This window comes from Bufo gargarizans, chromosome 9 (assembly GCF_014858855.1).
Source record: "Bufo gargarizans isolate SCDJY-AF-19 chromosome 9, ASM1485885v1, whole genome shotgun sequence".
In the NCBI taxonomy this organism is placed as follows: Eukaryota; Metazoa; Chordata; class Amphibia; order Anura; family Bufonidae; genus Bufo; species Bufo gargarizans.
In genome coordinates, this window is record NC_058088.1 from 141,826,415 (window position 1) to 142,114,772 (window position 288,358).

The 288,358-nt window shown below is 44.5% G+C and overlaps 1 protein-coding gene across 6 annotated transcripts; it reads left to right on the forward strand.

Annotated features, from left to right (window-relative positions):
* Window positions 1-37,811: 37,811 nt before the first annotated feature.
* LOC122946008 (H(+)/Cl(-) exchange transporter 5) lies at window positions 37,812-212,742 on the forward strand. 6 transcript variants are annotated; one of them, XM_044305282.1, is made up of 13 exons: window positions 37,812-38,000; window positions 60,210-60,371; window positions 80,754-80,899; window positions 133,147-133,246; window positions 134,914-135,101; window positions 150,808-150,930; window positions 158,522-158,728; window positions 160,134-160,214; window positions 192,259-192,801; window positions 206,053-206,239; window positions 206,958-207,356; window positions 207,848-208,064; window positions 211,886-212,742. In XM_044305282.1, the coding sequence occupies exons 2-13, from the start codon at window positions 60,227-60,229 to the stop codon at window positions 211,974-211,976; spliced, it is 2,427 nt and encodes an 808-aa protein (XP_044161217.1). In that variant the 5' UTR covers window positions 37,812-38,000; window positions 60,210-60,226; the 3' UTR covers window positions 211,977-212,742. The 6 variants fall into 6 exon arrangements, with proteins under 6 accessions (XP_044161217.1, XP_044161216.1, XP_044161219.1 ...); XM_044305281.1 differs by lacking the exon at window positions 37,812-38,000 and adding an exon at window positions 38,007-38,182; XM_044305284.1 differs by lacking the exon at window positions 37,812-38,000 and adding an exon at window positions 53,712-54,724 and having other exon boundaries at window positions 60,199-60,371.
* The last annotated feature ends 75,616 nt before the right edge of the window (window positions 212,743-288,358 follow it).

The window sequence follows — 288,358 nt, forward strand, 5'->3', positions numbered from 1 at the left end:
TGTTTATTTTTTGGCCATATACTACATCAGGGGCAAGCTGCGCCTGTCACCAAGTGCATTTAACCCTCAATGGTGTGGTTGTTTTTTGGTTAAAGCCTACATCAGGTTGAAGCTGTCACATCAAGTGCATTTAACCAGCAATAGTCTGTTTATTTTTTGGCCATATACTACATCAGGGGCAAGCTGCGCCTGTCACCAAGTTCATTAACCTCCTCACGACCGCCGTACGCAGGATTGCGTCTTCGCGGCGGTCGTGCTGTTCTGGGTGTACGCGCCGGTGCGTCCTCTCGCGAGACGCGAGATTTCCGGGTATGCCGGCCCGCGCATGCGCATCGCGGGCCGGCAAAATTCAAAGAAGAAGTTAGTCATCAACCTGCCGGCCACGATCATTGGCTGGCAGGTTGATGATTTAAAAAAAAAACAATCAGAAGCCACATAACCCATCATATTAGTAAATATGATGGGGTTATATGGCTGGTGTGCTCCTCTGCTCCTTCTTTTGGTCGGTTGGTTCCAGGAGAGGAGCAGAGGAGCACATCATTACTGTGAGTACCCACTACACTACACTTAGCCCCCAGATCACCTCCCAGCACCCAATTAACCCTTTGATCACCCCTTCTTGCCCCTGTCAATCACTAGTGAAAAGGAAAAAAAGTGATCAGTGCAAACTGTCACTTTTTTTTTTTTCACTGGTATTGACCGTTAGGTTTTAGGTATAGTTTAGGTCCCTTGGTTAGGTAGTTAGCGATCAGTTAGCGCCCAGCCCACCGCACCGCAGTCCGTTATTCGCTGATTAGCGTATCGCTAATCAGCATTTGTACTTTTATAGTATCTGAAAGTGATCAAAACTGATCACGGTCAGATCTATAATAGTACTAGTGTCACTTTAGTTCGCCCTCCACCCAAAACGCAGTGTTTGCCCGATCAGGCCTGATCGGTCGCCCACGCCCGCCCCACCGCAGTGACAAAAAATTTTTTTTTTTTTGATCACTGCACATTCACTTTACACGCACTGCGGCGATAAAAAAATCAGTTTTGATATTTTTTATCAACCGCAGCGGCCTCCGGTACTTCGCTAGGCTCCCCTTTGTAAGACAGGCTTGCTTTTTTTTTCTTGGGTAGTCTCAGGGAATACCCCGAAATTTAGTTGCCCACATGTCTAACAGGGGGTATTCTTCTGAAGAGGCCTACAGGCTTCTGACCCAGTCGGATGAGGAGTGGGAACCCTCATCTGATGAATCCAGCGGGTCAGAATACGAACCTGTAGAAAGCAGTGGCTCTCTGACCCAAAGTTCGGACGAGGAGGTTGAGGTCCCTGATAGCAGCAGGCGTACCCGGTCCCGTGTCGCTAGACCGCAGGTTGCGCAGGATCCGCTTCAAGAGCAGCAGAGTGGGGCTGGTGCTGTCGGATTACGTGGTGAGGCATACACCAGCAGCCCAGCCCTTCCTGGACCTAGTACCAGCACTGCCGTACAACCTGGTGAAGTAGCGAGCACCAGAAGGGCAGTTGAAGCTGGTACGGTGGCACGTGCAGTAGTGACCCCGTCGCAGCCACCGCAAAGACGTGCCCGTAGAGCCCCTAGAATCCCAGAGGTGCTGGCAAACCCTGATTGGCAGTCCCCAACTTCCGCCGCACCCGTAGTTTTCCCTTTCACTGCCCAGTCTGGAGTTCGGGTTGAGACGGCTCAGATCGGTTCGGCCCTGGGATTTTTTGAGCTGTTCTTGACTGCGGAGCTTTTAGACTTAGTTGTGGCCGAAACAAACAGATATGCCACACAATTTATAACCGCTAACCCGGGAAGCTCTTATGCCCAGTCTTTCCGGTGGAAACCAGTCCAAGTTTCCGAAATTAAAACTTTTCTGGGCCTCCTCCTCAACATGGGCCTGACAAAAAAGCATTAATTGCGGTCATATTGGTCCACGAAGCCAATTCATCACATGCCCATGTTCTCTGCTGCTATGTCCAGGACACGATTTGAGACCATCCTGCGTTTCCTGCACTTTAGTGATAACAGCACCTCCCGTCCCAGAGGCCACCCTGCTTTTGACCGGCTCCACAAAATTCGGCCCCTCATAGACCATTTCAACCTGAAATTTGCAGATATTTATACCCCAGAGCAAAACATCTGCATAGACGAGTCCCTAATACATTTTACCGGGCGCCTTGGCTTCAAACAATACATCCCAAGCAAGCGCGCCCGGTATGGGGTCAAATTGTATAAGCTCTGTGAAAGGGCCACAGGCTATACCCACAAATTTTGTGTCTATGAGGGAAAAGATCAGACCCTGGAGCCGGTCGGTTGCCCTGACTACCTGGGGAGCAGTGGGAAGACAGTTTGGGACTTGGTGTCACCCTTATTCGGCAAGGGGTACCATCTTTATGTGGACAATTTTTACACAAGTGTGGCCCTCTTTAGGCATTTGTTTCTAGAACGGATTGGCGCCTGTGGTACCGCGCGAACTAGTCGCGCGGGCTTCCCCCAACGGCTCGTTACCACCCGTCTTGCAAGGGGGCAGAGGGCCGCACTGTGTAACGAAGAACTGCTCGCGGTGAAATGGAGAGACAAGCGTGACGTTTACATGCTCTCCTCCATTCACGCAGACACGACAATCCAAATTGAGCGAGCAACCCGTGTCATTGAAAAGTCCACGACTATAACCTCTCAGTCCACGACTATAACCTCCACATGGGAGGGGTCGACTTCAATGACCAGATGTTGGCTCCGTATTTAGTTTCCCGACGCACCAGACGCTGGTATAAGAAGGTGTCTGTATATTTAATTCAATTGGCTCTGTACAATAGTTTTGTTCTCTACAGTAAGGCTGGGAGAACTGGATCCTTCCTCAAATTTCAGGAAGAGATCATCGCGAACCTCCTGTATCCAGGAGGTTCCGTGGCCCCATCCACCAGTGTAGTTAGCCGTCTACACGAGCGACACTTCCCCAGTGTCGTTGCTGGTACCTCAAACCGACGCCACCCCGAAAAAAATGTCGTGTCTGTAGCAGGAGTGGAATAAGGCGTGACACCCGCTATTTCTGTCCTGACTGTCCGGACCACCCTGCCCTATGCTTTGGAGAGTGTTTCCGGAAGTACCACTCACAGGTACATTATTAGCATAGGGATCATCTCACCAGGATAGGCACACAGGGCTATTAGGGCCCATTCACTCACAGCTGCTGCAAACGTCTCCTTTCACATGGGACAAAGTGCATAACGCACTTCGCCACATCTTTGGGCGATTTGCGCTTTGCACATTGACCCATGGGGAAGGAGAGGTTTGTTCTATAAAGGTAAAAAAACAAAAAAAAAACGCCAGTAAGCAAACAGGTTAATGTTTAGTTCAAAAAGTTAAAGTTACATGTTCTGTTCCAAAGTTAATAAAATTATTGCGTTGTGGCCTGTTTTTTTTTTTTTTTTGTCTTTTTACCTTCCAGGTGGACCAACCGATCTACTAGCTGCAGCACCGATGTGCATTCTGACAGAAGCATTGCGCTGCTGTCAGATTACACGCAAGTCGGTGTATGCGGCGCTGCAAGACGGGATTTTCTCCTCTGCAGTGACAGATACGTTTGCCGAGGCATACGAGCTGAGGAGGAGGCGGCGTTCCTATGCTTTGGCAAACACTTTGTATATATATAAAAAAAAAATCCCGGCAATGATTTATTCATCCACATCGATTGATGCGAATGGAGAAATCTGGTTTGCCAGGGCATACGAGCTAAGTGGGTATGGATGTAGGGCGGAGCTCCTATGTCCTGGCAGACGCCTTTCCCCTCCATTTTTTTTTTTTGGGCAGAGATTTTTTCATCCACATTGATCAATGCGAATGAAGAAATCTGTGCCGTTCATTTTTTTCTTTCAGCCCAGAGGCTGAACGGAAAAAAAAATCTCATTACCTGTATGCTCAATATAAGGAGAATAGCAGAAACTCCTAATGCTGGCCATACATGTAATGATTGCGGAGACCCTCAAATGCCAGGGCAGTACAAACACCCCACAACTGACCCCATTTTGGAAAGAAGACACCCCAAGGTATTTGCTGAGGGGCATATTGAGTCCATGAAAGATTTAAATTTTTGTCCTAAGTTAGCGGAAAGTGAGACTTTGTGAGAAAAAACAAAAAAAAATCAATTTCCGCTAACTTATGCGAAAAAAAAAAATTCTATGAACTTGCCAGGCCCCTCATTGGATACCTTGGGGTGTCTTCTTTCCAAAGTGGGGTCACATGTGGGGTATTTATACTGCCCTGGCTTTTTAGGGGCCCTAAAGCGTGAGAAGAAGTCTGGGATCCAAATGTCTAAAAATGAGCTCCTAAAAGGAATGTGGGCACCTTTGCGCATCTAGGCTGCAAAAAAGTGTCACACATCTGGTATCGCCGTACTCAGGAGAAGTTGGGGAATGTGTTTTGGGGTGTCATTTTACATATACCCATGCTGGGTGAGATAAATATCTTGGTCAAATGCCAACTTTGTATAAAAAAAGTTAGTGGAATATGAGACTTTGTAAGGAAAAAAAGAGAAGAAAAAAAATCATCATTTTCCGCTAACTTGTGACAAAAATAAATAAATTCTAGGAACTTGCCATGCCCCTCACGGAATACCTTGGGGTGTCTTCTTTCCAAAATGGGGTCACTTGTGGCGTAGTTATACTGCCCTGGCAATTTAGGGGCCCAAATGTGTGAGAAGTACCTTGCAATCAAAATGTGTAAAAAATGGCCTGCGAAACCCGAAAGGTGCACTTTGGAATATGTGCCCCTTTGCCCACCTTGGCAGCAAAAAAGTGTGCCACATCTGGTATTGCCGTACTCAGGAGAAGTTGGGGAATGTTTTTTGGGGTGTCATTTTACATATACCCATGCTGGGTGAGATAAATATCTTGGTCAAATGCCAACTTTGTATAAAAAAATGGGAAAAGTTGTCTTTTGCCAAGATATTTCTCTCACCCAGCATGGGTATATGTAAAATGACACCCCAATCACATTCCCCAACTTCTCCTGAGTACGGCGATACCAGATGTGTGACACTTTTTTGATGCCAAGGTGGGCAAAGGGGCACATATTCCAAAGTGCACCTTTCGGATTTCACCGGTCATTTTTTACACATTTTGATTGCAAAGTTCTTCTCACACATTAGGGCCCCTAAATTGCCAGGGCAGTATAACTACCCCACAAGTGACCCCATTTTGGAAAGAAGACACCCCAAGGTATTCTGTGAGGGGCATGGTGAGTTCTTAGAATTTTTTATTTTTTGTCACAAGTTAGCGGAATATGAGACTTTGTAAGAAAAAAAAAAAAAAAAAATCATCATCATTTTCCGCTAACTTGTGACAAAAAATAAAAAGTTCTATGAACTCACTATGCCCATCAGCGAATACCTTAGGGTGTCTACTTTCCGAAATGGGGTCATTTGTGGGAGTTTTCTACTGTTTGGGCATTGTAGAACCTCAGGAATCATGACAGGTGCTCAGAAAATCAGAGCTGTTTCAAAAAGCGGAAATTCACATTTTTGTACCATAGTTTGTAAACGCTATAACTTTTACCCAAACCATTTTTTTTTTTTGCCCAAACATTTTTTTTTTATCAAAGACATGTAGAACAATAAATTTGGCGAAAAATGTATATATGGATGTCGTTTTTTTTGCTAAATTTTACAGCTGAAAGTGAAAAATGTCATTTTTTTGCAAAAAAATCGTTACATTTTGATTAATAACAAAAAAAGTAAAAATGTCAGCAGCAATAAAATACCACCAAATGAAAGCTCCATTAGTGAGAAGAAAAGGAGGTAAAATTCATTTGGGTGGTAAGTTGCATGACCGAGCGATAAACGGTGAAAGGAGTGTAGTGCCGAAGTGTAAAAAGTGCTCTGGTCATGAAGGGGGTTTCACCTAGCGGGGCTGAAGTGGTTAAACCTCAATGGTGTGGTTGTTTTATGGCTAAAGCCTACATCAGGGTGAAGCTGTCACACCAAGTGCATTTAACCAGCAATAGTCTGTTTATTTTTTGGCCATATACTACATCAGGGGCAAGCTGCGCGTGTCACCAAGTGCATTTAACCCTCAATGGTGTGGTTTCTCAAGCTGTCACACCAAGTGCATTTAACCATCAAGTGCATTTTACTGTCAGTAAACCTATACCTGTCACCCAGCGCCTAAATACTAGTGATGAGCGGCAGGGGGAATATTCGAATTCGCGATATTTCGCGAATATTTGGGTGAATATTCGCCATATATTCGAGAATTCGCGAATTCATGATTTCCAGGCATTATTTTCTTGATTGCGAAAATTCGCATAAAATTCGCATACAAATTTTCGCATAAAAATTCGCATGAACTGTTATTTCTAGAAAAATCGAATATTCGCAATTACGAATATATTTTGCGAAATTCGAAATATTCGCGAATTCTCGAAGTGCCGATATTCGCGATTAAAATTCGCAATTCGAATATTCGTGATCAACACTACTAAATACTAGGCCTCAAATTTATATCCAGCTAAATCTGTCGTTACTGCTGTACTGTTGTGGCTGGTCAAGTTATTTAGTTCCGTCCAAGCACATTTTTTGTTCTGGGTTGAAATACAATTCCCAATTTAGCAATTTCAAAATTTAGTGGTTTCTGCTGTATCAGAGCTATTTGAAATCTATCCCTAAAAGGGTATATCATATTGAAGGTGCACATAGGGTCATTCAGAATAACTTCACACATCCACTACTGTGCATTTCCAAGTCTAATTCTGTCAGTAAACCCATACCTGTCACCCAGCGCCTAAATGCTAGGCCTCAAATTTATATCCAGCTAAATCTGTTGTTACTGCTGTAGCTGGGCGGGTTATTTAGTGTCCGTCCATGCACATTTTATGTTCTGGGTTGAAATACAATTCCTAATTTAGCAATTTCAAAATTTAGTGGTTTCTGCTGTATCAGAGCTATTTGAACTCTATCCCTAAAAGGGTATATCATATTGAAGGTGCACATAGAGTCATTCAGAATAACTTCACCCACCCACTACTGTGCATTTCCAAGTCTAATTCTGTCAGTAAACCCATACCTGTGTCACGAGGGTGTCAAGAGCCACGCCTGACTCCGTTGTACCCGGGGTCAGGAGGTCGCAGCGGTTGGCTGCACGCTCTATGTAAGATAGGGATGTTTCCTTATTGTAGCTTTCTGGGTTTGTTTTGCAAACCCTTTTGGCTCACTCAGGGATCCGTAGCTCCTTCTCTCAGCTGTTCCTTGTCCAGCACTCCCAATCCTCCTTATATTCCCCTCTCACACTTCTCTGGTTGCCAGATATAGAGCTTCCTGCCTGGACATCTATTCTGACCCACTGGAGCTGAGTTGCTGCGTTCTCTGGTAGTTGATCCAGAACGCTACCCTCCGAATCCCTGTTGGACCTTTGTGGACAGTTGTTGTCGTCCACCTGGGTGTTTGTGTTTGTCTGTGTTTGTCTGTCCTCTCGCTGGTGTTTCCCTCTTAGTGCAGTGGTGAGGACTAGCGATCCCACCGGCCCGTTCATTATCTAGGGTTCATTTCAGGGAAAGCCAGGGTTTAGGCACGTGATCGCCGCACGGGTGAGGAACCCGTCTAGGGACATCAGGGCAGTCAGGTGCCAGCCGCAAGGAGAGTTAGGGGTCACCACCTTTCCCTCTCTCTTGGGCAGGACTTTCCCTTTATCCTCCCTGTGTGTTTTGCCGGTCATTACATTATATCTGGCCCTTATTTTTGTGTAGGAAAAAAAAAAAAAAAAAGTATGGATCAAATTGATGCTCTGTCCGAACAATCTCATGGCCTGTCTTTGGAGGTGGCAGGATTGAAGGCGTCGGTCCTCCAGCAACAGCAGCAATTACAACAGACCGCAAGCCCAGCGGTTGCTACTGGTAACCAGGTTGTTGCGGAACCCAAGGTCCCTCTCCCTGACAGATTTTCTGGGGGAAGGGACAAGTTTTTGATTTTCCGTGAGGCCTGTAAATTATACTTTAAACTGCGTCCTTACTCCTCTGGTAATGAAGAACAGCGGGTGGGTGTGGTTATTTCCCTGCTGCAGGGGGACCCGCAGTCCTGGGCGTTCTCTTTACCTACTGATTCTCGGTCAGTGGATGAGTTTTTCGGGGCCTTGGGTCTCATATATGACGACCCTGACCGAGATGCACTGGCTGAATCAAGATTACGGAGACTCCTACAAGGAGAGCGGCCGGTAGAGGAGTATTGCTCTGACTTCCGTAGGTGGGCTACGGATACCCAATGGAACGACCCGGCTCTCAGGAGTCAGTTCTGCTCTGGGTTATCCGAAAGGGTTAAGGATGTGCTTGCATTATATGAGACCCCCTTTTCCCTTGATGCGGTTATGTCCCTTTCTATCCGTATAGATAGACACCTTAGGGACAGGTTGAAAAAACCGGAGCCATTGGTAACCCCTCCCAAGCAGCAGTTAGTCTGTATGGACATAGATGAGCCTATGCAGCTAGGAGGAACTACTTGTCAGGTCCGTCCTCCTGAGGCTCGCCGTAGGCGTGGGGGTTGTTTTTTTTGTGGGGAGAGGGGTCATTTCATTAATGTCTGTCCTTCTTTCCTCAGAAACAAAAAAACCGTCGGAAAACTACTAACCCCAGGCTGTGTGGAGGATGTCAGCCGGGGGGTATACGTTTCCTCCATACGTACATCACAATTTGTGTTGCCAGCGGTTATTGTTTTTGGTGATAAGACAGAGACTATTTCTTTCTTTCTAGACAGTGGAGCAGGGGTAAATTTGATAGATGCCCATTTTGCCCGCACTATGGTTTTGTCTCTCTGTACACTACAGAGACCTATTCCCATATTTGCTATTGATTCTGCTCCTCTGTCTCAGAGAAATCTCACCCACATTGTTCATAACTTACACCTTCGGGTAGGGGACCACCATAACGAGATGCTCTCATGTTATGTTCTGGAGGGGCTTCCCGCTCCGGTAGTGCTGGGTCTTCCCTGGTTTGTAGCGCACAATCCAGTGGTGGATTGGCAGGCCAGGGAGATATTGGAGTGGAGTGAGCATTGCAGAGAAAATTGCTTAAATAGCAATTGCTTAGTCGCCTCCATAGCTACCCTACCTACTTTTGTTTCAGACTTTGAGGACGTTTTTTCTGAAAAGGGTTGTCAGAAGTTACCACCTCATCGTCCTTATGATTGCCCGGTTAACCTTATTCCTGGCGCAAAATTACCCAAGACCAGGTTATATAATCTTTCAGGTCCAGAGAGACAAGCCATGAAGGATTATATCTCTGAGAGTTTGGCTAAGGGACACATCAGACCCTCTTCTTCACCCGTGGCTGCAGGATTTTTCTTTGTTAAAAAGAAAGATGGGGGCCTGCGTCCTTGCCTAGATTTTCGTGAATTAAATCGGATAACCATCCGAGACCCATACCCTCTTCCTCTCATTCCTGACCTGTTTAACCAGATTGCGGGTGCTAGGTGGTTCTCCAAACTCGATCTTAGGGGGGCCTACAATCTGATTCGTATTAAAGAGGGGGATGAGTGGAAAACAGCTTTTAACACCCCTGAGGGGCATTATGAAAATCTAGTTATGCCTTTCGGCCTGACCAATGCTCCTGCCGTCTTTCAACATTTCGTTAATGACATTTTTAGTCATCTAATCGGCAGGTTTGTGGTAATATACCTAGATGATATCTTAATTTATTTGTCTGATCTGAGAACACATGAGGAGCATGTCAGACAAGTACTACAGGTCCTACGGACGAATGAATTATATGCTAAAATTGAAAAATGTGTTTTTGCCGTTCAGGAGATACAAATCCTAGGTTATTATTTATCTGCGTCAGGTTTCCGTATGGATCCTAGGAAGGTCCAGGCAATTTTGGATTGGGATCTTCCTGAGAACCTCAAAGCACTACAACGGTTCTTGGGCTTCGCGAATTTCTATAGGAAATTCATTAAAAATTATTCGGTGATCGTAAAACCCCTTACTGACATGACTAGGAAGAGGACTGATTTTTCTAAATGGTCTGACGCCGCTAAAGTTGCTTTTTCCTCTCTAAAAGAGAGGTTTACCTCAGCACCTGTACTAGTCCAACCTGATGTCTCTCAGCCTTTTATTGTTGAAGTCGATGCATCAGAGGTGGGAGTGGGGGCTGTGCTGTCTCAGGGTCCGTCTCCTGGCAAATGGCGTCCTTGTGCTTTCTTTTCTAAAAAACTATTTGCAGCAGAACAGAACTACGATATTGGCAATAGGGAACTGTTAGCTATTAAACTTGCGTTTGAGGAGTGGCGTCACTTCTTAGAGGGGGCAGTCCACCCCGTCACTGTGTTTACGGACCACAAAAATCTGCTGTACCTCGAATCAGCTAAGCGTCTCACCCCTAGACAGGCTAGGTGGTCGCTATTTTGTACCAGGTTTAACTTTGTGATTACCTATCGTCCTGGGGCAAAGAATACCAAGGCTGATGCACTATCTCGTTGTTTCCCTGGAGGGGGTAATGTGAGTGATCCGGTGCCCATTCTTCAAAGAGGAGTGGTTGTCTCTGCGGTACACTCTGCTTTGGAGGGGAAGGTGTTAGAGGCCCAGGGGGACGCCCCGGTCTCTTGCCCCTCAGAGAAATTGTTTGTACCGTTGAACCTACGTCTCGAATTATTAAAGGAACATCATAATTCGGCACTTGCTGGGAACCCGGGTGGTAAAGCAACCTTGGAGCTATTGTCTCGTCGTTTTTGGTGGCCAAGGTTGTGTCAGGATGTATTGGATTTTGTGTCTTCTTGTTCTACCTTTGCACGCGCAAAAGTTTCACATACACGTCCTGCAGGGTCTCTATTACCACTCGTCATTCCCAATAGACCATGGACACATCTGTCTATGGATTTTATCACTGACTTACCTTTGTCTGCGGGTAAAACAGTTATTTTGGTAGTAGTGGACAGGTTTAGCAAAATGGCACACTTCATTGCGTTACCCGCACTACCTAATGCTAAAACTCTTGCTCAGGTATTCGTCAGTGAGATCGTGAAGCTTCACGGGGTCCCCTCCGATGTTGTTTCGGATCGGGGAACCCAGTTTATTTCTAAATTTTGGAAAGCATTTTGTTCCCGTTTGGGGGTTCACTTGTCCTTTTCCTCAGCTTTCCATCCTCAGTCGAATGGACAGACTGAGCGTACCAACCAAAACCTGGAGACATATCTAAGATGTTTTGTGTCTGAAAACCAAGAGTTGTGGTCGTCATATTTACCCTTAGCTGAGTTTGCCATAAATAATCGCCGTCAGGAATCCACTGGCAAGTCACCATTTCTTGGTGCATATGGTTTTCATCCCCAATTTTGTACTTTCAAAGAGGGGGGGTCTTCTGGGGTTCCCGAAGAGGAACGGTTTTCATCATCTCTTTCATCGGTATGGCAGAAGGTGCAAGCTAACTTGAAAAATATGGGAGGTAAATACAAATGCATGGCTGATAAGAGACGGTCGCCAGGTCCGGACCTAGGAGTGAATGACTATGTGTGGTTGTCAACTAGGAATATTAAATTGAAGGTTCCCTCTTGGAAACTGGGTCCTAGGTTTATTGGTCCGAAATTATCCAAAATTATTCATTCTCGTCGGGTCCGCCGCTCTCTCCAATATCTGGTGCACTGGAGAGGTTACGGTCCCGAGGAAAGAATGTGGGTTCCTGCGTCTGAGGTAAACGCCGATTTTTCATGCCTCTCATCCTGAGAGACCTGGTCCTAAGTGTCCAGAGGCCCCTCGTAGAGAGGGGGGTACTGTCACGAGGGTGTCAAGAGCCACGCCTGACTCCGTTGTACCTGGGGTCAGGAGGTCGCAGCGGTTGGCTGCACGCTCTATGTAAGATAGGGATGTTTCCTTATTGTAGCTTTCTGGGTTTGCTTTGCAAACCCTTTTGGCTCACTCAGGGATCCGTAGCTCCTTCTCTCAGCTGTTCCTTGTCCAGCACTCCCAATCCTCCTTATATTCCCCTCTCACACTTCTCTGGTTGCCAGATATAGAGCTTCCTGCCTGGACATCTATTCTGACCCACTGGAGCTGAGTTGCTGCGTTCTCTGGTAGTTGATCCAGAACGCTACCCTCCGAATCCCTGTTGGACCTTTGTGGACAGTTGTTGTCGTCCACCTGGGTGTTTGTGTTTGTCTGTCCTCTCGCTGGTGTTTCCCTCTTAGTGCAGTGGTGAGGACTAGCGATCCCACCGGCCCGTTCATTATCTAGGGTTCATTTCAGGGAAAGCCAGGGTTTAGGCACGTGATCGCCGCACGGGTGAGGAACCCGTCTAGGGACGTCAGGGCAGTCAGGTGCCAGCCGCAAGGAGAGTTAGGGGTCACCACCTTTCCCTCTCCCTTGGGCAGGACTTTCCCTTTTTCCTCCCTGTGCGCGTTGCCGGTCATTACAACCTGTCACCCAGCTCCTAAATACTAGGCCTCAAATTTATATCCAGCTAAATCTGTCGTTACTGCTGTAGCTGGGCAAGTTATTTAGTGTCCGTTCAAGCACATTTTTTTGTTCTGGGTTGAAATACAATTCCCAATTTAGCAATTTCAAAATTTTGTGGTTTCTGCTGTATCAGAGCTATTTGAAATCTATCCCTAAAAGGGTATATCATATTGAAGGTGCACATAGGGTCATTCAGAATAACTTCACACACCCACTACTGTGCATTTCCAAGTCTAATTCTGTCAGTAAACCCATACCTGTCACCCAGTGCCTAAATACTAGGCCTCAAATTTATATCCAGCTAAATCTGTCGTTACTGCTGTAGCTGGGCGAGTTATTTAGTGTCCGTTCAAGCATATTTTTTGTTCTGGGTTGAAATACAATTCCCAATTCAGCAATTTCATAATTTAGTGGTTTCTGCTGTATCAGAGCTATTTAAATCTATCCCTAAAAGGGTGTATCATATTGAAGGTGCACATAGGGTCATTCAGAATAACTTCACCCACCCACTACTGTGCATTTCCAAGTCTAATTCTGTCAGTAAACCCATACCTGTCACCCAGCGCCTAAATACTAGGCCTCAAATTCATATCCAGCTAAATCTGTCATTACTGCTGTAGCTGGGCAAGTTATTTAGTGTCCGTTCAAGCACATTTTTTGTTCTGGGTTGAAATACAATTCCCAATTTAGCAATTTCAAAATTTAGTGGTTTCTGCTGTATTAGAGCTATTTGAAATCTATCCCTAAAAGGGTATATCATATTGAAGGTGCACATAGGGTCATTCAGAATAACTTCACCCACCCACTACTGTGCATTTCCAAGTCTAGTTCTGTCAGTAAACCCATACCTGTCACCCAGCGCCTAAATACTAGGCCTCAAATTTATATTCAGCTGAATTTGAATACAATACATTGGGCCAAATAATATTTTTGTTGTTGTGGGGAACGATAACAATGAGGAAAACATCTAGTAAGGGACGCGGACGTGGACATGGTCGTGGTGGTGTTAGTGGACCCTCTGGTGCTGGGAGAGGACGTGGCCGTTCTGCCACATCCACACGTCCTAGTGTACCAACTACCTCAGGTCCCAGTAGCCGCCAGAATTTACAGCGATATATGGTGGGGCCCAATGCCATTCTAAGGATGGTAAGGCCTGAGCAGGTACAGGCATTAGTCAATTGGGTGGCCGACAGTGGATCCAGCACGTTCACATTATCTCCCACCCAGTCTTCTGCAGAAAGCGCACAGATGGCGCCTGAAAACCAACCCCATCAGTCTGTCACATCACCCCCATGCATACCAGGGAAACTGTCTCAGCCTCAAGTTATGCAGCAGTCTCTTATGCTGTTTGAAGACTCTGCTGGCAGGGTTTCCCAAGGGCATCCACCTAGCCCTTCCCCAGCGGTGAAAGACATAGAATGCACTGACGCACAACCACTTATGTTTCCTGATGATGAGGGCATGGGAATACCACCTCAGCATGTCTCTGATGATGATGAAACACAGGTGCCAACTGCTGCGTCTTTCTGCAGTGTGCAGACTGAACAGGAGGTCAGGGATCAAGACTGGGTGGAAGACGATGCAGGGGACGATGAGGTCCTAGACCCCACATGGAATGAAGGTCGTGCCACTGACTTTCACAGTTCGGAGGAAGAGGCAGTGGTGAGACCGAGCCAACAGCGTAGCAAAAGAGGGAGCAGTGGGCAAAAGCAGAACACCCGCCGCCAAGAGACTCCGCCTGCTACTGACCGCCGCCATCTTGGACCGAGCACCCCAAAGGCAGCTTCAAGGAGTTCCCTGGCATGGCACTTCTTCAAACAATGTGCTGACGACAAGACCCGAGTGGTTTGCACGCTGTGCCATCAGAGCCTGAAGCGAGGCATTAACGTTCTGAACCTTAGCACAACCTGCATGACCAGGCACCTGCATGCAAAAGAATGAACTGCAGCGGAGTAAACACCTTAAAAACAAGGAAGTCGCTCAGGCTCCCCCTGCTACCTCTGCTGCTGCTGCCGCCTCGGCCTCTTCTGCTGCTGCCGGCTCGGCCTCTTCTGCTGCTGCCGCCTCGGCCTCTTCCTCCGCCTCTGGAGGAACGTTGGCACCTGCCGCAGCTATGCAAAGACTTTATGATGACCCCCTGAGTTCTTCAACCGCCAGGGGTACCTTGCGCACCCTCCGCCAGGGCAGACGTCCAGTGGAGGATTACATCATGGAATTCCGTGAGGTAGCCCCGGATACGGGCTTGAACGAGGTGGCCTTGATTGACCAGTTCCGCATCGGTTTGTCCGAGCAGCTCAAGGATGAGCTCGCCCGTATTGGGGTGTCAGGCTCCTTGGGGGGCCTGATGGACTCAGTAACCCACCTGGATCGCTGATTCCGGGAAAGACGACAGGAGCGACAACAGACCCCGCCTCTAACGGAGCGCCGGTCGGAACCCTTAAGGCTTCCTGTTCCTGTGGCAGCAGACGGTAACCAAGAGGAGCCGATGCAGATCGGGGCTGTTCGGGGTCCCCTGTCCACGGTGGAGAGAACCAGGAGAAGAACCTTGCATCTGTGTTTATACTGCGCAAAACCGGGCCATTTCCTGAAGGACTGTCCCATCAAACCTCCCGAAGGTAGGCCGGAGACACCCACGGTATGCATTAACCTACCTATGTATAACAACTCGTCTCATCTCACCATCCCTGTTTCCCTGCAGCTGGGCAACAACAATATTGATCTCTCTGCCATCATTGATTCGGGCGCAAGCAGCTGTTTTATGGACAAGGATCTGGCTTCCCAACTAGGCATCCCGTTGTGCCCTAAGAAGAACCCATCCCAGCTGCATCTGGTGGATGGCAGCACCCTAAAGACGGGACCTATCGCCATGGAATCACATCCCTTGTTCCTCCGCATCGGCCTTTACCATTCCGAGAAGATCGTGTGGGACATCGTGCCTTCCCCCTTGTTTCCAGTCATTTTAGGCATCCCCTGGCTTAGGAGACACAACCCCACGATTAACTGGACCTTTGGCTCCATCACCTTCATGCCCCCCTCCGGTTCTCCTGTTCGCGCGTCTCCGGCTCCAAGCCCTCCTACGGTTCTGGGCACCGTTGAACACAGACTACCCGACAAATATCGGGACTATGCAGACGTTTTTGAAAAAAAAGGAGCAGACGCCTTGCCGCCACACAGGCCTTATGATTGACCTGCTCCCTGGAGCCCCACTGCCGTATGGGCGCTTGTACAATCTGTCCGAACCCGAGACCAGGGCCCTTAAGGACTACATAGAGGAGAGCCTAGCGAAGGGGTTCATCCGTCCCTCGACCTCTCCAGTTGGGGCCGGCATCTTCTTTGTGGGGAAAAAAGATGGGGGTCTCCGGCCCTGTGTCGATTACCGGGCCCTGAACGACATCACCAAGAAGAACCGGTACCCACTACCTCTCATTCCCGACTTGCTGGACAGAGTCAAGGATGCCCGTTTCTTCACCAAGATCGACCTCCGTGGGGCCTACAATCTGATTCGTGTCAGGGAGGGGGATGAGTGGAAGACAGCATTCCGCTCACGGTTTGGGCACTACGAGTACCTTGTCATGCCCTTCGGGCTCTGTAACGCCCCTGCCACATTTCAGTGCTTCATCAATGACGTCTTCCGTGACCTGTTGGATACCCATGTTGTGGTATATCTGGACGATATCCTTGTCTTCTCCAGATCACTGCCACAACACGAACGGCATGTCAAATCGGTGCTCCAGCGTCTGCGGACCCACAGTCTCTATGGCAAGCTTGAAAAAAGCACCTTCGAAGTCTCGTCCATTGAGTTCCTGGGCTACATCCTATCCCCAGGTCGAGTGGAGATGGACCCCAGGAAGATCCAGGCCGTCCAGAATTGGCCTGTCCCCCGCAATCGGCGGATGGTGCAACAGTTCATTGGTTTTGCCAATTTTTACCGCCGATTCATTCAGAACTTTTCAGCGATCTGCGCTCCCATCACTGCTCTGACCAGGAGCAACACCCTGTTTGAATGGACCCCGAAGGTCCAACAGGCATTCCAGCACCTCAAGAGGCTGTTCACACAGGCACCTATACTGGTACAACCGGACGCCTCTTGCCCGTTTTTTCTGGAGACCGACGCCTCCGAGGGGGCTATCGGGGCTGTTCTCTCCCAGGTCCAAGGGGAGAAGCAGCTTCTCCATCCCATTGCCTTTTATTCCCGCAAGCTCACCGGGGCCGAACGCAACTATGATGTGGGTGAGAGGGAGCTGCTCGCCATCAAGGACGCCCTGGAGGAATGGAGACATTTGCTGGAAGGAGCCGAAAACCCTGTGGTGGTGTACACCGACCATCGCAACCTCGAATATCTCCGCAGTGCCAAGCGACTGCGTCCTCGACAAGCCAGGTGGGCTCTCTTTTTCTCCCGTTTTCGCCTCCAGATTACCTATCGACCGGGATCCAAGAACAGCAAGGCTGATGCCTTGTCCCGTATGTGCTCCTCCGAGGCCGATCCTGCACCTGCGGAACCGATCCTGCCAGCCGCATACTTTCTAGCCACCCAACACTCCTTGATCGAGAGGATCCGACGGGCCAGCATGCCAGCTCCAGAGGAGGCAGCCCATCTGCCAATGAAGCAGGGGCTTTGTTACCACCAACAGTGGATCTACGTCCCAGTCTCCCAGCGACTGACTGTACTACAGCATCACCATGACCACCCCACAGCAGCCCACCGAGGTAGGCGCAACACCATGGAATGCATCCTACGTCAGTTTTGGTGGCCCTCTTTGGCAGCTGACGTACGCTCCTTCATAGAGTCTTGTTCCGTGTGTGCACTCTACAAACGTCCCACCTCAAAACCTGTTGGGTTATTACAGCCTCTGCCAGTGCCAACCCTTCCATGGCGCAACATAGCCATGGATTTCATTGTGGACTTACTGCCTTCACAAGCCTGTACCACCATCATGGTGGTGGTGGACAGATGTACCAAGATGTCCCACTTCATTCCGACCTCCGGTCTCCCGACGGCCCAAAAAACCTCAGAGTTGTTTCTCCAACACGTGTTCCGGTTGCACGGGCTCCCTGATTCCATCGTCTCAGACCGGGGCTCACAATTCACCTCCCGCTTTTGGACCCAGTTTTGCCGTAGCCTTCATATCACTCGCAGCCTGTCTTCTGCCTATCACCCCCAGTCCAATGGGCAGACCGAAAGGACCAACCAAACCCTCGAACAGTTCCTTCGCTGTTACACATCCCATCTACAAGACGACTGGGTGAGCCATCTCCCCTTCACAGAATTTTCCTTCAACAATCAGCTTCATTCCTCCACCGGGCTCTCACCATTCTATGCCAACTATGGCTATCATCCCGCAACTCTCCCGGATCTCCCCCTTGATGTCCCAGTGCCTGAAGTGGCTCAACGGCTCCGGCTCCTACGAGAACTGAGGCGGACCCTAACGCAACAACTCCAGGCCGCTCAGCAGCGGCACAAGATGCAGGCAGACCGTAGACGCACAGAATTCCCCAGGTACAAAGACGGGGACAAGGTGTGGCTTTCCACACAGCACCTCAAGCTGTCCTGTCCCTCCCGAAAACTGGGACCCCGTTACCTTGGTCCCTTTGAGATCGTGAGTATGGTAAACAACGTTGCAGCCAAGCTCCAGTTGCCTACTTCCCTGGGAATCCACCCGGTATTCCACGTGTCCTTGTTGAAACCACACCGTGCCAACCCGTTCCCGGACCGGGCACCTGCTCCACCACCTCCCATCCAGGTGAATAACGATGATGAGTATGAAGTCCAGGAGATCCTGGACTCCCGCCGCCGGCGTGGGGTCCTGGAGTATCTCATCCACTGGAAGGGGTACGGTCCCGAGGAGCGTTCCTGGGAGCCCTTGGGGAATGTCCATGCGGCCGCCAAGGTGCGGGCGTTCCATCGGGCTCACCCCGAGAGGCCTTCCCAGGGTCGCATCCGGAGGCCGCTCCTTGGTGGGGGGCTCTGTCAGGAAGCAGGGGGTGTTACCCCTACTTTGGGACCACGGGCACGGCGCAGGGCACGGGTTCCCCTTCAGCTCGGTAGAACACCTGGTGCCCGAGGTGCGGGTGCACGGCATGTGCACAGTACACAGGCTGCTCGCACATTTCCGGGTGCATAGAGTTCCTGCATTATCCGGCTGTCAGGTGTGAGCCTTGCTGAGGGAGATTCCCAGTACACACCTTCCACCTTCCTCGCCTGCCATTGGTTCCTGGGGAGGGTGGTTCCTACCTTCCCTGGCTATAAAGACCTGGCCTGAGCTCTGGTTCATTGCTGAGTTATTCCACCTTATGGTGAACACCTAGCCTCCCTGCAGATCCTTCTATTGCCTGTTGTTTCTTTGTATCCTTCCCGGCTACTGACCCCTGGACTGTCTTCCGCCTTGAACCTTCGCTGCCTGCCTCGACCCGGATTGGACATTGACTACCCCTCTTGGATTATCCCTAAACTTGTACCGCATTCTGGGCTGTCAGCTGCTTACTGCCAGTGGGTTCCTCATCCCACTACTGGCTCCCTGGGAGGTTCTGACAACATTTGAGAGAAAGCGTAAATTCCCACCTAGCCACCCTCGATCCCTGGCCCTGAATGCCAGCATTTCTAAACTACTGGCCTATGAAATGCTGTCATTTAGGCTGGTGGACACAGACAGCTTCAAACAGCTCATGTCGCTTGCTGTCCCACAGTATGTTGTTCCCAGCCGCCACTACTTCTCCAAGAGAGCCGTGCCTTCCCTGCACAACCAAATATCCGATAAAATCAAGTGTGCACTGCGCAACACCATCTGTAGCAAGGTCCACCTAACCACAGATACGTGGACCAGTAAGCACGGCCAGGGACGCTATATCTCCCTAACTGCACACTGGGTAAATGTAGTGGCAGCTGGGCCCCAGGCGGAGAGCAGTTTGGCGCACGTCCTTCCGCCGCCAAGGATCGCAGGGCAACATTCTTTGCCTCCTGTTGCCACCTCCTCCTTCTCGGCTTCCTCCTCCTCCTCTTCTTCCACCTGCTCATCCAGTCAGCCACACACCTTCACCACCAACTTCAGCAGGCCATTCTGAAACTCATATGTTTGGGGACAGGCCCCACACGGCACAGGAGTTGTGGCGGGGTATAGAACAACAGACCGACAAGTGGTTGCTGCCGGTGAGCCTCAAGCCCGGCCTGGTGGTGTGCGATAATGGGCGAAATCTCGTTGCAGCTCTGGGACTAGCCAGTTTGACGCACATCCCTTGCCTGGCGCATGTGCTGAATTTGGTGGTGCAGAAGTTCATTCACAACTACCCCGACATGTCAGAGCTGCTGCATAAAGTGCGGGCCGTCTGTTCGCGCTTCCGGCGTTCACATCCTGACGCTGCTCGCCGGTCTGCGCTACAGCGTAACTTCGGCCTTCCTGCTCACCGCCTCATATGCGATGTGCTGGAACTCCACCTTGCACATGCTGGACAGACTGTGCGAGCAGCAGCAGGCCATAGTGGAGTTTCAGCTGCAGCACGCACGGGTCAGTCGCACTGCGGAACAGCACCACTTCACCACCAATGACTGGGCCTCCAACCAAGACCTGTGTGCCCTGTTGCGCTGTTTCGAGTACTCCACCAACATGGCCAGTGGCGATGACGCCGTTATCAGCGTTACAATACCACTTCTATGTCTCCTTGAGAAAACACTTAGGGCGATGATGGAAGAGGAGGTGGTCCAGGAGGAGGAGGAGGAAGAGGGGTCATTTTTAGCACTTTCAGGCCAGTCTCTTCGAAGTGACTCAGAGTGAGGTTTTTTGCAACAGCAGAAGCCAGGTACAAATGTGGCCAGCCAGGGCCCACTACTGGAGGACGAGGATGAGGAGGATGAGGATGAAGCATGGTCACAGCGGGGTGGCACCCAACGCAGCTCGGGTCCATCACTGGTGCGTGGCTGGGGGGAAAGGCAGGACGATGACGATACGCCTCCCACAGAGGACAGCTTGTCCTTACCCCTGGGCAGCCTGGCACACATGAGCGACTACATGCTGCAGTGCCTGCGCAACGACAGCAGAGTTGCCCACATTTTAACGTGTGCGGACTACTGGGTTGCCACCCTGCTGGATCCACGCTACAAAGACAATGTGCCCACCTTACTTCCTGCACTGGAGCGTGATAGGAAGATGCGCGAGTACAAGCGCACGTTGGTAGACGCGCTACTGAGAGCATTCCCAAATGTCACAAGTGGAAGCCCAAGGCCAAGGCAGAGGAGGAGCGAGAGGTCGCCAAGGCAGCTGTGTCACGGCCAGCTCCTCTGAGGGCAGGGTTAGCATGGCAGAGATGTGGAAAACTTTTGTCAACGCGCCACAGCTAACTGCACCACCACCTGATACGCAACGTGTTAGCAGGAGGCAACATTTCACTAACATGGTGGAACAGTACGTGTGCACACCCCTCCACGTACTGACTGATGGTTCGGCCCCATTCAACTTCTGGGTCTCTAAATTGTCCACGTGGCCAGAGCTAGCCTTTTATGCCTTGGAGGTGCTGGCCTGCCCGGTGGCCAGCGTTTTGTCTGAACGTGTATTCAGCACGGCAGGGGGCGTCATTACAGACAAACGCAGCCGCCTGTCTACAGCCAATGTGGACAAGCTGACGTTCATAAAAATGAACCAGGCATGGATCCCACAGGACCTGTCCATCCCTTGTGCAGATTAGACATTAACTACCTCCCCTTAACCATATATTATTGGACTCCAGGGCACTTCCTCATTCAATCCTATTTTTATTTTCATTTTGCCATTATATTGCGAGGCTACCCAAAGTTGAATGAACCTCTCCTCTGTCTGGGTGCCTGGGCCTAAATATATGCCAATGGACTGTTCCAATGTTGGGTGACGTGAAGCCTGATTCTCTGCTATGACATGCAGACTGATTCTCTGCCGACATGAAGCCAGATTGTCTGTTACGGGACCTCTCTCCTCTGCCTGGGTGCTGGGCCTAAATTTATGAAAATGGACTGTTACAGTGGTGGGTGACGTGAAGCCTGATTCTCTGCTATGATATGAAGACTGATTCTCTGCTGACATGAAGCCAGATTGTCTGTTACGGGACCTCTCTCCTCTGCCTGGGTGCTGGGCCTAAATATCTGACAATGGACTGTTGCAGTGGTGGCTGACGTGAAGCCTGATTCTCTGCTAGGACATGCAGACTGATTCTCTGCCGACATGAAGCCAGATTGTCTGTTACGGGACCTCTCTCCTCTGCCTGGGTGCTGGGCCTAAATATCTGACAATGGACTGTTGCAGTGGTGGCTGACGTGAAGCCTGATTCTCTGCTAGGACATGCAGACTGATTCTCTGCCGACATGAAGCCAGATTGTCTGTTACGGGACCTTTCTCCTCTGCCTGGGTGCTGGGCCTAAATGTATGAAAATGGACTGTTACAGTGGTGGGTGACGTGAAGCCTGATTCTCTGCTATGACATGAAGACTGATTCTCTGCTGACATGAAGCCAGATTGTTTGTTACGGGACCTCTCTCCTCTGCCTGGGTGCTGGACCTAAATATATGACAATGGACTGTTGCATTGGTGGCTGACGTGAAGCCTGATTCTCTGCTATGACATGAAGACTGATTCTCTGCTGACATGAAGCCAGATTCTCTGTTACGGGACCTCTCTCCTCTGCCTGGGTGCTTGGCCTAAATTTATGAAAATGGACTGTTGCAGTGGTGGCTGACGTGAAGCCTGATTCTCTGCTAGGACATGCAGACTGATTCTCTGCCGACATGAAGCCAGATTGTCTGTTACGGGACCTCTCTCCTCTGCCTGGGTGCTGGGCCTAAATTTATGAAAATGGACTGTTACAGTGGTGGGTGATGTGAAGCCTGATTCTCTGCTATGACATGAAGACTGATTCTCTGCTGACATGAAGACAGATTGTCTGTTACGGGACCTCTCTCCTCTGCCTGGGTGCTTGGCCTAAATTTATGAAAATGGACTGTTGCAGTGGTGGCTGACGTGAAGCCTGATTCTCTGCTATGACATGAAGACTGATTCTCTGCTGGCATGAAGCCAGATTCTCTGCTATGGGACCTCTCTCCAATTGATTTTGGTTAATTTTTATTTATTTAATTTTTATTTTAATTCATTTCCCTATCCACATTTGTTTGCAGGGGATTTACCTACATGTTGCTGCCTTTTGCAGCCCTCTAGCCCTTTCCTGGGCTGTTTTACAGCCTTTTTAGTGCCGAAAAGTTCGGGTCCCCATTGACTTCAATGGGGTTCGGGTTCGGGACGAAGTTCGGATCGGGTTCGGATCCCGAACCCAAACATTTTCGGGAAGTTCGGCCGAACTTCTCGAACCCGAACATCAAGGTGTCCGCTCAACTCTAATACTGAGGTAAAATTGTAGTGGACACCCCAGAGATAGATGTGCCAAGACAATTATCCGAACAAAACTCACTCCAACGAATGATTTGTCTCGCTTGCCAATCTATAATTGGGTTATGTTTAGTCAACCATGGCAACCCCAAAACTATAGGAGCGGGCAAATCCTTCATGACAAAACAAGAAATAATTTCAACATGTGCATCACCCACCCTTAAGTGAATATCATGAACAATGTGAGTAAGACTCCTTTGAGAAAGAGGGGAAGAATCAATTGCAAAAACTCGAATCTCATTCTCTAAAGTGCAAGTACTTAGTCCTAGATTTTGAAGAAAAAGAGAGTAAATTAGGTTTACCCCAGCACCACAATCAAGGAATACTTCAACAAAAAGTTTTTTCCCTTCTTTTTCACTTTCACCTGCGGTTTAACATAAGGACAAGCAAAAATAAAATGACTACTCTTTCCACAATAGTAACACAGTTTGTGCAATTTCCTAAAGTCTCTACTATTAGAATGGCAAGAAACCTGACCCAGCTGCATGGGTTCCTCCGCTATCCTAGAGTTACCTGAACCATCACCCGGGGAGGTAGTAGAGACGAAATCACTCACAGAAGGGATCCCTTGCGCGGAGGGAGTCCTACACCTTTCTCTGATACGTCTATCTAACCGTACTGCTAAAGACATGGCATTCTCCAAAGAGTCTGGGTATTCATGAAAAGCAAGGGCATTCTTCAATCTCTCAGATAACCCTTGACAAAACTGACTACGTAACGCGGGATCATTCCACTCTGATTCCGTAGCCCATCTCCAAAACTCAACACAGTAAGCCTCTGCAGTATGTTCACCCTGAAATAAATTACGTAACCTCGACTCCGCCATCGAGACCTGATCTGGGTCATCGTAGATTAATCCCAGAGCCTTAAAAAATTCCTCCACCGACCGGAGGGCCCGAGAACCGGGTGGTAGAGAAAAGGCCCAGGATTGCGCGTCCCCTTTAACCCCTTAAGGACACAGGACATACCGGTACGCCCTATTTCCCGAGTCCTTAAGGACACAGGACGTACCGGTACGTCCTAACTTTAAATAGGCATTCCGGCGCCCCAGTTAATCTGAACAGGATGCTGGCTGAAATCATTCAGCCGGCATCCTGTCACAACGCCAGGGGGGGTCATGTGACCCCCTCTGTGTCGGCGATCGCAGCAAACCGCAGGTCAATTCAAACGTTTGCTGCGCTTTTTGCAGTTTCTGATCCCCGCGGTCCCTGACCGTGGGGATCAGAAACTTTAGAGTGCCTAAAATCAAGATTTTGCACCCCCCTGCACGATTTTATGCCGGCGGGTGGTGCAGGGGGGGGTGTTGCAGGCGGTGGGGGCGTTGCGGGAGGCTGGCGGTGCGGCAGGCGGGATCGCGATCCCCCGCCCGCCTCCCCTTGAAAATTTATTGACTTCTAGTGGATTATACCAGGGTGCCAGCACATTGCTGACACCCTGGTATAAACGGCTGACATCGGTGCAGATGTCAGCTGTTTAACCCTTTCCATACCACGGTCCGTACGGACTGCAGTATGGAAAAGGTTAACTGTTAGGGTCAAGGGGCTCCCTCCCTCTCCCATCGGGGGGCTGCTGTGCCTTTGCAGCCCCCCGATGGAGAGGGAGAGAGCCCCCCGACAGCCCCCCGCAGCCCCCTACTCACCCCTCTCCGTCTGCAAAGTTGTGGCAGACGGGGAAGGTTCCCATGGCAACAGGACGCCTGCTCAGGCATCCTGCTGTCCATGGTGCTGAACAGATCTATGCTAAAAGCCTATATAGGGTTATGTACTGTATTATACAGACATCAGACCCACTGGATCTTCAAGAACCAAGTGGGTCTGGGTCAAAAAAAATGTTTAAAAAAAGTAAAAAAAGGTAAGATAAAAAAACATTTATCAATGAATAAAAAAATAAAATAAAAAATACACTACACATATTAGGTATCGCCGCATCCGTAACGACCTTATCTATAAAACGGTCATGTTACTTTCCCCGCATGGTGAACGCCATAAAAATAAAAAAATAAAAACTATGAGAAAATTGAAATTTTGCCCACCTTACTTCCCAAAAAAGGTAATAAAAGTGATCCAAAAAGTTGCATGTATGCCAAAATAGTACCAATCAAACCGTCATCTCATCCCGCAAAAAATGAGACCCTACTCAAGATAATCGCCCAAAAACTGAAAAAACTATGGCTCTTAGACTATGGAAATACTAAAACATGATTTTTTTGGTTTCAAAAATGAAATCATTGTGTAAAACTTACATAAATAAAAAGAAAGTAAACATATTAGGTATCGCCGAGTCCGTATCGACCGGCTCTATAAAAATATCACATGACCTAACCCCTCAGGTGACCACCGTAAAAAAAAAAAAAACGTTGTAAAAAAAGCAATTTTTGCCATCTTACGTCACAAAAAGTGTAATAGCAAACGATCAAAAAGTCATATGCACCCCAAAAATGGTTTTAAAAATGAAGTTATTGTATAAAACTTACATTCCTTTCCTTCTGCGCCCTGCCGTGTGCCCGTACAGCAGTTTACGACCACATATGGGTGTTTCTGTAAACTACAGAATCAGGGCCATAAATAATGATTTAGGTTTTGTTTGGCTGTTAAACCTTGCTTTGTAACTGGAAAAAAAATATTAAAATGGAAAATCTGCCAAAAAAGTGAAATTTTTAAATTGTATCTCTATTTTCCATTAAATCTTGTGCAACACCTAAAGGGTTAACAAAGTTTGTAAAATCAGTTTTGAATACCTTGAGGGGTGTAGTTTCTTAGATGGGGTCACTTTTATGGAGTTTCTACTCTAGGGGTGCATCAGGGGGCTTCAAATGGGACATGGTGTCAAAAAAACAGTCCAGCAAAATCTGGCTTCCAAAAACCATACGACGCACCTTTCACTCTACGCCCCGCTGTGTGGCCGTACAGTAGTTTACCCAGTAGTCAGGGCAATAAAGATACAGTCTTGTTTGGCTGTTAACCCTTGATTTGTTAGTGGAAAAAAATGGGTTAAAATGGAAAGTTAGGAAAAAAAATGAAATTCTCAAATTTCATCCCCATTTGCCAATAACTCTTGTGCAACACCTAAAGGGTTAACGAAGTTTGTAAAATCAGTTTTGAATACCTTGAGGGGTGTAGTTTATAGAATGGGGTCATTTTTGGGCGGTTTCTATTATGTAAGCCTCGCAAAGGGACTTCAGACCCTAAAGTGACTTCAGACTTCAGTGGTCCCTAAAAATGGGGTTTTTGTAAATTTCTGAAAAATTTCAAGATTTGCTTCTAAACTTCTAAGCCTTGTAACATCCCCAAAAAATAAAATATAATTCCCAAAATAATTTAAACATGAAGTAGACATATGGGGAATGTTAAAGAGGACCTTTCACCAGAATTAAACTTCTAAAGTAACTATACAGGCATGTAGAGCGGCGTCCAGGGACCCCCCTGCACTTACTGTTATACCTGGGTGCCGCTCCGTTCTCCCGTAATTGCCTTCGGTAGCTTTACAGTTAGTCTCCACCCAGGGGAACCTGCCGGCGCCTCCTTCTCCCATGCTGCAGCGCTGGCCAATCACAGCGCTCAGCTCATAGCCTGAGAGGCTTTTTTCTCTCTCAGGCTATGAGCTGAGGGCTATGATTGGCCAGCGCTACAGCATGGGAGGAGGCGCCGGCAGGTTCCCCTGGGTGGAGCCTAACTGTAAAGATACCGGAGGCAATTACGGGAGAACGGAGCGGAGCCCAGGTATAACAGTAAGTGCAGGGGGTCCCTGGGTGCCGCTCTACATGCCTGTATAGTTACTTTAGAAGTTTAATTCTGGTGAAAGGTCCTCTTTAAGTCATCACAATTTTTGGGGGTATTACTATGTATTACAGAAGTAGAGAAACTGAAACTTTGAAATTTGCTAATTTTTCCCATTTTTTGGTATAATAGGTATTTTTTAATGCAAAAAAAATTAACTTTTTTGACCCAATTTTAGCAGTGTCATGAAGTACAATATGTGACGAAAAAACAATCTCAGAATGGGCTGGATAAGTCAAAGCGTTTTAAAGTTAAAAGCACTTAAAGTGACTCTGGTCAGATTTGCAAAAAATGGCCTGGTCCTAAGGTGTAAAAAGGCTGTGTCATTAAGGGGTTAAGCAGAGAAATGACTATTCCTATCCTCTGACGCAGCTGAAAATACAATCTGCAGGATTCTCTAAAACGGATAAAGTCATCCGTACCCCCTGAAAATGGATCAGGAAGAGCCACTTTAGGCTCCACACATATTTGACCTGCACCTGATGCCAGAGCATTCTGACACCGTGTGACCGAACCACGTAGCTCCGCAACCTCTAGGGATAGCCCCTGTATGTGGTCAACTAACGCTTCAATTGACGCTATCACTAAACCGCTGAGTAATGACAGTCAAAGTTTGGCGAGTTATAATGTCACGGCGGACAAGCACTCAGACACACAGAAAACCCAACAACCAGGCTGTGAGCGAGAAGCAGGGGAAGGGTCAACTCCTAGCTAATCCCTAACCTCTCTCCCTGCACTGCTCAGCCCACAGGCAGACCTTGGTGGTAGGAATGTTGTGTCCTCGTGCCTGGGCTAATTCACCCTAAATTCCCTGAGATGGTGAAAAGGGGAAATAGGAGCAGCCTGCTCGAACAGAACCTAGATGGGAGAGATGACACAAACACAACTACAACAGTAAACAACAAAAACAGAAACCACACTTATCAGAGCTGGGACAGAAAACTTTCCTTCCTTCCTTGCTTGCTAGGCCAGACTGATTTTTATAACCCGCTCAGGGCACTGGAATTGAGAGCCATTTAAACTAATGACCCCACCCAGTGCACCTGATGGGAGGTGGATCCAGCACGACTCTAAAACAAACACTAAACACGTGCAGCTATTCTGGCCGACCTCCGCACATAGTCAGAGCCGGGCATGACATGTGCCTGGGCTGGACAATTGTGTACCTGGTGTTTGTGGGTGCTGGAACCCACACTGGGAGCCACTTGTGAATGACTGGCCAGAAACCCTACAAAATGACCTCTCTTCCTCCTCCTGTGCCACATCCTCTTCCATCATCACCAGCAGAGTTATTTCAAGGAGGCATAGAAGTGGGATAGTAACGCTGAGAACAGCGTTATCGGCACTGGCCATGTTGGTGGAGTACTCGAAACAGCGCAACAAGGAACACAGGTCTTGCATGGAGGCCCAGTCATTGGTGGTGAAGTGGTGCTGTTCCGCAGAGCGACTCACTGCTGCAGCTGAAACTCCACTATCACCTGCTGCTGCTCACAGTCTGGCCAGCATGTGCAAGGTGGAGTTCCACCTTGTGGGCACGTCGCATATGAGGCGGTGAGCGGGAAGGCCGAAGTTACGCTGCTGTGCTGACAGGCGAGCAGCAGCAGGGTGAGAGCGCTGAAAGCGCGCGCAGACAACCCGCACTTTATGCAGCAGCTCTGACATATCGGGGAAATTTTTAAGGAATCTCTGCACCACCAAATTCAGCACATGCGCGAGGCAAGGGATGTGAGTCAAACCGGCTAGTCCCAGAGCTGCTACGAGATTTTGCCCATTATCGCACACTACCAGGCCGGGCTTGAGGCTCCCTGGCACCAACCACTTATTGGTCTGTTGTTCCATGCCCGTCCACAGCTCCTGCGCGGTGTGGGGTTTGTCCTCCAAACAGATAACATTTAAAACTGCCTGCTGTCGTTTACCCCTGGCTGTGCTGAAGTTGGTGGTGAAGGTGTTACGCTGACCGGATGAGCAGCCGGTAAAGGATGAGGAAGCGGAGTAGGAGAAAGCAATAGGAGGCAAACTGAAGCACCCTGCAACCCTCAGTGGTGGATGGACATGCGCCAAACTGCTATACGCCTCAGGCCCAGCCACCACTGCATTTACCCAGTGTGCTGTTATGGAGATATAACGTCCCTGACCGTGTCTACTGGTTCACATATCCGTAGTAAGGTGCACCTTGCCACAGATGGAGTTGCGCAGCGCACACCTGATTTTCTCACCCACTTAGTTGTGCAGGGAAGGGATGGCTCGCCTGGAAAAGTAGTGGCAGCTGGGCATGACATACTGTGGGACAGCCACCGCCATAAGGCCTTTAAAACTCTCTGTCTCCACTAGACGGAATGACAGCATTTCAAAGGCCAGTAATTTAGAAATGCTGGCATTCAGGGCTAGGGATCGTGCGTGGGTAGGGGGGTACTTCCTCTTCCTCTCCAGTGTTTGGGAGATGGAGAGCTGACCGCTTCCGTGGGACATTGTGGAGATGTTTGGAGACCCAGGTGGTGGTGTTGCTGGCTCATCCTCTGTTTGCGGTTGGCAGGTGGCACTGTCACTCCAGAGGTGGATGAAACAGGAGAGGTGGATGAGTCTGCAGAGGAAGAGGAAGCAGGAGGAGCCAGAGACCTTTCTTGGTTTTTGAGGTGTCTACTCCACTGCAGCTCGTGCTTTGCACTGAAATGCCTGGTCATGTAGGTTGTGCTCAGGTTGAGAACGTTTATGCCTCGTTTCAGGCTCTGATTGCACAGCGTGCAAACCACTTGTGTCTTGTCATCAGCACATTGTCTAAAGAACTGCCACGCTAGGGAACTCCTTTGAGCTGGCTTTGGTGTGCTCGGTCCCTTGATGCAGTGGGCAGTAGCAGGTATACTGTCTAGGAAACGGCCGCTCCACTTTTGCGCCCTGCTCCCTCTTCTGCTGTGCTGGTGGCTCTGTGCAACCACCGCCTCTTTCTCCGAACTACATAGGTCACTCGCATGACCTTAATTCCATGTGGGGTCGAGTACCTCATCGTCTTCCACATCATCTTCCACCCAGTCTTCACCCCTGCCCTCCTGGTCAGTCTGCACACTTTCAAAAGCCCCAGCAATTGGCACCTGTGTTTAGTCATCATCTGAGACGTGCTGCGATGGTCCTCCCATGTACTCATCTTGAAAGATAAGTGGTTGGGCATCGGTGCACTCAATCTCTTCTGGGGCAGGACTAGGTGGATGGCCCTGGGAAACCCTGCTAATAGAGTCATCAAAAAGCAGAAGAGACTGCTGCATGACTTGGGGCTCAGACTGATTGGCTGATTTGCAAGGGGGTGAGGTGAAAGACTGATGGACATGGGCTGCAGGTGCCAACTCTGATCTTTCAGCAGGAGACTGGGTGGGAGACAATGTGAATGAACTGGAGGCACAGTCAGCAACCTAATCTACTATCGCCTGTACGTGTTCTGGCCTCACCATTCGTAGAGCCACATTAGGCCCAACCAAATACCGCTGCAGGTTCTGTCGCCTACTTGCACCTGAGGAAGGGGTTTCACTTGTGCGTGTAGCTGGCACAGATCGACCACGTCCTCTCCCTGCAACAGGAGCTCCACCAGCAGCACCACAACTTGGGCCACGTCCCTTATTTGACGCTTTCTTCATATTTCTCAAGTTTAGGATCTTGTCCTAAATGGGTGTTTAATAGAATAGAACCACAGTATATAAAGGTTGTATCTCACACATACAGATGCAGACTAGGCAGCAATTAAAGCTTTTTGCCCCAAATGGGTATTTGTTTAATAACTGAATAGAACCACAGTATGTAAAGGGTGTATCTCACACGTCTTGATCCAGACTAGGCCAGGATTTAAGTTTCTTGCACAAAATGGCTGTTTTTCAAATAACTGACTAGAACCACAGTATCTGAAGGGTGTATCTCACACGTACAGATGCAGACTAGGCCGGAATATAAGATTTTTTACCAAAAAGGCTGTTTTTCAAATAACTGAATAGAACAACAGTATGTAAAGGGTGTATATCACACGTACAGAGGCAGACTAGGCTGCAATTAACGCTTTTTGCCCAAAACGGGTGTTTCTTTAATAACTGAATATGACAGAAGTATATAACCCTTGAATTTCACACGTACTGATGCAGCAAGGGCTGAAAAATTGTGTATTTTGCCCAAAAAGTGTGTTTTATTAATAGAATAATATAACCACAGTATCTAAAGGGTGTATCTCACACCGACTGATCCAGACTAGGCCGCAATAAAAAATTTTTGCCCAAAATGGTTGTTTTTCAAATAACTGAATTGAACCACAGTATCTAAAGTGTGTATCTCACACGTACTGATCCAGACTAGGCCGGAATTTAAGATTTGTGCCCAAAATGGCTCATTTTCAAATAACTGAATAGAACCACAGTATCTAAAGGATGTATCTCACACCGACTGATCCAGACTAGGCCACAATTAAATTTGTTTGGCCAAAATGGCTGTTTTTCAAATAACTGAATAAAACCACAGTATCTAAAGTGTGTATCTCACAATGACATATGCAGTAAAAGGCTGCAAAATTAACTTTTTTTGCCCAAAACAGGTGTTAATAACTGAATATGACAGCAGTATATAACCCTTGAATTTTGCTGATGCAGCAGAGGCTGAAAAATGGTGTATTTTGCCCCAAAAAGGGTGTTTTATTAATAGAAGAATATAACCACAGTATTTAAAGGGTGTATCTCACACTGACTGATCCAGACTAGGCCGCAATTAAATTTGTTTGCCCAAAATGGTTGTTTTTAAAATAACTGAATTGAACCACAGTATCGAAAGTGTGTATCTCACACGTACAATCCAGACTAAGGGTGTTTTATTAATAGAATATAACCACGGTATCTAAAGGGTGTATCTCACACTGACTGATCCAGACTAGGCTGCAATTAAATTAGTTTGCCCAAAATGGCTGTTTTTCAAATATCTGAATAGATAAAGAGTGTTTCTCACAATGACAAATACAGAAAAGGCAGCAAAATTAAGTTTTTTGCCCAAAATGGGTATTTGTTTCATAACTGAATATGACAGCAGTAAATAACTCTTGAATTTTACACGTGCTGATGCAGCAAGGGCAGACAAATTGTGTATTTTGCCCAAAAAGGGTGTTTTATTAATAGAAGAATATAACCACAGTATCTAAAGTGTGTATCTCACATGTACAGATCCAGACTAGGCCGATTTTTATTTTTTTTACCAAAATGGCAGTTTTTTTTAACCCTTTCATGACCACGGGTCATTGATGCCCCAGTGTCCAGGTCAAAATTTACAAATCTGACATGCGTCACTTTATGTGGTAATAACTTTGGAACACTTTTACTTATCCAAGCCATTCGGAGATTGTTTTCTCGTGACACATTGTACTTCATGATAGTCATAAATTAGAGTCAATATATTTCACCTTTATTTCTGAAAAAAATCCTAAATTTGCCCAAAATTTTGAAAAAGTTCACAATTTTCCAAATTTCAATTTCTCTGCTTTTAAAACAGAAAGTGATACCTAATAAAATATTTATTACTTAACATTCCCCATATGTCTACTTTATGTTGGCATCATTTTGGAAATGGCATTTTATTTTTTTAGGACGTTAGAAGGCTTAGAATTTTAAAAGCAATTGTTAAAATTTTTAAGAACATTTCCAAAACTCACTTTTTAAGGACCAGTTCAGGTCTGAAGTCACTTTGTGGGGCCTACATAGTTGATACCCCATAAATGACCCCATTGTAGAAACTACACCCCTCAAGTTACTCAAAACTGATTTTACAAACATTGTTAACCCTTTAGGTGTTCTACAAGAATGAAAGGAAAATAGAGATTACATTTCAAAATTTCACTTTTTGGCAGATTTTCCATTTTATTACATTTTTTTCTTTAACACATTGAGGGTTAACAGCCAAACAATACTCAATCTGTATTACCCTGATTCCGCAGTTTACAGAAACACCCTACATGTGGTTGTAAACTGATGTAAAGGCACACGGCAGGGCGCAGAAGAAAAGGAATGCCATATGGTTTTTGGAAGGCAGATTTGCTTGACTGGTTTTAGGTGCCATGTCCCATTTAAAGCCCCCCTGATGCACCCATACAGTAGAAACTCCCAAAAAGTGACCCTATTTTGGAAACTAGGGGATAAGGTGACAGTTTTATTGGTACTATTTTGGGGTACATATGATTTTTAATTGCTCTATATTACGTTTTTTTGTGAATCAAGGTAACTGAAAAATTGCTGTTTTGGCAGCGTTTTTTTTTTTTTTTTTTTTCACAAGATTTATCTGACAGGGTAGATAATGTGCTATTTTTATAGAGCAGGTTGATCTGGACGTAATGATATCAAATATGTCTACTTTCTTTGTTTCAGTTTTACACAATAAAGCATTTTTGAAAAATAAGTAACGTTTTTGTGTGTCCATTTATTGAACGCTTAGAATAGAATAGACGGCTCTACTACTTGGGTAAATGCTAGAGGTGCAGGCTGCTTGAACTGACTCACCCAGTCAGGGGCATGTAATTATAGAAAGAAAGAAGTTAAGCAGGCACACTCTATTTAGAACCCAAATAGAGTGTGCTTGCTTAACTTCTTTCTTTCATTTATTGAACGCCATATGTTTTTTGCAGAGTGTTGAGGTTTTTATTGGTACCATTTTTGGGTACATAGGATTTTTTGATCATTCTTTATTACACTTTATAATTTATTTATTTTTACAGCGTTTATCTGAGGAGTTAGGTCATGTGACAGTTTTAGGGTACTTTCACACTTGCGTTGTTTGATTCCGGCAGGCAGTTCCGTTGCCTGAACTGACTGCCTGATCAGGCAAACTGTATGCAAACGGATGTCATTTTTTCTGACTGATCAGGCATTTTTCTGACTGATTAGGATCCTGATCAGTCAGAAAAATGCCTGATCAGTCAGAAAAATGCATTGCAATACCGGATCCGTTTTTCCGGTGTCATCAGGCAAAACGGATCCGTTTTTTTTTTTTTTTCATTTTTAAAGGTCTGCGCATGCGCAGACCGGAAGGACGGATCCGGCATTCCGTTATTTTGAATGCCGGATCCGGCACTAATACATTCCTATGGAAAAAAATGCCGGATCCGGCATTCAGGCAAGTCTTCAGTTTTTTTCACCGGAGATAAAACCGTAGCATGCTACGGTTTTCTCTTTTGCCTGATCAGTCAAAACGACTGAACTGAAGACATCCTGATGCAAACTGAACGGATTACTCTCCATTCAGAATGCATGGGGATATGCCTGATCAGTTATTTTCCGGTATAGAGCCCCTGTGACGGAACTCTATGCCGGAAAAGAAAAACGCAAGTGTGAAAGTACCCTTATAGAGCAGATTGTTACGGATGTGGCAATACCTAATGTATACTTTTTCTTATTTATTTAAGTTTTACACAATAATAGCATTTCTGAAACAAAAACAAAAAAAATGTTTTAGTGTCTCCATAGTCTGAGAGCCATAGCTTTTTAATTTTTTGGGCGATTGTCTTAAATAGGGTATCATTTTTTTGAGGGAAGAGGTGACGGTTTGATTGGTACTATTTTGGGGGTCATAAGCCTTTTTGATTGATTTGCATTTTTTGTGATGTAAGGTGACAAAAATGGCTTTTTTGGCACATTTTTTTTATTTTTTACATGGTGTTCACCTGAGGGGTTAGGTCATGTGATATTTTTATCGAGCAGGTTATTATGGATGCGGCGATACCTAATATGTATACTTTTCTTTATTTATTTCACTTTAACACAATAATAGCATATTTGAAATAAAAAAAATATGTTTTAGTGTCTCAATGTTCTGAGAACTATAGTTTTCTTTATTTTTTTTAGCGATTTTCTTATGTAGGGTCTAAATTTTTGCAGGATGAGGTGACGGTTTTATTGGTACCAATTTGTTTGATATGCACCTTTTTGATCGCTTGGTGTTGCACTTTTTGTGATGTAAGGTGACAAAAATGGCTTTTTTTTTTACACAGTTTTTATTTTTATTTTTTATGGTGTTTTTCGGACGGGGTCTATCATGTGATATATTTATAGAGACGGTCGTTACGGACGCGGTGACACCTAATATGTGTATTTTTTTTTTTTTTTTTATAGGAAAAGGCAATTTATTTTTTATTTACATTTTTTTTTTTACTTTTATTATTTTCACTTTTTTTTTTTTTTATCAAGTCCCTCTTGGATCTTGAAGATCCAGTGGGGCTGACGGCTGTACTATACTTTGCAATGCTCTTGTAGGTGGCAACAGCGGACGCTTTTGCAAAGCGTCCGGTTGCCATGGCAACCATCGGGTGCTGCCATCACAGTGCGGCAGCCCCGCGGCATCTTAGGGGTTACAGCAGAGTGTCAGTAGGCACTAGTCAGAGTTTCGCGGCATTCATGACTACAGCAAATAAATTAGTCTTTGCATGCTCACTGGGGGAGAGGATGTCACACGGCTTCTGTGATACACCAGAGCTGACACTCTCTGCTGATGGCGGCGGCTCAGGAATGGAGCCGTCGCCATCAGACACAGCAGGGGGACCAAACCACATCTGGGGCAGTGCTGGAACGGGGGAGGGGGAAACCAGCATTAAGGAAGGCAGAACAAATGGGGGCAGGAGCAATGTATGGGGCAGACTGCATCAGGGCAGGCTGCATGAATGTGAATGGGAGCGGGAGGAACTGCATAAGGGGCAGGCGGGGACAAGGGGGGGTTGGAGCGCACAGATTGGGGGGAACAGATCGGGGGGCGAGGACATATTACCTGATTTGCAGATCAGAGCCTGAAACTGGCATTTTAACACTGCCGCGATCTGATTGGTTAGTCTGTGCAGACTAACCAATGGGATCTATTGTCGGCAAGGGACCACTCTGATTGGTCCCTTGCCGGCATTACTGCACTGTATGCTATCCGTGACAGCAGCAGTGCCTGGGGCAGAATCTTTAATCCAAGCGTTTTGAAGGGTGTTAAAGGGGTGGGGGACTGTGGATTTCACTGTTAAAGGGGCGGGATGCTGTAGTGGTCAATGTTATGGGGGATACTGTCAATATCTTTTAACGACACACATAAACATGTAATGAAATAGATGAAATATACCTGTGCGAAGCCTGTCCTTCTGCTAGTGTGTTATAAAAAGTAGGCACTAGTCAGAGTCTGGCGGCATTGATGACTACAGCAAATAAATTAGTCTTTGCATGCTCACTGGGGGAGAGGATGTCACACGGCTTCTGTGATACACCAGAATTAATGCAAGTCTCCATATTTGCTCTGCAGTAGAATGCATTCAATTTATTACAAGTGATAAGCCATAGTAAAGCACCACAATGCAGCATAACCATTCATCAAAGTTCGAAAGGATTTTCTGAGACTTATATACTGATAACCTGTTCTCTGAATAGGTCATCAGTATCTGATTGGTGGAAGTCCGACACCCAGGACCCCTTTCGATCAGCTGTTTTAGAAGGTGCCAGGCGTTCTGTGAGCATAGCGCCGTACATGTCCTTGGTATTGCAGCTCAGTCCTTTCACTTCTATGGGGCTTATCTGTTCTTAGGCCATGTGACTGATGAACAATGACATCACTTAGCTTAAACTAAACTGAGAGAAGGCTGCGGTGCTACTGCTGGCGCCCGTGCCTTCTCAAACAGCAAATCCCCGTCATTCCCCAGCAGCAGGATACACCGAGCTGCAGGCTAGCCCCGGGACCGCCACTGAAATCTAGGACTGTCCTCAAGGATCCGGGACAGTTGGGAGGTATACATGGCCTTGGTGCAGCTCACTTGAATGGGGCTGAGCTGCATTACAAAGCACATCCGCTATACTATGTATGGTTCTGTGCTTAGTGAGCTGGAGTGCTGGTGCCTTCTCTAACGACTGATCAGCAGGGGTCCCGGATGTTGGACCTCCACCAATCAGACAATATGTCATCAGTATAAAAATCTCGGAAAACACTGCTGTTCAATTCCCACCCTTGGTACAGTACTTTACACAAACACATAGGAACTTCCTTTTTCATGCAAACTTTTAAATAGCTAAGGGTGCTTTTACACTAGCGATAGAGGAATCCAGCAGGCAGTTCTATTGCCAGAACTGCCTGCCGGATCCGGAAATCCGAGTGCAAACTGCTACCATTTGTTTCCGGATCCGTTTGACAAATGCATTGAAATACCGATTGTCATCTGGAAAAACGGATCCGGTATTTATTTATTTTCACATTTTTAAAGGTCTGCGCATGCCGTTTTTCCAGAACACTTGGTACCGGATCCGGCATTAATATATTTCTATGGAAAATACTGGATCCGGCATTCCAGCAAGTGTTCTGGAATTTTAGCCGTAGAAAATACTGCAGCATGCGTAAAAGTGACTGAACTGAAGACATCCTGATGCATACTAAACGGATTGATTTCCATTCAGAATACATTAGGACAAAACTGAAGCGTTTTTTTTACCGGTATCGAGCCCCTGTCACAAACTCAATACCGGAAAACTTTAAAGCTAGTGTAAAAGTAGCCTTAGGGCTGTTTCACACGAGCGGATGCCGTGCGTGACATCCGCTGCATGAATGATAGCCAAGCCCCGCTCTGGACAGCAGAGACATGGAGCAGTAACATGATTGATAATGCTCTTTGCCTCTCTGTGATCTTTTTACTACGAAATCAGAGTGACAACTTTATCTCACTGTGATTTTGTAGTAAAGAGGTCACAGAGAGGCACGGAGCATTATCAATCATGTTACTGCTCCATGTCTCTGCTGTCCGGAGCGGGGCTTGGCTGTCATTCATGCAGCAGATGACATGCACGGCATCCGCTCGTGTGAAACAGCCCTTAGTCCGCCTATTTAGAGGGTGAAAAGTAGCCATTGTGCTTTTTTGGTTTGGTGGTGGGTGCTACATTGAACAAGAAACAGGAAACTCGGAGGGAAATGGAAACGTTCCCTGTACACATAACCACAGTACACCCCTAGTCACTACACCGAGTCACTACTTCTCCAAAAGCTGCAACCAGGAAGCCATTTTTGCGAAGACCATAACTAAGCATTACTAAGGCAATTCCCACTCTGGCAGCAGTACAGCTACTGGTAAGCTGTCGCAGAACGACTTGGAGGAGCCTCCGGTTGGTGAAGTCATGTCACGTGCTACAGTCGCTCGCCTACCTGTGTGGTAGTGTCTAAGCTCCATGCGCTATCAGGCCCTTATGACGTCTCAAGGACACATAACATTTTAAAAAGTGACAATGCGTCTCACCGTAAACCCTATTATTAGGCTTAGTTATTATTTGTATTATATATTAATCATCTTTATTACTACAGTGCGTCACGTGGGATGTAGATATTACCCACGTGACTTTAGCATGTCACTTGACCCTGTGATGTCACGAGGTCCTTACGGCTCATGGAGGTTAGACGCTACCCTTCCTGTGTGAGGTAAGCCTAGGACGTATATCATATATTGTAATGCCCAGCTGTGTCTCCGGCAATGGCTGCTGTGACTGGATGAAAACGTGTATGGCCTCTCCTTTGTCCGTGTGGGTCGTCTCTGTAGGTGCTGCTGTTGGCTCCAGTTAGGATACCTTTCTGAGGCAGTCTGGCGCCTTGCATGTCTTCAGGTAAACAGCAGGGGAGTTTTGGGGAGGTGTAAGCTCTGCCTGGAGGTCCCCTGGCCCCCTCCATACACATGATGATTTCGCTCACTTCTTCTAGGATAATAAAACCGTCTGCATATGTTATGAACATATCCGGTTGTATTATCTCTAAAAAGACGGATCCGGCACTAAAACCATTGTAAGGCTACTATCACACTTGCGGCAGGACGGATCCGACAGTCTGTTCACCCTGTCGGATCCATCCTTCCACTATTTCGCCGTGCCGCCGGACCGCCGCTCCGTCCCCATTGACTCCGGCACAGCACGCGAAAGACCGCCAGACTAAAAGTCCTGCATGTCCAACTTTTTAGTCCGGCAGCTCTCGCCGTGCACTGCGAAATAGCGGAAGGACGGATCCGACAGGGTGAACAGCCTGTCGGATCCGTCCTGCCGCAAGTGTGAAAGTAGCCTTAGGCTTCGTTCACATCAGTGTTCAGCCTTTCAGAACGGAAAAGACGGATTTGTCACATAACAGAGCCTAAGGACCCCATAGAATATAATGGGGTCTGTTATATGTTTCCGCTCAGAAGATGATTTTGAAGCGGGGACAAAAGTTGTGCATGCAGGACTTTTGTCTCCGTTTCAAAATCATCTTCTGAGCGGAAACATAACAGATCCCGTTATAGTCTATGGCACGGGTGTCAAACACAAGGCCCGCGGGCCGAATGTGGCCCGCGTAGCCGCCGCCAGCCTTCACCTTTTATTATCACTTCCTGCGGGCGTCCCCTGCAGGAAGTGATAATAAATCGCATAATGAGCGGCAGGGCTTTTTTTCTGGCGGAACGCACCGAAACGCGTTCCGCCACCTTTTGACATCGCAGCCTGCCATGCTCCAGCATGGCAGGCTGCGATGTATCAGCGGGGAGGGACTGGGAGGAGGAGCTGGGGGCCGGTGCATTCACTGTGCTCCGGCCCCCAGCTCCAGTAGTTATAGAATGTGTACAATTAAGGCCTCCTGCACACGAACGTTTTTTTACACGGTCCGCAAAAACGGGGTCCGTAGGTCCGTGATCCGTGACCGTTTTTCCGTCCGTGGGTCTTCCTTGATTTTTGGAGGATCCACGGACATGAAAAAAAAGTCATTTTGGCGTCCGCCTGGCCGTGCGGAGCCAAACGGATCCGTCCTGAATTACAATGCAAGTCAATGGGGACGGATCCGTTTGATGTTGACACAATATGGTGCCATTTCAAACGGATCCGTCCCCATTGACTTTCAATGTAAAGTCTGGAGTTCTGTTATACCATCGGATTGGAGTTTTCTCCAATCCGATGGTATATTTTAACTTGTAGCGTCCCCATCACCATGGGAACGCCTCTATGTTAGAATATACTGTCGGATATGAGCTACATCGTGAAACTCATTTCCGACAGTATATTCTAACACAGAGGCGTTCCCATGGTGATGGAGACGCTTCAGGTTAGAATATACAAAAAAACTGTGTACATGACTGCCCCCTGCTGCCTGGCAGGTGCTGCCAGGCAGCAGGGGGCAGACCCCCCCCCCTGTTTTTAACTCATTGGTGGCCAGTGGGCCCCCCCTCCCCTATTGTTAACTCGTTGGTGGCCAGTGTGCGCACCCCCCTCCCTCCCTCTATTGTAATAATAGCATTGGGGCCAGTGTGCGCGCCCCCCCACCCCCCCCCCCTCCCTCCCTCTATTGTAATAATAGCATTGGGGCCAGTGTGCGCGCCCCCCCAACCCCTCCCCCCTCCCTCCCTCTATTGTAATAATAGCATTGGGGCCAGTGTGCGCGCCCCCCCACCCCCCCCTCCCTCCCTCTATTGTAATAATAGCATTGGGGCCAGTGTGCGCGCCCCCCCAACCCCCCCCCCCCCCCCTCCCTCCCTCTATTGTAATAATAGCATTGGGGCCAGTGTGCCCCCCCCCCCCCCCCCCCGATCATCGGTGGCAGCGGAGTAGAAGATTCATTACCTGGCTGCTGGCTGCTGCGATCTCTGTGTCCGGCCGGGAGCTCCTCCTACTGGTAAGTGACAGGTCTGTGCGGCGCATTGCTGTCACTTACCAGTAGGAGGAGCTCCCGGCCGGACGCAGACATCGCAGCAGCCAGCAGCCAGGTAAGTATGAAAATCTTCTACTCCGCTGCCACCGATGATCGGGGGGGGGGGGGGGGGGGGCTGTGGGGGGGGGGGGGGGGTTGTGCGCACACTGGCCCCAATGCTATTATTACAATAGAGGGAGGGGGGGGGGGGGGGGGGTTGGGGGGTGCGCACACTGGCCCCAATGTATTAAAACAATAGAGGGAGGGAGGGGGGGGGTTGGGGGCGCGCGCACACTGGCCCCAATGTATTAAAACAATAGAGGGAGGGAGGGAGGGGGGTGCGCACACTGGCCACCAACGAGTTAACAACAGGGGAGGGGGGGGCCGCACAATGATATTCAAACTGGGGAGGGGGGGGGGTCTGCCCCCTGCTGCCTGGCAGCCCTGATCTCTTACAGGGGGATATGATAGTACAATTAACCCCTTCAGGTGCCGCACTATCATATCCCCCTGTAAGAGATCGGGTGCTGCCAGGCAGCAGGGGGCAGTCTTGTACACAGTTTGTAGTGTATTCTAACTAGAAGCGTCCCATCACCATGGGAACGCTTCTGTGTTAGAATATACTGTCGGATCTGAGTTTTCACGAAGTGAAAACTCAGCTCTGAAAAAGCTTTTATGCAGACGGATCTTCGGATCCGTCTGTATGAAACTAACCTACGGCCACGGATCACGGACACGGATGCCAATCTTGTGTGCATCCGTGTTCTTTCACGGACCCATTGACTTGAATGGGCCCGTGAACCGTTGGCCGTGAAAAAAATAGGACAGGTCATATTTTTTTCACGGCCAGGAAACACGGCTCACGGATGCGGCTGCCAAACGGTGCATTTTCCGATTTTTCAACGGACCCATTGAAAGTCAATGGGTCCGTGAAAAAAAACGGAAAACGGCACAACGGCCACGGATGCACACAACGTTCGTGTGCAGGAGGCCTTATAAGGATTCTATTCATGAGGCCCCCTCTGTAGTAGAACATTCTAGTAGCCATGTAGTAGCCACATCCTACTCACAGGGCTGTTATCTTAATGCTGGCCGGCCGGGCAGACGAGCGGCAGCGTCACGACTGACGTTGTGTGCCCGGCCTACTTTCTGAATGAAGGAGGCGGCGCAGGCATGTGACGTCAGTCGTGACGCTGCCGCTCGTCTGCCCGGCCGGCCAGCATTAAGATAACAGCCCTGTGAGTAGGATGTGGCTATATTGAATGTTCTACTGCAGAGGGGGCCTCATGAATAGAATCCTTATTAATCTTACACATTTTATAACTAGTCTGTACTGGAGCGGCAATGGGGGGGGGGGGTCTGTGGATGGCACTGTTATGGGGTGGGGGGGGGGTGGGTCTGTGGATGGCACTGTTATGGGGTGGGGGGGGGTGGGTCTGTGGATGGCACTGTTATGGGGTGGCGGGGGGGTCTGTGGATGGCACTGTTATGGGGTGGCAGGGGGGTCTGTGGATGGCACTGTTATGGGGTGGCAGGGGGGTCTGTGGATGGCACTGTTATGGGGTGGCAGGGGGGTCTGTGGATGGCACTGTTATGGGGTGGCAGGGGGGTCTGTGGATGGCACTGTTATGGGGTGGCAGGGGGGTCTGTGGATGGCACTGTTATGGGGTGGCAGGGGGGTCTGTGGATGGCACTGTTATGGGGGGGGGGGGTCTGTGGATGGCACTGTTATGGGGTGGGGGGGGGGGTCTGTGGATGGCACTGTTATGGGGTGGGGGGGGTCTGTGGATGGCACTGTTATGGGGTGGGGGGGGGGTCTGTGGATGGCACTGTTATGGGGTGGGGGGGGGGTCTGTGGATGGCACTGTTATGGGGTGGGGGGGGGGTCTGTGGATGGCACTGTTATGGGGTGGGGGGGGGGTCTGTGGATGGCACTGTTATGGGGTGGGGGGGGGGGTCTGTGGATGGCACTGTTATGGGGTGGGGGGGGGGTCTGTGGATGGCACTGTTATGGGGTGGGGGGGGGGTCTGTGGATGGCACTGTTATGGGGTGGGGGGGGGGGGTCTGTGGATGGCACTGTTATGGGGTGGGGGGGGGTCTGTGGATGGCACTGTTATGGGGTGGGGGGGTCTGTGGATGCCATCCCCAGACCCCCATTAACAGTGCCATCCCCATCTGGGGGGTTTCTTTGCTGGGCTGGACTTTTATAGCCCCCCCCCAAATTTTACTTGCATCCCTGTTCTCTAAAGGGGCGGTTTTAGGGGGCGGTCCTAGGGGTGGGCAGATCCCCCCATAAGTGTCACCCACAGATCCCCCATAAGTGTCACCCACAGATCCCCCATAAGTCCGATACAACCGGCCCTTTGAGGATGACCAAACTGCTGATGCGGCCCCCGATGAATTTGAGTTTGACACCCCTGGTCTATGGGGTCCTAAAGGCTCCGTTTGGCGTCAGTTATGTGCCTTCTCCGTCCTTTCCGTTCTCGTGCCCCTAAACGGAGCAGAAGAACGGAAAGGCTGAACAGTGATGTGAACTCAGCCTAAGGGTACTTTCACACTTGCGGTTTTCTTTTCCGGTATTGAGTACTGTCCTAGGGGCTCAATACCGGAAAAGAACTGATCAGTTTTATCCCCATGCATTCTGAATGTAGAGCACTCCGTTCAGGATACATCCGTTCAGTCCCTCTTACGTTTTTTGGCCGGAGAAAATGCCGCGGCATGCTGCAGTTTTCTCTCTGGCCAAAAATCCTGAACACTTGCCGGCGTTAATTTCCATTGAAATGCATTAGTGCCAGATCCAGTGTTCTGTCAGAAAACCTTAAATTGTCAGATTCCCTTACCCCATGTGACTACTGGGGGTGTGCGCCTTTGCGCAAGTATCAGGACATGGGTAAGGTAAAATCGCAGTAAGCGTTGACTCATGGACGCGCTTATGGACACCGCGTGTGCACTCTCAGGGGTGAGGAGATCTGACGGTCTTTTGTCTTGTTAAATCTCCTTACCCTCACACTGCGCACGTGTGGATTGTAAAATCTCCTTACCTTCACTACACCGTGCGCTTCACATTCATTACTGGCTGGTTTCAATCTGTGTGTGCGCAGTGTGAGGGTAAAGAGATTTAACAAGACAAAAGACCGTCAGATCTCCTTACCCCTGAGAGCGCCCTCGCGGTTGGATGCACATGCGGTGTCCGTGCGCGCATCCATGAATCACTGCTCACTGTAATTTTAACTTGCCAATACCCTGGTACTCCGCTTGTGCGGAGGCGCTGTGCTGCGGTGCTCCGTGGAGGCGCACAACCCCTGGAAGTCACGCGGGGTAAGGGAATCTGACGAGTTAAGGTTTTCTGGCAGAACACTGGCCCCAAGTGTTTCGGCAAAATGGATCTGTTCTTTCCGTCTGCGCATGCCATTAAATACCGAATCTGTTTTTCCGGATGACAACCGGAAAGATCGATCCGGTATTGCAATGCATTTGTGAGACGGATCCGCATCCGGATCAATCTCACAAATGCATCCGTTTGCGTCCAGATTGCCGGATCTGGCATCCTGCTGGAATCCTCTGCCGCAAGTATGAAAGTACCTTAACCACTTAAGGACCACAGGTTTATACCCCCCTAGTGACCAGGCCCTTTTTTACAAATCGGCACTCCACAACTTTAGCGGTTTATTGCTCGGTCATGCAACTTACCACCCAAATGAATTTTACCTCCTTTTCTTCTCACTAATAGAGCTTTCATTTGGTGGTATTTTATTGCCGCTGACATTTTTACTTTTTTTGTTATTAATCTAAATTTAACTATTTTTTTGCAAAAAAATGACATTTTTCACTTTCAGCTGTAAAATTTTGCAAAAAAAACGACATCCATATATACATTTTTCGCCAAATTTATTGTTCTACATGTCTTTGATAAAAAAAAAATGTTTGGGCAAAAAAAAAATGGTTTGGGTAAAAGTTATAGCATTTACAAACTATGGTACAAAAATGTGAATTTCCGCTTTTTGAAGCAGCTCTGACTTTCTGAGCACCTGTCATGATTCCTGAGGTTCTACAATGCCCAAACAGTAGAAAACCCCCACAAATGACCCCATTTCGGAAAGTAGACACCCTAAGGTATTCGCTGATGGGCATAGTGAGTTCATAGAACTTTTTATTTTTTGTCACAAGTTAGCGGAAAATGATGATGATTTTATTTTTTTTATTTTTTCTTACAAAGTCTCATATTCCACTAACTTGCGACAAAAAATAAAAAATTCTAAAAACTTGCCATGCCCCTCACGGAATACCTTGGGGTGTCTTCTTTCCAAAATGGGGTCACTTGTGGGGTAGTTATACTGCCCTGGCAATTTAGGGGCCCAAATGTGTGAGAAGAACTTTGCAATCAAAATGTGTAAAAAATGACCGGTGAAATCCGAAAGGTGCACTTTGGAATATGTGCCCCTTTGCCCACCTTGGCAGCAAAAAAGTGTGACACATCTGGTATCGCCGTACTCAGGAGAAGTTGGGGAATGTGTTTTGGGGTGTCATTTTACATATACCCATGCTGGGTGAGAAAAATATCTTGGTCAAATGCCAACTTTGTATAAAAAAATGGGAAAAGTTGTCTTTTGCCAAGATATTTCTCTCACCCAGCATGGGTATATGTAAAATGACACCCCAAAACACATTCCCCAACTTCTCCTGAGTACGGCGATACCAGATGTGTCACACTTTTTTGCTGCCAAGGTGGGCAAAGGGGCACATATTCCAAAGTGCACCTTTCAGATTTTGCAGGCCATTTTTTACACATTTTGATTGCAAGGTACTTCTCACACATTTGGGCCCCTAAATTGCCAGGGCAGTATAACTACGCCACAAGTGACCCCATTTTGGAAAGAAGACACCCCAAGGTATTCCGTGAGGGGCATGGCGAGTTCCTAGAATTTTTTATTTTTTGTCACAAGTTAGCGGAAAATGATGATTTTTTTTTTTTTCTCTTTTTTCCTTACAAAGTCTCATATTCCACTAACTTGCGACAAAAAATAAAAAATTCTAGGAACTCGCCATGCCCCTCACGGAATACCTTGGGGTGTCTTCTTTCCAAAATGGGGTCACTTGTGGCGTAGTTATACTGCCCTGGCAATTTAGGGGCCCAAATGTGTGAGAAGTACCTTGCAATCAAAATGTGTAAAAAAATGACCGGTGAAATCCGAAAGGTGCACTTTGGAATATGTGCCCCTTTGCCCACCTTGGCATCAAAAAAGTGTCACACATCTGGTATCGCCGTACTCAGGAGAAGTTGGGGAATGTGTTTTGGGGTGTCATTTTACATATACCCATGCTGGGTGAGAGAAATATCTTGGCAAAAGACAACTTTTCCCATTTTTTTATACAAATTTGGCATTTGACCAAGATATTTTTCTCACCCAGCATGGGTATATGTAAAATGACACCCCAAAACACATTCCCCAACTTCTCCTGAGTACGGCGATACCACATGTGTCACACTTTTTTGCTGCCAAGGTGGGCAAAGGGGCACATATTCCAAAGTGCACCTTTCAGATTTTGCAGGGCATTTTTTACAGATTTTGATTGCAAAGTACTTCTCACACATTTGGGCCCCTAAATTGCCAGGGCAGTATAACTACGCCACAAGTGACCCCATTTTGGAAAGAAGACACCCCAAGGTATTCTGTGAGGGGCATGGCGAGTTCCTAGAATTTTTTATTTTTTGTCGCAAGTTAGTGGAATATGAGACTTTGTAAGGAAAAAAGAAAAAAAAAGAAAAATCATCATTTTCCGCTAACTTGTGACAAAAAATAAAACATTCTAGGAACTCGCCGTGCCCCTCACGGAATACCTTGGGGTGTCTTCTTTCCAAAATGGGGTCACTTGTGGCGTAGTTATACTGCCCTGGCAATTTAGGGGCCCAAATGTGTAAGAAGTACCTTGCAATCAAAATGTGTAAAAAATGGCCGGGGAAATCCGAAAGGTGCACTTTGGAATATGTGCCCCTTTGCCCACCTTGGCTGCAAAAAAGTGTCACACATCTGGTATCGCCGTACTCAGGAGAAGTTGGGGAATGTGTTTTGGGGTGTCATTTTACATATACCCATGCTGGATGAGAGAAATATCTTGGCAAAAGACAACTTTTCCCATTTTTTTATACAAAGTTGGCATTTGACCAAGATATTTCTCACCCAGCATGGGTATATGTAAAATGACACCCCAAAACACATTCCCCAACTTCTCCTGAGTACGGCGATACCACATGTGTGACACTTTTTTGCAGCCTAGATGCGCAAAGGGGCCCAAATTCCTTTTAGGAGGGCATTTTTAGACATTTGGATCCCAGACTTCTTCTCACACTTTCGGGCCCCTAAAAAGCCAGGGCAGTATAAATACCCCACATGTGACCCCACTTTGGAAAGAAGACACCCCAAGGTATTCAATGAGGGGCCTGGCAAGTTCCTAGAATTTTTTTTTTTTTTGCATAAGTTAGCGGATATTGATTTTTTTTTGTTTTTTTCTCACAAAGTCTCACTTTCCGCTAACTTAGGACAAAAATTTCAATCTTTCATGGACTCAATTCGCCCCTCACGGAATACCTTGGGGTGTCTTCTTTCCGAAATGGGGTCACATTTGGGGTATTTATACTGCCCTGGCTTTTTAGGGGCCCTAAAGCGTGAGAAGAAGTCTGGAAAATAAATGTCTAAAAATGTTTACGCATTTGGATTCCGTGAGGGGGTATGGCGAGTTCATGTGAGATTTTATTTTTTGACACAAGTTAGTGGAATATGAGACTTAGTAAGAAAAAACAAAAACAAACAAAAAATTTCCGCTAACTTGTGCCAAAAAAAATGTCTGAATGGAGCCTTACCAGGGGGGGGGGGGTGATCAATGACAGGGGGGTGATCAATGACAGGGGGGTGATCACCCATATAGACTCCCTGATCACCCCCCTGTCATTGATCACCCCCCCTGTAAGGCTCCATTCAGACATCCGCATGATTTTTTACGGATCCATGGATACATGGATCGGATCCACAGAACGCATGCGGACGTCTGAATGGAGCCTTACAGGGGGGTTATCAATGACAGGGGGTGATCAGGGTAATCACCCCCCTGTCACTGATCACCCCCCCTGTAAGGCTCCATTCAGACATCCGCATGATTTTTTACGGATCCATGGATACATGTATCGGATCCACAAAACGCATGCGGACGTCTGAATGGAGCCTTACAGGGGGGTTATCAATGACAGGGGGTGATCAGGGTAATCACCCCCCTGTCACTGATCACCCCCCCTGTAAGGCTCCATTCAGACATCCGCATGATTTTTTACGGATCCATGGATACATGTATCGGATCCACAAAACGCATGCGGACGTCTGAATGGAGCCTTACAGGGGGGTTATCAATGACAGGGGGTGATCAGGGTGATCACCCCCCTGTCACTGATCACCCCCCCTGTAAGGCTCCATTCAGACATCCGCATGATTTTTTACGGATCCATGGATCGGATCCACAAAACGCATGCGGACGTCTGAATGGAGCCTTACAGGGGGGTTATCAATGACAGGGGGTGATCAGGGTAATCAGGGTGATCACCCCCCTGTCACTGATCACCCCCCCTGTAAGGCTCCATTCAGACATCCGCATGATTTTTTACGGATCCATGGATACATGTATCGGATCCACAAAACGCATGCAGACGTCTGAATGGAGCCTTACAGGGGGGTTATCAATGACAGGGGGTGATCAGGGTAATCAGGGTGATCACCCCCCTGTCACTGATCACCCCCCCTGTAAGGCTCCATTCAGACATCCGCATGATTTTTTACGGATCCATGGATACATGGATCGGATCCACAAAACGCATGCGGACGTCTGAATGGAGCCTTACAGGGGGGTTATCAATGACAGGGGTGATCAGGGTAATCAGGGTGATCACCCCCCTGTCACTGATCACCCCCCCCTGTAAGGCTCCATTCAGACATCCGCATGATTTTTTACGGATCCATGGATACATGGATCGGATCCACAAAACGCATGCTGACGTCTGAATGGAGGCTTACAGGGGGGTTATCAATGACAGGGGGGTGATCAGGGAGTGTATATGGGTGATCACCCGCCTGTCATTGATCACCCCCTGTAAGGCTCCATTCAGACGTCCGCATGTGTTTTGCGGATCCGATCCATGTATCCGTAAAAATCATGCGGACGTCTGAATGGAGCCTTACAGGGGAGTGATCAATGACAGGGGGGTGATCAATGACAGGGGGTGATCAGGGAGTGTATATGGGTGATCACCCGCCTGTCATTGATCACCCCCCTGTAAGGCTCCATTCAGACGTCCGTATGATTTTTTACGGATCCATGGATACATGGATCGGATCCACAAAACGCATGCGGACGTCTGAATGGAGCCTTACAGGGGGGTTATCAATGACAGGGGGGTGATCAGGGAGTGTATATGGGTGATCACCCGCCTGTCATTGATCACCCCCCTGTAAGGCTCCATTCAGACGTCCGTATGCTTTTTGCGGATCCGATCCATGTATCCGTGGATCCGTAAAAATCATACGGACGTCTGAACGGAGCCTGACAGGGGGGTGATCAATGACAGGGCGGTGATCAATGACAGGGGGGTGATCAGGGAGTTTATATGGGGTGATCATGGGTGATCAGGGGTTTATAAGGGGTTAATAAGTGACGGGGGGGTGTAGTGTAGTGTAGTGTGGTGTTTGGTGCGACTGTACTGACCTACCTGAGTCCTCTGGTGGTCGATCCTAACAAAAGGGACCACCAGAGGACCAGGTAGGAGGTATATTAGACGCTGTTATGAAAACAGCGTCTAATATACCTGTTAGGGGTTAAAAAATTCGGATCTCCAGCCTGCCAGCGAGCGATCGCCGCTGGCAGGCTGGAGATCCACTCTCTTACCTTCCGTTCCTGTGAGCGCGCGCGCCTGTGTGCGCGCGTTCACAGGAAATCTCGGCTCACGCGAGATGACGCCAATCGGCGTTAGCGTAGCCTGGGAGCGCCGCGGAGATGACGCCTTTCGGCGTTAGCGTGGCGCCAAGTGGTTAAGGTTATTTTCACACTAGCGTTTTTACTGAATACGGCAGGGTTCAGCAGAAAACGCTTCCGTTACTGATAATACAACCATCTGCAGCCGGTTGTATTACCCTTCACATTGCCGAGACGGATCAGTCTTGATCTTCATTGAAAGTCAATGGAGGACGGATCACTTTTCTATTTTCAGAGAACACGGGTCCGTCCCCCATGACTTGCATTGGGGATCATGCCGGATCCATCTTGCTCCGCATTCCAGGACAGAAAGCAAACTACATGTTGCGATTTGCTCTCCGGTCTGGGAACACAACCAAACCAAATGGAATGCATTTTGGAGCATTCTGTTCAGTTCAGTTTTGTCCCCTGAAGCGTTTTTTTTCCCCGGTATTGAGCCCCTATGACTGATCTTAATACCGGAAAACTAAAATGCTAGTGTGAAAGTGGCCTAAGTCAGTCTATGTGTGAGAAAATAGATTCGGCACCATTGTGTTTCATGCTCAATCTGTATCTGGTGTAATGAATAGGGACAAAACTGAAGTGTTTTACCCCGGTTTTCAGATCCCATGACGGAAAACACTAATGTGAAAGTAGCCTTATCATTGGACCTGCTGTATGACCATGTGGTCTTGCACTAAGGCTACTTTCACACTTGTGGTATCAGGGTCCGGCAGGCTGTTCTCCACCAGCACTCTGCGTTTTTTGTCTGACCGCCTCTCGACATGTTTGCCGTGCTGTGGCTGGACCTCCGGCCTGCCCCCATTATAGTAAATGGGGCTGGAGTGGACTTCTGGCGGCACGGTGGGCTAGCATTAGCACGGATCCGGCAGGCTGTTCTCCCGCTGGAACAGCCTACCGGACCCTGCTAGTGCAGGTGTGAAAGTAGCGTAAGGGCTGTTTCACACGAGCGAATCCATTGCGGGAATCGCGCTCCGCGTGCGAGTGTGATCCTCTGCTCTGGACTTGCAGGAGCGCAGGGCGTTATCACGATTTATAATGCTATGTGTCTCTGCTTGACCTTATTTCTACAGAATCATACTGACAGCTTTATGTCACTATGATTCTGTGGAAAAAAGGCAATGCAGAGACACATAGCATTTTAAATCATGATAACGCCATGCGCTCCTTCAAGTCCAGAGCGGAGGATCACACTCACACACGGAGCGCGATTCCCGCAATGGACTCTCTCATGTGAAACAGCCCTAAGTCTTCATATACCCCCAGGCTTAAGGCTGGGTTCACACCTGAGCGTTTTACAGCGCGTTCCTACGCGCTGTAAAACGCACAACAGGCAAGAACCAATGATTCCCAATGGGAATGGTTCTCACCTGGGCGTTTTACAGCGCGTACGATCGCGCTGTAAAACGCCCGACGCTCAAACAAGTGCTTGAGCTTTTTTTTGGGCGTTTGTCGCGCGTTCCCGCACATAGAAATTCGGGAACGCGCGACAATGTGTGAACGGCAATCTCTGTATGCGCGATTGTAAACGCCCGTACAATCGCGCATACAGAGCGCTCGTTTCCGAACGCTCAGGTCTGAACCCAGCGTAAAGGCTCTGTTCATATGCCCTGGTAGCACGTTTCAAAACTCTGTGGGTCAAGACAGTGACCCTGGGTTCACACCTGAGCGTATTACAGCGCGTTCCTACGCGCTGTAAAACGCTCAACAAGGAGAAACCAATGCTTCCCTATGGGAATGGTTCTCATCTGGGCGTTTTACAGCGCGTACGATCGCGCTCTAAAACGCCCAATGCTCAAAAAAGTTTGTGAGCTTCGTTGGGGCGTTTTGTCGCGCGTTCCCGTACATAGACTTTCGGGAACGCGCGACAATGGGCATTCACTTGTCTCTGTATGCGCGATTGTAAACGCCGGTACAATCGCGCATAGAGCGCTCCTTTCAGAATGCTCAGGTGTGAACCCAGGGTCAAGCTCTATGTGAGAACTGGCCAGTTCATATGGTTGACCTTTTATTAGAATTTTGTGGGTAGACGTTGCTTTCTCTACCAGGTGGTCTGGGCAGGGTTTGGGGGTGGAGAAGCCTGAGTAATCAGTATGTGACTTTGTGAAATAATCCCTGCTAGATGTAAATGACTTTCTACATTTATAAATATGGAGGGATTTATTAAAACTGGTGTAAAGGATAACTGGTTTAGGCCCCTTGCAGATGAGCGATCCTCCCGCAGCGAGTCCGCAGCGCAGCTCCCGGCCTGACCGGGTCACATAGAATTATATTGATTTATGATCATAGGTAACCCTTACAGTTCTGGAATGTATTGGATAACAGTGACAGAATGCTGCCAGTGTTATCCAATAGTACTCTAGAGCAGGGGTAGGCAACCTCCGGCACTCCAGCTGTTGTGAAACTACAACTCCCAGCATGCATACTTACTCTGCTCTTCTAAGAACTCACATAGAAATGAATGGAGCATGCTGGGAATTGTAGTTTCACAACAGCTGGAGTGCCGAAGCTTGCTGATCCCTGCTCTAGAGGATTGGGATGGCTCACCCTCCAATTGACAAGGGATGGGGTGCTCCCCCTAAAAAAAGATAACCCCAATCTCTAAAAGAGAATAAAATAGAAATGGTACGAGGGGCACACCTACATCTGGACCCACACAGAGCACAAGCCAAGGTTGATACTAAATTTATTGTATGTAGCGCTAAAAATCAATTAAATAGGCGGTACCTCTATTACATAACAATAAAATACATACATTCATAACAACTAAAATTGGTTTGTCCAAACTAAAAAGTAACCAAACAGGGAAGTAGATTAAGTGCACAGTAATACTTCCCAACAGTCTAGTATCTGACTGTTGGAGCGTGGCCAGTGAGTTTTGGTTAAATCTCCGGTATTATGGCACTTTGAAAGTTGCGTAGTTCCCCTTTGTATCCACGGTTTTATTGCAACTAACAATTCGTTGAACATACGTTCGCGGCTATAGCATATTCATCTGCTACTACACCGTAGTCTAATCAAGTTAGGTTACTCACTCTTTAGAGCGACAAGGTTTCCAAAGTGTTCGTGCCTAGCGTGGCATCCCACGTGTTGCGGCACGAATATTCTTAACTCCGATCTGCTCTTGGAGTGAGTGAACAGGCTTTCAAGGTTAGGAACAGTCCGCTGGGTGCCGGGGTCTATTGGTAGTTAGACCTTCTTTAATAAGCGGCATTACCTCGTGTCTATTCGTTCTAGACACGGCAGGACTTTTGTTCTTTCCTATAGGACATTCGGGAGCACTCCAGAAATTTGTTGATGATCCGCAGGTTATGTGCTGTGTTTTTTTTTTCTTCCTTTGAGACTTGTATACATCAGACGCGTTTCGGAGTTAACAAAGACTCCTTCCTCAGTGGTCAAGTCTCATCTGTTGTGTGGTGGTTTATATAGTCCTGGATCAATTCTCATTAGGGTTATTACATCATCTTGGAGTGAGCCAAAATCTCTGGATCTGGCCAGCCTGGCCTTTTAGTGCTGGGGCAAGCGTGTCCTCCTCTGACAACCCTTTACTATGGAGCCTCCTGGGCTGTAATTTCTACCACCATGCAGTAGTCGGGCTCCAGACTGTGCTCCAATACATTCAGTGTTATCCAATACATTCCAGAACTGTAAGGGTTACATATCATCATAAATCAATATAATGCTATGTGACCCCATCAGTGCTTGGAGGTCAGGCCGGGAGCTGCGCTGCGGACTCGCAGGGTGACAAACGCTTGTTTGCAAGGGGCCTTAGTTACCTATCAGAGCACCTCTGGGAAAATGAAAGGTTCAATCCGACTGGTTGCTATGGGCAACTAAGCCAGCTTTCCTCTGCTCTAGTTTTGATAAATGCCCCTCTGTATCTTTTTCTTGGAACTTTATTGCACCCCATCCTTCATTCTTTTCAGTACACCTTCTTTAACTCTTTGAATCTGCAGTTGATATTCTTGTCCGTTTACTAGTATGAGGGATTTGGATTATGGAGGAGAGCAGTGGTGCTGGATTCGTGGTTTCTGTGGCTGGCACTGTGCACTGAATGTGCACCCCTCTTATGGGCTTTCATAATGGTAACAATCAACACATTGTGACCCTCGCTGATCGCGATTGCTGGTGCATGCATTCTGCAGTATGAATGGGGGAATCAGAGGGGCTATCATAGCAGCCATCTTTGTTATTGTGACCCTCAACACCTCTCCAAGTAGCCAATGCCTGCAACCTATGAGGAAGTGTTCCTTCCCGAGGATCTGCCGATGGTTAGCGGAGGAGTGATCGCTAATGCCATCGCTCTTCCCCCTTACTGTCTCGTTGTTTCCCAGGGGCAGATCGTGTTTACACAGCACCATCTGCCACTGGGAAACATTTTTCTCGTTCATGGGGTAATCGGCGGTGTATTTACACTGCCAGATAATCGATAATGAGCATTACTAGTAACGCTGATTAGTGATTATCTGTTCCATTGTCAGCTCGTGTAAAGGGCCTTGTATGAAGCACTGACCTATCGCACTAATCAGCATATTGTGACCCTCAACACCTCTCTGAAGCTGATACCTGCAATCTATGATTTAGGAAGCACAGGAGCTATCACACTAATCAGCATATTGTGACCCTCAACACCTCTCTGAAGCTAGTAACGGCAACTTTTGATTTAGGAAGCGCAGGGACATTGTATTGTTACCCTCAACGCTCTCTGTAACTGATGCCTGCAGTCCATGAATGAGGGAAGCAGAGGGACTGCCAGAGTGGTATTCGGAACATTGTGACCCTTAAAGTGGTTTTCTGGTTATATAACTTTTTTTCAACTCCTTCAGCGTTGGTGTGTAGGTGGTGCACTTAAACTAACCTAAAACATATCAGCCTGTGATGCGACTCTGTTCTTAAGTTATGCACTCCTCGTTCTTGAAACACAGTGGAGAATGCATCCTCTGTCATGTGATGTTTGTGAGAAAGACAGAACCATACATATAGATAGGAAAATAGTGAGAGATACGTAGTGACAGACATACAGACTCTGTAAGATTTGCAGACAGACTGGCTGAGACAGATTGACAGACACCCAGTAATAAAGAAAAAGACAAATACAGACAACCATTTAAAAGGCAGACACCTACCAGCATCAAGACACAGAAAGCAGTTTAAAACAGCAAGTAAAAGATGAAACAGATGGGTAAAGAGCAAGTGACCCTGAGGAAGATCTACACAAGCAAGTGGAAAAAAGAAACAGAAAAAGCTGCAATAAAACCTCAACTTACTGCTACAGGCCAGGATTATCCAGCAAGTAGCTTCATGTGATTTAGAGCACAGCTCCCTTACATGCCTTGTGAGCTCCATCTCTCAGCAGAGAAGCTCTGACCAGAGCTAGTCCCAGGTGCACGACAAGAGAGAGCTGAAACTGAGCATGATTGACCAGCGGCAGGAGAGAGAAGACAGGTCGTAAATAAGGGATACAGGAGTATAAACAGGGCAGAGAAACTAAGAAGTAAGTAGATATTATTAGAGAACAGTGCTAACACTTTTTTATTACAGTATATGGCATTTGTAAATCCTGCACAATGCTTTCAAAGCACACCCAATTTGGGGAACCGGAATACCCCTGTAATGCTCCTTTTGTAACAGTGCATAGGACAGACACAATTTCCATACCTGGTGGCATAATAAGCTAGCTCTTTAGTTAAAGGTTTTTTTTCAATCCTATAAAAAGCCCCCGGGCTCCCCACACTGAATATACTTACCTGGGTCCCCGCGCCGCTGCTTCTCCCCGTACACGGATGAAAACATCCGGCGTCAGGGGGGTGCAGCCAATGGTAGGCAGGGACGATGCTAGGTAGGCTCGTCCCCATCCCTGCCTGCCATTGGCTGCTCACCCCCGACACCAGATTTAGCACCGGAGAAGCAGTGCGGGGACCTGGAGCGGCGCAGGGGGTGGGTACCCAGTTTATTTTATTCAATGTGAGGGGCCCGGCATATTAGGAGGCATCTTATAGGATTGGATATAAGGATGAAGAAAAGTGCTTGCCCATGCGTACGATTTGTGTTTTTTTTGTAAGAAAATCCAGTATCCAGTTGCACAGGTGTGAGCGGAGACCCAAGTTGTTCAGTTTCGTTGCCAACTTGTTGGGAGGGATGGTGTTATATTCCCTGTAACAAGGGAGATACCTCTGGTAAATCCGGCATTTCTAGCTGAAAGATGGAGAGAGTGGATACAAGTGGAGCTTTGCATGTAGAATCGGTGTTTGCCGCTGTTTTATTACTATATCTGCAGATTCTAATAGAGGGGTCATTTTGGGGTATAATTGCAGATCTTGTTGGTACTGAACGTATAATAATAGATAATCTGTGACCAAATATAGTGGGTGCTGTATTTTTAACATGTCTGACCAAATTATTAGAAAGAATGGCTGCCCATACCGTCAATGATCTTATGTGCTATTACAAAGATAAATGTAGGAATATGTATGGCAGGTCTATTATGTGTATAGCTGACGGTATTTTCCCTAGGAGATATTGCACATTCCTACTACACGATTTTCACATCTGTGCCCTTTTATGCCACACACTTGACGCTTGTCCAGTAAGCACAGAACGTATTCAAGCAGCAGATTCCCAAAGTCTCTTCATTGAATACAGCAGGAGAGCTAAACTTATTAAAGGCTATGTACCGTACATCTTTGGACGCAATTTTTGTTTGATTGCATTTTACTTTTTTTTAGCTAAAATTTTAAATTGGCCTTTATTAAAAAACATTGAGCCATTCTGTCACAAAGGGTTAACTTTTTGTGACTGGTACTGTTCACTTTGTGCAGATCATCTAAAAACCCTTATCTCTAAACTACTAAGAGGTCATAAACCCTTATTTAAGCCAGAATGTGTATGAGTAAGCTAAGGATGGAGCTTTAGGCCTCTTTCACATGACCATATGGCTTTTTCAGTGTTTTACGGTCTGTTTTTCACAAATCCGTTGTTCTGTTGTGTTTCCGTTTTTCTGTATGCCGTATACAGTAATTACATAGAAAAAATGTGGCTGGGCATAACATTTTTAATAGATGGTTCCGCAAAAAACGGAACGAATACGGAAGACATACGGATGCATTTCCGTATGTGTTCAGTTTTTTTTTTTTTTTTTTTTTTTTTTGCGGACCCATTGACTTGAATGGAGACACAGAATGTGATTTGCAGGCAATAATAGGACATGTTCTATCTTTCAACAGAGCGGAAAAATGGAAATACGTAAGTGGAATGCATACAGAGTACATTAATTTTGTGGAACCATTGAAATGAATGGTTCCGAACATGGAATATATACAAAACGCTAAAAACGGCCCGTACACAGGGGAAAAAAAAACGGTTGCGTGAAAGAGGCCTTAATGAGTGTTTATAATGTCAGAATGCAGACAGAAGAAGTCTGCTCCCCAGATGATGGAAATTGCAGAAAATCCACAGGCTGCTGGTACAGCAAAAGGATTCCATATAATAATAATATTTTTTATTATGTTTATTTTTTATTTTATTTTTTTAATAAAGCTTAAAATAAGTACAATTCAATAATACAAAATTTTAATAGCCTTTAAGAAGATGCATCTTATTGAAATTTGTAGCAGAATTTACAGGAAAATGTCTAGCGCTTGGGGCTGAGATGTTTTCCCAGGTAAGGCTGGGTTCAGACCTGAGCGTTCTGAAACGAGCGCTCTGTATGCGCGATTGTACGGGCGTTTACAATCGCGCATACAGAGACAGGCGTGCACACATTGTCGCGCGTTCCCGAATATCTATGTGCGGGAACGCACGACAAACGCCCCAAAAAAAGCTCAAGCACTTGTTTGAGCGTCGGGCGTTTTACAGCGCGATCGTACGCGCTGTAAAACGCCCAGGTGAGAACCATTCCCATAGGGAATCATTGGTTCTTGCCTGTTGTGCGTTTTAGGCTGGGTTCACACCTGAGCGTTTTACAGCGCGTTCCTACGCGCTGTAAGGCTGGGTTCACACTTGAGCGTTGCGCAAACGCGCGTTTTACGCGCGTTTTTGACGCGCATTTTTATGCGCGTTTTTGTAATAGTAAACGCGCGTTTGACGCGCGTTTGTGTGATTCACTACAGTGTCCTATGGCCACAAACGCCCCAAAAGTCGCTCATGTACTTTTTGGAGCGTCGGGCGTTTTACAGCGCGATCGTACGCGCTGTAAAACGCCCAAGTGTGAACCATTCCCATAGGGAATCATTGGTTCCTACGCGCTGTAAAACGCTCAACAAGGAGAAACCAATGATTCCCTATGGGAATGGTTCACACTTGGGCGTTTTACAGCGCGTACGATCGCGCTGTAAAACGCCCGACGCTCCAAAAAGTACATGAGCGACTTTTGGGGCGTTTGTGGCCATAGGACACTGTAGTGAATCACACAAACGCGCGTCAAACGCGCGTTTACTATTACAAAAACGCGCATAAAAATGCGCGTCAAAAACGCGCGTAAAACGCGCGTTTGCGCAACGCTCAAGTGTGAACCCAGCCTTACAGCGCGTAGGAACGCGCTGTAAAACGCTCAGGTGTGAACCCAGCCTAACCCTGGGTTCACACCTGAGCGTTTTACAGCGCGTTCAAACGCGCTGTAAAACGCTTAACCCTGGGTTCACACCTAAGCGTTCCTCAAACGCGCGTTTTACGCGCGTTTTTATGCGCGTTTTTTGTAATAGTAAACGCGCGTTTGACGCGCGTTTGTGTCATTGACTGCAGTGTCCTATGGCCACAAACGCGCGTCAAAACGCCCCAAAGAAGCTCAAGTACTTGTTTGAGCGTCGGGCGTTTTACAGCGCGTTCGTACGCGCTGTAAAACGCCCAGGTGTGAACCCTTCCCATAGGGAAGCATTGGTTTTCATGTCTTAAGCGTTTTACAGCGCGTTTGAACGCGCTGTAAAACGCTCAGGTGTGAACCCAGCCTTAGACATGAAAACCAATGCTTCCCTATGGGAAGGGTTCACACCTGGGCGTTTTACAGCGCGTACGAACGCGCTGTAAAACGCCCGACGCTCAAACAAGTACTTGAGCTTCTTTGGGGCGTTTTGACGCGCGTTTGTGGCCATAGGACACTGCAGTCAATGACACAAACGCGCGTCAAACGCGCGTTTACTATTACAAAAAACGCGCATAAAAACGCGCGACACAAACGCGCGTAAAACGCGCGTTTGAGGAACGCTCAGGTGTGAACCCAGGGTAAGACCTTGTGGCTATTCCAGCACAGAGCAGCCTGCCAGATCTCGCTGCTGAACTGGCTGGTTTCCGAAATAAATACCAGCTTTCAGCTGAACAAAAGACGGTGCATGCAATGCCATTGGCATCAGTTCAGGCTGCCGGATCTCCAAACCGGAGATGTGAATGCAGCCTAAAGATAATGATGACCTAGGGTTAGTTCATCATTATTTCATTAGGAGGGGTCCAAGTTGCACACCCTTGCTGATCAGCTGTTTCAGAGATTCGCTGCCGGCTCCTGGCAGCTTTCCTAGCGCAGCTCCATACAGAGGTTAGCACTGGTGCCTTGCAGTGCTGGGGTCCTAGGTTCTAATCTTACCAAGGACAACCCCTGCATGGCGTTTGTATGTTCTCCCCGTGTTTGCGTGGGTTTCCTCCCACAACCCAAAGACATAGTGATGGGGAACTGAGATTGTGAGCCCCATTGGGGACAGCTGGATGCTAATGTCTGTAAAGCGCTGCGGAACATAGCAGCTCTATATAAGTGCATAAAACAAATAAATAAAAATATCGGAAATCGGGCAATCCCTTTAGGGTACTTTCACACTAACGTTATTCTTTACCGGCATAGAGTTCCATCAAAAGGGCTCTATGCCGGAAAAGAACTGATCCGTTCAGTTTGCATCAGTATGCCTTCCGTTCAGTCACTGTCAGGCCTTTTGGCCGGACATAATACCGCAGCATGCTGCGGTATTATGTCCGTCCAAAATGCCTGATCAGTCACCGGAATGCCGACTTTCATTAGTGCAAAACAACTGAAGGACGGATCAGTCCTTACGGTCTGTGCATGCGCAGACCGGGAAAACTGAAAGACTGCAAGACGGATCCGTCCATCCGCATGACAACCGGAGAGACGGATCCGTTCTTGCAATGCATTTGTAGACGGATCACACTAACGCTAGTGTGAAAGTACCCTTTATTTGATTGTGTTGAGCCTTTTATTTCTGCTTCAGTGTTTGAAGACTAGGGCAACTTTCACACTTGCAATCGGAGCGGATCCGTCTGGTGTCTGCACAGACGGATCCGCTCCTATAATGCAGACGATGGGATCCGTTCAGAACGGATCCGTCTGCATTATATTTCAGAAAAAATTCTAAGTCTGAAAGTTAGTCAGACGGATCCGTCCAGACTTTACATTGAAAGTCAATGGGGGACGGATCCGTTTGAAATTGAGCCATATTGTGTCAACTTCAAACGGATCTGTCCCCATTGACTTACATTGTAAGTCTTGACGGATCCGTTTGGCTCCGCACGGCCAGGCGGACACCCGAACGCTGCAAGCTGCGTTCAGGTGTCCGCCTGCTGAGCGGAACGGAGGTCAAACGGTGCTAGACTGAGGCATCCTGAGCGGATCCGGGGCCGCTTGTGAGAGCCTTTAAACGGAACTCGCAAGCGGAGCCCCGAACGCAAGTGTGAAAGTAGCCTAAGCAGGAAGCTGCTTTTACTTCTTTTGACCTCTGTCAGTGCAGTGTGCTTTTTGTATGGCTTTCAATTTTTCTGCTGCTAGAAGGAATTTTCTGTTGTGTTCTCTTATGAAACTTGAGATAAGGTAAGTCCCTCTGCACCTTTACATTGTGAATACCTGAACGCTCCAGGACTTTGCTCTTCAGACAGCTATGCATCCACCTTCATATAAGTTGCAGTTATTTTCCTCTCTGCAATATGTTGAGTGTTTTTATATATTTATTTTATTTTTTTATTTTTTTCATATCACTGGTGAAAATCAGTTTTAGGTTTCACAGAGATGGACAACAAGGGATTTCGCCGCACCAGCCTCAGTAGTTTCCACAGCAACACCAGTGATGAAGATATGGTTGAAATTACAGATGCCACCTTGGATTTTGCCATGTCTGATGATGTTCCACCTATTGACCGTGAGATGGCTGAAGGTAATGTAAAGATTCTGGCATTAAGCTGTAGAAAGGTCCTCATTATACTCAAACTTCACCAGTAACTGTCATGTGCTTTGCATTCCATGACATATCTCGCCACTCGATACATATCACTATGGACGAGGGGACATCCTCTGCGTCTGGAGGAAAGAAGGTTTGTACACAAACATAGAAGAGGATTCTTTACGGTAAGAGCAGTGAGACTATGGAACTCTCTGCCTGAGGAGGTGGTGATAGCGAGTACAATAGAGGAATTCAAGAGGGGCCTGGATGTATTTCTGGAGCGTAATAATATTACAGGCTATTGCTACTAGAGAGGGGTCGTTGATCCAGGGAGTTACTCTGATTGCCTGATTGGAGTTGGGAAGGATTTTTTTATTCCCCTAAAGTGAGGAAAATTGGCTTCTACCTCACATTTTTTTTTTGCCTTCCTCTGGATCAACTTGCAGGATAACAGGCCGAACTGGATGGACAGATGTCTTTTTTTGGCCTTATTTACTATGTTACTACTATGTTACTATGACTGTAGCTATTATCCAGTAAATACTAGTCAATATGTGGCCCCCATCTTAGACTATTTAACATTCTATTCACCTATAGCAATTAGTTCACCTGTAATTTGTTGTGAGATTTCAGCGCTTAGACCCTCAACATACGCTAAGGGCTCATTCACATGGCCGTTCTGTGCATTGGGGGCCGTAGTGCTTCCGTAGGGTTACGTGCCTCTGTTCTGCTACCGACCTTCCGGATTGCAGACCCATTCCAGTGAATTAGTCTGCATCTGTGATGCGGGGTGTACACGGCTGAACAATGACCGTGTAAATGAGCCCAAAGGCTGGGGCCAGGGCTACATGTTTAGAGGATTTGGGGAATTTAAGTGAAATGTCCGCAAACAAAATTGTGCAATATAAAAAGCACAAAATGTGCCACTTCACGCTGAATAAAGTAGAATTTGGTGTTCGTGTAAGATGTGTATATGTATCTGTATGTATTGTATTGGGGCTGAGATTGATTCTGTGTAGTTTTGTAATGTGTATTGTAGTTGTAATGTTTTGAATATCCATTTAATGCTCATAACAATCTTAGGCCTCATGCACACTACCGTTGTTCGGGTCTGCATCTGAGCAGCAGTTTTTGCGGCTTGGGTGTAGACCCATTCACTTCAATGGGGCCGTGTGCTGTCCGCATCCGTTGCTCCGTTCCGTTGCCAGTTTTGCGAACAAGAATAGGCATGTCTACAATGGGCCGCTGCAAATTGCGGAAGGCACACGGGCAGCTTCCGTTTTTTTGGCGGATCCTCAAAAAACGGAACTGTCGTGTGCATGAGGCCTTAGGGCGATGTGTGTTGTAAATGCACCTTAAGGCCCCTTGCAGACGAGCATGTCCCGATTAGGTCCGGATGCGTTGCGTCTGCGATCAGGAAAAATCGTGCCAGTAGGTACGCAATTACAGTACGTTTTGACTGCGTTTTGATGTTCCGTTTTTATCGCGTGGGTGCAATGCGTTTTGCCCGCGCGTGATAAAAAAACTGACTGCAATTGCGTACTTACTCACACGATTTTCCCTGATCGCAGACGCAACGCATCTGTACACACTCGTCTGCAAGTGGTCTAAGGGTATATGACCAGGGGCTTAGTTATCATGGAAGCAGGGTAAGCGGCTACTATGGGGCCCAATCTCAGGAAGGGCACCAGGTGGAGGAGTGGAGGACAAATGGATTTATTTTAAGTGCCCATCAAGTAGTGAGTATGATGCTCCTAGTCCTAGCACTGTTATTACTTATTGCTCCCTAGTCTTCTTCTTTGGGCACTTGCGTAAGTCCTAGCAGTGCACATCTTTAGAACAGGACGTAGTTTGCATAGGAGCACACTATGACCTGACACTAGGGCTGGGCGATTTTGCCCAAAAATGTTTTTTTCCAGTTCATCCCTCATGACAGCACAACAGGAGGATACTCCCCTTTGACCTTCTTGGGACAGGAAACAGAGGTTAAAAAGGTCCACTCACCAGTGTTCTTCCTGTCCTGTTCCTGGAAGGACGCAGAGAGGTTCCCTGCTCTAGGATTCAAAAGATTCTACAAGAACTTTTAGGGCCTAAGGCTGGCACTAGGATCAGGGGGTGTCGGGCCTCCCCTTCCATGTCTCGAATAGCCTTGCTAAAACCTCTCAGGGTATAGGTCCCTTAGCAGCCCAAATCCCACCTGGCGGTACATGACTTGCTGCCTGACTCTGTGGAGTCCGATCCTATAGGTGGGTTCTCTGATGGCCTGGGTTCGATTGTTGGGTCACTTGCCCCCTCAGTGCCTAGCCCGTTCACAAATTCTGTCGTCAAGATTTAGTTTTCTGGCAAAATGAAAACGTTTCTGTCTCGGGTTTGTTCCTGATTCTATGAAATGGTATTTTATCCAATGATAAATATCTGAGATATGTTGTCCTTAGACTTGGTCCCCACCCTAAATTATAATTTGGTACGTCTCCTTTCATGAGGGAAGAACTGGAAAATGGGAATCAGATTTACCGGTAGTTCGCTTTCCAGAGATTCACTCATGACAGCACCCGTACATTCCCTCCCTTACTAACTATTATGGAAATATTGCATATAAGATTTTCTAATTATTTTAATGAATCAGTTGCATCCATCCTGGTGTAGTAATCTGGAAAAACACTGGTGAGTGGAGGTGGGAGGGACCTTTTTAACCTCTCTGTTTCCAGAAGGTCAAAGGGGAGCATCCTCCTGTTGTACTGTCACAAGGGAATCTCTGGAAAGTGAATTACCGCTAAGTCAAATTCCTATTTTTTTTTTTTTTTTTTTTTTTTTTTATCCCTATGGCTTATTTTCAATTTAAATCGAAAATTTTCTTAATTTGTTGAACTGAAAAAATACTAAGACATAATTCAGTGAAAGATTTTCTTTATAGAAATAAAGTTTCAACATGTATAAACAATTCTTTGTGGGGTGAATAAAAATAAACACAATTGCACCAATGTTTTGGGGGTTTTGACATCACGGCGTTCACTGTGTGCTAAAAATGACGTACTTATTCGGTGTCTCAATATGAATACGGCAATACGAAATTTATATAGATTTTTTTTCTTTTTTTTTTTCTTTTTGTTTTGCTACTTTAAAAAAATATATACAAACCTTTTGAAAAAAATCTAAATTTTCTTTTGCATCGCCATTTTCGTAACTTGCAATAACTTTTTTTATATTTCCATCAACAGAGCTGTATTAAGACTATCTTTGCGGGTCAAACTAGATTCAAACTGGTATAATTTATTTATTTATTTATTTATTTATTTATTTTTTTGTGGTACATATGACTTTTTTTTTTATCACTGTTAGGCTACATGCACACGAACGTTTGTTTCCGTGTCCGTTCCTTTTTTTTGCGGATAGGATACGAACCCATTAATTTCAATGGATCTGAAAAACCGCGGACAGCACACCGTGTTCTGTCCGCATCAGCATGTCTGTTCCGTTGCCCCACAAACAAAATTGTGCATGTTCTATTTTTTATTTTTTTTCCCCTAGTTTGCGGACAAGGATAGGCTTTATTACAATTGAACAGCCCAAAAAAGGATGCCTTAATGCCATACGGAACGTCATCCGTGTTATTTTTTTTATTTTTATTTTTTTTGCGGAGAGAAAAACACATACGGTTGTGTGTGCATGTAGCCTTACTGAATTATTATTTTTTTTTTGTGCTGGAAAAGGTGACCAAAAAAAGTGACATTCCCTCCCCCGCCTTGTTATGGCGTTCACCACACAGGACTTAAATTTTTTTTATATTTTAATAGTTCAGTCATTTTTCAGATATCTGATATGTTTATATACTATATCAGTGATGGGGAACCTATGGCACGGGTGCCAGAGGCGGCACTCGGAGCCCTCTCTGTGGGCACTCGCACTCTGGAAAAAGTGCAGGCACACTATGAACAGCACAGGCAGCGCACTAAATGTAGACAGGCTATTATAGCTAAATAATAAAGTACATAGAGGATATACTATATTGGACTATAGTATTCAGGTTAAATTGCTTTGTTGGCACTTTGCAATAAATGGGTTTTGGGTTGCAGTTTGGGCACTCGACCTTTTAAAAGGTTCGCCATCACTGTACTATATAATTGAACTCGGGACAAGAAAGTGTGCCCAAATCTCATGTACCTCAGCATGGCCCACAGGTAACCTCACTCAACGCTATCAAACTGTTTATCAGCATCTAATGACATCACTGCTTTGCCGAGAAGGTCACCCGGGGCCACCTGCAGATTCAGGATTACTCTCCTCAGGTTAAGGCCTACTTCACTCGATCGTATGGCTTTTATTGTTTTTTTGCGGTCTGTTTTTCACGGATCCGTTGTTCCGTTGTGTTTCCGTTCCGTTTTTCCGTCTGCCATGTACAGTATACAGTACTTAGAAAAAATTGGGCTGGCCATAACATTTTCAATAGATGGTTCAGAAAAAACGGAACGGAAATGGAAGACACACGGATGCATTTCCGTATGTGTTCCGTTTTTTTTGTGTGGACCCATTGACTTGAATGGAGCCACGACCCGTGATTTACGGCCAAATATAGGACAAGCTCTATCTTTCAACGGAACGGAAATACGGAAACGGAATGCATAAGGAGCACATTCCGTGTTTTTGCGGAACCATTGAAATGAATGGTACCGTATACGGAACACCAAATTTGCGTACACTCGCAAAAAAAAAACTTTTGTGTGAACTAGGCCTAACTGCCGTGGATTTGGATGGCATAAATCCGTATTGATCCGGGTGGACCACAGACGTGATGACCCCTGCCAAGCTGTTTGCCAAAACTTTCGCCAGAACCTTTACATCAGCAGTGAGCAGAGAGATCGGTCGATGGTACTTGGGGAGAGCCTCATAGAATGACGGCCCAACTCTTGCGCTTTTCTGAGCACATCCAATAATTTGGGTAGTAGATCATCTGCCATGTGTTTGTATACCTCTGCTGGCAACCCATTAGGGCCTTTTTTTTTTTTTTTCATTCGCCATGCCCCCGCACTGCTACTTTCAGTTCCTCCAATGTGATAGGCGACTCGAGACTATCTCGCTCCCCCCCCCGGTAGCGCCCGTAAATGAACATGATTCAGATAGTTAGACATATCCTCAGCACTATACGTCCCTCTTGTTTTATACAAGTCTGTATAAAAATGACAGAACACCTTCTGAATGTCAGGGATCTCGGTAATTGAAAAACCGGTCTCGTCTCTCACTACATGTACATGAAATGATTCCTGTTGTGCTCTAGCTACTGTCGCCATGAGGTTACTTGCTTTTTCCTCTTCTTCAAAGTAGCTTTGTCTCAGAAAAAATCTACGATTGGATGCTTGTTCTATACTATGGGCATTTAGGGCCTCCTGCGCCTCATTCCAGTTCGCAAGGGACACAGGAGATTGGGCAGCTATATGAAGCATCTCAGTTTCCAGCAACCTATGATTAAGCTCCTCCCTTAAGGCTATAATTCTCGTTTTTAACCTTGGAAATATGCTTAATAAAAGTAACCCCTCAAGAACGATTTCCGTTTCATCCACCATGACGGCTACAGATGAGATTGACCCCCTTGACCTCTGTAGCAGCAGGAAATACACAGAGTTTAAGAAGCCCCCCATCCACTCTCACCCTCAGTGTTTTCCTGTCCCTATGGGGCACAGCACAGAGAGGACTCCATCTGGAGTTGAAGAGTTATATTATTTTTCTTTCTTTTCCTTCCCACATGTCTCACATGGGTAAAAGATTTCCTTACCAATCTCCTCCTTAGCTCTCCCGCAGCTTATGCCAAAGCTGGGCTGGGGAGGTTGGCATGGATCTCGTCCCTGACATCGTGGGATCTGCTTTCACATACGGCTGTATGGTTTTCCTTCCCGTTGGCGTGGAAGCAGAGCAGCGGGAGCAGGACACCCCACGCCCCATGTGGGCGTTGCTCAAAACGCTGCTGAGATCCTGGCTAGTAAGGGGAGTGCATCATCACGCTGGACAAGAGCGGAGATGACGTCGACGCTGAACTTCAAAACAGCGCAGCAGTTCAGACAGTGTCTCACCTGTCTACAGCAATGATGTCGGCTCCCGGGATCCGTATGGACGGTGCATACCCACCTTCAGTAACTCCATCCGTAAGTCTCCCAGTGGGAAACTTGCATTATTCTTCTAATGTTTATTTACTGAAGTTAGTACATGGCTGATTCTGGGTTGCTCCTCTTTTACCAGGGTGTTAAGGAAATGAAAATGAAACCAAAATATAACAAATGTGTCAATTGTTCTAAAAAATTACCTGAGGGATATAAGAAGAAACGTTGCAAAACTTGCATTAGTGACCTTTTAAAAGAAGAGTAACCGTCTATCATGATGGAAGTTAGATCCATGATTCAGGATGAAATCTGATCCCAATTGGCCTCTCTTACTCCCCCTCAAAACGCACCCCCCTACTAAAAAGCCAAGGTTATCCGTTCCATCCTCCTCAGATGCTGAGGAGATGGAGGAAGGAGCATCAGTTTTCAAACAATATTTGGAAGATGACCAATTGTCTGAGGGGGAGATAGAGGATGAAGGGGGGGGGGGGAGTACTTTTTTTTTATTTTATTTTTCAAGTGGCAAAAGTCGTGAAAAGGACTTCCCTGCAATTCGAGGACGCATCCCAGTTACGTGACCCAATGGAATTGAAAGCAGATTCTCTTCTAAGCAAATGTTGGGAGGTATCTATGTTTGGGGTAAAAACAAATATCACAGCTACCTCAGTGGCTAGAGCCATGTATTTCTAGCTTAATGAGCTGGATAATCAGATCAAAAATAAAACCCCTAGAGAAGAAATCCTTCAGTCCATTTCCCTCTTAAAATCCGCCATGACATTTCTAGCAGATGCGATAAAATATACAAATCAAAACTTTGCTCCATAGCATTCTCAGGTGAATATGTCTTTGGGACGGTACTCGATAAGATATTAGAAAAGGCTGCAGACAAAAAGAAGGGTTTCCCAGGAAAGACTGGTCACTGGAGTTGCCAGAAGTGGGGCAAAGGAAGAGTGTTCCTCCTCAACCCCCGAAACAAACCAAATGAAAAACAATGACGCTAGGGTAGGGGGGAGGTTAAGATTTCTTAACCCAGTGGGAAGCCTCAACATCAAACCCTTGGGCTCTAGAAATTATAAAAAATGGATACAAAATTGTTTACCTCTACTCCACTGAAAAAGTTCCAGATAACGTCTTACGATCCCAATACCCTTTCAAAAATCTGTCAAGGTATACTAGAATTAAAAACATCAGGAGTAATAAAGCAGGTCCCTGTGTCTGAAGAAAAACAGGGTTGCTACTCAAAACTATTCTTAGTTAAAAAAACCGGATGGCTCCTCCAGAACCATCATAAACCTAAAAGACCTAAACAAATCTATAGTGTACAAAAATTTTAAAATGGAATCCATTTCCTCCATCGTTCCTTTAATTAAAAAAAAGGCTTATATGACGTCTGTGGATCTCAAGGATGCATACTATCACATTCCTATTCATCAAAATTCACAAAAATATCTTCGGTTTGCATTACAAAGCCCAGATTACATAATAAACCATTTTTTAGTTCTGCACCCTCCCCTTTGGCATTTCATCCTCACCAAGGGTCTTCACGAAACTAGTAATGGAGATGTTACCCTCCCTCAGGAAAGAGGGACTGGTAATCTTTCCATACCTAGACGATTTCCTTCTACTGGGAAATTCAGAAGCAGAAACAGCCACAAAAATGTCAAACTTCCTACAGAAAGATTCCAACTTGGGTTGGCTGATTATTTATTTATTTATATATATATATATATATATATATATATATATATATATATATATATATATATATTCCCTAATTCTGTCATCCAACAGAAGATTCCTCTGGGTGATGCTAGACTCTGTAGCTAAGAAGTCATCATTACCTTAGGAAAAAATTAGACATTGTAGGAAAAATAGGAAAATTCCAAACTCAAGACAGCACCTCGATCAAGAACCGTATGAGCATCTTTGGTCTCATGACCTCCTGCATAACAGCGGTTGCCTGGAGCCAAGCCCACACCAGGACCATACAATCCTGGATATTAAACAGTTGGAACAAAGATCAGTCCTCCTTAGACATGATAATAAAAATCCCACTACAAATAAAACTAGATTTAAATTGGTGGAAGATGGAAACCAACCTAGCCAGAGGGGTAATCCTGGCAAAAAGAACCAGGAATACAAATTGTAACAGACGCAAGCGCAACAGGATGGGGTGCAACAGTGGCCTCCTCAAGCTGGCAAGGGAAGTGGCCAGAAGAAATAAAAAAAAAAAAAATCGTCAAATAACAAGTTAAGGGCGGTCTAGGAAACTCTCTAAAATTAAATCTGAGTTTATTAAGCAAAAAACACCTAAAAATATTCTCTGACAATACAACAGCAGTTGCTTACCTGAAGCATCAAGGAGGCACAAGGTCCCAAAAATTAAGAACCCTAACAGATTTTTTTATTTTTTCTCTTGGGCAGAATTTTTTTTTTTCCATCTCTATCACATCCATTCATTTGAAGGAATCAGAAAATACAGAAGCAGATTTTCTAAGCAGACAGACTCTAGACCCAGGGGAATGGTCCTTTAAATCCAGACATATTTCAGAAATTAATTACCACAAGTACACTTATTCGCCTCAAAAAGAAATACAAAGGTCAACCAGTTTTGCTCCCTGAACCCCAGGGAAAATCCGTGGGCAGTAGGCGCCTTCTTGGTAAAATGGAACTGGAATCTTGCATATGCGTTCCCTCCATGTGCATTAATCCCCAGGGTTCTGCAGAAAATTTTCACAGACCCAGTAACAGTGATACTAATTACCCCACATTGGCCAAAGAGAACCTGGTTCTCCATCCTGAAAAACGTAGCCTTGGACGATTCATGGCAGATACCTTTTCAGAAGGATATTCTCTCACAGGGACCAATCTTGCATCAGAATCCAGGTCTCTTCAAATTATTGGCCTGGATCCTAAAAGCGAGATCCTAAGGAGTAAGGGCCTTTCAGATAGTTATCAATACCTTAAAAGCCAGCAGGAAAAAAGCCATGGATGCCATTTATCTAAAATTCTGGAAATAGTACTACTCGTGGCTGCTCAAGTCTCTCCCCATTTATATTCTTAATCGTAATGACACCTCAGCACACGTCTAATTTGAATGGCTTTTGTGGGTGCTCGTCTCTTGTTACCTCCTTCCACCCGCGGAGTGAGATTGTAGCTTTAAATAAATTTTTTCAGAAACAGCACACCGATGTAGTTTGTAATTCAACCTTTATTTACCAGTGGTATATTCTCAAGTTATTTTATGACATTTATTGCTGTCTGCAACGTTTCGGGCCCATTTGGTGCCCTTTGTCAAGCTGGATGGCCGGTCTGTATTTTCACGGCGTGCAAAATTCTGGAAATAGTACTACTCGTGGCTGCTCAAGTCTCTCCCCATTTATATAATCTCCTTCCATACAAAAGATCTTGGAATTTTTACAAACGGGCCTAGACTTAGGCCTTAGGCCTAGTACTTTGAAGGTGCAAATATCAGCCCTGGGTGCTATCTACGATACTAAACTAGCAAACCATAGATGGATTAGAAGATTTATTAAAGCCGCTTCTAGACTTTAGACCTTCCCTAAAACATAACACTCCGCTATGGGACCTAAATCTAGTCCTTAATGAGTTGACAAATTCTTTATTTGCCCCAGTAACAGAAATTTCCTTTAAAACATCTCTTAAGCAATTACATCCGCTAGGCGCTTAGGAGAAATCCAGGCCTTGTCATGTAAAGAACCATATCTATCTGTTTTTCCTGATAGAGGTGTATTGCGACTAGATCCGTGTTTTCTCCCGAAAGTAGTTTCAAATTTCCATGGGGACCAGGAAATTATATTAGCTTCCTTCTGCAGTGATCCAAAGGATCCCATGGAAGAAAAATGGCAGAGTCTTCTGGATGTAGATATTCTGGAGACAATTAATTATCCAGTACCTTAAAGCTACAGAACCCTTTTGAAAGGATAATCTCTTAATTAAATTTGTGTGAAAAAATAAAGAGGAAAAAACTTTCCAAGACATCCATAGGGCGTTGGATAAAAACAACCATTGCTTACTGTTATACCCTATTGGGTCAGACATGTCCCATGGGAATTAAGGCCCATTCTACTAGGGCTATGGCCTCCTCCTGGGCAGAAAAAGCTGGGGTATCTCTCTATTAGATATGCAGGGCTGCAATCTGGTCTAGCATTAATACTTTCATTAAACACTATTGCCTGAACTTTTCTGCTTTAGCGGATTTACCCCCTCCCCCTTCTTAGTAATCTGTTAGTTCTCATCCGTAGCTGTCATGGTGGATGAAATGGAAAAACTGTAATTGGACTTGCCGGTAATTCTGTTTCTTTAAATCCACCATGACTGCTCATATATTCCCTCCCATAAAGTATAGTATATATTATGAAAAAATAAATAAAATATATTTGTGGTCCTGGCTACGGCGCGAAGCCTGGAGAGTGTGACTGAACCTAATCTAGCTACAGTGACTGGTGGTGTGCCTGTTGCCACGTGACGAGGGTAGGCCAAATAAAGGGGGCAAAATACGAGTAGGAAAGGTGTAGGAAGCAACTCTTTATTGTGAATGATGGTACTACAGAACTAAGTCAGAGAAAGCCGCGGCGATTTCGTCTTTCGGATGCGGGATGTATTGTGAGAAACAGGAGGACTTCCAGCGGCCCATCTTGCGGATGATATGGGCCGGGACCCCATGTTTGGAGGCGGCTCCGATCCTGAATGAATGGCCTGTGATGGCCTGGGGGTTGAACCCTAACCCTGACGCGAGGCTGCGAATGTGTTTGACGAACTGCGAGGACGTGCGTAGTCGTGACGGGAAAGGAAGGAGAGGGCTGGCGGGAGCCCGATTGCCCAGGGTGGTTAGTAACCTGTTGAGGACGGCCACGGGACACCAGGAGTTGGAAGTAGGGAAGTATTCTATGTGCACTGGGGGCCTGGTTTGTGAGGTTTTGGAGACTGGCAAGGTGAAAGTGAAATGCTCGTGACTATGGGTGAGTTGGTTTAGAGCAGGGCCTGAGTTGTGAGGAGAGGTGCCGGTAAATTCCCCGGGCCGGAGAAAGCCGTAAAAGCTTAAGTAGAGGGCGGCTTTGAGAATGCAGCTTCTGAAAGGGCCAAAAGTACTGCCGTCTAGGGAGGATGAGAGTTTCCTGAACAGGTCCTCTGAGATGGGTTGCCTGAAGGGTCCGGATTTGTGAGAGCTTTTTTGAATACCCCGCAGCGTGGCTTTGATGGTGTGGGAAGAAAAGATTGGGTTGCTGTCTGAATGATGGATCATGAGGTGATGCTGGACCCCTGACAGATACGATCTGATGGTGCTGAAAGAGAGGTGTAGGTCCTTGTGGCAGTATGCCAGGAAAGCCATGATGAAAGTAGTTTCGCTTACGTTGCCCCTGGGGTGAAGGTGACGAAATACCTCGAAAGCTTTCCAACCAGACTGGTAGTTCCTTGTGGAGTTTTCGGACAGGGACTTGCGGATGAGAGTTTGAGCCATGACTAAGTGCCTGTCTAGTCCAGGATCAGAGAGCCGAAGTCCGGGGGTGGAATCCCGATTCTCTCGGCTTGTGGCATGACCTGGAAGAAGAGAGTTAGGTTTAAGCGAGACAAGGCATCTGCTGCGACGTTACTGATGCCCTGGATGTGGGTGCCAGAAACATGAAAATTGTACTTGAGGGCAAGCCAGGTGAGCTTGTGTAGGAAGCGCATGACTTTGGGTGAGCTGGATCTGCCTTTGGTGATGATGTCGACGACCGTGTGGTTGTTGGTGATGAAACGCACGGGCATGTTGCTCCATTCTTCGCCCCAGACTTGTGCGGCTGCCACGATGGTGTACAATTCAAGGAGAGGAGAGGACTGAATGGCTTGAGGGTCTGAGTGGATCTGGGAGGGCCAGGAATCAGCGAACCACTGGTGGCTGAATAAGGCGCCGAACCCGACGGATGCTGCCGCATCGGAGTACACGGTCGGGCAGGTGGGACTCCAGCGAGGGACGAACATGGAGATGCCATTCCATGCTGACAGAAAGACCCTCCACATGTCAAGGTCGGCCAGGGCTTCACGGTCCAGTTGAATCGGCGAGTCCTGGGTTGTGGCTGTGGGTAACAATTGGAGGAGTCTTGCTGTGAAGGATCGTCGCTGTGGCATGATGCGGGTTGCAAAATTGAGAGAGCAGATGATGTTGCGGTAGAGGCTGAACGTGGGATGGAGAGTTTTTTGTTCAGCCTGGAGTCTTTGGCCTTCAAGACTACGGACACGTCCCCGCAAGCGATGGTCCGGTTTTCCACCGTGTAGTGCGTGGAGATGAGGACCAATGCCAGGTTCACGTCCTTGCCTGCGAGAATGTCCCTGCGCAGATTTTCGGGGACGAAAAAGGAAGGTGCTATTTCTGGAGCTCCTCCTACCAGCGTCAGCGAGAGAGGACGTGCACCCGGAGAGCTGGGCGGCTGAGGTTTAAGAAGCTCCCTACACCCCTCCCACAAAAGCAGGCTGAATTCATATATATATATATATATATATATATATATATATATATATATATATATATATATATATATATATATATATACAGACGTGGACAAAATTGTTGGTACCCTTTGGTCAATGAAAGAAAAAGTCACAATGGTCACAGAAATAACTTTAATCTGACAAAAGTAATAATAAATTAAAATTCTATAAATGTTAACCAATGAAAGTCAGACATTGTTTTTCAACCATGCTTCAACAGAATTATGTAAAAAAATAAACTCATGAAACAGGCATGGACAAAAATGATGGTACCCCTAACTTAATATTTTGTTGCGCAACCTTTTGAGGCAATCACTGCAATCAAACGCTTCCTGTAACTGTCAATGAGACATCTGCACCTCTCAGCAGGTATTTTGGCCCACTCCTCATGAGCAAACTGCTCCAGTTGTGTCCGGTTTGAAGGGTGCCTTTTCCAGACTGCATGTTTCAGCTCCTTCCAAAGATGCTCAATAGGATTGAGGTCAGGGCTCATAGAAGGCCACTTTAGAATAGTCCAATTTTTTCCTCTTAGCCATTCTTGGGTGTTTTTAGCGGTGTGTTTTGGGTCATTGTCCTGTTGCAAGACCCATGACCTGCGACTGAGACCAAGCTTTCTGACACTGGCTAGTACATTTCTCTCTAGAATTCCTTGATAGTCTTGAGATTTCATTGTACCCTGCACAGATTCAAGACACCCTGTGCCAGACGCAGCAAAGCAGCCCCAGAACATAACAGAGCCTCCTCCATGTTTCACAGTAGGGACAGTGTTCTTTTCTTGATATGCTTCATTTTTTCGTCTGTGAACATACAGCTGATGTGCCTTGGCAAAAACTTCGATTTTTGTCTCATCTGTCCACAGGACATTCTCCCAGAAGCTTTGTGGCTTGTCAACATGTAGTTTGGCATATTCCAGTCTTGCTTTTTTATGATTCGTTTTCAACAATGGTGTCCTCCTTGGTCGTCTCCCATGTAGTCCACTTTGGCTCAAACAACGACGGATGGTGCGATCTGACACTGATGTTCCTTGAGCATGAAGTTCACCTTGAATCTCTTTAGAAGTCTTTCTAGGCTCTTTTGTTACCATTCGGATTATCCGTCTCTTAGATTTGTCATCAATTTTCCTCCTGCGGCCACGTCCAGGGAGGTTGGCTACAGTCCCATGGATCTTAAACTTATGAATAATATGTGCAACTGTACTCACAGGAACATCTAGTTGCTTGGAGATGGTCTTATAGCCTTTACCTTTAACATGCTTGTCTATAATTTTCTTTCTGATCTCTTGAGACAGCTCTTTCCTTTGCTTCCTCTGGTCCATGTCGAGTGTGGTACACACCATATCACCAAACAACACAGTGATTACCTGGAGCCATATATATAGGCCCAATGGCTGATTACAAGGTTGTAGACACCTGTGATGCTAATTAGTGGACACACCTTGAATTAACATGTCCCTTTGGTCACATTATGTTCTGTGTTTTCTAGGGGTACCATCATTTTTGTCCATGCCTGTTTCATGAGTTTATTCTTTTACATAATTCTGTTGAAGCATGGTTGAAAAACAATGTCTGACTTTCATTGGTTAACATTTATAGAATTTTAATTTATTATTACTTTTGTCAGATTAAAGTTATTTCTGTGACCATTGTGACTTTTTCTTTCATTGACCAAAGGGTACCAACAATTTTGTCCACGTCTGTATGTATGTATATATATATATATATATATATATATATATATATATATATATATATATATACATATATATACAGACACACACTAAGAAAAAAAAAATACATTATATATATACACACACACACACACACACACACACACACACACACACACACACACTTTGGTATCTGGTACACACTCAGGGTGAGAGTGGGTGGGGGCTTCTTAAACTCTCTCTCTGTGTATTTCCTGCCCCTACAGAGGTCAAGGGTTCAATCTCATCCGTAGCCGTCATGGTGGATTCAAGGAAACAAAATTACTGGTTTTTCAGCATATTCCATACTACTTCCAGTCTGACTGAGCGTTCAGTAAACTGTAGTAGTTCCCTCGCTTCCAAACTCCCACCATGTTTACCAGGCTGATCCAGAATGAGGCTGGATTTAGCTTCCAGCCTCTATATCCCAGTCTCCGTGCCCCTCCCATACACAAACTGATGGATATAATAGAATGGTCTGATATCACACTGGGGGCATAGGAAGCCTGGGAGACCCATGGTAACACTGCCTGGTTACGCAATGCTAAATCGATGTGGGAGAGCTAGGCATATGTTCCAGAGGCACAAGACTAGCATCGTTCATTCGGATTTCTCCACCAATCCCAGCTCTTCCAACAGCCTCCCAAATGGAGAGGCTGCCGCACTAGAAACATGTCCAATATCCATCCGCATAGTTATAATCCCCCAGAAGCAGTATAGACAGGCGTGATAGCTAGTTATTACCGAGCTAGAGAACGGCAGGGGTATATACAAAAACATCAGTCTGAGACTTATGCAGTCGGAAAGGCACATCTTTACAAATGAAGACACTCTTTACCCCCCCCCCCCCCCCCCCTCCCTGAGTACACTGAACGGACCGAGTGATATGCCCATTCCATGCATCTTCTACCCAGCCACTGTAGAGTATCCAGAGTCATATGTGTTTCTTACAGACCCACAATAGAGGGTGGTAGTGATGTCAACTGATCAAATACTGCTTTGAGTTGTGTGGAGTCCCAAAGACCTCTGAGGCCTGGTTCACACTTGAGCGTATTTGATACGCACGTTTTACGCACGTTTTTGTCAAAAGTTTTCGGGGCGTATTACAGTATTTTGGAAATAGGAAACGCACGTCGCACACGCGTTCTTGCGATTGACCACAGAGGCGTCCAATGAAAAACAGCCATGTGATCACCTGGGTGTGGTCTGTGTGCCTGTTGCCATGTGCAATATGCACGTCCGTACGTGCGTTTTTAAGACTGAAACGCGCAAACGTCCATTTTGCAGCGTTCCCATTGAAGTCTATGGGCACAAACGTGCGACAATACGCCCCAAAGAAGCTCCTGTACTTCTTTTGGCGTAGGGCGTTTTACATCGCGTTCGTACGCGCTGTAAAACTTTCAGGTGAGAACCATGCCCATAGGGAAACATGGGTTCTCTCCTGTTGAGCGTTTTACAGCACGTAGGAACACGCTGTAAAACGCTCAGGTGTGAACCAGGCGTGACATTCCAGGGAACCTAGTTTATATTCCCCATGATACCAACATATACATCTCCTGACCAATGAGATGAGACCCCCTCCTTACTAACCAGAACAAAGCCACATAGAGAACACCAAATGTGAAAAATATAAATGGCTATATCCAACTCTCTCGCGAGAGGTGTGGAAATTACTTATCACCCAGCAAACAGTGATGGAAGAGATATAAAACTGTGTAGCATAGTAAAACAAGAAGTTGTACATATATAAAATAACTCTCGCATAATCAGTGAGAGGTAAGCCCTGGTCACTATCTTTGGCATCCCGGCCCGCCACAAGCAGGATGATGAATCCCTACTACCCACAGTTTAACAAAAACTAAACCAGACACTCGGCAAATGTGAACGCTCAGCCATATTATGACTGCTGCAGACTTGCATAATACAAGCATTCAGATGGAACCTTTGCCGCTATATATATACAGGTCCTTCTAAAAAAAATTAGCATATTGTGATAAAGTTCATTATTTTCTGTAATGTACTGATAAACATTAGACTTTCATATATTTTAGATTCATTACACACAACTGAAGTAGTTAAAGCCTTTTATTGTTTTAATATTGATGATTTTGGCATACAGCTCATGAAAACCCAAAATTCCTATGTAAAAAAATTAGCATATCATGAAAAGGTTCTCTAAACGAGCTATTAACCTAATCATCTGAATCAACTTATTAACTCTAAACGCCTGCAAAAGATTCCTGAGGCTTTTAAAAACTCCCAGCCTGGTTCATTACTCAAAACCGCAATCATGGGTAAGACTGCCGACCTGACTGCTGTCCAGAAGGCCATCATTGACACCCTCAAGCAAGAGGGTAAGACACAGAAAGAAATTTCTGAAGGAATAGGCTGTTCCCAGAGTGCTGTATCAAGGCACCTCAGTGGGAAGTCTGTGGGAAGGAAAAAGTGTGGCAGAAAACGCTACACAACGAGAAGAGGTGACCGGACCCTGAGGAAGATTGTGGAGAAGGACCGATTCCAGACCTTGGGGGACCTGCAGAAGCAGTGGACCGAGTCTGGAGTAGAAACATCCAGAGCCACCGTGTACAGGCGTGTGCAGGAAATGGGCTACAGGTGCCGCATTCCCCAGGTCAAGCCACTTTTGAACCAGAAACCGCGGCAGAAGCGCCTGACCTGGGCTACAGAGAAGCAGAACTGGACTGTTGGTCCAAAGTACTTTTTTCGGATGAAAGCAAATTTTGCATGTCATTCGGAAATCAAGGTGCTAGAGTCTGGAGGAAGACTGGGGAGAGGGAAATGCCAAAATGCCTGAAGTCCAGTGTCAAGTACCCACAGTCAGTGATGGTCTGGGGTGCCATGTCAGCTGCTGGTGTTGGTCCACTGTGTTTTATCAAGGAAAGGGTCAATGCAGCTAGCTATCAGGAGATTTTGGAGCATTTCATGCTTCCATCTGCTGAAAAGCTTTATGGAGATGAAGATTTCATTTTTCAGCACGACTTGGCACCTGCTCACAGTGCCAAAACCACTGGTAAATGGTTTACTGACCATGGTATTACTGTGCTCAATTGGCCTGCCAACTCTCCTGACCTGAACCCCATAGAGAATCTGTGGGATATTGGGAAGAGAAAGTTGAGAGACGCAAGACCCAACACTCTGGATGAGCTTAAGGCCGCTATCGAAGCATCCTGGGCCTCCATAACACCTCAGCAGTGCCACAGGCTGATTGCCTCCATGCCACGCCGCATTGAAGCAGTCATTTCTGCAAAAGGATTCCCGACCAAGTATTGAGTGCATAACTGAACATAATTATTTGAAGGTTGACTTTTTTTGTATTCAAAACACTTTTCTTTTATTGGTCGGATGAAATATGCTAATTTTTTGAGATAGGAAATTTGGGTTTTCATGAGCTGTATGCCAAAATCATCAATATCAAAACAATAAAAGGCTTGAACTACTTCAGTTGGTGTGTAGTGAATCTAAAATATATGAAAATCTAATGTTTATCAGTACATTACAGAAAATAATGAACTTTATCACAATATTCAATTTTTTTTTTAGAAGGACCTGTATGTGTAGATGACATGTCTGTCCAAGGAACTATGCCCCCCCCCCCCACTTCACTACCCTATGCCCACAATGTCTACAAGGCACACAGATTATGCATAGTCACTGTTCAGTCCCAGGTCACTCAGGAACATCTTGGCGAAGGTGCTTTTACTGTGCATCCAGCCACGACATGGCCTTTTTTGGCGTTTCTAGAAATGTAGTAGTCCCGTGTGCCACAACTTGGAGTCTGGCTAGGTAAATCATAGAATAGGGGACTTGCAACGGGTGCAATCTTCTTTTAATGTCCAGGAACAACACCCTCCTCTTCTGAGCTTCCACTGATTAGTCCGGGAACAGTGACAATCGAGCCCTATTAATCTCCAGGTCAGGCTTTTCTCTGGCTTTGTGGAGAATCACGTCCCGATCCTTATAATCGAGGATTTTAATCAAAACTGGTCTAGGAGGTGTTCCCGGTCTGGTGGGGACTCTATGCGCCCTCTCCACCGTGAACATACAAGATAGCACGTCTTTCCAAAATGTTTGGCTCAGCCATGTCTCAAAGTATGTATCTGGATTTTTGCCTTCAACTTTTTCAGGAACTCCAACCAGGCGAAAATGATTGCACCTTAGCCTGTTCTCTAGATCGTCTGTTTTAGCAAACAGTACTGCCAGCTCTTGAGCATGCTTCTGTGATGCAGCTTGCAATGGCAGGAAAACATCTTCAAGAACACTCACTCTCTCTACCACAGCCGTGGTGCGTTTCGCCACATTTTGCAGGTCATGTCTAATAATAGAAATGTCCTCCTTAATGCCACCCAACTGGGTATTCGGGATAAGCAACGCGTTGCATTGCTTAACAGCTGTAAATACATCCGATATGGGAGGAAGTCTTTCAGGTGGCATCTTGTCCTCACCCATGTCTGGAATACCGTCCGTGGACATGCTAATGGTTGATGCAGGCTCCCACATGCATGTACAGGCTGACCTTCCCAGTCAGCAAGGCTGGTAGGTAGCTGTGCTCCCTCAGAGACTTCCATGGCAGCATTGAGTTCGGGGACAACAGAGTTTCTGGCAAACCTTTTCAGCTTAGCCGTCGCTGCTCCTTGCCTCTCTGCATTTTCATTCATGTGCGCCATAGCCTTGGCCCCATCTTGGGATTCACCGCTGCTTCCCTCTTTTTGATTCAGGCGGCTGCAACTTTTGGGCATGTCATTCCACACAGCAACATGTACCAGAGAGCTCTTATGTATTTACAGGACCGAACCTAGTGTCCACTACAATCAGGTAGTAGGAGTTTCAGGCTGTTTATAGGATTACGGCGGCGGGAGATCCTGTCTGCATGTCCGCTCATATTGCTTGCTAGGCCACACTGCCTTTTTTTCAACCTTAACAACTGTAAAATGACAATTCTGGTGCATCTATCCTTATGACTCTTTGCTGTCTGGGTGTTACCAGTTGGAGGTGTGTCCCTGCAGAGTCTGACACTGTCCAATTATTGCTGATTATATTAGGTCAGGGACACACTCCTTTGACAACAATTCTAATAGAAGATGCTGGAGGACATATACAGAGAGGTGACAGGTCCTCTCTAAACAATGCTAGGGAGTCACCTTTATGGCTATAAACGGCTGTGTAAGGGGAAGAGACAATTATAATTTGGGAGGAAAATAGGGTTTGTAACTTCTTTAAATAATGGCCCATTGTTCTTGCGGTCAGTGAAGTTGGCTATGAGGGTAGATTATTACCTTCAGCCACAAAGTAGATTCACTCTCACGTGGAATAGATATACTGAGAGTTGAGTGTGTCCAATTGTGAGATATGAGAGACTAGAAGAGAATGAATCATTAATTAAGTTAAAAGAAGAGTAGGAGGAGAGAAAGGCTTAACCTTTAGTCAGGCAGGACGTGCGAGCTGTGTGGAGCAAGCCAGGCCATGAATTTTCAAAGCCCAGGTGAGCAGAAACGATCGATATATGTACACTGTGTCTGTAGATTAGAAGGAAGGAAGTGAAACAAATGATGACCGGATGAAAACTACTTGCAGAAGTAGCTCTGGCACAGTAACTAGGTGTGTGAGGCTATTAGGTGTGGACACAGCATTGGCTATTTAATCTGCCTCTTCCAAAAAGTAGATCAGCTTTCAACACTACACCTCTTTTCTATTAGAAAATGTCCAACAGAAAAAGGATCTGTGAAAAATGGATAGCTTTTGCGTGCATTCAGTTTCTTTGCTTGCTGTGCTATGTTGTTTCTGTTGCTCCCGTGCAGTGGGAGCTACTGAAACAATCTGTGCTGGAGCGCTCTGCTGTTTCCCAGCCAACTGGTGGTCAGGACTATAGCAGTGGCGAGATGAGACAAGCCCTTTGACAGTTGTACTGTGGGATTCAATGTGTAAACGGTTACTTCCCTAGCGCTTCATGCAGCTCTGTTTCCTGCTCTAACTCCACGATTAGCAGCATTTAGTGCAAGGTTTGAGTTTTAGGTTTAGCCCTCCTTGACACTGTATGAAAACGAATAAATATGACACTGTTTATTATGTTTCTAGGTTTTACTGCATATAATGGGAACGGCTTACATGGCACGAGCAATGTGATGGACTTCTTAGAGGTGCCTGGAGTGGGGACTTATGAAGACTTTAACACTATTGACTGGGTGCGAGAGAAGTCCAGAGACAGGGACCGGCACAGAGAGGTAAAAATGGTGAACTGGTAATATACATGTTGTTTGTTCCCTTAGTTATCAACTTAAAATCATAAATTCATAAAAGTATGGGGAGACTTTAAGGGTCCATTCACGCGTCCGTTTTGTTTTGCAATACACCGAGCCGGCACCCCTATAGAAATGCCTATTCTTGTCTGCTATTGCGGACAAGAATAGGACATGTTCTATTTTTTTTTTCGGGAGCCGAGGACTGTAAGATCGGGGTTGCGCATCAGAATTGCGTATGCGGACAGCACACTGTGCTGTCCGCATCTCTTCCGGCCCCATTGAAAATGAATAGGTCCGGATCCGTTCCGCAATGTTGCCGGACCCATTCTACGGACGTGTGAATGGACCATTATCATTCACCGGACCTGTAATTGGTGGTGCAGGGGGGCAGCTATTCTAGTAGTAACCTTATTTCAGTTGTGCAATCTGCATTTGATACATTTTACAGTAGCTGCAAACTGTAGTCACTTTTTAAAAATAAATAAAAAATTCAGCTCTTAAGGCTTCATGTAATACATTTATATGACGAACATTCAATAAATTCACTGAAAACCCCAATATGCTGATGGTATATGTACATAAGGTATTTGTTTTAATAGTGGGCAGTATGTAGTAATTAGTTGTATACTTTTCTAGATGTGCAACAAATAGTTGTGATGAGCATAAGCAGGTATATGTTGCCTGGTTTAATCCCCACTTCACTCTTAGTAACATATTTCCCTAGTCGTCTCCCTGACGGCACCCTTTGAGTTAGCTCCGCCTCTATCGGGGACCGGAATAACATGCAGAGAGTTTAAATTGCTCCTCCCTACCTCTCTTCCTGTCCCCTTCTGGAATGAAGCATGTGAAGAGTCACAGGTCAGTGCCTGTTCTTGGATTAGGGGGACTGCAGTCGAAGAAGGCAAAAAGCCTGTTGCTTCCTACCTTCTTCAAAACCGGATAATCTGCTCATCAGGGTGTAAGCGGATAGGCTGGAAGTGTTTCACGCAATCCCCGCCATGTTGGGTTTCACTTCTGGCTTATCAGGTTAGTATTGGTCTTTCAGCTGGCCATGAGAATGCACATGCATCTTGGCCGCTTACCAATACTCCCTTTTTTCTTGTCTATGGGGTTCTCTTGTGTTATGGCTTTCGACGCGCCTGCTGATGTACGCATGTCTGCCCTTACTATTTTGAGTGGGCACTCGTTTCTTGGGATTAAGCTTCTGGTTGTGTCCCTCACCACTGGCACTTAAAAGAAGCGGCAGCACTCCGGAACTTGTACGCTGCAGCAGGATTGCAGGTCCTGTCTGTTTTCTCAGCAATTGACTGCAATCCTGTACCTCCAGGTCCATCAACGCTGCCTACAGTGAGTACAGTGCCTACAGTGAGTATTCTGGGACATGGGTCCATTCTTATACTTATGGTTGGCTTCTTTGAGTACTGATTTTATTCCCATCTTTCGTCATGGCAGGGAGAGAAAGATGCGGTTATCAAACAAAAAAGCAGTACTTTCTAAGATATGGTCTGTAATAAGCAAGAACCAGCCTAAGAAGCGTGTCTATCCATTTTGTATGTCCAAAATTGCACAAGAGTCTTCTAAATTATATCATTCAGGTCCATGGTGAAAGAGGAAGTTCAGTCTGTCGTGTCTGGGTTATCTGCATCTCTATCTAAGAAAATAAATCTGAGAAAAGAGCCAGAGAATCATCCTTTTGATTCAGAAGACTCCTCTGATGCTATTTTCTCAGAGCCTGAGAAAGGAGAGCATTTCAATTCATCCACAGAAGATTTGGACCCCTTAATTAGCGCAATTTGTGACACCATGGAGATTGAGCAAGTAAAAAAAGCTAAATAGATTCTGAAAACAATGTTTTTCCCCAGAGGGCTTAAAATAGATACCCATTTAGTGATGCTGAAGTAGATGAGTTGGACTCTGTACCTATGATGGATGCTTCAGTAGTTAAGCTCATCAAACATTTTAATTCCCTTTGAAGATGCTGCACAAGGAAGAGACCCTATGTATAAAAAAGCAGAAGGCCTTATACAGTACAGGCCAAAAGTTTGGACACACCTTCTCATTCAAAGAGTTTTCTCATTCTAGGAGCTTTCTCTCAAATTAAATTCCAACTGATCTAGCTGAACCCATAAAACTCTGGGCTGAAAACATGACAGTAGCCATTTCCCCCCCTTTTTTTTTATTATTATATACAGTACAGACCAAAAGTTTGGACACACCTTCTCATTCAAAGAGTTTTCTTTATTTTCATGACTATGGTACAATTTGCTACATTGGTACAAACGAGGCGTGAAGGAGGCCATCTACGTAAAAATGGAGAAGCCAAGCTTGAATAGAGGTGTGGGGGGGGGGGGTTAGACATCTATGCTGTCTTGACACCTTTTTCTGGGAAGTCTTTATCACCTACTGACTCAAATTTGGATAATGGAATCAACACCTTTGACCCAATGCTGGGTATAATTACCAGATGTGGATTCAGTTACATATTTATTCCCAGAATTTTTGTACAGTCACTCAGAATTGAGAAAGCTCGTTGGAAGAACGAGTGAAACGTTTTCAAGAAATCTACAGTACGTCCAGTTGCCTTGATTTATTCTTTACAGATATATGAAAATTGTAGATTCACACTGAAGGCATCAAAACTATGAATTAACACGTGGAATTATATACATAACAAAGTGTGAAACAACTGAAAATGTCATATTCTAGGTTCTTCAAAGTAGCCACCTTTTGCTTTGATTACTGCTTTGCACACTCCTTAGCATTCTCTTGAGGAGCTTCAAGAGGTAGTCACCTGAAATGGTTTTCTCTTCACAGGTGTGCCCTGTGAGGTTTAATATGTGGGATTTCTTGCCTTATAAATGGGGTTGGGACCATCAGTTGCGTTGTGGAGAAGTCAGGTGGATACACAGCTGATAGTCCTACTGAATAGACTGTTAGAATTTGTATTATGGCAAGAAAAAAACCAGATAAGTAAAGAAAAACGAGTGGCCATCATTACTTTAAGAAGTGAAGGTCAGTCAGTCTGAAAAATTGGGAAACCTTTGAAAGTGTCCCCAAGTGCAGTCACAAAACCCATCAAGCGCTATAAAGAAACTGGCTCACATGTGGACCGCCCCAGGAAAGGAAGACCAAGAGTCACCTCTGCTGCGGAGGATAAGTTCATCCGAGTCACCAGCCTCAGAAATCTCAGGTTAACAGCAGCTCAGATTAGAGAGCAGGTCAATGCCACACAGAGTTCTAGCAGCAGACACATCTCTAGAACAACTGTTAAGAGGAGACTGTGTGAATCAGGCCTTCATGGTAGAATATCTGCTAGGAAACCACTGCTAAGGACAGGCAACAAGCAGTGGAAATCTGTGCTTTGGTCTGATGAGTCCAAATTTGAGATCTTTGGTTCCAACCACCGTGTCTTTGTGCGACGCAGAAAAAGGTGAACGGATGGACTCTACATGCCTGGTTCCCACCGTGAAGCATGGAGGAGGAGGTGTGATGGTGTGGGGGTGCTTTGCTGGTGACACTGTTGGGGATTTATTCAAAATTGAAGGCATACTGAACCTGCATGGCTACCACAGCATCTTGTAGCTGCATGCTATTCCATCTGGTTTGCGTTTAGTTGGACCATCGTTTATTTTTCAACAGGACAATGACCTCAAACACACTTCCAGGCTGTGTAAAGGCTATTTGACCATGAAGGAGAGTGATGGGGTGCTGCGCCAGATGACCTGGCCTCCACAGTCACTGGGCCTGAACCCAATCGAGATGGTTTGGGGTGAGCTGGACCGCAGAGTGAAGGCAAAAGGGCCAACAAGTGCTAAGCATCTCTGGGAACTCCTTCAAGACTGTTGGAAGACCATTTCAGGTGACTACCTCTTGAAGCTCATCAAGAGAATGCCAAGAGTGTGCCAAGCAGTAAAGAAAGCAAAAGGTGGCTAATTTGAAGAAATTAAAATATGACATATTTTCAATTGTTTCACACTTTTTTGTTATGTATATAATTCCACATGTGTTAATTCATAGTTTTGATGCTTTCAGTGTGAATCTACAATTTTCATAGTCATGAAAATAAAGAAAACTCTTTGAATGAGAAGGTGTGTCCAAACTTTTGGTCTGTACTGTATTTAAAAAAAAGAAAAACTGGGAAATGTCATGTTTTCAGCCTTGGGTTTGGCTAGATAAGTTGGAATTTAATTTGAGAGTGTTGCCACCTACAGGGCATCTGATTGTATTATACTTTGCAATGCAAGAGCATTGCAAAGTATAGTACAGCCATCAGCCTCACTGGATCTTCAAGATCCAAGAGGGACTTGATAAAAAAAAAATTGAAAATAAAAGTAAAAAATAAATAAAAATGTAAAATTAAAAAAATAAATTGCCTTTTCCTATAAAAAATGAAAAGAAAAAAAAAAAACTACACATATTGGGTATCACCGCGTCCGTAACAACCGTCTCTATAAATATATTACATGATAAACCCCGTCCGATAAACGGCATAAAAAATAAAATAAAATCTGTGTAAAAAAAGCCATTTTTGTCACCTTGCATCACAAAAAGTGCAACACCAAGCGATCAAAAAGGTGTATATCAAACAAAATGGTACCAATAAAAGTCACCTCATCCCGCAAAAAATGAGACCCTACATAAGAAAATCGCTCAAAAAATAAAAAATAGTTCTTAGAACATTGAGAAACTTAACATAATTTTATTATTTCAAATGTGCTATTATTGTGTTAAAGTGAAATAAATAAAAAAAAGTGTACATATTAGGTATCGCCGCATCCGTAATAACCTGCTCGATAAAAATATCACATGACCTACCCCCTCAGGTGAACACCGTAAAAAATAAAATAAAAAAAGTGCCAAAAAAACCATTTTTGTCACCTTACATCACAAAAAGTGCAACAGCAAGCGATCAAAAAGGCCTATGACCCCAAAAATAGTACCAATCAAACCGTCACCTCATCACGCAAAAAATGATACCCTATTTAAGAGAATCGCCCAAAAAATAAAAAAGCTATGGCTCTCAGACTGTGGAGACACTAAAACAATCATATTTTTTTGGGTTTCAGAAATGCTATTATTGTGTAAAGCTTAAATAAATAAGAAAAAGTATACATATTAGGTATTGCCACGTCCGTAACGATCTGCTCTATAAAACACACATGACCTAACCCCTCAGATAAACGCTGTAAAAATAAATAAATAAAAACTGTTCCAAAAATTTTTGGGGTCACCTTGCCCCATAAAGTGTAATAATGAATGATCAAAAAATCCTATGTACCCAAAAATGGTACCAATAAAAGCCTCAACTCTTTCTTCAAAAAACGAGCCCCTGCACAAGACGATCGCAGAAAAATAAAAAAACATATGGCATTCAGAAAATGGACACACAAAAACATAATTCCTTTTTAAAATTGCTTTCTTTGTTTGAGTTTTACATAATAAAGTAGACATATTTGATATCATTGCGTCCGTAACAACCTGCTCTATAAAAATAGCACATGATCTACCTTGTCAAAAAAAACAAAAAAAAAACCTGTGCCAAAGCAGCTATTTTTCATTTACCTTGCCTCACAAAAAACTTTAATATAGAGCAATTAAAAATCATATGTACCCCAAAATAGTACCAATAAAACTGGCACCTTATCCCCTAGTTTCCATAATAGTCACTTTTTGGAAGTTTCTACTGTAAGGGTGCATCAGGGGGGCTTTAAATGGGACATGGCTTCTAAAACCAGTTTAGCAAAATCTGCCTTCCAAAAACCATGCGGCGCTCCTTTCCTTCTGCGCCCTGCCGTGCGCCCTTACATCAGTTTATGACCACATGTGGGGTGTTTCTGTAAACCGCAGTATCAGGGTAATAAATATTGAGTTTTGTTTGGCTGTTAACCCTCAATGTGTTAAAGAAAAAAATGTAATAAAATGGAAAATCTGTCAAAAAAGTGAAATTTTGAAATTTCATCTCCATTTTCCTTTAATTCTTGTGGAACACCTAAAGGGTTAACAAAGTTTGCAAAATCAGCTTTGAGTAACTTGAGAGGTGTAGTTTCTACAATGGGGTCATTTATGGGGGGGGGGGTTCCACTATGTAAGCCCCACAAAGTGACTTCAGACTGGTCCTCAAAAAGTGGGTTTTGGAAATTTTCTTTAAAATTTTAACAATTGCTTCTAATTTTCTAAGCCTTCTAACGTCCTAAAAAAAATAAAATGACATCTCCAAAATGATGCCAACATAAAGTAGACATTATGGGAAATGTTAAGTAATGCATTTTATTAGGTATGACTTTCTGTTTTAGAAGCAGAAAAATGAAAATTTTGAATTTTTCAAAATTTTTGATAAATTTGGGATTTTTTCATAAATAAAGGTGAAATATATTGACTCAAATTTGACTATCATGAAGTACAATGTGTCACAAGAAAACAATCTCAGAATGGCTTGTATAAATGAAGGCTTCCAAAGCAATTACCACATGCACACGGCCTTTGTTTTGGTCCACATCCGAGCCGCAGTTTTGGCAGCTCAGATGCGGACCCATTCACTCCGTGTGCCGTCCGCATCTGTTGCTCAGTTCCGTGGCCCAGCGAAAAAAAAAATATAACCTGTCCTATTCTTGTCTGCGCTTTGCGGACAAGAATAGGCAGTTATATTAAAGGCTGAGTGTCCATGCCGTTCCGCAAATTGCGGAACGTGCATAGACGCCATCTGTGTTTTGCGGACCTCAAAACACAACACGGTTGTGTCATGAGGCCTTATACATACCTTATATTACACACATACAGTGTATAATACCTCGCTCATAACTACATAATAAACACCTTAGAGTCCTTATATACCTGATAGTATACCTATACATAACATACACTGTGTTATATACCTCATGCTTTTATACATGTAGTATGAGGTATATATAATGCATAACACTATATCATACACACATTACAATTACATACTATGTGTGTATTATGTAGTATGAATATGAGGTGTATATAATACACACTGTATATGTATAATAGTATGAGATGGTATTAGAGATAGAGATTATATAATCTCTATCTCTAATACCATCTCATACTATTATACATATACAGTGTGTATTATATACACCTCATATTCATACTACATAATACACACACAGTATGTAATTGTAATGTGTGTATGATGTAGTATGAGGTGTGTGTATATATAAAATGCATAACACACTGTATATGTATAATAGCATGAGATGTATCTGTATACTATTATCAGGTATATAAGGACTCTAAGGAGTGTATGATGTAGTATGAGCGAGGTATGATATATTACACTGTGTGTATAATATAATGAGATATATAAAGAGTCCTTATATACCTCATAATATTACACATATACAGTGTTTTATAGATCATATACTTTGCTCATACATCATACAATCCTTAGTCCTTATGTACTTGATAATAGTATACATAATTATACTGTGTGTGTGTGTGTGTATGATGTAGCACAAGGTATATAATACATATAACACACTGTATAATAGTATATGAGGTATATAAGGTGATCCAGATTGTAGGTAACAAACTACTATGACGGCGCACGTATTTATTTTACCATGGCACAACTGTATAGTGAGTCTGACTGTAATGTTGGCAGGCACTCTGGTTCTCGCCTCTGCCCTACACTGACTGCCTCCAATGACGTCAGCTACGGAGTTCCGTTCGAGCACGTTGCAGGCAGGCACGCCTACATGTGCAGTGTCTCCTGTACTCCCGCGATAGTTGGCACTGGCAGCAGAAAGACATGGGTGGAATCAGAGACGGCGGGCGCATGCGGCGTAAGCATTATCAGTTGTATCGGCAGTTTAGATGCCAAAACCGATAACTTGCAAAAACAGGAATATCGGCCGATAATATCAGCCAAACCAATAATCGGTCGATCCCTAATTACGGCGATCTGACTTCGTGAGCAAGGAGGAGATTCCTGATTACAGGCGGTTGTATTGGACTGTCAGAAATGCAGCGCAGGCCGCAAAGGTACTTTATGAAAAAAAAAAAAATTTGATCCCTGGCCCTGAATGCCAGCATTTCCAAATTCCTGGCCTTTGAAAATGCTGTCATTCCGTCTGGTGGATACGGACAGTTTTAAGAATCTGATGGCGGTTGGCTGTCCCACAGCAAGTTGTGCCCAGCCGCCACTACTTTAGCAGGTGAGCCACAATGTCCCAGTTGTATTCACTGAGTTTATTTCACTATCAATTAAACACCCCCTGGGTCCCTGAACTCTCAGACTGATTACCTATATTATTTTACCTTTCCCTGGCACATATACAGTGCAGGTGCACTTAAAAAATGGTTATAAGTTGCCCACTGAACTAACCAAGAATAGGATTAAATTATTGTCGCTGGCACATATGCAGTGCTGGTGCATCGAACTTGCACAAAATGGCCGCTGATGCCCACCTAACTAACAGACGGATACAACTTATTTTTCTGTGTCGGGGTACAAAAATGTTGCATTGCACCCACACAAAAAAATTGTTGTAGATTGCAAAGTTAACAAGTTCTGATATCAGGTTCTTTCCTATTCTCTCCCTCATGCTATTAGTAGGCATGGCTGTGATGGCTTCTAAGGGCACACGAGTTAAACTCTTGTTGATTGGCTGCCCTGCAGCCTTTCAAAAAGCGCCATTAAATCACTCAACACCGAACTCTAACCCGACTTTTACAGAAAATTTTGGGTTGGGGTCAAAAAAAAAATCGTAAAGTTCGGTACGAACCGGAACTTTACTGTTCGGGTTCGCTCAACCCTATAAATGACCCCAAAAGTTTTGAAGAGTGTAAATTTTTCTTTTTATCGCCATGTTCTGACGCACATACTTTTTTTTTTTTTTTTTTTGTAGTTACACCTAGAATCTGGGTGAAGGCTTATTTTTTGCATCCCCCGCAGCAGGGGCTAAGGCTGGGCAGCGGGGGCAACAGGGACGCTCGCTCCGGCTCATGCTGGAACATGCTTGTCCTTTTTAGTTCAGAACTTCCTTCCACACTTGTAGCAAGCAGACCACCGATGGCATCGGTCTCTTGGGGCGCTCGCTCCGGCTCATGCAGGGGCCTGTGGTAAGTTCACATCGCGACCTGGCTTCCACATACAGGAAGCAGACCGCCGAGGCCAGTGTCAGCTTGCTTCATTGATATTGTGGTGAAACCAACCTCACCACTGGGTTTTGGAGGGGCCTGTTTGCCAGCCTCTTGCCCCAGGATTATGGTCCATACTAACTTTGAAGGAGAAGACAGACCGGCCGCACAGCTATCTTTTCTGAGATGGAAGCGTTTATCTAGGAGGAGATTAAAATCTTCCATGTCTTCGAGGAGAGCCACGAGTCCCATCCCGCTGCCCAAGAGACCTAGATTGTCCGTTCAAACCTTCTTTGAGCCAGAGGACACTGATGAGGATACTTCTACCTCCAGACGAGGTTTTAAGGAAGATCATTTATCTGAGGGAGAGATTATTGAGAATGATGAGGAACTTTTTCTCATCTGAAATGGAAGAGTTAAAGCCATAAGATCTACCTTGGGTATAGAGGACACTCCCAAACCAGGTACGGTACAGGACAAAATGTTTTTTTGGGGGGGGGTTTACGAGCTAAAAAAATCGAAAGTATTCCCCCCGTAATAAAAACATTAAAGATATGATCCTGGATGAGTGGATCGACCCAGAAAAGAGATTAGGGGTATCTAAGGAGTTCGGGAGTAGATTAAGATTTGATCCGGCTGGATGTAAGATGTTTGCGATCCCGAAAATCGACATTCAGGTAACGAAGGTAGTTAAAAAGATGGCCTTGCCGTTTGAAGATTCTTCACATGGAACACAAAGCAGGCTCCCTTCTAAGGAAAGCTTTGGAAGCAGCAGTTTTTGGCATCAAGACTAATATTGCAGCCACATCTGTAGCCAGAACTATTCTGGTTATCAGAATTAATGAGCATTTAAAAAATAAAACTCCTAGGGAAGACATACATTTTATCCCACTATTAAAATCCATAACTGCTTTCCTGGCCGACACATAGGCTGAATCGGTTAGTTTTTCTGCAAAAGACACGACTTTGTCTAATGCGGCCAGAAGAGCTTTGTGGATGAAAGCCTGGTCGGGGGACAAGGCCTCTAAACCCAAATTATTATTTTGCCTTCTCAGGTGAATTTGTATTTAGGCCAGTGTTAGACAAAATACTGGAAAAAGCTGCTGACAAAAAAAGGGGTTTCTGGAGGTAAAAGAAACAAAAGAGACACTTTTGTTCATTTTCTTTCCAGTCTAGACCCTATAGAGGGAAGGGTAAGAAGGGTCGTTGGAGCTACTGTAATCCCAAAAACAAGCAGGGAAACAAACAATGACGCCAGAGTGGGAGGAAGGTTGAAGAATTTTCTAGTAAGATGGAAGCTAATCACGTCAAATCCCTGGGCATTAAAATCTTAGAACAAGGATACAGGATAGAATTTTCTTCAACCCCTCCAGAAAAATTCACAATTACAACCCACAATAAGGGAGTTCAAGAAAGGATCTGGCAGGGGGTTCAAGACCTAATCAGATCAGGAGTCATAATAAAAGTACCACATACCGAAGTAGGACAAGGGTTTTACTCAAGACCTTTCTTAGTCAAAAAACCTGACAATTATTACCACACAATAATAAATCTAAAACCCTTAAACAAGTCAATTGTGTACTGCAGGTTCAAAATGGAGTCAGTTGCCTCTACCATCCCCTTGATTCAGGAGTGTGCCTTTTTAGTGTGTTTTTAGATGTCTATTATTAGGTTCCAATCCATCAGGCCTGTCAAAAGTACTTAAGGTTTGCAGTAAGAGATCCCAGGGGTTCCCTCCACCACTTTCATTATATGGCACTTCCATTCGGAATTTCATCAGCCCCAAGAACCTTCACAAAGGTGGTGATAGAAATGGTGGCGTTTCTACGAAGAAAGTGATCAAATATCGTCCCCTATTTGGATGATTTTCTAATCATTGGAGGCTCAAAAGAAGAAACCTCCAGGGTAACAAGAGATTTCATGAATACCCTTTTAAAACTGGGCTGGTTAATAAACCTAAAGAAATTTACACTCACCCCAACTGGGCTGGTTGATAAACCTAAACAAATCTACAGTCACCCCGTCCACAAGAATAAAATTTCTGGGCGTAGTGTCCTCTGTATCCCAGAGGACTTATCTACCACAGGACAAGATAAATTTCCTCAGACACAAAGTGACAAAATTTCAGAACTCCCACAGATGCTCCATACGGAGGGCAATGAGTCTACTGGGTACTATAACCTCTCGCATAAGTTCAGTACCATGGAGTCAGGCACACAACAGAACCTTGCAAAATTGGATTTTAAAAATTTGGAACAAGAAACATTCATCCCTGGACAGAATAATCAACATCCCTCCTGTAGTCAAGATAGACCTAAACTGGTGGAAAAACAAAGAGAAACTTCTTCAGGGCACATACTGGCTCAAGATACCAAATAGTGACCGACGCCAGCACTTCAGGTTGGGGTGCAAAGATAGGAGGAAGTCATTACTTCCAAGAGAACTGGTCAGTAATCATAAGAAACGGGTCCTCAAACTACAGAGAACTGTACGCAGTGCTCGTGGCCCTTTATAAAAGGCCTCCATCTAATAAAAAACAAACATCTGAAAATTCTTTCAGACAATATGACAACACTCGCATACCTAAAACATCAGCGTGACACAAGATCGAGTCCTCTGGCAGAGGTAGCAGGGAAAATTATTCTCAAATGTTCTCTCAATGTCTGTTCATCTAAAGGGATCAGAAAATCTAGAGGCGGACTTCTTAATTCGACAAATCTTATATCTAGGAGAATAGACTTTAAGCAAGGACATTTTTCAGGAAATCCCTTCCAGATGAGGGCTACCAGAGATAGACCTGTTTGCGTCCAGGAAAAATGCCCAGGTACACCGGTTTTGTGCTTTACACCCCAGGGACAAACCATGGGCAGTGGGCGCCCTGTCATAAAGACCTAGTCTTTACATTTCCACTTGTTCCTCTGATTCCCAGAGTAATACAGAAAATCCAGAGGGAACCAACAACAGTGAACCTAATAACCCCTCACTGGTCGAAAAGAAGCTGTTTCTCAGCGCTGAAAAAAAATGGCATTGGAAGAACCATCGAGAATACCCTAACGTGGGGATATGCTCTCTCAGGGCCAATAAAACATCCAGATCCGCAGATCTACAACCTAGCCGTCTAGATCCTGAGAGCGAGCCACTCAGAAGACAGGGTCTCTCATGGTAATCCTCACTCAAAGCAAGCAAAAAAAAAGCTTACTGTACAGCAGTGGCTGCATGAAGCGCATGGCGTCATAGCAACCATTGACGCTGTGCGCTCATGCTGTCAGCAGGAATCCCGGCCGGGTTTCCATGGAACATGGCCGTGTGCATTAGGCCTTAAGGTCCAGATTTCGGCTTTAATGACATTTTATCACACTAGTCTTGCCGAACACCGCTGGGTAAAAAGATTTGTTAGAGCAGCCTCTAGAGCAGGCATGCTCAACCTGCGGCCCTCCAGCTGTTGCAAAACTACAACTCCCAGCATGCCCGAACAGCCTACATCTATCAGCCTACAGCAAGGCATTGTGGGAGTTGTAGTTTTACCACAGCTGGAGGGCCGCAGGTTGAGCATGCCTGCTCTAGACTAAGACCAACTTTGAGCACTAGGTTACCTCAGGGAGACCTTAATATTTGTTCCATTAGTGGAGATCTCTATAAAACACCTATCCTTCAAAACTGCTTTCCTGATGGCCATAACATCTGCTAAATTCAGGCACTTTCCTGTAGAGAACCATACCTGAAGATTTTTGAGGATCGAGTAACATTGAGGCTAGATCCAGGCTTCCTCCCCAAGGTGGTATCAGATTTTTACCATCTTTTACACTCCCTTCAGAGGATAAGGATGAAGAAATATCGCATCCTCTTGATGTGAGAAATGCAATTCTACAATATCTAGACGCATCTAAGACCTTTAGGAAAGATGATAATCTTTTAGTCCAGTTTGCGGGTTGAAACAAGGGAAGAAAAATTTCTAAAGACTCTGTAGGTGGCTGGATCAGAACAACTATGGGTTGTTGTTACTCCCTTCAAAATATTCCTTGTATTAAAGCTCACTTGACCAGGGCAACTGCTTCTTCTTGAGCAGAAAAAGGACGTGTTTCGTTAGATTAGATTTGCAAAGCTGCTACTTGGTCTAGTTTCAACACCTTTGTGAAACCTTATCGTCTTAATCTAGCCGCCTTTGCAGATTTAGCATTTGCCCAAAAAGTACTGCAGGCGGCTTCCCACCCTAAGTAAACATGTTAGTTCTCACTTCTGGCCATCATGGTTAACTGAGATTGAAAACTGTAATTATACTTGCCGGTAATTTCGTTTCCTTAAATCCACCATGATGGCCCATATCCTTCAGACTGCGATGTGTCAGCTAGAGGGGGAGGGAGGAGGGGCCGTTGTCATGCAAATGCAGCAGGGCCGATGCGGTCACTGTACTCGGGCCCCGCCCGCTCACTCGCTGCTTTATTGCTTAAACCTTATCAAAACTTTAATTGAAGTTCCGATCCCAAGCCCCATCTGTACTACTTTCTAAATGTCCCGTAGCAGGCAGAGCAGGGCGGGCGGCTGGCCGTAACTGACTGACGTCACGTGCCTGCGCCGCTTACTTCATTCATAAAGTAGGCGGTGCAGGCACGTGACGTCAGTGAGTTACGGCAGCCCTCCCTGCTCTGCCTGCTACAGGACATTTAGTAAGTAGTACAGATGGGGCTGGGGATCGGAACATTAATTAAAGTTGTTATTATTATAAAAGGTTTAAGCAATAAAGCAGTGAGTGAGCAGCGGTGCCGGAGTACTGTTATGGGGTGAGAGATCTGTGGGTGACACATATATAGCTGTGCCATCCACAGATCTCCCTCCGTAGCAGTGCCATCCACAGATCCCCCCCCCCCACCCCCCATAACAGTGCCATCCACAGCACCCCCCCCCCTGTAACAGTGCCATCCACAGCTCCCCCCCCCCCCCCCGTAACAGTGCCATCCACAGATCCCCTCCATAACAGTGCGTCATGCACAGACCACCATTAGTTCAAAACCCACCAAAAGCACACCTTTTGGTTAAAAAATATATTTTTTCTTATTTTCCTCCTCAAAAACCTAGGTGCGTAAAATCCTGTGTGTGTGTGTATGTGTGTATATATATATATATATATATATATATATATATATATATATATATATATATATTTTTTTTTTTTTTTTTTACTCAAATGAACTCATTTTGCTCACCTACCTTGGTAATTTGGAAGAACATTGAGGGTGAGGAGGGGTGGGGGCAATTTAAACAGTGTGTGCTTCTGCCCCTACAGAGGTCAAGGGTAATCTCTCACTTGTGGCCGTCATGGTGGATTCAAGGAAATGGAGTTAAGATTTTTCCTATTTTATAATTTTATTTCCTTAAATGGCTTCTGTCACCCCACTAAACACATTTTTTTTGTCTACTTATAATCCCTATCCTGCCATATTGCCATACATTATGTTATTAATAATTTTCGTTCAGTAGATTTAGCCAAAAACGTACTTTTATGATATGCTAATTACCTTTCTACCAGCAAGTAGGGTGTCTACTTGCTGGTGGCAGCCGCAGAAAACCGCCCCTCCTTGTGTTGATTGACAGGGCCAGCCGCGATCTCCTCCTCCGGCCAGCCCTGTCAGCTTTTCAAAAATCATGCGCCTGTGTTGATTCGGCGCTCTGAGATAAGGAGGCTCTCCTCCTCAGCACTCCCTCAGTGTGCCTGCGCCAATGACGTCTTCTGTTTTGGTGACGTCATCGGCGCAGGCGCACTGAGGGAGTGCTGAGGAGGCTCGCCTCCTTATCTCAGAGCGCCTGCGCCGAATCAACACAGGTGCACGATTTTTGAAATGCTGACAGGGCCGGCCGGAAGAGGAGATCGCTGCTGGCCCTGTCAATCAACACAAGGAGGGGGCGGTTTTCTGCGGCTGCTACTAGCAAGTAGACGCCCTACTTGCTGGTAGAAAGGTAATTAGCATATCATAAAAGTACGTTTTTGGCTAAATCTACTGAACGAAAATTATTAATAACATAATGTATGGCAATATGGCAGGATAGGGATTATAAGTAGACAAAAAAAAGCGTTTAGTGCGGTGACAGAAGCCCTTTAATGTAACAATGTTTACCGTACTAGATACTTATTTTTTCTTTTTCTTTTTTTTTCCTTTTAATGTGTCCCTTACATTTCAATGACTTGCCATTGCAGTTTGTTGCAGATTTGCTGTGTTCTTTGTTTGCCAACCTGTGGCTCTCCACCTGTTGCAAAACTATAGCTTCCATTATGCCCTGACAACATGTAGCCATCAGGGCATGATAGGAGTTGTTGGAGTTTTACAACAGCTTGGAGAGCCTGCGGCTGGTAAACATGGGTCTAAAGTATTGTAAGAAGTAATGTAGTAGAATCAAGGCTGTGCTATGATTTGTTGTTATGGGAAGAGAGAGTGAGAAGCAGCACCTCAGCAGTTACCACTACATTACTGTGTACATTTTAACGCACACTGCACCAGAAACCTATTACTTTATTAGAACATTCCAGAACCCTGTTGGATGGACTAGACAAGCACCTCCTCCCTCCAGTATTCTAAGTTGGATCATGAAGTGTATATGTACAGAGTTTGTTTGAGGATCCATCAAGGCATGTAGGAGCCTAATGAAGAAAAAGCATACAAATGCACACTTTCACTTGTGTGTACATATATGGACAAAATTGTTGGCACCCTTCTGTTAAAGAATTAAAAAACCAAAATGGTCACTGAAATAACTTGATACTGACAAAAGTAATAATTTACTGAAAATCGGCTAATGAAAATCTGACATTGCTAGTGAATTGTGGTTTAACAGAATAATAATAAAATAAAAAATAAAAAAAATGAAACTGGCCTGGTCTTAAAACGTGTAATCAGTCTGCCTATTTAGAGGGTTAGAAGTAATCATTGTGCTGTCTGGTATCATGGTGTGTACCACTCTGAACATGGACCAAAGAAAACTAATCTCAGGAGATTAGAAAGAAAGTTATAGACAAACACAGTAAATGCTATAAGACCATCTCCTAACAGCTTGATGCTCCTGTTAAAATGTTGCATATATTATTCAGAACTTTAAGGTCTATGCGACTGTAGCCTACGTCCCTGGATTTGGACGTAAGAGGAAACAATTTGAATAGACAGATAAAAACGAATGATAACCAAAGAGCCCAGAACGACTTCCAAAGAAAACTGTAGGTGAACTCCAAGGTTAAGCTACATATTAGTGTCAGATCGAACCATCCATAGCTGTCTTAGCCAAAGTTGGACTTAATGGAAGACGACTGAGACAGCTGAAGCAGTTTGCCCACGAGGAGTGGGCCAACATACCTGTGGACAGATGCAGACTGAGAGTGAAGCCTCTTTCACACGTCAGTGTTTATCAATAATTTCAGGTGTGGCTCTAAAGACAGATCAGGTGCGGATCTTTCCCTTAAACCTTATGTCTGTGTAGCTCCTCTTCTGATTTTGGCTCAAAATCACTGATAGAAATCACTGACCAAAGCACTGACGTGTGAATGAGGCTTTATGTCCATTCACACGACCGTATTTCTGTTCCTGTTACTGCAGTTGCACATATCAGGAAGTTTAAGGTCTACGGGACTGTAACAACCATCCTGGAATAGTCCTCCAGACTAAAAAAAATACCTAGTAGCCATTGGCTCCTGAACTGAAAAATTTAAGAGCCAAATCAAATTTTTAGTCGTCAAATCAAACCGAATCAAAATTTGGGTATCATGACAACGCTACGCCGATCAGATCGGCGTAGGGTTGTTTTGATACCAAAATTTTGATTCACTTTAGTCACCATAAAAAAGTATTGCGATACTCAATACTGCGCCAAAAAAAAAAACACACCAAAAAAAGCTGCATGCATTTTGCATTTTATGAAATGTTCGGCCCATAATAGAACAGTCCTATCCTATTTTTTTGGGGTTACAAGGTGACAAAAAAATGGCAAATGCTCACCGCATAGGGGAGATTTTTTTATAATTTAATAGTTTGGACAGCGCTATGTAATATGTTTATTTATTTATTGTTTATATATTTTAATTGTAAAATTGGGAAAGGGGGGATTTAAACTTAATATTTTAGGGTACTTCCACACTAGCGTTTTTCTTTTCCGGAAGATTTGCCTGGATGCCGGATCCAGAATTTTTCCCCATAGAAATGTATTAGTGCCAGATCCAGCATTCAAATTACCGGAATGCACCCGCACTAAATCTGGAGCCATTCACTTCTATGGGGCTGTGCACATGAGCAGTGATTTTTCACGCATCACTTGTGTGTTGCGTGAAAATCGCAGCATGCTCTATGTTGTGCGTTTTTCACACAACGCAGGCCCCATAGAAGTTAATGGGGCTGCGTGAAAATCGCAAGCATCTGCGAGGTGTGACTAAACCGGACTCCCTGGTCAACTATATTGATATCCTGCTAGTCGGCAATAAAGCTTCTTTGAAGATTCGACCCTGGTGAGTGCCGCGTATCTTTTACCTACCTTCCATGCCAACTATATTGATTATAAAGCCTTGGTGGTGGAAGTAGATGCACGCCTAGCCCCGGACCTCCGGGAGACTTTGGCATCCTCTGTCACAAACGTTATACAGCAGCTGCAAGAAACAGTGCAGCAACATGACTCCCAACTGGAGGTAGCAGAATCTCGAATACAGGTGGTGGAGGACACCACAGAATCTATCTTGTACAAAATGCTAAGTGTCCTATCCGAAAACAAGAGACTATGGGACAGACTGGAGGATCTAGAGAACCGATCCAGGTGCAACAACCTGAGAATAGTTCGTCTACAAGAATCGATACAAGCAGGGGAACTGCTGAGCATCTGCGAACAAGAGCTACCCTAGGCATTAGTAATTTTGTGCAAAGTCGAACGCGCGCACAGAGTGGGACCTAAACGTCAGGGTGATAACCGTCGGCCGGACAGACCTAGACAGGTCATAATGAGGTTCCTGGACTATACTGATAAATAAGCTATTCTTAGAGCCTTCAAAGCACGCAAAGGTCCTGTCACACTAAGAGGGACAAAAATACTAATCTTTTGGAGACTACTCTGCGGTGGTTACCAAGGGGCGAAAAGCCTTCTCCTCAATCTGCACACAGCTACATCGCAGAAACATGAGATTTGCCTTAATCTACCCGGCCTCCCTCGGACTGCTAGCGGTGACTATTAACATATTGTGGATGTTGACGTTTGGGCCTGGGAAATTAGGGGCGATACCGCTTCTAATGGGGATGACTGTTTAATATGAAGAATAACTTACTACTTTAACTCCCCAAAACCCTGGTTTCCCAGACCTAGATGGTGAGTCTAATTCAATGTCATGGTATGTTGTAGTGTCAGTAATCTGTTCTGCTCTATCCTTGTATCTGAGGCAGCTGGGGAGAGCAGCAAATTTTGTTCTATTACTCTTTTACATGCAGAAACATGTGAAGTCATGTAGAGCTCAATTATGGTCACTAGAGCCATCTGAAGTGCCTAGAGCTCAATTGTTAATATTATATTGTTTTTATTGTTTGACGATGTTGAGATTTCAGTCTCAGGGGAAATTTTTCTTAGTTATTTGTCTGCCAATACTCGCCTTCACAACTAGGTATCGGTTCAGGGAAAACTACTATGAAGATAGTATCCTGGAATACTAAGGGATTGTGCTCCCCTCAGAAGCGTAATAAGGTCCTCAGGCATTTAAAGCACCTCCGTGCTGACATAGCCCTCCTACAGGAAACCCACTTGTAAACGGAGGACTTTGTCAAATCGTGCGTGGGGAAGGCATTGGGCTGAACCGCGGTGCATCGGAAAGCGGGGGTAAGATATTATTACATACAAAAAACCTAGCTTACAATATTCTAGATTGGGAAAATGAAGAGAATGGAAGATGGTGCTCCTTGCGCATAATGACCGTTGCGGGTGAAATCGCCCTATATAACGTCTATGGACCTAATGGTGACAATAGACATTTTTTCGCAGAACTAGTGGTCTTAATAGCTAGAGATACCTCAACGAATAAGATAGTGGGGGGAGATTTTAACACTGTGGTTACCTTGAATAAAGATAGGAGGAATTCCTGCCTACATACAGACCGGCCTCATACAGGAGAAGGGATTCTAGCCCCATTATTTTTTTTTTTTTTAAATATCTCTTTATTGCCATCATCTCAAAAATCATCATCTATAGATTGAATAAAAATTACATTTTTTGAGCCATCAGAAAAAGATGAAAAAAACATTCCAATCTTATTTTATACATACCCAAATATTTTTACTCCCAAATTACCCACCCACCCACCTCCCTTAAGGGGGGGAGGGAGACGTGTAATACAACAACAAAAAAAATAAAATCCAGCCCTAAAATAACCACCTCTTCCATATTTCATCCGTAGTTTTTCCTTTTCTACTATGGCCCTCCATCACCCGTTCTTCTTTAAACAAGTCCTCCACTGCTTTTTTCCACTGCCGAACTGTTGGAGGGTCGACCCCTACCCATTTCTTAAGTATTAAGAGTCTAGCTTGAAATAGCACCTTACTCAGGACCATACTTATATCTCTATTTAGACCCAGGTGTTCAGGTGCCCCCAAAATACACGTCATCGGGTCTTCTGATATTTGAACCTTCAAAATTCGATATATGGTATCTGTTATTTCTGTCCAATATCTAAACAATCTGGGGCATCTCCAAAAGCAATGCATTAAGTCAGCTCTCTCTCCCCCACATTTTACACAATCATCCGAGGCTCTAACACCCATTCTTTTCAGTATCCATGGGGATCTATGCAACCTATGGACCACAAAAAATTGTGAAATCTTATGTGAACCCCTATTTGAGACTCGAGAATAATTCTTTAATGCATCGTTCCATTTTTCTTCCGTAAAGAATTCCAGTTCATTCTCCCATTTTTTCCTAGCTAATATTGTGACCCGTTTCTTTTTTCCCCCCATCAGTATCTTATATCTTTTTGCCATTATTCCTCCTCTTTCCCCCAGATTAGTAAATTTGTGTAATAGCTCAGATCTTTCCATCTTATATTTATCCTCTTGCATAACTGACCTCAATGCATTCCTAAGCTGAAAATATTTATATATGTCCTTATGCGGTATACCAAACTCTCTAACCATTGTATTAAAATCTTTCCATTTACCCTGCTCAAATATCTGGTTTACGGTAAGTATTTCATCCCATTTTTTTCCCAGTCTATATACATTTTAATCCCCTGCAGTTCCTTAAGGTTAATATTTTTCCATATAGGTGTGTATTGCAAAAACCCTTTAATCTCTAGTATTTTTTTAATCTCCACCCATATGTATTCCATTAAGTTTAAAACTCTATTTCCAATACTATTTCTCCCCAATGTACCCGATTCCAACACCTCTAAAAAGTTCCATTCTTCTTTCCATCCCAGTCTATTTACTACCTGACTACCCACCAACCCATTTAAACTACTCCTTTATTTGACCATATTGTGTGATTATATAATAAAAAAACCAATTCGGAACTGCGAGTCCACCTTCTCTCACTGGGAGCTGAAGTATCTCTCTCTTTATTCTGGGAATCTTACCTTTCCAAACGAAATCTCCCATTAACCTATCAAGCAATCTAAAGGTATCCTGCGACAACCTGACTGGGGCATTTTGAAGGACATATAATATTTTAGGGAGAAAAAACATTTTTATTAAGTTTACCCGACCCTGTATTGAAATTGGTAATCTACGCCAGACATGTATTTTGGCCCTAAGTTCTTTTATTAGGGGAAGTACATTTAATTTTTCATATTCTCCTATGTTTCCGGAGATTTGTATCCCTAAATATTTAAAATGTCTTGTTTTCCCAACACCTGCACCTTTAAAGACCCCTGTGGTTGTGCATCTTCCAACATAAACATATATGATTTCCCCCAATTAATATTCCAGAAAAACAACCAAACTTATCTATTATATCTATAACTCTATCAAACTGGTCTCCAGTATTGTGCATAAATAATAAAATATCATCCGCGTACATTAACAATTTTTCTTCCCCACCCTCATAGTGAAAGCCTTTAATTTCCCTATCGTTTCTTATTATACATGCCATAGGTTCGATCGCGATAGCGAATAATAGTGGAGAGAGAGGGCATCCCTGCCTAGTGCCCCGGTATAGGGTAAGGGGCAGGGACAAGCTCCCATCCACCATCACTCTGGCCCGCGGATCCTGATATATTAACTGTATCCATCTTATAAATCCTTCCCCTATACCGACCCTTTTTAATACTGCCCATAAATATTCCCATTCAATACAGTCGAATGCCTTTTGGGCATCCAATGATAGTACGGCTTTCTCCCCCGCTTCTGTTCTATTAGCTTCAATATTTAAGTACAACCTTCTTATATTTGAGTATATCGTTCTACCCGGTATAAAACCTGTTTGATCTAGGTTTATTATACCCTTAACCACCCTTGAGAGTCTATCGGCCAAAACTTTTGCCAGAATTTTAACATCGGTATTTAAAAGTGATATTGGCCTATATGATCCCGGGTCTAGTTGTTCTTTGCCCTTTTTTGGAATTAGTGTAATAATTGCCTCTTTCATAGAGTCTGGTAGGTCCCCAATTTTTTTAGCCTCGTCCAATGTTGTTTTTAGTTCAGGTACTAACACCTGGGAGAAGGTTTTATAAATTTCAAAAGGGAGCCCGTCACATCCTGGTGCCTTTTCAGATTTTACCTGCCCTAAATCCTTATTTATTTCTGCAATTGATATTTCTTTTTCTAGAAATACTTTTTGGGCCTGGGATATCTCCCTAAGAGGAATATGTTCTAAATACAAATCTAATTCTTGTTTTGAATATTGTGCCCTAGACTTGTATACCTCCTGGAAATATTTTAGAAACACCTCTTTAACTCCTTCTGGTGTATTAATTGTCTCACCCATTTTATCTTTAATCGCCCCTATCCAGGATTTCTCTCTTTGATTTCTTGCTATATTTACCAAGATTTTACCAACTTTTTCTCCCTCTGTAGCCAACCGGATCCCTTGAAAAATTAATTCTTTCCTACTTCTCTCCATATGATATACCTTTAACTTTTCCTGTTCTTCCTCCCATATTTTCTTATTATAGTCAGTGGGATATCTCATACATGTTATTGCTAATTCCTGGACTTTTTTTTCCAAAGCAATCCCCATTTCCCTGGTAGTTTTTTTTCCAGTGGTTCACTTTTTTACAAAGCAATCCTCTTTAGATATGCTTTAGCCGTATCCCAGACAATTAACCTACTTGCGGAGTAGTTGTTTTCCCTAAAAAAAAATTTTAATTCTTCCATTATGCTTTCTTTATCTGGGATCATTGGTAACCAATGGGAGTTAAACTTAAACGGTAGTGAGGCCTTCTTTTTATTCAAATCTAGTTCCATTACCACGGCATTATGATCTGATAGAGCCATGGGGAGATACTTTATTTTAATCCTATTATAGGACATCAGATTTTTATTTCCCAGGGCCATATCTATTCTAGACCAGGTTTGGTGTGTTTTGGAGTAGCAGGAATACATATTTTCATCCGGGTTCTGGAGGCGCCAAACGTCAATCCAGTTAAATTCGTGGGCTAATTTTATATAAATCTATTTTTTGTGTTCTTCCCCCTCTGCTAGAGGTTCTATCCCTGAGTGGATCCATTACTGCATTATAGTCTCCAATCGCAATCATTATAGCTTCCTGTCTATCCAACATGAATCCATACAGTTGATATAAAATCTCTGACTTATACGGTGGAGGAATATAGATGTTTGCAATTACCATTTTAACCCCTTCTATATTGCAATATAGGAAGAGGTATCTGCCACAATCATCGGCCTCACACGTCAAACATTCAAATTTTATTTTATTATGGATCAAAATTGAGACCCCTCTTGAATAAGTAGTGTATACAGAATGGTAACTTTCCCCTATCCATCTCTTCTGCAACCATCTTAAAGATTCCTTATCCAAATGTGTCTCTTGTAGGCAAATGATGGCCGGCAGAAACCTCTTCATCCACTCAAGGATAGCATACCTCTTCACTCTCTCCCTTAAACCCCTCGTATTCAGCGAAACAATCCTAACCATCTAGCAGAGGGGGGGGGGGGAAACAAAAAAAAAAAAACGTCTCCCTCTCCCTCGACCCACCCACACCCTCCCATCCTAAATAGCCCCCCTCCCTGCTATCCAGCAGTCGGGGCGACTCCATAACTTAGCATACTAGCTCCTTCCCTCTCCGCATCCCCCGGCCTCATAGGCCCTCCCCATCTGCCCAATCGCTAACCTCCTCCGGAGTCTGAAAGAAAACAGTCCTGCCTTTATATTCCACCCTTAATTTTGCTGGAAAGAGTAGACTATATTTCAAACCTGCTTCCCTTAATCTTTTCTTAACAACAATATACTCTTTCCTGTGGGCGTTTGTATGTGCAGAATAATCTGGAAATAACCTTATCTTTACACCCTGTATCTGGTACTTTTCGGAGGTTCTTGCATCGGTTAATATTCTATCACGGTCCCTGCCTAACAGACATTTAACCAATATCTGTCTAGGAGATTCTCCTGGAACCCTCTTTCTTGTAGGGACCCTATGCGCTCTTTCAATAGCAAACAATGGAGATAGAGCAGCTTCCGTACAATTTTCCCTTATCCATCTCTCCATATATTCGGTACAGTTGTCACCTTCTACGCGCTCTGGGATCCCTATGCATCTTATATTAGATCTCCTTGATCTATCCTCTTGACTTATTATTTTTTGTTCCATCCTAGTATTCATTTCCTTTAACAGAACCACCTCTTTCTCCAATTTCTGTACCGAATGTTCCAAAACGGGAACCTTATCCTCCATCTCATGTAGGCGCTGCCTTATCTTCTCCATCTCAACCCGTATTACACTAACGTCCATTTGCACTGCCCCGATCTGGGTCACCATATTCCCCATTAAGTTCTCCATCCTCGAGACAGTGCAAAGTATGTCTTTCATCATTTTTGCATCAGTTTCTGTGAATGCAGCTACTGTTCCCTTCTCCCCCCCTCCCCCCAGAATCCCACTATCCTGCACCAAATCATGAGACCCTGTTTCTATCCTTCTCTCCCTTTGTGGGGACCCAAAACCAGGCGAGTTTGGAGCTAAATATTTATTTAAGCCCTGCTGTTTGGGCCCAATCTCCAATCCCGTAGCTGATCTCCTATTGCTACCCCCCGTAGGGCCTTTCTTGGGTGGCATTTTGGAGTCTCCTTACCTCCCTCCCCTACTCGCCTCCCGTCGGCCCACCCACAACAGGTCGCGGGAAACCAGATCAAAATAAACAAAATATCCACAACTTGTTAATAAATAAAAATAAAAAATAAAAACACCAGAAAGGGAGGGGGAGGGGGGGAGAATGAAAACAATATAAAAATAAAAAAAAACGTCCAAAGTTAAAGATGCTGTCCTTATTTTCCGTAGAAACACGCGAAGTCACCTCTGACGTTAAGGAAAAAGAACACAGAACTTTGTTAGTATCCACTTGTCTGTTAAATCTTCAACATAAAATAGAGAAAAAAAATAAAAAAAAATAAAAAAAAAGTAGTCTGTTAGTCCAGATTTAATCCAGCGGAGGGTTAAGGGTGGAAGTATTAGAGAAGTCAACTGTTAGTAGGTTATCCATTCCTAAGGGGGGAGGACTAGCGACTGCACCCTCCACCCCCAAACAGCCCCCTTCAATCTCAACAATCCAGCAAACTCGCCACACTGACAGCAGGGAGACAGTATCAGTGACAGACTGCCAGCCAAATCAACGGATCCAGGCAGTGACAGGATAATATCAGGGGGCGCCCCCAACATGTCACATTACCAGACCAACATCTCGGCGTCTCAGTGTCTCACAAGCTGGGACCCACAGGACAGCGGGCAGCGCAGCAAGCGTGCGATCCAAACAGGCAGTGCCGGGGGAAGCAGGGGAAACTTAGTTAGTTAGTTCAAGGAAGTCCAATAGGGTTAGTTTAACTTAATACTTAAAAAAAAAAAAATCTCAAAAACGGGTTATTAGGGGTTGTAGCCCGGAGTTCAAACCCCCAACGTTCTCCATTTTTTTTCTCCCTTTTTTTTTCTCCCTTTCTCTCCACGTTCCTATTCACTCTAGTGCAGATCCATGCTCCATGAGCGCCTCTAATACTTGCCGGTGTCTCAAAGCAGGTATCGGCGCCCACTACTATTCAATCGGTGGCGGCCTCAAACTGTTCGGCTATAATCATAACAGCAGCAATGGGCCGACTATCCGCCAATCAGCATGTAATCACAGGATCTAACCCACTGTCGCCACGGCAGCAAACATACAAGTTGGAGTTTTGAACATATGTTACATATGGAGACCGGCTCTGACAGATGTATGGCGACTAATGAATCCTGATGGCAGAGAATTCACTTTCTTTTCCAATACTCACGATTCATGGTCAAGAACCGACTACTTCTTCCTCCCCAACAATCTGAACCATAGAGTGATTCCCAAATACATGATTTAATCATATCCGAACATGCGCCCATTTCGGTGACACTTTAAGAGCAACAACCTAGCGGCACAGATTTTCTGTGGCCCTTCCCATCTTATATATACAGGTCCTTCTAAAAAAATTAGCATATTGTGATAAAGTTCATTATTTTCTGTAATGTACTGATAAACATTAGACTTTCATATATTTTAGATTCATTGCACACCAACTGAAGTAGTTCAAGCCTTTTATTGTTTTAATATTGATGATTTTGGCATACAGCTCATGAAAACCCAAATTTCCTATCTCAAAAAATTAGCATATTTCATCCGACCAATAAAAGAAAAGTGTTTTGAATACAAAAAAAGTCAACCTTCAAATAATTATGTTCAGTTATGCACTCAATACTTGGTCGGGAATCCTTTTGCAGAAATGAAGGCTTCAATGCGGCGTGGCATGGAGGCAATCAGCCTGTGGCACTGCTGAGGTGTTATGGAGGCCCAGGATGCTTCGATAGCGGCCTTAAGCTCATCCAGAGTGTTGGGTCTTGCGTCTTTCCACTTTCTCTTCCCAATATCCCACAGATTCTCTATGGGGTTCAGGTCAGGAGAGTTGGCAGGCCAATTGAGCACAGTAATACCATGGTCAGTAAACCATTTACCAGTGGTTTTGGCACTGTGAGCAGGTGCCAGGTCGTGCTGAAAAATGAAATCTTCATCTCCATAAAGCTTTTCAGCAGATGGAAGCATGGTGCTCCAAAATCTCCTGATGGCTAGCTGCATTGACCCTGCCCTTGATAAAACACAGTGGACCAACACCAGCAGCTGACATGGCACCCCAGACCATCACTGACTGTGGGTACTTGACACTGGACTTCAGGCATTTTGGCATTTCCCTCTCCCCAGTCTTCCTCCAGACTCTGGCACCTTGATTTCCGAATGACATGCAAAATTTGCTTTCATCCGAAAAAAGTACTTTGGACCACTGAGCAACAGTCCAGTGCTGCTTCTCTGTAGCCCAGGTCAGGCGCTTCTGCTGCTGTTTCTGGTTCAAAAGTGGCTTGACCTGGGGAATGCGGCACCTGTAGCCCATTTCCTGCACACGCCTGTACATGGTGGCTCTAGATGTTTCTACTCCAGACTCAGTCCACTGCTTCCGCAGGTCCCCCAAGGTCTGGAATCGGTCCTTCTCCACAATCTTCCTCAGGGTCCGGTCACCTCTTCTCGTTGTGCAGCGTTTTCTGCCACACTTTTTCCTTCCCACAGACTTCCCTCTGAGGTGCCTTGATACAGCACTCTGGGAACAGCCTATTCCTTCAGAAATTTCTTTCTGTGTCTTACCCTCTTGCTTGAGGGTGTCAATGATGGCCTTCTGGACAGCAGTCAGGTCGGCAGTCTTACCCATGATTGCGGTTTTGAGTAATGAACCAGGCTGGGAGTTTTTAAAAGCCTCAGGAATCTTTTGCAGGTATTTAGAGTTAATTAGTTGATTCCAATGATTAGGTTAATAGCTCGTTTAGAGAACCTTTTCATGATATGCTAATTTTTTTAGATAGGAATTTTGGGTTTTCATGAGCTGTATGCCAAAATCATCAATATTAAAACAATAAAAGGCTTGAACTGCTTCAGTTGTGTGTAATGAATCTAAAATATATGAAAGTCTAATGTTTATCAGTAAATTACAGAAAATAATGAACTTTATCACAATATGCTAATTTTTTTAGAAGGACCTGTATACCAATGAGAATTTTGGGGATCTCCTTAAAGGGCTGGTATTGGGAATTTAAAGGTGATAATAGTGCACATTTAGACTCCTTAGTGGCCGGATCCTAGCATATACACGGCGACTAAAGAAAAAAGTTGTGCAAGAACTACTAGGAAATAGCCAAACACTCCGCACAGCATGCACAACATATTTAACATCACCATAAAAACAGTCTAAACGAGCGTGGCAAGGGGCGAGAGAGGCATATGAGTTGTGGTATGAAAGGAAGGCAAGACTGGATATGTCACATACAGCAGTAAAATTCTTAAGAGGAGGCAACAAGGCGGGCAGATTATTATCAGCTTTGGTGGAAAACTCCAGACGTCAGCAACACATAACAAGCATAGCTGACACCTGGGGGGAATACACAGAAACCCGGAGAAAATATTATCTGTGTTGCAAGACTTTTTTGCCACACTATATAGCGACCCGGGTTCGGCATACCCTATGTCAGAGTTTTTTCTAAAGTGTATTTCACTTCCATCTCCTTCACAAGCTCAACTCGAGAGTTTAAATGCTCCGATCACTGAGTCGGAGACGATTAGTACCATAAAGAATTTAAACTTGCACAAAGCCCCAGGCCCAGATGGGTATACAAGTGAATTTTACAAACTTCTGGGAGGGGAGATAGCAGAACCTCTCACGAAGGTCTTTAACGGCCTCCTAACAGGAACACCTCTGTCCTCGGTGGAGAATGTAGCCTATATCAAACTGATTCCTAAATCCGTGAAAGACATACTGCAACCTTCCTCTTACCGTCCCATCTCACTGATCAATGTCGCTCTAAAATTGATAACCTATCAGCTATTATTTTTGCTATTATCTATTATGCGCAATTTAGTGTCTCCCTCCCAATCGGGATTCATCAAGGGCACATCTGCGGTATCGAACATTTGCAAAGTACTGACTGTACTTGATGCAGTTCACTGGAAAAGTTGTAGTTTTATAGCACCCTTGCTGGTGGCGATTGACGCGGAGAAGGCATTTGATCATGTTAGATGAGACTGGTTAGAGAAAGTATTAGATCGGATGCAAATTTTTGGCCCCTTTAGAGTTTTTATATCTGCCCTGTACAACGCCCCTAAAGCTAGGATCTCGATTACTGGATTTTTATCAATACCCTTCACATTGGCTAAAGGAACACGTCTGGGATGTCCCCTCTCACCACTTTTGTTCAACCTGGCTTTAGAGCCACTTATACGACTGCTGGAGGAGGGAGATATCTTCTGTGGCATTAAGATAAGGAACCAGGAAGTAAGAACATCACTTTTTGCTGATTTATCTTCCACCGGGTCTGCTAAAAAGGGGAGAAGATTTTGAAAAGGTGTTGCAACTCTTGAATACTTTTGGCCCAGTATCTGGTTTTAAAATAAATCTTGACTAGTGTATGTTATTGGCGCTGAGCACTTTTACATTTAAATCCAAGCTACCAGATTCCTGTCACCAAATCATGATATCTGACACATACAGTACAGACCAAAAGTTTGGACACACCTTCTCATTCAAAGAGTTTTCTTTATTTTCATGACTATGAAAATTGTAGATTCACACTGAAGGCATCAAAACTATGAATTAACACATGTGGAATTTATATACATAACAAAAAAGTGTGAAACAACTCAAAATGTAATATTCTAGGTTCTTCAAAGTAGCCACCTTTTGCTTTGATTACTGCTTTGCACACTCTTGGCATTCTCTTGATGAGCTTCAAGAGGAAGTCTCTTGAAATGTTTTTTTCACTTCACAGGAGTGCCCGGTCAAGTTTAATAAGTGGAATTTCTTGCCTTATAAATGGGGTTGGGACCATCAGTTGCGTTGTGGAGAAGTCAGGTGGATACACAGCTGATAGTCCTACTGAATAGACTGTTAGAATTTGTATTATGGCAAGAAAAAAGTAAAGAAAAATGAGTGGCCATCATTACTTTAAGAAATGAAGGTCAGTCAGTCCGAAAAATTGGGAAAACTTTGAAAGTGTCCCCAAGTGCAGTCACAAAAACCATCAAGCGCTACAAAGAAACTGGCTCACATGCGGACCGCCCCAGGAAAGGAAGACCAAGAGTCACCTCTGCTGCGGAGGATAAGTTCATCCGAGTCACCAGCCTCAGAAATCTCAGGTTAACAGCAGCTCAGATTAGAGACCAGGTCACTGCCACACAGAGTTCTAGCAGCAGACACATCTCTAGAACAACTAACTGTTAAGAGGAGACTGTGTGAATCAGGCCTTCATGGTAGAATATCTGCTAGGAAACCACTGCTAAGGACAGGCAACAAGCAGAAGAGACTTGTTTGGGCTAAAGAACACAAGGAATGGACATTAGACCAGTGGACATTTGTGCTTTGGTCTGATGAGTCCAAATTTGAGATCTTTGGTTCCAACCACTGTGTCTTTGTGGGACGCAGAAAAGGTGAACAGATGGACTCTACATGCCTGGTTCCCACCGTGAAGCATGGAGGAGGAGGTGTGATGGTGTGGGGGTGCTTTGCTGGTGACACTGTTGGGGATTTATTCAAAATTGAAGGCATATTGAACCAGCATGGCTACCACCGCATCTTCCAGCGTCATGCTATTCCATCCGGTTTGCGTTTAGTTGGACCATCATTTATTTTTCAACAGGACAATGACCCCAAACACACCTCCAGGCTGTGTAAGGGCTATTTGACCATGAAGGCGAGTGATGGGGTGCTGCGCCAGATGACCTGGCCTCCACAGTCACCGGACCTGAACCCAATCGAGATGGTTTGGGGTGAGCTGGACCGCAGAGTGAAGGCAAAAGGGCCAACAAATGCTAAGCATCTCTTGGAACTCCTTCAAGACTGTTGGAAGACCATTTCAGGTGACTACCTCCTGAAGCTCATCAAGAGTGTGCAAAGCAGTAATCAAAGCAAAAGGTGGCTACTTTGAAGAACCTAGAATATGACATATTTTCAGTTGCTTCACACTTTTTTGTTATATACAGTACAGACCAAAAGTTTGGACACACCTTCTCATTCAAAGAGTTTTCTTTATTTTCATGACTATGACAATTGTAGATTCACTCTGAAGGCATCAAAACTATGAATTAACACATGTGGAATTATATACATAACAAAAAGTGTGAAACAACTGAAAATATGTCATATTCTAGGTTCTTCAAAGTAGCCACCTTTTGCTTTGATTACTGCTTTGCACACTCTTGGCATTCTCTTGATGAGCTTCAAGAGGTAGTCACCATGCTGGTTCAGTATGCCTTCAATTTTGAATAAATCCCCAACCGTGTCACCAGCAAAGCACCATCACACCTCCTCCTCCATGCTTCACGGTGGGAACCAGGCATGTAGAGTCCATCCGTTCACCTTTTTCTGCGTCGCACAAAGACACGGTGGTTGGAACCAAAGATCTCAAATTTGGACTCGTCAGACCAAAGCACAGATTTCCACTGGTCTAATGTCCATTCCTTGTGTTCTTTAGCCCAAACAAGTCTCTTCTGCTTGTTGCCTGTCCTTAGCAGTGGTTTCCTAGCAGATATTCTACCATGAAGGCCTGATTCACACAGTCTCCTCTTAACAGTTGTTCTAGAGATGTGTCTGCTGCTAGAACTCTGTGTGGAATTGACCTGGTCTCTAATCTGAACTGCTGTTAACCTGCGATTTCTGAGGCTGGTGACGCGGATGAACTTATCCTCCGCAGCAGAGGTGACTCTTGGTCTTCCTTTCCTGGGGTGGTCTGCATGTGAGCCAGTTTCTTTGTAGCGCTTGATGGTTTTTGTGACTGCACTTGGGGACACTTTCAAAGTTTTCCCAATTTTTCGGACTGACTGACCTTCATTTCTTAAAGTAATGATGGCCACTCGTTTTTCTTTACTTGGCTGCTTTTTTCTTGCCATACTACAAAGTCCTACTGAATAGACTGTTCGAATATCAGCTGTGTATCCACCTGACTTCTCCACAACGCAACTGATGGTCCCAACCCCATTTATAAGGCAAGAAATTCCACTTATTAAACTTGACCGGGCACTCCTGTGAAGTGAAAAAAACATTTCAAGAGACTTCCTCTTGAAGCTCATCAAGAGAATGCCAAGAGTGTGCAAAGCAGTAATCAAAGCAAAAGGTGGCTACTTTGAAGAACCTAGAATATGACATATTTTCAGTTGTTTCACACTTTTTTGTTATGTACAGGTCCTTCTCAAAAAATTAGCATATTGTGATAAAGTTCATTATTTTCTGTAATGTACTGATAAACATTAGACTTTCATATATTTTAGATTCATTATACACCAACTGAAGTAGTTCAAGCCTTTTATTGTTTTAATATTGATGATTTTGGCATACAGCTCATGAAAACCCAAAATTCCTATCTAAAAAAATTAGCATATCATGAAAGGGTTCTCTAAACGAGCTATTAACCTAATCATTTGAATCAACTAATTAACTCTAAACACCTACAAAAGATTCCTGAGGCTTTTAAAAACTCCCAGCCTGGTTCATTACTCAAAACCGCAATCATGGGTAAGACTGCCGACCTGACTGCTGTCCAGAAGGCCATCATTGACACCCTCAAGCAAGAGGGTAAGACACAGAAAGAAATTTCTGAACGAATAGGCTGTTCCCAGAGTGCTGTATCAAGGCACCTCAGTGGGAAGTCTGTGGGAAGGAAAACGTGTGGCAGAAAACGCTGCACAAGGAGAAGAGGTGACCAGACCCTGAGGAAGATTGTGGAGAAGGACCGATTCCAGACCTTGGGGGACCTGCGGAAGCAGTGGACTGAGTCTGGAGTAGAAACATCCAGAGCCACCGTGTACAGGCGTGTGCAGGAAATGGGCTACAGGTGCCGCATTCCCCAGGTCAAGCCACTTTTGAACCAGAAACAGCGGCAGAAGCGCCTGACCTTGGCTACAGAGAAGCAGCACTGGACTGTTGCATGTCATTCGGAGATCAAGGTGCCAGAATCTGGAGGAAGACTGGGGAAATGCCAAAATGCCTGAAGTCCAGTGTCAAGTACCCACAGTCAGTGATGGTCTGGGGTGCCATGTCAGCTGCTGGTGTTGGTCCACTGTGTTTTATCAAGGGCAGGGTCAATGCAGCTGGCTATCAGGAGATTTTGGAGCACTTCATGCTTCAATCTGCTGAAAAGCTTTATGGAGATGAAGATTTCATTTTTCAGCATGACCTGGCACCTGCTCACAGTGCCAAAACCACTGGTAAATGGTTTACTGACCATGGTATTACTGTGCTCAATTGGCCTGCCAACTCTCCTGACCTGAACCCCATAGAGAATCTGTGGGATATTGGGAAGAGAAAGTTGAGAGACGCAAGACCCAACACTCTGGATGAGCTTAAGGCCGCTATCGAAGCATCCTGGGCCTCCATAACACCTCAGCAGTGCCACAGGCTGCTTGTCTCCATGCCACGCCGCATTGAAGCTGTGATTTCTGCAAAAGGATTCCCGACCAAGTATTGAGTGCATAACTGAACATAATTATTTGAAGGTTGACTTTTTTTGTATTAAAAACACTTTTCTTTTATTGGTCGGATGAAATATGCTAATTTTCTGAGATAGGAAATTTGGGTTTTCATGAGCTGTATGCCAAAATCATCAATATTAAAACAATAGAAGGCTTGAACTACTTCAGTTGGTGTGTAATGAATCTAAAATATATGAAAGTCTAATGTTTATCAGTACATTACAGAAAATAATGAACTTTATCACAATATGCTAATTTTTTGAGAAGGACCTGTATATAATTCCACATGTGTTAATTCATAGTTTTGATGCCTTCAGTGTCATGAAAATAAAGAAAACTCTTTGAATGAGAAGGTGTGTCCAAACTTTTGGTCTGTACTGTATATTAAAGGGGTTGTCCGGGATCAAATTTATTATTTTTTTTTTTATGTACTACCTATTAACAGCTGAATCAAGGTCCCCCCATATGTTTTTAAGTATTTTCACCATTTCTATATGGCTCATACGGTCCCCCCACGCTTTGTTTACACCTATGTTTATTTTTTCCTACCTTCCTGCCGCACTGCACTGTGGTTCCCAGCACAGCGCGGCAGCATGGTTTCATCTCCGCCGTGACTCCGCCCCCTAATTAATATTCAGTGCTCTGCCTCTTTCATTCATAATAAAGCGCCCTGCCCGGTGACGTCACCTGACCGGATGGGCGTGGCTTAGCGCGGTTGGTTGCCGCCTTGTTACCGCCCATCCAGGCACTTTGAATAATTCATGTGGCTGAGGGTGACGTCACCGGGCTCCCTGGGAAGCGGAAGAAGAGGCTTCACTCGGCAGAAAGGGACCCGGTACGTCACCGAGTCTTGGAAACACAGCGCTTCCTGCTGAGAGTTGGAGACTTGAAAACTGGGCATTAGAAATGTCGGGTAAAGGTAGGACAGGCACGATTGTAACATTTAGGGCATTGTTGTACACATACTCCAATCTTCCCAATCCTGGACAACCCCTTTAAATATTTAGAGATTAAAATAGGGAAAACACCTGAAACGCTGTATAAGTTAAACTATATCCCATTGTTTAAAGCCATTAAAAAAGATTTGGAGAGGTGGAAGACTTTACCATTATCTATAACGGCAGGAGTCACCTACTAAAGATGATTTGTTTCCCAAAACTTCTATACCCCCTCCAGACATTGCCACTACTTTTTAAAACATTCAGATGTAAGGGATCTTCAATCCATTTTCACTTAATTTCTCTGGTCAGGTAAAAAAAAAACAAGGATAGCCTTATCTAAGGTAATGCTGACCAGACATCGTGGAGGTCTTAATATACCAAATCTGCGACTTTACAACCTCACTTGTCTCTTCAGACACTCTGTGGATTGGGTACACAGCACCCAACATTATTCAAATTACCTCCTAGAACAACAACTGCCCAGCAAATGGCCATTAATAAACCTACTGCATTCCAGGAGGTAAGCACTACCACCTCACCTAAAACAATCACTTGTTGTGAGAGACACGATAGTGACTTGAAAGCAAGTGCGCAAACTAGCAAAGAGGCCATTCTTAATCTTGAGGGACATGGAATTATGGCGCCACCCAGAGTTCCCTCAGGGAATACAAAATAAGATGTTCGTAACGTGGAGACTTCAAGGTGTGAATACCTTCATTGACCTATTGCAGGTTTCTGAAAACAGATATCTCATGTTTCCAGAAATCTGCACTAAATATGATTTGAGGGAAAAACAGTTTCTGGCGTACCAACAAATCACTCACTTTTGCAAGCAAAGATTGCTCGATGTATCTAGTGAGTGCAAAAGTCAATCATTGGCACTTTCATAAATTCATAGGGACTTTGAATAGGGATACAGGAGCCAACAAAACAGAAACAAATTTATTTATTTTTTAAATGGGGGGGGGGGGGGGTGGAACTAAAAGTTACACTACCAGTTGATGATGTACTGCAGGGTTAGAGTAGAGTATGTAAAGCAGTACCGTGTGAAAAGTGGAGGGAATCCGATTTTCGCCTCATACACTCCGCTATTTATGCGTTTCTCGAGAAATTTCTCGAGAAAGTCGAGAACGACAGAATACCTCACAACATGTCCAAAATGTGGGTCGGATAAGGCAGATTTGACACATTGCGTTTTGGTCTTGTAGCCATATACAGACATTCTGGAAGATGTTTATCAAATGGATCAAGGATACATGGGGAGACACATTAAATCACAGACCTGAAACAGTATTGTTCCATGTATTTTTGATGAGGCATCTAAACCAAAACGAATAATAGATGTGGCTTTATTGGTGTCTCTTCGTGGCCTTCTGCATAATTGGCTAAAGCCAAATATCCCACAACTACAGGATCTAATATCCCAAATGTCTCACTTCATGTATATGGACAAACTGGATACGGAACTCCAAAAGGGAAAAAAAAAAAGGTTTCTTTCGTAAATGGAAGACCTTTATTGTACATCTTACACAGACAGACAACATCAATAAGCTCATGTCAGTTTTCCAATATACAGAATGGTACTCCAGGGCTGTGTTGAAGGGGAACTTGGGAAAATTAGAAATGAGGACTTTGGTTTCTTGTCCAATGGTATCTTCATCGTGATGTTACTTATATATGATTCTAAAATTGGGTTGGGAGGAACTTGAGCAGATATCCTTTTGGGAAGTTTTGAAGGGCTAGGGAGGGTGGGAATATTGTTCTTTATTTTGAATAATGCCATGTATTCAATTATTTTTATACTTGAAAGCAAAATGCATCCTGTATCATTATATAGGATTCTGAAAATGTATGTAATCTTTCTACCTGATGATGCATTAATTAAAAATATATATAAAAAAAAAGGTTGTACAACAAAATATTAAGTTGTGTGCCATCATTTTTGTCCAGCCCAATTTCACAACTTTTTTTTTTTTTTTTATTCCGTCGAATCACAATTCAGATTTTTGTTAGCCGATTTTCAGTAAAATTTTATTTATAATTACTTTTATCGGTATCAATTTATTTGAGTGACCATTGTGGGTTTTTCTTTCTTTAAGAGCACGGCTACACTGCAACATTTGTTGTGCAACAGAAGGGTACACTTTGAAGTGTTGCAATGATAGCACTGCGACATGACAAACAATGTCGCGCAACAAATGTCCTCATGTAGCCCTAACAGAACGGTAGCAACAATTTTGTTGCCTAGGCCCAGCACAGTTTTTGATTACATCCTAGTACCCCAATATCCATATGGATACTACAATTAAAATTTGCATATTTCTACGCCTTTTTAAATTATTCAAACTTTGAAGTTTCAATCGTCCGCTTAGGTACGTTGTGAGGATCCGGCAGGCACTTCTGTTGCCGGAACTGCCTGCCGGATCCGGAAATCCGTGCGCAAACAGATAGCATTTGTAGACTGAAATGCATTGCAATACGTCTCTCTGGTGTCATCTGGAAAAAACGGATCCAGCATTTATTTTTTCACATTTTTTTAAAGGTCTGTGCATGCGCAGACTGGGAAACTGGATCCGTTTTGGCGGAAAACTTAGTGCTGGATCCGGCAATAATGCATTTCAATGGAAATTAATGCCGGCATTCCGTCGAGTGTCCCAGAATTTGGGCCAGAGAAAATACTGCAGCATGCTGCAGTATTTTCTCCTGCCAAATACCGTAAGAGTGACTGACTTGAAGACATCCTGATGCATACTGAACAGATTGCTCTCCATTCAGAATGCATTCGGACAAAACTGAAGCGCTTTCTTCCAGTATTGAGCCCCTTGGACGGAACTCAGTACCGGAAAACTTTAACGCAAGTTGTAACGTACCCTAAGGCCTCTTTCAAGCAAGTGTGGATGTGGTGTGATTTTTACAGATGGTTGCCAAGGAGACGAGGGATGAGAGACCCCAGACCCCATTTACTTTATTATTTTGCATTACAACATGGTTATAATGGAAAAAAGTAGCATTTTTTAATACAGAATGCAAAGTCAAATGCCATTTGAGGGTAAAAAAAATAATAAAAACATTACTCACCCCATCCACTTCATTGCGCAGCAGGGATCCTCTTTGTTCTTTGTCAAAAGGACATTCGCTGACGTCATCGCGCTCTTGACGTGAATGCAGTTAGCAAAGGATAGTGTTTTTACTTTTCTAATGCAGGCAGCTAAGCAGACTTGAGCTAGGCTTTGACCTGTATGTGAGTGACACGTCTGAATTAAGCGGTAGCTGTCAGGTTTTTAATGTATTATAGCTTTATATGATGAAGTAATTATGCTGCTGCAGAGTGTTTTACTTTACTAGGCAACATACTTGTTCGTTATTGCGTGGTTCTGAGGTGTCTGCTTCAGTTTTTTTTCTCCTCTAAGTTGATCTTGAGTCTAGCTATGTAGGTCTTTCCTTTCAGGAGATCTTGGACAGTCTATCTGCCTGATCCCCTTTTACGTGCTTTGCCCAACACCTTTGTAGTTGTCACATGGTGCAAAGTTTTTTTTTTTTTTTTCTTTTCCCTTTCCCCTACCCAATTTCATGTCCCACTGTGGGCTGTCCAGAGATTCTTCCTATTCTCTCAGAATTCACCACCCTGGAATCTCCCTGATGGGTTTGTCTCCATTCTATTTAAGTGTCACAGACCCCAACGGCAATGTTTTTATTTTTTTATTTATTTTTTTGCCCCAGAATGTCTTATGAACCGAACTCCAGGCCTCTGGAGCATGTTGTGATTTCCCTTCTTGCAGGAAAACAGGCTTATTAGATCTGAGTTTTCCATACTTCTCATTAACAATTGGGTCACTGGCCTTTATCCTCAATCTTGGGGTTAGCAGGATTACAACGGACACGATTGTCGAGCCTCACCAAAGGCATATTTATTGGTATGCAGGCTTATTCCTTTTCAAGTACTTTACATTGGTCGTTGTTTGTATATGTCCACAGCATTGCTTTTTAGGCTACAACCTACTTTGTTTATTTGTACTGTCTTCCTGGGTTTGCCATACTCGTAGCAATTCTTAGGTTTGGCCTGCTGAGTTTCCAGTCTCCCTGGACCATCTCTGGTTTTATTTTCACATTCCTGTTTTTAGTTTGTCCATCACTATTCAGTCTGAAGAGTAATCCCTCAGCCCATCAATGTTCACATAGTTCACTGATCCTGTGGAGCCATGGATGATTACAATATTTGCAATACTCCTGTCTGTGGTGGTATGCTCGGTGCCTGATTCCTCAAAGGAGGTGGAGTGCCATGCAGGCTCTTTTTTCTCCCTGAGATCCCCAGTGTGTACTCCTTTTTTGTGGTTTCGGTTTATCCTCATGTACATCTTGCAAGTACAAGGAAAACATTTCTTGTGCCTGATACTTTTATTCCAGCTTCTTGTTCTTTCTTCTTTTTCTCCAACGGGGATTGGTCCTTGAGTGTTTACTGAGAGGTTTCCCCTGGCTGGTGGAATCTTCCCTAGGACAAGACCATCTAGGGCACCTTGCTGTCCCTCTACTCCTTTTTGGGATCTTTTCTGCAGTCTTTTCTCCAGTTGGTAGCCCATTAGTTTGGTCTCTTCCATTTGACAGATCCTTGCGGGACAGTCTTTTTGGCTCTCATTCATCCTGGTATAAGGAGAAGATGAGCTTAAATAATATTCTATTGTCAATGGTGGACCTTAACTAGGGATCGACCGATTATCGGATTTACCGATATTATCGGCCGATATTGAGGATTTTGAACGCTATCGGTATCGGCATCTATTTTGCCGATATTCCGATAGCGTATGGGGAACACAGATCGCGCTGCTGACAGCGCTCTCCGTGTTCCCCTTAGCAGCACAGGGGAGAAGGAAGCAGTGTCTCCTCCCCCTGTGCTGCCGCTGCCGCCAATGAAAGGACAGGGGACAAGAGGAGGGGAGGAGCTATGGCCACTGCGCCACCAATGAAGCTTAATCTCATTTATTCATATACAGGAGGCGGGAGCTGGCTGCAGGATCACATAGCCGGCTCCCGACCTCTATGAGCAATAGCTGCGATCTGGGGTAGTTAACCCCTCAGGTGCCGCGGATCGCAGCTACTGCTCATAGAGGTCGGGAGCCGGCTATGTGATTCTGCAGCTCCCGCCTCCTGTATATGAATAAATGAGAGAGGGGTTGTCCAAGTTAATATTTATTGATGACCTATCCCCAGGATAGGTCATCAATATCAGATCGTCTGGGGTCCGACACTCCCTCCGATCAGCTGTTTGAAGAGGTGACTCGCACGGTGTCAGCGCTGCCTCCTCTTCACTGTTTACCTTCTAGCCGTTGCATCTGCAGTGGTGAGCAGGTGTAATTACACCCAAGCCATCCCATTCATTTCAATAGAAAGGCTTGGGTGTAATTACACCTGCTCACCACTGCAGATGCAACGGCTAGAAGGTAAACAGTGAAGAGGAGGCAGCGCTGGCACCGTGCGAGTTTCCTCTTCAAACAGCTGATCGGAGGGAGTGTCGGGTGATCTGATATTGATGACCTATCCCCAGGATAGGTCATCAATAAATATAACTTGGACAACCCCTTTAATCTTCATTGTGGCAGTGCGCCTCCCCCCCAATATTAAGCATTGATGGCGCAGTGCGCCGCCCCCCCCCTCCACCCCAGTATTAAAAACATTGGTGGCGCAGTGCGCCCCTCCACAGGATCCCCTCTCCCCTGCTCCTCCGATCGGAGCCCCAGCAGTGTAATGCTGGTGCTCCGATCGGTTACCATGGCAGCCAGGACGCTATTGAAGCCCTGGCTGCCATGGTAAGCTCCATGCTGCTGTGTGCACAAAGCACAGAGCAGCAGGGACAGTGTGAGCTCCTATTCACCCTGATAGAGATCTATCAGGGTGAATAGGACAAGGGTTCTAGTCCCTAAGGGGGCTAAAAGTTAGTAAAAAAAAGTTAGTAAAAAAAAAAAAGTTACAAAAATAAAACACCTAAATATTAAGTATAAATGAAAAAGAAAGATTTACAAAAAAAAAATACACATTAACAATAAACATTAATTTTCAGCAGATTTGTGGGAATTTTTTATTTTTTTTCAAAAATAAAAATTCCCAGAATATCAGTATAAATTATCGCCTATCGGCCTGAAAGTTCACAAATTATCGGTATCGGCCCTAAAAAAATCAATATCGGTTGATCCCTAGCCTTAACTATAGGTGATATAATAATAACAACAAGATGATTGCTGAAAAGTGATCTGTACAGACCAAGAAGTGGTGCCTATTAGGATGGTCATACACTTTAGATAGAAATTAGGTGAACAAATATCTGGTGATTATTGGCTATTACAATTCTTCAGACTGCCCATACATGTTCATTGAAACTGGGCTATGAAAGAAAGATCTTCTGGGAATGTTCTTTCAAAGAAAGCTCTTTTGTTCACAAACATTCTTTCTTTGAATAAAATATCGTTTGACTGACTGTCAGATGAAAATAGCCAGCTTCTTTTCAAATGATAATGGTCTATCATCAGTCGGCTAAAATGATTGCTCCTTGTTAAATTTCAGCTGACAAACATTTGTTTAGGTTGAAATTGTCTGTTTTGATCAACTTTAGATTGTGTATGGCCACTTTTTGGTTTAGTGGCTAGTGCAAAGACATGGAATATTTATGACCCAATTCTTTAAAATATATGCTTAAAGAGGTTTTCTGAGATTTTAATACTGGGGATAGGTCATCAGTATCTGATTAGTTTGGTCAGACACCCGGGACCCCCGCCGATCAGCTGTCTAAGAAGGCATTGGTGCTCCTGTAAGGGCCGCAGCCTTCTCTCGTCTCCCTATGCCAGTGATGACACGTTTATATGTCACATGGCCTAGGTGCAGCTCAGCCCCATAGTAGTGAATGAGCGCGATACCAAGCACAGCCACTATACAATATGAGTCACTGTGAACCAGCTGATCCTGAGGGTCCCAGGTGTCAGAGACAGATGACCAATCCTGACATAAAATCTTGGTCTAAACAATTGATCATTTTTTGTATTACACATTTCCTTAAGTTTGACCTTCATCTATCTAACACTGATAGCATATCCTAGCTATTATGCCACTAATGTTTGAGATGAAACAACCTCTTTAAGGCTACTTTCACACTGGCGTTTTGGCTTTCCGTTTTGTAAGATCCGTTTAGGGCTCTCACAAGCGGTCTAAAACGGATCAGTTTTGCCCTAATGCATTCTGAATAGAGAAAGATCCACTCAGAATGAATCAGTTTGCCTCCATTCCGCTTTGGAGGCGGACACCAAAACGCTGCTTGTCTGTCTGACAAAACTGAGCCAAAGGGATCCGTTCTTACACACAGTGTAAGTCAGTGGGGACGGATCAGTTTTCTATGACACAATCTATCACAATAGAAAACGGATACGTCCTCCATTGACTTTCAGTGGTGTTCAAGATGGATCCGTCTTGGCTATGTTACAGATAATACAAACGGATCCGTCTGTGCAGAGCCAGCCAGCTGCCTTAGGCCCCCTTCACACGGGCGAGAATTCTGTGCGGGTGCAATGCGTGAGGTGAACTCATTGCACCCGCACTGAATCCGGACCCATTCACTCCAATGGGGCTGTGCACATGAGCGGTGTGTTTTTTTTTTTTTTTTTTTTTTTAACGCATCACAGGGCTCCAGATGGTGACCAAAATGGTCGCCAATGTGAGTTAGAATTTACAAATGGCGACAAGACTTTTTAGTCTTGTTGCCATGACAATGAGTTCTTCACAGCAGCGCAGAGTAGGAGGAGTCTCTCCCCCCCTGTGTTGCTGCCGCCAATAAGAGGAGAGACGGGAGGAGGAGGGGAGGGGCTGTGGCCACTGCGCCACCAATGAAGATAACTGACCTGTTAATACAAATACAGGAGGTGGTTGCCGGAATCACATAGCCACCCGATCTCTGACAGGTTGCTGCGATCCGCTGCAGTTAAGCCCTCAGGTACCGCACTTATAAAAGGACAGGTCGCTGTGGAGTTCACTGTTAAAGGGGTGGGGTGCTGTAGAGGTCACTTATGGGGGATACTGCCGATATATTTTAACGACACACACACACCATTAAATTAAATAGATTTAATATACCCGTGCGAAGCCGCCTCCTTCTGCTAGTGTGTGTGTGTGTATGTATGTATGTATGTGTATATGTGTGTGTGTGTGTGTGTGTGTATGTATATATATATATATTAGTGTGTGTATATACACTCACCTAAAGAATTATTAGGAACACCATACTAATCTGGTGTTGGACCCCCTTTTGCCTTCAAAACTGCCTTAATTCTACGTGGCATTGATTCAACAAGGTGCTGATAGCATTCTTTAGAAATGTTGGCCCATATTGATAGGATAGCATCTTGCAGTTGATGGAGATTTGAGGGATGCACATCCAGGGCACGAAGCTTCCGTTCCACCACATCCCAAAGATGCTCTATTGGGTTGAGATCTGGTTCGGTGGGGGCCATTTTAGTACAGTGAACTCATTGTCATGTTCAAGAAACCAATTTGAAATGATTCAAGCTTTGTGACATGGTGCATTATCCTGCTGGAAGTAGCCATCAGAGGATGGGTACATGGTGGTCATGAAGGGATGGACATGGTCAGAAACAATGCTCAGGTAGCCTGTGGCATTTAAACGATGGCCAATTGGCACTAAGGGGCCTAAAGTGTGCCCAGAAAACATCCCCCACACCATTAAACCACCACCACCAGCCTGCACAGTGGTAACAAGGCATGATGGATACATGTTCTCATTCTGTTTACGCCAAATTCGGACTCTACAATTGAATGTCTCAACTGAAATCGAGACTCATCAGACCAGGCAACATTTTTCCAGTCTTCAACAGTCCAATTTTGGTGAGCTAGTGCAAATTGTAGCCTCTTTTTCCTATTTGTAGTGGGGATGAGTGGTACCCGGTGGGGTCTTCTGCTGTTGTAGCCCATCTGCCTCAAGGTTGTGCGTGTTGTGGCTTCACAAATGCTTTGCTGCATACCTCGGTTGTAACGAGTGGTTATTTCAGTCAACGTTGCTCTTCTATCAGCTTGAATCAGTCGGCCCATTATCCTCTGACCTCTACCATCAACAAGGCATTTTCGCCCACAGGACTGCCGCATACTGGATGTTTTTCCATTTTCACACCATTCTTTGTAAACCCTAGAAATGGTTGTGTGTGAAAATCCCAGTAACTGAGCAGATTGTGAAATACTCAGACCGGCCCATCTGGCACCAACAACCATGCCACGCTCAAAATTGCTTAAATCACCTTTCTTTCCCATTCTGACATTCAGTTTGGAGTTCAGGAGATTGTCTTGACCAGGACCACAACCCTACATGCATTGAAGCAACTGCCATGTGATTGGTTTATATGCGGTTTCATGCTGTGTGCATCATGCAAAATGCCACAAAGGGGTCCACTGAGACTTAATCGCCCAAGGGCCCACAGGAACCTGGAGCTGACCCTGTAAGTAGTGCTAAAATGAAAGGTTCAGGATGTGCAGAGTTCACACGTCACTTGTATATATGCCTGCTTGCACAAGTCATCACCTATTCACCAGAAGAGACTGGACCAAAAATCTCTGAGACTAGTATTCCTGTAAACACTTGAGTCACAGAAGCAACAACAAAAGTCCTGGTTAAGTGCTCTGGATGATTGGCTGTATGTGCAACTGCTCATGTTTTCATGCCTGATTGACTGCACTTGTATATATGTTCTATCACATAAGCTTGATATCCATGTGCAACCGTATCCATATTGACTGTGCTGCTTTCTTTCTTTTATTTAGATACATAGAAAGATGGGCAGAGATGGATGAATAGAAAGATTTTATTTAGACCTTAATATGAAACCAAGATCTAAGCTGTAGCCCTTTTTGTTTTGCAGCAGGTTCAGTAGCCTTAAAGGGGTTGTCTGGGTTCAAAGTTGAACCCGGACATACCCATAATTTCACCCAGGCAGCCCCCCTCATGCTCCGATGCTCTCCTTTGCCCTGCACTATACATCGACGACCTACTTTTTGTGTGGTCAGGCGATGTGGCGGATGTACCGCTGTTTGGAGATTACCTCAATTGTAACAGTTGTAATCTTAATTTTACATTGAATAATAGCAACTACAGTATTCCCTTTCTTGACCTTATGCTTAAGGGTAATATTGAAAGCTCCATGGTTGACACATGTACCCACCGAAAAAAGAAACATCAGGCAATACCACCCTCCTTGCTACATCTTGTCATCTTCGTCATGTCATCAAAAACATACCCAAAGGGGAATTTATACGCGTTTGCCGCAACTGTTCAGATGATGCGACATGTAGCAAGGAAATGGAAAATGTTGCCAATAGATTAATAAATAGGGGATATGACGAACACTCTTTGAACACTGCTAAGGAGGCAGCTCTCACTAAGGCCAAGGCAGAACTAATATACTCAAATAAAAACAAGTATAGTAAAAAACATATATTGAGTTATTCTTCTGCCCCGGCCTTTGTGACAAGCTATAGCCTGGAGTATTCGAATATTTTGAATTATTAAAAAACATCTCTCCATTTTAGAATATGATTAAAGGACATCGTTTGTTTGGGTATCAAGTGCATTGCACGTAGAGCGCCAACCATAGCCCAAAAAGTTAGTTCTTCACTTTTCCCGGACACTAGATTAAGTCCACCAACTTGGTTAATGTATAAAGGAAATTTTAAATGTGGAGACAGAATTTGCACATGCTGTAAAGTGATGTTAACAGGTAGTCATATTCTCTCATATGCCAACAATAAATTGTATATCCTGAAACAATATATTAATTGTATCACATTTGAGGTATATTGCATTGTATCTATGCTCTATATGTCGCCCCCAATATGTTGGATGCACTACTAATAGGTTGAAAACTAGAATATGTAGACACATTTTGGACATTCCTCATGTCAAAGCTAGAAATGTCTCTGTGGTCAATGCACATTATGCAGTAGTGCATGGAGGCGACAACGGGCATGCAAGTTCAGGGATTAGAAAGGGTTAATTCCCCAATACAAGGTGAAGATTAGAGCAGGAAGCTTCTAAATAGAGAATCATATTGTATCTTCTGTATGGAATCTATTATACCTAAAAGGTCTTAATAGAAGACATGATTTGATTCTTCATTACTGACGCAGTAAACATGTAGTGATATTTTTCTAATACGGCGAATGGCGTAACGTAAAAAAGGGTCAAAATGGCCAATTTGCCATTTTGTTTAATTACTTATCTTACCCAAAAAGATCAAAAAGTCCCACACTCTCCAAAATGATATCAATAAAAACGACAGATTGTCCCGCAAAAAATGAGCCCCCACACAGCTCAGTAGATAGAACTATAAAAAAGTTATGGGGGTCAGAATATAGGGATGTACATTTTCTTTTTTTCCAAAGTTAAAATTTATTTTTACACTGTTTTCACATATAAAACCTGTAAATATGGGTTATCGTTGTAATCTTACTGACCCAGAGAATGAAGGGCATTGGTCAGTTTTCCCGCAAACGAAACGTCGAGGATACAAAACATGAAAGACGGTGGAGGAATTTATTTATTTTTTTCCACCCCATTTGGATTTTTTTTTTTACTGCTTCCCACTATATTGTATGCCATAATTATTGGTGGCATTAGAAAGTCCCACATAAAATAGGCCCTCATACAGCTATGTGACCGGAAATATAAAGAAAGTTATGGCTCAAGGGAGATGGTGAAGAAAAATGTAAACTAAAAAAACCTCAAGTAGTGAAAGCGTTGAAGAGTAAATTAAATTAACTTTTTGGTAAAATGGGTCTGCCATAATAATGCATTTTGTATTATACTTTATTAAGGCATTTTGTATTTTTAATAGACTCCCCCCCCCCCCCTAAAGTTCACCTTTCCCTGTGCGCTTAAAATTCCACATTTCTGTACATGTCAGAACCTCCCAGGGAGCCAGTAGTGGGATGAGGAACCCACTGGCAGTAAGCAGCTGACAGCCCAGAATGCGGTACAAGTTTAGGGATAATCCAAGAGGGGTAGTCAATGTCCAATCCGGGTCGAGGCAGGCAGCGAAGGTTCAAGGCGGAAGACAGTCCAGGGGTCAGTACCCGGGAAGGATACAAAGAAACAACAGGCAATAGAAGGATCTGCAGGGAGGCTAGGTGTTCACCATAAGGTGGAATAACTCAGCAATGAACCAGAGCTCAGGCCAGGTCTTTATAGCCAGGGAAGGTAGGAACCACCCTCCCCAGGAACCAATGGTAGGCGAGGAAGGTGGAAGGTGTGTACTGGGAATCTCCCTCAGCAAGGCGCACCTTGGCGGCCGCATGGACATTCCCCAAGGGCTCCCAGGAACGCTCCTCGGGACCGTACCCCTTCCAGTGGATGAGATACTCCAGGACCCCATGCCGGCGGCGGGAGTCCAGGATCTCCTGGACTTCATACTCATCATCGTTATTCACCTGGATGGGAGGTGGTGGAGCAGGTGCCCGGTCCGGGAACGGGTTGGCACGGTGTGGTTTCAACAAGGACACGTGGAATACCGGGTGGATTCCCAGGGAAGTAGGCAACTGGAGCTTGGCTGCAACGTTGTTGACCATACTCACGATCTCAAAGGGACCAAGGTAACGGGGTCCCAGTTTTCGGGAGGGACAGGACAGCTTGAGGTGCTGTGTGGAAAGCCACACCTTGTCCCCGTCTTTGTACCTGGGGAATTCTGTGCGTCTACGGTCTGCCTGCATCTTGTGCCGCTGCTGAGCGGCCCGGAGTTGTTGCGTTAGGGTCCGCCTCAGTTCTCGTAGGAGCCGGAGCCGTTGAGCTACTTCAGGCACTGGGACATCAAGGGGGAGATCCGGGAGAGTTGCGGGATGATAGCCATAGTTGGCATAGAATGGTGAGAGCCCGGTGGAGGAATGAAGCTGATTGTTGAAGGAAAATTCTGTGAAGGGGAGATGGCTCACCCAGTCGTCTTGTAGATGGGATGTGTAACAGCGAAGGAACTGTTCGAGGGTTTGGTTGGTCCTTTCGGTCTGCCCATTGGACTGGGGGTGATAGGCAGAAGACAGGCTGCGAGTGATATGAAGGCTACGGCAACACTGGGTCCAAAAGCGGGAGGTGAATTGTGAGCCCCGGTCTGAGACGATGGAATCAGGGAGCCCGTGCAACCGGAACACGTGTTGGAGGAACAACTCTGAGGTTTTTTGGGCCGTCGGGAGACCGGAGGTCGGAATGAAGTGGGACATCTTGGTACATCTGTCCACCACCACCATGATGGTGGTACAGGCTTGTGAAGGCGGTAAGTCCACAATGAAATCCATGGCTATGTTGCGCCATGGAAGGGTTGGCACTGGCAGAGGCTGTAATAACCCAACAGGTTTTGAGGTGGGACGTTTGTAGAGTGCACACACGGAACAAGACTCTATGTAGGAGCATACGTCGGCTGCCAAAGAGGGCCACCAAAACTGACGTAGGATGCATTCCGTGGTGTTGCGCCTACCTCGGTGGCCTGCTGTGGGGTGGTCATGGTGATGCTGTAGTACAGGCAGTCGCTGGGAGACTGGGACGTAGATCCACTGTTGGTGGTAACAAAGCCCCTGCTTCATTGGTAGATGGGCTGCCTCCTCTGGAGCTGGCATGCTGGCCCGTCGGATCCTCTCGATCAAGGAGTGTTGGGTGGCTAGAAAGTATGCGGCTGGCAGGATCGGTTCCGGAGGTGCAGGATCGGCCTCGGAGGAGCACATACGGGACAAGGCATCAGCCTTGCCGTTCTTGGATCCCGGTCGATAGGTAATCTGGAGGCGAAAATGGGAGAAAAAGAGAGCCCACCTGGCTTGTCGAGGACGCAGTCGCTTGGCACTGCGGAGATATTCGAGGTTGCGATGGTCGGTGTACACCACCACAGGGTTTTCGGCTCCTTCCAGCAAATGTCTCCATTCCTCCAGGGCGTCCTTGATGGCGAGCAGCTCCCTCTCACCCACATCATAGTTGCGTTCGGCCCCGGTGAGTTTGCGGGAATAAAAGGCAACGGGGTGGAGAAGCTGCTTCTCCCCTTGGACCTGGGAGAGAACAGCCCCGATAGCCCCCTCGGAGGCGTCGGTCTCCAGAAAAAACGGGCAAGAGGCGTCCGGTTGTACCAGTATAGGTGCCTGTGTGAACAGCCTGTTAAGGTGCTGGACCTTTGGGGTCCATTCAAACAGGGTGTTGCTCCTGGTCAGAGCAGTGATGGGAGCGCAGATCGCTGAAAAGTTCCGAATGAATCGGCGGTAAAAATTGGCAAAACCAATGAACTGCTGCACCATCCGCTGATTGCGGGGGACAGGCCAATTCTGGACGGCCTGATCTTCCTGGGGTCCATCTCCACTCGACCTGGGGATAGGATGTAGCCCAGGAACTCAATGGACGAGACTTCGAAGGTGCTTTTTTCAAGCTTGCCATAGAGACTGTGGGTCCGCAGACGCTGGAGCACCGATTTGACATGCCGTTCGTGTTGTGGCAGTGATCTGGAGAAGACAAGGATATCGTCCAGATATACCACAACATAGGTATCCAACAGGTCACGGAAGACGTCATTGATGAAGCACTGAAATGTGGCAGGGGCGTTACAGAGCCCGAAGGGCATGACAAGGTACTCGTAGTGCCCAAACCGTGAGCGGAATGCTATCTTCCACTCATCTCCCTCCCTGACACGAATCAGATTGTAGGCCCCACGGAGGTCGATCTTGGTGAAGAAACGGGCATCCTTGACTCTGTCCAGCAAGTCGGGAATGAGAGGGAGTGGGTACCGGTTCTTCTTGGTGATGTCGTTCAGGGCCCGGTAATCGACACAGGGCCGGAGACCCCCATCTTTTTTCCCCACAAAGAAGATGCCGGCCCCAACTGGAGAGGTCGAGGGACGGATGAACCCCTTCGCTAGGCTCTCCTCTATGTAGTCCTTCAGGGCCCTGGTCTCGGGTTCGGACAGATTGTACAAGCGCCCGTACGGCAGTGGGGCTCCAGGGAGCAGGTCAATGGGGCAATCATAAGGCCTGTGTGGCGGCAAGGCGTCTGCTCCTTTTTTTTCAAAAGCGTCTGCATAGTCCTGATATTTGTCGGGTAGTCTGTGTTCAACGGTGCCCAGAACCGTAGGAGGGCTTGGAGCCGGAGACGCGTGAACAGGAGAACCGGAGGGGGGCGTGAAGGTGATGGAGCCAGAGGTCCAGTCAATCGTGGGGTTGTGTCTCCTAAGCCAGGGGATGCCTAAAATGATTGGAAACAAGGGGGAAGGCACGATGTCCCACACGATCTTCTCGGAATGGTAAAGGCCGATAAGGAGGAACAAGGGATGTGATTCCATGGCGATAGGTCCCGTCTTTAGGGTGCTGCCATCCACCAGATGCAGCTGGGATGGGTTCTTCTTAGGGCGCAACGGGATGCCTAGTTGGGAAGCCACATCCTTGTCCATAAAACAGCTGCTTGCGCCCGAATCAATGATGGCAGAGAGATCAATATTGTTGTTGTCCAGCTGCAGGGAAACGGGGATGGTGAGATGAGACGAGTTGTTATACATAGGTAGGTTAATGCATACTGTAGGTGTCTCCGGCCTACCTTCGGGAGGTTTGATAGGACAGTCCTTCAGGAAATGGCCCGGTTTTGCGCAGTATAAACACAGATGCAAGGTTCTTCTCCTGGTTCTCTCCACCGTGGACAGGGGACCCCGAACAGCCCCGATCTGCATCGGCTCCTCCTGGTTACCGTCTTCTGCCACAGGAACAGGAAGCCTTAAGGGTTCCGACTGGCGCTCCGTTAGAGGCGGGGTCTGTTGTCGCTCCTGTCGTCTTTCCCGGAAGCGGCGATCCAGGTGGGTTACTGAGTCCATCAGGCCCCCCAAGGAGCCCGACACCCCAATGCGGGCGAGCTCATCCTTGAGCTGCTCGGACAAACCGATGCGGAACTGGTCAATCAAGGCCACCTCGTTCAAGCCCGTATCCGGGGCTACCTCACGGAATTCCATGATGTAATCCTCCACTGGACGTCTGCCCTGGCGGAGGGTGCGCAAGGTACCCCTGGCGGTTGAAGAACGCAGGGGGTCATCATAAAGTCTTTGCATAGCTGCGGCAAAGGACTTCCAAGATGCCAGCACTGGGTCATCGGCTAGTAGGAGTTGGTGCGCCCAGGTCTGGGGAGGCCCTGAGAGCAAGGAAATTGCCGTGCGTACCTTGACGAAGTCCGTGGCATATGTACGTGGCTTCAGGGAAAACAACAGCTCGCAGGAGATGATGAAGGAGCGGTACTTCCTCCGATCTCCTGAAAACCGCTCAGGGAGGCTGACTGACGGCTCGCTAGAGACCACTTCCAGGGTGCGCGCCGGCGTAGGGGGAGGCGATGGTGGTAGCGCGGTGCGCTCTGCGATGCGCTGCTCCTGTGTGGCAACCCTCTGCAGCAGGTGCTCAGGACTCGCTTGCATCTCCTGGAAGGCCTGCGTCATGAGGTTAAGTTGCTGGGTCATGGCCGTCATGGGATCCACTGCTTTTGCGGGTTCCATGGTGAAGGCTGAGTTATTCTGTCAGAACCTCCCAGGGAGCCAGTAGTGGGATGAGGAACCCACTGGCAGTAAGCAGCTGACAGCCCAGAATGCGGTACAAGTTTAGGGATAATCCAAGAGGGGTAGTCAATGTCCAATCCGGGTCGAGGCAGGCAGCGAAGGTTCAAGGCGGAAGACAGTCCAGGGGTCAGTAGCCGGGAAGGATACAAAGAAACAACAGGCAATAGAAGGATCTGCAGGGAGGCTAGGTGTTCACCATAAGGTGGAATAACTCAGCAATGAACCAGAGCTCAGGCCAGGTCTTTATAGCCAGGGAAGGTAGGAACCACCCTCCCCAGGAACCAATGGCAGGCGAGGAAGGTGGAAGGTGTGTACTGGGAATCTCCCTCAGCAAGGCTCACACCTGACAGCCGGATAATGCAGGAACTCTATGCACCCGGAAATGTGCGAGCAGCCTGTGTACTGCGCACACGCCGTGCACCCGCACCTCGGGCACCAGGTGTTCTACCGAGCTGATGGGGAACCCGTGCCCTGCGCCGTGCCCGTGGTCCCAGAGTAGGGGTAACACCCCCTGCTTCCTGACAGTACATCACGGACCTCTCAGCTGTGTACAGAGTAGGGCTCTACAGTTTATGAATGGTACTGCAGAGAACGGAGGTTTACTAAATACTGGCATAGCACATGGGTACCCTCTAACCATGTGCTATGCCAGCATTAGCTGAGCAGAGTGGCTCCTGCCTGTGCCTCCCAACCTGCTTTTGAAAGAGACTAGCACAACAGCTATATATTTGGAGCTTCTTCAAATGGTTGCGTGGCTGCACACAAGTCTAAGATCGCAATGCCAAGTGGCAGCTGCAGTGCTGTAAAGTGTGCCAACTCTGCAGCAGTGGAATTGTGTCCTCTTGAGTGATGAATAATATTTCATTACCTGGCACAGTGGCATGCCTTACTATGGATGCTTACCAAGCCACTGCTGTATGGCACCCAGGGACGTCGGGCCAGTGTCGAACTGCTTCTCCTTTTTGCAACATAAATGTACTGCATTTTCCATCAGCCACCACTAGGGAGAGCTCAGTGCAAAGAAAATACATGGTTTCCTGAGCACTGTATACATTCCTGTGCACAGAACACCCCATGTTTGTGGCAACAGGCAATCACTTTTCCTTGCTGATTTATCAGTTGTCGTATGTAAATACAAAAATGGAGTTCAGAATGAAAGCGAAATTTATGAAGCATCAGGTCCAATTTTTGTCACATAGAAGGCAGAAAAAAGTGTAAGACGGGGAGAGGGTTGATTTTCCTATCAGTGATTTTATTAAAAATTTCTTCTATTCAATAAAGAAAAAAGGCCATCAATAAATTCCTCCGAAATATGGGGAGTTGCACTTTGCATTCTGTGTTACCTAGAAGTGGCACGCGTGATCTGTGTATACCCCTGATCTGGCAGTCTGATAAATTAGTCTGGGTTGTCTACCAGCATGGATAGTGCCTACTGTAAACGTTCGTAAACAAGGGATAATGGTATGGGCTGTTTTTCATATTTTATGACCCTTATTTACAGCGACTTTGCAAAGTTTTCACTCGCCTTCGCCACGTTTACAAAAAGTGGCAGTGGACAGGCTTTGTGCAGGACCTCTGTTCTATGGCTCACATTTCACCAGAACAGGCATATATTCTTAGTCACACTCCAGAATGTTGAAGAAAGCCTGTTATAGCCACTGAGGGTCTCCAACACCATATCAATGCCTTCAAAATGGGATGTCCAACAAGGCCCCATGGGTGCTGTGGTCAGTTGTTAACATACATTTGACCACATAGTGTGGATCAAGCTGATGGAATCTGAAAATCCAAAGGTGTTGTGCACTATGGACTTCACAGGTTGATTTGTGAGAAATATATATTTGATTTGTATCTTGCTCTTTTCCATACAGTATTTTTGCGACCTGGTTTATAGATCATTTATACTTTCACATCTGTTTTTTCAGATCCTGAGCAAGAGTAAAGAGTCGCCATGGGCACTACTGCACAGTGTCAGCGATGCATTTTCTGGGTGGTTGTTAATGCTGCTGATTGGCCTTTCTGCAGGTAATAGCTTTTTACTAAAATTTAGTTTCAGATGTATCAGAGCTTAGTGTATCATTTGGCACAAGTCCCCTTGTCGAATGTTGAGTTGTTTTTAAATCGGGTGTCAGATATGGACATAGTGCACTAAATGTGCATTTCAGTGAATTGAAAAAATGAAGAAAAATGCATTCAGCTTTGTACATGTTAACAATATACATTTTCTTTAAAGAGGATTAGTCAGCAGGATCAATCCCATTAAGCTAGATGAAACCTGGTAGAGCTGATCCTGCTGAGTAAAAGTATACCTTTTTCGTGCAGATCTTTTGGGCCTTTACTTAGAAATGCATCTTTTTAATGTTTTTGCAAATGGCCTCTGTGCACCATATCTCTACAACTGTTTAGCAATGGCCACTACTGCCTCCCTCTGATTGACGGGGTCGGGCATCATGGGTGTCCTTGCCTGGCAATTTAATCCTGATCCAGACATTACACTATCAGCGCAAGCTGTGGGATTACAAGGCTAGACTAAAGGATGTTGATGATGTCTAGCCCTGTCAATCAGGTGGGCAGTGGCCATTACTGCACAGCAGACGAGCTAATGCACACCGCTGAGACCTGCAACTTGATACATTGAAGCCCTCATGTGCATAAACATTAAAAGATAAATGTCACGGGTATAAAGATAGAGTGGAGGTGCACCCCCTGAGCTGCCACCCTTTCCCCTGTCCCTGCATACTTGCACCACCCTCCCTAGGTGACGGGGCGCAACTGGACGACAGTCCCTGACCTGAGTAAGTGCAAGCAGAGAGATAGAGACAGCAGGGAAGCGGACAGCCAATGAGAGGTAGCACTCGAGCGGACAGAGAGGCGGAACGAGCAAGGTACCACCAAAAATGGAAAAGCGAGGCGGGTCAACTAGCCGGGGACAGTCCAGGAGGTCACGTCAGTACGAGGGAAGAGGCAAAGACAAAATCCAAAGCAAGCTGAGGTCAAAATCCGAGAGGTAGCGTCAAGGTTCAGGGAGCAGGCAGAAGAGGTGTCAGGAAGCAGATCAAGGGTCAAATCCAAAGGTAAGCTAAATAACAATAATTATAATACACAGCCTAAGGGACCAAAATCACAGGCAACCTGTAGCCAGCAGGTTGCCTGTATTTATAGTGGGGAGTGAGGGTCATGTGACGTGGCCAGCATCACATGACCGACAGACAGGCAAGTCGATCACAGAGTGATCAGCTCGGCCCCTTAAGGCAGACCTAGGAGCAGGGAACCTCCCAGCTAGCAAACGAGGCCGAACACAGATCCTCGCTCCCGAAGCTAAGCAGCAGGTCTGCGGCTCATGGGAGACAGAGTGCGCCTTCGGCGCCCCGTTACAGTAAATTTCTTAGTAAAAGGGCAACAGATGTGCATAAAAAGGTATGTTTTTGCTCAGCAGGATCAATCTTACCATGCACTATGTCTAGTTTAATGGAGTTGATTCTGCTGACTGACATTCTTTAATGTTCCTTTCGGAAGTAAAATTTAAATCCAACTTAGCCAACCATAATTTTGGCCATAAGTTAATGCATCCCAAGAGCAGAATCCGTAAAACAAATATATACCCCATTGCATCAAGGCTCATCACATTTTAGAACTAAACAGTAGAAATGTTGTCAAAACTGTTATTGACACAGAGATATTGTGTTCTATAGGCTCCTTAGCTGGACTGATTGACATATCCTCTCATTGGATGACTGACCTGAAGGATGGCATATGTGTAGAGTGGTTCTGGTTTAACCATGAGCAGTGCTGTTGGAAGTCTGATAATGTGACTTTTGAAAACCGAAATGTATGTCCAGAGTGGAGAAACTGGTCTCAGATAATAATTGGCCAGTCTGAGGTAAGACAATGCTTATGTCATATTTGTTGAACTACATTCATTGTATGCATTTGGAAGGCTCCTTGTGCATGCAATAGATAAACCCATAGGGCTTAATTCACCCAGTGTATGCCAAATGCCAGTTATTTTTTCCTGTGTAGTAGACTGTGGCATATTATCCCTTTCGCTACCAGCGCCGTACATGTACGGCACTGGAGCGAGAGGAAAACATGGCGCCCTCAATAATGCCGATCGTGGTAATTAACCACCTCAGCTCCCCTAGCTTAAACCCCCTTAATGACCAGACCACTTTTTACTATTCTGCACTACACTACTTTCACAGTTTATTGCTCAGTCATACAACTTACCACCCAAATTAATTTTACCTCCTTTTTTTCTCACTAATAGAGCTTTCATTTGGTGGTATTTCATTGCTGCTGACATTTTTACATTTTTTGTTATTAATCGAAATTTACCGATTTTCTTTTTTTTGCAAAAAAAAAAAGACTTTTCACTTTCAGGTGTAAAACTTTTCAAATAAGACTACATTTCTATATAAATTTTTCTCTACATTTATTGTTCTACATGTCTTTGATAAAAAAATTAAATAAGTGTATATTTATTGGTTTGCGCAAAAGTTATAGTGTGAATTTCCGCATTTTGAAGCAGCTCTGACTTTCTGAGCACCTGTCATGTTTCCTGAGGTTCTGCAGTGCCCAGACAGTAGAAACACCCCACAAATGACCCCATTTCAGAAAGTAGACACCCTAAGGTATTCCCTGATGGGCATAGTGAGTTCATATAAGTTTTTATTTTTTGTCACAAGTTAGTGGAAAATTATGATTTTTTTTTTTTTTTCTTACAAAGTCTCATATTCCACTAACTTGTGACAAAAAATAAAAACTTCCATGAACTCACTATGCCCATCACAAAATACCTTGAGGTGTCTTCTTTCCAAAATGGGGTCACTTGTGGGGTATTTATACTGCCCTGGCATTTTAGAGGCCTTAATGCGTGAGGAGTAGTTTGAAATCCAAATGTGTAAAAAATGCCCCATGAAATCCTAAAGGTGCACTTTAGAATTTGGGCCCCTTTGCCCACCTAGGCTGCAAAAAAGTGTCACACATGTGGTATCGCCGTAATCGCCGGTGTATTTTTACATATACCCATGCTGGGTGAGAGAAATATCTCTCTAAAAGTCAACTTTTCCCTTTTTTTTTTTTATGCAAAGTTGTCATTTTTAGAGAGATATTTCTCTCATCCAGCATGGGCATATGTAAAAAGACACCCCAAAACACATTGCCCAACTTCTCCTGAGTACAACGATGCCACATGTGTGACACTTTTTTGCAGCCTAGATGCGCATATTCCTTTTAGGAGGGCATTTTTAGACATTTGGATTCCAGACTTCTTCTCACGCTTTAGGGCCCCTAAAATGCCAGGGCAGTATAAATACCCCACATGTGACCCCATTTTGGAAAGAATACACCCCAAGGTATTTCGTGATGGGCATAGTGAGTTCATGGAAGTTTTTTATTTTTTGTCCCAAGAATATGAGACTTTGTAAGAAAAGAAAAAAATCATAATTTTCCGCTAACTTGTGACAAAAAATAAAAACTTCTATGAACTCACTATGCCCATCAGCGAATACCTTGGGTGTTTTCTTTCCAAAATGGGGTCATTTGTACTGCCCTGGCATTTGAGCGTCTCCGCAATCATTACATGTATGGGCCAGCATTAGGAGTTTCTGCTATTCTACTTATATTGAGCATACAGGTAATGAGATTTTTTTTTTCCGTTCAGCCTCGGGGCTGAAAGAAAAAATGAACGGCACAGATTTCTTCATTTGCATCGATCAATGTGGATGAAAATATCTCTGCCCCCAAAAAAAAGGAAGGGGAAAGGCTTCTGCCAGAACATAGGAGCTCCGCCCAACATCCAAACCCACTCAGCTCGTATGCCCTGGCAAACCCGATTTCTCCATTCACATCAATCGATGTGGATGAATAAATCATTGCCAGGATTTTTAATTTTTTTTTTTTATATATACAAAGTGTTTGCCAAAGCATATGAACACCGCCGCCTCCTCAGCTCATAAGCCTCGGCAAACGTATCTTTTTTTTACTGCAGAGGAGAAATCTCGTCTTGCAGCGCCACATACACCGACTTTTGTGTAATCTGACAGCAGCGCAATTCTTCTGTCAGAATGCACATCAGGGCTGCAGTGGGTTCATCGGTTGGTCCACCTAGAAGGTAAAAAAAAAATAAAAAAACAGGCAATACATTTATTAACATTAATTTTATAATAACATATGAACAGAACATTAACTTTTATAAACTTTATTGAACTTTTGGAACAGAACATTAACTTTTTTGCTTACCGGTGATTTTATTTATTGTTTTTGCTTTTTTTTTTAACCTTTTTATAGGACAAACCTCTCCTCCCCATGGGACAATGTGCAAATCGCAAGTCGCCCAGAGATGTGGCGAAGTACATTATGCATTTTGTCCCAGGTGAAAGGAAAGGTTTGTAGCAGCTCTGTGTGAAAGGGCCCTAAGAGCCCTGTGTGCCTGTCCTTTGTGACGCAATCCCTATGCTAATAGTGTACCTGTGTGTGGTACTTCCGAAAACACTCCCCTGAGCATAGGGCAGGGTGGTCAGGGCAGTCAGGACAGAAATAGCGGGTGTCACGCCTTATTCCACTCCTGCTACAGACACGACATCTTTTTCGGGGTGGTGCTTGGGTTGAGGTACCAGCAACGACATTGGGGAAATGTTGCTCGTGTAGACGGCTCAACGACTGCGACCGATCAGGCCTGATCGGGCAAACACTGCGTTTTGGGTGGAGGGCGAGCTAAGGTGACACTAATACTATTATGGATCTGACTGTGATCAGTTCTGATCACTTACAGATACTATAAAAGTACCAATGCTGATTAGCGATATGCTAATCAGCGAATCAGTGACTGCGGTGCGGTGGGCTGGGCGCTAACTGACGCCAACTACCTAACAAAGGGGCCTAAACTATCCTATAACCTAACAGTCAATACTAGTGGAAAAAAAAAAAGTGACAGTTTACACTGATCACTTTTTTTCCCTTTCACTAGTCATTGACAGGGATGATCAAGGGGTTTATTGGGGTTATGGGGGGTGATCTGGGGCTAAGTGTGTTGTGTCTTGTGTACTTACAGTGATCTGTGCTCCTCTGCTGGGACCAACCGACGAAAAGGACCAGCAGAGGAGCACAGAAGCCATTTAACACATTATATTTATAAATATAATGTGTTAACAGGCTTGTGATTTGTTTTTTTGAAAATCACCAGCCTGCCAGCGATGATCATTGGCTGGCAGGCTGGTGACGAAATACTCCTTTAACTTTTGCCGGCCCGCAATGCGCGTGCCGGCTGTGTGCGAGATGACGCACGGATGCATCTAGGAGGAATGAATCGACCGCCTCCGGACCGCGATCCTGCGTTAGGCGGTCCGGAGGCGGTTAAAGCCTTTAGATGCTGTGACGAAGTGAGATCACGTCATCTAAAGGGTCAAAAACCCCAGGGCTTCTTACCGGCATCCTCTGAGGCCAATGAGGATGCGGTAATTGGTTTCAATGCGCTCAGCCTCGCTGAAGAGTCTGAGGGCATTGCAGCTGCAATTCTAATGAGAAATAGTCAGTAATAAATGCATTTTAAAAATCCATGATTGTTCAAAATAAAAAAAATGTACTTTGTAAGCTCAAATACAAGCTTCAAACGCATTACAAAAAAGTTTAAAAAAAAAATTGATAAAAATCTTAAAAATATACAAACCGGATTCCAAAAAAGTTGGGACACTAAACAAATTGTGAATAAAAACTGAATGCAATGATGTGGAGATGGCAAATGTCAATATTTTATTTGTAATAGAACGTAGATGACAGATCAAACGTTTAAATGTATCATTTTAAAGGAAAAATACGCTGATTCAAATTTTAACGGTGTCAACAAATCCCCAAAAAGTTGGGACAAGTAGCAATAAGAGGCTGGAAAAAGTAAATTTGAGCATAACTAAGAGCTGGAAGACCAATTAACACTAATTTGGTCAATTGGCAACATGATTGGGTATAAAAAGAGCTTCTCAGAGTGGCAGTGTCTCTCAGAAGCCAAGATGGGTAGAGGATCACCAATTCCCACAATGTTGCGCAGAAAGATAGTGGAGCAATATCAGAAAGGTGTTACCCAGCGAAAAATTGCAAAGTCTTTGCTTCTATCATCATCAACTGTGCATAACATCATCCGAAGATTCAGAGAATCTGGAACAATCTCTATGCGTAAGGGTCAAGGCCGTAAAACCATACTGGATGCCCGTGATCTCCGGGCCCTTAAACGACACTGCACCACAAACAGGAATGCTACTGTAAAGGAAATCACAGAATGGGCTCAGGAATACTTCCAGAAACCATTGTCAGTGAACACAATCCACCGTGCCATCCGCCGTTGCCAGCTGAAACTCTACAGTGCAAAGAAGAAGCCATTTCTAAGCAAGATCCACAAGCTCAGGCGTTTTCACTGGGCCAGGGATCATTTAAAATGGAGTGTGGCAAAATGGAAGACTGTTCTGTGGTCAGACGAGTCACGATTCAAAGTTCTTTTTGGAATTCTGGGATACCATGTCATCCGGACCAAAGAGGACGAGGACAACCCAAGTTGTTATCAACACTCAGTTCAGAAGCCTGCATCTCTGATGGTATGGGGTTGCATGAGTGCGTGTGGCATGGGCAGCTTGCATGTCTGGAAAGGCACCATAAATGCAGAAAAATATATTCAGGTTCTAGAACAACATATGCTCCCATCCAGACGTCATCTCTTTCAGGGAAGACCCTGCATTTTTCAACAAGATAATGCGTGACCACATTCTGCATCAATCACAACATCATGGCTGCGTAGGAGAAGGATCCGGGTACTGAAATGGCCAGTCTGCAGTTCAGATCTTTCACCTATAGAGAACAGTTGGTGCATCATAAAGAGGAAGGTGCAACAAAGAAGGCCCAAGACGATTGAACAGTTAGAGGCCTGTATTAGACAAGAATGGGAGAGCATTCCTATTTCTAAACTTGAGAAACTGGTCTCCTCAGTCCCCAGACGTCTGTTGAGTGTTGTAAGAAGAAGGGGAGATGCCACACAGTGGTGAAAATGGCCTTATCCCAACTTTTTGGGATTTGTTGACACCATGAAATTCTGATTCAACATATTTTTCCCTTTTAAAATGGTACATTTTCTCAGTTTAAACTTTTGTTCCGTGATTTATGTTCTATTCTGAATAAAATATTAGAAGTTGGCACCTCCACATCATTGCATTCAGTATTTATTCACGATTTGTATAGTGTCCCAACTTTTTGGGAATCCGGTTTGTAAATCGCCCCCCTTTCCATATAGTAAAAAAGAAATGCCTAAATAAAAAAAATATAAAAATCGTGGGTATCAACGTGACAGTCTGTATTATTAAAATATATATTTAATATTTATTGACCCTAAGAGGCCTTGATATACCATAAAGCCAAACCGGATATCGAGTGCACCGCACAATTATAATATTCCAGGTATTCTCCTGTTGGTGACTGCAAAAGCATCATCCAGTCAGAAAGGAGACCGTGCAGGACGACCCATAGATAAAGATGGTAGGCTGTATGTACGGGTATTTGGTGCGATAGGAGACCCACTTGAGCTGAGATAAATAAAACTGTGGGGGCTCTGCCAATAATAGATTACCATAGTACTGGAATTAACAGCCAATGCAGAGCTGTAACTAACCAGGGAACTTATCACCCCAACCCTAACTGCCTAGCACAAACTAGCTAAAATTCCCACACATAAAAACATAGAATGTGTCGGCAGATAAGAACCATTTGGCCTATCTAGTCTGCCCAACATGGCGTCATTGGTTTTGCTCGACGCGTTTCATATAGGATTCATCAGGAGCACATGCACGTGGAGAATGATGGGAAAGAACACTGCCACACTGGTGGTGTGGGGCAGCGAGTCTGGTGCTAGGGGGGCTGTGAAGCGGCCGCCTGAAGTGCTGGTTTAAATGGGGGACGAACACGCCTCCTGGGAGGTGAAGACGACGCCTGACCAATGCAAACATGGGGAGGTGGACACAGCCGCACGTCAGCTCCCCGGCTCACACTAGTCTGACATGATAGGTCGCTCGCTCACTCATCCCATAAATCAGGTTCAAGGGGGATATCGAAGGCAGAGAGTCCTGAACAGAAGCAGATCAATAGGGAAGGGGACACAGCTAAGTGTAAGCCATAAGTGAAAAATGGTAAAGCAGATATAGATCAAAATAAAACTTGGCAACAAACTATATATATTGCATAGAGCAACGCTGTATTAAAATTAAGATACAATGTTGGCATTACAACCCTACAATGGAAACCATGTATACATGTACAAATATATTCAAATATGTACAAACGGGGCTAGATGACGGCAGGCAGTAACAGAATCCAATAATTACATTTATGATACCCAGTTGCAATCAGCAGCTCGGCACAATGCTGAAGGGGAAATATAAACTGCTCATAATAACGTGATTAAGGGCTCATTCAGACGGCCGTATGCTGTCCGCAAAAATACTGAATGCTATCCGTTTTTTTGCGGATCCGCAAAAAAACGGATAGCATTCAGTATTTTTGTTGACCCATAGACTTCAATAGGGCCATGTCCTGATTTTCACGGACAAGTATAGGACATGTTTCATTTATTTTGCGGATCCTTGGAATAGAAAAGGGCCCCATAGAAGTGAATAGGTCAGCATCTAATCCGCAAAAAAACGGATCCGCATTTTTGCGGATAGCATACGGCCGTCTGAATGAGCCCTAAATCAGATGAAACAGGCATAAGCGATGTGATCCTTCTCCGCTAGGAGATGGTCGCACATGGAGCAAGCATCTCCAGAATGATGCAAAATGACGCCTCTCCTCACTGTAATACCATTAGTTAGTAAAGAGGCGTATATTGCCTTTATTGTTCTGTGAATCCATTCTTTCTTAATTACTTTGAGGGATGGCAGGGTTTCTTGCTGGCGGTATAAATAGAGACCAATGGGACAGTGAAGCGAAGTTAGTGTTCTCGGAGGCCCAATTATCTACTTTAGGCCCTACAGTGACTCTAAATGGGGCTCTTAAAAATCTAACACCTGCCTACAAAAAAACATTCGGGGCTGGATTCACGGTTGAGATCTCCTGAGTTTATTAAGTGGGAGATGGAATCTATTGAGTCCTGCCTTCTTCTTATGGGCTTATTACTAGAGGAGGAGAAATCCCTCTATGATAAAAGTACAACTGCCCTTCAGGGGCAAATTGAAGCTGTGCAGAAATTCTTTACCCAGGCAGAGTTTGTTCGCAAAGAACAGGCACTAGAGCAGGCAATACATAAGTATACCGCACAATTGAAGGAAAGAAAGCATTCCACAGTATCTCAGAAATCAGACATCACTGATTTCAGGGAGGGTCGCCTCTTTGATTATAAAGCCAAACCTGCAAAGGGATTAGAAGGAGAAACCGATACTGAGCCTATACGTGTTACCCAGCACCCTAGATTACCGCCTCTAAGGGGTCACCAACAAAGGGGTAAATCGAGAAGAGGAAGGGGAACAATTTCTAGGGGAGGTTTTTTTAGGCCAAGAGCCTCCCATTTCTACTTACCTGTTAAGGGAGAGGAAGGATCCTCAGTGATGTGTCCCATAGCACCCGTACCAACGGGTGGGTCATCTGATGACCTCCAAATTATAAATTTATCTGACAGGGTACTCTCCGAAGCTGAATTAAGTATCCTGAAAAAGGGTCTCTCTCTTGTTCCCACTTACTTGATCTGTTTGGTTGGGTGAAGGACCTTAACATCCATCAGAAAATTGAAGTGGAAGAAGTTTTTCATGAATAGTTATAGGCGCCAATGTGCAGAACTCGGCATAGATGTTGGGGACTTGGGTGATGTGAGGAACTTGGTTGATCTCTTGCATGAGAATGAAAGAATACCTGGGGAAGGATAAAAAATCGCTCACGTTTGAACCCTCCTGTCAATGACACCACCCCAATGGATGTTTTTCTCTAACTGGTGGTGGATGCATTATCACAATTAGAAGGGTTCAAAGGTCACAATAACATAACTAAGGAAGAATTGGACGGCCTTCTATCACTTGAGAGGGATACAGACAAGGGCGGCAATATTGCGGTGATGGGAGATGAACAGTATCTCAAAATGTGCCTTGATATTCTTTTTTTAAACTCGGTTTATTGAAAGAGTATAACACAAGTATGGCATACGTGTAGCAATAATACGGCCCACGCAGGGGCTCCTCAATAATACCAGGAAGACAGTATTGCAGAATCAAATGACATTGAGAGTTTGTCAGGTCACGAACCTAGGAGAGGGCAGGAGTTAAACCCCGCCTATACACATCTATCACAGAGTAGGTAAAACATGCGCAAAGAAAATTCAACATTAACATCAGTTAGAGCAATGTAGTTAAATGCCTAAGTGCTGTCTCGTAGCTCATAACGACCCGTCGGCCGCCGAGTGCAGACGTGGGGAGTGCAAGGTAAGAGGAGAGGCACACCAGTCACCCCAATCTTTATCAAATTTCTGTGGGCAGCCCCTATGCTTATATACGATATTCTCCATGGAGACAGCATGGTTCACCAGAGTGAGCCGTTGTCCCTTTGAGGGGGGCGAGTCTCCCATCCATCTTAAGGCAATTGCCTTCCTGGCCAGAAATAACGTCTCTGCTAGGAAAATTTTGTGATAGTGCGACCACGCCTCCTCATCAATGACTCCAAGAACACATGCCTTGGGGCACAATGGCAGTGTCGCAGGAACCATAGTAGCGAGGACCTCCAGGGCAGAGACCCAGAACCGACGTATGTACTCACAATCCCACATCATGTGCCAAAAGTCGGCCCCAACAGCATCGCATCTATGGCACCTGGAGTGATTGATCCTGCCCATCTTCTGAAGTCTAATGGGTGTGAGGTAGCTACGATGCAGGATATAAAGCTGAATCATCCTATTGTTTATGGAGGGCGATACTTGGGTCGGGGCCATTAATGCCTCGTTCCATTCCTCAGGAGATAAAGAAGGAATTTGCAGCCTCCATCTTTCCTCGACAGCCATCGGGGTCACCAGCAAGCGTCGGTCCAGCAAATGGGTATATAGCGCAGAAACTATGCCTCTTGGGCCTTGCGACTTCAAAACTCCTATAGTAGGATATTTAGAGATATTCCTATCATCTCTCCTAAATTGGGCCTGCAGCGCATGTCTCAGTTGAAGATACCTGAAGAAGAGAGTTCGGGGTACCTGAAACCTATCCTGGATCTGGGAGAATGATCTAAGCTGCCCATTCTCATATAGGTCGCACAAAGAGGATATACCATGCCTCTTCCAATCAGCTGCACCCTCCAGCTGCACCAGATGTGGGAACATGCAGTTGTCCCAGACGGGGACCTCACTTGGTAAATCCTTGTAGGAATTCAACTTGGATGCCTGCCATACCTGGTGAGCTAGCTTATGCACTGGGAGAAGACCCTTTGTAATATGGCGAGAACCCTCCAAAACAGGCCACAGCGTTGGAATCTGCAGATACCCCTGCAAAAAGCACTCAGCGTTCGGCTTTAAGGCGTCAGTAACCCAATATCTCAGGAACCTGAGCTGGCTCGCTATATAATAAAGGAAGAAGTCTGGAAGGGAGGCTCCTCCCTGCAGCTTCGGTCTCTGTAGTACCGCCAGTGAGAGTTTCCTCCTAGATTTACCCCACACAAAGGAGGCTATTATAGCGTGTATACGTTTAAAAAATCCCCTGGGGACTGGCGTGCAGGCATGGGACAGTAGGTATAAACCCTTGGGCAGCAGCACCATCTTCACTAGGTTCAGTCTGCCCATAACCGACAAAGGAAGGGCCTCCCATGTTCTAACCTTGTCCTGGAACATTGTTTCCAAGGGCGCGATGTTCAGGGCATAGGAGAGCTGAGGCTCCCTTGTGATTACCACCCCTAGGTATTTAAATCTATCGACCACAGGCAGATTGTTCCGGCAGCTATGCCAATCATGATTCCAGAGTGGCATGATGGCAGATTTACCCCAATTTATGTGCAGCCCGGAATATTGCCCAAAACGCTCTATAATTTCAATAGCTCTCAAGAGAGATACCTCCGGGTCCGACATAAAAAGAATCGGATCGTCTGCATACAACCCAATCCTATCTTCCCTATCCCCCTCGCTGATTCCCACATACACCTGGTCCTGCCTGAATCTGATAGCCAAGTGCTCTATGGCAATCGCAAACAGCAGCGGCGAGAGCGGGCACCCCTGTCTCGTACCCCTGAATAAGGGAAACCTGTCAGAGTGCGACCCGTTCAGTTGGATGCTAGCAGTGGGCTTTCTATACAGCAGTTCTATCCATTTGATGAACTTGGGGCCGAAGCCAAAATTCCCCAGCACCGCTGTCAAAAAGGGCCACTCCAGTGAATCAAAGGCCTTGGCCGTGTCCAGTGAGGCCAGAGCCCACTTCTCCATCCTAGCTACCCCCATCTGGGCAATTACTTGAGCCCTTCTAATATTGTCCGACGTGGACCTCCCAGGCATGAAGCCCGACTGATCGGGATGGATAATAGATGTGATAACCTTATTCAGTCTATTAGCAATAATCCTGGTCAGGATTTTATAGTCCAAGTTCAAAAGAGAAATTGGACGATAAGATCCACAGTCCAACGGGTCCTTGCCAGGCTTCAAGATCACAACAATAGATGCATCATACATGGAATCTGACAAGGAACCTCGGGAGTGCGCCGTTTGATACAGGGTCAGTAACTGAGGGGCTAAGTTATCCCTATATTTAGAGTACACCTCTACCGGAATGCCATCTGGACCTGGTGCCTTCCCTGTCGGTAGATCCCGGATGGCCCTCTCCACCTCCTCTAGTGTAATATCCTCCTCCATAAGACCCTTATCCAGGCCTGTTAGCCGAGGATGAGACACTTCAACGAGGTAGGATTCCAATTCTGATGCCGAATAAGAAGCCACCGATTTGTACAGGTCTCTGTAAAAATTTTGAAAGCATTTCAATATGTCTTGTGCCGACTCTACAATGCGGCCATCAGCCTCCCGTATCCTGAGCACAGGGGGAGACATATTATTAGTGCGTGCAATTTGCGCTAGAAGCTTCCCTGTCTGATTGCCGGTTTCAAACGCTTGCTGTTTAAGAAAAAAGAGCTTTCTTTTGCTCTTTTCCTCCAGGTATAACATGTACATTCTCCCTCTGGATAACCACTCCACTCTGCGCTCTTCAGAGGGGGACTCAGTAAACGCCCTCTCTGCCTCCTTACAGCTGGTATGTAAGTCATTCTCCTTACGTTGTGAATCCCTCTTAACGTAAGAAATGGAGGATTTGAGGCATCCTCTAAGGTACGCTTTCAATGTTTCCCAAAGTAAGAGCGCATCAGTAGTCTCGCCCTGGGCATCAAAGAACATCTTCAATTGATCGGGGATTCTGTCGTTTAACCCAAACAGGGACAGCCAGAAAGGGTGCACGCGCATCTTAGCGCCAGCGCTATCGGCCTGACCCAACTCTGCCATCAATGGAGCGTGATCGGACGGGCCCTGCGGGCCATGTCTAATGTCTACCAGATCAGTGTACACTGTATCATTGTACATTGCCAAACAGATAATCAATTCTAGACAGGGCACCCCTGGCAGGTGTAAAGCAAGAGTACTCCCTTGTCAACGGATTCCTGGCTCTCCACATGTCTACCCATCCCATCTCCTGCGATATCCTGGCTAGAACTGTGCTGCTCCCTCTTTGCCCACCCCTATCTGCTCTGCTACTGAATCTGTCTAAGTCCTCACTGACTACCTGATTAAAATCTCCCATACATATGAGACGGGCATTAGGGTAACCAGCTACAAATCCCGCGACTGCTTGCAAAAGAGATAAAGATGCCGGAGGAGAGTTATACAGATTGACGATCACATAGGGAACACAGTTAATATGAGCATATACAAATATATACTGTCCGCCCTCATCCACAGCTGAATAATGAATCTCGCACCTGAGACTTTTATGGATCATAAGGGCCACTCCTCTGGAGTGAGAGCTCCCATAGGAATTGAATAAACTCTGCACCCAGGGCTTTTGCAGCCTATTCCCTGTCTCCGGAGTGAGGTGGGTCTCCTGAAGGCCCAGAATATGAGGATTAAAGGATCGTATTTGAGAGAAGATCGCAATTCTCCTATTCGGGTCTTCCAGTCCCCTCACATTCCACAACATCACCCTCAAGGGGGCCATGGGGTCTCCTGGACTAAATCAATGACAGATACCCCCATCCACATCGCATACATCAGCAGTGTGGACGATTGAATTGCGAGGGGTGAGTACTCCCCTATTGCTAATGCATGAAAAGGTGGCCATACTTGAAGCTCATAAACTTGCGCACACACAAACGTAACACAGAACAATAACAGTATAAACATAGCGTCGGATTCAGATCCAACTAACTTAGTGGCTCTTGGCTCGGGGACCCGTATGGTGTAGCTAGGTGGAATAACCATACAGGTAGTGCCCCTACCCTCTGTTCAGCAGGGTAGTGCTAAACTGCCGATCACGATGCAGGATGATTGGATACGACAACATGTCGTCCGGCACTGAACACAAGGAGACATTCAATATTAAAGTGGCATCCCATATATAAACATGAACTGCAGTCCAGAACATATGTTGACCGCTATAGGCTGAGCCTCAGTTTAAGTGCAGTCATGAATAGGGACAACAGAAACAAGTCTCCCTGAAATCAAACATATAAGAACAGTATAATACTTGCTGCGACCGAGCTGCCAGAGGTTCAGCGCGGTCCAGGCCGCGCGGTCTTTCTTGAGGCCCAGTCCTCTGCCTCGCGAGGATCATTGAAGAACACTGTTTTATCGCCATCTACGACTCTGAGGCGAGCCGGGAAGGCCATTGAATATTGAAAGTTGAGCTCCCGTAGGCGGCGTTTAACTGCAACAAATGTGGCTCTCTTCTTCTGGCGGTCTGCAGAGAAATCCGGAAAGAGGGAGACCTTTGCATTTTCATGCCTGATGTCTTGCTTGCTTCTGGCCTGGCTGAGGAGAAGGTCCCGATCCCTCCAATTCAGCAGCCGCGCCAAAAGAGGTCTAGGAGGGGCCCTTGGCGGGGGCTGCCTGGCTGGAACACGGTGTGCCCTCTCTACGGTGTAAGCAGGAGAGAAGGGTGCTCCAGGGAACTGCTCTTTAAACCAGGCCTCTAGGAAGGCCGCAGGATCTCTGCCTTCAGCTTTCTCTGGTAGGCCTAGGATCCTCACATTATTGCGGCGCGACCTATTCTCCAGGTCGTCACATTTCTGCTGCCACTGCCCGACAGCCCGCTCCAGCTCTTGCATCTGCCCAGCCATGGGTCTGGTCAGGTCTTCCAGCGCAGACACACGGTCTTCAGTGGTCTTGACCCGGTCTCTAAGCTGTTGCATGTCATGGCGGAGCAGGCCCACATCCACTCTCACCTCCTCCAGCTTCCCGGTGAGTGAGGTTTGGCATGATGAAATCGCCGTTAGCAACTGCTCATAAGCTGCCATTAGGGTGAACTCCTGCTCCGCGCCTTCCTCTGCATCCGCCTGTTGGGCAGCCTGCCCGCGGGTAACTGCCGCACGTGTGGGAGTCGCGGTCGCGGCCCCGCTCTGGGCCTCAGGCCTGGCGAACTCTTTGAGCCTCTCTGCAGTCGATTGAGCTTTACTGGGCCCCATATTCGGTGTGCGGGGTCTCCTCCGTCTCTTACACACAGTCCACTCTGAGCCCGGAGTCGGCAGTTTGACAGGATGGTGGAGGATTATCGAGGGTTAGCGGAGCTACTCACAGATGCGTGCTCACATGCCGGCTGCTGGCCTGCCTTGATATTCTTAAAGATAGAAAATGCTATGGGGTGTTTTCTGGTAACCCTACTGATGAGTATCTGATTGAGGTAAAAAAACATCCTTACACCTGCATTGACACTTAACCTGCTCACCAAGGTAGAATATCAGGCCATCCTACCCAGCATTCCTCATCCAGCCTGCTTCTATAGTCTGCCCAAAATCCACAAGGGGCTACATTCAGTTAAGGGCAGGCTGATAGGTTTCTGGTACCCACAGTCTGACACATCAAATCAGTACATACAGTACAGACCAAAAGTTTGGACACACCTTCTCATTCAAAGAGTTTTCTTTATTTTTATGACTATGAAAATTGTAGATTCTCACTGAAGGCATCAAAACTATGAATTAACACATGTGGAATTATATACATAACAAAAAAGTGTGAAACAACTGAAAATGTAAAATTCTAGGTTCTTCAAAGTAGCCACCTTTTGCTTTGATTACTGCTTTGCAGACTCTTGGCATTCTCTTGATGAGCTTCAAGAGGTAGTCACCTGAAATGGTCTTACAACAGTCTTGAAGGAGTTCCCAGAGATGCTTAGCACTTGTTGGCCCTTTCGCCTTCACTCTGCGGTCCAGCTCACCCCAAACCATCTCGATTGGGTTCAGGTCCGGTGACTGTGGAGGCCAGGTCATCTGGCGCAGCACCCCATCACTCTCCTTCATGGTCAAATAGCCCTTACACAGCCTGGAGGTGTGTTTGGGGTTAGAGCTGATGGCATAGGTTGCTAGATGGCCGCTAGCACATCCGCAATACCCAGTCCCCATAGCTCTGTGTGCTTTTAATGTGTAAAAAAATAAAATAAAAATTGATGCATATGCAAATTAACCTGAGATGAGTCCTGTATGTGAGATGAGTCAGGTACAGGACTCATCTCAGGTTAATTTGCATATGTATCAAATCAGTATTTTTACACAATAAAAGCACACAGAGCTATGGGGACTGGGTATTGCGGATGTGCTAGCGGCCATCTAGCTACCCATGTCCACAGCTCTATACCCAAAATCCAGGTGACAGGTTCCCTTTAAAGACTCTGGCCACATCTAATACACGTAATACAATTTTGCCACTACTAGGAGTTTTCGCTTACTAGCACTTAAGATGGAGAGCCAAGGGAACATATAGCTGTATCCTACGACAAATTTGCCTTTTCTTAGATTCACATACCTAATATGTCTAATACAATGAGCTGGAAGGTGAAGAGCTTTGACTTGAGTTGAACAAAGCAGCATTTAGTAAACTTGTTGTAAAGTCCTTTTGCTGCAAATAGTCCTGTCATTGTATCATGTTTGTATGCATAGTGGTAACCTTTCTGTTTTCGTCTGTAATCCTTGTGTTCAAAGATGCTGCCTGGCATGTTCTTTGGGAGTTGGGTTTTAATAAAGATTATTTTATCTTGTATATTGTCACTTATCTGATATTTCTCTAAGGGTCCATTCACACGTCTGCAAAATGGGTCCGCATCAGTTCCGCAATTTTGCTGAATGGGTGCGGACCCATTCATTTTCAATGGGGCCACAAAAGATGCGGACAGCACACAGTGTGCTGTCTGCATCCGCACTTCCATTTCGTGGCCCTGCAAAATAGAACTTGTCCTATTCTTGTCCACAGCCATTAACAAGAAAAGGCATTTCTATCATAGTGCCGGCCATGTGCGGTCCGCAAAATGAGGAACACACATGGCCGGTGTCCGTGTTTTGCGTATCTGCAGTTTGCGGACCGCAAAACAGTTGCGGATGTGTGAATGGACTCTAAGTGTGACATTCTCTGTTTGCAGGGAGCTTTTCCATACATACTGGATTACATCATGTATATTCTATGGGCGCTACTTTTCTCTCTCCTTGCGGTCTTGCTAGTTCGAAACTTTGCCCCATATGCCTGTGGCTCAGGAATCCCTGAGGTAAGAAGTTATCTTGCATTCATTGTATGAGATGATTCAGTTTACACAATGATTACAGGTGTCATTGGTACTTTTAGTATGTATTATTGGATTTCGTTAGGCTACTTTCACACTTGCGCTTGATCGGATCCGTTCTGAACGGATCCGATCATATTAATGCAGACGGAGGCTCCGTTCAGTACGGATCCGTCTGTATTAATAACTTAGAAAAATTTCTAAGTGCGAAAGTAGCCTGAGTGGATCCGTTCAGACTTTCAATGTAAAGTCAATGGGGGACGGATCCGCTTGAAGATTGAGCCATATGGTGTCATCTTCAAGCGGATCCGTTCCCATTGACTTACATTGTAAGTCTGGACGGATCCGCACGGCCAGGCGGACAGCTGAACGCTGCAAGCAGCGTTCAGCTGTCCGCCTGGCCGTGCGGAGGCGAGCGGAGCGGAGGCTGAACGCCACCAGACTGATGCAGTCTGAGCGGATCCGCTCCATTCAGACTGCATCAGGGCTGGACGGCTGCGTTCGGGTCCGCTCGTGAGCTCCTTCAAACAGAGCTCACGAGCGGACTGACGAACGGTAGTGTGAAAGTAGCCTTAGTACACTTTCTTTCGTTTATTCATCATGTCTAGGAATTTTAGGCTGATACCACTAATATCTCCATCTTTCATTATTTATGGATTGATTTAATTTACTTTCAATTTGAGTGGCTTTGTAAATATATTGCATTACTTGTGCAGAAGCAGTCTGTATTACAGCTCCAGGGCTGCATTCAAACCTCTTCTGCTTGAAAACCATTAGCATGCTTTCTAATACTGTGCATTGCTTTTTGTAAAGACTAAACTTTCTAGAAAGCAGATCCTAAGTACAAGTTCTATGCAGAGATTGAGTCAACCAGGTATAACCGCAGACTTCCGCTATATGTAAATTATGAAATGGTGTTCAGATATAGATACTGTGTATGTTTTATTTACTTTTTAAACTGACATCACCTTTCTGCTCCAAATCCCCAGCTTTACACAGCCATAGATAGTGATAATACAGTTTGGACTACTACTTACTACATACAGTAGGGTTACCTTTTGTTCATTGGTCTTGTACTTTAAAGGGAGTCTGTCGCCACAGTATGCCATTATACACTGCTTACATAGTACTGTAGCAGAACTATAGACAAATCAAATGGTACCTGTCTCCTTTTGTTTTGTTGTTTACCAAAGGGAAAAACGCAGTTTTACTCATATGTAAATGAGGGATCACTAGTGCCCAGGGGGCGGTTTTCAGACTTTAAGGTTCCAGGCTGCTTATCCTTCTTCTTACATAACCCCTCCCCAGCCTGTTGCTTTTCCTTTGGTGAACATCAAAACAAAAGGGTACAGGTATCATTTGATTCATCTATAGTTTATGGTACAGTACTATGTAAGGCCTCTTTCACACTTGCGTTGTCCGGATCCGGCGTGTACTCCACTTGCCGGAATTACACGCCGGATCCGGAAAAACGCAAGTGTACTGAAAGCATTTGAAGACGGATCCGTCTTCAAAATGCTTTCAGTGTTACTATGGCACCCAGGACGCTATTAAAGTCCTGGTTGCCATAGTAGGAGCGGGGGAGCGGTATACTTACCATCCGTGCGGCTCCCGGGCCGCTCCAGAGTGACGTCAGAGCGCCCCATGCGCATAGATGATGTGCCATGCGATCACGTCATCCATGCGCCTGGGGCGCCCTGACGTCACTCTGGAGCGCCCCGGGAGCTGCACGGATGGTAAGTATGCTGCTCCCCCGCTACACTTTACTATGGCTGCCAGGACTTTAGCGTCCTGGCAGCCATGGTAACCACTCTAAAAAAAGCTAAACGTCGGATCCGGCAATGCGCCGAAACAACGTTTAGCTTAAGGCCGGATCCGGATCAATGCCTTTCAATGGGCATTCATTCCGGATCCGGCCTTGCAGCAAGTCTTCAGTTTTTTGGGCCGGAGCAAAAAGCACAGCATGCTGCGGTATTTTCTCCGGCCAAAAAACGTTCCGTTCCGGAACTGAAGACATCCTGATGCATCCTGAACGGATTTCACTCCATTCAGATAATCCTGATCAGGATTCTTCCGGCATAGAGCCCCGACGACGGAACGGAACTGTGATGGTAATATAGTCAGGAGATCTCCTGTAAAGCACCAGCCTAAACAAGCTAACAGACGAAAGAATGGTCAAGATCTGACACCCCAAATCCGGAGACAACCCTAATGCCAGAAAGCCTCCGAATAATAGTGGAGACATGGATAAATTCATAAAAAATGCTGCCACCACTGTTGCTGCTCAAGAAACCAAGATGGCGCCGACTCCATCTCACAAGGTGAGCGAGTGCTCCTCAGACTTCTCTGAGGGAGAGAGTGATGCAGAGGACTCACTGTAAGACGGCACTTCCGATCACTTGCCGCTTCCTAAAGCAGTCACTTAGTAAAGCCATGGAGCCGATCTTAAGCGAACTCACAGCCCTCCGCCATGATGTGCGTCAAATAGGGGACCGGGTTGTAGCTCTAGAAATGTTCCAAGCCGCAGTACTAGACCATCAAACAGCTACTGCATCCTCCTTACAGAAATGCTGCACTTACCTCAACGACCTCCATAATGCCTTGGAGGACCAAGAAAACAGAGGGCGCAGGAACAACCTGTGATTCAGGGGAATACCCGAAACTGTCCTCGCGGCTGACATCCCTGGGGCTGTGATCGCGATTTGCTGCTCCATTCTGGGACCAGATTACCAGACGGATATCACCATCGAACGTGCTCACAGAGCACTGAGACCTAAAGCCAAAACGTCTGAACCGCCCAGAGACGTAATCTGCGGGTTCCTTAACTTTCAAGTCAAAACTGCGGTTTTGGAGGCTGCTAGGAACCATGAAGACCTGACATACGAGGAAGCCTCCATCTTGATCTACCAAGATTTGGCATCTTCAACACTTAAGAAGCGCAGGACCCTGAAGCCTTTGACCGACTGGCTCAGGGCCAAAAAGATACCATATAGATGGACTTTCCCATTTGGATTATCGTTCTTCCATTAGGGACGCCGCCTTACCATCACCACATTTGCTGACTTAATTGGAGCTTACGATCATCTACAAATAGTTCCGCTAGAAGTCGAAAATTGAGAGCTATATCAAGATTCAACAGAGCTGCCAGACCTACCGAAGATCTCACCCTTTGAACCCCCACACACCCCGAAGTCCCACGGTTTCAAGCAGAGGAACACACAGCTGACCCCGTAGAGACTGGTTCGAGTATTGCAACCTACTCATCTGATTCATCTTGACATCCTATAAGCCTCTTCCCTTATCTTTCCTTCTGACTTACCTCCCCCATTCACTTTATCTCTCTTTTACATTGTCAGTTAGTTACTATGGATATCAACCTACCCCCACCTCACCCTCTCCTGCTATACCTGATCTACCCCCTACCCCCTATGACTTACTACTCGTCTGTCTAAATGCTTCATCTTAGAGGTCTTTGTCTAGTGCTAAGAGGATCACAATAAGGTTGATTAACCATTTCACCCCTTGCGACCCTCACTTTAACTACTAGAGCAACCCATTTCAGTGGGTATTGTTACACAGTAGTTTATACCCTTGTTGTATGTTCTTTTGTTTACTTTTTATTTAAGGTACATGTCTTATCCATTCCAATGAACTTAGATACACTGAGGGCCCCTCTGACGTCCATCTCGCCCAACCAGACTCTTCAAAGTATATTCACTCAAGATGCATTTACCTAGGCAGAGACCAGGCTTCAGCAAGGTAATCGCCTCTACTTCAGACATTATGGCTGATCTATCATTTACGTCCTACAATGTCAGGGGCTTTAACTCCCCTTCTAACAGGTGTCAAGTCTTCACATTGCTGCGCAAATCTCGAGACAGTGTCCTACTCCTCCAGGAAACACATTTTAAATTCAATCACTATCCCAACCTATCTTTCGCCCACTATTCCCAGTGGTATCACTGTGGATCTGCCTCTGGGGGGGTGAGTATTGGGTTCCAGAGGAAGGTCCCTTTTAAATACATCTCCCACTTGCAAGATCCAGAGGGGAAATATTTATTGGTTATGGGTTTTTTGGGCCCCCAAACATATACCGTAATTAATCTTTATGCCCCCAACTCTAGACACTCCACCTGGTTTTCCAAAATTTTCCCTCTTATTGAGACCCTTGCTGAGGGCCTGATTGTAGGAGGTGACCTGAATGCTACTTTAAACCCACAGCTCGACTCTTCGGCCTGAAAATTGGCCCTGGCAATTAGAACCCTACGATCCATAAGAGAGGGCTTTTGGAATCTGCACCTTATTGACACGTGGTGCACATTAAACCCCAACACAGTTGACTACACCTTTTACTCCCACATGCATGATACTTACCACCGCTTGGATTATTTGGTTGCCTCCAAGGAACATCTCCAGCTCTGTCACGGGTCCCAAATAGGCTCCATTCACCTATCTGACCATGCCCCTGTCTTCCTCTCGATTTCTGCTCCCATACCCAACCTGAGCAAATTAAAATGGCGTTTAAATGAATCCCTATTAGGTAACCAGATTGTTAGAGAAAAGATTTCTGATCTCCTCAAGGAATATTTCTCCCTAAATAAACAGACAGAGATATCAGATCAATCCCTTTGGGACGCCCATAAACCCTATATCAATGGACCTTTCATAACCCTTGGTGCTTTTTTAAAGAAATAAATAAAAACTTGATTCCCTATGTAAAAAGATACAAACTCCACAGCTAAGTACTTCTTAAATTTACAGCACAAATTCTTCGCACATGGAGATGGGTAAGAAACAGAAGATCAATGAACTATATTCATCAAATAGAATCCCCTCAAGGAACCCCTCTATATTCCTCTAAAATAATAGGTACCCAATTTTGTACATTCTATGAATCTTAATACAACCTACCTCCAACGCTTACTCCAGAGGTCCATTCATCTCTCCTCTCATCATTCTTGGATTCACTTACCTTACCAACCATCTCAATGAACCAAAAACTAAGATTAGCTTCCCCATTCACACTAGAAGAACTAACCACTGCTTTGAAACAATCCCCCCACGGCAAAAGTCCAGGCCCAGATGGACTACCTGTTTCATATTACAAAACCTACCAACAGCACATCCTTCCTCATCTGCTCTCACACTAGTGGATCTCTGCTTGTATTACCAGGGCCTGCAAATGGTTCCTTTTTTCCCCTGTGACTTTATGTAGCTAGGGATTACCCTGGTCTTGCATTTCACGGCGATATTAGGTCTTTCAGAGGCTTGTTCCTCTCCTCCTCTGTATGGGAAGCAGGTCTTTTCTCCTGACCGTTACCCCAGACCCCCCTCCTCCGGGGGTTGGCTGTTTTCTCTGGCAGGAAGAGGTTTCCACCTTATCTTGGGTGTTTCTCCCCCCCCCCCCTCCTTGCTGTGAAAGGAAGCTTGCTCCCTTCCTTTGTGAGTCTTTGTTATGATTTCTTTGTTTCCTCTCTACCCTGGCCCTTACATGTGGTTGGCCTCGAACAGGCCGTGTTTTTGTCTGAGACAACTTAAAGTTTTAGTCTTTGGTTGAGGACTGCTTCCGTCCTTTTTCCAGGCATTTTATCTGCTGCCAGGCACCCTCATAGTCTATTTTGTCTTGTTGGGTCTGTCCTCTTAGGGCTTCTCCTCCTGGAGATTACTTATATATGCAGAGCGTTAGGTTGTTTCCAACTTATGTCCTTCCATATGCAGAGCGCTAGGTCGTTACCAACAGACGTTGCTATGCTACTCTCCTGTTTCCTCAGGGTAAGCCCTGGTTCTTCTAGATCCTTCCTCTGGCTCTCCAGTGCACTCTTGTCAACCTCTCGCGCAGGACATCTGGTCCTGTCGCTTATCCTCTAGCGCTTTATTTTTTTCCCACCTTGGGTGGAGCTGGGTGTTCTCTTGGTCCTTCTTGCAGGCCTTGCAGGCACCTGTCCTTGGGATCTTTACGGTCTCCCTTTTTTTTTTGGGAACCATTTCATGCTAGGGTCTCTCCTGGTCCTGTTGGGTCACAAGGTTCTTCTGCACCTGTGCATCCTTCTTTTTGCATGAGGTTTCAATCCCACCCTCAAGGACTGCTTTAGGACGTCCCATGGTGCTGTGTCCCCCAATGCCATTAACGAGAAAATTGGATTTTTGTACTTACCGTAAAATCAGTTTCTCGTTCAATGCATTGGGGGACACAGATCCCACCCTTTGTTTTTACTTACTCTCCCTGTCACCGGGCTGCTGTTTCCCGTTCCAGGATATGTTGGTCCTTCGCTTTTGTTTCTCTCTCCTACTGCTTTTGGTACAAACTGAATAGCCTAGTGCTGTTTTTTTTTTTATATATATCTAGTGCCTCCTAGTGGTAGCTGGGCATATACCCAGGGTGCTGTGTCCCCCAATGCATTGAACGAGAAACGGATTTTATGGTAAGTACAAAAATCGAATTTTTTTTTGTTTGTTTCATATAAATGTTTCATGCTTCTTGTGCTTTTTAAGTCCTATATAGAAGTCTGAGAAAAATGCCAGACCATTTCCATACCTAGAGTGTTATGAAAAAGCCACAAACCACAAAAATGCTTTGCATGTAGATTGTTCATTAAGTTGCCTTGAACGTTAAAGTAACGCCTGGCTAACGCGCATTAGACAAAATAAGTGCTGTTAAAAAATGTCAGTGAAAACACCACAAAAGACTTCAAACCAACCTTATACTGGAGGATAGGTGTGGGAGAAATCTGATTAGTGGGGGACCAACACCCGGGACCCCTGCGAATCAGCTGTCTTGGTAGGCATCGGCACTCGCCGTGGCCTTCTACGTCCTCCCCAAGCTCAGCGCTGTCCATTTGATAGCGGCTATGCCTGGTCCGCAGATCAGCCACATTCACTTTGCTGCGTCAAGGCCATGTAACCAATGAATGTGATGTTACATGGCCTAAGGAAATCTGCGAGAAGGCCACGGTGCTAGTGTGTGTGAATTGGCCTCTTAAACAGCTAATCAGCGGGGGTCCCAGGTGTCAGACCCCCACAGATCAGATACTGTTGACCTATCCAAAGGATAGTCTCAGAAAGCCCTTTTAACATGCAGAGACATCTTCATATATCAGTGCTGCTGTTTTTCTGCAGATTAGTATCAAAAGGATAATTGACCTAGAAAATCCAGTTAATATCCCTAAGGGTCTTTTTCTTTCAAGTTTTTGTTCAGTCTTTTTTTAGGGGGGACATTAAAGCCAGTATGCCCTTTTACAGCTTCCAAATGGTTTTCCACTGTTTGATTGGTAAATGTACCTCTGAAGTTTTACATGCCCTGCTGTCACCTTGCCATATAACCAGTTTTCAGAACTGTTAGAAGCTTTTTTGGGGTCATATTGCTTGTTACCCAGAGAAACTGCACAACTTGAAGGAAGAAGGCCGCTTGATGGCTTACATTTGCAGACTGCTGCATTTTAGGAGTGTAAGCCGAATATGTCTTGTTCTAAGAGTCACTACATGTATCTTAACGCATTTGCCTTGTTTAATAACTGTTATAGAGAATGTCATTGAATGTGATTATTCCATTGTGACCCATCTAATGATCTTTTTTAAGATTAAAACCATACTGAGTGGATTTATTATTCGTGGTTACCTGGGAAAGTGGACGCTGATTATCAAGACCATGACACTGGTACTGGCTGTCTCTTCTGGTCTCAGCTTAGGAAAGGAGGGACCCTTGATTCACGTGGCATGCTGTTGTGGTAATATTTTGTGCCATCTCTTCACCAAGTATCGTAAAAATGAAGCCAAGAGAAGAGAGGTAAGGATATATGTTAATTTTGGTGTCCCCTGCTTTGCCTATAAATCATTTGCTAGTCAGTGAGATAAAACACTGTGGATTGGAGACAGATAGTAGAAGCTGATGAGTATTATATCAAAAGAATACATTATCTGTACATTAAAACTCTCCATTCCTTAGACACCCCAATCAGGCAGACGATTGCCAGGAGGGAATCGTTCCTTCCCGGCAAACGCCTGCTCATTAGCAGAGTAGACCGCTGCTATTACATGCAACGATCTTCTCTGCAGCATGAGGAGGAGCAATCACCATGCCATTGCTTGTCCCCATATTGCCTAGTTGTTTGTGCTATCTAATTGCAATCTGCCGTCAGCAAATCCTGATCTTTCATCACAATGAAAGATCTAGATTGCCCGATGAAAGTGCGTTTGCTTGTTTATCGGGCAATCGGCGGCAGTATTGCGGTGCAAGATGATTGCTACCGAGCACTCATCGGTCCGAAAATCTACCCATGTAATATACCTTTTCGAGTTTAGTTGCATGTTACAGTCCTGTTGAGGGGTTTGATTGAAATGTTTGAATTGACTCTTAAATGAGTATTCCAGGATTTTACTGCTGATAGCTTATCCTCAGTCCTTTACCCAGTGGACTGAGTTGTGTATTTTCATCGCCAGACATACTGCTGATCAGTGATGTGTTGGACCTTTGCTGATCAGATATCGAATGTCACTCCTGAGGATAGTCCATCAATAGTAAAATCCTGGATTATTCCTTGAAGGCGAGTATAAAGGGATATTTATCATAACTGGTGTAAACCAATCAGATTCCACGTTTCAATTCGCTAAGGAGCTGTGAAAAATGAAAGGTGGAATCTGATTGGGGGAAAAACATTCCTTCCCGACTCCAGTCAGGCAATCAGAATATCTCCCTGAATCAACGACCCCTCTCTAGGAACTATAACCGTTTTCTTTCTTTCTTGTTTTTCAGTGCTGCTTTGCTTTTCTCCTGTTTTAGTGATGTAAATGCTTTCTTCTTGTAACTTATTTCTTCCTTTTTTACATTGTTTTTTCTCTTGTTCCTTTCCCTTTTATTCCCATAAGATATGTACTTCTCTCAATTAGAGTTTAGGATGCTTTTAAAAATCTCCTATTTTGTGGCTGCATTCTCCCATTTTGTGACATCGTCCCAGTTAGTGAGGCCATTCACCTCTCTTAGCTGGTCAAATTTAGCTTTTTTTCAAGATTGGTATTTTTGTTGTTGTTTTCCTGAAGAAACACTCGCTGATCATAACTGATTTGATCAAAATAATGGAACTTTTTTTTTTTTTCCGGATTTGACCGATCTTAAGAATGGAAAGCAATGTGTATTCATCTTTAGTAATGACAATTCAGTGCATGCCAATTGACTCTGTGTTCTTGTAAATTAGGTGCTATCTGCAGCCGCCGCCGCCGGCGTCTCTGTGGCTTTTGGTGCCCCCATTGGAGGAGTCCTTTTCAGTCTGGAGGAGGTAACTTTACATTCATACATTTTCAATACATTAAGGGGGACATTTATTAAGTCCGGCATTTTAGACGCCAGTCTTAATAAAGCCCCATATCTGGCGGAGGATCCACTGAAGTTATGAAGAGGCTCTCCATAACTTCGGTGCATCCAGCGCCAGGTCTGTCTGTAATCTCGCTGAGGTGAGTCTCTTTCTACGATGATATTACTTCAGACAATTGACTTGATAAACTAAGAAAAAAGAAAAGGCCAGCTCACCCAATGCAATAACTAAGATGCACAGCAAGGACTTGCATTTGTTAGACATAAACATATTCTCGATAGTCGAAAAAATATGCATAAAATCCACTTTTTATTGAAGAGAAAATATTACCTCCTTTGACATGTGACAAACCTTTATCTTTGCGTCTCTCTCTGAGTGAGTAAATGTTAGTCAGTTCTGCTGAGAATTGAACAGGGGAGAATTAGACTAAAAAAACTGTGTGTGTATTGTCCCACGAAAAATATTCTACAGTTTTCAAACCACCACCTAGATCTGAATACTTTTGTAACGGCATGTAATTAAAAATTTAGCTTAGCCACTAAGTTATTCAATAAAATGGATCTGTATAGCCCCACCTGCAGTTTGTCCTTTTACTTATTTATTTGACCTGCTTACTAAGAAGGCCGCACACGCTCAGTTTCATCCTTTAACTGCCTCCTCAGCTGTGATAGGAAGAACTGAGACATGCCTCCTTAACTGCTGCAGAAAAGACACTCCCCTTGAGCTTTCAGCCCTCGGGCTGGATCTCCTGGGCTTCCGTAGCTGGCAGTCCCGATGCCTGTTCAAGGCATTGGGGCTGCCATAGCAACCCTGGGTTCCCCGTCACAGCACGGGGACCAGATGGGGATGTACAAGCTGCTGCAAACCCCTGTATGCTGCGGTCAGGGGGTTAATCCGCGGGCTTCAGTGTTTTCACCGATCCTGGTAGATACAGCAGGTGCCTGGCTGTCAGTATCAGCCGGGCCCCTGCTGCTGATCGCGGCAGCAGTTGTGGGGCAGCGCTTTAACCCTAATACGAGAATGCTCGTCTTAGCTTGTTAAGTACCTGCAAGTTAGGACGAGCATTCTCTTCCAAGGTCCTGAACGTGTTAAGCTATAAACCTGATGGAACTTGTGTGTGGAGAGTCAGAATCCAAAAGGCCTCTCTGTCAAGAAGATAATAATGGAGATATCACTTCTATGATTTTTTAACCTTTTCGATGCCATACAGTTTATCCTCCGTGGCAAGTGATAAAATGTTTTGTAACATTTGCTATATTGTGGTCACTGGGGTTTTTATGTAATTGAGATACTCTAGTATGTTAAAATTTTTATTTTATTTTTTTATTAGATTTTTTATTTTTTTGTTGAAAAACAATAATAATAAACATTTTATTTTAAAGACATTAAGTACAGGTAGTGGATTTATCCAGCAATCCCCATCGCAATAAACAGAAAGGGATACATAAATTACAGAACATGTAATGAAATATGAATTCAATAGCAACTCCACAACCCAACTCCCCCCCCAGCCCACCCGGTACAGCCAACCGAGACATATTCCACATGTAGAACCCAGAAACTGTATCCATAGCTAGATATAGACGGCAATGAACAACACATAGCCTGGGGAGCTAAACCCAGATATACGAATAAACAGACGGACAAATGAGCGGACGGTGACGGGCACCTAGCAAACACCCAAACACGCAAGAGCAAGTTCTGATCACAACGGCTATAGGGCACCCCCTTTTTCCTTCCTGTTCCTTCCTTTATTTATACGTAGATCCAGTTACGTCACATCTAACCCGCAGTGACCAGACCACTTCTCTGGAGGGCCAACCAAGGGCTACATACACCAGACTTGTCAATCCAAAGGCCCCATATACTTTCAAATTTAGAGGGACAGTTGCGTTTTAGGTAAATGCCCCTCTCCAGCCGAATCACAACATTCATTCTATTTATAAACTCTGTGAGTACAGGAGATACTGGTTGAATCCATTTTGCCACTAGGGTTTTACGGGCTTGGTATAACATCCTCTGGATGCCAGTGACAATTGGCTGCTGCAAGCCATCTGCATCAAAAATGCCCAGCAGACACATTCTAGGATGCATATGAAACAAGATTGCATCAGACTCTCCACACTTCGGACTTCTCTATATCCCACTTGAAATAGAAATAGCGGTGTCTTATAAACTCTGTGCAGCATATAAAGCTGCGACAGTCTAGCAGCTTCACTTGGTGAAACTAAGGGTGTAAGGGCAACTGTTTCCTCCCATTGGTCATCAGAGATCTCTCCCACATGCCGTTCCCATTTAGTTTTAACCTTCCCCATGCAGCACACTATATAGTACCTAGAAATAGCTCCTCTGACCGATCCAGAAGCTACTACATCATTAAACATATGATTGGACAAAGACTTTACGCGGGAGAGCCTGGATTGCACCTACATGGCATGTCTCAGTTGTAAGTATTTGTAAAAATGTGTTGAGGGTACTCAACTGCTGGAATTGTTTCTGAACCCCTCCATCTAATAGTTGGCCAATATTCCAAATCCCACATCGTCTCCATTGGGCAAAGCCCCTCAGGCGAGATAACTCGCCCAGCTGAGGGTTGTTAGTATGTGTATTTTTAATTTGCGTTTTGTGCAACCAACATATGTCATTGCAAAGCGTAAAAGGGATTAAATAGACTACAAATTTGTTAAAGGAGTTTTCAGAAACTTTAAAAAAACAATGACTGCAGTTGCTTATTATATAATAGAATGACACTAAGGGAGTGTCAGTAGAGATAAAGTAGCTCTTCTCTGTATCCTTCCACTGCTCCTAGCAGCGCTGCCCACTGCTCCTCTTTCTCTCATTCTTCCCCTGCCCACACCCATTACATCATCATCATCCACAGCCCAGTACTCCTGGCAGCATGTTCAGTCCCTTTCTCATGGTCTAACATGGCTATTTTCTTATATTCACTCTCTAGTAGAGTGTAATTCACCTTCCCATTTGCCTCCTGGACTATATCCCAGTGATTCACAGAACAGTGCTACAATCACACACCATGGTAATAAAGACTGTGATAGACATCTGTTTATTCATATACTTATCAAATATTACTCAGTCAGGCTACTCGCCGCTGCTATCAGTCATCAGCCACTATATATAATATATAATATATATGTATCTAAAAAGGATGGGCAGCACTCCAAATAGTAAAAAATACTAAAATCTTTATTTACCCCAGTGGGACATGCAACGTTTCGGCTCTAGACAGGAGCCTCCCTCAAGCAGTGTACAGAGACAAAATGCCAAGAATATATAGCAACATATTCATTCATTAAAATTGGCCAAACATGTGCAATTAATTCATAATGGTTGTTGATTAGCAAAACACGTGCAATTAATTGATGATAATGTATACTAAATATCACAAAATAAAAACAAGTGACAATATAATTCATATTAATTATAACCCATATTATATAGAATACACTAATGGTGTGCTCGTAAACACATATAATAAAAGAAAAACAGCCATACAATATTAATTGCAATAAAAATCGCAATCAATTTCATGTAGAAATAATAATCAATAGGTGTCAGGTGCTTACTAAGAGGCTTTGCAGGCGGAGGATGGATGAGGGATAGGAGGGTGAATGGCTGCCATCCCAGATACCGCATGTTGCTCGGCGTGTCTGGAGCGTCTCTGCGCATGTCACAATGACTTCCCTGAATCACTTCCGGTCATAATCCAATAAATCACTGCGCATTGTAACTCTGACACTGCGTCCACCATGTTTAATGAGGGAACCAGACATCCACAACGGACGTCAAATACACTCTGTTGTGCACAGGTTTTTTTTTTTTGTTTTTTTTTTTACAAAGCTCATTCTCTTCTGCCCTCTGCCCTATTTTTCATATATATATATATATATATATATATATATATATATATATATATATATATATCTTTGCGTTTTTATATATATAAATCTTTGCGTTCAGCTCATGCAAAATGGTAGAGCAAAACCGAAAGTGTTGCGTTTATATTTTTTGTTTGTATATACATATATATATATATATATATATATATATATGAACAAAAAATATAAACGCAACACTTTCGGTTTTGCTCTACCATTTTGCATGAGCTGAACGCAAAGATTTGAAATTTTCTACATACACAAGACCCATTACTCTCAAATATTGTTCACAAATCTGTCTAAATCTGTGTTAGTGAGCTCTTCTCCTTTGCCGAGATAATCCATCACAGGTGTTGGCATATCAAGGTGCTGATTAGACAGCATGAATATTGCACAGGTGTGCCTTATACTGCCCACAATAAAAGTCCACTCTGAAATGTGCAGTTTGATCACACAGCACAATGCCACAGATGTCGCAACGTTTGAGGGAGCGTGCAATTGCCCGCACCAAAGAGCTGCATTGAAGATTCTAAAGAGCCGCTTGTGGCTCGCGAGCCGCACTTTGCTGACCACTGGTCTAGTCAATACAGAACTGCCCTACACTTTGTGAATGGTACAGTGACAAGACCATACTACTGTTCTTGAATAACTTCATTAATCCAGTCATTGTGCCTCTGCATGAACAACAAAGGCCTAATTTCATCTTCATGGATGACAATGCACCAGCTCATCGAGGTCTCATCATTAGGGAATGGCTGCTGGAGACCGGGGTACCTCAAATGGAGTGGCCTGCATTTTCTCCAGACCTGAATCCCATTGAAAACCTATGGGATCAGCGCAGTTGCCATGTAGAGATGCATAACTCTGTTCACTAGAAATTCAATGATCTGAGGGCTGCCCTTCAAGAAGAGTGGGATGCCATGCCTCAGCAGAGACATTGACATTTTTGTGGGAGTATACCCACCACGGTTGTTGGCTTTTGTTTGAATAAATAGTTTGAGATTAGCAAATCGCGACTGCATGCTTCTACTTCATGGTATATTATCAGTGTAGTGTGGACGTTTAACTTTTTTTAAAAATTTCACCCGAAAGCCAGATATCCCTAACTTTTTGTGAGTACTGTATATTTGAGCTTATTTTATGATTGAATATCCTATGAGCTCACCAGCAACTAAAATGTACAAATGAAACTAAACTAAACTAAAATTACTAGTAGGACTCCTTCCCCCTTACACCATGCTGTGTACATTAAATACTGTAGGTCTCAAAACATCACTATTAAAATAAGTTAAATTATCCGGCCATCTTCCAGCTTTGAGCAGTGCTCCAGAAGCCATCACATCACTTCTCTCTGTGTTTGTAAATGTAGAAGCACTGCTTCTCTCCCCTAACCGCCAAGAGCATAACAGTCTGATGAGAAAGGGCCATACGAAGAGACAGTTGCGAAGGCAGGGAGAGTGGAAGCTGGGTGAACCCCTCTGGGAAGAGCTTGGCTGCCATTAATGCCAAATAAAGAACTAAATATACAGGTCCTTCTAAAAAAATTAGCATATTGTGATAAAGTTCATTATTTTCTGTAATGTACTGATAAACATTAGACTTTCATATATTTTAGATTCATTACACACCAACTGAAGTAGTTCAAGCCTTTTATTGTTTTAATATTGATGATTTTGGCAAACAGCTCATGAAAACCCCAAATTCCTATCTAAAAAAATTAGCATATCATGAAAAGGTTCTCTAAACGAGCTATTAACCTAATCATCTGAATCAACTAATTAACTCTAAACACCTGCAAAAGATTCTTGAGGCTTTTAAAAACTCCCAGCCTGGTTCATTACTCAAAATCGCAATCGTGGATAAGACTGCCGACCTGACTGCTGTCCAGAAGGCCATCATTGACACCCTCAAGCAAGAGGAAAGAAATTTCTGAAGGAATAGGCTGTTCCCAGAGTGCTGTATCAAGGCACCTCAGTGGGAAGTCTGTGGGAAGGAAAAAGTGTGGCAGAAAACGCTGCACAACGAGAAGAGGTGACCGGACCCTGAGGAAGATTGTGGAGAAGGACTGATTCCAGACCTTGGGGGACCTGCGGAAGCAGTGGACCGAGTCTGGAGTAGAAACATCCAGAGCCACCGTGTACAGGCGTGTGCAGGAAATGGGCTACAGGTGCCGCATTCCCCAGGTCAAGCCACTTTTGAACCAGAAACAGCGGCAGAAGCGCCTGACCTGGGCTACAGAGAAGCAGCACTAGACTGTTGCTCAGTGGTCCAAAGTACTTTTTTTTTTTTCGGATGAAAGCAAATTTTGCATGTCATTCGGAAATCAAGGTGCCAGAGTCTGGAGGAAGACTGGGGAGAGGGAAATGCCAAAATGCCTGGTCCAGTGTCAAGTACCCACAGTCAGTGATGGTCTGGGGTGCCATGTCAGCTGCTGGTGTTGGTCCACTGTGTTTTATCAAGGGCAGGGTCAATGCAGCTAGCAATCAGGAGATTTTGGAGCACTTCATGCTTCCATCTGCTGAAAAGCTTTATGGAGATGAAGATTTCATTTTTCAGCACGACCTGGCACCTGCTCACAGTGCCAAAACCACTGGTAAATGGTTTACTGACCATGGTATTACTGTGCTCAATTGGCCTGCCAACTCACCTGACCTGAACCCCATAGAGAATCTGTGGGATATTAGGAAGAGAAAGTTGAGAGACGCAAGACCCAACACTCTGGATGAGCTTAAGGCCGCTATCGAAGCATCCTGGGCCTCCATAACACCTCAGCAGTGCCACAGGCTGATTGCCTCCATGCCACGCCGCATTGAAGCAGTCATTTCTGCAAAAGGATTCCCGACCAAGTATTGAGTGCAGAACTGAACATAAATTTTTGAAGATTGGTCGGATGAAATATGCTAATTTTTTTAGATAGGAATTTTGGGTTTTCATGAGCTGTATGCCAAAATCATCAATATTAAAACAATAAAAGGCTTGAACTACTTCAGTTGTGTGTAATGAATCTAAAATATATGAAAGTCTAATGTTTATCAGTACATTACAGAAAATAATGAACTTTATCACAATATGCAATTTTTTTTTAGAAGGACCTGTATATAGTGCAGGTGCTAATTTGTGCGATTTTAAATTTCTCTCTGTTACTGCCAAACCAGTTTGGTGAATTAGAAACCTACAACAGTGCTATTTGTCCTGCAAGTAGTAGCTGCACACACAGTGCATTAACCCTTTGATGTAGTTATGTTGTCCCTGAGACTATAGCGTACTGGATATTTTTTCTTTTTATTATTTCTGTATGTTCATGCAAAACCAGTTTTCTAATCCTTCTAAAGTCCTAAAAAAATAAATTGACATTTACAAAATGATGCCAACTTAGTCTACTTTCACATCTGTGTTTTTGCTGGATCCACATGGATCAGCAAAAATGCTTCCGTACAACTGGCTGCATCCGTTATGAATGGATCCGGTTGTATTATCTAAGTCTGCACTTGATTAAACTGATCTTCAGTTTTGTACTGTCTTGATGTACATTGGTGCCTTCAATAAAATTTGTAAATAAAAAAAATAATTATTGTAAGTCAAAGGGCACCGGAGCCGTTTTCTTTAGTGTCCGAGAAAACGGATCCATCTTGCTCCACATCCCATGACATACTCAAAAACGCTTGCAGCACCTTTGAGTGCATCATGGAAAAGCAATGTTATGGAATGCATTCTGGTGCACTCTGTTCCATTCAGTTCATTGACCATGATTATGACTAATCTCAATACCAGAAAAGAAAGGAAAAACGCAGATGTGAAAGTAGCCTAAAGTAGACATATGGTGAATGTTGGTTATCTTCTGTGTAAGAAACAGAGAAATTCAAATTTAACCTCTTACGGACACAGGGCGTACCTGTTAGCCTTTATTGGCCTGTTTTGTTTTTTTTACGGTGTTGTAGCATCCGGATCGGGTGTCTGGGGTCCACAGCACTGAGCTGTGTGACCCTAGATCCCACAGGGGTGCTGCAGCTTTTTTGCAGTGTCCGGCCACTGTTAGCGCTTCACCCACCCCACCGCTGATCAGCTTTTAAAAAAAATTATTATTGTTTTTTTATAACACTTTTGGGGAATTAAATTATTATTATTTTTTCTAGTTAGGCGTAGGGCAAAGTGCGCGAACTCCCGTCCCCAACACCCACGCACACTGAATAAAGTTTTCCACGCGCACGCACACACACTTCCTGCTTGCCTCCTAATCCGAGAGCCCTAGTGAGGACGAGGATGACCCCACTTTCCTCTTGACCCCAAGGCAGCGAGCAAGGAGACCGCCATGCCAGGGACCCTGTGGCCCATACTAGTACGAGCAGCTCTGGGGCTCGTACTAGTTTTCCGGCCCACCAGATAAGTCCACCTGAGCCCCCTACCGGTGAACTTGCATGGTATACCCCAGAGGATTTTGAGCCTGTGATTCCTGATTTTGTTGGCCAAGCAGGAATCCAGATTCCCACAGTGGGCTTCACTGAATATGACTATTTTAATCTTTTTTTCAGTGACCACTTTGAATCTGATGGTGGCGCAAACGAACTTGTACGCCCAACAGTTAATTGCTCAACACCCGGGCTCCTTTTTGGCTACGTCCGGTGGCTGGACTCAGGTGGACTGGTAAGTGCAGCCAGGATGAGGACGTTTTGGGGCCTCATGCTGCACATGGGCCTAGTCAAAAAACCCAGTGTCAGGCATTACTGGAGTGGGGACGTCCTCTACCATACCCCACTTTACAGTACGGCCATGAAACGTACCCGGTTTGAGGCCATTCGGAAATGCCTGCATTATGCAGATAATGCAGCATGCCTGTACAAAATAAGGCTGGTTATCGATCACTTCGGGGCCAAATTTTTGGAGGCCTATGTACCTGGAAGGGATGTCAGGGTTGATGATTCTCTCATTGCTTTCAAGGGGAGACTCATTTTCCGCCAGTATGTTTCATCTAAGCGGGCGAGATATCACATGAAGCTGTACAAACTTTGTGAGAGTACCTCAGGGTACACTTATAAGTTTTGTGTGTAAGAGGGGCGAGATTCCCGTATTGAACCCCCAGAATGTCCCCCCCACTCTGGGTGTTAGCGGGAAACTTGTGTGGGACCTTATGCACCCACTGCTAGATAAAGGTTACCAACTGTACGTGGATAACTTTTATACTAGTATCCCCTTGTTCCAGTCCCTCGCCGCCAGATCCATGTCCGCTTGTGGGACTGTGCGGAAAAATCAACGCCGCCTCCCTACCCACCCCCTCCAGGTACCTATCCCCAGGGATGAGATCCGTGCCCTTACCAGTGAAAACCTGTTGCTGGTCAGATATAAGGACAAGAGGGATGTCCTTGTACTGTCCACAATTCGCGGTAACTGCATTACCCCTGTGCGAGGTACCACGGCAACAGTCCTCAAGCCCGATTGTATCGTCGACTTCAATCGGTATATGGGAGGAGTTTATCTCTCTGATCAAGTTCTCAAGTCCTATAACGCCATGCACAATACCCGGGCATGGTACGAAAAAGTTGCGGTCTACTTGGTGCAGGTTGCCTTGTACAATTCTTTTGTGCTGTCCCAGAGCGCTGGCAACACAGGAAAATTCCTCCAGTTCTATGAGGCAGTCCTCAAGAACCTGATCTTTTCTGACCGGGAAAGAGCAGGCCGGAGTAGCTTGGGAACTGGAGGTGCCCAGATCGTCACTGGCCAACACTTTGCAGGTGTGGTCCCCCATACTGGAAAGAAGGGACGGTCCCCAAAAAAGTGCAGAGGTGTGTCACAGGAGGCGGATACGGAAGGACACCACCACTCGTGCCTCGATCAACCGGGCCTCTGCTTGGACGGTTGTTTCAGGGAGTACCACACCATGGAGTACTAAATTTATAATCCCCTTTCCCAATTTTAATTCCATTTAGCCGCTGACAATCAAAAAATAAACTATGGTTCTCAGACTTGAGACCACAAAAATATTATTTTGTAAAACTAAAATAAAAAAGTAGACGTGTTAGGTATCGCTGCGTCTGTAAGAATCTGTTCTATAAAAATACTCCATGACCTAACCCCTCAGATTAACACTGTAAAAAAATATAATAAAAACGATGCCAAAACTGCTATTTTTTCGAAATTTTCAATTTTTATCCGTTTTTTTCAGTAACAAAGCAAGAATTAACAGACAAACAAAACTTAATATTTATTACCCTGATTCTGCAGTTTACAGAAACACCCCATATGTGGTCGTAAACTTCTGTATGACCAAACGGCAGGGCGCAGAAGGAAAGGAACGCCATGTGGTTTCTGGAAGGCAGATTTTGATGACCACTCCATAAAAGTGACCCCATCTCTGAAACTACACCCCTCAAGGTATTCAAAACTGATTTTTCAAACTTTATTAACCCTTTAGGTGTTCCTCAACAGTTTGTGGCAAATGGAGATGAAATTTCAGAATTTCTACATTTGGTAACCTTGCCTCACAAAAATGTAATATAGAGCAACCAAAAATCATATGTACCCTAAAAGTAGTCCCAACAAAACTGCCACCTTATCCCATAGTTTATAAAATGGGATCACTTTTATGGAGTTTCTACTCTAGGGGTGCATCAGGGGGGGCTTCAAATGGGACATGGTGTAAATAAACCAGTCCAGCAAAATCTGCCTTTCAAAAACCACACGGCGCTCCTTTCCCTGTACACCCCACCGTGTGCCTGTACAGTAGTTTACGGCCACATATGTGGTGTTTCTGCAAACTACAGAATCAGGGCAATAAATATTGAGTTTTGTTTGGCTGTTAACCCTTGCTTTGTTCCTGGAAAAAATTTATAAAAATTGAAAATTTGCCAAAAAAGTTTCTATTATGTAAGCCTCACAAAGTGAAATTGGGTTTTTGAAAAATGTTAAGATTTGCTTCTAAACTTCTAAACCTTGTAACATCCCCAAAAAATAAAATGGCATTCCCAAAATGATCCACACATGAAGTAGACATATGGGGAATGTGAAGTAATAACTATTTTTGGAGGTATGACTATGTGTTATAGAAGTAGAGAAATTGAAACTTGCTATTTTTGGTAAATTTTGGTATTTTTTTTATAAATAAAAATTTAATTTTTTTGACTCCATTTTACCAGTGTTATGAAGTACAATATGTGACGAAAAAACAATCTCAGAATGGCCTGGATAAGTAAAAGCGTTTTAAAGTTATTCACAAAATTGACACTGGTCTGATTAGCAAAAAATGACCTGATCCTTAAAGGGGTATTATCATCTTAGACAATGGGGGCATATCACTAGGATATGCCCCCATTGTCTTATAGGTTCGGTTCCCACTGCTGGGACCCGCACCTATATCGAGAACGGAGTGGGGAGCACTGTGGCTGGAGGAACCCCCCAGCCCCCCCCCCGCTCCCATTCATTTCTATGGGGCAGACGGCAATAGCCGAGCTGTGTTCGGCGGCCCCATAGAAATGAATGGAGGGCGGCTGCGCATGCGCAGTGCGCTCTCCTTCACTTTCGGGGCTCCGTTCTCAATACAGGTGCGGGTCCAGCGGTGGGACCCACACTTTTCAGACAATGGGGGCATATCCTAGCGATATGCCCCCATTGTCTGAGATGAGAAAACCCCTTTAAGGTGATAATGAGCCCGGTCCATAAGGGGTTAAAAAATAGTAAAAAATGTTTTTCCAAATTTTTGAATTTTTTAAATAAATAAATGTAAACCATATTGAGTTTACTACTAATATGAAGCATGATATGTCATGAGAAAACATTCTCAGAAATGCTCGGATCGGTTAAAAACAGGGATGCTCAACCTGCTGGCATTCAAAAGTTATTACCACATAAAGTTACATATCTCAGATTTGCAAAAATAGCCTATCGGAAAGGGGTTAATTGCTTAGCTTTGCAATAAGATTTATGTTTGTTAGACAACACACAAATTAAAAGCATGCATATTATAGCATCTGAATTATATCAATCCCTTCATTACCGAGCCACTTTTCACCTTACCCTGTTCGCTACCAGCCCCTTACATGTACTGCGCTGGAGCGATGTGTAAACATGGCACCTGCTTGCACATGGTTCAAACAGCAGAGACCTGCAGCTAATTACCGTTACCGGCAGTAATGCCATTCGCAGTAATTAAATGCTTTAGATGCTGTGTCCAAGTGAGATCACGGCATCTAAATGCGCAAAAACAGTGTGACCAATTGGGTCGTCGGTAGTTGCGCTGAACACTTTCAGCCTCGCTAACGAGGCTAAAAGTGTTGATGCTGCAAATTCTTACTTTTGCCACCAGATGGCAGGCCGGGATAAGAAATGAGCAATATTGAGTTTAAATGACATTTTAAAAATCCCTGATAGAACAAAATTAAAAATTAAAAAAACATAATTTATAGAATCATATGAGCCACAAAATCATCACGAAAAATTAAGAATATTGTAAATATATAAAAAATATAAAAGTTGAAATCGCCCCCTTTTCCGTATAATAAAAAAAATAAAATAAATACCAATAAATATAAACATCATGGGTATCACCGCGACCGAAAACGTCCATACTATTAACCCTTTCACCCCATCACCAATGTACATCCAGACAGTACAAAACTGAAGATCAGTTTAATCAAGTGCCGACTTAAAATGGTTTTAGTGCCAGATCCGTCATGGCTACTTTAGAGATAATACAACTGGATCCATTCATAACGGATGCAGCGTTTTTGCTGATCCATGATGGATCCAGCAAAAACGCAGATGTGAAAGTAGCCTAAGTTGGCATAATTTTGTAAATGTCAATTTATTCTTTTAGGACTCTGGGATTCTCCCAGAGCCATAACTTTATTTGTCTGTTCACAAATTGCCTGCCATATCAGGGCTTGTTTTTTGCGGGTCAAGTTGTACTTTCCAACGCCACCATAAAAATATTGCATATGATGTAGTGGGAAGCAGGAATACATTTTATTGGGTGAAATTGCCCCCCAAAAAAGCAATTCCACCACAGTTTTACGTGTTTTTTTTTTTATTTACAACTTTTGATGTGCGATAAAACTGACCTGTTACTTTCATTCTACATGTCAGTACGAATCTGGCATACCTTATATGTATAGTTTTTCTTGCGTTTTTGATAGTGATAAAAAAATTAAAAAGTTGGTCTCCATAGGAAATACTATTCAGCACCCTGCTGTCATTCACAAAGACGTGGGCTGCTGCACACAAGCTCCGGCTCCTCCGATCTCCATACGGGGGAGCCAAAGCATAACCGAAAGCAAGCGCTTTCGGTTTTTAGAACGCTCAGATGCCATGGTCAAGATTGACCACGGCATCTGAGGGGTTAAATGTCTGCGATTGGTATTACTGACGGTTGCGGACATGAGCGCACGCAATCTGGTGCCATGTTTAATGACCGGCCCGATGACGTACGTCATCTCGCGTGAAGAGATTAAAATAGAAAAGAAAATTCAAATACAGCGAAAGGCATAATGGAAAAAAGGGTCAAAATGGGCGATCTTGCTATTTTTTCATTGCTTCTCCTTACCCCCAAAAATGTAATAAAATATGATCAAAAAGTCACGCACGCTCCAAAATGGTATTAATAAAAACTATTTTGTTCCGCAAAAATGAGCCCCTAAACAGCTCAGTAGACATAAGTGTAAAAAAAGTTATAAGGGTCAGAATATGATGATGTAAAAAATAAATCAAAATGATCAAAGTTTACATTTTATTTTTACACTATTTAGACATGAAGAACCTATAGATATGGTGTACCGTTGTTATTGTTTGCCATAAACGAAACGCAGTGGGAACAAAACCTGTAAAACGGTGGAGGACATTTTTCCAATTCCACTCTATTTGGATTTTGTTTTACCGTTTCCCACTGCATTTTATGCCATAATTAACGGTGGCATTAGAAAGTACATCCTGTCCTGCCAAAAATAAGCCCTCATACAGCTACAGACGTGGACAAAATTGTTGGTACCCTTTGGTCAATGAAAGAAAAAGTCACAATGGTCACAGAAATAACTTTAATCTGACAAAAGTAATAATAAATTAAAATTCTATAAATGTTAACCAATGAAAGTCAGACATTGTTTTCTCGCCCAGTTTCCTTGGGGGACACAGAAGACCTTGGGTATAGCTCATCTCCATAGGAGGCGTGACACTAAGTGAAAACTGTTAAGCCCCTCCTCCATCAGCTATACCCTCAGCCTGGAGAGAGAGACTGCCAGTTTTTGCTTAGTGTCCAAGGAGGCAAGACACTCCCTGCTCTGCAGGGCTCTTTTCTCCTTGTTTTAAATTTTGATTTTTACTTTTTTCTTTTCTTTTTGTTCCAGATCATCAGGGACAACAGAGACGCACTAGACCTCTCTGTTTCTCCCGGGGTCGAGCTGCGCCAGTGCCGGTCATCCGCACTGCTGCCTCCCCCACAGAAGGCAAGGTGGATCAGGGCAGCCCAGCTCCCCTACATCCCGCCAGCACAAGGGTCGCCCGCACGCCAAGTCCCTCTTCCAGCGTCCTGCCACTACGGTGCCAGTAGCTGAAGGGGCGACCCTGCTGGAACGGACCGAGGGTGAAGATGGCTATGGTGAGAGATTGGCTTCTCCAGCCCTACGTCCCCCCCCTCACCCCTCACCCCACCCCGGTCTCCTGCGTGCCTGACTCCCATACTGACAGGGCCTCTGGACCCTTTTGTCCCTGCTAGCCCTAGGCTGGCCCCTGGCTGCCACAGGGCGACATTTTGCTCCCATAGGACATGGCACCCTTCTTCCTGCAAGAAGAATGCCTGGGGAGCTGCAGACCTAGCTGCCCCTGACGTAGGGGTTAGGCAGGATTCCCACCCTCACAGACCCGGTCTCAGGGTCCCCCTCCCTCTTACCGGCCACTGCTTCAGGGCCACAGGGCCCGCGCCTTGCTGCCCCTGGTCCATCACGGGCTCCGGTCCGGTCAGCACTACTATTCCGGTGCGGCCGGGCGCCGCAAAAGATTTTAGGTTCCGCGGCGGTCCGCCATTCCAGGCCTCCTTACTTCCGGCAGGCGGGGTGGGCTCCCGCGGCCAGCGAGCCACCATTCCAGTCCTGTCTCTCCGGCCGGCCGGGTGGGCTCCCGCGGCCGGCATTGGGCTATGCCCAGCAGGTGGCGGTCGGCGGGGCTCCGCTACTTGGTCCCAGGCTTCGGCCTGCTGTGCCGTAATCCCGACCGGCCCGCGGGGTGGGCTCCCGCGGCCGGTTTGAAGCGCCGTTCCGCCCCAGGTCCCGGCGGTATGACGGGCCGGGGGCCGCAATTTAGCCCCCGGCTTTGCGGCCTACTAGGCCGCAATCTTCCGGTCTCTGGTGGAGGGGGCGGGAACTTCTCCAGGCGCGAATTTTCCCGCCTGGAGGTTCCTCCGCCCCCAGGGGATCGCACGCCGCCCTCCAGGCCGGATCCCTGTTAACCCTTTGGGTGCAGGCCGGCTCCCAAAATTGGGTCTGTATAGTTGGCCCCCATTTTTTTCTCAGGGCCCCTATATGGTGGCTCCCCTTTAGCCTCAGAGGCTGAGTTGAAAGAAGAAAAAAAAAAAAAAAAATGAAATAAAAATAATAGATCATGATTTCTATTGGGCTGCGCTTGACGCTGCAGCCTCATCAGTAATGCTGCATGTCTGCATGACCTCCTTCCACAGGCGGCATGTTGTTGCGCTCCCAGCCTGCGTCGCTGCTAGGGCATTTCCCCTTTTAGGCGGTTTTCTTGCCTCTTCCAGGATACGGCGCTGGCCAAGTGCATTCGGCCCTCTGTAGGCAGCATTCATCGTCTCTCCAGTTATGGTGCCTGCCATGTGCATTCCCCCCCCCCCCTCCTAGGCGGGCTACTGCACTCTCCCTGGCTGGCCATGTGCATGACCCCCTTCTTGGGCGGAATGCTGCACCTTCACCGGATACGGTGCTGGCCTTCTGCACGACCCCCTTCCATAGGTGGAACGCTGCACTCTCTGGATTTGCTGCCGGCCATGTGCGTGACCCCCTTCCGTGGGCGGAACGCTGCACTCACTGGATTCGCTGCCGGCCATGTGCGTGACCCCCTTCCTGGGCGGAACGCAGCACTCTCACTGGATCTGATGCCGATCATGTGCATCCCCCCTTTTTTAGGCGGGATACTGCACTTTCACCGGATACGGTACTGGCTGTGTGCACGACCCCCTTCCAGGCGGCGCTGATGTGCTATGATGTAGTTATGTACTATGTTATTGTGCTGCACTCTCACTGATTGCGCTGCCGGCCTTTTCTTAGGCGGTATGCTGCACTCTCATTGGATTCCCTGCCGGCCTTAGGTATGCCTCCTTCCCTCAGACAGCATACATACATCCCTCTGTCTTTGGGTGTTTCCTCGCAGGTACGTTGCTGGCCACGTGCATGTACCCCATACATGGCAGGGTGCTTGCACTCTCGCTGGATCCGCTGTCGGCCATGGGCATGACTCCTCTTCCGTAGGCAGTGTACGCACTCTTGCTGGATTCGCTGCCAGCCAGGGGCATGCCTTCCTTCCTCAGGCGACATGCACGCGTTCTTAGTGACTGTGGTTGTCTCTCGCCAGTACGTTGCTGGCCATGTGTATGACTCCCATGCATGGCGGTGTGCTCGCACTCTCCCTGGAGGAGATGCTGGCCATGTGCTTTACCCCCTTTTTCTGGGCGGTGTGCTACACTCACCGGATACATTGCTGGCCATGAGAATGGCCCTCTATCATGGGTGGAACGCTTGCACTTCCATTGGATACGGTGCTGGCCTTGTGCGTGACCACTTCTCACTTCAAGGGCAGAATTTGGCACGCTCCTGGGATTCACGGCTGTCCTTATGTGGCTGGGCTGGACTTGTACATGTCCCCATTCATTGGCAGAGTAGTTACTCTCTCGCTGAGTTCAGTGTTGGGTGTATTATTGCACACTCATTTAATGCTAGGATACCCTGTGCATGTTCCCCTTTCACTAGATGGACCTCCTGCATTCCTGCTGGTTTATAGGGTATGTCCTGCTTCTCTGAAGTAGGTTCGGCCTTAGGCATCACTCCCTTTTGGGACCGGTCTTTGCACTCTTGCCAACTGTAGTTGGCCAGGTACAATTTCCCCCCTTTCGGGGTGGACTGATTGCGTTCCGTCGCATGCTATACTGGTTTTGTGCATAACTCCCTTTCAGGTTGCACTTTGCGATTCCGTACATGCTGTGGCGCTCTGGGACGAGCCCCCCTTTTTTCTAGGTGGGTTGGCCTTCTCGCTGCTTGCGGGCTGCTCGTTCGTATGCCTCACCTGCTTCCTGCGGCATACCTTTGTTTCTTGGGAGCCGATGCTTGCCGCCAGCCTTGCACTCGTCCCTAGGGAGTTCCTTCTGTCCTCTTGACCGGACAGGCTCTATTTCTCTCTGCTGCACCGAGCTGGGTGGTGCTCATTCATTTAGTTGGCCTTTCATTCCAGGGAGTGTTCGTGGGTCCTAGATGCATGCCCTTTGCGTCCTTCTGCAGCATTGCTTCCCTGCGCTAGTGGTCCCATGGTCGAGAGTGCTGTTGTCTGCGGGGCCTCTCGAATTCTTCATTGGCGCTGTCAGGACTGCGGTTCCCTTGCCTGCCGCAATTTCCTCCTCTTCGGATGCAGTGTGGTATGAGTCCTTCCTCTTGGCGCCTCTACGCTTTCTGTCTGATCTGCTGCCGGGTTCGGGCTGCTCTTCTCGGGACGGTCACCCAACTTCTCTTGGGTGCTGGATTACCCAGGTCCGGAGGACCTCCGCCTTGGGTTCTTCAAGGTATTCGCCTTCTGCGAGGCGGTGGACCGGGCGTCTCACAGTGTAGTGGGTTCTGTTTTTGAGCTGTCTTATGGCTTCCCTGTTGCCCACTCCTCCTCCTTTCGGTTGGAGGGTGTTATGTCGGCCTCTGTCTCGACTGCCTCTTTTCGCCGGCTTTGTTTGGCTCCCGCTCTATACAGATCACTCCGATGTGGCTTCCCACAAGACTACGGAGGCTGTGTTTTCACTGTCCTCCCCTCTGGGGTGAGCCTGGTTGTTCCTGTGGATGGTTCCGGTGTTCCTTTTGGCCTCGTACTGTCTCCCTTGTTCGCGCTGGCTGTATTAGCTGTGTGCTTATTTACCGAGTCTACCGCGTTCTGTCCTCCCGCTGGGTGCAGATTGCGTGGCCCGTTCTAAGACGATGGTCCTGATGTAGACTTACCTTCTCGGTAACTTGGGGGGACTACCTTTTCGGTTCAGATTGTCCTTTGATCCCACACAGGGGCTGTTCAACGTGGTTACATCAGCATGGTCTTTAGCCTGCCTTCTCCTGGCGTCTGGCGGATCCTTTTGGGTCTTTGCATCTGTCCTTCTGCTCCCCATTCGGGTGGATGCGGGTCAACGTTGTTCGGGGCCGACGGGGCTAGTTTTGTCGACCCTTCTGCCCGTGTTACTGGTCTGCGCCTGTTCTCATTGGGTTTCGCCTGCTTGCCAGGCGACTCCAGCGGGTTCACTGCTGTCCACTCCTGGCTGTGTCTCGTCCAGGTTCTGTCGTAAGATTTAGGGTTTTTTGTCTGGGGTTCTGTGGAAAGCTGTGCATTCCCCACTCTGAAGTTCTTTCCCCATGGTTCTGTCTTTTGGTTGAGGTGTCAAGTGTCGGCGCTGTTCTTCCTCTTCCAGCGTTCCCGACCCTCTGGGCCTGCCAAGACCTTCTTCCTCGGAGTGGCTCTTTGGTTCCTCTGTGCTGTCCTTCGGTACCGCCCTGGGGACTATATCCAGAGCTCTCGGCGCTCCAATCTTGCCCTTGGAGCTGTTACAGGAGTTCACTCTATCCTTCTGTCCTGTACGGTTGTGTTCCGTATCAGTCGTGTCTCTGACGGGTGCCGGCATGGCCCCTTTTTTTGTTATGAGTTTTCTGTCCTTTCCAGGACAGGGCTGTTCTGCATCTCGTTTCTTCCTTCCTTCCTTCCTTCCTTCTGAAGGTGGTGTTGCCTTCGCTTCAACACCTCACCTATTTGGACGTTGTTTGGGCCTGGCCGTTGTTTACTTGGAGATCTCCGACTCTTGCAGTCGTTCGGCCTCTTGGGTTTCCAGGAGGTCTGTGCATAGGGTTGGCAGACTCCAGGGTGGTTTTCCTCCGCTTGATCAGGTTGGCTATTGCTGAGGTTACCGCACCTAGGGCAGGATTCTGTCTTTGGTGTCACCGTTCCTTTCACCAGAGCGGTCGGTGCCTCCTGGGCCGGAGGCATTGGGCTTCGGCCGTGCATTTGGGCACGGTGGCCACAGGTCTGCCTTGCACGCCTTTCTGAGTTCTACAGGGTGCATACTCTGACTTTGGCAGATGCTGCCTTACTCCGCCTGGGTTTGCAGGCGGCGGTTCATTGATGCCTTTCGGGTGCTTCGCCTTGGTGTTGTGGTCCCTCCCCCTTTTGGACTGCTTTTGAACGTCCCAAGGTCTTCTGTGTCCCCCAAGGAAACTGGGCGAGAAAACGAGATTTTTGTATAACTTACCAGTAAAATCTCTTTCTCGCTCTTTCCTTGGGGGACACAGCACCCACCCATTAATTGTTTTTTCTCTGTGCGTTTTCCGAGTTTTTGTTACCCGTTGGGTAGTTGGCTTGTTGGTTCCTTGTTGGACTTTGCCTTTTCTCACTGCTTGGACACGCAACTGGCAGTCTCTCTCTCCAGGCTGAGGGTATAGCTGATGGAGGAGGGGCTTAACAGTTTTCACTTAGTGTCACGCCTCCTATGGAGATGAGCTATACCCAAGGTCTTCTGTGTCCCCCAAGGAAAGAGCGAGAAAGAGATTTTACTGGTAAGTTATACAAAAATCTCGTTTTTCAACCATGCTTCAACAGAATTATGTAAAAAAATAAACTCATGAAACAGGCATGGACAAAAATGATGGTACCCCTAACTTAATATTTTGTTGCGCAACCTTTTGAGGCAATCACTGCAATCAAACGCTTCCTGTAACTGTCAATGAGACATCTGCACCTCTCAGCAGGTATTTTGGCCCACTCCTCATGAGCAAACTGCTCCAGTTGTGTCCGGTTTGAAGGGTGCCTTTTCCAGACTGCATGTTTCAGCTCCTTCCAAAGATGCTCAATAGGATTGAGGTCAGGGCTCATAGAAGGCCACTTTAGAATAGTCCAATTTTTTCCTCTTAGCCATTCTTGGGTGTTTTTAGCGGTGTGTTTTGGGTCATTGTCCTGTTGCAAGACCCATGACCTGCGACTGAGACCAAGCTTTCTGACACTGGCTAGTACATTTCTCTCTAGAATTCCTTGATAGTCTTGAGATTTCATTGTACCCTGCACAGATTCAAGACACCCTGTGCCAGACGCAGCAAAGCAGCCCCAGAACATAACAGAGCCTCCTCCATGTTTCACAGTAGGGACAGTGTTCTTTTCTTGATATGCTTCATTTTTTCGTCTGTGAACATACAGCTGATGTGCCTTGGCAAAAACTTCGATTTTTGTCTCATCTGTCCACAGGACATTCTCCCAGAAGCTTTGTGGCTTGTCAACATGTAGTTTGGCATATTCCAGTCTTGCTTTTTTATGATTCGTTTTCAACAATGGTGTCCTCCTTGGTCGTCTCCCATGTAGTCCACTTTGGCTCAAACAACGACGGATGGTGCGATCTGACACTGATGTTCCTTGAGCATGAAGTTCACCTTGAATCTCTTTAGAAGTCTTTCTAGGCTCTTTTGTTACCATTCGGATTATCCGTCTCTTAGATTTGTCATCAATTTTCCTCCTGCGGCCACGTCCAGGGAGGTTGGCTACAGTCCCATGGATCTTAAACTTATGAATAATATGTGCAACTGTACTCACAGGAACATCTAGTTGCTTGGAGATGGTCTTATAGCCTTTACCTTTAACATGCTTGTCTATAATTTTCTTTCTGATCTCTTGAGACAGCTCTTTCCTTTGCTTCCTCTGGTCCATGTCGAGTGTGGTACACACCATATCACCAAACAACACAGTGATTACCTGGAGCCATATATATAGGCCCAATGGCTGATTACAAGGTTGTAGACACCTGTGATGCTAATTAGTGGACACACCTTGAATTAACATGTCCCTTTGGTCACATTATGTTCTGTGTTTTCTAGGGGTACCATCATTTTTGTCCATGCCTGTTTCATGAGTTTATTTTTTTACATAATTCTGTTGAAGCATGGTTGAAAAACAATGTCTGACTTTCATTGGTTAACATTTATAGAATTTTAATTTATTATTACTTTTGTCAGATTAAAGTTATTTCTGTGACCATTGTGACTTTTTCTTTCATTGACCAAAGGGTACCAACAATTTTGTCCACGTCTGTATGTGACCAGAAATTAAAAAAAATAGCTCAAGGAAAATAGGGAAGAAAAACAAAAAACCTCTGGTATCCTAAAGGTTAAATCCTAGGCTGATTTTTGCAAATCTGACCTGTCACTTTTTGTGGTAATAACTTTGGAAAGCTTTTTCTTAGCCACGTCATTCTCAGATAGTTTTTTCATGACACATTGTCCTTCATTTTAGTGATAAGTTTGAGTCCATATGTCTTACCTTTTTTATTTATTAGAAAATTTTGAAAATGTCACTATTTTCTGTGAATTTCTCTTTTATGACAGATAGTGATACCTCACAAGATAGTTATTACTTTACATTTTCCATATGTCTACTTTGTTGACATCATTTTGTAATTGTCATTAAAAAAAATTAGGATGTTTTGAAGGCTTAGAGTTTTAGAAACATTTAAAATTTTCAAGAAAATTCAATTATAAAGTGATTTTAAGAGGCTTACATAATAGAAACCACTCATAAATGACTCCATTTTAGAAACTACACCCCTCAAATTATTCAAAACCGATGTTACAAACTTTAACCCTTGAGGTGTTCCATAAGGATTAAAGGAAAATGGAGGTGAAATTTCTAAATGTCATTGTTTTTGTAGATTTTTTTTTATGTTCATATTTATTTTCTTGCAACACAGCAAGGGTTAACAGCAAAGCAAACCTCAATATGCATTACTCTGATTCTGCGGTTTACGGAAATACCCTATATGTGGTGATAAACTGCTGAAGGGGCACATGGCAGTGGTCAGAAGTAAAGGAACGCTATATCGTTTTTGGAGGCAGATTTTTTCAGAATGGTTTTTGGGCACCATTTTGTATTTGAAGAGACACTGATATAACCCTACAGTGGAAACGCTCAAAAAGAAAGTGACCCCATTTTGGAAACTACACCATTCAAAGAATATATTAAGGGGTGTATTGAGCATAGGGCTGCAGCTATCGATAATTTTAGTAAGCAAGTATTCTACCGATTTTAATCGAGTACTCTAATAAGAAAAAAAACAAAGAACATTTTCTATAAAAACTCATCAGCCCCCCTGCCATCAGTCTCCCCCCCCCCCCCCCCTCCCCTCCGGTGCCCTCGGTTCCCCACAGTGCCCTTAGTTTCCCCTCCAGTGCCATCAGCCACCCCGTGCCATCAGTTGCTCCCTCCAATGCAATTAGTTCCTCCAGCAGTGCCATCGCTCCCCCATGTCATCAGTTGCTCACCCTCCCAATGCAATCATCTCCTCCCCCAACGCCATCAGCTCCCTCGCCAGTGCGATGAACTCCCCCCAGTGCCATCAGTTCCCTCACTCCCCCTTTTAGCCATCAGTGCCCAGCTGCAGTGCAAGTGAAATCAAATATTTGCCTTTCCTGTAGGGGTGCTGCCTAAACTCCAGAGATCTTCCATCCTCTTCTTCACGCTCTGCACTGGAACCTGACGTCACACAGCTTCAGGTCATAGTGCGTGCTTATGTGCACTACATCCTGACTATCTGTGTACATCAGGATCCAGTGCAGCACTGTGCGGGCAGGTGGGTGACCATTGAGCATCAGTAATTGCAAGCTCTTCACTCGCACCCCATGGTCACATGACACAAATGAATCATCAGTGCAAAAAATTTGCATCAAGGATTTTTTGTTGTGTCGAGTTAATCGATTAATTTGAGTAACTTTGACTCCATTACCGTTTTACGGAATTTGGAAACGCTTGGCTGTGAAAATGAAAAGTTTAATATTCTTCCAATAAAATGTTACTTTAGCCCCAAATTTTTCATTTTCACAAGTGATAACCGAAGAAAAAGCACTCTAAAATGTGTTACCTTTTTTCTCTTGAATGCGGCAACACCCCATATGTGGTGGTAAACTGCTGTGGGGGCACCATATGGCTTTTGCAGCGCAGATTTTTATGGAATGATTTACGGGTGCCATTGGTTTAGATTTTTTGAGTGATTGTCTTATGTGGGGGTTCATTTTTTGCAGGATGGGGTGATGTTTTCATTGGTGCCATTTTGGGGTATATATAACTTAAAAATGACAGTTCTGGCATAGTTTTTATTTATTTTATTTTTACAGCATTCATCTGACAGAGTATATCATGTGATATTTTATAGGGCAGGTTGTTACAGATGCGGTGTGAGGCAAGGTGACAAAAAATTGACAGTTGTTTGTTTTTGTTTTGTTTTTTCCTTTTCTTATAGCATTTACCTGAGGGGGCATATCATGTGAGCAGGTTGTTATGGACACAGAGATACCCAATGTGTATATTTTTGTTAAGTTGTACACTGTAAAAGCATTTTTGAATAGCATAAAATCTTGTTTTTGTGTTGCCATCATCTGAGAGCGATAGTTTTTTTCTGGCGATTGTCTTAGTTAGAAGGATAACACAACCTATGTTGAGAACAATGTAAGTATAGTGGGTGACCTCAATTTAATACATAACTTTTAATAGTAACATATACATAAAAATATATTAGCCCATTAGGCCCCATTCACACGTCTGCAATTTCGTTCCGCATTTTGCCGAACGGAATTGCGGACCCATTCATTTGTATGGGGTCGCACGATGTGCTGTCCGGATACGTTCCCGAAAAAAAAAAAATAGAACATGTTCTATTTTTGTCTGCAATTGAGGACAAGAATAGGCATATTCTATTAGTGCCGGCGATGTGCCATCCGCGAAATGCGGAACACACATTGCCGGTGTCCGAGTTTTGTGGATCCGCTGATCCTCAAAACACACACAGACGTGTGAATGGACCCTTAGACAGTAATAAGTGACACACACTTGTGCAACAACTATCCGTGCAGATAAAAAAGGAACGTTCTTACCACTATGTAGAATCGTGGTCCCTAGAGGGGTTCCCTAGTCTCAGGGTACTGGGTCTATAACCCTATTCACCCCTATTTAGAGGAGTCTTACCTAGTCTTTCCTAACGATGATTGTGAACAAGCCTTAACCCTAAAAGGCCATTTAAGGTCTGTGACCTCGGTCAATGTTACCTGAGTGCTCAGATCTCCTTGGGTTCCCATACTTTGCATGGTACTCCTTGTCTTTTGGAGATCATTTCATCTTCAACTTACTTAAAGGATTGTGCAGAGATTTTTATATTGATGATCTATCCTCAGGATAACTCTTGAGCAAATTGAGCTTCGGATCATCGAATTAGGATTCCGAAGTCGGGTTTAGTACCAAGGTACTAGCTAGTACCAAACCCAACTTCAGAGTCCTAATTTTAAATGTCTTTAAATGCCTTTAAAAGATGCAGAAATAAATACTGAAGTTTCGCATAACTTCGGGTGAAACAAAGTTTGGCTCCAGAGCCAAAACATTTTAATGCTGTACGGAGACGGCATTAAAATCAAAGTGTTTGACTGAATCGCTCTACACTACTCAGGTTCATTAATATCCGATCTGTGGACATCCGGCACCCAGCACTCCCGTCGATCAGCTGTTTTACCATCGCTGCGTCTATATCACAGTGCACCTCGTCTTGGAAGTGCAGTGTAATGATGAGTATTTCTCCATTCACTTGAATCAAGCCAGTACTTTTAATTACACTACACCACTGCTTCACAGGAAACAACACGTAGTGTAATGATCAGAAAGCGAGCACAGTCTCCTCGTCAAACAGCTGATCGGCAGTGTCGAACCTAAAAGATCAGATATTGATGGCCTATCCTTAGGATAGGTCATCAATAAAAATAGTTTTACAACCTCTTTAACTTTTACTGTTCACAGTAATGGTAATTTTGACCAGGGGTGCCCAAACTTTTTCATGCCACTGTGTATATATATACGGTGTGCAGCACTGATTATCATTTACTCACTCAGAGATGCAGAGAGAAATGCTTGTCAAACTGTGACATCTGTTGCTACTTTTAATTAATGGATGTTGCATAAATCTACCATTTGTTTGTGTGAACCCCTAAACTATGATTAACACCATGTATCAGTAGAAACACTGCATTGTTGTAGGAGGTAATATTAAAGGGGTTGTCTGGCTTCAGAGCTGAACCTGGACATATCCCCTTCTTCACCCTGTAAAACGGGCTAGGACAGTGCTAAAGCCCGCCCATTAGTGCCAGAGAAGCCCCCGCCTAGCAGTGTAAGTTAGTAAAGACTAAAGCCCTTGCCCTGCGCTATAACTGAAATGCTCCGATGCTCATCTCGGAGGGGCTGCCTGGGTAAAAAAGGGAATATGTAGTTGAAAACCAGCTTTGAAACCAGACAACCCCTTTAAGAGTATAGGTAGCGTATTCATTTAAAAAGTGGATTTTGTGCACACTGGACCGAGTAGAAAAATATCAGCCAGCTGATTTGTATTTAGAAATGTACAGCTAGCGTAGATAATGCAGACTATAGGTTTTATGTCCTATGAAAGCTGATTGTTAGAAATGTTTACAGATGTACTGTGGAAACCACATGTCCTATAGGTTTCTTTCATTCCTTGTTAGCTGTGTGTGTCCGAAGCTTCTCCCGATGAAAATCTCTCAGGCGTTTGTTAAAAGGGATTGTCAGAGTTATATGTTAATACAAATGTGGACAAAATTGTTGGTACCCTTCCGTTAAAGAAAGAAAATATATAATAATATTTATTTATATAGCGCAACCATATTCTGTAGCGCTTTACAAATTCAGAGGGTTCATGTACAAAACAAGACATCACAACTTAACTGGCTAATATCCAACTCAAACACTAGGAGTGAGGCCCCTGCTCGCAAGAGCTTACAATGAGGAAATAAGGATGACTCAAAAGGTTGATTGTGGTATGTAGTATTCAAGCCATTATTGTACTGAAAGCAGTGGTGTAGGCCGATGTGCTTCGGGGTGGGGTGGGGGGTTCAGTATTTACTAGGGGAATGTTCAGTTTAGGAAGCTAGATAAGCCTGCCTGAAAAACATGTATTCTTATGGTTGTATGTTGAGCCATTCTTTTATTATTCCAGCTCGAAGTTATGAATGAATTGCTAGCAGTCTGCAGTAAGGGTACACAGTTGTGTTCACCACTTGAGGGTGTGCCTCTATCCAATCAGCGCTGCCATTGTCGGTCTGGACATGCCCTCAACTAGTGAACACCCCTCTATACCCTTACTGCAGACAGCTGGCAAATCATTAATAACTTCTAGTAGAAATAATAAAGGAAGGGCACAACATAGAGCCATAAAAATAGCTGCGCCAGAATAATTACATGGGGAATGCATGTAGCTAACACAAGTCAGGTGGTAGACAGAAATGAGGGAGGAGATGTATGGAGGTGCAGCACTGTGGAGAGCTTTGTGGGTGAGGGTAAGAAGCTTGAACTATATTCTGTGGTGGATGGGCAACCAGTGAAGTGACTGGCATCAGTATAGCAGGTGGATGGATAGATAAATAGATGGTTAAATAGATAGATGATGCTAGCTGCTGCAGCATTTAGGATAGACTGAAGGGGGAGAGTTTAGTGAGAGGGAGACAGTCAGAATGAGAATGAATCAAAGCAACAAGAGTTTTTTTTTTTTTTTTCCAGTTTCCACAGTAAGAAATAGGCTGATTCTGGTGATATTCTTGAGGTGCAGATGACAAGAGCAAGCAAGTGATTGGATCCTTTCTTTGTTCCCCATATCAGAGTCAAACATGGCCCCAAGACAGCGGGCGTGTTGCCTAGGAGTTATGATAGAGCTGCAGGCCAAAATTAAAATATCACGTTTAGGTAGGTTAGTAGATGGATGGGGGGGGGAGGAGGAGGAGGAGAGAGACAAGAAGTTCAGTTTTTGAGAGGTTCAGTTTTAGATACAGAGAGGACATATTAGAGACAGCTGTCAGACAATTACTGGTGTTTTGGAGTAAAGCAAGGAGGAAGGGGTTGAAATGTATAGTTTGGTGTCGTCGGCATAGAGATGGTACTGAAAGCCAAATCTACTGATAGCCTCTCTGATGGGGGCTTTGTAGAGGACCTAGGATTGAACCCTGAGGAATACCAACATCAAGAGGAAGAGAACTAGAGCCAGCGAAAGATGCACTTAAGGAGCAGCCAGAGAGATGGGAAAAGAACCAGGAGAGGCCAGTTGAGTGGAGCATGGTGAAGGAGGAGTTTGTGGTCTACGATATCAAACACTGCAGAGAGATACAGAAAAATTGGAGAAGAATCACCATTCCTTTTTGCTGTCAGTAGATCATAAGATACCTTAGTAAGGGTAGTGTCTGTAGGGCGAATGGCAGATTGTAAGTGGTCAAAAAGAGGGTTTGCAGAGAGATGGGAAAAGAACCAGGAGAGGCCAGTTGAGTGGAGCATGGTGAAGGAGGAGTTTGTGGTCTACGATATCAAACACTGCAGAGATCCAGAAAAATTGGAGAAGAATCACCATTCATTTTTGCTGTCAGTAGATCATAAGATACCTTAGTAAGGGTAGTGTCTGTAGGGCGAATGGCAGATTGTAAGTGGTCAAAAAGAGGGTTTGCAGAGAGATGGCTTATTAAGCGAGAGTAGACAAGACGTTCAAGGAGTTTAGTGATGAAGGGGAGATTAGAAGCAGGTAGCATGTCAGTAGTTAGCAGCACAGGTCGGGTCAAGAGATTATTTTTTTATAGTACTAGAGTTAACAGACCGAAAAAGGATGGAAAGAGAGAGAGAGGTTAAACATTATAGTGAGATGAATGATGATAGCTGGGGAGAGGGACTGAAGAAAGTAAGAGGGAATAGGATCACTGCTGCAGATCGTGGATCGAGAAGAAGAGAGAAGCCTGGAGACTTCATCTGTTAGGCCTCATGCACACGACCATTGTTTCATTCCATGTCCGTTCAGCTTTTTGTGATTTTCTGCGGACCCATTGACTTTCAATGGGTCCGTTGAAAACTCGGCTAATGCACCGTTTGTCGTCCGTGATCCGTGGTTCCAGTCCATCCAAAAAAAATAACCTGTCCTATTTTTTTCACGGAAAACGGTTTGCGGACCCATTCAAGTCAATGGGCCCGTGAAAAAACGCGGAGGCACACAAGATTGTCATCCGTGTCAGCGTCTGTTTTTTTTTTTTTTTTTCTTATAATTTGCATGGCAAACTTGACTTTTTTTTTTTTTACTTTCCTTACTTTCCTTCATGTCTGGTGATCCTCCAAAAATAAAGGAAGAGACACAAAAATGGATCACGGAACAACGGAACCCCATTTTGCGGAACAGAACACAACAACGGTCGTGTGCATGAGGCCTTATAGGGTAAAAAGAGGAGAGAGATCATGTGGGAAGGAGGAGGATTGAAATTGGTTGGGGACTGGGAGATTGTTTCCTTCCGGATTTTGCCAAACTTATTTCCAAAGTAAGTGGTCATGTCAACAGCGCAGAGGTTAGTGACGGATTCCAGAACTTTAGTGTCAAAGAAAAACCCACAAGGGTCACTGAAATAACCTCAAACTGACAAAAGTAATAATAAATGATTGAATATCAGCTAATGAAAACCTGACATTTCTTTCGAATTTAGAAGCGAACTAATGAAACTGGCCTAGGCAAAAATGATGGTACCCCTAGAAAAGATTTAAAATAATTTGACCATAGGGACATGTTAAACTAAGCTGTGTCCTGTAATAGCACCACAGGTGTATTTAGACTTGTAGTCTGCCTATTTAGAGGGTGAAAAGTAGTCATTGTGCTTTTTGGTTTTGTGGTGGGTGCTACACTGAACATGGACCAAAAAAGCTAAAGAGAGAGCTGTCTCAGGAGATTAGAAAGAAAGTTATAGACAAACACAGTAAAGGCTATAAGACCATCTCCTAACAGCTTGATGCTCCTGTTAAAATGGTTGCATATATTATTCAGAACTTTAAGGTCTATGCGACTGTAGCCTACGTCCCTGGATTTGGACGTAAGAGGAAACATTCTGACAATTTGAAAAGACAGATAAAAACAAATGATAACCAAAGAGCCCAGAACGACTTCCAAAGAAAACTGTAGGTGAACTCCAAGGTTAAGCTACATATTAGTGTCAGATCGAACCATCCATAGCTGTCTTAGGCAAAGTGGACTTAATGGAAGACGACTGAGACAGCTGAAGCAGTTTGCCCACGAGGAGTGGGCCAACATACCTGTGGACAGATGCAGACTCTTATTGAGAGTGAAGCGTCATTGACACGTCAGTGTTTCACATACGTGTGCTGTACGTGTTCTCATTTGAATGTGTTTATTCACACATCAGTGTTTTAGCATGGTCCGTGTTTTCAGCTCTGATGCATGTCCTATCTTGCTCCGTGTTCCCTGATCCCTCACGCCCATTATAGTCTATGGGTACGTGAAAATCACAGATGCCATCCATGTTGCATCCGTGTTTCACGGATCATTAAGAATTTTGAAAATTATTTTTCAGCTGTTCAGTGTCAGTGAAACACGGATGCAATACGGATTGCAAAAAACGGACACATGAACCCAACACGGATCCTTCACGGATGCATCACTGACCACCTGCTCACGGATTTGGACACTGACATGTAAATGAGGCTTTAGTCAGTAATTCCCATCAGTGATTTTGAGCCAAAACCAGGTGCTGATCTTTCCCTTAAACCTTATGTCTGTGTAGCTCCACTTCTGATTTTGGCTCAAAATCTCTGATATAAATCACTAACATGTGAATGAGGCTTTAGGGTCCATTCACATGACTGTATTACTGGGTCTGCATCCGTTCCGCAATTTTGTGTGATGGGGCTGCAAAAGATGCAGACAGCACTCTGTGTGTTGTCAGCATCCATAGCTCCGTTCCGTGGCCCTTCAAAAAAGATGGAGCATGTCCTATTCTTGTCCGCAATCGTAGGGCTGGCCGCAATTTGCAGACCTCAAAACACGGTTGTGTGAGTGGACCCTTGCAAAAATTGCTTGATTGCAGTGATTAACTCAATATTTGCACAGCATATTGAGGCAATCTTTGTTGTCCAGGCCAGTTTCTCTAGTTCATTTTTTTAAATTATTCTCTTTAACCACAATAAAAATAAAAATAAATCTTGAAAATCAGACTTTTTTTTTTTTTTATAACTTTTGTCAGTTTCAAGTTATTTCAGTGACTATTTGAGGTTTTCCTTTCTGTAACAGAAGGGTGTCAACAATTTTGTCCACATCTGTATGAATTTTATTTGATTTTTTTGTAGAAGTGAGGGAACATAAAAGAATAATAAATAAAAGTAGGTGCAGACAGACCGACATAGGGTCCAATATCAAGAGCCAAACCTACATAGCCAGCTGGTGCAGTGGACCTGGAAACATTTCTCAGGGGTAAAACTGCACCAGCTGGCTATGTAGGTTTGGCTCTTGATATTGGACCCTATGTCGGTCTGTCTGCATTTTCAATTCTAGTGGTCTTACCTTACCTTACATTTGCTATACGTGATTTATTGTATTGTTTTATATGCTGGTTGATAACGCATACATTCAGATGTGATAACTCAGTGGACCTGTATGTGTCGGTTACATATATTTTATTGCATACCGCACTTTGTTCCATATTGTATACAATTTTTTAATGCGTGTGTGTCTTAATAAACTTTATATATATTTTTGTATCCCTTTATGGTTGGATGTGCATTTATGGGGTGGCTCTTTTGACTCTCTATTGCAGGCATCCTCAAACTGCGGCCCTCCAGCTGTTGCAAAACTACAACTCCCAGCATGCCCGAACAGCCTACAGGTATCAGCCTACAGCAGGGCATTGTGGGAGTTGTAGTTTTACAACAGCTGGAGGGCCACAGTTTGAGGATGCCTGCTCTATTGGGTCAGATTATGGGTCCATTCACACGTCCGTTTTTTCTTTCCTGATCTGTTCCGTTTTTTTGCGGAACAGATCAGGACCAGATCTGGACCCATTCATTTTCAATCGGTCCTGGAAAAAATCGGACAGCACAATGTGTGCTGTCCGTTTCCGTTGTTCCGTTCCGCATGTCCGTTTAAATATAAAACATGTCCTATTCTTGTCCGCAAAATTCGGATCCTGGTACAATACAAAGTCAATGGATCCGCAAAAAACGGAAGACATTCGGATGTCATTCCGTATGTCATCCGTTTTATGCGGAATCAGTTCCTGGAAACACATAACAATTTTTTTTTCAACTTTATTTGATTATTGAACTTTATACATGTTTCCGTTTTTTGCGGATCCGCAAAAAATGCATGACATAAAGAAACATTTTCAGGAACAACGGATCCGCAAAAAACGGACCAAAAATCGGGATATAGGAAAATACTGACGTGTGAATGTAGCCTTATTGTCATAAAAAATTTAAACCTTGTGACTGAAAACGCCCGTACTATTAAAATATTAAATATTTTTCCAATACGGCGAATGGCGTAAAAAAAGGTAAAATGGCCAATTTGCTTCGCTTACCCAAAAAAATGTAATAAAATGTCATCAAAAAGTAGATATAATTTTTTTTTTATGGGGTCAGAATATGGTTTAGAAACTAAAAAACTTTTTTTCCCCCAAAGTTTTATTTTAAATATTTTCACACTAATTATTTTCACAATTTTAAATTAATTTTCACACTATTTAGACATAAAAACCTATACATATGTGTTGTCATTGTAATCGTGCTGAATGAAGGGCACAGATTAGTTTTGCCGCAAACGTAATGTCGTGGGAACAAAACCGTGGAGGAATTCCACCCCATTTTGGGTGTAACAAATCTGCCATATCTCAATATAGCCTGAGAGCCTATGCAACTGATACGTATACCTGAAAATAACTAGTAACGGTTGCCATAGGCTTTTTCAGTATCGTACATGTATGTGTCTCTGTCTCTACTATCTGTAGCTGCAGGGTGAATGTCCTGATATGGTTTCAGGGTGACCTCTGTGCTGTCCTTGTTTCTTGCAGGTGAGTTATTACTTCCCATTGAAGACTCTGTGGAGGTCCTTTTTTGCTGCATTAGTAGCAGCTTTTACATTACGCTCCATTAACCCTTTTGGCAATAGCCGCTTGGTGCTCTTTTATGTTGAGTTTCATGTTCCCTGGCATCTACTAGAGCTCATCCCATTCATTCTTCTGGGAATATTTGGAGGCTTATGGGGTGCTTTCTTCATTCGAGGGAATATTGCTTGGTGCCGTAAAAGAAAGACTACTAAGCTGGGTCGCTATCCTGTGGCTGAAGTCCTAGTGGTCACAGCAATCACTGCAGTTATATCGTTTCCTAATGACTACACTCGAACAAGTTCAAGTGAACTGATATCTGAGCTTTTCAATGACTGTGGCTTGCTAGATTCATCCAAACTTTGTGACTACAATAATGATTTTAACAGCACCAATGTGGGCAACCTGCCAGACCGATCAGCCCGTAGCGGAGTCTACACCGCATTGTGGCAGCTCTCCTTAGCCTTGATCTTCAAAGCTGTGATCACCATCTTCACATTTGGCATGAAGGTAAGATAGCGGCTGATGCTTATTGTGTCAATTTATTTATACGTTTATGGATAAGTATGTTTTTTGTTGTGTTCTGTTTCACAGTATGATTATACGCCCATATAGCAAAACCTAAAAAATTACAAGACCAGTCATTTATAGTGTTGTATTGCTCCCTGTACAACTATACAAATAATATAGACTGGGATCAGATTCACAGATATAACCATGAACCACAATTCATGTAGCAGATCTATTCCAAAGCTTCCATCCATCCATTTGCTTAGGGTACTTTCACACTTGCGGCAGGACGGATCCGACAAGCTGTTAACCATGTCGGATCAGTCCTGCGGCTATTTCGCCGGACCGCCGCTCCGTCCCCATTGACTATAATGGGGACGGGGGCGGAGCTCCGGCGCAACACGGCGGTGCACGGAGAAAGGCCGCCGGACTAAAATTACTGCATGTCAGGCTTTTTAGTCCAGCGGCTTTCTCCGTGCACCGCCGTGCTGCACCGGAGCTCCGCCCCTGTCCCCATTATAGTCAATGGGGACAATGCGGCGGTACGCGGGCACGACGAAATAGCCGCAGGACGGATCCGACACGGTGAACAGCCTGTCGGATCCGTCCTGCCGCAAGTGTGAAACTAGCCTTAGTTTTCCTTCCAAGTAGTAGTATTGTAAAACATAGGGGGCCAGAATGTTTCATGGGATCAAGGGTAATTGGGTCTCCTTGACATCAGTAGACAACAATTTCCAGACGCTGGAACAAAATATAGAGAGAATCACAGTTCCATTAAAGGGGTTGACTCATTTCAACAAATAGCATTAATATTATTATTAGAGGAAGTTAATACAAGGCACTTACTAATGTATTGTGATTTTCCATTTTGCCTCCTTTGCTGGCTGCATACATTTTTTTTCACATTGTACACTGCTCATGTCCATGGTTACGACCACCCTGGATGGAATTCAGCAATGGTGGCTGTGCTTGCACACTATAGGAAAAAGCACTAGCCTATTTGCACTCCCATGGTCCCGGCCACCAGAAAGGGCCGGCGCTTCTTCCTATGTTGTGCAAGCACAACCACCAGAGGAGGATTGTAGGATGGTCATAACCATATAAGCATGCAGTGATGGTAAAATATATCAAGCCAGCAAAGCAGGCAATATGGATAATAACAATATACCCGTATGTTTAGCCCTATAAGACGCATCGGCCTATAAGACGCACCTAGGTTTTTGAGGAGGAAAATAAGGGATTTTTTTTTTTAACCAAAAGGTGTGCTTTTGGTGGGTTTTGAACTAATTATGGGGTGTGCATGACACTGTTATGGGGGGGATCTGTTGGTGGCCCTGTTATGGGGGGGATCTGTTGGTGGCCCTGTTATGGGGGGGATCTGTGGGTGGCACTGTTATGGGGGGGGGGATCTGTGGGTGGCACTGTTATGGGGGGGGGGATCTGTGGGTGGCACTGTTATGGGGGGGGATCTGTGGGTGGCACTGTTATGGAGGGATCTGTGGGTAGCACTGTTATGGGGGGGGTGATCTGTGGATGACACTGCAATATACACTCACCTAAAGAATTATTAGGAACACCATACGGGGCTCCAGATGGCGACCAAAATGGTCGCCAATGCGACTTAGAATTTACAAATGGCGACAAGACTTTTTAGACTTGTCGCCATTTGCGACTAGACCCTCCGCGGCAGCTCTGCAGTTGAACAGCGGCAGGCACAGGAGCTGATAGTTCTCTGCCCCGCCGCCGATGTTCTTCTGTCTGAGTCAGCTCGGTCCCAGCACACAATAGCAGAGCCGCTGGCAGCAGGGAGGGGAGGGACTGGGGAGGAATGTAATCTGATCCTAGAGTGGAAGCTGCTTCTGCCAGCCCCTCCCCTCCCCGCCCACCAACCAATCAGAGCTGAGGCAAGGCAAGCACTAGCAGCTCCGAGTCTGAGTCACACACTGTACAGGGAGTCTAAGAAAGAATCAAATGAGTCACAGGTGAAAAGAATCTAAAGATCCGACTTAGTTAGTGACTCATTCGATTCTTTCTTAGACTCCCTGTACAGTGTGCCCCCCCAACACCCCAGTATAAGAAACATTGGTGGCACAGTACACCCCCCCCAACACCCCAGTATAAGAAACATTGGTGGCGCAGTGTGCCCTCCCAACACCCCAGTATAAGAAACATTGGTGGCACAGTGCGCCCCCCAACACCCTAGTATAAGAAACATTGGTGGCTCAGTGGGAAGTGCCAATGAGGGTTAAAAAATAATTTTAAAAAATTAACTCACCTCCTCCAGTTGATCGCGTAGCTGCCGGTCTCCTGTTCTTTCTTCAGGACCTGTGGTGACGTCACTGAGCTCATCACATGGTCCATTACCATGGTGATGAATCATGTGATGTATCATGTGATGAGCACAGTGATGTCACCACAGGTCCTTTGACAGGTCCTGAAGAAAGAACAGGAGACGATCGATTGGCACTGCCCACTGCACCACCAATGTTCATTACATTGAGGGGGGGCGCACTGTGCCACCAATGTTTATTATATTGACCTTCTACTATGCATTCTGTATTAAAGAATGCTATTATTTTCCCTTGTAACCATGTTAGCTTCTATGGGGCCTGCGTTGCGTGAAAAACGCACAACATAGAGCATGCTGCGATTTTTCACGCAACGCACAAGTGATGTGTGAAAATCACTGCTCATGTGCACAGCCCCATAGCAGTGAACGGGTCCGGATTTAGTGCGGGTGCATTCCGTTATTTTGAATGCCAGATCCGGCATTAATACATTCCTATGGGAAAAAATGCTGGATCCGGCATTCAGGCAAATCTTCAGGTTTTTTTTCGCTGCAGATAAAACCGTAGCATGCTGCGGTTTTATCTTTTGCCTGATCAGTCAAAATGACTGAACTGAAGACATCCTGATGCATCCTGAACGGATTGCTCTCCATTCAGAATGCATGGGGATATGCCTGATCAGTTCTTTTCCGGTATTCAGCCCCTAGGACGGAACTCTATGCCGGAAAAGAAAAACGCTAGTGTGAAAGTACCCTAAAATATTAAGTTTAAATCCCCCCTTTCCCAATTTTACATATAAAATATATAAACAATATATAAATAAACATATTACATAGCACTGTCCAAACTATTAAATTATTAAAAAATATCTCCTATGCGGTGAACATTCGCAATTTTTTAGTCACCTTGTCACCCCAAAAAATAGGATAGGACTGTTCTATTATGGGCCGAATGTTTAATAAAATGCGAAATGCACGCGGCTTTTTTTTGGTGTTTTTTTTTTTTATTTTATTTTTTTTCGCCGTATTGAGTATTGCAATACTTTTTTATGGTGATGAAAGCGAATCAAAATTTTGGTATCGAAACAACCCTATGCCGATTCGATCGGCGTAGCGTTGTCACGATACCAAAATTTGGATTCGGTTTCGATTTGGCGACTAAAAATTTGATTTGGCTCCTAAATTTTTCAGTTCAGGAGCCAATGGCTACTAGGTATTTTTTTTAGTCTGGAGCACTGCCATACTAATACGGTGTTGGACCCCCTTTTGCCTTCAGAACTGCCTTAATTCTAAGTGGCATTGATTCAACAAGGTGCTGATAGCATTCTTTAGAAATGTTGGCCCATATTGATAGGATAGCATCTTGCAGTTGATGGAGATTTGAGGGATGCACATCCAGGGCACGAAGCTCCCGTTCCACCACATCCCAAAGATGCTCTATTGGGTTGAGATCTGGTGACTGTGGGGGCCATTTTACTACAGTGAACTCATTGTCATGTTCAAGAAACCAATTTGAAATGATTCGAGCTTTGTGACATGGTGCATTATCCTGCTGGAAGTAGCCATCAGAGGATGAGTACATGGTGGTGATGAAGGGATGGACATCGTCAGATACAATGCTCAGGTAGCCCGTGGCATTTAAACGATGGCCAATTGGCACTAAGGGGCCTAAAGTGTGCCCAGAAAACATCCCCCACACCATTACATCACCACCACCAGCCTGCACAGTGGTAACAAGGCATGATGGATACATGTTCTCCTTCTGTTTACGCCAAATTCGGACTCTACCATTTGAATGTCTCAACAGAAATCGAGACTCATCAGACCAGGCAACATTTTTCCAGTCTTTAACAGCCCAATTTTGGTGAGCTTGTGCAAATTGTAGCCTCTTTTTCTATTTGTAGTGGAGATGACTGGTACCCGGTGGGGTCTTCTGCTGTTGTAGCCCACCTTTCTTTCCCATTCTGACATTCAGTTTGGCGTTCAGGAGATTGTCTTGACCAGGACCACAACCCTACATGCATTGAAGCAACTGCCATGTGATTGGTTGACTAGATAATCGCATTAACCCCTTAGGGACGCATGACGTACTGTAACGGCATGTTTCCCGAGTCCTTAAGGACCCATGACGTACCGGTACGTCATGGCTTTAATTTGCGATTCCGGTGCCGCAGGGGTTAATCGGAGCGGGATGCCGTCTGAAATCATTCAGCCAGCATTATCGGTGATCGCAGAAAACCGCAGGTCAATTCAGACCTGCGGTTTTCTGCGTTTCCTGTCCATTCGGGTCTCCAGTGACCCGATGAACCGGAAAAAGACTGTGATCGGTGGCGTGATTGCACACCACCAATCACAGTCCGTGCATTTGGAGAGGCGGTGCTGGTGCTGAACGCTGCTGTCCAGGGTGCTGATTGGTGCAGGGGAGAGAGGCGCGAGATTCAAACTTCCTGCGCTCCTCTCTCCCCTCCTCTTCCTGTTCTGCACGAGCACCCGGCAGCACCGTCCAGCTCCTGAGTCCCCCCTAATCGCCATCCATCACCCTCCTGCACGCATCACCATTCAGGTAGATTAGGGTCAGTGAGGGAGAGGCACCATTAGGCAGGGAAAGAAGGGAAAAGTTTCCTAATCTTTTGAGGGTGGACACATTGTGGCAGGGGGGCGTGTCTGGGCTCCTTCCTGCAAGAGTAATGCCTCTCTGGGCACCTTACAGACTAATTTGCATACCAAATAAACTGGATTTTCAGAGGATAAAAACATCTATTGCTGGAAAAAAGGCAAAATAAGGTACTAAGTGATATTAGGCCATGGCTTTACTTCAATAGTGAATATCCTGGTGACAGATTTCCTTAAACCCCTTAAGGAACAGGCAATTTTTTTGCTAATTTGACCAGTGTCACTTTGTGTGAATAACTTTAAAACGCTTTTACTTATCCAGGCCATTCTAAGATTATTTTGTCACATATTGTACTTCATAACACTGGTAAAATGGAGTCAAGAAAGTTATTTTTTATTTATAAAAAAAAAATAGTTATTAATTTACATTCCTCATATGTCTACATGTTTGGATCATTTTGGGAATGTTATTTTATTTTTTGGGGACATTACAAGGCTTAGAAGTTTAGAAGCAAATCTTGAAATTTTTCTGAAAATTTCCAAAACCAGACCTGAACTGGTCCTTAAAAGGTGGAAGTTACTTTGTGAGACTTACATAATAGAAACCACCCAAAAATGACCCCATTTTAGAAACTACACCCTCAAGGTATTAAAAACTGATTTTACAAACGTTGTTAACACTTTAGGTGTTCCACAAGAATTAATGGAAAATAGAGATGAAATTTCAGAATTTAACTTTTTGGGCAGATTTTCCATTTTAATCATTTTTTTCCGCTAACAAATCAAGGATTAACAGCCAAACTAAACTCAATATTTATTGCCCTGATTCTGAAGTTTACAGAAACATCCCATATGTGGTCGTAAACTGCTGTATGGGCACACGGCAGCGTGCAAAAATCAAGGAACACCATATGGTTTTTGGAGGGCAGATTTCTCTGGGATAATTTTAACTTGCCATGTCACATTTGAGTTGAAACTCAAAAAAGAGGTTTTTACGGACGCGGCGATACCTAATATGTCAACTTTTTTTATTTACACTAATATTTTTGAAACAAACAAAAAAATTGTGTTTTAGTGTTTTAATAGTCTTGGAGCCAATTTTTTGTATTTTTTGGGCGATTTGTCCTATGTAGGGGCTTATTTTCTGCAGGATGAAGTGACTGTTTGGTACTATTTTGGGGGGCATACGCCTTTTTAATCGCTTAGTTATGCACTTTTAGTGATGTAAGGTGACAATAATGGCTTTCTTTTTTTTTATTGAAAACACTATTTTTAACTTTTTATTTTATTTTTTATTTTACTTTATTTCTGTCCCACTCTGGGACCTCAACTTTTGGGGGTCTGATCCACTCTGCAATGCATTACAATACATCTCTATTTTAATGGATTGCCTGACACTGAGTCATACACTAACAGGTTGCCTAGGAGACCCAGCCTGACCCTGGATCTCTTCGGCTCCCATAGAAGGCAGGTCCCGATGTTGTGCAAGGCATTGGGCAGCCTCTGCACTGTATCGATGCACTCACTCAACCACAAACTACTTCTATGTCACGGTCAGCATGGACGGCAGCATAGAAGGGGTTAATCCGCAGCAATTGCCAATATGGGGGGGGCGGTCACAGGACCCTCCTCGGCATTGTCGCAGGGTGCCTGCTGAATGATTTTACCAGGCACCCCGTTGCAATCACCGCCCGCCGCACGGCGGTGATCGGAAATACACTGGGCGTCCGGTGTCCTTAAGAGGTTGAAGCTCACCTACAGCAGTGAGTGAAAATGGCTGGGTTGTTATGGATACCTGGAGTAAAACTGTATGTGGAGGCTAACATCCTGCGAGCTTTTATTGGCTGATAAGGATCATGTGACCAAGCTTCTATTGGCTAATGCATTTTTGGGGAATATCTCAGGAACCTAGAGAGCTGAGACCTGTTCTAAAACCTTCCCGGACACCTGATGTACCTGTGTGACAAATTTGATGATTGAGAAAGCGATGGTGTGGATTCCTTTAGCGGACATACACACACACACACACATACTCTTGGCTGAAAAGCGCTTGGGTTAAAGCTTCTGCCCCTGTCCTGTTGCTATCCCGGACAGAATGCAGTGCAGTAATGCCGGCAAGGGACCAATCAGAGTGGGCCCTTGCCGGCAATCAAACTGATTGGTTAGTCTGCACAGACTAACCAATCGGATCGCGGCAGTGTTAAAATGCCGGTTTCAGGCTCTGATACATTCCAATACATTCATCCCCCATCTGTGCCCCCTTAATGCTGGCCGTATTCCCCCCCTTTTCCAGCGCTGCCCCCGATGCGGTCCCCATGTTATGTTTGATGGCGGCGGCTCCATTCCTGAGCTGCCGCCATCAGCAGCGAGTGTCGGCTCTATGCTGACACTCTGCTGTAACCCCTTAGATGCAGCGGCATCCATGGGGTTAATAGAGGGAGGGGGCTCCCTCTCTCAACCATCGAGGCTGCCGCGCTGCGATTGCAGTGCCCGATGGTTGTCATGGCAACCGGACGCTTTGCAAAGGCGTCCAGTGTTGCCACCTACAGGAAATCTGGTAGTATTATACTTTGCAATGCAAGAGCATTGCAAAATATACAACAGCCATCAGCCCCACTGATGAAAAAAAAAAATATATGAAAATAATAAAAGTACAAAATAAATAAATAAAAATATAAATTAAAAAAATTGCCTTTTCCTATAAAAAAAAATAAAAAACACACATATTAGGTATCACCGCGTCCGTAACGACAGTCTCTATAAATATATCACATGATCGACCCCGTCCAATAAACACCATAAAAAAACTGTGTAAAAAAGCCATTTTTGTCACCTTACATCACAAAAAAGTGCAACACCAAGCGACCAAAAAGGCGTATCCAAAATAGTACCAATCAAACCGTTATCTCATCCCGCAAAAAATGAGCCCCTATTTAAGACAATCGCCCTAAAAATTAAAAAGCTATGGCTCTTAGACTACAGAGACACTAAAACATATTTTTTGGGGGTTTCAAAAATGCTATTATTGTGTAAAACGTAAATAAGAAAAAGTATACATATTGGGTATTGCAACGTAACGATATGCTCTATAAAACTGTCACGTGAACTAACCCCTCAGATAAACGCTGTAAAAATAAATAATTAAAAACTTTTCCAAAATTTTTTGGTCACCTTGCATCATAAAGTTTAATAATGAATGATCAAAAAATCATATGTACCCAAAAATGGTACCAATAAAAATCTCAACTCTCTCTGCAAAAAATGAGCCCCTGCATTAGACGATTGCCAGAAAAATAAAAAACATATGGCGTTCAGAAATTGGACACACAAATACATAATTTCTTTTTCAAAAATGCTTTATTATGTAAAACTGAAACAAACAAACATAGAAAGTAGACATATTTGATATCACTGCGTTCGTAACAACCTGCTCTATAAAAATAGCACATGATCTACCATGTCGGATGAAACTTGTAAAAATAAAATAAAAAAAATTGTGCCAAAACAGCCATTTTTTTGTTACCTTGCCTTACAAAAAACGTAATAGAGAGCAATTAAAAATCATATGTACCCCAAAATAGTACCAATAAAACTGGCACCTTATCCCCTAGTTTCCAAAATAGGGTCACTTTATGGGAGTTTCTACTGTAAGGGTGCATCAGGAGGGCTTTCAATGGGACATGGCATCTAAAACCAGTCCAGCAAAATCTGCCTTCCAAAAACCCTATGGCTCTCCTTTCCTTTTGCACCCTGGCGTGTGCCCGTACAGCAGTTTACGACCACATGTGGGGTGTTTCTGTAAACCGCAGAATCGGGGTAATAAATATTGAGTTTTGTTTGGCTGTTAACCCTCAATGTGTTAAAGAAATCTTTTTTAATAAAATGGAAAATCTGCCAAAAAAGTGAAATTTAGAAATTTCATCTCCATTTTCCTTTAATTCTTGTGGAACACCTAAAGGATTAACAAAGTTTGTAAAATCAGTTTTGAGTAACTTGAGGGGTGTAGTTTCTACAATTGGGTCATTTATGGGGGGGAGGTATCCACTATGTAAGCCCCACAAAGTGACTTCAGACCTGAACTGGTTCTTAAAAAGTGGGTTTTTGTTAATTTTCTTTAAAATTTTAAGAATTGCTTCTAAACTTCTAAGCCTTGTAACGTCCTAAAAAAATAAAATTACATTTACAAAATGATGCCAACATAAAGTATACATATGCAGAATTTTAAGTAATAAATATTTTATGAAGTATCACTTTCTGTTTTAGAAGCAGAGAAATAGAAATTTAGAAAATTGCTAATTTTTCAAAATTGGTTCCAAAGCTATTACCACATAAAGTAACACATGTCAGATTTGTAAATTTTGACCTGGACACTGGGGCATCATTGACCTTTGGTCATGAAAGGGTTAAGGACCAGCCCATTTTTTGCAAACCTGACATGTCACTTTGTGTGGTGATAACTTTAAAACGCTTTTACTTATCCAGGCCATTCTGATATTGTTTTCTCGTCACATATTGTTCTTCATGACAGAGGTAAAATTGAGTAAAAAATAATTTATTTTTATTTATAAAAAAAAATGCAAAATTTTCAAAAAAAAATGAAAAATTATAAAATTTCCTAATTTTTATTTCTATACTTTTATAATAGATAGTAACTCCAAAAATAGTTATTACTTTGCATTCTCCATTTGTCTACTTCATGTTTGGATCATTTTGTGAATGCCATTAAATTTTTTGGGGACATTAGAAGGCTTAGTTTAGAAGCAAATACCCCTCAAGGTATTCAAAACTGATTTTACAAACGTTGTTAACCCTTTAGGTGTTCCACGAGAATTAATGGAAAATAGAGAGAAAATTTCAAAATGTCACTTTTTGGGCAGATTTTCCATTTTAATCCATTTTTTCCAGTTACAAAGCAAGGGTTAACAGCCAAACAAAACTCAATATTTATTGCCCCGATTCTGTAGTTTACAGAAACACCCCCTTTGTGGATGTAAACTGCTGTACGGGCACACGGCATTGCGCAGAAGGAAAGGAATCCCATATGTTTTTTGGGAGGCAGATTTTGCTGGACTGTTTTTTTGACCCCATGTGTCCCATTTGAAGCCTCCCTGATGCACCCCTAGCGTAGAAACTCTCAAAAAGTGACCCCATTTTGGAAACTACGGGATAAGGTGGCAGTTTCGTTGGTACTATTTTAGGGTGCATATGATTTTTGATTGCTCTATATTACACTTTTTGTGAGGCAAAGTAACAAAAAATAGCTGTTTTGGCACTGTTTTTATTATTTACAGCGTTCATCTGACAGGTTAGCTCATGTGGTATTTTTATAGAGCAGGTTGTTATGGACCCGACAATACCAAATATGGCTACTTTTTTGTGTTGTTTGTTTCAGTTTTACATAATTTGACCCAAATTTTTTTTTTTTTTAGTGTCTCCACTTTCTGAAAGCCATAGTTTTTCTTATTTTTTGGTTGACTGTCTTGTTTATGAGCGCATTTTTTTTTTTTCGGGATGAGATGACTGTTTGATTGGTACTATTTGTGTGTATATAAATTTTTGACCGCTTGCTATTACACTTTTTGTGATGTAAAGTGATAAAAAATGGCTTTTTTTTACACCGTGTTTTTTTTTTTTGTTTTTTTTTACAGTGTTCATCTGAAGGGTTAGGTTATGTTATATTTTTATAGAGCAGGTTCTTACGGACGCTGAGATACCCAATATGTCCTTTTTTTTTTTTTTATTTATGTAAGTTTTACACAATTTATATAATTTTTTCCATATTCTGAGAGCCATAGTTTTTTCATTTTTTGGGCGATTGTCTTAGGTAGGGTATCATTTTTGCAGGATGAGATGACTGTTGGGCACTATTTTGGGGTGCATATGATTTTTTGATCTCTTGCCATTACACTTTTTGTGATGTAAGGTGACAAAAAAGGCTTTTTTTTATACCGTTTTTATTTACTTAATTTTTTTTACGGTGTTCATCTGAGGGGTTAGGTCATGTGTTTTTTTATAGAGCAGGTTGTTGCCCATGCGGCGATACCTAATATGTATACTTTTTTTTATATACTATAAGTTTTACACAATAACAGCATTTTGAAACCAAAAAAATCATGTTTTAGTGTCTCCATAGTCTGAGAGCCATAGTTTTTTTATTTTTTGGGCGATTGTCTTAGGGTATCACTTTTTTGCGGGATGAGGTGACGATTAGATTGGCACTATTTTGGGGGCCATACACCTTTTTGATTGCTTGGTGTTGCACATTAAGTGATGTAAGGTGACCTGACCTCCACAGTCACCGGACCTGAACATTTTTTTCCATAGGAGCCCCAGTTACAGTGAAAACCAGCCCCTGCAACGCTTTTTACAAGACAGAGCATTTACAGCACGCCACTCACCTGTGTGTGGAGAAGGCAGAAGGGCTGATACACTGCTTCTGCTTTCTCCTCGGCTCCCCCGCTGTCTCTGACAGCTGGGGACCCGTCCTGCTCCTGCTACAGTGCAGGAGCTGTAATTCTGCAATTGTGTAGCGCTTTGGGTAAAAACTCAGCTGATCGCAAGATCACCCCTGCTCTAGAGGAATTAGCAAAGGCTGTGTCAATCCTGGGCTTCGTACTATATGAAACATGAAAAAAACTTTTTGTCTTCATGTAGGAAACCCCAAACATCTAAGAGGACTAGTTTTTGGCTAATTTTGAGATGTACCTGTTTTTATGCTTATCGCCTTGTCCAGTTCCCTGTCTTGGTTCAACCACTCCTCCTTAAGTACGGTAAATCAAATCACCTGCGGACAAGATGAGGCACTTCTAGCAGGTTTCTATGAACTTAAATAAATGGACCACTACCTGTGAGGGGTAGGGAAGGGGAGCGGAGAGAACAGAAAGAAACAAAAAAAAAAATCCCAGCTGCCTCACTACCATTCCCAACAAACTCCTTTTGTCCATGAGACCCAACTTTGAATTCAACAAAGAATAATTGTAAAAAAAAAAAGTCACTGGCTCCTCCATAAAGGGGAAGGTGTCTTCTGCATACAGGGCTATGCACTCCTCATGATGTCTTTATTTGAAATCAGTAATAGCTGTGGATGTTCTGCCCTGAATTGCAAAGGGCTCTATAGCTAATAAAAAATAGTGCAGGTGACCTATGAAAGTATTTATATCATGTGACTTGACAGTTTGAAACAGTTTTTCAAAGAAGGAGTTAAAATAGCAGCGTCCGTATGTAGAAATCTAATACTTATCCACACAACAGTGGAGCTGGGACTAACTTGTGTTTCAAGGGGTTCTCCAGGATTTTCATATTGCTGGCTTATCTTCAGGATAGGTCATCAATATGAGATTGTTCAGGGTTTGACTTCTGGCAGCCTGCTGGTTTGCTGTTTGAGGAAACTGTGGTGCTCTAGTTAGCACCACTGCGTCCATTGGATAGTAGTTTGGTATTGCAGCTCAGCCACATTCTGGTAAATGCTATTGAGCTGCGACTAGGCCTGTGATAGCTAACCCCAGGCACTCCAGCTGTGGTACAAGTATGACTACCAAGATGTACACTTGGTTTGCTGTTCTCAGAACTCCATAGAAATGATTGGAGCATGCTGGGAGTCGTAGTTTCACCACAGCTGAAGTGCCGGAGGTCAGCCATCACTGGCTAGCCCATTCGACCTATGAACATGACATCACATGGCCTTTGAAGAGACCGAAGTGCCCACAGAGCACCACTACCTCTTCATACAGCTGTTCGGAGGGGTGGCCAAGAAACAAACCCCCACCATTCCTATACTGAAGACCTATTCTGAGGGTAGACCGTTACTATCAAAATCCTGCAGAACCCTTTTAATAAATCAAGTGACTACTGTGTAAAAATTTCCCTTTTGATATGTATTTTTTTTTTTTTTTTTAGTTAATCAATGTTTAGGGAAAAAAAATACAATACTGTGATGATCTATATAGAACCATATGGCAGGGAACACTGTTGTGCATGGGTACGCAGTATCTTAAAACAATCATGAACTGCATGAAAATACATTGTTATGGAAAAAGATTTGAGAACAGCTCCACAGAATATTCCATCACATTTTCTATTCTTGCTGCACATGTACACAATAGGGAGTCAATCTATGCAGATTGTGAATAAGGCCTTGTATGAGTTTTTTTTCCCACTGTAAAATATGGAAAACTCTAAAGGAAGTGAATGTTTTTTTTTTTTTGTTTTGTTTTTTTATGGCCCAGAAGCAAACATGCAGCTGTATAGTGTGACTTGAATGCTTCTGAACAGTCTGTGGACAAAGTTTATTCCTTCATTATCCATGAATTGCTCATTAAACTTACGGCTTGTACTATTTTATGTGCATATAGGTGCCTTCTGGACTTTTTATACCAAGCATGGCTGTTGGTGCAATAATGGGAAGGCTAATGGGAGTGTGCATGGAACAACTGGCCTTCTATCACCATGATTGGCCTATCTTCAAGGGATGGTGTAGCCAAGGGGCAGACTGTATTACTCCAGGCCTTTATGCTATGGTAGGAGCAGCTGCTTGTCTAGGTAAGTATACATTTTGCTGACCACTGTATTAGATCAGTAGTCTGCAACCTATGGCCTTCTTTGAACAAGGTGCTCTGCACACAATAGGTCTTTGCACTACCTCTGTGTGGTACTGGGCTGTAAAGTAGATGCTGCCAAAATCCGACTCCCCCTGGAAATCATTGTGATGCACGTTAAAGTGCCGTTTCCAAAACAACACTCAGTGCTCTGCAGCTTTTGGTTGAAGCACGTAATATACAGAATTCCTCCGTTTGCACTCACCTACATTTTATTAATAGCTCTTTTTCAACTACTTTGATGGACTTTATGGTCTAAATGCAGCTAAAATGGAACAGAGTAGCTGTATTATGTGCAGAGTGCATGGAGGGGGTGTCCAGAGCAGGAAGTCTGTGATGTCATTTTGGCAGCTTCCCAGTAGCATGCCGAGGTAACATTCAAGCTCTTTGGGAGGGACCTAGAGTGTACTTGACACCTCGCCCTGAGCTTCACTTTATAGTGTAGAGGGTTTCGTTTTCCAACCATAATATTTATCATTCCACCAGTGGATATGGTTCAGGTTGAAGGATTGGCCTTTATATATTTAACTGACATGTTCTTCCCCCCCAAGTTATTTAGAATCAGCATAACTTTCACACGAATATACATGTTTTTGCTTATTGAACTCTTTTGTAATACATGTTAAAGCTTTATGTTTTATCAGTGACTTTTATATTTCCAGGTGGAGCTACTCGCATGACAGTCTCACTTGTAGTCATCATGTTTGAATTGACTGGTGGATTGGAGTACATTGTGCCTTTAATGGCCGCGGCCATGACTAGCAAGTGGGTGGCAGATGCTTTAGGAAGGGAAAGTATCTACGATGCCCATATCCGCTTGAATGGTTACCCCTTTCTGGAGGCCAAAGAGGAGTTCAGCCATAAAACACTTGCAATGGATGTAATGCGACCACGACGTAATGACCCAACGCTAACGGTCATCACTCAAGATAGTATGACAGTGGGTGACATTGAGGCGACAATTACTGAAACTACATACAGTGGGTTCCCTGTTGTAGTTTCTCGAGAATCTCAGAGGCTTGTGGGTTTTGTGTTGAGGCGAGATTTAATCATTTCCATTGGTAAGAAAATAATTGAAATCTGTATATATTTCCAAAGTTATTAGCATCTCACAGTTCAGTTAGTTACTTCCTGTATAATTCCAAACGTTTCTCTATGCATTAAAATGACTGCTCAATCCAAGGACTAGGCTTTCTGGAAAATACATGAATTCTTTTTCTGGAGTCTGTCACTACATATTGTCTATAGTGCTGGAGCATTGGTGGATATAGACACTTTTGCTATATGTTTTTTCTTTACTATGTATAGAAAAAGTTTTGGACTAATGAGTACTCTGTACAAAATGCTAAGCATGATATGAAGGTGATATGAACTCTGCAACATACTAGTGGTCCTTATTATATACAGGAACAATACATGTACTGTACCTTCAGCATGCAGCAGCAGCAACTTATGGGGAATGTGCACATCAGAATAGTTGCCCTTTTTGTTCATACCTTTCATTTTATCTAATGATTTTATTTTTATTTTTCTACTGGGTTTCTTCCTTCAGAGAGTGCCAGGAAGAAACAAGATGGCATAGTGAGCTCATCCAGGATTTACTTTACAGAGCACACTCCACCGCAGCTGCCTACAGCTGTGCCTAGCTTAAAGCTCCACAGTATTATGGACCTCAGTCCTTTTACTATCACGGACCAGACACCAATGGAGATTGTGGTTGACATTTTCCGCAAGCTTGGATTACGCCAGTGCCTGGTAACACACAATGGGTGAGATATATTTTATGTGACATTCAGTTCTTTCGCAGTATGGAGTAGTATATGTAGGGGTTATCCCACAAAAAGTATATCCAATTGTGGGGGTCCAACCGTATGGACCACAAGTGATCTCAAGATTGAGGTTCTAGTGTCTCCTTTCTGAATGGAGCAGTAGTGCACATGTCAATCTATTGCTCCATTCACTTCTTGACACTGACAGAGCAGATTGTCTGCCTTTTTCTTACTGATGATCTATCCTTTGGATCGGTCATCAGCATCTGATCGGATCGCTGTCCCAAAATAGGCTCAAAGTGAATGTTGTATTCTGTGGTAAATCTTGAATGTAAGGTGAGAGTAACATGCTGGGAGTACCTGATCTGTGTCCTCCTAGCAATCCTCTATATGCAGATCACTCCTAATTAGGGTTGCCACCCGTACGGGATTTACCCGGACAGTCCGGGTTTGTAATCCTGTGTCCGGGTACAAGCCTTTCTCAGACCCGGACACAGGATTTATTTCAAACTGCAGTGCAGACTGTCTGATTTGCTTGTCACACAGACTGTCTGACAGCTGGCGGTGAGTAAGCGGCCGGTACTCCGGGATCGGCTCGAACCTGAAGAGGACGAGGCTGCTGGTCAGGGTGGATTGGAAGCCGGAGAGCTGGGGGCTGTGGGTGGTCAGGAGCACGAAGAAGCTGCTGAAGGAGAGCAGCAAACAATCGCCCCACAGCATGGCGGCCGCGCCGCGTCTGAGCTGCTCTCTCTTCCAGATCAGGCCGGATAACAATGAGACGAGCCGCGGGCCTGCGCTCCTTCCGTCCCCGGCTCTTCTGCTGCGCTCCTTTCCTATCATGACACCTCCCCTCTCCCCCGGTCTCAGTTAATTAGTAATCTGACAATTTCCAACTCATTTGATTGAATACTTGAGTATTACTATCTCTGCTAAGATTCAAGACTTCCTACAGTCAAATTTGTTCCCATTGATAACCAAATTGAGATCTAAAATAAAGATATGGTTCGAACTTCTGTTATCTAGAGCCGATAGAATATCTTTGGTGAAGATGGTGATTATGTGCCAATTATTGTATATCCTCAGGAATTCCCCAGTGTGGATTTAAGATAAGTTTTTTTTAAGTTGATTGAGAGAATTATCAGTGATCTACTCTGGGGGAGTAAGCAAGTTAGGCTTAAATTAGAGCATTTTTTTAAGCCCATGGAACAGGGAGGATTAAATCTAACCTATTTCAAAGGCTATTTTATAGCATCACAGCTATTGTGCCATGAATGGTAGAAAAGTCCACTATGTAGAACTTTGGTGAAGAGGTCGCCGCATGATAATATTTTTACCCTACTGGAATCTGGTCAATTAATTAACCCCCAACAGCACTATATAGTTCCTGCAAAGCTACTTATTAAGTTCTGGAGTACTATCAGATTGGTTTGGGATAAAGGGATCTCTTTGTTGTACCCCCTCTGGCATAATTCTCATTTACAGGCCCTAGACGAACTGGTTGGGGATCAGTATTGGCAAAAGAATAACATTCGGTATCTTACACAGGTGGTTGGAAATGGTTATATTCTTTCTTTTTGGAGCTAGCACATACAGAAAATATTTCTAACTAAGGCCTCTTTCACACTTGCGTTGTCCGGATCCGTTGTGTACTCCATTTGCCGGAATTACAAGCCGGATCCGGAAAAACGCAAGTGTACTGAAAGCATTTGAAGACGGACCCGTCTTCAAAATGCTTTCAGTGTTACTATGGCAGCCAGGACGCTATTAAAGTCCTGGTTGCCATAGTAGGAGCGGGGGAGCGGTATACTTACAGTCCGCGCGGCTCCCGGGGCGCTTCAGAGTGACGTCAGAGCGCCCCATGCGCATGGATGACGTGCCATGCGATCACGTCATCCATGCGCCTGGGGTGCCCTGACGTCACTCTGGAGCGCCCTGGGAGCCGCACGGACGGTAAGTATGCTGCTCCCCCGCTACACTTTACCATGGCTTTCAGGACTTTAGCGTCCCGGCAGCCATGGTAACCACTCTAAAAAAGCTAAACGTCGGATCCGGCAATGCACCGAAACGACGTTTAGCTTAAGGCCGGATCCGGATCAATGCCTTTCAATGGGCATTAATTCCGGATCCGGCCTTGCGGCAAGTCTTCAGGATTTTTGGCCGGAGCAAAAAGCGCAGCATGCTGCGGTATTTTCTCCGGCCAAAAAATGTTCCGTTACAGAACTGAAGACATCCTGATGCATCCTGAACGGAATTTACTCCATTCAGAATGCATTAGGATAAAACTGATCAGGATTCTTCCGGCATAGAGCCCCGACGACGGAACTCTATGCCGGAAGACAATAACGCAGGTGTGAAAGAGCCCTAATCTTAGTTTCGGTATTTTCAGTTAAGTTCAGCACTTTCTAGTATAAAAGATAAACTTTTTTTGATATTGATACTTCCACATTTTTGGATGATTTGATAGTAAAGTCGGCACAAAGTGTTAAGATTTCTCAATTTTATAAATATTTACTTAAAGCACAATTTATTAATTTGCAGTCCCCTGGGCAAAAAGCCTGAGATAATATATTGGGGAATGTGGCATTAGTTTCTCATAATTTTAATCATACACTGGTTCAATTTTGCACAGAACTTGTATTACACCTTTTTGGCTGGATTTGAGGAACACTTCCAAGTGCCCACAGTGTGATAGACCTGAGGCTGCTCATCTACATATGTTTTGGACCTGTATAGAATTAGAAGAATACTGGAGGGCAATGCACAACTACTGTATACCGTTCAAAAATTGAAAGTGGCGATCCCATTTTTGGTGGAGTCCTGTGTTTTGAGTGATTTATCCAATGTTGGGTGCCATAAATATAAAAGGATTATTTTGCTTAAGATAATGTTTATGGCAAGACTCTTGATTGCACTGGCTTGCTTTTCATCTAATGCTCCAAGTATGGATAAATGGCTAAATCTTGTTAATAAGATTAAAAGTTATGAAAATATTTTATATAGATCTAGTTTCATACTAGTGGCACCGACCTCCTGCAGGTGAACAGCCTGTTGGATCCGTCCTGCCGCTAGTGTGAAAGTCTCTAAACAAAGAAATGCTGTGAATAAATGGTTTAAGATATGGGGCGAATGGAAATCTTAATGAGTCCTCCCTCAACCTTCTCAATATTCCCGATCCGCTTTGTTGTCGGTGGGGATGGGAGACGCATCCCAAAAGGGAGGGAGGAGGGATTTGGGGGGGGGGGAGTAAGATTTAAGAAATAAGAAAATGGAAAGGATTATATTGATGTTCTATTTTGTATGGAAATATTTTTCCTTAATAAAAAAAAGAAAAAAAAAAAGACATAAGCAGGATCGTTGAAGAGCATATACCTCCGTTGCTATGCACCATTATCCAACCTGTACTTGGACATCTGGTTTTTAGCCCAGTGTCATGCAAAATTCTTCTGATGGTCTTTGAACACACTTGTTTTCCGCCCTAGCCTTGGGATGTGACATCCACTTTCAATTGCAGTACAGAATGGATCACTGTGCACCATTCTTCTGATTAGTTATTCCAGTTTGTCATTGTTCTCCCAACCACTGGGACACTCTGCATTGAACAGTGCTGAATCCTTTCCTAGGCACGTAACGATTTGGAGTGGTTTTTGGTGTTGCAGTTCCAATGTTGAAGAATGCATTTAGAAATCACTTCAGTATTTTTATGTAGAATATATACACCAAATTATAAAATGTTCAAAATAAGCTGCATAATTATGGGACTGAATATAATTGAAGAATAGTATTTGTCACATTCTAATTTGTCTTCCTCTGTTTCCTTCCAGGAGATTATTGGGCATTATAACAAAGAAGGATGTTCTCAAACACATAGCACAGATGGCCAATCAAGATCCAGACTCTATACTGTTTAACTGAACATGAGTTCATATAGTTCTGGATCCTGGGAAGCCTGTACTTTATGGTGTATTTTACACCTTTCGACTGTGAAGAGAGTTGTCTTGCTTCAAATGTTGGAGCTACAGGCACTTTTTTGGATGTTCCTCTAAAATGACAGCAAATTGCCTTCTGTGCAGGTCTCTGTGGATGCTGTCACCTGCCCTTGTCTGCATTAAGAGCTACAGCTCTTTGGTGTACTTTATATTTAATGGATGCCTCTGGCTCAAACTAAGGAGAGGTTAAGGAGAGAAACTGAAATGTTTAATGGAGAACTTGAGCAGGCAATGCACCTTCTAGTGGATATTTAGTCATCTTTATATGTAAAGGTCAATTAATATCACTGTATGCAACAATGAAGGAAGACTTCATACAAGTATTCTGTGCCAAGAAATATGTGACAATGACACCACTCACTCAGCCTTATTCTATTGTCATACCTGCAGGTATATTAATGTCTATGTATAATATGTAATTATTTCTACATGCACTATATACACTTCTGCCTCTTGTGTCATTATTATTGAAACATATTACTTTCCTTTGCAGCTTCATTAGGTGTTGCTGTGTATTTTCTAGCTGATTCCAATCTAACTTGAATTTTCTAATCTAGAATGACAATATATTATGAACAGAACAGGAGAAAAAGAAATAAATTAAGAGAATTTTTCCTGTTTTCTACTTGATAAACTGGCAATCTCCATCAGCCAATACTGTCAATAAATACATCCTGTGTAAAACACAAAAATCTTACCTTGTAATCTCTTATTATTTACATTTTTAAGGTCATTATAGGGATCATTTTGGGCCATTAGACCCATGATCAGGTGAGACTTGTGGCTGTAAGCTGGCCTTATTTTTAAATGTTTCACCAGAATTCTGCTGACATAAATTACAGGGCAAAGGCTTACTACAGAGAAAAAGAACACTTTCTATAACTGGTCCATGCTAGTAATGCCTACAGTTGGTTCGGGTGATAGTTATGCAGGTTTATCATTATAATGTTTATTCTTAATATTTTTAATATGCAAAAATTGATGTAATAAATATATATATAAGCTAAAAAGGAGGGATGTTCACTAATAGTTCCCAAATGCCAGAGTGCAGCCTGCTACTACATATAGCAATTTACAAACAATATAATAAAATAAGATATGGCTGGCTCACAATGCAATTAGTCAAACATTTATTACAAACTCATATCCCATCATATTTAAAACATTTGATACAATCTATACACAATGAGAGCAAAATAAAATCAATATATTGATATACAATCATGGTCCCTTTAAATGTCATTCAACGGAACTCACGCTAGTTTGACCTTTTGTATCTTATGTAATAAGACAACTATTTATTTTCCTTTATCCACTTTAGTTGCATTTCATTTTCTTACTTAGACCACCTTTTTAATACTTGCGGTAGTCCTGTGTTTTCTACGCGATATTAAAGATCGTTCAACATATGAACACACTTGGTTAGTTATTTCTCTTAGTCTCATATATAAAATCCTCCTCTTTGTTAGATAATTGAGGGGAGCAGCTCACACGTAATTATAGATTAAACAAAACAGTCCATACGTCACCATTCAATTTAACAATAGGTCTGAATTGATGGAACTCTGGCTGCATGTGTTACCCGCCTTAGTGTTCTATGTGGTTGGTAGCAGTATCACTAACCCTTCTTGAAGGGGATGCGGTCTGCTAGATGTTTTATCAGGTAAGCAGCAGATCGAAAAAATGGCAGCTTCTCTTACCCGTCTTGATGTTTCATCTAGCTGTTAGCAGTATTGCTTGCCCTCCTTTACGGGAACAGGGTCTGCTGAGTATAATTGTTCTACAGGTTGCTGGCAGGGTACAGGGTATACTCCTTTCACCGGACGCCAACACCTGTTGCACTTGTAGCGTGGTATGTTTCGTTTAGATCGTATTTTTCAAATATGACTTGGTGTTATATAGAATATAGTAGTCTTTTCACCAGGCGCGTTTCGGAACACAGGTTCCTTCCTCAGTTGTATCAATAATTGATATTGATACCACTGAGGAAGGAACCTGTGTTCCAAAAGACGACTTATAGTCTATATAAACACCAAGTGATATTTTAAAAATAGGATCTAGACTAAATCTACCACGCCACAAGTCCAACAAGTGTTGGCGTTCGTCGAAAAGAGGTGCGCTTGCGCGAATTATACCCCGACGGAAACTAAGGACAACTAAAGCCAGCAACCTGTATAGCAATAATACTCAGCAGACCCTGTTCCTGTCAAGGAGGGCAAGCGATACCTCTATCCGCTAGATGAAACATCGAGACGGGTAAGAGACGCTGCCATTTTTCCCCGGCACCTCCCCAACGGCAGTGACAGGAGGAGGGTATCCCCGCTTCCTGAACAGGAAACAACACTGGAGCTCCAGATTAAAAAGGCCTCCTCTCCTTACCTAAACCAGTGTTGTTTCCTGTCATTCTAAAAAGAATTTGCACGGCCTTACTAATTTCCCCAGCCGGAAGGGCCGCTGTAGAGATCGCAGGTTCTGGGGATACTTGGGCTCCCTTCTCTTCTTTGGCATAAGCCCTTCAATGGAAGGCAGCCCCGGGCTTCTTACCCTATACAGGGTTTTTGGATCTGACTCTGTGGTTTCTAGGCAGGCGGGGCCTTCTCTGTGGGCAGGAGGAGGTCCCAGAGCGATGACATCAGGGCGTGGCGACGCTGGGGCGTCATGACGTCACGCATGCGCAGCGCGGGGACACTCTTCAGGCGGGGGATTTAAAAATTTTAATGGTGCCTGGCAGCATCGGTGGTGGTCTCCTCTTCCTACATGTTGTCGGCTCCCCAGGATGATGTGGCCCTCCTTTCCATAGGATTGAATCATTATGTAATCCTCAGTAGGACACTATATTGGTGTTTTGGTGGTGGAGGTAAAAGGGATTATAGATTACAAGCCCAAATTTTTATCTTTGTTTTTTTAGAGCATAGAAACCTCCACTACCAAGACATCAGGAGATTCTGGGTGAAAAAAAAAATCTTATTAGCAAAAAGTCATTTGTCTCTAAGTCCAAGAAATCTCTGTGTGGCAAATGTACTCAGAAAATTGTATCTGAAGAGTCTCCCTCCCTCATTGAATCTATGCGAAGCATGATCAAAGAGGTAGTGAACACGGCGGTGGAGTCAAGGTTACCGCCCTCTTCCCCACAGGCGTCCACCTCTCAAAAAACCCGCAGCCCCCCTGATTTTGATGAAGGAGAAGTGTTTGATGGCAGCTCTGATTCTTCAGAGGATGGATATGGGAAACCATTATTTCTGCCAGAAGAATCACAGAGTCTTCTAAAAACAATACGACAAACAATGGATATAGAAGACCCTAAAGAAAGCCGGTTGGTTCAGGACCAGATGTTTCAGGGTCTGGGAGCGAAAAAGGAGACGTGTTTTTCTTGTACACAGCAGTGTTAATGATCTAATCTATAAAGAATGGAAAGACCCAGAGAGGAGAAACCCTGTTTACAAACTCCTTTAAGAGAAAATGCCCATTTGCGGATTCTGATGCGGCACTTTGGAATAAAACGTGGACGCTCCAGTACCACGCATCTCTAAGAAAACCTCCCTCCCATTCGAGGATATCGGTTTGTTACGCGATCCCACGGATAAGAAATGTGAGAGTTTACTCAAAAAGGTATGGGAAACAAATACCATGACGCTAAGGCCCAGTATTTCCTCCACCTGCACGGCTAGATCCTTGGCAGTTTGGCTGGACCATTTGGAAAATCATCTAGCAGCCAGAACACCTAGGGAAGAGATCTTAGCTTCCCTACCGACATTAAAACAAGCAACAACAAGCTTCCTAGCCAATGCCTCCACTGTTTTGGTGAGGTTATCTGCCAGATCAGCCGAAAATTTCTAATGCGGCAAGAAGGACCGTCTGGCTTTGTTCTTGGTTAGGAGATACATCATCTAAAAATCGCCTATGTTCTATTCCCTGTGAAGGTATTTTGTGATTTTTTGCACAATTTTGTGATTTTCTTTGCATTTTTACACCATTTATTCCAGTTTTGTATTTTTGGCTTGAAAAGTGGGCATGGTTAGCTATGTTAATGAGTTTCACTCCATATTTATCATTAAAACTTTTTTTAAAAAGCTGCAGTCTCACTCCAGGAGGATGGAGTAGGAAAACTGGAGGAGCTTTCCTAGACAAGTGTTAGATTTAAGGATAAGACAAATTTATCAGACAACATGCGACATTTGATAAATGTGGCAAAAAGTAAGACCATGCAGACTGAAGCAAAACTGACTTCAAATATTACCCTCATAATAAATCCCCCCTCCTAGCAATATCCCCCTCATTGTCTGAGATGAGACAACCCCTTTATCTGTCGCCTAGATAATCGATATTAAACCAAAAGTATGTGCCTACAGCACTTCATATTTTCTTTCTATGTTTTTCTTTGTCCTTGGAGCTCGCTTTAGATCTTCATAAAATCCACTTTTATCCATATGCCAATGAGGCATTAAGGTGCCCAGAGGAACGTTATTTTCATTCAAAGGGTTCCTACGAACGCCCCCATTGACTTGTTGGGGCACTGGCCTAAGCAAACCCACGCATGCGTCTCCTTCGCTCATGCAGCGCTGTTACCCAAAGCCCCGACCCCAACCACCTCCCCACCCCCTCACTAGCAGCAGATAATCCCGCCCACCCTTTCCCTTGAAAATTGCCAACAGGCACGGCGCCGAACATGGCATTCGCTCTTCCAGTTCAATTGAGGGCATCAACCTCAACTGTTTTACTGGGCATACACCAAAAACATCACTGCACTCTGCGCATGCCCACTGAAACAGTTGAGGCTGATGCGTTCAGTTGAACTAGAAGAGCGCAGACAGTATTTGGCACTGCGCCTGTCAGCGATGCTGAAGGGAAGAATGGATGGAGTTGTCGGCTGCTGTTGGTGTAGTGGTGGGAGAGTGTCAGCGGCACTGCTGGGGGCATAGTGTATGAGCGGAGGAGAGGCAAGCTTGGGCACTCGATGGGGGTGTTCCTGGGCACCTGAATTAAAATAATAAACCTCTGGGCACCTGAATGCTTCATTATCATATGGAGTAAGCTCCAAATTAAAACATGGAAAAATGGTATGACGTGCTGTAAGAACATACTTTGGTTTATTATCGATTAGGTGACAGATTCCCGTTAACAGAAAAAGAAACACACATATCCTGGTAAGGACCCAAGCAGAAGTGCTCACAGCCTTTGCAAGTGCAGTGAGGATGGCATCTTTTTCTCCACAGGTAAATATTAGCAAAACCATCTTTCTTCAACAGGTCCCAGAAATGCTTGTATTTTTTTTATAATGCCTGAAGAACCCTTTTGATTTGCGGTGTGAATGCTGTATAAAACAATAAACAATTCCAGAATAGCAGTTTTGCTAATTTTGCTAAAAGCAGGAGTAAATCATTCTTGTTGAAATTGTACCAATGAAAACTTTAAGCCATCTAGCAAACACCAAGGCAACATAAAATAAAAATGTAATGTGATTCTGGATTATTATGTAATGTGATTCTGGATTATTTTTTTTTTATTATATATATATATATATATATATATATATATATATATATATATATATATATATATATGTTCTTAGAATGCAAAAGTTGTAAAACATTAAGTACGAATTTTGTATCGCCATAATCATGACAAGTATCAAATGCCTTTGCAAAATCCAAGAACACTACGTCCACAGCCGCCCCTATGAATCATTTATATTTATTTTGCTGTTACGATTTACCACGGCGGCAAAGACAGGACGCTTTACAGATTTGTTGTTGATGGAGGACATGCAGAGCTTTTTCAGTCCTACACATCGCCACAGCCCTTCGGGATCCAGCCTTAGAGAACGACCCGACCGACAGGTAGCAGACTACCTCGCCTAAACTGCAGATATCGACACTCTGAGGAGCGATGAACCCCTTGACTACTGGGTGTGCAGGCTTGACCTGTGGCCTGAACTATCCCAGTTTGCGATAGAACTTCTGGCCTGCCCCGCTTCAAGTGTCCTGTCAGAAAGGACCTTCAACAGGAGGCATTGTCACTGACAAAAGAAGTTGCCTCGGTCAAAAAAGTGTTGATTACCTCACCTTCATTAAGATGAGTGAGGCATGGATCCCGAAGGGACTGACAGTGGGGAATACGTTTTACTAACAAAATGCCTGATGACATGCCTTGGCCTCAAAATGGTCCCCACGCTGCTGTATTTAATGTCTGCATATCGGATGACTTTCGTGAATTCTCCGCCACCAACTAGGGTTCAAGCTGCAATGTTTGTCACCTTTCTGCCTGGAAAACATCAATTTTTCCGGCCGCTGCTATAATACCTAATTTTTCAGGCATGTGTACATGCCTAATTTTTCTGGCCTCTAGTGCTGCACTTTGGCTGCAAAAATAAAATAAAAAAAAGGCACATACATGTGTCAATTCCCCTTCGTGATCAGTACCTTGTTGTGGTGAAGGGGCTTGCGTATCACAATGAAGCAATCATCACCTTTGAGTGTGTTTGCAATGTTGCCACACCCCAGATAAGGCCGTTGCTTCATTATGATCAGACTAAAAGCGATCGGCTGGATAATTTTTTATAGAAAAAACATTATTTATTTTTTTAAGTTGTATGGATTTTTAATACATAAAATAAAAAAATCATAATAAAGTCTCTTAATAGTTTATTAGAAATATTGCAGACAATTTAAAAAATCCCCATCAATTCCAATACAAAGCCAGTACAGAGCTCAGAACAAAATTATTTCAGGATGTTGTTTATTCGACAATGATTAATCAATTTGAACCACGTCCCCGGATAGGGGACGTAACGGGGATTAAACTGATAGGAATAGTACTAGTTAAGACACCACTCATATAGGGTGTCACAGCACATTGCTCCGTGCACGCGCAGTGCCCCAACTTGGGAGTAAGAGGACCGACCAAGCTGCTTTTTCCATCTCCCGGTTCCTAAAATCAATTCATTTTGGTGTATCAGAGTTTGGTCTGTCACTGTGAAGGCAGTCGAAGGTACCCGGCCTAAATTTTTTGTTCACAAAAGGCAATCCCTGATATGGGACGTAACAGGGATTAAACTGATGAGAATAGTACTACAGAAAATACCACTCATATCGGTTGTGACAGTAAATTGCACGGCGCAGACGCAGTGACCGTGGCTTGGATTCAAACAAAGGGGAGGGAGCAAGCGTTTTTTTTAACCATCTCCCCGTTCGAAAAATAAATTCAATTTGCCTTTCGGGGACCCTTGGTGTTGTATGTGGCTGGGTGGAGGAAGAAACCTTCAATGAGATCAACGGGACATGGCTCGCTTGGTATCCAACCTTATGCAAATGGGAAGTTTGCGGTTGGGCAAATGGACTGTTTGTGGTTGTTTCCGGTGCATTAAAAGGGGAGTTTGGTCTGTCAATGTCTGTGAAGCGGGCGTAACCCTTACACTACCTGATCGATACAACATCATACCTGATCATATACACACACTGGATGTTTTAAACCACGTTGTTCAAAAAAAAATTGGATTGTTAGGTGATTTTTGCCCTTTATGGATTCAAATAAAGCATGCACAGCATGCCACAGTCCAGGTGTTGGTCCCCTTGAAACAACTTTTCCATCAATACTGTGGCTAGAAAGAGTCCCTGTGGGTTTTAAAATTTGCCTGCCTATTGAAGTCTATGGCGGTTTGCCCATTCGGGAACATTTGCATAAATTTGCGTTCGCCGTTCGCGAACGGAAAATTTTATGTTCGCGACATCTCTATAGGGGAACATCACTTTAGAAACCACCGCGGTCTCCTATGTGCATGTTAATAGTCTCCAGAAAGAAAGCAGTTACCATCTAGAATGTTCATTAAGCCCATACGCAATTATTGTTGTGATGGGTTAAGATCTGATTCAGTCAACAAGACGTGCGAGACGGCTCACTGGCCTCTATGGTGTTCAATGTACGTGTATAAACAATTGACATCCAATGCCTATAGCAGCAAATAGAGATGAGCGAATTGAATCCAACGAAGTGGAATTCGACCTAAATTTCAAGATAAATTTGATTCACCGCAAAAGCCAAATTTCCTTGCACTTCATGGTAGCGAATCGATTTAACCAGAAATTATGTAAAAAAAAAAACATACCGCCTCCATTTGCTCATGACGGGCCGGCCACCGCCATCTTGATTGAAGACCTTGGCCGAAATCCCATGCTTGGCGACGTATCACGTCACTACGCAGGCCGGCATGACAATGTCTTCTCGGGTCACGCAAGACCTTCAAGCAAGATGGCTGAGGCCGGCCAGTCATGAGCAAATGGAGGCGGTAAGTATGATTTTAATTATTTTTTTCTGCTAATTTTAAACTGTATTATTACTCTCAGATGCTGCAATCAATGATGTGGAGTGGAGCTATCGCAGCTCCATCATTGCACCTGCTACTTAAAAAAATAATAATAATAAATGCCCTTCATGACGAATGAATTCATCACAAAGCTAATTTATTTTGTCAAATTAGGCGAAGCAGCCGAATCGAATTTTCCAAAAGTTCGCTCATCTCCAGCAGAAAACATTGGGCACCACAGGTGGGTTCCTTAACTAGCTGGGCGAAGCTGGCCCCTCTTTGACAGCACAAACGTAGCACTAAAGAAACGCACTGAGTTTTGGTTTGTGCCGATTGAAGGGGGGGCCAGCTTCGCCCAGCTTCCTTAACTTACTTAAAACGTCACTAGTATCCAGCAGGAGGGACTGAGAGCTCTTCATGAGATGTGTTAATATCCTGTCAAATTTAATTATCAATGGATATTGAACAGATGCCACTATAGGATGTCCTGGGGAATTCTGTAGTTTCTTACGGTTCTTATGCCATATATAGAAAACAGTTGTAATGAGCCTAGTAAGGGAATTTAATGGTTTGTGTATCTATTTACTCCTCTGATTTATATACTCGTAGTGTGCTTCCAATCCTCTCTGTTATACTCCAAACAGGATTACCAGTTAACTTCTAATACAGTATGTAGAGAAATCAGATAATTGATGTGTGATTTTTGCCAAGTACATCAATTTATCCAAAACCACAATTTCTCTGTTCATGTTCTAAATACAATGTTCTTAGAATGTTGTAAATTATCCAAATACATCCTTTCCTCCTGTGTTATTAGTTTCAAATTACCTTGATTGTATTTAGCATCAAGCATTACATTGAGTACCTCAGAGTTAGCAAAAAAAAAGTTTCTCAACCAAATGGTGGTCTTTCAGTAGCATAAAATCACTTTTGTTAAAAAGTCCAAGCATTTTTCATCTGTATATTATAAAAATGGGCTTTCAGTCTAATTAGGCAGTAAAACTTAGTTATTGTTCTAAAACAAAGGTACTCTATGGGGAAGAGGGACAAAAGGAGGGCACCTTGTGTAATAATGAACATTCCAGTAGGCAACAGACTAGCAGAAGAAATATTAATAACTAAGTCTTCAACATGTGAATAAGACTAGATGTGATTGTCCTTTCCGGCGTCTACGGCCCTTCTAAGTGGGTTTCTTGAAGGACCTCCCCTGGGTCTGGGTGGTTATAAATAAATAAAAAATCTGTAACCAGTTGAAGAGTCACTTGCAGAGCTGGATGAGAACTCTCTTTATTGTCTCCTTTCCCTGAATGATCCTGCCATTTTTGTACACAGTCCAAACGATAATCCTCCACATCTCTTAGTGAGGAACTTTCGTCTCTTGGTAAATTCCATACTTTTGTTATAATCCATTACACTTTTCTTGATCCGCTTGTTGGTCTTGGTTCATTTTTCTGTGGATAAGGTTGATGACAGCTGTGTTTCAATAGCTAATGCCTGTGGCCTCCATATTTGAAGACTGTAAGTGTTCAATTGTTAATAACATTAAGTCGAAGAAGCATTTATTTACAGTGTATTCAAAGGAATTACAAAATTCTGAATTGTTCTTAAACAATATAGGTCGAAGATTGGGTCTTAACCACCATGGAATCCGGTTGCATCTGAAATATTCTGATATCTCCTTCTTAGTGTGTAGCACTACCATCACGCCTAGGTAGCACGCCCGCTGTCTCAGTTTTATGTTTGAGACTGATCTTTCCTTCACCCCTTATATTCGATCAGTCACACACTTATGTTCCCTGCATCTCAAAAACATCTCTAGAATCACTCTGAGGAATTTCTATGGAAATAACAAAATCTTTCATTGTTCCCCTGATCCATTCCTGTTTTAATTACTGTAAACTCACTATTAATTGGCCTCCCCCCCACCAGACTTTCCACTCTTCAATTTACCCTTATGCAGCCGCCAGGGTCACCTATCTAAACTGTTACTCTGATGCCTCCACTCTGTGCCAGTCATTGCACTAGTTGCCCATACAGTATATAATCCAATTTAAACGGCTTATTATCACCCACAAAGCTCTCCACAGTGGTGTACCCCCTATATCTCTTCCCTCATCTCTGTCTACCATCCTACCAGTGCTCTACGCTCTGCAAATGACCTATGACTGACATCCATCATGATCCAAACCTCTCACTCCCAGCTCCAATACTTTTCCCGAGCTGCACCAGGTCTCCGGAATGCCCTTCCCAAAGAAATTAGGTTAAAAATGGCAATATAAACCGTTTTAGGCGTTCCCTAAAAACACATCTTTTTAAGGTGGTTCATTACATTCCACAACCCATTTATCTTAATTTCCTGAACTTGATCCTCCACCAAACTCTCCACTGCACCCATAAGCGCTACAGATGTTGGCTGGTTACTGGCTCATGCAGCTTTATAGCTACCTATTTTCCCAAGATGGCTGGATCATTGTACAAAACAAGCACTTTTAACTTTTGTGTCACCCCTTTCCCTTAATCGATTGCAATCTCTTGCAATAAGGCCCTCATTCCTCTTGTTCTAATTTTTGGCTTGTCTGTTGCTGTGTTATTTATGACTTTCTGTACATGAACTCCTGAGTTGTAAAGCACTTCGGAATATGTTGACACTATATAAATAAAGATTATTATCTGGTACAATGTAGTTTCAAGGATGCTAATCACTTTGTTAATCTCATAACTCAGAATCTGTAAATATTTACTAGGTAGGTTCACCTGAGCCAAAAAATTGTCTGCTGTCTGAATATCATATGTAGGTAAACATGTCAGATGACATGGATTCTATGTCTTATATTGTGTGAACGGTGAACAGTAACTTCACAGAGAGAAAGATGCACTCCGTAGAGAATTCCCACTGTGCAAGTCCATGGTGTCACTTCCTTCAGATATGCACGTTGTTCTATTTATGATGCTGGTTATTCATTCACTATAGCGGTCCACATGCCCACGCGCTAACGCTCCATTCTTCAGGTAACTGGCTACATTTACTGCAATACTTTGACTGTATTTGGCCATTCTTATTAACAATACTCAGTGTTTTTAGTCTGTAGCAAAGCTCAGTTTGATTGCATTCACTTAGCATTGATTAGTCGCATATGGTAATTTCTTTGTTGTCTAGGTTTGATTGCTTACTGAATATATTAGTATATTTTATAGGGACAAAGATCATTATTCTGGTTTCAAAATTTCATATCACCATTCAGACAGGAACAGATATTACCGTGATAGACAGTTTTTCAGATGTATTGGAACTTTCTTCATCCATTTCTCTAATGCAATGTGGATGGATACTTTCATCGTCATCATTGATCTGCCATGATATCATTTTCAGCCATCCATTTTGGCTGTCTCTGCATAATTTTTCTTTTTTTAAAATATATAGATAGATAATTATTTTATATATTTTTCATTAAAACTTTGCCTCTGCAGACAGTTTTAGCCTTAATAACAAAGCCTTATTTTTCAAATCAAATGTGTCACTTTGTGGTAATAACTTTGAAATGCTTTTACTTATCTAAACCATTCTGTACTTTATGTTAGTGGTAAATTTGAGTTTATATGTTTTATCTTTATTTATAAAAGAAAATTTGATAAAATTTTTTGAAATTTGAGTTTTTTCTGATTTCAAGACGGAGAGTGATAAATAAAATAGTTATTACTTTATGTTGGCATCATTTTGTAAATGTCATTTTTTTTTTAGGATGTTAGAAAGCTTAGAATTTTAGAAGCATTTTTTACATTTTGAAGAAAATTTTCAAAAGTGACTTTTTTAAGGACCAATTCAGTTATGAAGTCACTTTGTGGGGCTTACATAATAGAAACCACACATAAATGACCCCATTTTAAAAACTATACCCATCAAATTATTCAAAACTAATTTTTGAAACTTTGTTAAGCCTTTAGGTGTTCCTCGGGAATTAAAGGAAAATGGAGGTGAAACTTTGTATAAAAAAAATTTGGGGGGAGGTGACAAAAACAGCATTGTTTTTGATATATTTTTTTTTTACGGCATTCACCACGTGGGATTAGTAACATGGTCCTTTTTATAGATTATTTTTATTTTTTTACATTCTTTAACTTTTTTTTTTTTTACACTATTTACTAGTGGGACTGATGGCCGTACTATATTCTGCTATACTCTTCTATATTATAGTATTTTCCATTTTACACCGACACTAAGCCTTATCAGACTCTGTAAAGCAGTGTAAAGCTTTGTAAAGCATCTGGTTGCCATGGCAACTATCAGGCAGCTGACATCCCAGTGTGGTGGCCTGATGAAGGAGAGAGGGAGCCTACAAAGGATGGAGAGGTCTGTAATTTCTATAGTAGGTACACTTCAACTGTGAGCGACAGAATCGGAAAAAACAATCCAGAAAATCACATTGTATGATTTTTAAATAATTAATTCGCATTTTATTGCATGAAATAAGTATTTGATTTGATTTTCGATTTGGTTAAGGTCTGGAGACTGGCTAGGCTACTCCAGGGCTTTGAAATGCATCTTACAGAGCCACTCCTTAGTAGCACTGGCTGTGTGTTTCGGGTCTTTGTCATGCTGGAAGACCCAGCCATGACCCATCTTCAATGTTCTTACTGAGTGAAGGAGGTTGTTGGCCAAAATCTTATGATACATGGCCCCATCCATCCTCCCTTCAATATGGTGCAGTCCCCTTTTCAAAAAACACCACCAAAGCATGATATTTTAACCCCCGTGTTCTTGGGGTTGTACTCATTCTTCTTCCTCCTCCGAACATGGTGAGAGAAGTTGATACCAAAGTTCTATTTTGGTCTCATCTTACCACATGACCACCTCCCACACCTCCTGTGGATCATCCAGATGTTCATTTGTGAGCTTGAAAACAGGACCTTACTAATGGTAGTCTTTGAGACTGTGGTCCTAGTTCTCTTCAGGTCATTGACCAGGTCCTTCCGCGTAGTTCTGGGCTGATTTCTGACCTTCCTCAGAATAATTCTTACCCCCATGAGGCAAGATTTTGCATGGAGCCCCAGACCAAGGAAGATTGACAGTCATCTTGTGTTTCTCACGGATTTCTAATAATTGAACAGTTGTTGGTTCTCACCAAGCTGCTTGCCTATTATTATTAAAGCGCCATTCATTCCATAGTGCTGTACATTGTCCTATAGCCCAGTGGTTCCCAACTTTTTTTTCACCGAGGACCAGTTTCATGCAAGCCAATTTTCCCAGTGACTGGGTGGGGGGAGGGGGGTTCTGGGGCAAGGCTTAGGGGGTGGGTGGGGCTTATGGTTTTTATTTTTATTTTCTGTTATGGCGCTCACCACATAGATAATTTTTGGGATATTTTAATAGTTTGGACTTTTCAGACGTAGCAATATGTAATGTTTGTTTATTGTTTATATATTTATATGTAAAATTAAGAAAGGGGGTGATTTATACTTAATATTTTGGTGTTTATTTTTTTTTATTTTTTATTTTTTTTTAAATATCAATTTCCCCCCTTAGGGACTAGAACCTGGGATCTTTTCATTCCTTGTCCTATTCACCCTGATAGAGTTCTGTTAGCATGAATAGGACTTCACAGTCTCCCTGCTGCCCTGTGCATAGTACATGCAGCATCAGGGAGATTACCATGGCAGCCAAGGCTTCAGTAGCGTCCTGGCTGCCATGGTAACCAATCGGAGCCCCGGGAATACACTGCTGGTGCTCCAATCAGAAGCTGACACTGCCACCAATGAGGAGCAGGGGAGAGGGGACCCTGTGGCCACTGCCACCATTGATTTTAATACTGGGGGGTGCACTGAGCCACCAATGATAATTAATCTTTAATACAGATACAGGAGGTGGGTGCAGCAGAATCACATAGCCGGCACCCAACCTCTGACAGGGATCTGTGATCAGCGGCAGTTAACCCCTTAGGTGCCACAACCGTCTCCTGTATCTGTAAGAGGACGTTTCATGGGACCATACTTTATTAACTACTAGCCGATAGCCCGGCAATTTTATATTAAATAGCAGTGACTTTCACAATGGCCTCCCCTTTAACGGTGACTGCCCATTTAACAGTGACTTTCACCGTGGCCACCCCTTTAATGGTGACCGCCCATTTAACAGTGACTTTCATAGTAGCCGCCCCTTTAACAGTGACTTTCACAGTGGCCGTCCCTTTAACGGTGACCACATGTTTAACAGTGACTTTCACAGTGACCACGTCTTTAACGGTGACCGCCCCTTTAACAGTGACTTTCATAGTAGCCGTCCCTTTAAAGGTGTCCGCCCCTTTTAACAGTGACTTTCACAGTGGCCGTGCCTTTAACAGTGGCCGCCTCTTTAACCACTTCAACCCCTCTAGCTGAAACCCCCTTAATGACCAGGCCACTATTTACACTTCTGCACTACACTACTTTCACCGTTTATCGCTCGGTCATGCAACTTACCACCCAAATGAATTTTACCTCCTTTTCTTCTCACTAATAGAGCTTTCATTTGGTGGTATTTCATTGCTGCTGACATTTTTACTTTTTTTGTTATTAATCAAAATGTAATGATTTTTTTGCAAAAAAATGAAATTTTTCACTTTCAGCTGTAAAATTTAGCAAAAAAAACGACATCCATATATAAATTTTTCGCTAAATTTATTGTTCTACATGTCTTTGATAAAAAAAAAATTTTGGGCAAAAAAAATGGTTTGGGTAAAAGTTATAGCGTTTACAAACTATGGTACAAAAATGTGAATTTCCGCTTTTTGAAGCAGCTCTGACTTTCTGAGCACCTGTCATGTTTCCTGAGGCCCAAACAGTAGAAAAAGCCCACAAATGACCCCATTTTGGAAAGTAGACACCCTAAGGTATTCGCTGATGGGCATAGTGAGTTCATAGAACTTTATATTTTGTCACAAGTTAGCGGAAAATGATTTTATTTTATTTTTTTCCTTACAAAGTCTCATATTCCACTAGGAACTCGCCATGCCCCTCACGGAATACCTTGGGGTGTCTTCTTTCCAAAATGGGGTCACTTGTGGCGTAGTTATACTGCCCTGGCAATTTAGGGGCCCATATGTGTGAGAAGTAGTTTGCAATCAAAATCTGTAAAAAATGACCGGTGAAGTCCGAAAAGTGCACTTTGGAATGTGGGTTCCTTTGCCCACCTAGGCTGCAAAAAAGGGTCACACATCTGGTATCGCCGTACTCAGGAGAAGTTGGGGAATGTGTTTTGGGGTGTCATTTTACATATACCCATGCTGGGTGAGAGAAAGATCTTGGCAAAAGACAACGTTTCCAATTTTTTTATACAAAGTTGGCATTTGACCAAGATATTTATCTCATCCAGCATGGGTATATGTAAAATGACACCCCAAAACACATTCCCCAACTTCTCCTGAGTACGGCGATACCACATGTGTGACACTTTTTTTGCAGCCTAGATGCGCAAAGGTGCCCAAATTCCTTTTAGGAGGGCATTTTTAGACATTTGGATCCCAGACTTCTTCTCACGCTTTAGGGCCCCTAAAAAGCCAGGGCAGTATAAATACCCAACATGTTACCCCACTTTGGAAAGAAGACACCCCAAGGTATTCAATGAGGGGCCTGGCAAGTTCATAGAAATTAATTTTTTTGGCATAAGTTAGCGGAAATTGATTTCTTTTTTGTTTTTTCTCACAAAGTCTCACTTTCCGCTAACTTAGGACAAAAATTTAAATCTTTCATGGACTCAATATGCCCCTCAGCGGATACCTTGGGGTGTCTTCTTTCCAAAATGGGGTCAGTTGTGGGGTGTTTGTACTGCCCTGGCATTTGAGGGTCTCCGCAATCATTACATGTATGGCCAGCATTAGGAGTTTCTGCTATTCTCCTTATATTGAATATACAGGTAATGAGATTTTTTTTCCGTTCAGCCTCTGGGCTGAAAGAAAAAAATGAACGGCACAGATTTCTTCATTCGCATCAATGTGGATGAAAAAATCTCTGCCAAAAAAAAAAAAAAGGAGGGGAAAGGCGTCTGCCAGGACATAGGAGCTCCGCCCAACATCCATACCCACTTAGCTCGTATGCCCTGGCAAACCAGATTTCTCCATTCACATCAATCGATGTGGATGAATAAATCATTGCCGGGATTTTTATTTTTTTTATATACAAAGTGTTTGCCAAAGCATACGTATCTTTTACTGCAGAGTAGAAATCTCGTCTTGCAGCGCTGCATACACCGACTTGCGTGTTATCTGACAGCAGCGCAATGCTTCTGTCAGAATGCACATCAGTGCTGCAGCTAGTCGATCGGTTGGTCCACCTGGAAGGTAAAAAGAAAAAACCAGGCCGCAACACAATAATTTTATTAACTTTGGAAAAGAACATATAAACTTTAATTTTTGAACTAAACATTAACCTTTTTGCTTACTGGTTATTTTTTTTTTTTTACCTTTATAGAACAAACCTCTCCTTCCCCATGGGTCAATGTGCAAAGCGCAAATCGCCCAAAGATGTGGCGAAGTGCGTTATGCACTTTGTCCCAGGTGAAAGGAGAGGTTTGCAGCAGCTGTGAGTGAATGGGCCCTAATAGCCCTGTGTGCCTGTCCTGGTGAGATGATCCCTATGCTAGGTGTACCTGTGTGTGGTACTTCCGGAAACACTCTCCAAAGCATAGGCCAGGGTGGTCAGGACAGAAATAGCGGGTGTCACGCCTTATTCCACTCCTGCTACAGACACAACATATTTTTCGGGGTGACGGTTGGGTTGAGGTACCAGGAACGACATTGGGGAAATGTCGCTCGTGTAGACGGCTAACTACACTGGTGGATGGGGCCACGGAACCTCCTGGGTACAGGAGGTTCTCGATGATCTCTTCCTGAAATTTGAGGAAGGATCCAGTTCTCCCAGCCTTACTGTAGAGAACAAAACTATTATACAGAGCCAATTGAATTAAATATACAGACACCTTCTTATCCCAGCATCTGGTTCTGCGGGAAACTAAATACGGAGACAACATCTGGTCATTGAAGTCCACCCCTCCCATGTGAAGGTTATAGTCGTGGACTGAGAGGGGCTTTTCAATGACACGGGTTGCTCGCTCAATTTGTATTGTCGTGTCTGCGTGAATGGAGGAGAGCATGTAAACGTCACGCTTGTCTCTCCATTTCACCGCAAGCAGTTCTTCGTTACACAATGCGGCCCTCTGCCCCCTTGCAAGACGGGTGGTAACGAGCCGTTGGGGGAAGCCCGCGCGACTAGTTCGCGCGGTGCCACAGGCGCCAATCTGTTCTAGAAACAAATGCCTAAAGAGGGCCACACTTGTGTAGAAATTGTCCACATAAAGATGGTACCCCTTGCCGAATAAGGGTGACACCAAGTCCCAGACTGTCTTCCCACTGCTCCCCAGGTAGTCAGGGCAACCGACCGGCTCCAGGGGCTGATCTTTTCCCTCATAGATCCGAAATTTGTGGGTATAGCCTGTGGCCCTTTCACAGAGCTTATACAATTTGACCCCATACCGGGCACGCTTGCTTGGGATGTATTGTTTGAAGCCAAGGTGCCCGGTAAAATGTATCAGGGACTCGTCTACGCAGATGTTTTGCTCTGGGGTATACAAATCTGCAAATTTCAGGTTGAAATGGTCTATGAGGGGCTGAATTTTGTGGAGCAGGTCAAAAGCAGGGTGGCGTCTGGGACGGGAGGCGGTGTTGTCGCTAAAGTGCAGGAAACGCAGGATTGCCTCAAAACGTGCCCTGGACATAGCAGCAGAGAACATGGGCATGTGATGAATTGGGTTTGTTGACCAATATGACCGCAATTCATGCTTTTTAGTTAGACCCATGTTGAGGAGAAGGCCCAGAAAAGTTTTAATTTCAGAAACTTGGACTGGTTTCCACCGCAAAGGCTGGGCATAATAGCTTCCCGGGTTGGCGGTTATAAATTGTGTGGCATACCTGTTTGTTTCGGCCACAACTATGTCTAAGAGCTCCGCAGTCAAGAACAGCTCAAAAAAATCCCAGGGCCGAACCGATCTGAGCTGTCTCAACCCGAACTCCAGACTAGGCAGTGAAAGGGAAAACTACAGGTGCGGCTGAAGTTGGGGACTGCCAATCAGGGTTTGCCAGCACCTCAGGGATTCTAGGGGCTCTACGGGCACGTCTTTGCGGTGGCTGCGACGGGGTCACTACTGCTTGTGCCACCGTACCAGCTTCAACTACCCTTCTGGTGCTCGCCACTTCACCAGGTTGTACGGCAGTGCTGGTACTAGGTCCAGGGAGGGCTGCGCTGCTGGTGTATGCATCACCACGTAATCCGACAGCACCAGCCCCACTCTGCTGCTCTTGAAGCGGATCCTGCGCAACCTGTGGTCTAGCGACACAGGGCCGGGTACGCCTGGTGCTATCAGGGACCTCAGCCTCCTCGTCCGAACTTTGGGTCAGAGAGCCACTGCTTTCTACAGGTTCGTATTCTGACCCGCTAGATTCATCAGATGAGGGTTCCCATTCCTCATCCGACTGGGTCAGAAGCCTGTAGGCCTCTTCAGAAGAATACCCCCTGTTTGACATTTGGGCAACTAAATTTAGGGGTATTCCCTGAGACTACCCAAGAAAAAAAAGCAAGCCTGTCTTACAAAGGGGAGGCTAGCGGAGTACCGGAGGCCGCTGCGGTTGATAAAAAATATCAAAACTGATTTTTTTTATCGCTGCAGTGCGTGTAAAGTGAATGTGCAGTGATCAAAAAAAATATATATTTTTTGTCACTGCGGTGGGGCGGGTGTGGGCGAACGCACGTGTGGGCGACTGATCAGGCCTGATCGGGCAAACACTGCGTTTTGGGTGGAGGGAGAACTAAAGTGACACTAATACTATTATAGATCTGACCGTGATCAGTTTTGATCACTTCCAGATACTATAAAAGTACAAATGCTGGATCCAACCGACGAAAAGGACCAGCAGAGGAGCAGGGCAGCCATATAACAGATCATATTTACTAATATGATCTGTTATCTGGCTTCTCATTGGATTTTTAAAAAATCATCAGCTTGCCAGCCGCAATCATTGGCTGGCAAGCTGATGACGCGACCCCCCTTGACGAAATACCGGCCCGAACTGCGCATGCGCGGGCCGGCAAAGCGCGTTATCTCGCATCTCGCGAGATGACGCGTATATGCGTGACTCTGCGCAGCGCTGCCGCCTCCAGACCGCACATCTGTGTTAGGCGGTCCGGAGGCGGTTAACAGTGACCTTCACAGTGACCACCCCTTTAACAGTGACCTCCACGGTGCCTGCTCCTTTAACGGTGAACTCTACAGCGGCTGTCCATTTAATAGTGGCCCCTGCCCCCCATGCATGTAGCAGTGTAGTTGTGCCGTCATACATCATATGACTGAATATTTCAGGACCTGCGAACTGCTAAAACCTGTGATTAGTTGTTATGGCAACCTGGAGTAGGACCGGGAGCTTCTATTGGCTGATAAGGGACATGTGACCGTGTGTATGGCAGTTAGGATTTAAGGGAAAGGCTGGCATACTATTGTATTGGCTAATGCAGGTAATTTTTGGGGAATATCTCAGGAATGGTACGTCCTAGAGAGCTGAGACCCCCGCATAATTTCTTTCCAGGTAGCAAGGGATTTGTATACCAAGTTTCGTTGAAATGGATGGTTGAGCATTTGCGGAACATACACACGTATACACATACATACACGCATATATAAGTCCTTTTTTATATATATATATATATATATAGTAGTAGCAGGACATGTTGAGCGGCGCCCAGGGATCTCCCTGCACTTACTATTATATCTGGGCGCCACTCCGTTCGCCTGCTGTGGCCCTCATTACCGTCTCCCGTGCTGTATGCCAGTTACTACTATCGGAACACCAGGGAGGAAACATCAGCTTCTCTCCCTAGGCGTTCCTTCTCCCTGGCTGTAGTGCTGTCCAATCACAGCGTAGAGCGTCACAGCCAGGAAGAAGGTACTTTTTTTTTTTTTTGTCTCCTCCCGATAGTAGTAATTGGCATATAGCGTGGGGAACGGTAACGAGGGCCACAGTTGGCAAATGGAGCTGTGCCCAGGAATAATAGTAAGTGAAGGGAAATACCTGGGAGCTTCTCTTCATGTCCTGCTACTTAGTTAATAAAATCCGGACCCATGAAAGGTCCTCTGGTTAATTATCATTGGTGGCACAGTGGCCACAGTCCCTCCCCTCCTCCGCCCACTCTCTTCTCATTGGTAACAGTGGCTGGCCGGTCGGCATCACAGTTGGAAGGAAGAAACGCTCTCCTTCCTTCCTGCTGTACGGTCGCCTGCTGTGTGTGATGCGCCTGACGTCTCCGCTCCTCTGTATTGCCGCGGCCCGGCAAACAATCTTCCAGGGCCCGGTCCTGGGCCACGGCCCAGCGGTTAGAGACCGCTGCTGTAGCCCATCCCAACCTTGGGCAGGTCTACAATTTTGTCCCTGGTTTCCTTATTTAGTCTTGCCCATGGTGGAGAGGTTTCAGTTTGAACTTGTTACCTGTATAAAAGACACCTGTCCACACACTCAAACAGGTGCAATTAATACAGGTAATGAGTGCAGATAAGGAGGGCTTCTTAAAGAAATGCTAACAGGTCTGTGAAAGCCAGAATTCTTGCTTATTAGATGCAAAAAAAATGCAAATTAATTATTTTAAAATCCTACAATGTGATTTTATGGATTTTTTATTTTATTCTGTCTTTCACAGGTGAAGTGTATCTATACAATAAAAATTACAGACCTCTCCACCCTTTGTAGGTGGGAAAGCTTTCAAAATCGCCAGTGTATCAAATACTTATTTTCCCCACTGTATATTCTGTTTTGGGATCCATGATGCTTATTGTATATGTACATCACATCACATGACTTGTCTTGCATATTTTTTTGTATAGATTCATAGCTAATGAAGGTCTATATTGACCGAAAAGTTTTGCTTGGATAATACATGATAATTTCTTATAAGCTTTAAGTGATCTAGTTTGTTAGTTCCAAGGGAAGGTACGCTGTTCCTGTTTGTCTGCATATGTACTGTTCACCGAAACTGACCCTCCATTGCCTGATCCAACAACTGCCAGTTTACCATATTGACCCTTCACTGTCTGCCCTGACCTCGGATTATTTTCACAGATTTGCACAACCTCTGCCTGTTTTCTGAATACAAGTATTACCTGTTTGCATCGGTGTCTCCTATCCCTGTGAGTCAGCAGCCAACCACACCAGGACTGTTCCAAGAGGTAGCAGCCTGGGTGCTCCCCTGAAGTGAAGACCAGATTACTGTATAGGGGTTAAAGGATTAAAACCTGGAACTGCCAAGATAATCCCCTAGGACAAAAAGACAAGTTCTATCAACTGTAATGAATACTTATATACTCAGCAAGGGTGATTTATTGATATAATTATAATAAATTCCATGTAAGTTCATGGTTAATACATTTTTTTATTTCTTAATGGTTGGTACCTTTTAATGGCTAACTGATGATGATGACAAAATTGCAAGCTTTCAAGGCTACTCAGACCTCTTCCTCAGGCATCTTTTTACAGTATCTAAAGATTCACATATTTAACCCCTTAAGGAACCTGCCATATTTCACCTTAAGGACCAGGCCATTTTTTTTGCAAATTTGATGTGTCACCTTTATGTGGTGATAATTTTAAAATGCTTATACTTATTCAGGCCATTCTGAGATTGTTTTCTCGTCACATATTGTACTTCATGACAGTGGTAAAATTGAGTCCATTTATTTATTTTTTGTTTTATTTATAAAAAAAATACCAAATTTACCCAAAATTGCAAAAATGTGCACATTTTCACATTTCTTTTTCTCTACTGTTATAATAGATAGCAATACCTCCAAAAGTCATTATTTGGTTGGATCATTTTGTGAATGCCATTTTATTTTTTGGGGACGTTAGAAGGCTTAAAAGTTTAGAAGCAAATTTTGAAATTTATCAGAAAATTTCCAAAACTGACTTTTTAAGGACCAGTTCAGGTCTGAAGTCACTTTGTGAGGCTTACATAATAGAAACTGTGGGAACAAAGACCCCTTACTCTAATTTATGCTGAGTTCCAAATTATATGTGCCCATAATGATGATGAGTCATCTGAGCATTGATTTGACCAACACTCGAGTGATCAAACAAGTCTGTTTATTCAAACAAAATGCACCCCACACACATCTCATGAAGGTCATGACCATATTTGTACATATATGTGCTTACAGAAACAGAAAATATTAAATGTCAATTAACCGCAGATGCATTCAATTCAGAATACAGGAAATAAGTGTTAGAGCTAGCAGTTTCTATCTATCGAAAATAGCAAAGGTGGGGTCTGTCATCGCCCAGAAGTACTTCAGAACAAGCTAATACTATTCTGGCCTTTGGGATCCCTTCCAGGGGGAAAACAGTACCACAAATAACTCAGTCCCTCAAACAGCAACTGATGGTGCCATATCAAAGCATTGTCCCATTCATCATTCAGTGGATGAAACACTGCTGACACGCTCAAGGTCAGAGCCACTGCCAACAGAAGGATCCTGTGTTTCAAGACTTTCTTGCAATGAGAAGCGTGTATCCAGCTAGGTTTTCCTTTTCTTTTTCCTTTTACAGTAGTCTCAGTTTTTAAAAAAAACTTGGAAGGGACCATCAAATCTGGGCTCAAATGTCTTTCTCACATGCCTTTTTATGACAACCCAATCACCAGGCACCAGGGGGTGCATCCCTTCCACTGAGTCTGGATCTGGAATGGAAGTAAACACTTGTTTATGATTGTGCTCCAACCTGTGGGTGAGGGCTTTCATGTAACTGACCATGCTGTCAGTCTCGAGCTTCAACTGTTGAGGAAAATACAGCCCCAGTTTGGGTACAGAACCAAACAAGATTTTATATGGGGATGGGCAAGAGCTTTTCCCTGGGGTGGTGCAGATGGAATACACGGCAAGGGGGAGGCACTCAGTCCAGGGCTTCCGGTCTCCTTCATAGCCTTCTGAATTTTTAATAATTCCGTTCAGTCTTTCCACACGGCTGCTGGATAGGCCGCGTGAAAGGCCTAAGTGACCCCCCAAGGCTCCCATTACCTCCCCTGTGAAATGGCTTCATCTGTCTGATTCTATCACTTCAGGGATTCCATACCTGCACAAAAGTTCACTGACCAGCTTCTTTGCAGTATTCTTGGCATTTGTAGTAGATACAGGGTAAGCCTCCGGCCATCCTGAATAGAGATCAACGCACACAAGAACATATTTGTGTGTTCTTAACTGTATATAGTATATTTGCAGTCTCTGGAATGGGTAAAATGGCCTAGGTGTATGTTTCTTAGGTGTCTTAACTACCTGTCTGGGGTTGTTTAGAACAAAGATCATACAGCCTTGTACAAATCTACTGGCAATAGTGGAGAAACCAGGTGCGACCCATCTCTTCAGTACCGTGCTCACCATAGGACCCCTTGCTTGTTGTGTGGGCCCGTGGGCATCCTGTGCCACCATAGGATAGAGGGCTCTGGGTAGGCATATTTTTCCTGACTCTTCCCAGAGTCCCTGCCCATTCGGCACTGCTCCTTTCTGAGTCCAGGAGGTCTTTTCTCCTTCATATGCCTGTGCAGACAGTTTAATCAACATTTCTTCAGACATGTGGTAAGGCTCCAGGACGCCAACAGGGATTACCTCGGGTTGCCAAGGCTTCACTGCTGCATCTTTTGCAACCCCATCTGCCCTGTTGTTTCCCCTAGCCTCACGGGTTTGTTGTTGGATATGTGCCTTAACCTTGACAATGGCTACTTCCTCTGGAAGCAGTAGTGAGTTCATTAGTTCAAACACTGAGTCTTTGTTCTTTATAGGTTGACCTGCAGAGGTAAGGAAGTCCCTGGCTCTCCAAATAGGGCCATAATCATGTCCAATACCAAACCTGTACCTGGAGTCTTTAAAAATATTTGCTTGTTTACCTTTTGCCATTTTACATGCTTCAGAGATTGCCTTCAACTCAGCCTCCTGTGCTGACCTGTGAGGAGGGAGTGGTTCAGCCAGTACTACCTCATGTTGCGTGACCACTGCATATCCAGTATGAAATTGGCCATCCTCACCCGTGTATCTGCTGCCATCTACAAAAAAAACTCAAAATCAGGATTAGGTATCGGTTGATCACTTACAGTTTCTTGTCGCATTAATTGGACACAATCCTGTTCATCAGTATCTTGAAATTTTTAGAAAAGAGGGATGGAAACCCCTTCCGCCATTTCTGAATCCGAAATCGGTAGGAGAGTTGCAGGATTCAGAGTAGTATATCTAAAGAACATTGCAACCGTAGTTGGCATGCCATGGATATGTCCTTTGGATGTGCCTGACTTAGGATACCTTGGATGTCATGAGGGGTCTGTACCACCAGGAGATAGTCAAGTGCAACTTCAGAAGCTTTTTCCACCATCAGCTGCACTGCTGTGACTCCGTGACACAGGAGGGGGGCGCCGCGTGAGACTGGATCTAATATGGCAGATAAATAGGGAATCAGCCTTTGTCTGTCCCCATTTTATCTAGGTCAGGACTGAGGTACTATGGCCACTCAGTTCTGAGCAGAACAGGTTAAAAGGCTGGTCATAGTCTGGTATGCCCAGTGCCGGTGCTGACAGGATTGCCAATTTGAGTGAGTAAAATGAATCCTCTGCAGGGCCGCTGATTGAAAAAGGGTCAGAGGCAAAGCAGTCATAAAGGGGTTGCATCAGCATGGATGCATTCCGGATCCAAGGTCTGCAAAAGAACACCAGTCCCAAAAACATTCTGAGGGTCTTCGGCCCCTGAGGGAGTGGGATGTCCTTCACTGCCTGTTTTCTTTCTTCGGTGAGGTGCCGGGCACCTTCTGACAAACAGTGACCGAGGAAAGTAACACGGGATTGGCAAAACTGCAGCTTGTCTTTAGAAGACTTGCACCCATTTTCTGCCAGGAAAATCAACAGTGACAGAGATGCACTGTCATAGTCAGGAGCACATAACAATAGATCATCAACATATTGTGACAAAACAACCTGTCAGGACTGATTGGATGGCTTGAGTATACATGGTGGGTGAGTTTTGAGCTCCTTGTGGCAATACCATCCATGTATACTGTTTACCCTTGAATGCAAAAAAATATATATTGACATGTCACGTGGATCAGGATACTGAAAAATGCATTTGCAATCACAGTATAACAAGATGCCCTCGGAGATACACCATCCTATAAGTCACAGTCTGGCATTTTACTGCTTTCTTTTTGACCGGAAACAGGGTGGATGTTGGCAGGAGAATTAGTCACCACCAGGACTCCCATTTGAACATACTGATCAATCTGAGTGACCACAGATTGTTCTTGTGAATGACTCAGGGTGAGATGCATCCTGGTTTTAAATGTACCATGAAAGGAGTGACATCCAATCTGCCAATATCAGTTTTACCCTTTGCCCATGATTTGTCGGGGACTGGCTGCAGGTCCTCCTCCAATTGTACCAAACAGGGTGCTTGGTCCTGCTCCAGGTGTAAACCTAGAACCCGGGTTAAAACATCATCGGGGTGTCAATATCTGTGTGGTACCATCCTCATTAAAGTGAATATGGGCCCCCAGTGCCTGCAGGATATTTTCTTTTATTAACAACTGAGTCATCACTGTACTGTCTTTGATTTTTAACTTCATAGGTATGGTCTCTGGGATGAAGACCACTTTCCCTGTGAACCCTGATGCGGGGACACATTGTGTGCTTATCTGCCATGGCTTAACCCCTTAAGGACCAGGCTCATTTTCGCAAAACACATACGGATGTCTGAATGGAGCCTTACAGGGGGGTAATCAATGACAGGGGGGTGATCACCCCATATACACTCCCTGATCACCCCCTGTCATTGATCACCCCCCTGTAAGGTTCCATTCAGACACCCGTATGTGTTTTATGGATCCACGCATCCATGGATCGGATCCGCAAAACACATACAGATGTCTGAATGGAGCCTTACAGGGGGGTGATCAGGGAGTCTATATAGGATGATCACCCCCCTGTAAGGCTCCATTCAAACGTCCGTATGTGTTTTACGGATCCACGCATCTATGGATCGGATCCGCAAAACGCATACGGACATCTGAATGGAGCCTTACAGGGGGGTGATCAGTGACAGGGGGGTTATCAGCCCATACACACTCCCTGATCACCCCCCTGTCATTGATTACCCCCCTGTAAGGTTCCATTCAGACGCCCGTATGTGTTTTATGGATCCACGCATCCATGGATCGGATCCGCAAAACGCATACGGACGTCTGAATGGAGCATTACAGGGGGGTGATCAGGGAGTCTATATGGGATGATCACCCCCCTGTAAGGCTCCATTCAGACGTCCGTATGTGTTTTACGGATCCACGCATCTATGGATCGGATCCGCAAAACACATACGGACGTCTGAATGGAGCCTTACAGGGGGGTGATCACCCCATATACACTCCCTGATCATCCCCTGTCATTGATCACCCCCCTGTAAGGCTCCATTCAGACGTCCGTATGTGTTTTGCGGATCCGATCCATGTATCCGTGGATCCGTAAAAAACATATGGACGTCTGAATGGAGCTTTTCAGGGGGGTGATCAGTGACAGGGGGGTGATCACCCTATATACACTCCCTAATCACCCCCCTGTAAGGCTCCATTCAGACATTTTTTTGGCCCAAGTTAGCGGAAATAGTTTTTTCTTTTTTGTTTTTTTTTTTCTTACAAAGTCTCATATTCCATTAACTTGTGTCAAAAAATAAAATCTCACATGAACTCACCATACCCCTCACGGAATCCAAATGCGTAACATTTTTTAGACATTTATATTCCAGACTTCTTCTCACGCTTTAGGGCCCTTAAATGCCAGGGCAGTATAAATACCCCACATGTGACCCCATTTCGGAAAGAAGACACCCCAAGGTATTCCGTGAGGGGCATATTGAGTCCATGAAAGATTGACATTTTTGTCCCAAGTTAGTGGAAAGGGAGACTTTGTGAGAAAGAAAGAAAAAAAAAAAAAAAAACAATTTCCACTAACTTGTGCCAAAAAAAAAAAAAATTCGATGAACTCGGCATGCCCCTCATTGAATACCTTGGGGTGGCTTCTTTCCAAAATGGGGTCACATGTGGGGTATTTATACTGCCCTGGCATTTTAGGGGCCCTAAAGCATGAGAAGAAGTCTGGGATCCAAATGTCAAAAAATGCCCTCCTAAAAGGAATTTGGGCCCCTTTGCGCATCTAGGCTGCAAAAAAGTGTCACATATGTGGTATCGCCGTACTCAGGAGAAGTTGGGCAATGTGTTTTGGGGTGTCATTTTACATATACCCATGCTGGGTGAGATAAATATTTTGGTCAAATGCCAACTTTGTATTAAAAAAAAAAGGGAAAAGTTGTCTTTTGCAGAGATATTTCTCTCACCCAGCATGGGTATATGTAAAATGACACCCCAAAACACATTCCCCAACTTCTCCTGAGTACGGCGATACCAGATGTGTGACACTTTTTTGCAGCCTAGGTGGGCAAAGGGGCACACATTCCAAAGAGCACCTTTAGGATTTCACAGGTCATTTTTTACAGATTTTGATTTCAAACTACTTACCACACATTTGGGCCCCTAGAATGCCAGGGCAGTATAACTACCCCACAAGTGACCCCATTTTGGAAAGAAGACACCCCAAGGTATTCCGTGAGGGGTATGGTGAGTTCCTAGAATTTTTTATTTTTTGTCCCAAGTTAGCGGAAACTGATGATTTATTTATTTTTATTTTTATTACAAAGTCTCATATTCCACTAACTTGTGACAAAAAAAAAAAAATTCCATAAACTCACCATACCTCTCACGAAATACCCTAGGGTGTCTTCTTTCCAAAATGGGGTCACTTGTAGGGTAGTTATACTGCCCTGGCATTCTAGGGGCCCAAATGTGTGGTAAGTAGTTTGAAATCAAAATCTGTAAAAAAAAATGGCCGGTGGAATCCTAAAGGTGCTCTTTGGAATGTGGGCCCATTTGCCCACCTAGGCTGCAAAAAAGTGTCACACATCTGGTATCACCATACTCAGGAGAAGTTGGGCAATGTGTTTAGGGGTGTCATTTTACATATACCCATGCTGGGTGAGATAAATATCTCGGTCAAATGCCAACTTTGTATAAAAAATGGGAAAAGTTGTCTTTTCACAAGATATTTATCTTGTGAAAAGACAACTTTTCCCATTTTTTATACAAAGTTGGCATTTGACCGAGATATTTATCTCACCCAGCATGGGTATATGTAAAATGACACCCCAAAACACATTGCCCAACTTCTCCTGAGTACGGCGATACCAGATGTGTGACACTTTTTTGCAGCCTAGGTGGGCAAAGGGGCCTACATTCCAAAGAGCACCTTTAGGCCTCTTTCACACGGGCGTCATATTTTTGGCCCGGATAAGAGGCATGTGCGTTGCGGGAAAATGCGCGATTTTTCGGCGCGAGTGCAAAACATTGTCATGCGTTTTGCACTCGCGTGAGAAAAATCGCGCATGTTTGGTACCCAAACCTGAACTTCTTCACAGAAGTTCGGGCTTGGGATTGATGTTCTGAAGATTGTATTATTTTCCCTTATAACATGGTTATAAGGGAAAATAATAGCATTCTGAATACAGAATGCATAGTAAACTAGCGCTGGAAGGGTTAAAACAAAATAAAAAATGGTTTAACTCACCTTAGTCCACTTGATCGCGGCCCGGCATCTGTCTTTGTTGAATAGGACCTGTGGTGAGCATTGTAATAATTACAGGACCTTTGATGACGTCACTCCGGTCATCACATGGTACGTCACCATGGTAAAAGATCATGTGACGTATACCATGTGATGACCGGAGTGACGTTATCAAAGGTCCTGTAATTATTGCAATGCTCACCACAGGTCCTATTCAACAAAGACAGAGGCCGGGCCGTGATCAAGTGGACTAAGGTGAGTTAAACCATTTTTTATTTTGTTTTTACCCTTCCAGCGCGAGTTTACTATGCATTCTGTATTCAGAATGCTATTATTTTCCCTTATAACCATGTTATAAGGGAAAATAATACAGTGAATAGACTGTCACCTAGCAACTATGCGTGAAAATCGGATGCTATGCGATTTTCACACACCCCATTCACTTCTATGGGGCCTGCATCGCGTGAAAATCGCACAATATAGAGCATGCTGCGATTTTCACTCAACGCACAAGTGATGCGTGAAAATCACCGCTCATGTGCACAGCCCCATAGAAATGAATGGGTCAGGATTCAGTGCGGGTGCCATGCGTTCACTTCACGCTTCGCATCCACACAGAAAACTTGCCCGTGTGAAAGAGGCCTTAGAATTTCACAGGTCATTTTTTACAGATTTTGATTTCAAACTACTTCTCACGCATCTGGGCCCCTAAAATGCCAGGGCAGTATAACTACCCCACAAGTGACCCCATTTTGGAAAGAAGACCCCCCAAGGTATTTTGTGATGGGCATAGTGAGTTCATGGAAGTTTTTATTTTTTGTCACAAGTTAGTGGAATACGAGACTTTGTAAGAAAAAAAAAATCATCATTTTCCGCTAACTTGTGACAAAAAATAAAAAGTTCAATGAACTCACTTTGCCCATCAGCGAATACCTTAGGGTGTCTACTTTCCGAAATGGGGTCATTTGTGTTTTTTTTTTTTTTTTACTGTCTGGGCATTGTAGAACCTCAGGAAACATGACAGGTGCTCAGAAAGTCAGAGCTGCTTCAAAAAGCAGAAATTCACATTTTTTGTACCATAGTTTGTAAACGCTATAGCTTTTACCCAAACCATTTTCTTTTACCCAAACATTTTTTTTTTATCAAAGACATGTAGAACAATACATTTTGAGAAAAATTTATATATGGATGTTTTAAAAAAAAAAAATTTACAACTGAAAGTGAAAAATGTCATTTTTTTGCAAAAAAAATTCGGTAAATTTTGATTAATAACAAAAAAAGTAAAAATGTCAGCAGCAATGAAATACCACCAAATGAAAGCTCTATTAGTGAGAAGAAAAGGTAAAATTCATTTGGGTGGTAAGTTGCATGACCAAGCAATAAACCGCTAAATTTGTGGAGTGCCGATTTGTAAAAAAGGGCCTGGTCACTAGGGGGTATAAACCTGTGGTCCTTAAGTGGTTAAAACACTTTTACTTATCCAGGCCATTCTGAGATTGTTTTTTTTCCGTCACATATTGCTCTTCGAGACACCAGTAAAATGTAGTAAAAAAATTCATTTTTATTTATAAAAAAAACCAAATTTGCCCAAAAAAATGAAAAAATTGCAAATTTCCAAGTTTCAATTTATCTACTTCTATAATACATAGTAATACCTGCAAAAATAGTTATTACTTTACTTTCCCCATATGTCTACTTTATGTTTGGATCATTTTGGAAATTATATTCTATTTTTTGGGGACGTTACAAGGCTTAGAAGTTTAGAAGCAAATCTTGAAATTTTTCTGAAATTTTCAAAAACCCACTTTTTAAGGACCAGTTCAAGTCTGAAGTCACTTTGTGAGGCTTACATAATAGAAATCACCCCAAAATTACCCCATTCTAGAAACTACACCGCTCAAGGTATTCAGGAATGATTTATTGAACTTTGTTAACCCTTTAGGTGTTCCACAAGAGTGGAAATGGTGATAAAATTTCAGAATTTAGATTTTTTTTTGGGGGGGGGGGGGCAAATTTTACATTTTAATCAATTTTTTTCCAGTAACAAAGCAAGGGTTAACAGCCAAACAAAACGCTATATTTATTGCCCTGATTCTGTAGTTTGCAGAAACACCCCATATGTGGCTGTAAACTACTGTATGGGCACATGGTTGCGCATAGAGGGAAAGCTGCGCTGTGTGGTTTTTGGAAGGCAGATTTTGCTGGACTGGTTTATTTACACCATGTCCCATTTGAAGCCCCCTCTGATGCACCCCTAGAGTAGAAACTCCATAAACGTGACCCCATCTAAGGAACTACACCCCTCAAGGTATTTAAAACTGATTTTTACAAACGTTATCTCTTGTGGAACACCTAAAGGGTTATTGGCAAATGGAGATGAAATTTGAGAATTTCATTTTTTGGGCAAATTTTCCATTTTAATCAATTTTTTTCCAGTAGCAAAGCAAGGGTTAACAGCCAAACTAAACACTATATTTATTGCCCTGATTCTTTAGTTTGCAGAAACACCCCATATGTGGTCGTAAAATACTGTATGTGCACATGGTAGCACGTAGAGGGAAAGTTGCGCCGTGTGGTTTTTGGAAGGCAGATTTTGCTGGACTGGTTTATTTACACCATGTCCCTTTTGAAGCCCCCCTGATGTAGAAACTCCATAAAAGTGACCCCATTTTGGAAACTAAGGGATAAGGTGGCAGTTTTGTTGGGACTATTTTTAGGGTACATATGATTTTTGATTGCTCTATATTACATTTTTGTGAGGCAAGATTACCAAAAATAGAAATTCTGAAATTTCATCTGTATTTGCCATAAACTGTTGAACACCTAAAGTGTTAATAAAGTTTGTAAAATCTGTTTTGAATACCTTGAGGGGTGTAGTTTTTTTTTTAAATGGGGTCACTTTTATGGAATTTCTACTCTAGGGGTGCATCAGGGGTTCTTCAAATGGAACATGGTGCCAGAAAAAAAGGCCATCAAAATCTGCCTTCCAGAAACCATAAGGCGTTCCTTTACTTCTGCTCCCTACCGTTTGGTCATACAGCAGGGTACTAAATATCAAGTTTTGTTTGGCTGTTAACCCTTACTTTGTTACTGGAAAAAAACGAATTAAAATGGAAAATTTGCCAAAAAATAGCTGTTTTGGCACCGTGTTTATTTGATTATTTTGACCGTGTTCATCTGAGGGGTTAGGTCATGGGGTATTTTTATAGAGCAGATTCTTATGGATGCGGCGATACCTAATATGTCAACTTTTTATTTATTTTAGTTTTACAAAATTAATATTTCTGATTGTTTTTGTGTCTCAAGTCTGAGAACCATATTTTATTTTTTTGATTGTCAGTGGCTAAATGAAATAAAATTGGTGAAGGGGATTATAAATTTAGTCCTTAATGGAAGTGTGGTACTCCCTGAAACAACCGTCAATGCAGAGGCCTGGATGACCGGGGCACGTGTCACACTGAGTGGTGGTGTCCTAGAGCAGTGATGGCGAACCTATGGCACGGGTGCCAGAGGCGGCACTCAGAGCCCTCCATGTGGGCACCCGCACCCTGGAAAACATCTATGTTGTACCGATATGCCTTATACTTCTCCTGTCAGTCATTAGCGCAGGGCGCACCATGAACAGCACAGGCAGCACACTGAATGTAGGCAGGATATTGTAGACAAATGATAAAGTACATGGAAGATATTCTATATTGGACTGTAGTATTCAAGTTAAATTGCCGTGTTGGCACTTTGCGATAAATAAGTGGGTTTATGTTGCAGTTTGGGCACTTGGTCTGTAAAAGGTTCGCCATCACTGTCCTAGAGTATCCCCCTCCTGTTACACACTCTGCACTTTTTTGGGGACCATCCCTTCTTTCCAGTATGGGCGACCACACCTGGAAAGTGTTGGCCAGGGACGATCTGTGCGCCTCCAGTTCCCGAGGTACTCCGGCCTGCTCTTTCCCGGTCAGAAAAGATCAGGGCCTTGAGGACTGCCTCATAGAACTGAAGGAATTTCCCTGTGTTGCCAGCACTCTGGGACAGCACAAAAGAGTTGTACAAGGCAACCTGTACCAAGTAGACTGCAACTTTTTTGTACCATGCCCGGGTTTTGTGCATGTCATTATATTATATTATATTATATCAGAGAGATCAACTCCTCCCATATACCGACTGTAATCAACAATACAATCTGGCTTGAGGACCGTTGCTGCGATACCTCGCACAGGGACAGGGGTGATGCCGTTACCGTGAATTGTTGACAGTACAAGGACATCCCTCTTGTCCTTATATCTGACCAGCAACAGGTTTCCACTGGTAAGGGCACGGGTCTCACCCCTGGGGATAGGTACCTGGAGGGGGTGGGTAGGAAGGCCGCATTGATTTTTCCGCACTGTTCCACAAGTGGACGTGGATCTAGTGGCGAGGGACTGGAACAAGGGGATTCTAGTATAAAAGTTATCCACGTACAAGTGGTAACCTTTATCTAGCAGTGGGTGCATAAGGTCCTACACAAGTTTCCCGCTAACACCCAGAGTGGGGGGACATTCTGGGGGTTCAATACGGGAATCTCGCCCCTCTTGCACACAAAACTTGTAAGTGTACCCTGAGGTACTGTCACAAAGTTTGTACAGCTTCACGCCATACCTCGCCCGCTTAGAGGGAACATACTGGTGGAAAATAAGTCTCCCCTTGAAAGCAATGAGAGGCTCATCAACTGCGACCTCCCTTCCAGGTACATAGGCCTCCAAAAATGTGGCCCCAAAGTGATCGATGACCGGCCTGATTTTGTACAGGCGGTCATAGGCAGGATGACCTCGGGAGGGGGGGGGGGGGGGGGGGCATGCTGTATTATCTGCATAATGCAGGCATTTCCGGATGGCCTCAAACCAGGTATGTCATGGCCGTATTGTAAAGTGGGGTGTGGTAGAGGATGTCCCACTCCAGTAATGCCTGACACTGGGTTTTTGACTAGGCCCATGTGCAGCATGAATCCCCCAAAACATCCTCATCTCGGCTGCACTGACCGGAGTCCAGCCACCGGCCCTAGCCAAAAAGGAGCCCGGGTGTTGAGCGATGAACTGTTGGGCGAACACGTTCGTTTACTCCACCAACAGATTCACAAACTGGTCACTGAAAAAAAGACAAAAATAGTCATATTCAGTGAAACCCACTGTGGGAATCTGGATTCCTGCTTGGCCAACAAAATCAGGAATTGCAGGTTCAAAATGCTCTGAGGTACACCATGCAAGTTTACTGGCAGGGGGCTCCGGTGGACTTAACTAGTGGGCCAGAAAACTAGTATGAGCCCCAGAGCTTCTCGTACTAGTGTGGGCCACAGGGTACCTAGCATGGCGGTCTCCTTGCTCCGCCTTGGGGGCTCATCATCATCGCTAAATGATGAGGAGGATGCGGATGACAAAAGGAAAGTGGGGTCATCCTCGTCCTCACTGGGGCTCTCGGAGTCGGAGGCAAGCTGGGCGTATGCAGCTGTGCTGTGGACCCCAGACACCCCATTAGGATGATGCAACAGTAAAAAAAAAAAAAATCCACTAAACTTTCTGTGAACATCCCTGCGTAACCTAACCTGTCCCTAACCTTTCCCTAAATACATTTTAGTGCCAGATGCCACTGTAGAGGGTCAGGAGGGGGTGCTGGGCACAGATCGGGAGGAGGCTCCACTCTCCTTGCTCCCAGACACAGAAGGGAGGAGGAGAGGAGAGCTGCAATAACTTGAACCTCCCACCTGCCAAGGCACCTTGTTCCGATTACGCCCTGTGTCCTTAAGAGGTTAATATAATCAGGATTGATCACTGTCTTGGCTGCCCCTGTATCTATTAAGAAAGGAATCTGTTGGTTGCCTACCTGGACTGGTTTCTCAATCTGGCAGCCCACGGCTGCTGAAGTCATGGCAGATAAGGACACTGGGTTGCCGGCTTCCTATTGTGAGGTCACCAGACCAGGGGTGTGCACTGAACCCTGGTTCTGTCTATTCACCTGTTGCCCTTCAGGGGGTAACCGGCAATTTCTGTGTATGTGACCAAGTTTGCCACAATTGTAACATCTGAAATCACCCCTCCTCTGTCTGGTCTGTCCCTGTTGACCAGCCCATGGTCTCTGTTGTCCTTGTACCATATTGATTTTTGAGGATTTGGTAATGGACATGTCTAGTTCCAAACCCTTGGTAGCAGCAACTAACTGAGGTAGTGCTGTCACCCTCCATTCAGGCTTACATGCCTTCAGTTTTGTCTGGAGGGCAGGTCTCAGTCTCTCCATGAAAGCAGATGTCAGTAACTTCTGTCCCATAGGTTTAGTGGTATCCCAACCCATGTCTGTCCACACTGTCCGTAGTCTAGACTCAAATGCCAGTACGTCTTCTTTAGTCTCCTGTATTACGTCTTTTAAACTACGGGCATTGTCATCTTCCTTTGTCCTGGCCCATCTACCAAAAATTCTGCAATATTCTATGCCCGAGTTTTTTGTTATTTTTAGTTTTTTTTTTTTCCAGTCAGACCAGTAACTGTTCTTTTAGAGGGTTTTATGGTAATTCTCCAATTTTTAAGGCCACTAGGTCATTTTAAGTCAGCCCATGTTGTCCTATATGTGGCTTGTATATGTTGTAACATACGGTGGGCAGACATAGGTCTTGTCAGTGGGTCAGGAATTCTACCTAAAAGTCCCATTTGGTCCTTAGGACTCCGTGGGGAGTAAGACAATATGTACTGTTGCTCATATTGGGCTTGACCACCGGGTGGTGGTGCCTGAGGGGCTTGATTGTCTCCTGGTCCCCCTTCTCCATCCACTGGTGGAGGTGGAGGAATTTGTGGGATGAATCCGGTTCATATGGTGACCGGATAGAGTCCTGTATGCGGTTTAGGTTGGGGTGCCCCACATATGCTACAAGTTTCCGTCCAGTCAGGATTCTAGTTTCCACACATTGTACATGTCCAGCCTGGTCTGTCCATCGTCCCAGAATATGATGGTAGGGGAGCTGAAGGTGGCAGACATATTTTATTTTCTGTCTTACTGTCATTATCATGTTTTACACTTGTGTCATAATACAAATTTCCAGAAATAGCATGGTGTTCAACAAGGAGGAAATGCTCAAACCCATATGCAGTTATGCACATATATACAGGGGAGCAAATCCTGCTCTTGTGGCCCGTTGCTATTGGCTATCCCCAGCAAAAATGCATACAGTGGAGGATGCCTGCAGCGGACCATAAGTACCACAAGAGACATCCTACACAGATAGCAATTGTGTGGATGTAATAACAAGGACAGGTGCACTCTGCGATCTTACTATGCCCTCAAACTAGTGTTAAAATTGAGAGATTAGCCAACATGTCCTACTATGAAGACATGTCTGTCTGGGCCATACCAGTGGGACTTGCAGACTTCTCCCTCCTCCCATTGCTGGCATGGTAGATGCTGGAGTTTACTGGTGAGTGGTCTGAGAGTCGGTCCTCACACTCCTGTAATTCGTCCACTGGCCCCTGGTATTGCCCATACGGCTCAGGTAGGTGAGTGTTAGGACCCAAGCTACTTATAGTAGGACATATTGGCTAATCTCTCAATTTTAACACCAGTTTGAGTGCTTAGTAAGATCGCAGAGTGCACCTGTCCTTGTTATTAGATTATAATGCAAGTTTTCTCCAAATGTTACTGTGACGAACTGCGACCGCCGCGGCCACAATACGTCACTAAACTGTCACAGCGCCCCTAGTGGTCAATCCGCAAACAGGCCTCCCGGCCACTTTCAGCACACCGACAGTCTAACTTGAGTCCGTACAGTCGATAGGCTGAAAGCGCAGGGATTGGACCGCCGATTGACCGCCAGTAAGCGTGTGAGCGACCAGACCGGAACCACACACAGGGTAGATAACTGCCACCACCTTGCAATTTATGGGAGCAAGGAACCCACTATTTAGATAACAGAACCGAGTAGCTTTCTCTTCGGAGAGGCTAGGGTAAGTTTTTGCAGTGTTTGAAAACAGGCATATGGCTAGAGAAACGACTTGGAGGTCATTTATTATATATCTATATACAATACAAATTATCACGATGCACAGTAATTATAACACAATAATCAAGGAAAGTATAGTCCAATAAACAAAAGGGAGAAAAGAAAGAAAATACTTAGTTTCCGCAGAAAAGATGTCCGTTGGTGAAATAGTCCGTTGCAGGGATAAAGTCCACGAAGCCTTTGTCCAGTGTAATATGCCTTCAGCCCACAGATTCTCTGGCTGGGGCCCCCTTTAGGTGTTAAAAGTGGAGAACTCCTTTAGCAGATTCTAGGTCTTTGTTATAAAGGGTCCCAGAATCAAGGCGGGGAATTGAGAGTCCGCCTGCTGGGCAGGCTGTATTCCTGAGGTGAATGTCAGTTCTGAAATATGGCATGTGCCATATCGCGGGATGTCTCCGCTGTACACAAGTAACAAGCACATATGCACATTCCCCACAAAATATGGAGTTCAGGGATACCAAATATTACTATTATAACTGGTTCTATGATGGGGTAACACCATAACTTTACCTGGGCACATCTTAGAGTTATGTTTGTCCTATGTAAACGTCCAGTGAATTTTGAGTGACACGATGATGTAATTTTTACGTCCGTAAGATGCATGGGCTCTCTTAAAAAGGTAAAAATCATATCTCAGATTCATGTTGCAATCTGGGAAACCTTGGTGCCGGCCTGTCGGCAGCAAGCTAGCTTACAGACCCTTATGGCAGCGACACCAAATGGCTCCCCCCAGGTGTAGTCTTCACACCTAGCTGTGATATCTCTTCAGAAAGGGAAGTTATTTTGTCAACCTGAGGAAGCCAGCTGTAATTGTGTTATCTGCTGGGCATCTATTGACTGACTTGAACAAAAGGACTATGTTGTTTTCTGGGTACACGGAAGGAGACGCTCTGAGTAATCAAATTGTAGGTTCTGGGGCCTAGGGAAATAATTACTGTTTAATAGACCTACTGCTCAATAAGGGAGACTAATATTGATAATATTGGGAGGACAGTTCAATATTCTCGCGGATCATCTGTGACACCTCCCCCCGCGTCTGTTGCTAGACATCTGTCCACAAGACGGGTGGCGTCGCCGCTAACCTGCGCTGATCGGTCTGGATCGCCGTTGCATCGGGATAAGCCATCCGCATTTTGATGTCTGCTGCCTGCCCTGTGCTGGATGGTAAAATCGTACTGCTGCAGCGACAAGCTCCAACGTAGAAGCTTCCCGTTGGACCCCGCAGTACGGTTCAGCCAACTGAGAGGATTATGGTCCGTAATGATTGTGAAGTAGCGGTCGTACAGATAGGATTGAAGCTTCTGCAGGGCCCACACAATCGCCAGACACTCCTTTTCTGTAGTTGAGTAGGAGACTTCTCGGGGAAGAAGTTTCCGGCTCAGGTACAGAAGAGGATGGTCGTCCCCTTTTCCATCCACCTGGCTTAAGACAGCGCCGAGACCGTAATCTGATGCGTCGGTTTGCACTATGAACCGACGGCTGAAATCCGGGGCTTGAATCACAGGGGCGCTAGCTAACGCCTGCTTCAAGGCCGGAAGGCGTTCTCACACTCAGGGGTCCACGTAACCACTTTCGGGTGCTTCTTACCAGTGGCATCCGTCAGGGGCTTCGCGATGGCACTATAGGCCGGTACAAACTTCCTATAGTAGCCCGCGGTCCCCAGGAATGCCTGAACCTGTCGCTTGGTGATAGGCCGAGGCCACGCTAAGATGGCATCAACCTTTCCCGTGTCCGGTTTCAGGGTGTTCCCTCCCACTCGGTGCCCTAAATACTGGACTTCCGTCATGCCGATCTGACACTTACTTGGCTTAACTGTCAAATTGGCTGCAGCCAGCCGTTGCAGTACCTGGGACAGATGTTTGAGGTGTTCTTCCCAGGTGGGGCTAAACACCGCAATATCGTCCAAATATGCTGCAGCGAACGGTTGCATTTCCTCCAGCAGGTCGTTCATAGCCCGCTGGAACGTGGCAGGCGCATTTTTCATTCCAAAGGGCATCATCGTAAATTCGAAGAGCCCGAAGGGAGTGATAAAGGCCGACTTCTGCCGGGCGTCCTGGGCAAGAGGGATCTGCCAGTACCCCCGGCTCAGATCCATGATTGATAGATAGCTGGCAGCTGCCAGCTTATCTAGCATCTCATCGATGCGAGGCATGGGTTAGGCGTCCGTAGTGGTTACAGCGTTCAACTTCCGGTAGTCCACGCAGAACCGCGTTGTCTTGTGTTTCTTGGGTACCAAGACGACGGGTGCCGCCCATGGACTACAGGACCGCTGAACGACCCCCCAGTTCTAGCATTTCCCCCACCTCACGCTGCATGTCCGCCTGCACCTCCGGAGAGACACGATAGGCGGGTTGGTTGATGGGGGGATGTGCTCCGGTATCTAACCGGTGAGCGACCAGATTGGTCCGTCCCGGGATACCTGAGAAGGTCCGGTGGTACCGACTTAACACCTCCTGTAACTGCTCTCTCTGGGACGGGGAGAGCTACAGGTTGACATTTATGTCCCCGTCCGTCTCCCGGGTGTCAGCCAGCAGATCGACCAGAGGGTCTGTCTCGCCCTGTTCTAACCGGCTGCACACTGGGAGTACATACTGGGTTCTATCGTGGTGAGCCTTCAGCATGTTAATGTGAAAGGCCTTCTGTTTTCTACCCCCCATGTTTACCAAGTATGTCAGGGGGTTTAAACGCTTCTCTATGGTGTATGGCCCCTCCCATGCCGCCTGTAACTTATTGTGCCGTATCGGAAGAAGGGCATAGACCTTGTCTCCAGTTTCAAATGCCCGGTCTCCTGCGGTGTGGTCGTACCATAGTTTCTGTTTGGCCTGGGCCTGGCCAGATTTTCCGTTACCATGGCAGAGAGTGACTCCATTTTGTCTCTGAACTTCAGGACGTAATCCACTACAGAGACATCCGTGGGATCACCTTTGCCTTCCCACGTCTCTCGCATCAGCTGTAGTGGCCCTCGGACGTTCCTGCCATATAGGAGTTCAAACGGGGAGAACCCGGTGGACTCTTGCGGTACTTCCCTGTAGGCAAACAGCAGATGAGGCAGGTATTGTTCCCAGTCCCCACCCTGCGACTCAACGAACGTGGCCAGCATCTGTTTTAATGATGCGTTAAAGCGCTCGCAGAGGCCGTTGGTTTGCGGGTGGTATGGACTGGAGACGAGGTGCGTCATCTGGATCTTTGCCGCCAGGGCGTCCATCAGTTCAGACACAAACTGTGGTCCCTGATCTGTGAGCATCTCCGCAGGGAACCCTACACGTGAAAATATGGTAATTAGCGCGTCTGCTACCTTGTCTGCCCTCAGGGAGGAGAGGGCGACCGCATCTGGGTAGCGAGTCGCGTAATCCACCAGCGTCAAGATGTACCTCTTGCCGCTGCGGCTGGGAATGGGCAGAGGTCCAATTATGTCGACTGCCACTCGGTGAAATGGCTCACTTATGATTGGCAGTGGACACAGGGGAGCCTTGCGCGGATTCCCAGCTCGTTTAACCTTCTGACAAACCGTACAGGAGCGACAATAATTGATGACATCTATCCTCATTCTAGGCCAGTAGAAATGCCCCTGAATACGGTCAAGTGTCCTGCGAATTCCTAGGTGCCCTGCCAAGGGGATGTCCTGTGCGGATTTCAGCAGATGCCCCCGGAAGGCACTAGGTACCACAAGCGACTTGGTACTCACGGTCATTTCACCTTCGGTGGTTTGTATCACCTCACTATACAACTTCCCACCTTCCCAGTACACTTTGAACCCGGCCCCATCCGCGAGGGGCTCAGCAGCCTGTCTTCTGAGACCCTCGAGGCTAGGATCGGTTTGAAGTGCGTGCTCGAAGGCTGCCTGATCCGTTTCAGCCAGCTGGCCCGTGGCGTACGAGGCCTGTGGCTGACAGTCACCCTCCCTGGGGTCAGAGGAGTGGGAGGAGACCGGAGCCTCTTCCCCCTGTTCTGAGTTCAAGTTTTGGGTGGCCCGACTCTGAGTCACAGCTAGGACAGGTATGACTTCGGAGCAAGGCAGATTAGCATTTTCAATATCACATGTAGAAATCACATTAGCAGGCACGTCATGCATATCATCAACATTAATATTGGATACATTCAACCCCCCTCCCCCAGACTTTTGCCCCCGGGTGCTAAGCACCTGGGTGGGGGCAGAGGGCGGACCCCCTTCCTGGGATCCCGAGGGGTTCGTGGCGGGTTCATAATAGGATACCAGCTTGCCTAGATCGGACCCCAACAAAACAGGAACTGGTAGCTGGTCTAGGATACCAACTACCTTTTCTTGAACACCCACCCCCCAGTCGATGGAAACCCGGGCTTGGGGAATGTGAGAAAGAGTGCCCCCCACCCCCGTGAGGGTGAGATACTTGTCTGGGATTATGTCCTTTGTGGGCACAAGGTGCGGACGCACCAGGGTGACATCGGCTCCCGTGTCCCGGAAACCGGTGACTAGCTGGTCATTCACTGTAACAAGCTGGTGATTGCTGGTGATGGGGTGAATCTCCTCCCCACCGGCGAACAAAACAGTTGAAGATGATGGTTCACGCTGGGATGCGTTGGCTGGCTGTGTCTGTCGTGGGTGAGGTACAGGTGGTTCAGATGCTGGCTGTGGCTGTCTCCACTCAGAACAGTTGAATTTCATATGTCCAGGCTTGCGGCAGTAGTGACAGGTGATTCCATTAGGTGCCCCAGGTCTGGAAGCAGTAGCTGCACTTGGTGGTCTCTGTGGTGGACGGCCCACATAGGCAGGGGGGTCTGCCCTGACATTGGGCAGACCTCCTCTCCAGTAAGATGGTGCAGATTTACGCAGATCGGGCACTCGGGTTGTGACAAAAGTCTCAGCTAAGTCTGCAGCAGCGGTTGCTGACGCAGGCTTCCGTTCTAGCACGAATTGTCTCACATCCGCAGGGCAAATACAAAGAAGCTGGTCTAGCACCATCAAGTCCTCTAGGATGTCATAAGACCCTTTTGTTAGGCCTAAAGTCCACTGGCGGAATGTAGTGCGTAAGCTGATGACCACATCCAGATAAGAGTCCGTACGATCCTTTTGTAAGGACCTAAACCTTTTCCGATAGACTTTAGGGGTCAGCTGGTATTTAGCAATGATAGCGTCTTTTATGGCGGAATAATCTTCATCCTGCTCCATGGATAACTCTGCAAACGCATCCAGCGCTTTGTAGCGCAACAGGGGTGTCAGGTGTCTGGCCCACTGCCAGGATCGCAAAAACAAGTCTATGTCAGTGTCCTTTGCAATGGGAGCAAATTTACATTTTGCACTCACGTGTGATGCTGCTCCTTCTGCAGGAAAGTTGGGTGATGAGCTTCGGCTGGGTTGATGTATTCTGGCCATGCTCAGTTCATGCCGACGTTGGCTTTCTTCGTGCTCAGCCATGTACTGTAGGTACTTTACCGGGTCAGTGTCCATTAGTTTTTGGAGGGCCTGCTGCATCATAGGATCCGTACAAATAGATAGTCCGGTACTGGCCGCTTCCCAGGCGAGTACTTAAAGAAAAATTAGGATCCGTACTGAAATACTGCGCTGGGGGGGCCAACAGGGCCCGCAGGATGTTCCCCCTCCGAGTAGTCAGGATTCTCAGTCTCCGGTTCCTCAGGACTTGAGTCAGATGGGCCGGTGTCTCCCGCAATAGACACATCCAACAGCCGCAGTTGTTGGCTATCCCATCGGAACAAGTGTTTTATCAGGTCGGTCTTCGTCTTGCGACCGACTTCAATGCCCCGTTCTTGGCACAGATTTTCCAGATCTGCCAAAGCCATTTTCTTGTATTCCCCGGACATTTTCACGCCAAATAAAAGATAGGTAAAGAAAACAAGATTTCGGGGAGGGTACTGGACTACACAGTCTCTCTGTACACACAGATAAATGTATTGCACTCAGCCACACCACCACCAAATTGGTTTGGTTCTGACATAGGTAAATTAGTTAATCTCTGTTCAGATGTTCTAAACACATGCAAAAAGGAATCCCAGTAGCTGCCTACCAATATGTGACGAACTGCGACCGCCGCGGCCACAATACGTCACAAAACCGTCACAGCGCCCCTAGTGGTCAATCCGCAAACAGGCCTCCCGGCCACTTTCAGCACACCGACAGTCTAACTTGAGTCCGTACAGTCGATAGGCTGAAAGCGCAGGGATTGGACCGCCGATTGACCGCCAGTAAGCGTGTGAGCGACCAGACCGGAACCACACACAGGGTAGATAACTGCCACCACCTTGCAATTTATGGGAGCAGGGAACCCACTATTTAGATAACAGAACCGAGTAGCTTTCTCTTCGGAGAGGCTAGGGTAAGTTTTTGCAGTGTTTGAAAACAGGCATATGGCTAGAGAAACGACTTGGAGGTCATTTATTATATATCTATATACAATACAAATTATCACGATGCACAGTAATTATAACACAATAATCAAGGATTAGTCCATAGTCCAATAAACAAAAGGGAGAAAAGAAAGAAAATACTTAGTTTCCGCAGAAAAGATGTCTGTTGGTGAAATAGTCCGTTGCAGGGATAAAGTCCACGAAGCCTTTGTCCAGTGTAATATGCCTTCAGCCCACAGATTCTCTGGCTGGGGCCCCCTTTAGGTGTTAAAAGTGGAGAACTCCTTTAGCAGATTCTAGGTCTTTGTTATAAAAGGTCCCAGAATCAAGGCGGGGAATTGAGAGTCCGCCTGCTGGGCAGGCTGTATTCCTGAGGTGAATGTCAGTTCTGAAATATGGCATGTGCCATATCGCGGGATGTCTCCGCTGTACACAAGTAACAAGCACATATTCACATTCCAAAATATGGAGTTCAGGGATACCAAATATTACTATTATAACTGGTTCTATGATGGGGTAACACCATAACTTTACCTGGGCACATCTTAGAGTTATGTTTGTCCTATGTAAACGTCCAGTGAATTCTGAGTGACACGATGATGTAATTTTTACGTCCGTAAGATGCATGGGCTCTCTTAAAAAGGTAAAAATCATATCTCAGATTCATGTTGCAATCTGGGAAACCTTGGTGCCGGCCTGTCTGCAGCAAGCTAGCTTACAGACCCTTATGGCAGCGACACCAAATGGCTCCCCCCAGGTGTAGTCTTCACACCTAGCTGTGATATCTCTTCAGAAAGGGAAGTTCTTTTGTCAACCTGAGGAAGCCAGCTGTAATTGTGTTATCTGCTGGGCACCTATTGACTGACTTGAACAAAAGGACTATGTTGTTTTCTGGGTACACGGAAGGAGACGCTCTGAGTAATCAAATTGTAGGTTCTGGGGCCTAGGGAAATAATTACTGTTTAATAGACCTACTGCTCAATAAGGGAGACTAATATTGATAATATTGGGAGGACAGTTCAATATTCTCGCGGATCATCCGTGACAGTTACATTTGGGCATTTCTCATTCTTCACTTTCTCTGCTGCCCGACACCAACATTCCACAACATCCTCACATCCCTGATCCTTCATCCAACCACTATGTGTTCTTTTGAACCTTTCCCAAACTTCAGAATCTAAGTTACCATGCTTCATACCTGCCTTATGTGTTTTTTTTCTGGTCTTGTCTTCCTTCTGCATCTTCAACTATCTGTTTAGCTAATTTATATCCCTCTTGTACACTCTGCATATTGCCCATGTCTATGTGTTAAGAATTTCTCTACCAGACGCCTGAAATATCTACAGTTATTACTGTACAACCATCTATCTGCTTCCTTATAGTGACTTCCCCATTAATCTCCTGTTAATGTATCAACTATATTACAGATGGGGAAACTCTATATTGTCTCAACGGTTCACTATTTCCTCTACGTGCATTTTCTGTGATACAATACAAAATCAACAACCACTACGTAAATCACAACACCAATAACCAATCCAAACGTTTCCCAAGATCAAGACCAATCAAATTTCATATCTCAGCATAAATAGGTTCTTACCATTTTAAAAGGCTTGACCGTCAGAGAAACTTCAATAGACCCACTGTCTCGGACCCAGGTGAAGACACAGGAAACACAGATATATTTTTGTAAGAATAAGCTTCTTACCTTACAGTGCTGTATTGTAGTATCTGTGAGTCCGGGTCTCCTCCTGTTGTGGCCAGAACCGTAAGGTCAGAGTTCACTAGTCAAGCCCCACGTTTGGGCGCCAAAGAAATTGTGGGGGCAAAGACCCCTTACTCATTTATTCTGAGTTCCAAATTATTTGTGCCCATAATGATCATGAGTACCCATCTGAGCATTGATTTGACCGACACTCGAGTGATCAAACAAGTCTCTGTTTATGCAAACAAAATGCATATAATATTGTCTTGGCGAGGAGAGGGTCGAAAAGCCACCCCCACACACATCTCATGAAGGTCATGACCATATTTGTACATATATGCTTACAGAAACAGAAAATATTAAATGTCAATTAACTGCAGACGCATTCAATTTAGAATACAGGAAATAAGTTTTAGAGCTAGCAGTTTCCATCTATCGAAAATAGCAAAGGTGGGGGCTAAGTTACTTCCTCCAAGGACTTTCTGCATGTCAAAGTTTCTGATCTATTAACTTCAAAAAGGTCATACAATGTAAAATGGCTCCTGCAGACACCAAGATGAGTCTCATCCCTCACAGATACCACCCAAAAACCACCCCATTTTAGAAACTACACACCTCAAGGTATACAAAACAGATTTTATAAACTTTGTTAACCCTTTAGGTATTCCACAAGATTTAATGGAAAATTAATATGAAATTTCAGAATTTTACTATTTTGGCAGATTTTCCATTTTAATCCATTTTTTTCAGTTACAAAGCAAGGGTTAACAGTCGAACAAAACTCAATATTTATGTCCCTAATTCTGTAGTTTACAGAAACACCCCATACAGTCATGTCCATAAATATTGGGACATCTACACAATTCTAACATTTTTTGTCACCACCACCACCACAATGGATTTGAAATGAAACGAACAAGATGTACTTTGACTGCAGACTGTCAGCTTTAATTTTGAGGGTATTTACATCAGGTGAACGGTGTAGGAATTACAACAGTTTGCATATGTGCTTGTTAAGGAACCAAAAGTAATGGGACAGAATAATAATCATAAATCAAACGTTCACTTTTTTATACTTGGTTGCAAATCCTTTGCAGTCAATTGCAGCCTAAAGTCTGGAATGCATAGACATCACCAGACGCTGGGTTTCATCCCTGGTGATGCTCTGCCAAGCCTCTACTGCAACTGTCTTCAGTTCCTGCTTGTTCTTGGGGCATTTTCCCTTCAGTTTTGTCTTCAGCAAGTGAAATGCATGCTCAATCGGATTCAGGTCAGGTGATTGACTTGGCCATTGCATAACATTCCACTTCTTTCCTTTAGAAAACTCTTTGGTTGCTTTTGCAGTATGCTTTGGGTCATTGTCCATCTGCACTGTGAAGCGCCGTCCAATGAGTTCTGAAGCATTTGGCTGAATATGAGCAGATAATTCATCCTGCTGCTTTTGTCAGCAGTCACATCGTCAATAAATACAAGAGAACCAGTTTCATTGGCAGCCATACATGGCCATGCCATGACAGTACCACCACCATGCTTCCCTGATGAGATGGTATGCTTAGGATCATGAGCAGTTCCTTTCCTTCTCCATACTCTTCTCTTCCCATCACTCTGGTACAAGTTGATCTTGGTCTCATCTGTCCATAGGATGTTGTTCCAGAACTGTGAAGGCTTTTTTAGATGTAGTTTGGCAAACTCTAATCTGGCCTTCCTGTTTTTGAGGCTCTCCAATGGTTTACATCTTGTGATGAACCCTCTGTATTCACTGATTGTTGACTTTGACACACATACACCTACCTCCTGGAAAGTGTTCTTGATCTGGCCAACTGTTGTGAAGGTTGTTTTCTTCACCAGGGAAAGAATTCTTCGTTCATCCACCACAGTTGTTTTCCGTGGTCTTCCGGGTCTTTTGGTGTTGCTGAGCTCACCCGTGCCTTCCTTCTTTTTAAGAATGTTCCAAACAGTTGTTTTGACCACGCCTAATGTTTTTGCTATCTCTCTGATGGGGTTGTTTTGTTTTTTCAGCCTAATGATGGCTTGCTTCACTGATAGTGGCAGCTCTTTGGATCTCATCTTGAGAATTGACAGCAACAGATTCCAAATGCAAATGGCACACTTGAAATTAACTCTGGACCTTTTATCTGCTCATTGTAATTGGGATAATGAGGGAATAACACACACCTGGCCATGGAACAGCGGAGAAGCCAATTGTTCTATTACTTTTGGTTCCTTAACATGTGGGAGGCACATATGCAAACTGTTGTAATTCCTACACCGTTCACCTGATTTGAATGTAAATACCCTCAAATTAAAGCTGACAGTCTGCAGTTAAAGCACATCTTGTTAGTTTCATTTCAAATTTATTGTGGTGGTGTATAGAGGCAAAAATGTTAGAATTGTGTAGATGTCCCAATATTTATGGACCTGACAGTATGTGGTTGTAAACTGCTGTACGGGCACATGGCATTGCAAAGGAAAGGAAACTACGGGATAAGGTGGCAGTTTTGTTGGTACTATTTTTGGGTACATATGATTTTTGGTTGCTCTATATTACACTTTTTGTGAGGTAACAAAAAATAGCTGTTTTGGCACATTTTTTTTCTTTTTTTCTTTACAACATTCATCTGACAGGTTAGATCATGTGGTATTTTTATAGAGCAGGTTTTTACGGATGCGACAATACCAAATATGACAGCTTTTTTTTGGATGTTTGTTTCAGTTTTAAATAACAAAGCTTTTTTGAAAAAAAAATAGTTTTTTAGTGTCTCCACATTCTGAAAGTCATAGTTTTTTTTAAAAAAATTGGGCGACTATCTTGTGTAGGGGCTCAATTTTTTTGGGATGAGATGACTGTTTGATTGGTAGCAGGTTATTACGGACACGGTGATACCGAATATGTCTACTTTTTTTATTTATGTAAGTTTTACACAATGATATCATTTTTTCATAGTCTTTTCTCCATAGTCTGAGAGCCATAGTTTTTTCAGTTTTTGGGCGATTGTCTTAGGTAGGATATAATTTTTGCGGGATGAGATAAATGTTTGATTGGCACTATTTTGGGGTGCATATGACTTTTTGATCTCTTGCTATTTTACTTTTTGTGATGTAAGGTGACAAAAAATTCACCTGAGGGGTTAGTTCATGTGATATTTTCATAGAGCAACTTATTATGGACGTGGCAATACCTAATATGTCAACTTTTTTTTTATTTATGTAATTTTTACACTATCATTTTTTAAACAAAAAAAATCATGTTTTAGTGTCTCCATAGTCCTGAGAGCCATAGTTTTTTTTTTTTTTTTTGGGTGGTAGGGTATCATTTTTACGGGATGAGATGACTGTTTAATTGGCACTAATTTGGGGTGCATATGACTTTCTGATTGCTTGCTATTACACTTTTTGTTATGTAAGGTGAAAAAAATTAGCTCTTTTGACACAGTTTTTTTTTTTTTTTTACGGTGGTCACCTGAGGGGTTAACTCATATGGTATTTTCATAGAGCAGGTTGTTACAGACGTGAAAATACCTAATATGTATACTTTTTTAATTTACTTAAGTTTAGCACAATAACAGAATTTTTGAAACAAAAAAACAGTGTTTTAGTGTTTCCATATTCTGAGCTATATTTATTTATTTTTTTGGGGCGATTGTCTACCTAGAATGCAGCTACCTGCAGTAGTGTGAACGGAGTCCAACAAAGGCAGAATAAAGAAACAGATGGTCTTTACTGGCAGACAGTATTCAAAATTCACTTGACAGATACAGGCAACACAAAGTTCAGAGCAATATAGCATGCAGATATAAGCGGTCTCGTTGTCAGGCAGTGCAGGGTCTGGATCTAGGCAGACTTACAGAAGGTGATGGAGAGATGCGTAGTCAGACAGTGCTGAGGTCTATAATCCAGGTGATCCAATAAACAGTCAGCAGGCAGATGCGTAGTCAAATGAAGCAGAGGTCAGATTCCAGGAAATCCAATAAACAGACACAGTGGGACGCTTCAGCGGGAGTCAAGAGGTACAACAACCACGCTTGGGCATTTCATGATGAGTGAAGCTGCCTTAAATACAAATAGTCCCGCCTCCGGGTGGGGATGGTAATCAGGAACCAGCTGCCTACTTCTATAAGAAATGGAGAGGTGCGCGCGCATGCTATAGCGCATCAGATGACACCTGGCAGTGAAGATGGATGCGGCGGTATGCTGGCGGGCGCCTGCGTCTCCTACAAGGTAAGCCAGTACTGGGACCCATAGTGCTGCGATGTGCAGACAGCGATCTGCCACCCTGCGGTGGGGACGCAGACCCCATACTGACAGTACCCCCCCTCTTGCACCCCCCTCTTCCAGAAGGCTGACCTGGAGAGAAATTTTTTCAGCAACAGAGGGGCATGAATATTCTCCCCGGATTCCCATGACCTTTCTTCAGGCCCGTAGCCCTTCCAGTCCACCAAATAAAAGGTCTTGCCTCTGATAATCCTCCTGTCTAGAATGTCCTTAACTTCAAACTCATCATCCATAGTGACAGGAGGAGGGTTCTGTGAAGTGTCTTTGCAAAACCTGTTAGACATATTCTATTTTTTTCCTTATAGTTTTCCAATACTTCCTCACTAACCTCCTGTTTTAGTGATGCAACATGCAGAGCACAGCTGATGTAAATGTTTTCAAATCGTCTGATGTGACTCTTGGGTGTCTCACAACTCCCTGTCCAAGTTTTTTTGTTTGTTCTTTGTATGTTTATACTAAAGGGGTTGTCTCACCAAATGAAATAGTGTTTATTATGTAGAGGAAGTTAATACAAGCCACTTACTAATTGTCATGGTCCCTCTCGTTACAGAGGTGAGAAGATCGGATAGACTTTCTGCACGCGAGGCTATCTGACAGGTCTCTCTGTTTTCCTCTTTGTATGTTGTTGTTTGGCAGGATCTCACCTCTCCTTGGCTTCTGCTTGTTATCAGTGATGAGGCTCTATTTAGGTCTGCCTCACAGTGCTGACCATGCGGTTGATATTTCCTCTTGGAGTTGCTAGAGCTTGTTTGTCTTGGAACTCCTGCTTATCCTTACATCTCAAAGCTAAGTACAAGTTGCCTGTTCTATTTGTTCTCTGGTGTGTTTTGGTTCTAGGCCTCAGGGAGACACGGGTTTCTTTATCTGGGGAGGAACCAGCTGTCTCGTCTCTTGCTACCTATCCTAGGGCTTGTCAGTTTTAGCAGGGCATAGGTATACAGCGTATGAGCATATCCACCATCAGGATCTGCTCATACTGGCAGGAGTTAGGGAAAGGCCTAGGGATTACTAGGAGGTCACCATCCATTTTCCTTAGCTTTTGAGGCCTAGACTGTTGTCTAGTTCTTTTGTGTGTATCTGGTGTTTTCCCCTTCCCCATTACCTGTGACACTAATGTATTGTTATTATCCATTTTTCTTCCTTTGCTGGCTGGATTAATTTCAATTCCATCAGTGCTGGCCGTGCTTTCAGACTATAGGAAAAAGCACAAGCCTGAGTGTTGTCCTACGGACCCGGCCACCAGAGAGGCTAGCGCTTTTTCCTATAGTGTGCAAGCACAATTGCCACTGGTGGATTTCAGGGCGGTCATAACCATGGAAACAAGCAGTGTAATGTGATGGAAAAATGAATCCAGCGAGCAAAGGAAGCAATATGGATGATAATACATTAGTAAGTAGCTTCTATTAACTTTCCTCTACATAATAAATACTACTTGCTGAAGTGAGACAACCCTTTTAAGCTCCTTGTTAGAGAACAGCAAGTTGTTCAAAAAGTACTAAACAGTTGGACAAGTGCATTCAAAAGTTTAGAGAAGGTCACATTAAGTTCACCTTTAAAGGTTAGAGTGCATTTTAGATTCATCCAGAAATTTCACCCACAAGCCAAATATCCCTAAGTTTTATCTTTGGTCTAGTACCTTTTGTTTGGTGTGAATGGCCAGTGAATAACCAATGTAAAAAAATGGAATATTTTCTATTTTGTCCACTTTCACTGACTGACAGTCCCCATACAAATGAAGGGGAGGTTTCAAGGAGATGTATGTTTCTCAGAAAGGAATCAGTGAAAAAAATGCTTTTTAAAAATGGACAGTTTTCGTTAGAATGGCTTGCCTATGGCGAGGTGAACAGCATGCTTGCTGAGCTCCGGGATGCCTGCACAGCAGAATGGCTATAAATCAAATTTTCCCCGCTCAACTACCGCACTAAAATAGCAGGGGGCAAGAGGAGAGGCAAGGCACAGCTCTCCGTATCAACAGGTGAGCCAGAGACTTCGAGCATTCAAAGTTTTTTTTTCAGCTAGGCTCCCAGACCACTGCAAGCGGGGAGGAAGGCAAGATGGCATTGACCTCCCCCACAGGCCCAGGCACTCAGGTGGAGTATTCTCTGCCCTTGCTTGATGTTTGCCCTGAGTCCCTGACAGGGGCCATCTCGGGTCTGGACTCATCAGGACTGGAGGATGAAGGCTCATGAAGCTGGAAGGAACATCTACGGGCTATCCCCACTAAGAGGGAGATTGTTTATTGGCAGGCTGGAATCAGCACATAAAAAGGAATGGGAGGCGGTCAAAGAGACTATGCATCTTTTGGGCCAAAGAGTTGTGGAGGTTGAGAAGGGCCAGGAGGTTCTACTATCCTAACTGGAGGCGCATTCCACCATCCTAAGAAGCTGTCAGAGCAGATCTCAACCCTAGTGGTGCATCTAGATGACATCAAGAATAGGCACCTGCAGAATAACCTTCGAATACGGGGAATACCAGAATCAATCTCACCTGCAGAGCTGGAACAGGCTGTATAGAAGTTATTCAAAGGCCTAGTGGGTGAGTCGGCCAAAGATTGCATCCCCCTGGACAGTATTCGCAGATCGCTTGGGCCTAAATCCTCAGACCCAGCTAGGCCCTGGGATACGCTGTGCCGTGTACACTATTAGGGCCTTTGCACACGACCGTATGCCCTCTGAGACTGTGAGCGGGCCATATGTCCCAAAGCAGCATTGATCATGCGCAAGGGAGTACATAGCATCGTAGATTACAATGATGCTGTGCACATCGGGCCGCCCGAGGGGCTATTGTCTCGCACGTATATTATCTTAAAATCTATGATGCTGTGTACTCCCGTGCTCACGATCAATTCCAGGGCTTATACTGATAAAGAGGCTATCATGAAAGCTGCTAGGGAGCACAAGGAGTTGAAGTTTAATGACAACCATGTCTCTATCATGGCGGACTTATCCCGTCGTACCCTCCAACTGTGGCCCTTGCTGACTGCCTTAAGGTAGAAGGGGATTCCTTATCAGTGGGGATTTCCATTCAAACTCTGTTTCCCATGATGGAAAATCAAGTAGCTTCAGGTCACTAAGTGACCTCCCAACCTTTCTGCGCACTTTTAACCTTCCCATGATTGCTTTACCAGAGTGGCCAAAGCCCAATCCAGTTCCAGATCTTCCCCGGAGAGAAAGATGGCATAAAGTCCAGTCCATAACATCGCAAAGAAGGATCGTTCCTTACTTGACCCTGGCTTACAGTTACATTTAAAGTATATTGATAAATTGTTATTGTTATTTTCTATATTGCGGGTGCCTGGGATCCTCGAGCTGGAGGCTTCTAAATCCCCAGATATTGAGCTCTGGTTTTGGCTGTATAGCCTAAAGTGATGTGTCACTTAGGAGGAGGAGGGCACAGAACACACTGTCTAGTCTTCATATTGTTGCTTATTATCTTGTCTCTAGTGGTGTCATCCCATTCCCCCTTGTGTTTTGTAGAAAGTTTATGTTGGTCCTATCTTTTGCCACTCTTTTATTTCTTTTGGTTTCCCTTTAGTCATGGCTAGCTTAACCTTTTTGCTCCTATAATGCAAAGGGGCTGAATAAACCTGAAAAGTAGAGATGGCTCGACCGATGGTTCGACCGATGGTCGTTTCTCGGCAAACTTTGCATGTTCGCGATTCGCAGAACATGCAAACATATGGAGAAATTCGCTCCCGCCATATTCTTTTACATTGTGAAGAACTTTGACCCATGACACATCCATCAGGTGGTACAGGACAGCCAATTGAGACATTTCAGCACATGGACATATACCCCCTACCTTATAAATAAACCTGATTTGGCCGCCAGTTTACATTCAGTGTTTTCTTCCGGTTGGGACCTCTGGGCTCGGCTGCGGCTCCTGCGCTGCTCCTGTCGGCGTGTGGGCAGGAGACTATGTGACCGGAAGAAAGGATCACATAGTCAGAAGAATATGGCGGCGCCCAGGTAACGCTGGAGACCGGGACGCCGGTCGTGTTCAGAGGGGGTTGACTCTTCTTTGGAATGAGTCCCCCCAGAAAGAGGGGAGGCGGAGCTGCGCGGCGACAGGCTGGACCAGGTAGGATATAAAATGTGATGTCGGCTATGTCAGTCTTAGTCATGGAGGTCCAGATGTCGGCTATGCAGGAGACTAGTGCAGCCATCCCTGTCCAGGGTCATGTAAGTTCCTGAGAAGGGGGGCTCAGATATCACCCTTATGCAGTGCAATTTGAGCTAATGGGTTCTCTCTCCTCTTCAATGTAGGGAGAGAGAGACTCGACAGCTAAGTCTCTGGGAGACTCTAAAAAGAAAGCAAGAAGGTGTGCTATCTGTTCAAAAAAGATGCCAGAGTCATATTGCAGCCAGCCAGTCACAGGGGCAACACGTGAGGTGCAAGGTGGACTGATGAGGGGCCAAATAGTATAACACACAGTTCATCAGTTTACTCAGGGTTAGCAGATGGCCTCCCTGGGCTAACAGCACAGTGTTGAGGTGGACAGCACAAAATCCTCCAGGGCACGCTCTGTGGTAGGAAGCATCAGCCAAGATGGTGGTTGAGGTTTTGGAGCAGTGGGTTATTTTCAATGTCAGTGGAATAATGGTGAGGTTGTCTGAGGCTAGGGTGTCCTTCACCTGAATATCTCAAAGGTCCTTTATGCCTGGTTTACGGCTTTTATCCTTTGGATGAATTTGAATCTGTCCATTTCTCTTGTCCCTTTCTGGACTAAAACTTCTTTTTAGAGCTGACGTGCTGGATCTGCACCTTTTTACTCTCTCAGTGACAATATACTCACTGATCTCCACACTGACCTGTGGTCTCAACTGACTCCACTCCTAATCTGCCTAATCAACTCCTCTGCTCTGTCTCACTAGGCCTGACCTGGATATATATATAGGACCTAAACTTTATCCCCCTCTAGTGGTGGGATGTATAAATTACATCTAATAGGCTTGTTAACAGGGATTTAGCAGATACACAAATGCAAAGTTATACCATATTGTACAATGCAATTGTTACGATCAAAAAGTACTTTTAAGCAGTGCCCACACACACGTAGTGGTACGCTGCATACCCCCCATGGTAAAATGTTAGTCGACCTTGACACATTCTTGGCTCAATGTTGTATTATCCTGAAAGATATAAAAAAGGAGAAGCATGCATGCATAGGGAAATAATGCCATAACTCACATTCTCGTACTTCTTGTACCTATGAATGAAACAAGTTAGGCAAGCATATCTCAGGCAACAACAAAATGTATCAAATGGGGTAACACATTATTTTCTTGCATACTGCTAATAAACCGGCAACTAAAATAGTCTGTAAAGATGAGGAAACCACAAATAAATATCTCAGGAGGCTCACAGGGTATGAGTCCGTTCCCTGGGCACAACAAATGTCAAAGTGGAATATCACGGAGGCTCAAGTACATGAAAGTCTATCTCCGGGTGCGGACTTGCAAAACAGGCAAATAGTCCCTTAAAAAGTCCTTTGAGGCAAATATAACATAACAACAGAATATTAGTCCTTAATGTTGAAGTAACATGGCAGGATATTAACTTCTCGGTTGCTGGAGCAGGAAATCTCAGTAACGGACTGGTGGTACTCCTTTCAGATCTCCTAAGTGGCTTTGACTCTTCAGACCTTGCTTCCGGGGAACTTGAGGTTTCCTGAGTTTTAATAACTTCAGTTTCTGGTTGAAGTATTGGGGTATTAGTTTTAGCAGGCACTAGAATGTTAAGCCATGGGGTTAAGAACCATTGCAAAGGATCAGAAGCTAGCAATGTTTTTCCCAAGGACTGTATTGTTCCCTCTGGCTCAGTTGGTTTTTCCAGTTCTGGCTCAATGAGTTGAATTTCCCCTGGAACAGCTTCTTGAGAAGTTTCTACTGAAGTGTCCTCTTTAACCGCTACCCGACCGCCTAACGCAGGATTGCGTCCTGCTGGCGGCCAGGTTATTCCTCTTTGACACATGGGATCACATGTGGGGTATTTATACTGCCCTGGCATTTTAGGGGCCCTAAAGCGTGAGAAGAAGTCTGGAATCCAAATGCCTAAAAATGCCCTTCTAAAAGATACTCATTGGAATTTGGGCCCTTTGGCGCACCTAGGCTGCAAAAAAGTGTCACACATGTGGTATCGCTATACTCAGGAGAAGTAGGGCAATGTGTTTTGGGGTGTCTTTTTACATATACCCATGCTGGGTGAGAGAAATATCTCTGTAAAATGACAACTTTGTATTAAAAAAATGGGAAAAGTTGTCTTTTGCAGAGATATTTCTCTCACCCAGCATAGGTATATGTAAAAATACACCCCAAAACACATTGCCCTACTTCTTCTGAGTACAGCAATACCACATGTGTGACACTTTTTTGCAGCCTAGGTGCACAAAGGGGTCCAAACTACTTCTCACGCTTTAGGTCCCCTAAAATGCCAGGGCAGTATAAATACCCTACAAGTGACCCCATTTTGGAAAGAAGACACCCCAAGGTATCTTGTGAGAGGCATGGTGAGCTCATGCAACATTTTATTTTTTGTCACAAGTTAGTGGAATATGAGACTCATTTTCCGCTAACTTGTGAAAAAAAATTAAAACTTCCATGAACTCACTATGCCCATCAGTGAATACCTTAGGGTGTCTACTTTCCAAAATGGGGTCATTTGTGGGGGTTTTCTACTGTCTGGGCATTGTAGAACCTCAGGAAACATGACAGGTGCTCAGAAAGTCAAAGTGCGTAAATTAGTTTTTTTGCACCATAGTTTGTAAACGCTATATGTAACTTTTACCCAAACCAATAAATATACACTTATTGCATTTTTTTTTATCAAAGACATGTAGAACAATAAATTTAGAGAAAAATGTATATAGAAATGTAGTTTTAATTGAAAAATTTTACAACAGTAAGTGAAAAATGCCATTCGGTCAATTTTGATTAATATCACAAAAAGTTAAAATGTCAGCAGCAATGAAATACCACAAAATGAAAGCTCTATTAGTGAGAAGAAAAGCAGGTAAAATTCATTTGGGTGATAAGTTGTATGACTGAGCAATAAACCGTGAAAGTAGTGTAGTGCAGAATTGTAAAAAGTGGTCTGGTCATTAAGGGGATTTAAGCTAGGGGAGCTGAGCTGGTTAAGGCACAATTTTTGTCGATTTCTGTGTACTACGCGGGATTTATCCTCTTGGGTAATCTCATATGTGTCAGTTTCTGGATTTAGAATAGCAGAAATGGTGTAAAAGTTCTCTCTCCTATTTGCTATCAAGTTTACTGGTTCTATGTTTATTTTTTTAACCAGACACAATCACCAATTTTGAGTGGTTCTGCCTTGGCAGATTGGTTGTAGTCCTTGTGTTGTTTTTCTTGGGCATGTCCCATAAGTTGTTGAACAATCACTTGTGCGTCAATCAAACGCCTTTGGTCTTCAGTCACCCAATCAGTCTTTGGTAGGGGGTTGATTGCATCAGGCACTTGTACGCCCAAAGTGTGGTCAGCAGGTAATGTACTTTGTCGGCCAAACATAAGGTAGTAGGGTGTATACCCAGTAGAACAATGAATAGTGTTGTTGTAGGTATACATCAGCTAAGGCAATAAAGTAAGCCAATCATTTCTTGTAGCAGGTGGAACTGCTCTTAAAGGGGTTGTCCATGTTCAGAGCTGAACCCTCCATTTTCCCTCCATTTTCACCCTGGCAGCCCCCCTGACATGAGCATTGGAGCAGTTCATGCTCCGATGCTCTCCTTTGCCCTGCGCTAAATCGCTCAGGGCAAAGGCATTTTTAGGAGTTCCGGTGACGTACCGGGGCTCTCCATGGGGCTGACAGGAACCCCGGTGACGTCACCGGCACTGAAGCGCGGGATTTATCTCTGCCCTAGCCAGTAAAATGGCTAGGGCAGAGCTAAAGCCCGCCCCTCAGAGCCGGTGACGTCACCGAACACACTGCCGGGCGGAAGTCACCGCCCGGCAGTATGTTATTGAAAACAAAAGAGCCTGTGCCCTGCGCGATTTAGCGCAGGGCACAAGAGCGCATCGGAGCATGAGATGCTCCGATGCTAGGCTCAGGGGGGCTGCCAGGGTGAAAATAAGGGTATGTCCGGGCAACCCCTTTAACATTTCAATAAGAGTTTGGTTCATCTTCTCGCAAAGTCCATTCCCTCGGGGATGATACGCTGTGGTCCTGATTTTTTGACGATTGTGAAAAGTACATAGTTCTTAAAAGAGTTGGGATTCAAAGGCACATCGTTGATCTGTGAGGATTCTCTCTGGACATCCATATGGTAACAAGAAATGTTTCCAGAATGCATCTGCAGTTGTTCTTGCGGTCAAGTCTTTGACAGGCACAGCTACAACAAATTTTGTGTAGTAGTCAATGATGGTCATAGCATAGGTATAACCTGAGCTACTTGGTAACAACTTCACATGGTCCATTGCTACTATTTCTAATAGTGTTCTGCTCACAATGAAATGTAAGGGAGCTCTTTAGTCATGCTTCTCACCTTTTCCAACAGCACAGGTGGAACGTTCTCGACACTATTTTTCAATATCTCCTCTCATTCCGATTCAAAAAAATCTTCTACGGATGGTGGCTTCTGTTTTCTGCACCCCAAAGTGTCCTGATTGGTCATGGTACATTTCCAGAATGATTCTTGCATCACAGCATGGTATTAGAATTTGGTATAGACGATCCCATGTAACTGGGTCTGGTGTTGTTCTTAATAGTAGGCCTTTTTGCAGAAAGAGGTGTTTTCTATGTCTCCATAATTTGGACAACTCCAAGTCTGCATTCTTTCTGCGGATTCTTTCTGGGGTTCTTCCACTGGTGAAGAAATCTTGTAATTCTCCTAACACTCTGCTTTCATTCTGTAATTTGATCCATCTTTCATTGTCTACATGAGATTTTGGATCCACTTGTTGTTGAGAGTTGAAAACCTTTTTCCCTTTAACAGTGATGATGTCTTGATGGGCAAAGTTGTGGTAGAAGGATGGCATTTCCACCTCTTCCCAAATATCTTTTTGTGAAGTGGTTGGCAGACGGGACAAAGCATCCGCATTTCTGTTTTCTTTTCCTGTTCTGTATTTTGCAGTAAAATTATAGTTATCAAGGCGTGAGGCCCATCTTTGTTCCAACGCTCCTAACTTGGCGGTGTTAAGATGTGCTAGTGGATTATTATCAGTGAAGGCCACAAAGGGTGTTGCGGCAAGATAGTCTTTACATTTTTCTGTAACAGCCCACACGAATGCGAGGAATTCCTACTTGAAGGAATTGTAGTTTTGACCGTTCTTTTCACTACCTCTTAGAGATCTACTAGCGTAGGAAATAACTCTTTCTTTACCTTCTTGTACTTGTGACAAAACAGCTCCCAGGCCTTTCTTACTTGCATCTGTGTAAATATGTAATGGCTGTTGAAAATCCGTATAACCTAAGATCGGTGGTTCGGTTAATTTCTTCTTCAGGAGCTGGAAGGCAATTTCTCTTTCAGTGTTCCATTCCACTGGTATGGGAGTCTTCTGGTATCTTTTAGGATGTCCTCTCAAAAGCTCCAATATTGGCTCTGCAATTTGGGCAAAGTGAGGAATGAAAGGTCTGTAATATCCTGCAAAGCTAAGGAAACTTCTTACCTCCTTCACCGTAGTGGGAGTAGGCCAATTACGGAGTGCGGCTATCTTCTCTGGATCCTGTTTAACACTTCAGAGCTGACGATATGCCCTAAGTATTTAACTTCTGACTTCAATAGATGACACTTAGATGGTTTAACTTTAAGTCCATGCTTAATTAGAACTTGAAAAACTTCAGCCAGATGTTTCAAATGGTCTTCATAAGACTTGGAGTAGATGAAGACGTCATCTAAGTACAGCAGGACGGTTTCAAAATTTTTGTGGCCCAGACAACGCTCCATGAGTCTCTGAAAAGTTCCAGGCGCAATGCAAAGTCCAAAGGGGTGGTAAATGCAGTCTTCTCACGATCTTCTGGTGCCATTGGTACTTGCCAGTATCCACTGGTTAAATCAAGAGTAGAGAAGTAGGCTGAACATCCTAAAGCTGTCAAGGATTCCTCTATGTGTGGCAAAGGATAAGCATCTTTGTGAGCAATTTGGTTGACTTTTCTGTAGTCCACACAGAATCGGATGTTGCCGTTTTTTTTTCCGGACTAGGACTAGTGGTGCAGCCCATGGGCTATGGCTGTCTTTGCTTGACGGATTGGTAAATAGTAGGTGGTATAGGCCGATACCTTTCTTTGATCGGTGGGTGTGAACCTGTAGGGATGGAGTGTTTTATGATGTCTATTTCTCCATAGTCTGTAGAATGTTTTTTTTTTTTAATCAAATCTTTTTTTATTGTGACAAATAATGTAAAGTTTTGAAACAATCCCATGCAATTGTCTTTTTCCAAGATCTTACAGTTACATTGCAGTGTGAAATTACATGGTAACATAAAGACACTGAAATATTCCTATTACATTCATATATATTATTTTCCATATAATATAGAAAGGCGAGTAAGAAAACTCCCATAACCCCCCACCCACCCAAACATACATTTAACTATAATGCCTGGTTATTGCTTAGTCAAGTTTCTCAAAAATTACATAACTATTGGGCTATGTGCCAGCCAATCGCCCCAAATTTTATCAAATTCTCTTAGTAAAAACTCACTTTTCAGCCATCAACACATCATAAACCTTCCTTACAAATTCACCCAGTGTCGGTGGGTTACTCTAAATCCAGTGCAGCACCACAAATTTTCTGGCAACATATAACAGTCTACCTATAGCTATTTTAGCAAACTCAGTAGCTGCAAGCTCTGAGACATATCCCAATATGCATATTTTTGAAACACCGGTGTTTTATACACTCTATGTATAATAAAGAGTTGAGACAACTTGCCCTGCTCACTCAGGGACACCTTTGGCACTGCTTCCAGTATATCAGCCCATTGATCTCTCGGAATTTCTCCTACATCCCGTTCCCATTTAATCATCCTTGACAATGGATGAGCAGCAAGGAATTTCTCTAATAACAGAGCATATACTTGGGATATCAAACCTCTCCTGTTACTTCCCCTCAAAATCAGCTTTTGAATTGCCTCCACTTTCACTACTAACCAGCCAATCCTTATGGTGGTCTGGTCTCATATTCTAAGTTGGAGATACTGATAAAAGCAATTACGCAGGATATTAAATTCCTTCTGCATATCCTGGAACGACTTAAAGATATTTCCCTCAAGTAGGTTCCCTATTCTCCACACCCCTCTGGACTCCCAGTTCTTAGAATTAGAGAAGTGTAAGAACTCAGGCAATATATTGTTATTCCAAATTGGCGAGAGTTCACTTACACCTCCTATTCCTCTCAATTGTTTAATTTTGGCCCACATTTTCTTCATGAGATCTATCAATGGCAATTTCTCTTTCCTTAAAGTAACCCCAGCTCCTTCCAGGATACACATAAGGTCTCTCTTACCTAGCCAATGTTGTAATGTTTGGCACGTAGTCTCCTGAAGGTTGCCCTCCATCCATCCCTGATAGTGTTGGCTCTGTGCAGCAAGGTAATAAAGCCATGAGCTGGGCACCGCCAGTCCCCCCTCCGTCTAAGGGTATTGCAGCGTCTCCAGCTTAATCCGTGCCTTACCACCCTTCCATATCAGTTCCCTAAAAATAGTGTTGATCCTCCGGAACCTGTCCAAAGGTCGGAGCATTATGTAATATATACAGTAATTGTGGCATCAACACCATTTTCAGTAGATTTACTCTACCCACTACAGAAAGAAATAATCGACACCATGTCCTGACCTTAAGTCTAAACCTACGGCATACATATTAGGACATCGTCAGACATCATCCACAACTCCGTCCTCCGTCAGGCAAAACTCCATCAGACAAAACTTCGTCTTCTGTCAGACAAAACTCCATCAGCCCTCAGACATCAGACAAAACTCCGTCCTCCGTCACCCAAAACTCCATCAGACCTCAGACATCAGACAAAACTCCGTCCTCCATCAGGCAAAACTCCATCAGACCTCAGACATCAGACACAACTCCGTCCTCCGTGACCCAAAACTCCATCAGACCTCAGACATCAGACAAAACTCCGTCCTCCGTCACCCAAAACTCCATCAGACCTCAGACATCAGACAAAACTCCGTCCTCCGTCACCCAAAACTCCATCAGACCTCAGACATCAGACAAAACTCCGTCCTCCGTCACCCAAAACTCCATCAGACATCAGACAAAACTCCGTCCTCCGTCACCCAAAACTCCATCAGACATCAGACAAAACTCCGTCCTCCGTCAGGCAAAACTCCATCAGACCTCAGACATCAGCTAAAACTCTGTCCTCCCTCAGACATCAGCCAAAACTCCGTCCTCCCTAACTCAAAATACGCCCTACTACACACACTCTTCACCTGACGGAGCTGCTAGCTGCTGGAGAGGCAAAGGACCTGTGATGACGTCATGACCATGTGACGAGTCACGTGTGTGGGAGGGGTCAGATGTGCACAGCAGCTGGTCGAGTGTACAGAACAGTAGCCATCAAATAGAGCTCTGTACTAGAGATGTGTGTGTAACCTGCATGTAGCAGAGCTGTGTACTGTGTTACAGAGATGTATGTGTAACCTGCATGTAGCAGAGCTGTGTACTGTGTAGCAGATCTGTATGTGTAACCTGCAGGTAGCAGAGCTGTGTACTGTGTTACAGAGATGTACGTGTAACCTGCAGGTAGCAGAGCTGTGTACTGTGTAGCAGATCTGTATGTGTAACCTGCATGTAGCAGAGCTGTGTACTGTGTAGCAGAGCTGTATGTGTAACCTGCATGTAGCAGATCTGTGAACTGTGTAGCAGAGCTGTATGTGTAACCTGCATGTAGCAGAGCTGTGTACTGTGTTACAGGGATGTATGTGCAACCTGCAGGTAGCAGTGCTGTGTACTGTGTATCAGAGATGTGTACTGTGTTACAGAGATGTGTGTGTAACCTGCATGTAGCAGAGCTGTGTACTGTGTATATAGAGCAGTGTGTGCAACAGCATGTAGCAGAGCTGTGTACTGTGTTACAGAGATGTGTGTGTAACCTGCATGTAGCAGAGCTGTGTACTGTGTAGCAGAGCTGTATGTGTAATCTGCATGTAGCAGAGCTGTGTACTGTGTTACAGGGATGTATGTGCAACCTGCAGGTAGCAGAGCTGTGTACTGTGTATATAGAGCAGTTTGTCTAACTGCATGTAGCAGAGCTGTGTACTGTGTTACAGAGATGTTTGTGTAACCTGGGAACTATAAAAAAGTGTAAAAAAAAAACCCATAAATATTCAGATCACCCCCCTTTTCCCAAAATTAAAATAAAAGACACATCATGGGTTTCGCAATGTGTAAAAACGCCCATTGTATAAAAATATATTCCCCATACGGCAAACAGCAAAACAGAAAAAAAAGAGTCCAAATGTCCGATTCGCCGTTTTTGGTCACTTCATTTGCTACAAAAATGTAAATAAAAAGTGATCAAAAAGTCTTAAACACCCCAGAATGGTATCAGTAAAAAGTTTAGATTGCCCCGCAAAAAATGAGCCTCCATCCAGCTCTGTACACGATACCTTATATGTATAGTTTTTCTTGCGTTTTAATAGTGATAAAAAAATTAAAATATCCGATTTTTTTTGTCTCCATATTTTGAGCCCCATAAAAAAGTTATGGGGCTCAAAATATGGAGACAAAAAAAATCGGATATTTTAATTTTTTTATCACTATTAAAACGCAAGAAAAACTATACATATAAGGTATTGCCGGATTCGATCTGACCTGTAGAATAAAAGTAACCAGTCAGTTTTATCGCACATCGAATGTTGTAAATAAAAATCACGTAAAACTGTGGTGGAATTGCTTTTTTTTTTTCAACAGGAAGAATGGGCAGTTTTACCATCTGAGAAAATAAAGAGCCTCATCCACAACTACCACAAAAGACTTCAAGCTGTCATTGATGTTAAAGGGGGCAATACATGGTATTAATAAGGCTACTTTCACAGTAGCGTTCGGGTTTCCGTTCGTGAGCTCCGTTTGAAGGAGCTCACGAGCGGACCCGAACGCAGCCGTCCAGCCCTGATGCAGTCTGAATGGAGGCGGATCCGCTCAGACTGCATCAGTCTGGCGGCGTTCAGCCTCCGCTCCGCTCGCCTCCGCACGGACAGGCGGACAGCTGAACGCTGCTTGCAGCGTTCGGGTGTCCGCCTGGCCGTTCGGAGGCGTGCGGATCCGTGCGGATCCGTCCAGACTTTCAATGTAAGTCAATGGGGACGGATCCGTTTGAAGATGCCACAATGTGGCTCAATCTTCAAGCGGATCCGTCCCCCATTGACTTTACATTGAAAGTCTGGACGGATCCGTCCCAGGCTATTTTCACACTTAGCTTTTTTTTGCTAATATAATGCAGACGGATCCGTTCTGAACGGAGCCTCCGTCTGCATTATTATGAGCGGATCCGTTCAGAACGGATCCGCCCGAACGCTAGTGTGAAAGTAGCCTAACTGGGGCGTGTAAACTTCTGATCAGGGTCATTTGGGGAGTTTGTGTTGTGATTATGATTTATAAAGAGTAAACACCTTTGATTGACATAAATGGCTTCAGCCGACCACTAACCGTGAGCGAGAGAAAAGTGTCTGTGGTATAATTCATATTCTCTGCACAATGGTTAAAGGGGTATTCTCATCTTAATGATCACCAGTAAATCTGTTAATGATTTGACAGTGATAATTTTTCTAAATACATTTTATTACCCAATTCCCATCCTTTTTTAGAAAATAAGTCCCCTCTTACCTGATGTTGTCTTTGGTCTCCCCTGGTCACGGCCACCTCTCCTGTCGAATCCAGCCTGAACGCGCATGCGCCATGATGACTTCTTCCTGGCCAGTATAGTACAGAGGCGCGAATGCACACGCCGACTCTGTACTATACAGGCCAGGAATAAGTCACCATGGCACATGCGCGGCGCTGTGCGCGTTCAGGACATTGCGCGGCCCGGCCGGGAGAGAATCTTCAGTCTTCTGCGCAAGCGCGGCCCGGCCGGGAGAAGAATACAGGAAGTGAACGTCACGCTCAAGGAAGGTAAGTATGAAAAAGGGAAGATGAGAATACCCCTTTAAGAAATCATAAATTCTGCAAGGGTATGTAAACTTATCAGCACAACTGTAAGTAGCTGTGTGATATAAATCTGTGGAATATGGGAAGCACAAGAGGATGTGCACCTTAAATCCCATCTTTGTAAGGCCTCTTGCACATGGTCGCTGTGTGCCTGTGGTCGTATTGTGGACCACATACGGCGGTTCCGCAATACACAGGGCACCAGCCGTGTGCATCCCGCATCCGTGATGTCGACCCATTCACTTGAACGGAACAGAAACACGGATCGGATCCCCACAGAAGCACTACAGAGTGCTTCCGTGGTGTTTCTGGCCATGCCTCCGCACAGCAAAAAAGTAGAACATATTCACGGACCTATTCAAGTTGAATGGGTCTGGATCTGTCCCGGCCGCTGCACGCACGTTTCCCGTGCATTCGGGACTGCAAATTGCTGTCCCCAATGCACAGAATGGACCAACAATGTTCATGTGCAAGAGGCCTAACACTTGTGATCTGTGTGAAGTGGCATATATGCATTCATGCTGCATGTATTTATTAATTAGGGTTACCAATTCTGAGTAACTCGGAGTGACAGGAGATTTACAGAATCAGATTTTTTTTTTTTGTCGGCATATTTTGAGCTCTATAACTTTTTTGTAATTATGTGTACAGAGCTGGATGGGGGCTCATTTTTTGCGGGGCAATCTGAACTTTTCACTGATACCATTCTGGGGAGTTTAAGACTTTTTGATCACTTTTTATTTACATTTTTGTAGCAAATGAAGCGACCAAAAACGGCGAATCGGACATTTGGACTCTTTTTTTTCTTCTGTTTTGCCGTTTGCCGTATGGGGAATATATTTTTATACAATGGGTGTTTTTACCCATGATGTGTATTTTTTTAGTTCTTTTATTCTCATTTTGGGAAAAGGGGGGTGATCTGAATTTTTATGTTTTATTTTACACTTTTTTATAGTTCCCAGGTTACACACACATCTCTGTTACACAGTAAAAAGCTCTGCTACATGCGGTTACACACACATCTCTGTAACACAGTACACAGCACTGCTACATGCAGGTTGCACATACATCCCTGTAACACAGTACACAGCCTGCTACATGCAGGTTACACATACAGCTCCGCTACACAGCACACAGCTCTGATACATGCAGATTACACATACAGCCTGCTACACAGTACACAGCTCTGCTACATTCAGGTTACAAATACAGCTCTGCTACACAGTACACAGCACTGCTACATGCAGGTTACACATACAGCTCTGCTACACAGTACACAGCTCTGCTACATGCAGGTTACACATACAGCTCTGCTACACAGTACACAGCTCTGCTACATTCAGGTTACAAATACAGCTCTGCTACACAGTACACAGCACTGCTACATGCAGGTTACACATACAGCTCTGCTACACAGTACACAGATCTGCTACCTGCAGGTTACACATACATCTCTGTAACACAGTACACAGCTCTGCTACATGCAGGTTACACATACATCTCTGTAACACAGTACACAGCTCTGCTACATGCAGGTTACACATACAGATCTGCTACACAGTACACAGCTCTGCTACCTGCAGGTTACACATACATCTCTGTAACACAGTACACAGCTCTGCTACATGCAGGTTACACACACATCTCTAGTACAGAGCTCTATTTGATGGCTACTGTTCTGTACACTCTACCAGCTGCTGTGCACATCTGACCCCTCCCACACACGTGACTCGTCACATGGTCATGACGTCATCACAGGTCCTTTGCCTCTCCAGCAGCTAGCAGCTCCGTCAGGTGAAGAGTGTGTGTAGTAGGGCGTATTTTGAGTTAGAGAGGACAGAGTTTTGGCTGATGTCTGAGGGAGGACAGAGTTTTGTCTGATGTCTGAGGTCTGATGGAGTTTTGCCTGACGGAGGACAGAGTTTTGTCTGATGTCTGATGGAGTTTTGGGTGACGGAGGACGGAGTTTTGTCTGATGTCTGAGGTCTGATGGAGTTTTGGGTGACGGAGGACGGAGTTTTGTCTGATGTTTGAGGTCTGATGGAGTTTTGGGTGACGGAGGACAGAGTTTTGTCTGATGTCTGAGGTCTGATGGAGTTTTGGGTGACTGAGGACGGAGTTTTGTCTGATGTTTGAGGTCTGATGGAGTTTTGGGTGACGGAGGACGGAGTTTTGTGTGATGTCTGAGGTCTGATGGAGTTTTGGGTGACGGAGGACGGAGTTTTGTCTGATGTCTGATGGAGTTTTGCCTGACGGAGGACGGAGTTTTGTCTGATGTCTGAGGGCTGATTGAGTTTTGCCTGACGGAGGATGGAGTTGTGGATGATGTCTGACGATGTCCTAATATGTATGCCGTATAAACCTAGCTAAAAGCGGATTCAGGTTAAGCTCCTCAAAATCCAAAATTCTAGGGGTAACATATATTCCAAGATATTTCATTTTCATCACCCGTGGTACCAGATCAGAACTCGGCACGCTCAATTAGTGTTGACCATCTATAAGCATCAGCGCTGACTTCTGCCAGTTAATTGTAAGACCAGAAAACCCCCCAAACTTATCAATAAGGGACATAACGGCGTTCAGAGAGGAACTAGTAAGAAATCAGAAATAACCTCTGAAATAACAGGGTGTCATCCACATATAGAGCGACTTTATTTTGTATAGAGCCATATTGGAATCCCTTGATTTGCTGTGACCTTCGGATCGACACTGCTAAGGGTTCTATCGCCAGGGCGAATAATGGAGGCGACAGTGGGTAACCGTGTCTAGTACCTCTTTGCAAGTAAATGTATTCAGATATTCCTCCATTTGCTCTAATCCGTGCTCGTGGATTGGAATAGAGCACTTGGACCCAACTAATAAATTGAGTACCAAAGCCCATACAATTCAGCACCGTCCAAAGATATTTCCACTCAATACTATCAAACGCCTTAGCAGCGTCAAGCGTCAGCACAGCTCTATCACCACTGTCTTCCCCTGGAATCTGTAAACTGGTGTATAATCTCCGGATATTAATCGCAGTAGATTTGCCGGGCATAAAGCCTGTTTGATCCGGATGTATTATGGTAAGAATCAACCTAGACAGCCGTGTCACCAACACCTTCGCTAGCAGTTTAACATCTGCTGTCAACAGTGATATTGGCCTATAGGAATCCGGATACTTGGGATCCTTCCCAGGCTTTGGTATGACTACAATTCGTGCTTCTTACATAGAAGGCGGCAGCGACCCAGCATCCAGGGAGAATTCAAACACCTTAAGCAGTTCAGGTAGCAATATCCCTTGAACTACCCTATGCAATCTCCAAGCATCTAACAACCCTCTCTCCCTCATGATATTTTTCAGTGTCGTACTGCCTGGTGAACTGCCCCTTCCCTCTATCCTACATCTATCTAAGTGATCGTCAGGTGTACAGTTAAAGTCTCCCAAAAGCAACCAGGGCACCGATGGCTTATTCATCAACTGTATAGTCTCACCAGTTAAATGCATCTATTGCGTATAGCTCGTTGAAATCTCTGCAAATAGTGGAAAATACAGTGTTGTTTATGCGCATCTGCCATGCCCCTCACATTCCGCGCAACATGGTGAAATGTTAAAACAAAACAGCACTTTGCACCATACCGACTTGAGGATTCCAAAATCCCAGCGTAACCAGGCACATCTTTAAACACTAGGCATACCCCAGAGTCCCTCCCCACAAATAAACAATGTATATAAGTGCACACATAACATTTGGACTTACAAATTCAAATTTGGGGCTTCTACAAGTCCCAACAGGAACCAATAACTGTAGTAAAAAGATACTGGGCACTCTCTGACTGATGGAACCTAATAGTTTAATTAAAATACAACATATACACTTCAATAAATTAAGATAAGCATAATATTACATACAATTACAATAAAAATAGATTCCTCAACCTATTGGTACCATTTTAGGTCAAATTGATTAAAATGAATAGCCTCTGGGTGTTCAGGGTATGAAAAGTCCTTGAAAAAAAAGTCCTTTAGGGAAGAAAAACCTTATGATAATATCTCCGCAGAACAAGTTGTTTCAATAGTGGTGCAGTGGTTTTATAGAGCGGCGTCCCGCTATTACTCACTGTTTCGCTGCAGCACTGAGCTCCGCTGCTGTATTGGTCCTTTGGTTTTCAGGGATTTCTCCGGCTGTCCGCAGTTCCCTGGCTGTCTTTCCGGCGCCGCTCCGTAGATAAAAGAGCCGGCGCCTGGATAATTTTGCAGCCTCCTTTTCTCCCGCTGAGCTCGCTGTACAAATGAGCGTGTTCAGCTCTTACAGTCCGTTCTCAGAGAGTGCGCGTCGGGTCTGTTGTTGAGACAGAAAAGGTTCCAATGCCAGCGGTATTTCAGTGCATAGCGTCCAAGTATATCAGGGGGTCCTGGCACCAAATGCGTTTCGGGGTCTATTGTTACCCCTTCCTCAGTGGTAATGCCTCCCCCTTCTGAATCTCCTTATATAGTCTTTGGTGATTAGGTTACAATCATCAGCTGGGTGGGTTGGTTTCTTTTTTCAAAACCTGGTGTGGACCCGAAAAACACCTATTTTGTAAAGAGTATGTCTGTATTCGCCATAAGTCATTTGTTCACATATATATTCTCATGTCCACCTTTATGGCATATTGACTATACTACTTGCTGGCCAGAAAATGTTTGGTTTGTGTAGAACATACTCCAAAATCTGTGCAAGTCTAGTACAACCTGTCAGGCTTTGTATGGTATTTTCACTCTACCGCAATCTGACCTGCGGTATTCATGCGGTTTTGGAAAAGATTGTAGTTGTCCCCACCTGACTGTGTCATTATGAATTTCCACCCGAACTTTCTTTATACCCAATACATTCCATATATATGTACATCAAAAATATTTATATGTAAATAAAAAACTTTTGTTTAAAATAAAAATAAAAATAAATTCTTTTTTGAATACAATATTTTTATTAAACTTTATTTCATCCCTAAGATGTCAATTTTTACTTGTTTTTGTTAAATATTTTCTCATATAACTAGAGCACATAGGTATGGGTATATGGTTAAGTGTCCATCTTCGACTCTTTCCGCTTCAAGTGTCCTTGACGCAGTCTCTCAATTGCCGCTCATGAATATCCAACCAATGCACAGCCTCTTCTGGGTCTTCAAAGAATCTCGTAGAGCCCAGCGCCACCACTTGCAATCTGGCAGTCTGTAGAATGTTTACTGAAGGCATGGTGATGTTCTTTTATGACTTGCAATACTCCCTCTACTTGGTGTTCTGGTGTAGAAGCATTTCCCACATGAAGTTCTTTCCACCAGGGGATGCTTACGTTTTGGCCCGTGGGTGTGTTTTCTTGAGATCTGTAGTCACGCTGATGACGTCTTGGAAGGTGATTTGGATCAGCTGTGCAATGGGACAGTACTTGGCTAATGTTACATTGTGATCACTCAAGTTGAGGAGACGAAAAGGCACTTTATCTTCAGTGACGGTTAACAGGCTTCTTGCAGCTCTGACTAAAGGATAGTCTTCCAAAACAACTGGTTCCACCAAGGCTTGGTAGTCTTGACCTTGAATTCCGACTACAGCTCGGCACCATAGGAGAGTTTCAGTGATGGGCTTTAGAATCACTGGTTGATTGTCTCGGATGCGGACACAGCAAATTTCTCCTCTTTCATTGGTGAATTTCTGTTGTGCACTCAGTACGCGGATGGTTTGTTGGATTACCTTCTTAGAAGCAAAAGAAGCAGTAGGCACTGACTGGTGTAAAGCTTCCAACATTTCAATATAGCAATTCCTAAGAACATTCATGCCTAGGACTATAGGGGGGTTGTTGTTATTTTCCTTCACTTGCACTACAATGATGCGTTGTTGGGATAGGATGTTTTTTCCTATTTGAAGGGTAGGTTCCCAGTAACCCAGTATTGGTACAGGTTTGCCGTTACTGGCTATGAGACTCAGCCAGGATTCTGGTGGCTGGGTAAGTTGATTTTGGTCCCAGTATTTCTCAAATGCTGTTTGTTGTATGGTAGTGACTTGGGATCCTGTGTCAACTAGGGCAACAAAAGGAACTCCATTTATTTGAAGTGTCACTTCTGGACAGGATCCTACATATCTTGGCATCCAATAAGGATCTTCTGGACCTATTGATCTACCTACTGAGTGGTGGTCCCTGACCTCGGGGGTCGCCCGTTTAACTGCCAGCAGGTGGCTTCAGTATGGCCTGGCTTGTGACAGTATATACAGATAGGCTGCCTGGGGGTACTAGTGCGGTAAGGTGGGCGTCCGCCTGAATTTCTGGAATAAGTCTCTTTATAATCAGGAGAGAAGAGCCTTCTGGATACCGTTTTCTCATCCTCAAGCAGTAATGGCTTTTCCCATTGTTCAAATTTTTTATAAACTTTCTCTAGACCTTTAGTTAGGAATTGAACTTGCTCAGTAAGGGCAGCAACTGCATCAGGAATTGGGGCTTGAGTTGCCTGACTGACGACAGGTAAAGGTTTGACAGAGGTGACTGGCTATGTTGCTGGCACTACAGCGGATCCAACTAGTTCTGTTGGTGAACTTTTTCCCAGTATACTGATAGCTAGTTCTTTAAAATCTAGGAAAGCAGCACTTGGATGCTGGGCGGCTAACATTCATAGTTGGCTCTTTAAATTGTCTGTATTAACACCTCCAATAAACTGTTATTTCAGGGTTTTGTCCTGATTCTCTGCCTCACGGGGGTCTACTTTTACAACAGCTCTAAGGGCTTCTTGTAAAGATAATGCAAAGTCTCTGAGTGACTCACCCGTTTGCTGTTTTTTACTGAAGAACCTCATCTTGACTTCTGACACGGTCCTAGAGACGTTCAAATATCTGCTCCAGTGTCCTCCTTTCTGAGCTTGGCCAGGATTTCACTTCTCTGAGAGCAGCTCCTTCTAATTGCGCAAGAAGAATCTCCATCTACTGTTCTGGGGATACAGGGTACAATCTGAACACAGCAATCATTTTTTCTTTAAAGTCCCTTAAAGTGTGAATTTCAACGGAATAACGTGGGAACCAGGGGGCCCCAATATAATAAGGCATACTTAAAGGTATTAAACTTGGTGCTGCAGCAGTTGGCATTGCGCTAGGACCGGCTACGGCTGCCGCAGGGGGTCCGCGGGTGCAAGCCTGCATGTTATCCTCTTGCACAGACATGCTGACAATCGGTTGATTACAGTCAGATAGGTTAATTGTGGCTTTCAATACTTTTGTTTTAACATTGCTACGGGCGACCGCTACCTTGCGGTGTATGGCCCTTTTAAATGTTGATGCCGGCTAAATGCAACACTCAGACAGTGCTTACTTGGATTCCTAATAACGCTCCTGGCTAGCGGTGCTTCACTCTGAGGTGGCGATAGTAAAATACAGTCTGCGGTAGTTGCTTGGGGGCAGACAGGCAATGCGATGCGATCCGGCAGCTTACCGGTGTAAATCTTGCGATACCTTTGGGGATGCAAGCACGTCACACTGTCCTCCCATGCACGGCATCTCCCTTTGATGTGGCCACAAGCAGAGGAGACGGCGCTGCGCTTGCATACAGGGCCCGCCTCTCAGAACCCACACAGTACAGGTAGGATGGGCTTTAACTGGAGAACTTTGCATAAAGGGGCGGCACACTGGTTTCCCGCTCTGCAGGGGGAGTCGCCAACTTGCACACAGTATTATTTTTCAAATCGTAGCTCCGGCGGCCATATTAATTGAACAGTAACAGTCTATTCACTGACAGCAAGCAGTCATAGTGACACACAAATGTTGAATTTTCTCACTTTTGACACTGCGGTTTTGATGCTGGGGACTATTATAGCACCTCCATATACTTTCCATTCAGTTTGAACAGTTCAGGACCCCAAACAGTGCACAATAAGCAAAAGTCTCTCAAGCAAATAAAGGGGCTTATTCACATGCGACAGTCTCTCAAGTATGGCGCAAGGATTAATGTCCTGTTCGTGATGCTAATAAAAAGTTATGCAGCCAGCCAGTCGCAGGGACAACACTTGAGGTGCACGGTGGACCGATGAGGGGCCAAATAGTATAACACACAGTTCATCAGTTTACTCACGGTTAGCAGATGGCCTCCCTGGGCTGGCAGCACAGTGTTGAGGTGGACAGCACGAAATCCTCCGGGGCACGCTCTGTGGTAGTAAGCATCAGCCAAGATGGTGGTTGAGGTGCCCTTGATGTTAGGGGTGCTTAGGGTGCTTGTTGAGGCTGAGTCCCTTAATGATTTTTGTCTTGACGCCAGTACCGTTAATGGTGGTACAACCATAGATAGTAATAATGAGGTAGACAGTGGTAAGATGCAACTCACAACTTTTACTTTGGATGTCTTTTGGTTGCAGCAGTACAATTATGCAGTCTCTAGATGGTACAGAGTCAATTCTGCAAATCCACAGTTTCTAGGCTGTTTAGGTTTCTTGGTTTTGGAGCAGTGGGTTATTTTCAATGTCAGTGGAATCTTGGTGAGGTTGCCTGAGGCTAGGGTATCCTTCCCCTGAATATCTCAAAGGTCCTTTATGCCTGGTTTACGGCTTTTATTCTTTGGATGAATTTGAATCTGTCCTTTTCTCTTGTCCCTTTCTGGACTAAAACTTCTTTTTAGAGCTGACGTGCTGGAACTGCACCTTTTCACTCTCTGTGTCAATATATTCATTGATCTCCACACTGACCTGTGGTCTCAACTGACTCCACTCCTAATCTGCCTAATCAACTCTGCTCTGTCTCACTAGGCCTCACCTGGATATATATATAGGACCTAAACTTTATCCCCCTCTAGTGGTGGGATGTCTAAATTACATCTAATAGGCCTATTAACAGGGATTTTGCAGATACACAAATGCAAAGTTATACCATATTGTACAATGCAATTGTTACGATCAAAAAGTACTTTTAAGCAGTGCCCACACACACACACACGTAGTGGGACGCTGCAATATAAAAAAGCTTTATGTAGTGACTGTCTGGCGAAGATTCTTAAAGAAGAGCAATCATCTCTTTTGTCAGATTTAAGAGTGATTGTGAAAGAGGAAATCCAGGCAGCCAGTTCCAGTATGGTTCAGAACCGTGCTCTGGTTCCCCTCCCGCAAAAAGACCCAGAGTACTGTTGGAGTCAGAGTCTGAGGAAAAGGGGTTATATCTTTCAGAAGATATGGAGGAAGATCAAGGTTTGACATATATAGCGGATGATCAAAAAAGATATATTTTTTCGCAAGAAGATTTAGACCCCCTTCTGTCTGCAATAAGACAGACAATAAATATTGAGGAGGAAGACTCGTTCAGTTCAAGACAAAATGTTTGGCGGGTTAAAAGCAAAAATAAATAAATTGTTCCCTGTAAATGAGAATTTAAAGGACTTAGATAGAAAGCTATATGTACTACGTTAATTTAAAAACAGATTGCTATTCAACCCTGAGGATACAAAACTGTGGGATGTGGTCCCTAAAGTTGATATCCAGGTAGCGAACGTGGTTAAAAGAACCACAATGCCATTTGAGGATTCGGCTCAATTAAAAGATCCGATGGATAGGAAGATTGATGGATTACTCAAGAAAGCGTGGGAGGTATCTGCTAACACAATCAATAATAACATCGCAGCTACCTCGGTAGCTAGATCTATGTGTTTATGGGTGAATCGGCTCGAGGATCATCTTAAACAGGACACCTCGAAGGAAGAGATCCTGGGTTCTCTACCTTTATTTAAGTTGGCCGCATCTTTTATGGCAGACGCTTCAGCTGAATCCATAAGATTTGCAGCAAAGACAGATTCCTTGACTAATACAGCTAGGAGAGCGTTGTGGCTAAAATCCTGGTCAGGGGATATAGCCTATAAAAATAAACTTTGCGCTATACCTCTTAAAGGGTCCCACCTCTTCGGCCTGGTATTAGATGAAATTCTGGAGAAGACGGCAGATAAAAAGAAGGGATTTCCCAAGGAGAAAAGTAAGAAGCCATTGCCCTTTCGTAAACCGGTCAGCAGTTTCCAAAACACTTCTAAGGGTAAAGGGAAAACGGGAAAATGGAGCTACCCGAAAGGAGGAAAAGGCAGAGGGTTTCTCTTTAATCCCAATCCCAAAACAGAAAGACAATGATGCCAGGCCAGTAGGGGGCAGACTTCAATTCTTTTGGGAAAAATGGATCTAGATGACCAAGAATCAGTATATTCTGGAGTCCATCCAGAAGGGGTTCAGAATAGAGTTTCGCTTCCCTCCACCGCAGCTGTTTCAGACTACAGATTTCCAGTCAGTTTCGCTTCAAGATCAACTTTACGCGGCTGTCCAAAAGCTATTGAAATTGGGGGCAATAGTGCAGGTCCCTCCTACACATGAATTCAAGGGTCACTATTCAAAACTATTTTTTATAACAAAACCAGACGGATTAATAAGGACCATCATCAACCTAAAATTCCTAAACGGATGGATAACACTTTATCATTTCAAGATGGAGTCAATAAGATCTACGATTCCACTGATAAATCCAGGGGCCTTTCTGTGCACCCTGGATCTAAAGGATGCCTATTACCACATCCCCATTCACCATCAGTTTCAGAGGGAAGATAATGCATTATCAATTTCAGTGCCTTCCGTTTTGGGATGTAGTCAGCCCCCCGTATCTTCACAAAGGTAGTGACAGAGATAGTGGCCTATCTAAGACAGAGGCTGGTGACTATAATACCATATCTAGATGACTTTCTACTTGTAGCAGATTCAGAACAGGAGTTAGAGAATCACAAGAGAAAGACTCTGTCTTTGCTCACAGAACTGGGATGGAAGATAAACCACAAAAAAATCGGATTTACAACCCGCAACAAAGAAAAAGTTCCTGGGAACTCTCTTAGACTCGGTAGTTCAACATTCTTTCCTTCCTCATGACAAACAGATCAACATAAGAGAAAGAATAAACACCTTCAGATCAAAAGAAAAGCAGACCCTCCGAGAGGCCATGCAGATTCTGGGCCTAATAACCTCTTGCATCGCGACAGTACCTTGGGCCCAATTCCATTCAAGAATTCTCCAGGAAGAGGTCCTCTCTACCTGGGACAAGGATCACTAATCTCTAAACTCCGGGATAGCTCTCTCAGACAGAGCAGTAGACTCCCTCTCCTGGTGCTTAAAGCAGTTTGGGAGTCTTTGAAAGCCGCAGAACATCTCCTCATAGGTCATCATGTCAGAGTCTTGTCGGACAATATGACGACAGTCTGTTACATATTAAAACGGCAAGGAGGGACAAAGAACCTTCAACTTCAGAGTATAGCGGATCTAATCTTCGAGTGGGCAGAAAAGAGGGTCTTATCCATTACAGATACGCACCTGAAAGGGACCCTCAACTCCACAGCGGACTTCCTCAGCCGGCACAGAGACGAACCGGGGGAGTGGAAATTAAGGAAGTGTTTCAGAAGATTTGTCAAGAATGAGGAAAACCACAGGTGGATTTATATGCGTCAAGCCGAAATACTCAGCTGGACTGTTTCTTTTTGCTAGACCCAAGAGGGAGACCGATGTTGGTAGATGCTCTATCCCAAAAATGGGACATGACTCTAGCTTACGCATTTCCTCTCTTCCCCTCATCCCGTTAATCCTGAAGAAGTTGAGAGCAAGTACAACTACGCTGATTGTGGTGGCACCAGACTGGCCCAAAAGAGCCTGTTTTTCGGTTCTGAAGATAATGTCCATCAGGGAACCGATGCCCGTTCCAAAAAGACAGGATCTCCTGTTGCAGGGGCCACTTTTACATCCCAGTCTGGACAGACTGAATTTAACAGCCTGGAACCTGAGAGGCAGAGGTCTCTCAGATAACGTAATCTCAACGCTACAAGGGTGCCGCAAACCTGTCACAAAAGCAATATATAATAAAATATGGAAGAA

Coding starts and splice junctions, on each gene's coding strand:
- LOC122946008 (XM_044305281.1), top strand. Junction 135,102..150,807: donor TAATAATTGGCCAGTCTGAG/GTAAGACAATGC, acceptor CTCTGTTTGCAG/GGAGCTTTTCCATACATACT. Junction 158,729..160,133: donor ATGAAGCCAAGAGAAGAGAG/GTAAGGATATAT, acceptor CTTGTAAATTAG/GTGCTATCTGCAGCCGCCGC.